The 269,257-nt window shown below is 31.5% G+C and overlaps 3 protein-coding genes across 3 annotated transcripts; all 3 read right to left on the bottom strand.

Annotated features, from left to right (window-relative positions):
- Positions 1–54,405: 54,405 nt before the first annotated feature.
- LOC142317381 (uncharacterized) lies at positions 54,406–197,239 on the bottom strand. Its single transcript, XM_075353895.1, has 12 exons — positions 197,194–197,239; positions 197,002–197,104; positions 106,580–106,741; positions 105,330–105,524; positions 94,810–94,925; positions 83,845–83,970; positions 77,466–77,729; positions 77,044–77,196; positions 73,928–74,174; positions 71,397–71,511; positions 58,321–58,418; positions 54,406–54,561 (listed from the first exon to the last, which is right to left on the bottom strand). Exons 4-12 carry the CDS (start codon positions 105,437–105,439, stop codon positions 54,504–54,506), a joined length of 1,287 nt encoding a protein of 428 aa, XP_075210010.1. The 5' UTR covers positions 105,440–105,524; positions 106,580–106,741; positions 197,002–197,104; positions 197,194–197,239; the 3' UTR covers positions 54,406–54,503.
- Positions 196,997–220,109, bottom strand: LOC142318006 (glutathione hydrolase 1 proenzyme-like). Its single transcript, XM_075354538.1, has 6 exons — positions 220,081–220,109; positions 211,578–211,778; positions 209,188–209,440; positions 206,978–207,150; positions 201,527–201,767; positions 196,997–197,104 (listed from the first exon to the last, which is right to left on the bottom strand). Exons 1-6 carry the CDS (start codon positions 220,107–220,109, stop codon positions 196,997–196,999), a joined length of 1,005 nt encoding a protein of 334 aa, XP_075210653.1.
- A 3,942-nt stretch (positions 220,110–224,051) lies between these two features.
- On the bottom strand, positions 224,052–246,215 carry LOC142318005 (terminal uridylyltransferase Tailor-like). The gene is made up of 4 exons (XM_075354537.1): positions 246,155–246,215; positions 242,159–242,378; positions 235,351–235,550; positions 224,052–228,397 (listed from the first exon to the last, which is right to left on the bottom strand). The coding sequence occupies exons 1-4, from the start codon at positions 246,213–246,215 to the stop codon at positions 228,021–228,023; spliced, it is 858 nt and encodes a 285-aa protein (XP_075210652.1). The 3' UTR covers positions 224,052–228,020.
- Positions 246,216–269,257: the final 23,042 nt, after the last annotated feature.

The raw sequence follows: 269,257 nt of genomic DNA, 5'->3' as shown, positions 1-269,257 counted from the left end.
TGAAATGTACATCTTTACAATGGTAAATAAATTTGAGTTTTTACTTCCTTGTATGAAGTAAGGAGTACTGTGAATGTGAAAAATTATGATTTTCAGATTTCAATGAAAATATCAATTTTGACCATTTCTGAATCCATTTTTATTAGTTTTGGCGTGATGTCTGTACGTACGTATGTGTTTCACATAACTCAAAAACAATTAACCATAGGATGTTGAAATTTTGGGTTAAGGACTGTTATAAAATCTAGTTGTGCACCTCCCCTTTTGATTGCAATCGACTGAACCAAAAGTGTTCAAAAAAGCCCAAAATAAAAAAAAATTAGATTATTGGAAAAATAAAATTTTAATTAATGAAATATTTCTTACAAGGGGAAGGCACATTAGTTTGAATCAGACTTCATCTACTTTTTATTTTAACTTTTTTTAATTTAAATATATTAATATTATTAACCTCTGGTTGTAAAATAAAAAAAATGTACAATAAATAATAATTTAATAATAAAAAAAATGAAAACATATCAAAAGTTATTAATAAAATAAAAGTTTATGTACTTTTCTTTTAAAAAAAAAAAAAATGTAAATGTAATTTAATAGGCGTATAAGGAAGTCATGTGGGTCCACATCAATTTTTTTTGATTTGAATAAAGATCAGAATAGAAACAGTAAAGTTCACAGTATTGTTTAAATAAGGTAAAAAAATCCATGTTTTACTCTAAATAATTTGGTAGGTTAAACGAAAGGGACTGAAGCAGCTGTTCTGTTAACTTACACTGAAAGTTAAGGGCACTTGCTCAGTCCTATACATACAAGGTTAATTGTCTATATTTCGGTACACTTTTTCAGAAAACCAGAAAAGATAACTGCATAGGACTTTCTTTGCTTCATTTTTTACAGGGTTTTGTTCAATGCTATGGATTTGGTTTTATTTTAGTGTTTCATATTTTTTTAAATTTTTACTATAATTACTTGTGTTTTTCCTGTGCCCAAAAGAGAAATAGTTATTTAAAGTTTTGTAACATGTTATTTGAAAATCAGTTTCCATAGTGTTAAAGAAATCTGTTTTCTTTAAAGAAGTGCAAAAAGAATTGTTCAAATACTTTTTCTTGTTGTTGAGAAAAGTGTACCTAAAAATTAAAATACAAGATTTTTGGGAAATCAACTCTAAAGATTGGACTGGGGACTCACCTGAGAATGAAAAAAGTGTCAGTGCATACCAGCACTATAAGAAGGGTTATCAGAATCCTCCTGCTCTTCGTAGTGTTCTCATAGCTGAAGACTAATTGCAAATTTTCTTTTCTGCTGAAGACTCTGTCTGCATTTTTTAAAATTTCTTGTATATCCCTCTCAGCCTCCCTGATACGAGTTTCATCAAAATGTTTGGAAACTCTGACAGTTCTCCCCAGGATTTAAGCTACCTTTTCAAACATTAAACATTTTGTCATGTTCCCAGTTACAACAACATAAACACCAAATTCCAGAGTACTCCTACGTACAAATACATTTTTGGTATTCTTGATCAGATAATATTGTTCAAAGACTCACTTGCATTCTGCGTACCACAAGGCAGACATTTTTGCAGCAGGACTGGATTTGAAAGCCAGTATCGGTTTAATTTCCTGCATTACTGTTTTGGTAGGTGTGTACGTTTACTGTGGTCATATAGTAGTTTAGCTGAACGACATATTTACATATTACACATTTACATGACTCATCATCAAACTGTGGCTAGGTTCTTCATTAGTAGATGACAAGTGGAAATACTCAGTTCAAATAGCACATTTCATGTCATTTTCCCTACTGGTGTTTCTTAAAGTAGCTAAACCATAATAAGATTTTTATTTCATCAACAATAATTAGTCGGCAGATAAATTTTGGGGAATTGGCATAATTTGCATACACATATTTCTGATAAAGGGTTACTCATCATCGAAACTGAATATGTTCTGATTGAATATCTTCTAAGTTTACCTCAGCTTTTCTTTTGGAACCAGTCATCTACAAACAGTATTTTCCTTCGCTTTCTTTCCGACATTTTTACGGTTGTTGAATTTCTTAATTCTGAGCATTGTTTTAAGAAAACAAACTAGGCTTGTTTACCTATAAATTACAATAACAGAAATGAAAATGTACAAGAAAAATCAAAATAACTAACTGTATTGCACTAAAACTTTATCAGTTACCACAAAAATCAACAAACATTCACAACTCATAGAACATACAAAACAAAACCTGAACAACTCAAAAGTAACACACATGTGAGCAGGAAAGGAAATCCAGCTACAAAAAATTCAGTTGCCACAAAATAAGTGACTAAATCAAAGAAAGTATAATGTAAAACTGTCTTTTTAAATATTTTTGCAGTAGAAATCTTCACTCAAATATCATGTGTTACATATATTAAATTAAACAGAAGTAGAAGAATTTAAAAATGCAAAACAAATATCAATTTTTTTTGTGCAAGTGCCCTTAAATTACTACACTGAAAGACAGTGTACTAATTAACCACCATAATGCTGATTATAAATTAAAATCATATACACTTACATCTGATTATAATAATAAAGCATCACTGAAAGATTATGAGATTTACTCTTGAGTGATTTACAGGCAAGTAGTGCTTATTAATAATAGTTATATTAATTAGTATTGCTAAGAAATCAAAAATTAATACTTGTGTACACAAAATTTGGTAATAATTAACAAATAGATAATATTGAACATGTTATATTTCAAAAACTTTTATTAATTTATAAATTTAAGATAAAGATGTAATAATTAGTTTAAAAAATTAAGTAAGGAAATATGGAATGCAACTTTGAAGATTAATGAAAGTTTTTTAGAAATGCTGACTGATTAAACAAATTTAGTAGGATATAATTAAACATAACTAAGAGTGTAACTTACTCAGATTTTGCTCCAAAGAGTCACTATTACATACATTTTACTAAAGAAAAAAAGAACATTAAATTGTTTTACAATCTGTTTCAATCTTTTGTACGATTGATGCATAAGCGAAAGTTACTGCTGTTGAGCTACCACTAGAGTTGTCAATTCATTCATTATTCATTCAATGACAAATTTGTTAGTTTGATAAATCAACAAGGCTGAGTGAAGAAGGAATTTGAAAAACAATTCATCATTAATTTTCTTAATAACTGTTTTCTTGTTCGTGACAAAAACTATGCCATTTCGCAGCATGCCATATTGTTTAAAACTGATTAGTAGAGTAAAACTAACAATTAGGTTTATTAAAAATATAAATCATTAATCAACTGGAATCAGGTTTTGTGTTAAGAAACAAAAGAATTCATAAGATTTTTGACCCTGATAGGTTTTTGTACAAAATCCTAAGAAAGTGTAAGTAATTAAAAGAAACTGTGATTGATAAAAACTATTAAACCAGCCAAGAGCCAAATCTTGAACATATCGTTAATTTATTCTCCCAGCTGAGTCGTAAGAAAATTAGCCTCCATCATTCTGATTATCAATTAAAATCATTTATATTTATATCTGATATTAATAATAAAACACTATCACCATATAATCCTGTACACATACCTGATAAGTTCAGTACTTTTGTCTACTAAACCATTTACAAAGAATATGTTACATTGACCTTTATCTTTATGGTTAGTAGAAATAACTGGATTTCCGTTACTATAAGTTATATTGACTTCATTGAAATTGTCATTACTTTTCAAAATGTATTTAAGTTCACCAGCTGCTTCAGATAATGGTGCTGCATTTTGAATCTTGTAGCCTAAAAAGTTGTCATCTATAAAAAAAACCTCAATGTAAATATAAATGTTATATGCTATATTATAATTTTTACTGAAGTTTTGTATCCTTAATAAATACATATATATTATGATCATCCACAAAGTAAAGAGTGTTTTGAACTACAAAAATCAAGATAAAAATTAATTAAACAATTTTTATTTTATATTTACAGAAATTCTTAAACTCTGTTTCAACAATGTCACCACAGATAATCAAAAACTTGTCACAGCGTGGTACCATTTTCTCTATACCTTTATTGTACACTTCTGCTGCTAAGTTATTAAACCATTTATCCCATCTTTCAGGTCATCATCATCTTGAAAGTACCTACCTCCTAAAAACTCTTTGACTTTGGGAATAAATGATAATCACTACGTGCCAAGTCAGGGCTATCTGGTGGATGCTGAAAAGGCCAAACTGTTAAAGCATATCTGAAGTTGCTGTAGCTGAGTGTGGGCGAGCATTATCAAGGATGAAGGCAATGCTGCTGGACAGCACACCACCCCATTTTATCTGAATGGCTTGAGAGGGGGTATTTGTGGCCATTTTCTTTAATGAAGGACACTCAGTAACAGTCCAATTTTTTGTTTATAAGTACTAATATTCAGAGCAATTCGAGAAAATCATCGATTCACAATTTCTGTATTGAGCGATTCATTCAAATGTCTACAAAGGGGAATTCAGAATAGGTGGAAAGGAATGTTGTCATCAGGCATTGTCTTTCTCCATGATAATGCTTGGTTGCACACTGCAGCTGTAACAAAGAAGCCCCTGTAGCGTTTTCATTGGGAAGTGTTTGATCACCCACCATACAGCCCGGACTTGGCTCCATCCGATTTTCACCTCTTTGCTCACATGAAACGCTGGCTAGGAGGACAACATTTTGGCACAGACATGAACTGCAGACCAGTGTAGAAACATGGCTAAAAATAGAGGCGGCTCCGTTCTATGATGAGGGTATTGGAAAGTTGGTCCCACGCTACAACAAATGTCTAAATCAGAGTGGCGACTATGTAGATAAATAGTGTAACTATGTAAGTACTTGATACAAATAAAATTTTTTTATTTTCAATGTGGTTTTAATTTCGTGGCCGATCGGACCTTGAAAAAAAAATAACCCTCATATATATATATATACCAAGGCATTATATATATATACCAACCTAACCAAGGTATTGAACCAAGGCAGCAATTATTCAAACAATAAATGAAGGCAACAAAAGAAATCCAGTAAAAAAATAGTTTTGGGAAGTTTTAGAAACAGGAATTCAATTTATAATGTATCAAACATAATATAAAAAATTTAACTAAAATTTAATATAAAAATTTAACACCCAAATTGTTATAGAGAAAATTTTAAAAGTATAGAGGAAGAATATCCTACTCATAAAACTATGATTAAAAATGAAGAAATATAATTGGCGCATAAACGTTTTAATATGAAATTAATGTTGATTAATTTTAAAAGATTACCCAACTCTATCTAGGAGAATATCAAATCGATCAGGTAGTAATTTCTAAAAAGTACAACAGAGAAATAATGAAAGTTAAATTTAAAAAGTTATAAACATACAGATAGATTATTATTTAACTACCATAAAAATAAAATTCATAGTCTAAAATAAACAAAAATTCAACAATTATTTTAAAATTTGTTATAAATAAATTAAAATCTGACTGTCAAGTTAGTGAAAAATTTAGGAAAAAAAGTGGAAAGATTAAAGCAGAAAGTTTGAAAGAAATGAAAATTAAAATAATGAAAACTGCAGAAGAAACTTGTCTTTCGAAGAAAAACAAAAATATAGAGGTTTTAAATTTGACATATGGACTTGGAGAAGATGAGAGTATTCACAGAAGAAAGACTATAAATTTTAAGCAGATTAGGAACAAAGTCTCTAAAATATTACTGGTGAAGAAAATATTTTTAAAAAAATCAATTAAACCAAAAAGAATATGATTTTCAAAAAAGTAATACGAGTGAGTTTTTTTAAACTTTTAAAACTGATGTGACAAAATATCAACTTCCTACTCTTTGTTTTAGGAAGGAAATGAAGAGTTAGGTTTAAATAATAGAGACAACAACAAATTCTTACTAAAAATTTTGAAAAACTATTTAACTATGAAGATTTAACCTTTTGAAAAGATAGAAAATTATAATTATTTAAAAAATGTCAAACTCAGATTCTCATAATGAAAAAGAAATTAGGGCCACAATTAAAAAGTTTAAAGACAAATCAGTCTGAGAAGACTTGATAGTTGTAGAAATGTGAAAAGAGGCGAATGATGAGTTGACTGAAAAATTATTAGAAATCATACTGAAAAAAGAGAAATAACCAGAAGACAAGAAATTGCAATTATACATTTGCTTTATAAAAACAGTGATAAATAGATGTTAATAACTATAGAGAAATATCCCTTACTGATGACATAAAATTTCAAAGCAAGTTATTAACCAGAATAGAGTGCAAATATGATAATGAAGTAGGAGAATACCAAGAAGGCTTCAGGAAAGGCTGGTCATGTATAGAAAAAATTTTAAATTTAAAACTAATCATCAGAGATAGAGATTGAACAAAAATAAAAATTTTATAATACTTGTAGTTTTTGTAAACTTTAAGAAAGCTTACAACTCTGATAACAAAATATAATTTGGATTTAGGAAGAATTTGGGGTAGATAATGAGACATTAGCGATAACTAAACAGACTTTAAAGAATACAAAATCTAAAATTAAGTTAATGGGTGAAATTTCAGAAGTCTTTGTGATTAAAACAGAATTCAGGTAAGTTGACAGACTTAAATTAACCAGACCTACTTCACAAGTATTTGTGTACCGGAAAATGTGATTAGAGAATGGGAGAAGAGATTAGAAGTAAAGAGATTAAACTGAGGTAAAAAAATCAAAATCTAGAGATCAATTGTTTGGTGTTTTCAGATGATTTCAGAAAATAGAGAAGCAGAAGGAAACACTGTCTTCAACTGTCCTTAGAGAAAACCAAATTTTTGACCAGTATAAAAACTTCACATAAAATTTTAAACAAAATATGGAAAATCAATGAAGTAGAAAAATTTACATATGTAGGGGAAATAATCCAGAAAAATGAAGAGAACAAAGACACGAACAAAATCAGCGCTAGTATAGTGGAACTAGCATTTCAGTTGACGAATGATATATACAATAAAAAAAAAACAGCAAATTTCTATGAAAAGAAAAAATATACATTGCAATACAGTTATCAAACTGAAATGCCTACATGCAGTGGAATGTTTATAGTTACCATGAAAGGATAGCCTGTTTTAAATTTATTTGATCAAGAAGCTTCTTATGCTGGTCTATATTTATGATTCTCTACTAATGATTCTACCTAATTCCTTACTCATTAGGAAGTTAAGACATCTTTTCACTTTTAATCATATCAATTCTAGAGGTTACTTCTATGGTGCAAAAATTCATTTCAGCTGCTTAACTATATTTTTTATAACCCTAGACTCACTTCCAAAGAAGAGCAATTGAATGTTGATAAGTGTTTTCTAGTACTATATCTCAGATTTAGTGATTGTCCACAGACTATCAACGACCTGTGATTTTAGACAGACTACTCTTGAAATTTTATGTAATCAGTTTTTATAATTCTTATAAGATTCTTGAAATAAAGTTCTTATAATCTTGAAATTAATTCTCAAAATTTAAAAAGAGTAGTAGATATTTTCATGAAAAATAATTTTGTAAGATTATATATATATCTTACACACTTATACACTATATATATATATATATATATATATATATATATATATATATATATATATATATAGTGTACAGATTATCCATCTAAAGGAATTTTTTGTTTATGTAAAACAAAAAAAAACAAACAAAAATGTGTGGCTACACTGCTTGAGCACACTCATTTTTTAAGTTGTCATGTAATGTGATGTTATTGTTCTTTGGTTATTTAGCAGTCTTCATGTTGTAAATAGTGTTTTGTGAAAATTTATTCCATTTTTTATTACAAGATCATATTTTCATATTTTTTGTCTGTGTGTTTTGAATATATAATAATAGACATAACACCAAGAAAGATTTGAAAATTGCTTTACATTTGAAAATTATGACACAGCGATGGATAGCTTCTGAGTGTAGTGTTATACTAGGAACAGTGAATGATATTTTAAAACAATTTAAAAAATTATTCCTTTTCAGTTCAAAGGAAAGAAATGTGGCCATAAAAGAAAAATTCCTACAACACAAGATCGATTATTAGTGAGAAAAAGTAAACTTGCTCCAAGATTATCTGCTACTGACTTAAATTGAGAATTAGCAACCACTATAACAGATTTACGCATGACAACTGTTAGATGCTGACTTCTTGCAGCTGGATGGAAAGCTTGACGGTCAGCTAAAAGCAACTTTTAACAAAAAAAAGATTTTGTGGGCCAAAGCAAATGCTTACTAAACCAAAGAAGACTAGAAAAATGTTATGATTTCTGATGAGTCACGTTTTTACGTTCAGAGGCAAAGGCTTCCATATGTTACAAAAGCATCAACTGAACAAACATCACAGCTTATATCTAACAATCAGTTATACGTAAAAAAAATGTTTTGGGGTTGCTTCATATTTGAAATCCCTTGTTTATTACTTCCAGTAGATAGTACATTGAAAAGTGATGGAGATATCCATTACTTTATGGATTCTGAAGGAAAGGGTTGTAATATAACTTCAAAACAAATTCCCACATGGTAACAAGGTGTTTCAACAAAATTTGGAGCCATGCCATACTGCCAAAAAAATGGAAAAATTTTTTGAAGATCAAAACATTAAAGTGCTCCTATTGCCAGGCAATTTCCTAAACTTAAACCCAATTTAAAATCTTTAGGCAATAGACAAGAAAAAACTTTCAAAAATTAATTATTCAACAAATATTGACCTCATTAAAGTAATAATACTGATATGGTTTCATGATGATGAAATTAATAAATTAGGAGTAAACTTGGTGAATCAATGCCAAATTATGTACATAATTTGTAAGTGATTAAGAATATAGTAGGACTATTAGAAGATATTCACAAATATTAATAAATAACTTATTGATCAATACATCAATCATAAATATTCATTTTTATTAATTTATTAGTTATTTAGTTGCAGTAATGAATTTTTTTGTAAATAAATTTACTTTTATTTCATAAAATGAATGTGAACCCACATCTGTGTTCACATAATTTCGCAGGTCATATAAAAATAAACACACACACACACACACACACACGCACACACACATACACATACACACATGAGAGAGAGAGTAGTGTGAGTGAGTGTGAGTGAGTGAGTTAGTGAGTGAGTGAGTGTGAGAGTGTGAGAGTGTGTGAGTGAGTGAGTGAGTGTTAGTGAATGAGTGAGAGTGAGTGAATGAGTGAGTGTGAGTAAGTGAGTGAGTGTGTGTGAGTGAGTGCATGAGTGAGTGATAAATAGTTGATTTATACGCACTGAAATCGAAATAAAAGTCGAAACTGCTATTTGATAGTGCTAGACTGTTTGCTCTGGACCCAACAATCTTTACTTCTTTTTGAAATAATTTTTCTAGCTGGTCTTTTATTATAATTTTTCCATTGAGTGAGTGAGTGAGTGAGTGAGTGAGTGAGTGAGTGAGTGAGTGAGTGAGTGAGTGAGTGAGTGAGTGAGTGAGTGAGTGAGTGAGTGAGTGAGTGAGTGAGTGAGTGAGTGAGTGAGTGAGTGAGTGAGTGAGTGAGTGAGTGAGTGAGTGAGTGAGTGAGTGAGTGAGTGAGTGAGTGAGTGAGTGAGTGAGTGAGTGAGTGAGTGAGTGAGTGAGTGAGTGAGTGAGTGAGTGAGTGAGTGAGTGAGTGAGTGAGTGAGTGAGTGAGTGAGTGAGTGAGTGAGTGAGTGAGTGAGTGAGTGAGTGAGTGAGTGAGTGAGTGAGTGAGTGAGTGAGTGAGTGAGTGAGTGAGTGAGTGAGTGAGTGAGTGAGTGAGTGAGTGAGTGAGTGAGTGAGTGAGTGAGTGAGTGAGTGAGTGAGTGAGTGAGTGAGTGAGTGAGTGAGTGAGTGAGTGAGTGAGTGAGTGAGTGAGTGAGTGAGTGAGTGAGTGAGTGAGTGAGTGAGTGAGTGAGTGAGTGAGTGAGTGAGTGAGTGAGTGAGTGAGTGAGTGAGTGAGTGAGTGAGTGAGTGAGTGAGTGAGTGAGTGAGTGAGTGAGTGAGTGAGTGAGTGAGTGAGTGAGTGAGTGAGTGAGTGAGTGAGTGAGTGAGTGAGTGAGTGAGTGAGTGAGTGAGTGAGTGAGTGAGTGAGTGAGTGAGTGAGTGAGTGAGTGAGTGAGTGAGTGAGTGAGTGAGTGAGTGAGTGAGTGAGTGAGTGAGTGAGTGAGTGAGTGAGTGAGTGAGTGAGTGAGTGAGTGAGTGAGTGAGTGAGTGAGTGAGTGAGTGAGTGAGTGAGTGAGTGAGTGAGTGAGTGAGTGAGTGAGTGAGTGAGTGAGTGAGTGAGTGAGTGAGTGAGTGAGTGAGTGAGTGAGTGAGTGAGTGAGTGAGTGAGTGAGTGAGTGAGTGAGTGAGTGAGTGAGTGAGTGAGTGAGTGAGTGAGTGAGTGAGTGAGTGAGTGAGTGAGTGAGTGAGTGAGTGAGTGAGTGAGTGAGTGAGTGAGTGAGTGAGTGAGTGAGTGAGTGAGTGAGTGAGTGAGTGAGTGAGTGAGTGAGTGAGTGAGTGAGTGAGTGAGTGAGTGAGTGAGTGAGTGAGTGAGTGAGTGAGTGAGTGAGTGAGTGAGTGAGTGAGTGAGTGAGTGTGAGTGAGTGAGTGAGGAGTGAGTGAGTGAGTGTGTGAGTGAGTGAGTGAGTGAGTGGTGAGTGAGTGAGTGAGTGAGTGGTGAGTGAGTGAGTGAGTGAGTGAGTGAGTGAGTGAGTGAGTGAGTGTGAGTGGTGAGTGAGTGAGTGAGTGAGTTAAAGTTAAAAAATATAAAAATTCAGTCTAAAATAAACAAAAATTCAACAATTATTTTAAAATTTGTTATAAATAAATTAAAATCTGACTGTCAAGTTAGTGAAAAATTTAGGAAAAAAAGTGGAAAGATTAAAGCAGAAAGTTTGAAAGAAACGAAAATTAAAATAATGAAAACTGCAGAAGAAACTTGTCTTTCGAAGAAAAACAAAAATATAGAGGTTTTAAATTTGACATATGGACTTGGAGAAGATGAGAGTATTCACAGAAGAAAGACTATAAATTTTAAGCAGATTAGGAACAAAGTCTCTAAAATATTACTGGTGAAGAAAATATTTAAAAAAAAATCAATTAAACCAAAAAGAATATGATTTTCAAAAAAGTAATACGAGTGAGTTTTTTTAAACTTTTAAAACTGATGTGACAAAATATCAACTTCCTACTCTTTGTTTTAGTAAGGAAATGAAGAGTAGTTAGGTTTAAATAATAGAGACAACAACAAATTCTTACTAAAAATTTTGAAAAACTATTTAACTATGAAGATTTAACCTTTTGAAAAGATAGAAAATTATAATTATTTAAAAAATGTCAAACTCAGATTCTCATAATGAAAAAGAAATTAGGGCCACAATTAAAAAGTTTAAAGACAAATCAGTCTGAGAAGACTTGATAGTTGTAGAAATGTGAAAAGAGGCGAATGATGAGTTGACTGAAAAATTATTAGAAATCATACTGAAAAAAGAGAAATAACCAGAAGACAAGAAATTGCAATTATACATTTGCTTTATAAAAACAGTGATAAATAGATGTTAATAACTATAGAGAAATATCCCTTACTGATGACATAAAATTTCAAAGCAAGTTATTAACCAGAATAGAGTGCAAATATGATAATGAAGTAGGAGAATACCAAGAAGGCTTCAGGAAAGGCTGGTCATGTATAGAAAAAATTTTAAATTTAAAACTAATCATCAGAGATAGAGATTGAACAAAAATAAAAATTTTATAATACTTGTAGTTTTTGTAAACTTTAAGAAAGCTTACAACTCTGATAACAAAATATAATTTGGATTTAGGAAGAATTTGGGGTAGATAATGAGACATTAGCGATAACTAAACAGACTTTAAAGAATACAAAATCTAAAATTAAGTTAATGGGTGAAATTTCAGAAGTCTTTGTGATTAAAACAGAATTCAGGTAAGTTGACAGACTTAAATTAACCAGACCTACTTCACAAGTATTTGTGTACCGGAAAATGTGATTAGAGAATGGGAGAAGAGATTAGAAGTAAAGAGATTAAACTGAGGTAAAAAAATCAAAATCTAGAGATCAATTGTTTGGTGTTTTCAGATGATTTCAGAAAATAGAGAAGCAGAAGGAAACACTGTCTTCAACTGTCCTTAGAGAAAACCAAATTTTTGACCAGTATAAAAACTTCACATAAAATTTTAAACAAAATATGGAAAATCAATGAAGTAGAAAAATTTACATATGTAGGGGAAATAATCCAGAAAAATGAAGAGAACAAAGACACGAACAAAATCAGCGCTAGTATAGTGGAACTAGCATTTCAGTTGACGAATGATATATACAATAAAAAAACAGCAAATTTCTATGAAAAGAAAAAATATACATTGCAATACAGTTATCAAACTGAAATGCCTACATGCAGTGGAATGTTTATAGTTACCATGAAAGGATAGCCTGTTTTAAATTTATTTGATCAAGAAGCTTCTTATGCTGGTCTATATTTATGATTCTCTACTAATGATTCTACCTAATTCCTTACTCATTAGGAAGTTAAGACATCTTTTCACTTTTAATCATATCAATTCTAGAGGTTACTTCTATGGTGCAAAAATTCATTTCAGCTGCTTAACTATATTTTTTATAACCCTAGACTCACTTCCAAAGAAGAGCAATTGAATGTTGATAAGTGTTTTCTAGTACTATATCTCAGATTTAGTGATTGTCCACAGACTATCAACGACCTGTGATTTTAGACAGACTACTCTTGAAATTTTATGTAATCAGTTTTTATAATTCTTATAAGATTCTTGAAATAAAGTTCTTATAATCTTGAAATTAATTCTCAAAATTTAAAAAGAGTAGTAGATATTTTCATGAAAAATAATTTTGTAAGATTATATATATATCTTACACACTTATACACTATATATATATATATATATATATATATATATATATATATATATATATATATAGTGTACAGATTATCCATCTAAAGGAATTTTTTGTTTATGTAAAACAAAAAAAAACAAACAAAAATGTGTGGCTACACTGCTTGAGCACACTCATTTTTTAAGTTGTCATGTAATGTGATGTTATTGTTCTTTGGTTATTTAGCAGTCTTCATGTTGTAAATAGTGTTTTGTGAAAATTTATTCCATTTTTTATTACAAGATCATATTTTCATATTTTTTGTTCTGTGTGTTTTGAATATATAATAATAGACATAACACCAAGAAAGATTTGAAAATTGCTTTACATTTGAAAATTATGACACAGCGATGGATAGCTTCTGAGTGTAGTGTTATACTAGGAACAGTGAATGATATTTTAAAACAATTTAAAAAATTATTCCTTTTCAGTTCAAAGGAAAGAAATGTGGCCATAAAAGAAAAATTCCTACAACACAAGATCGATTATTAGTGAGAAAAAGTAAACTTGAGCCAAGATTATCTGCTACTGACTTAAATTGAGAATTAGCAACCACTATAACAGATTTACGCATGACAACTGTTAGATGCTGACTTCTTGCAGCTGGATGGAAAGCTTGACGGTCAGCTAAAAGCAACTTTTAACACCAGCAAGCTACAAAAAAAAGATTTTGTGGGCCAAAGCAAATGCTTACTAAACCAAAGAAGACTAGAAAAATGTTATGATTTCTGATGAGTCACGTTTTTACGTTCAGAGGCAAAGGCTTCCATATGTTACAAAAGCATCAACTGAACAAACATCACAGCTTATATCTAACAATCAGTTATACGTAAAAAAAATGTTTTGGGGTTGCTTCATATTTGAAATCCCTTGTTTATTACTTCCAGTAGATAGTACATTGAAAAGTGATGGAGATATCCATTACTTTATGGATTCTGAAGGAAAGGGTTGTAATATAACTTCAAAACAAATTCCCACATGGTAACAAGGTGTTTCAACAAAATTTGGAGCCATGCCATACTGCCAAAAAAATGGAAAAATTTTTTGAAGATCAAAACATTAAAGTGCTCCTATTGCCAGGCAATTTCCTAAACTTAAACCCAATTTAAAATCTTTAGGCAATAGACAAGAAAAAACTTTCAAAAATTAATTATTCAACAAATATTGACCTCATTAAAGTAATAATACTGATATGGTTTCATGATGATGAAATTAATAAATTAGGAGTGCTGAATCAATGCCAAATTATGTACATAATTTGTAAGTGATTAAGAATATAGTAGGACTATCAGAAGATATTCACAAATATTAATAAATAACTTATTGATCAATACATCAATCATAAATATTCATTTTTATTAATTTATTAGTTATTTAGTTGCAGTAATGAATTTTTTTGTAAATAAATTTACTTTTATTTCATAAAATTAATGTGAACCCACATCTGTGTTCACATTAATTCGCAGGTCATATAAAAATAAACACACACACACACACATGAGAGAGAGAGAGAGTAGTGTGAGTGTGAGTGAGTGATTGTGTGTGAGTGTTAGTGAATGAATGAGTGTGAGTAAGTGAGTGAGAGTGAGTGAGTGAGTGTGAGTGAATGAGTGAGTGTGTGTGAGTGAGTGCATGAGTGAGTGATAAATAGTTGATTTATACGCACTGAAATCGAAATAAATGTCGAAACTGCTATTTGATAGTGCTAGACTGTTTGCTCTGGATCCAACAATCTTTACTTTTTTTGAAATAATTTTTATAGCTGGTCTATTATTATAATTTTTCCATTGGGTGGGTGAGTGTGTGAGTGCGATCGTGTGTGTGAGTTCGAGTGTGTGTGTGTGTGTGTGTGTGAGTGAGAGACACTCTTACTTTTACTTTGTAAAAGGAAGTAGAAATTTTTTTATAGGAAATTAATAGTACAGTATTCATTTTATCCTAAAAGTTAAGATTTTTCCTCTTGTAATATTGGAATGAATAAATCCTGTAATAGTTACTTTCTATGCAATAAAGCATGCCTGATTATTTAATTAATAAACTGTTTATAATCTATGTTTATTCAGCTTTATTTTAAATTTATCATCCTTTTTAGGTTTACCGAAAAGTAAACATACCGTTTGAAGAAAATATCTACTAAAATCCTGGCTGATCTAAAAGTGAGCGATAATTATTTACATTACGAACAAGATAAAAGAATTAAAAGTAAAAATGTTGAACAAATTAAAGACAAGGAACCTGAATTATCTTAATTTTATAAACCATCATTTTATGAAGAATTAATTTTTAAAATTGAAAAATTACAAATTGATCCAGAGAAAGTGATTAGTTATGATGGATTTTCTATATCAGATAGAATGAAAAACTGGGAACTTTCATGATGGATGTTTATAAACTTGTTCGTGTGCATGCTAGAATATGTATGAAATGTGATAATGCAATACTAATTTGTAAAAACTTATTTATTTCTGTAATTATTAAAACATATTTAAAAACAAAAAAAAAATATATTATAAATAAATATTTAAAAATTATTTTGTATAGTTTTTAAAATATTGTTTTATTATTATTATTTTTTTAAATGAGTTTCATAAAACTGTTCAAAATGAGTTTGTAATGAGATGACACTGTTATAAGCTGTGCATAATGTAGAATAAAATATTTTTTCTTGCAGTGCCTATATTTTTTCTGTTTATATTTTTAGACCACCTCGATAATACTGCCAAAAGTTTTTATTGCTAAGTCTACCTACCTGATGTATTACGGACACCTATTACTGTCAGTGGACAGTAATAAGTGTGTGGGAATTACCATTCAGGTATTACTTCAGAAGATGATATGTATGAGTGTAAATGAAGTATAGTTCTTATAGTCTCAGTTCGACCATTCCTGAGATGTGTGGTTAATTGAAACCCATCCACCAAAGAACACCGGTATCCATGAACTAGTATTCAAATCTGTATAAAAGTAGTCCAGCCTTTACTACGACTTGAATGCTGGAACTCTCCACTTCTAAATCAGCTGATACGGGAAGATGAATTCACTACTAGACCAACCTGGTGGGTTTTAATGTTTGTGCTCTGTTTTTATTAACTACTTGAGATTAACTGCTTTTGTGCCAAATTTCTGTAAATATCTTTTGGACTATGAAATTAGAACTTTTCTCTTGACAGGTAGATGGACTGAGTGTGTCTTTGAGAGATCCAGTTTTTCAGAACTTACTGATTAAATTTCGCATAGCATTGTGATGTAGAATATTAATATCTGGAAACCATTGATATAACGTTATTTACATTTTTTCATGTACTTGCAAGACAAAACACATTTTCATTAAAAAAGAATGTTCAAATCCTAGTAAAGAAAGGGTTTTTATGGATTTGAATACTAGATCGTGGATACCAGTGCTCTTTGGTGGTTGGGTTTCAATTAACCAAACATCTTGGAGATGGTCAATCTAAGACTACAAGACTATACTTTTATCTGAAGTAATACCTTATGTTCCGGAGGATAAATGGAAAAAGAAAAAACAAACCTTGTTGTGACAGATTATTATCTTGTTGTTACAGTATTGATGCAGTATACCCACTTAGCCACTAGTTTAAAGCATTTTTTTTGGGGTGGGGGTGCAATTTTGAAAGAAGTTTTGCAAATTTATTTTATTTTATTTTTTTTTTGGGTGAAATCTCAAACCTTGTACAACAGCTGAAAGATGTTTATTTTGTGATGCATCTTTGTGTTGGAGTGAAAATCTGCAACCAGATGCCAGCAGCTCTTACTACTGGGTGTGTGAGGTTTCCTGCTGAAGGTGGGTACTCACTAAAAACCCTCTCCCATTCATGAAGTGGTATGGAACCACCGTTTGGTTCTGCATCATCACCGACCTTGGGTACACCCGGTGTTGTCCTTGAGAGGTGGCTTCCAGCATTCCCTGAGGGCACACCATCAGTGACGATCCTATGGATCCCTGAGAGCTGGCCTTCCACTGTCCCCCTTTAACCATACACCATCTAATCATCTCGCTTTTTCTTCCATCTTTTTAGAGAGGACCAGCTTACACATAGGTCCCAGCCCTCTCTCGAGCCTGTCATGATTGTCATTACTTCTTCAGGAGTGACCATCTTGTCAAATGGTCTCTCAGATCCCCCCCCTCTCATCTGGGGCACCTTAAAAAGGTGTGCTCGACATTATCTGTTCCTTGCAATATTGACAGCAGCAAGATAACCTCCCTCCTCTTCTTGGAAAGGAGGTAGACATTGGATGACCCATGTCCTGAAAGCCATTTGGCTATCCAAAAATCGACCTCCCCATATCCTCGGTCGAGCCAGGTCTTGGTACATGGCATCAACCTGTATGTCCATCTGCTGGTGGAGGTCGCATCCCACATCTCTTACCATCACCTAATCAGTGCAGTCCTGGTCTCTGAAAAATTCTTGCCTTTGCATCTCTCAGAGCATTTCTTGGCCATCAAGTCGATTGGAGGCATACTGGCAATATTGGTGTTTGCCAGTATGTGAGACCAACCGGTATGCCTTGACAACTCTTAAGCGCTAGTCTGGGGTCTACTAAGCATCCTAACCCTGTTTCTCAATACTGTAGAAAAAAATTTGGATTAAGTACGATTAAGTACCTAATTTTTGTACCAAAATAATTGTGATGCATCTGTAATAGGTTAGATACACTGCTTGTTTCTGCATTGTTGGTTGGGTTATGATGTAAGTTTCCTACATATTTTAAAAGTGAAATTATCTGTTTGGATATAGTAAAATGAAGTAACTAAAGTGATTTATTTTGTTTGTATTCTGTTGCGAAAAGTAAACTGGAGTATAATTTGTTTGATGGTTGGGAAGAATATGCGATATTATCATGTTTCTTTTCTACAGAATACATCATGAATACAGAGACTTCAATATAATATTTTTCATAATTTTTGTCATGAAGAAAAAATATAATGTTTGGGCCATAACCTATGTAGAAATTGTCTTTAGCAAACATCTAATTTGGTACTGGAAGAGAGTGAAGGACTGTCAAGTATATGAAAAGAAAACGCCATAAAACAATGATAGAAAATACTCAAAAAACTGGAAGATGTTTGTTTAAATCCTGTTGAAAAGCAAATTCACTAAATCCCTATTAGGAAAGGTAGTAAAAAAAACTTTGCAATAAATAAATGTTTCACAGATAAATCTTGGATATATATTCTACCATAGTTTGAAAGAAAAAAAAAACAATTTTATTTTTAAAAATTTAATCTTTCAGAAATCTCTTCTCAATGACATAATTCTTTTCATATATATTATTTACATCTGTTGCATAATATACAATTATTGTTAAAAAGTAATAGTTATAACAGCAAAAATTTTCAAATATTTGTCGACATATAATTTCCTTGTTTTATATTGAACATCTTTGGCATTCATTATTTTGACTATTATATCTATACATTTAACAAGGTAATAAAAATTATTAATACCCTTAGAAATACAGTAGAAATATCACAGTTAAAATACATATATTAGCAATAAAACAATTAAATGTCTTACAGCGTTTCAATAAACTGTAATAATTTTAGAAAAAAGTAGGTATGAAACCATTTAGATAAATTTTTCTAATATTTTTTCTTTATTACTAAATATTTATGTATTTTATGGAAACAGTACTGTATCTGTTATTTACATATTACATGAGACTAGTTTTTATTTGGGGGGGGGGGATGATAAACACATCAGATTTGAGTTTTCATATTACATTTATGTTAAGTTATTAAAATACGACATTATATATTTTTCAGTTTTTAAAAATCTAAATATTTAGAACTAAATATTCAATTAAATATTTGGGTTGATTGGATTTAAAAAAAACAAAAAAAAAACAATTATTTTAATAAAAAACAAAAAAAAAATTTGGAAACAATACAGATTAACTTAGTGAAAAATTGTAATTATCAATGTTACATCATTATTAAGAATTAGAAATCTTACATGTCTATGTGTACATGTCATAGTTTTTTAGTCACGCACAAACTGAAAAAAAAAAAAAAAAAAAAAAAAAAAACGATAACGAGAAAAAGCTAAATCAATTTTATAAAAAAAATCAAATTAAAAGAACTTTGTACTAAGTTTTGAAAGTTCCAATCTTTTTATTTAGCAATAAATTACTGTTCTACATAAATTTTAAACCACTAGTTTGAGCAGTTCATCTCCAAATTCTGTTCATCGTGTCAAACAGACAGATGTGAATACTGTCATAAGGGAACTTCAAAGTACAGTAATTCTAAAAATGAGAAAATATCTACTAATCTAAACTTTCAGTTAGGCTATTTACTTTATTGTCCCCTGCCTGGAGAAAGGGTGACATCATCAATCAGCCAAACTAAAACAGGATGAGAAGTAAATAAAGGGTACTTTTCTTTGTACGATCTCAGTTGTTGTTTTAAGTGTATATTAAATAAAATAAAATGTAAAATACTACCTCGTATATAAAATTAAAGTATGGACAAATTAAAAATAATCTGACCTTTAGTAAAGTCACTGAAAGAATCATTAAGAGATTTTATGTCTTAATCTAACATCTGTTTTTTCCATATGTTTTAAACTGAAACGTGGTGAGCAAATAAATTTGCTCACCACGTTTTAAACTTTCTAAAGTTTAAAACAAGAAATAATATAAAATATACACGAATCTCATTAAAACCTGCAAATTTTGATTCAATCAATTTAATAATTATGGAAAATACAGGTGTTCATAAAATCATGCAACCTCAAACGGATACTAATTCTACATTTGTAAATTTACAAATTTAAATTAGTGTCCCACTTAGGACTTAAGACTTAGTCCTATACTAAATGCTAAGATCCTATGCTAAGTTTTACTCAAAACACACAGTTTTACCTCAAAACACACAGCCTTGCTATAAAACTGCTGGTTATAATGAGATGACTGTCTCTGAATCTCTTACAAGCAGATTTTTATTTCTGGGAATCATCTGAAAGATACTGTTACACCAACAGAAATCTTGGCTAATAAGCATAAGGAACGCTACATTTACAAGGTAAATAATCTATTGATGTCAGAACGAAAACAGGAGATTGAAGACTGGAGCCTTGTGTCTTGGCAGGTCAGGTGGGACAAATCCCCCACAGGTAGCTACACGCATGGTATATTTCTAGTGTCTGATTTAGGTGTCTAATCAGTACATCTCACAGTTTCTCTTTGGGCACGGTGCCTTTCGTGCAAGTTTGGCTAGGTTTCGTTTCGGTGGATTCGAGTCAATGCCCAGACTGTGGGACTGATGATACAGTGGATCACATCCTTCACGTCTATCCCTGATACGAGATCGAACGTTCACGAGCTGTTAGGTAAGTTGAGAGGATACATCCCTTTCTGGATCTCCGTATTAACTGGATGATCCACGAGGAGTGGTCTATAGTGGCTGGTTTTTTTTGCGCCCTTATGGTGTGTAAAAAATCAAGGTATTTGATTGTGGTAGGATCCTGGGTGGCTAGGGTTCTGGCCTAGGCATTGGATTGGTTGGAGTTAGGCGCATTGGCATCGTGTCATGGTTATATTGGTGTTGTTTGTGATTCAATTTGGCACTCCCACTGATGGGGTTGGCCGCACTGCCGGGGGTGTGGCTTTGTTCCGTCAGCGGCGGTCCTGGTTGTGACTTGGAAATGCCACACGAGACTCCATGATGGGACCGGGTGGGGGTGCTGGATTTGTCTCTGGCTCCTGCACGGACCGTAATGAGGTTACATTCCCCTTGTTAGGTGACCGATTTATTTGGGTGTAGGTTTGAATTTTTATGATGCGCAAAACATAATTTTGATTGGTATGAATGTAGCACTGATTTAACTTTCAACTTGTTCATTTTCTGAGGCATTCACAATCACAGACGGTGCAGTCAAATCTGGACTAGGCATGGGGTTTACGTTTCTGCGGTTTCGGTCAGTTAGTTTGAGGGAATCATGTTAGATTGTATGTGAAGATATCTGTTCTAAGGCCTACATGAAAGCAAAATTTGATTTGTATTTTACTGATCTGCTGAAGCATTTACATAGGTGGCATCCCAACCGAAACTTGGCTGATGACTGTGAGATGCAATCAGTTAGAGGATCTACAGATGACTTCCAGTAAAGCTCCTCTGGGCTCAAAACAGAGGGATGGTGTGGCAACCGGAAACCTCACAAGGCGGGTGTCTTCTCCCTATGAGGTTGGGATGAAAGATACTGTTTTCAAAAATGACCTCCACACTTTGGGTGGATTGAAAGAACGAAGGTGGCTTCGAGTGTAAAGAAATGAATTGACACCAGCATCAACATTCACTTATTTGAACATACTTATTGAGCATATAAGCGAGGAAAAAACTAAAAATTTAATTTGCTTAATTAACTATTTTGTATAATTCAACTGTTGTTAAATAAATATAGTTACGTATGGGGTTACTTGATTAAAAAAAAGAATTAATCACAATAATGAAATTTTACAATAAGAATACAATTATTTATTTAGTAATGAAACTGATTCACTAAATAAAAATTACTATAAAAAAACATGTAATATATTTTTAAAAAAATCATTCTTTAATTCAATGATATTAAATGAAAGAAAAAACTATGTAATAAATAAAGATAATTACAGAATAGAAACTCAAATTAAATAATACTTAGAGTCATAATTTTGAAATTATAACTTATATACATAAACATCCAATCAATTCATATTTATCTTTATAATTTTAAATTTGTCTATTAGATTAATGATATGTTTTATAATACATAATTATATTATTATTGAAACAATCATTTGATAATGTAATATATAAAAATGTGATTACAAAATTACAACTTTCATATTAAGAAAAAAATTGAAATTTTACACAATTGGGAAATCACATATAATTTTTTAAATAAGTATTCTATAACTCATTATCTAATTTATTATAAATTTAATGAATTACAAACACATTCATTACATTTTTAAAAATATATAGTAATAAATTAATTTAACAATTAATATTAAATTTATCTAAATTTATTGGTAATTTTAATTTTATGACAAAATAATATTATAACTATCTCATTAATAATAATAATAATAATAATTAGTATGAAAATGAGAGTATACATGAAGAGTTACTTTTATTTATAAGCACACAAACTTGTTTTTTACACGCTGATTAAATATCCAATGATGATAAATTAAAAGTAAATAAAATAGCCTACAGAAATTTCTTTTAATTTAATCCTAAAATAAGTAAATTTTTTTTTTGAAAAGGTCACAAATTTGTTAACATTAAATCATGATGCAATGTGAGTTTTTATAAATCTAGAATTTAGTTCGTTTTGAATCATAATTTTATACAGAACTCATTTAGTGCTAAAAAAATGTTATTGAATAAAAATTGAATTAACAAATACAAAAAAGAAATAAAAAAAAAAGATTGTGTGAACAAACTGACATTCTGTCTTGATAGCTGGCTAATTTTAATAAATTTTAATTCAGGATATCATGATAATCATCAATTTTAACATTTTGTTTAAATATAACTAAATACTATTAATGTTTAATAATTAGATGATTACTGCTTTATAATTTTATTAATACAGGTGTTCAACTTAAAAGAGGCCTCAACACTCATTAGTTTATACTAAATAAATATATTGCTGTAAGATGGGTACAATAATATAGAAGCTGGAATATGGAGGGCTGTTTATCGCCTGCACATTTGGGTAGTGCCAGTCTGTACCGAGCACTGAATTTTAAACAAGGTTGCGTAATCGTTTGTTTTTCGTTAAATTGTGTTTAACTGTTGAACATGCATTTGCGGAGGAAACTTATTTAGAGATGAAATCTCATGTTATGTGTTCAGGGAGAAATTTTGAAGGGAAACACCAGTGAAAACTGTTATTTAGAAGTAAGTTAAAAAATCTTATAAAACAGGTACGGCGTAAGATAAGAAATGTGCCTGAAAGGTTTAATAACATTTCACAAGGTTCAACCCATACTGCAGTGGGAAGAATTCTAAAATATTATCTATGTTGAATGCAGGATTTTTTCAGAGGAACAATCATTTCTAAAAGACTACGACCACCAAGACTCCCTGATCTGACTAATCCAGAAATGGGGTTACTTAAAAGAAATTGTTTACAGGAGCAATCTACACACCCTGCAGGAATTGAAAAGAAAAACATTACCAATGGCATCCAGAAAATGAACAGGGTACAACTAACAAAAATACAAAGTTCAAACATGTTGAAAAGTGTATAGAAGTGGATTTATAGAAGGGGTTGAAAATGAAGTCCATTATTATCTAAGCGTTTGCCAATAAGCTATTATTTATAGACTAAGTGATGCAGGCTCTTTTTAAGTTAAATATTATTTTGCTCTTAATAAATAGCAATAACCAATACCCACCCTTTTGTGTTAAAAATAATTACGAGGTGTGGCTATTAAATAACGAGACTAATGTAGCTACAGAAGAACTGTGCATGCACCAAATTCGTATGACCGACAACTGTGTAGCGTGAAGCCTTCTCTTTTGATTGTTGCCATTCCAACTTCTGTAGAAATATTACTCTGACCGTGGCCTTTGTTTGAATAATATCTGTTTTTTTGCTAGTGTTTGTTAGTATTAAGTGTTTTATTAGAGCAGAGTTGTAAAATTTCATATGAAACTTGAAAAAACCGCTACTGAAACTTATCTTTTATTAAAAAAGGTATATGAATTTTTATCATGTGCGTGGATTTTTGAGTGGTTTAAGTGTTTCCAAGATAGCTGAGAAGACATTGAATGATGTTCGTCTAAGTCGCCTTTCCATATCAAAAACTGATAAAAATATTGAAAAAATTGATAATCTGATCTCATCTGACTGTCAGTTAACTAACTATTTCTGCGATTACTGAAAGTATAGAAATTGACGAAGAATGCATAATGCAAATTTTACACAACAATTTTAACATGCAAAAAGTGTGAAAATGGTGCCTTAAAATTCACAAAATCGAATCAAAAGAAGCTCGTGAAAATGTTTCTTCTGATAGTTTGAATGCCACTGAAAATGACCCAAACTTCTTGGAAAGAGCAATAACAAGTGATGAATCTTGGCTTTCATGTATGATCCAGAAACTAAGTGTCAATCCATGCACTGGAAGGCACGGGCAAATCAAAATTCAAAGCGATGATGATTTTTTTTTATATTCATGGGACTGTGTACCTACAGTGGGTTCTTGAAGGTGAAACTATTAATCAACATTATACTACCTTGAGGTCGTTGCTCAACTCCGTGAAAAAATAAGAAACGACCTGAATTGTGGAAGAATAAGTCTTGGATTTTTCATCCGGACAACACACTGCATTATTTGTAAACATTTCTAGCCAAGTATAACACTCCAGTGTTAGTAGACATCCGCCTTATTTGTCTGACCTGGCACCATGTTACTTTTATGTATTCCCCAAGGTCAAATCTGCATTAAAAGAAAAAAGATTTCATACCGTTTGAAGTTGCGAAAGAAAATGTGGCATATGTCATGAAAGAGCTCACAGAAGAAGACTTCCAGCACTGTTTCGAACAATGCAAAATTCGCATGGAGCGTTGTAGGGATAGAGGAGGGGTGTATATTGAAGGAGATAATAACTAAATATGTATAAATTTAAACTAAAATATTTTACAGCATTAGTATCGTTATTTAATAGCCACACCTCATAAGACAAGTGTACATAATCTTCAACAAATTTTTAATACAAATAGAATTAGTACAATAAAACAGTTCCATTGATTTTAAATACAATGGTAATATAATTTACATACATACACTAGTATTATAAATACAATTATTGCTGATAATAAATACAGTTGTTTTCTGTATATATAAATGAGCTATAATGTAAAAGAATTTCTTTTTTTTATGAGTAAATGTAAATTATACAAAAACAATGCTGAATTAATATCACGGTAACATTTTCATTTAATTGCAAATGTAATTATACAGAATGGGCCAAAGAAAAGGAGAAGTTTTCTTTGTAATTTTGATGAGACTGCAGTTTGTACATGTTTAAGTACACGAACAATAAAAAAGTTATATGATAATTTAATAAAGAGAGGAAAGAATAAGTTAGATACTGCTACTATTATTAACCCTATCTAACATCTTGAATTAATAAATAATAATAATAATAATGATATATTATGTAGTAATTAAATTATAACATATCTTTAAGATTAGATTTAACAAAATTAAAACGACTCAAATATAATAACAAAGATTCACTATTTAAATAAAAGCATTAAGTTAACAATAATTTATACTAAAATTGTAACTAATAAATTTGGTAACAAAATAAATTAATGGTAACTATAAAAAAAACATGGTAATAAATTCTTTTGCTGAAAATAATTGAGCATATTCCCACATTTATAGTTTTTCTTCTCTACATAATATGTTAAATACATTCTTAAAAAAAAAATCCATATTATTATACTGGAAGTCCCTTAAAATTATTGATATTAATATAAAATAACTAATTAAAAAAAAAAAAATTAGAACAAATAAATAAAATAACACTTCAAATACATATATTACAAATTACAAGTATAACAATTAAAAATAACAAAAGATGTTAAAAATGTACAAAAAAGTGCAGGAACACATTGAAAATACTGCGCTTATAAATTAAATTAATTATATATTAAAGTATACTTTAATAACTACAAATAATAAATAAAATGTACACATTTTTAATGTGCAACAACATACTCACACAAAACACATACGCACACTCACACACTTTTTAAGTGAATATACATGAGCAGTATATCTGCTGTTAATTTTCTGGTCTTGAATTAATCATAAATATAGATTGTTCAAGAACTGAAGCCTCAGGACTAGAGATATTTTGAAAATTTTTGTGAGTTAATGTTACTGAAAACGACCAAAACTTTCTTTCTAATTTATAAATGTATTAAATCGTAAATAAACAAAATTTCTGATAGTATGGATTAGAAAATTCATTTAGTAAGCTGGTTTTTAAAAATTATATATAAAATTCAAACTAGCTTTACAAGTAGCCGCTTTACACAGAAAAGGTAAACTGGCTTGATGTGTTATCAAGTCTCGAGAGATTGTTGGATAGTATTTCTTTGACAATAAGAGAATGATCACGGAACAACTCTCAATATTATCGAAACATTTCTAACTAATCAGTATAGATAATTTATTGGGTCACCTTGGTTTTAACAAGACAATACAACTGTAAACGTTACTTAAATCTCTATTATTGTAGTATAACAGTTGTGAGGGAATCATGTCACTTGAGAAATGGCAAACAAATTCGTACCATGGCAAGCAAAATCTCTAGATTTAAGTGCATGTGGAGATTTTTGAAAGTAGTATCTACAAGATACCTTAAAATATTGATGAATCTGGTGAAGACTTGGCGATATGAGGCGTGGCTATTAAATAATGAGACTAATGCTGCTACAGAAGAACTGCGCATGCACCAAATTTGTACAACCAACAGCTGTGTAGCATGAAGCCTTTTCTTCAGATTGTTACCATTCCAATTTCTATAAACATATTAGTCTGGCCGTAGCCTTCGTTTGGATAACATCTGTTTTTTTCTGATTACCAAAAAAATGATAACTGTATTGTAAGTTTTGATTCCGCCTGGCAGCTGATGAGCTATGCATCTGTGGGGAGGTACAGTCAAATGAACACCTGATATTTGACTGCCCTGCTCCTGGGGTGTGGGGGGGGGGCAGAGACCGGGCCACCCTGGAACTTAGAGACCAAGGGGAAAATTGGCCACTCACAAGTAGCATGTCAATGTGGCAAGAGCTACATTGTTGGACCATGTGGGAGATCCTTGATGCGGATGCTATGTTCAACCGACATCAATAGTTTACTTAAGGGAAAGACTCCTAACACACTGCTGTGGGAAGCTAACCTTGAGATATATGGTTGCCACCAGCCAATTAGGGCTTCAAGCGCTTTAACATGGTGAACAGGTACTTCCTGGCATTCAGCGACCTAGGCGTGGCAGCAAATTGCTGTCTTGACAAAGTAAATTTTAATTTATGGATGTCATATATATTTTTAGTAGTTGATGGGGTGCGCCTACCCATTTCAGTAAATATATGACAAGTGAGCAGTTCGGACATGTAAGCCGGTGGTGTACGCCACTGTGCTTAGTCCGCTGATGCTGTTAGGTAAGCTATAGGAGCTATTTAGGAGACTGATTGCTAAAGTGTTTCGAGCTCAGTAGCCGTTTGTGGCACAGACATTCGGTCTTATGCTTTACAGCATCGAATGGGGTGGTGGCGGGAGAAATGCCAAGCAAATAAAAAAAAAAATGGTATTATTAAAGCAAAAAACTGTCATGAAATTTCATATGAAACTTCGAAAAATCACTACTGAAACTTATGTTTTATTAAAAAAAGTATGGCAATGAATGTTTATCACATGCGCAGGTTTTTGAGTGGTTTAATTATTTCCAAAATTGCAGAGAAGACGTTGAAGATGATAAAAATTCAAAGAAATGATGATTGTTTTTTTCATTATTCATGGGATTGTGTACCTTCACTGGATTCCTGAAGGTCAAACTATTAATCAACATTACTACCTTGAGGTCGTTGCTGAACTCCGTGAAAAAATAAGAAAGAATTGAGTCGAATTGTGGAAGAACAAGTCGTAGGTTCTTCAACGGTCAATACACAGGCTCAAACTGCACTGTTTCTAGCAAAGTATAATATCCCAGTGTTAGAATATCTGCTTTATTCGTCTGACCTGGCACCATGTGACTTTAATCTGTTCCCCAAGGTCAAATCTGCATTAAAAGGAACAAGATTTCAGACCGTTGAAGCTGTTAAAGAAAAAGCGGCACGCATGATGAAGATGACTTGCAGCACTGTTTTGAACAATGGAAAATTCATATGGAGCGTTGTAGGGTGTATATTGAAAGGGATAACTAATTATATATAAATTTAAATTAAAATATTTTACAGCATTAGTCTTGTTATTTAATAGTCACACCTCGTATTGATATCCATTGGTGGAGACAACATTTTATCTGAAATGTTGCAGAAAGTTATGGAAACTTCAGCAAGAGGCGGATATTTGTAGGATATAATTTTTGTTGTGTAATCATTAAAAGATAATTTGTAAATGGAGTACTTTGTTCTAAAACCTACAAAGTTTTATGTATTAATCTTTCCTCCTTAAATTTTCCAATTTTTTTTTGTTGCTCTACCACTATGTTAGGTTTATTTTACATTTAAATTATTTTTAGGATAAATTATACTAATTTAAATTTATTACTTTAATTATTTGCTAACAAAAAGCAGTTACTTAAAAAAAATGGAAATAAAATGGACTATAGAAAAGATTTCATTTAAAATAATATTTACTTTGTTATTAGTTCATAATTAATTAATTTATAATCAATGACAATTCATATGAATTTTTAAAATTTATATTTTACAAACTATTTAAATATTTATTATAATTTTTTGCAAAAGAAAGAAAAGAAAAGTTAAGGAGGGTTATAAAGCAAAACATATATGACATTTTTTTCTTTTCCTTCCTTTCAATGAGAAAGAATTCACTGCATCCTGCAAATTCCTCACATTTATTCATACCAACCATCTTTCAAAAGTTGGTATGAACTTTTGAAAGTTCATACAAATTTTGAAAGTTCAAACAAATAACTAAAGAATATTAAATAATTATTTACAATTAAATAATTACTTCTGGCGCATGAATAAACTTAAAATATATAACACAATCCAAATTGAGATAAAATTAAAACTCTTACAGCTCAATCTAAGACCAGATAATAAGAAAACTGAAACACCTGAGGTTATTATTGGTCTTTCAAATAAGTTTTCGTGTTTTCTTTTAAAAAACATAATTTTGAAATTTTTCACATATATGCTTTTTTATTCTGAAACGATTCATGCCAAGTTCTTAAATACGTATTGAATAACCTTAACTTAATTTTTATCGATAGAGAAATTACTGAAAATTTTTAATAAACACGACATAAATAGTTGCATTCCACACACAATTTTAAAACTTTTTAAAAGAATTCAATGTTTTCTTCTTTTTTTTATAAAAATATGAATTTGGTTTTAAATTTTTTTTATAAACTAAGACATTTTATTGTAAGTTAGTGATTTATTATTTTTTTTTAATTTTAGGTGCTGAAATTCATTTTTAACATCTTCAATAATTTTTTTTTTTTAATTTATAAAATTAAAGTATAAAATAACATCATAACATAATGACTAATAAGTTAAATGAACAAAAAAAAAAAAGGAAGATTTTACTAAGTTGGAAAACGTGACCACCTCAGTAACAAAAACAGTGCTGGAACTATGTAATATGGAAGTGTGATGTGTAAAATACCAGCTGAGTTGACAACTGTATGTATTACTGTAGCCGCAGTCAACGCACTTAAACTAAGTTCACTCAAAACGCGTGGGCTGCTTCTTCGTATAAGACTAGCCAATTTTTCAGCTTCTCTTGAACATGCTTCTAATTGCAATTCTGAAGCGTGCTGAGTTACGGGTGTAACTAGAACAATCAAATCTAGTTCTACAGTCAGATATCCTCTTACAGTACACTCTGCTACTTGCACTTGTCTGTCTAGAGCGCTTAAAACAGCACTAACAGTGAGTGCACTTATACTGTTTCCTCTTAACGCATATAAAGCCCTGTCGACTTGCTTTTGGCTGAAAAAAATAATAAATTATTAAAACGAGACAAAAAAAAAAAAACAGGTTAAAATTAATATTATAATAATATTAATTAATTTTTTCAGTGTTCAGCTTTTATACCACGGGTTGGTCTAGCGATGAAGTCATCATCGCAAATCAGCTGATTTCTAAGTTAAGAGTTCTAAGGTTCAATCCTACTAAAGGCAGTTACTTTCATATGGATTTGAATACTAGATCGTAGATGACTGTGTTCTTTAGTGATTGGGTTTCAATTAACCACACATCTCAGGAATGGTTGACCTTTTTCCTTTCTTTTTCTGTTTAGCCTCCACAACCACCGTAAACTGTTACTTCAGAGGATGATATGTATGAATGTACCAGGTGTGTAAATATGAAACTGGAATTTTTGAACAGAAAATACATGTTTATTGTATGAGAATTATAAAAAAATATTTTATTAAAAATATTGTCTACCGTTAGCTACACATTTTTCCCATCCCTCTAACAATTTATGAATACCACGTCAAAAAAAAAAAACTGTTGCTTTTTTGAGGCAAACCAGTGTGATTGAGCCATTTTCATAAGAAGTAAAGTGTTGCTAAGCAAGTGCGTGTCCCATCGATGCAAATAAACAGTATTCGGATGGAGCCAAGTCTGGTGAGTAAGCCACAAGCGAAAGCATTTCCTAACTGAACGCCTCAATCGTTTCCTTGACCGATTTTGCTGTGTGTGATGGTGCGTTATCATGAAGCAAAATCACTCACTTTGTGTTGTCTTTTTTGATATTCCGGTCTTATATCACGCAATGCTTGATTCAAATCGATCAATTGTTGTCGGTAGCATTCAGTATTAATGGTTTCACCAGGTTTTAGCAGCTCATAATAGAGCTGCTAATACCAAAAGCATGCTCACCGTAAGGTTTGATAAGCATTCGATGTGATTCGCACTAGTTTTCTTTAAATGGTAACAGAAAATCAATGCTGCCTGCAAATCATAGTTTGTAGGTACAAAACTTGACATCTTCAATGCTAATTACTGTTGTGTGAAACTTGTATTGGGAGTTGAAAATCTTTGTCAGGTGTCAAAGAACGAAAATTGTGTCATATGCAGTTTTATAATAACTACATTGACAGCTAGGGCCATCTATGGGCAAATTCTAATATTTACACACCTGGTAAATGTAGTGTTGTACAGTCTCAGGTCGACCTGAGATTGTAGAAGTGTAGTCTTCCACAATCTCAGTTCATGTGGATGATCAATTTCTGCAGTAATCTCTTATGGTGGTTCCAGAGACTAAACAGAAAAAGAGAGTGTTCAGCTGTTGTGGGTGAATTATTGGTATAAATAGTTTATTGAGAGGGAATCTCCTCATGTTCTAAATTATAAAGAAATTGCAGTTATAAAGATGCTAATAGATTACTGTTAAATATAAAACAGTTAGTTATGTAGTATGTTTTTATATCAATATAATTAGTGAAAATAACATGATAATATTGTGAGAAGTAGAGAAACTTTTAAAATTGAATAGTGTGAAAACAAGAAAGAAAGAAAGAAAGAAAGGGTGATAAAGAGAGAGAGGAATGACAAGAAAAAATGGAGAATATTTTTATTATAAACTACGAATTTTATATCAAGAGAATTCTAAAAAATAAAATAACGGTTAGGACAATAAGTGTTGTTTTGTAACCATTATGCTTGAATGAACAAAGGGATGGATCAGCTGCTGTCACTTGAAAAACCTATAGTCCCAGAGATATAAATACTACTGACAGCGATTGATTAGAATGGATCTATGTGATAGTAGTCAGAATGTATGAGATAAAAGTATGGAACATTTTGCAATAAAAATGTGACAATGTTATTTTCTGTGGTTAAGTGTAAGAAGTTATCTTTTGAGTTCATTTTGAATCAGGGATAACGTCCTAGTTAAAAGTATAAGCTAGTTTCCTTTTATAAATAGTAAACATAAATAACCTTGTGTAAAGTACAGTATTGATTTTATAAATTTAATATTAGTGTCATAATTTTTTTTAAATTTTATATTAATTATCATTAGCTATTTTAAATTTCATAGTACAATCACAATTACAGTTTATAAAGTACAGCTGTGCAGCTTAAAACTGAACTGTTACACAATAAACACAGTTGCACCATACAACATTTTACAAATGAAATGAAAAAATAAATTAAATAGTTATTGGAATTAGCAAAAATTTACATATTTTATCATATTTTTACAAAAGATGTTCAAAGTGAGTGTCCTGCGCAGCGATGTACTTTTGTGTTTAAGTGGCTTTGTTGACTTCCCTGCTCTTGGGGAGGCTAGAGACCGGGCCACCCTGGAACTTAGAGGTCAGGAGGAAAATTGGCCAGTCACAAGCTGCAAGTCAATGTAGCAAGAGCCGCATTGTCGGACCTTGTGGGAGTTCTTTGATGCAATTGCTTTGTTCAACTGACATCAGTAGTTTACCTAAGGGAAAAGACTCCTATCGCACTGCTGTGTGAAGCTAACCTAGAGGTATGTATGGCTGACCACCAGCCAATTAAGGTTCCAAGCGCTTTAATATGGCGGGCAGGTACTTGCTGGCATTCAGCAACCTAGGCGTGGCAGAAAATTGCTGTCTCGATGAAATAAATTTTAATTTATGGATGTCATATATATTTTTAGTAGTTGAAATATATGACAAGTAAGCGGTTGGAACATGTAAGGCGGTGGTGTATGGCACCGCACTTTGTTCGCTCATGCTGTTAGGTAATTTCTAGGAGTTACTTAGGACACTGGTCGCCAAACTGTTTGAGGCTCAGTAGCCGTTTGTGGCACAAACATTTGGTCGTATGCTTTGGGGCGACCAAATGGGGTGGTGGAAGGAGAAATGCCAAGCAAACCAAAAGTCTGAAAAAAGTGGCTGTTGCATTGATTCAGCTGATGCAAAACATTGTTGTCAGCGTCATCAATTTTTTGTTGAATGTTCACCTTAAGTTTACCAATTTAGGAGGACTTCATAAAAAAATTCATTAAGTAATAGTAAAGGAAAAACCCCCGACTAGACAAATCTGGAAAACACTGAGGCCACTGTGTTCTGCTAGGAGTTCGTTCTTCTCTAAAAGCTGCATGAAAGCGTACTGGTGAATCATTTGATGTATGATACATTCATCTTTATAATACTGTTTCACAATTTGTTAACCGACCGTACAATTCTTAAAAAATTGTGCTGTACACTTCTGTATCGAAAAACCGGTCAAAAAGTATCGATTTCGGTACATGATTACCAGAAATAACACTGATTTTCTTATCGTGAAATGAATGCTCAAATATATGGTGACAGTTTTCAATCATCTGATAGCTGGTGTTGTGCAAAATAAAATGTGCAGAAAAATTAAACGATTTCTCGTCTGATATATATAATACAACACTGGTCTATCTACCCGTTGACAATATTTTTGAAAAGCCAGTCATAATAATTGAGATGTTTCAGTTTGTCTGTTCTATTAACTTGTTGTACGGTTGTTGTTATATTACACGATATCAAGAATATTATGACAAAATGTGTATTTTATACCTCTTTGTTGAGATAACTAAAAAAATATTTTTTCAGGGTGGTAGAAACTCTTCTTTGAATATCTGAAATTTCGAATGGAAAGTTGTTTATTTTATTTTTCATTTGAAACTGATCCCATTTTACATTATTTTTCAACCGTATTATATTGGTACTCTTTGTTGGGATTGTGGCATTTACTTTGGGATACTGCGAATATCTGATGCACACAAAAGGACACACAAAGGATTCTACTATATCAACCCCTTTCTCGATCAAATAAGGTATTTTAGAAAATCACATTGCAAAGAATGTAACTAAACTGCACTGAAGCATAAACAGTTTATAACTGACAACAAGAAGAGTAACATACAGAACAAATATTGGTACTAATAGTAGTGGCATTAAACTCAAGTAATTGCAGTTTGAGTTGGCTTGGTTCAGCTTTAAATTGCTCATATGGTATTTTGTACACAGAAACTCAACAGTAAATAAATAGTTTTGTAAACTTTTAACATATGTAGTCTTTTGATACTCTTTTTAAAATTGATAACATGTGACAATGTACTTTACAATTATATGTATAAAATCCTTATTCTTGAAAAATATGAACATGTCCATGATCATTATTCATTAAATATCAGTAATATACTGAAGTACTTAGCTGCCTAATGACAGCAAAAATACAATTTTAAGTTATTTAAAAAAAAAAACCCTGTCTGTATACTGGGGCTAAATTAATAAAAAAATTTAGTTGTGAAAGTAAAAGATCATTCCAAAGCGTATTATTAAATAACACTGCCCAACAAAAAAATCTTTTTTTGAATGTTTCCTTCATGATTCAAATCTTACTAATTTTGGGCTGAAAAAAACGAATATGATAAAGATAAATTTTTATTAGCTCTAGTTTCTGTGATATACAATAGATGCAAGTATTTTAATTACATATACTGACAACACAGAAAGTCGATTTGACATTTTTTTAATGACAGTTACATTCTAAGAGTTCTTAATTGATGGAAGCATACCTGGCAGTTGGTTAGGTCTGAAGAGAATTACGTGAAGATTTCTTGCACGCCAATCTGCTTGAATTTACTGTAATTTCTTATCTCTACTGGCCCACATACATAAAAAGCATCAGTATTTAGTATACCCCAGTTGCATTCTTAAGAGTACAATGATGACTTTTAGATTGTCACCGATTTTCCACTTGTGTTCAGCATATTTGATTGAGTCTAGGAGGATTGTTTCCTTCATGTGAAATCTTTTTCCTGTTTAGCCTCTGGGAATTATCGTTCAGGTATTACTTCAGAGGATGATATGTATGGTTGAACGGAGACTGTACAAGACTACAGTTCAACTATTCCTGAGATGTATAGTTAACTGAAAAACGAACCGTAAAGAACACCGGTATCCACGATCTAGTATTCCAATCCGTATAAAAGTAATTGCTTTTACTAGGATTTGAACGCTGGAACTCTCGACTCCCAAATTTGGGAAGATGTGTTCACCACTAGACCAACCCGGTGGGTCCTTCATGTGAACTGCATGACCAATAGGAATAGAAGGAAGATGGTTGCCGTTGTGAAGTAATGCAGCTTCAGAACTAAGCTTGAAGGAGTCTATGAATAGCCTCCAATCAGTTGGATCATGATTCAAATTCAAACATTTTATCAAGCCATTAACATCGTAACAAAAAAAATTGTTTTTCTTCTTAAAAAAAAGAAAGCAGATCCCTTTAGCAATGGAATCTTCTCCAATGTAGTTCAACACTATAGTCTTGACCCTAGAAGTCCTGCCTTCTCCTTCGACAAATCAAGGTCTCAAATGAGATCACTCAATTCCGCTTGACTCAGTCTGTGCTGTTTATTATCTTTCTCATCATCACAGTCATGGGACATGGAAGGCTTGTTGGATTCTTCTTCTTCCACACTGTCTTCATTTTTTAATTTAAGATTTTGGAGTGAAATAGGAACATAAACTATTTGAATGAGGAATAGATCGAATAGCAGATGGAAGATTAGGATATTGAATTGTGTTCCTCTTTTCTTCATTGACAATACTGCTTTTATAGGTGTGACAATACTGCTTTTATAGGTGGAGTCAAGCAGAAATAGCAGTTAAATGTGTGGTTTAACTAATCCAACCTAATAAATTCCAGATTTTTATGTATAATATATAGCACACAAACTCAATCCTATTTTATTTTACAGTAAACCATATATTTTACAAATTTAGTTTCACACAATTTAAATAATAGGAAAATGTTCAAGTTCCTTCTAAAAAAAATATTATTCACACAAAGTATTTCACTGAAAAAAAATTACTTTTCTCCCTTACAACCATAACAATATTTTCTGCTTCCATTTCAAATAAAACAAATATACCAGAAAGAGTGACACACGATAATTTAGTCGGTCAATTTTTACTTAACCTTTTTTGAAGGAAAACTTTCATTAAATTGATAATTTCCTCAAAAATTATTAAAGCAGTAATTACTATAGAAGTACGAGTAGAATTATTAACTGACCACCCCTTGCCACATGACATCACATCTCATGTTAAGAATACATATAAGTTTCTTCTGCATTTTGGGGTGTAATGATATGGATAACAAATTAAGATAAAATAATCAGAAATTGTCAAACCACCACAATATATATATCTACACAATATACAGTAATAAAAATTTAATAAATTGAAATTTTAATTTGCATAATTATTAAAGTCTGAGCACAATTAAAGGCCTAATTTTTGTGTTAAATATACATTTACTACTATCCTTATATCCAGTTGCAAGTGTTCTGCAAATACTAATTTTTTTACACTCCTCTTTTTCTGTACAATATAAACACTGTAATTTTTATTTTATAACAATATTTACATTTTTAAATAATTAAATGATCTCCCACATTTTACAAACTGATCCAATTATATGAGCATTTGATTCTTAGAAAAGTACTTCACAAGAAATCAATTCAATTTATCATATTATTAGATGATTTCAGCCTAGCATTAGCATCTGTTATTACTTTTAAATACAAATCAGAATATTCATGTTCTCCTTTATATCACTGTACGCATTATATTTGTAAATGCCCATATAAAACATACAACCTCTGGGCCAAACCCCAGGATGGTTATCTTAGTGATTTTCTTATCACTTTTCAATACACCCTGAAACTTAAATTTACAAGGGTCATTCAATTATAAACCAGAATTTTGCCACACAAACTGAGCAAAAGCAGTGAATGTGGCAGGGCACTACGGATAGTTGGTTGGATGTGTGTGGAGCAAAGCAACCAGCCAGCCACACCTACACTTGTAGGTCACATTCCCACATCAGTAGCAGAATGTCCAAGCAGGAGGCACCGTCATCCATTGTGCAGTGAATTATAATCAGATTTCTCGCCAGCAAAGATGACAAAATCCTCTTAAATTTTTATGACTCCAGGCATAGTTTAGAGAAGTTACCCTGTCAAAAACTGAAATGTTTGATAAAGTCAAAAAATTTTGAAGTGGCCATGATGCAGTGAAGAACAAAAGTCACGAACATCGTCAATGATGACAACATTCAGGTGGACTGCCATGTAACCGTTGCTGAAATTACATCAGAGGTGGGCATAAGTGGTGGGAGTGTGTTTCAATATTGTTGTCACACACTCTTGGATACTACAAAGTCAGTGAGGTGAGATCCATGTGTTCTCACTGAAGCAGAGAAATCTGAGAAGACATCTGTCAGCAGCTTCTGAATCGCTTTGAGAAAGGAGAGGTATTTTTGAACCATACTGTGACCTGTGGTGAAATGTAGGTCCACCATTATATCCCGGAAAGCAAGAGAACAAGTATGGTGTGGTGGAAAAGTGAAGAGGGGACACCAATCAGGACCAAGAATCACTTGTCAGCTGGAAAAATTCTTGCAACTGTGTTTTTCTGGCCTCTGTGGCACGAGTGGTAGCATCTCAGTTTTTCATACGGAGGTCCTGGGTTCAAATCCCAGTCAGGCATGGCATTTTCATACACTACAAAAATTTCCTGCACAGACGAAGGATGGTAAATGCAACATACTGTGCCAGTTGTTGATGTCAGGACTGGTTATCACAACAAATGCAACATCCTGCTTCTCCATTACAAATAACAGCTGACTCACTAAAATTCATTCGACACACCTCTTGAACACCCACCACAGTCCAGACTTGCCATTGTGTGATTTTCACATGTTTGGTTTGCTGAAAGAAGCTTTAGGAGGGGAAGATTCAAAGACAATGTCACAGTCAAACATTACATGTGCAAATGGTTGTTGAGGCAGCCAACTTGTTTTTCTGATGAGGGAATCAGTACACTACTTACCCAGTGAAGGAAGAATATGTAATTCTGCTGAAGGAAACTATGTAGAAAAATCAGTAATTTTTTTGTAATTTTAACTAATAACAATAAAGCTATGTAAACAAATCCCGGTTTATATTTGAATGACCCATATCCAATTAACTTCGCTATGTAAGTAGTAATTTAAAATGAGAATGTGTTATATTTCAGTAATTTTCTATGTAGCAATATTTTTAATCACACCTATGAGAGATAAGCTATTTGCGTCTGTCAAATAGAATTTAGAAATACTGAATTATTTTTGTACATTTCATTTAGCAAAATCAGATAACTATTCTCAGATTTTACTCATAAACACTTTACAGACAAAGAAATGATATAATATCAAAAGTAAGATGACTATCAACATGAATTATAGTTCCTCATTATCTATTAGGTGATAGTGAGGAACTAGTACAATAATCCTATAAACATTAAGAAAAAATAATGAAGAATGACAGCAATATTAATAATTAAAACTAAACAAATTTGTAAAATACTATCATATAAGCAGGCATATAATGATGACAATATACAAATAACTATAGTATTCTATTAATAAATTTATTTCTACTTATATCCACTATCCTGATTCTCTATTAGTCCATTATTATATATAAACCAAAACAGTTACTTAGCTGAGTTGAACAATAATACTACTTTAACAGTATTTATCATTTTTAGAATGGACTTATTTTAAACGACACAGTAATTTACATGATCAAATCTATTAATGTAATAATTAGGAAAAATTAATAAAAAAAATGAAGTCAAATTATACAAATTATTTAATTACAGTTACCTCAAGTGTTTCATGTTAGATAAAAAATTTATTTTGAAATGGGATTTTCTGTATCATTAATTATATCATTTTTAGGAATAAAAACATAATTAGGTATAAACCATTTAAAATTTTAAATAAATATTTAGGGAAAAATAAAAATTACTTTGATACCAAGAATGACCAATACCCCCAGAAATTGAGTTCCATCATTTTCAGCAGGACATCAGTTTAAGAAGCCAGTGTAGCATGTCAGGAAAGCTAGGTATTCCAGGTACAAAAATGAAATGCTACGGTATTACTTGGTCTGGAAGAGCAACATTAGAGCAGTACTTTATACAAAGCAAAAAATTAATCGATAAAAAATAGTGTTTATATGTCACTTGTACATAAAATAAATAATTAATAGCAATGTAACTGTGTGAAGATAATAATTATTAAAGATATCAATATAGAATGAAACATAATTTTGAAGAAAATAATTAAAAATAAATTGCATCAAAAATCTTATTAATCATGAAGGGACAAGTCACTTGTGACCAACCAATATTTGATTGACCTTCACAATTAGGAATAATGAAAATCTTGTAAACGTTTGCAATGCAATTTACAAAGATGTTATAGGACTATTAAAAAGATTTTTGAATCAATTTGTTTCTTCACATTCTTGGTAAAGAATTTTAACAAATGATTTGAGCATGAAATTCATTTCGGCAAAATTTTTACTTGGTAATGTGTGCTGTGATTTGAAGAACTGGCTTCAAATTATCTTCACTTTCTTTTTTAAAGTGTGACAGGTGGAGAGTTAATGCTATGGTTATAACCCAGGAACTAAACACAGCCAAGTCTGTGGAAATCAGAGAAATCAAAGAAAGCACGGCCAAGTTCAATCAAATATAAAATAATGTTCATTTGGTTTTTTGATGTGAATGTGACCATTCATAAAGAATTTGTTCTTCCTGAATAGATGGTGAATCTGCATTTCTACATGAATGTATCGAGAATGATGTGTGAGTTTGTGGTGAGAACATCAACAATATGGAAGAGTGATTTGATTTCTGCACCATAACAACCCTTCTATACTACTCACTGTAATAAAATAGTTTTTGTCAAAAAACAAGATGTTCGTCATCCCTCACCCTCCCTAATAAACCCTAAACAACTTTTTCTTGTTCCCATATATGAAAAAAATTCTCACAAGGAGTGTTTTTGTAGTATACATAAAAAACAAAAAAAATTCCTGCAGGCCTTGGACAACAATACTTTTCAGTAATTTCAAAAATGTTTCCTGAAGTAGGAAAACTGTTGCAACACATGTATTCAGTCCTATTATAAGACACCTCTTGTATTATCTAGAGTACAAAGTACAAGCAATAAATAAAAAATAATATTTCTTTAATTATTATTATAGAATTTGTAAGATACAGGACACTGACACACAAGAAAAAGGTATTATTTTTTGAGTAGTTCTTTTATATTTTTTCATTAACAGCTGAATGGTATTAGTTTACAAAAATGTAGAATCTTGTTATAAACTCCAATAATTAGCTAAAAGGATTTTTTTAGACTGTTAATATCTAAGCAACTGATAAATTACAACCAATGGACAGCAATCATTAGTTGCCAGCCATATCTCGGTTCCTTACCATTATAGAAAATAAGACTGGAACAAATAGTATAAAGTAAAAAATAATATGAGGGTATATCAACAAGAAGCAATTTCAGATATCTAAATCAGAATTGTTGCCCCATTCTACTTTCCATATCAATCAGTTTTTTGTCAAAAAACAAAATGACCAAGTAACAGTAAACAAGTCTTGCTTGAGATTAAACAGAATGACAACAAAGTTTGGGCAAAGAAATTGTATGCAAATACACTGCACCCATTATTATCTACACAATTTTTAATTTACATGCATAAAAACCAACACGTAATCTTGAGAAGACATTACATTTCTTATTTTAACAGAGCTACCCTTCACTGAAAGGACATTTTTTACTCTGAAATAAAAATTAATATAAAATGCTTTGCTTGAGATGATCTGGATTAAACTTTGAATTTTATTATACCACAAAATAAGAAATCAAAGGGATTCAGATCAAATCAATCAATTGAATTTTATTATACCACAAAATAAGAAATCAAAGGGATTCAGATCAAATCAATCCACACAGCCAAGACAATCGATTTAGGAATCAATTTTATTTAAGAATCATGTTGAGCCAGTTTCTCACTTCAACAGCACTGTTAGACAGTCCTGCTGAAACCATTCTAGTTATATCTCTTGCAACAAATCAAGTGATTAGTTACCTAAAATGATCAGCATTTACATTATCTCCGACACACTTACTTACAGTAAATAAATGGTACACATCCCTCTTCATCTGGCAAATATTGTTGCAATGTCATCTAACCTACAATTGTAGGACCATGGCCTTACTGTACTACAGCACATTAAAACAAAATCTTATTATTCTATTAATTTAATTTGTTATTAATCAAGTAACTTTTAATATTTACAGAATGTTGCAGCTAATTAATTAATACGGTTTACTGACAAAAAGGTAAACTATCTTATTAGATACTCATCTAATGATGATTTTATTTTTTGGGACGAAAATTATATCTAATTCAGTTAGCTTATAGAGTAGAAGTAAACCAACTGTGCGTATGAGTGTTCAGGCAGCCGATTCACAAGCACCTCCTATGCATATAAAAACACTATACAACGCTAATATTCAGTAACCATGCACTCATATTTTACAAAAATTATACATATATTTTAAATTTAAATAAATTAAGACATGTTAAATGATCAAAAAATATTTCCTATCTTCTTTGGCACATAACCCATGAGTATTTTATTTATTACAATTGTTTGTTGTTAGGTAGTTTCCTTGAGTTTTTTAAGAGTTATGAAATTGTCTGTCCATTAACAGTAAAAGTTCACTAATATTTTTAAAAAATTTCTGTGACAATAAATAAATAATTCAGTACAGTTATCGTAATTTGACTGCAAGAAATCCATAGTGCTGTCAGTAATAAGAGATACAATGAGAGGCTCAATTTTGTTTTCTATTATCTTATCAAATTCCCAATAATTTGGTTCAACAGCATCCGTTATATGTTTTATAGAGTTTTTCCATTCCCGCTGGCTCATTTATTGATGGCTTTTAAGCATAAATTTTTAACATCAGATATTTTCAAAGTAGTATTTTCTGATACTACATAACTTTTGATTTGTCCCCAAATTAACTCAATTAGACTGAATTCACAATGATAGGGAGGTAATTGAAGCGGGGTTTTACCACTGAATCTTTCTAACTCATAAATTTTACACACATTAAAACTACTTTTAATAAGTGAAAACCTTTGCGATGATTAGACCTTAAGTTCATCCTCTTCAAGAATCATTCAGTTTGAACTAAGCCACATTTTGATATCATTGTTTTTCCAAGACACGCTGGAATTTTTTCCTTTTTACAAGAAAGATAAGGAACAATGTCTAAGACAATAACCGAATTACGTCTTCCAGAAAAGGTAACATCGTCAAACTATTTCATCTCATTATGATAGTCTCCTGTACATATAGATTCAAAAATCCAGAAATACCATTGACAAACCCACTATCACTGTCGATATGCATAATTATGAGATGCCTACCTTTATCCAATTGAGCTTATTACTGGTTGATAAGCCACATAGAAAGGCTTCTGTTAAAACATTCACAGCTTTATTTTTTAAAACGAAACTTTTTGCTGACCCAAGTTTCATCCATATAATATGTTCTATGGCCTTCTTGCCTCATTTTTTTAATTTCAGTGCAGTAATATCTTCGCCATATAATGACATCATCCCTGCCAATTAAAGCACTTTCCTGACCCCATTTTTCATATGTAAAATTCATATGATTTAAAGATTTATAAAAAGTTGTTCTTCAGAAATCTGGTACATCATTATCATCTTTTACAACTCATAACACTTTGTCTATTGTACGACGTTCATTTTGAAAATAAACTTCATGTACTTTTTTACGAATCGCTTTTTACCAAAATCGTCAACTTTTTCTTCAACTGACCTGCAGGATTTTGTTTTCTCAGGAGACCATAATTCATTAGTAAATTAATACTTCGTAATCACATTGTACACTGAACCAGCACAACTTCCACTTATGTTAGCAGTTTTACTAATTACATCTGAAATCAACACTATTGGATTACTCTGTAATTCGCTTTTGAAAGCATTTAAAATTATGTATTTTTCCGCTCAACTTGCAGACTTTTTTGCAGCCTTTTTTTCAGAGGGTCAATAATCGTGCACTATCAGCTGAATCAGTATTAGACATGATGTCAAAATAATGATAACTCAAATCACAAATCTAGGAATACACTACTCACATTCCTGTAAACTTAAAAAAAAATTGCTTTAAATAATATTAGCGTAAGTAAACACATAACAGAAACACAAAAATTGAACACAAGAACAAAAAAGTGATCATATGAAAAGATGAGTTTTAATAGAACTGAGAAGACATAACATTTTATAAACATTTGGATATATGTGACTACTATATGACTAATTACATGATAACTAATATATAAGTAATGATTATAGTGTTGCAAGTACGTAGATATGGCCGTGTTGTGAATCTGTACTGATACACAGAACATGACTCAACAGAATCATGATGAAATCACTCATACAAACGCAATTTTAGTTTATTCTTCAGTCTACAAGCTAATTGAATACAGTATGAGTATTAGTATTAGTATTTTGGTTCTGTAAAATGCAACTATTGCAAACAAACTATTAATTTATATTCTCTAAGTAAAGTTTAGTATAGATAGGGAAGAACATAGTTATGAATAAATACTAAATACAATACCCAAAAATATTCCAAATCGGGTGAATGTCTGTCATAGTGAATCATCACTAATTACATGTAAAATATCATCTATCATGGAAGGTAAAGTATAGATTATATTTTTTTATCTAATTTCTTCTGAAAATGATTGACATTTTCAGAAATTTTAAAGCAATCAGGTATTCAGTTTCTTCATTTGCTGAAGGCTGTGTACCTTCATTCTGAACACATGGGAATTATTGTCTATCAGTAAGAATTTAATGAATTGAAATACAGTTATAGGATTAAGTTGGTCATAAAAGACACCTGCAATTGGGGAAAATAGCTTTCTAAAATATCCTAGTTCAGTCTTGTTATCTTCAGAAAAAGTATATCCTTTGAAATAGCAATCCAAAATTCTTTCAATTAATCAGCCTGGTCTGAAATTGTGAGCAAGAATTTTTACAGATTACTGTCATGGATGTGCACAATTTAGATAGCATTGATAAACTTTCTTTCTGTATTGATAAATTTAACTCATAACTACTTTGCAAGGCATTCTTAAAATTATGGCCATGTTGAAAGTTCAAGATGTCAAAGGTGTTGGTAATCGGTATAATAAAAATCTGATTTGCCTTTTTCTAGAAAATGATAAGTACTGGCTTTAAAAAGTTTCAGATCAAAGTTCAACTGCATCTTTAATGCTTTGCTGTTCACTTAAGACAAAAATAAATGACTTTTTAGATTTGTGGTAATACTGTAAATTTAAGGCAATAATAATTTTTTGAAGTAATTGCTTGTTTTCTTTTTATAATTATATTATCATCAGAAATTTCTACCTAAATTAAACTGATGATTCCTTAATAATTTTAGGACAATGAGTATGTCAAAAAAACACCCATAATTTTCTTTCTGAGTAATATGAATTAACTTATAAAATAAATAATTAACAAAATACCAATTTTATTAACAAAATGGTGTAATTTACAGTTTGATAGGTCTACACTACTAACAAACGCCGAACAATTAAAACCATATTTCTTCAACAATAACAACAATTTTGTATTGTATAATTCTTTTAATATAGGTATATCAACCTCAAAAAAACAGATTATTTCTATTTATCAATCAAACCTCTCACCATTATATCTTGTAAATGATTGTGAAGACCTCTAAAGCAGTCTTCAAAATTGAAGAGAGAAGCAGTCTTCTCTCTTTCACCATCACTGAAACATGTAGCTTGATTTTTCATAGGCAATACTTAATAGATCATTCAAAAAGGGTAACATAATATTGACACTAAAGAGTGATGATTTTTTGAGATAATGCTTGAAGAATAACAGATTTTGCTACAACATTGGCTTTCCATTCTAAAACTTATAGTCACTAAAACTTTCTTTTGACATCACAAAAATTCTAACATCCAACATCAGTCTTAAATCAATTCTGCTAACAAAGAGCCTCAACTGACACCACATGAAAAGATTTAATTTAATTATAAAGATGTGTAACATATAATTTGTGTTCCCTACACACAGTCAAGGACTGTAAACCACCAAACTATAAGAAAAAATCACATCACAACTGCTTGAAAGATAAAATGGGGAGAAGGAAGAAATAAAATCCAATATCACATTAATCGATGAAAGCTTCACCAATTTACTTTTAAAATTAAATCATATTATGGAACATCTTAATTCATGAACAAAAAGCCATGAACATTGTTATGGGTAGCAAAAGTGATGGCAGTTTAGTGCAAATTGGGAGTTTTTGGGCTCTGGAGAAACCAAGGAAAACAGCCAGGGAGAAGAAGTCATTCACAGCTAACAATTCTCACCTTGCCAGTCATCTATGGAATATCTGCTCACCTCACTGTAATAGAATACTGATAGGAGCTATTCCCATCCTTTCTGAAATCACAAGTCAATGTCTTCAAGTTATCATTTCTTGAGTTTTGTGAAAGACTAAATGAAAATAAAATACCATGAGAATGTAACAGTAATCCAAATAGCTCTCTATAAGATTCTTCATGAAACTAGCATGAATTTCTATTATAAAGAGCTTTTCAAATATCCAAAATAATGTGAAAAATGTAAACACAGAAATGAAGACTTTGGGAAATAAATAAGTGAATATAAGAAACATCCTGTATTTTGTTCACAATATTCCTGCCTTTTTAATATTGTGCTGATTAGATTTTGGACGACTCTCATATAACAAACCTGGCTATTCAGTAGGTAAATCATTCCCATAAAATGAAATATTCAACTGTTTAAAAGACAAACTATAAAAACAAACCTGCATTTGCTTTACTGGCTATCGCAGAAATTAGTGACATGTAATTTACTTTATCTCTGCCTACTGTGTTGGACTTCTTCTCTTTCCTCATTTCTGCAGTCACTCGATCGGCTTCCTAAAATAACATGGATACAATATACATGAAAATTGTTATCGAATAATACAACTGACTGTAAAAAAACTTACAGAAAACGAAAAAAATTCGAGACTGCTCATTTGTGCAAGACAATTATGCAGTCAGTATTTTTAATTTTCACAAAGATTTCTAGTTAAACCAAAACCATTCTATAATAAACCAAACCATAAAAAATTGAAATAACCTCATAACAAATAAGAATATTAATTATAATACATAAAATTACCTTTGTAATCAAACTGAAAAAATGTATTTCAGTTGAGGATCTCAAAGATTAAACAAACAACTTTTATAATTAGCTATCACATTACGTTTACTCACATAATTCTAATAATCTGTCAAAAGGTCTTTAGGCAGAAAATACTTATGGTATTATGTTCTTGCAATTATGCACATGGCAGGAAATGATAAGACCATATATAGTAATAATTTTATGTTCTCCAGTAATGTAACTATGTGGTCAGCAGCTAAAGAAATTGTCCACAGTCGCTTGTGTGTTGCTGATATCTCATAGAAAATGACTTTGCCATATCTGTTGCTGTTTCACACACAAATAAACCTTTCTCTCAGCACTTTCAGAAACCCTCATTGCAAATAAGCATTACCTAGCCCTCCAACAATCACCTGTGCAATATTAGAACTCATATTACACATACGAGGTTAGAATTTTTTAATTTTCCAGGCTGTATAAAACAGTTACAAGATAGTAATGAAGAAGTTTGGTCATTTCCTCCCTGTTCTGACTAAGGAGCATCTAGTGGACGCAATAGTCAAATTATTCTCCAAGGTAGAACAGGTGCCTTGGAGGGAGATTGCTCTGGATGAAGTAGTTCCTCTGTTCAAGCAGGATGAAGTTGTTGTAGCAGCTAAGCGTGACAACAGACAGAGGATTCCCGGTCTTGATGGAATCAGCGGCGAGGCAGTGCAGGTTTTGGCTCAGGTGGCTCCAGAGAATCTTATTGATGTATTTAATTACTGCTTGACAAACAGGTTTGTGCCAGGAGCATGAAAGGTTGTCCGGCTGGCTCTGATTGAGAAGGGGCAAATCTGGTAATGCTACTGGATATCACCCACTGTGTTTGTTAAGCATGCTCAACAAACTTTTCAAGCCCCTCCTTGTAGGTAGATTGACAACTGAGTTGGAAGCTTAGGTAGGATTAAGTGTGAACCAGTTCAGGTTCCAAATAGGCAGGTCCATGGTGGATGCTATCGACTGAGTGATGTAGCTGGTCAATGAGGCTGCCACATGCAGTTGGCAGACTAGGAGCATACCGGTTGTTATCCTCCTAGACGTTGAAAATGCCTTTAATAGCCTGCCCTGGCATGTTGTTATGGATGAGCTTGAGGTGCGTGGCGTGAGTGCGTACCTCAGGGGGTTGGTTGGCCAGTACTTGAGTAACAAGTTTGTGGTTGCCAGCATGGAGGGGCTGTCAGTTACATATGAGGTGGTATGTGGTGTCACACAGGGGTCGGTACTCGGCCCTTTGCTCTGGAATATTGCTTATGATGGTGTGCTGAGGATCAAGTACCTGGAAGGTGATCTGGCACTGGTTGTCGGCAAAACAGAACTGGAAGTCACAAAGCAGGGCACTACGGCGAAGTAGTAGTAGTCTGTATGGTGAACGACCAGCTGGCTATGAGGGGACTGAAGCTTGCAAAGCAGAAGACTGAGGCAGTGGTCATGGCTAGGAAATGTAAACTTGACCCCATCACATTACGTGTCGGTGCAACCGAATCCTGACCTCATGTAAGGTAAAATACCTTGGAGTGTGGCTTGACCATCAAAGGTTGTTCCAGGAGCATGTCTGAGAAACAGTAAACAAGGCTAGGAGAAGCTAATGCCCTAGCCCAGCTGATGCAGAATTGGGGTGGTCCATCCATCAATCCACCAGAAGAAGAAGACTTCTTGCTTCAGTGGCATGCTTGGTCTGTCTGTACAGGGTACCGGTTTGGGCTAGGGGGTCTTAGTACTAGGCAGGCCAGGGAGCTCCTGGATGGCTTGCAGCGGATGCTGGCTTTGCAGATCGCACATGCCTAATGGACAGTTTCCAGCGAGGCTGTGTTTGTCATCACCAGGATACTGCCCCAGAGTCTCATGGCAGAGGAGAGGGGGATGAGACAACAGGGTGCTTTGCCAAGTGTCATGATAATGCACCTGCTCACACTTCATTGCTTGTTCATGAATTGAATAAAATAACACTGTTATGATGCCTCAGCCTCTGTATTTGCCAGACATGGCCCCCTGTAACTTCTTTCTATTTTCCAAGCTGAAAAGAACCATGAGATGATGTTTTGACAACACTGAATAGATCATCTGAAGGAACTAAACGCCATACCAGAAATTCCATTGCAAAGATGCTCAAAAATTGCAAAAGCACTAGCAAAAATGTATACCTTAAAAGGAGTATTTTGAAGGTGATAAAATCAATATTGATGAACAAAAGATTTTTTGAGAAAAACTAAAATTCCACATATTTTTTTTATCAAACCTTGTACTTTGATCTGTTTGTGATTTCACATGGATTTATTTAGCATCTATTTTTATTAGATACATTTTACTTCTTTGCAATGTGTACATGGAAAAATGAGAAGGCAATTTAACAATGAAGTGTGTTATTAATACTTCACCATGTTCCATGGACTATTAGTCCAGCCCAAAAAAAAACCCATTACTGAATGTTTGTTTATTATTCTAGAATAAAAAGCCACATTATTGGACATTTTAAGAGGTGAATGTACATTCTGATTTTGGACTTGCTTGCAAAGAATTGTGCAATAATGGAGCCATCAATACTATTTTCTATATATTACCTGTTTTGAAGTAATTATGTGCAAGATCCAGAAAACTGAAGTTAACTAGAAAAAATGCATTTTCAACAACTGATTGTTATCGATATTCGATAGTTACAAAATGTTTTAGGCAATCCTATGTTTAAATTAATAAAATAAAGTAAACAAATATTTCTTGTGAATAAAAAAGCATCAAGTAGAAAAATATATATGGTACTCCAATCTATCATAAAAGAAGTTCAGGTTCAGGTTTCAGATGCATGTTAAAATATCCTCTGCCATCTGATATTTCTTCCTTAACATTTAATTGCATTAAATATAATTTATTGGTGGGTGACAATTTTACATGTGGAAAATGTGTTTAATTAACACTAAATGATATGGAAAACTCTCTATTCATGATGGTGATAAGGCATTAGAAAAAAGTATAAAATTGTACAATTAAAATTCATTATTTAATCTAAATAGTATAGGAGCATATTATATAGTATATAATATTATATAGTATAGGAGCATATTATATAGTATTAGCATACTTGCTTGTATATTTTATCTATGAATGTTCAGCCTAGTTGGTGAGTAGTGAATTAGTCTCCTAGGCAGACTATAAACTGGTAAAGTCTTGTAGTGATGTAACTAGAGAACTACTTTTAAATAGAACTTTGGTTTAGTTTTTAGAAAAGGTTTTATATTTTGTAACTGCATAAAGCATGACATATCATTTTACTATTTTCACTTTAATTATTACAAAATAAATACAATGCATATCTAACCATAACAATGTCAATATTATATAAACGCATCGAAACATTTTCCAAAATAATGTTTGTACTTTATTGCTGCATTAAATAATACAGTTGTACTATAGCAATAATGCTGTGTAATAATAAATCATCGTAGTATTACATTATTATAAAATAATTTATAAAAAATAAAAATAAAAACCGACCTCAACAAATAATAGTATTAAAAAAATACGAATAATTATATCTTTTATTTATTAACTAAATTAAAATGATTTACAACAAATAACTATTTTTGAAGCTGGCGCCAGCCAACACACAAATTAAACATAAAGTTATGTAAAGTGAGTATCTCAACCAACCACTAGGCAACTAAACAGGATTCCACATGTAAAATGGGATCTCAAGAGCATAAAAGAAAGAGCATCTCATGATCACACCTCACATTTCGCTAAGGCATATATACTTTGTAATAATATATGTACCTATGCATTTATGAAAAGTTTTCTTATATTTTTGTACGTCACATTTTATCGTTGTATATTTTTGTACATCTCATTTTATTGTAGTAAAACTTCTACTACCAATTTTGCATTGTTTGAAGTAGGATTTGTATTATATAGATCATAGGTTTTTATTTTGTTTATCTGGCGTTCGCTGGCACAGACTTCAAAAATATTTATTTGTTGTAAATACTTTATTTAATAATAAATAAAAATATAATTGTTAGTAACTTTATAGTACTATTATTTGTTGAAGTTGGTTTTTAGTTTTATTTTTTATAAATATTTTATTTCACAATTTTTAGTAGTATCTAGTACCTTTATTATTAGATAATATAAACATAAATATATATAATAATATTGCAATTAGGAATAATAGACTTTTTTACCATTTTATATAAATATTAAATGTAGATTTAATATTTGAATGTAGTTTAGAGGAAAGTAGCCAAGGAAAAAAAGGAATGATTGTTTACGGAAGTAAAATAGAAAAAGAAATGCCATGATATCTCCACAGAGACTAAACGGTGATAATATAGATAGTTTTAATATCCTGATCATACAGGAAACAGAGAAACACAGTACTGCTGCAAGCAGTCAGCAGCTAAGGGTGTCAAGAGGTTCAGTTTTTTTAGTTTTTCCTAAGATTATCATCGGATTTGGTTAAAATTTATATCGGACCATTCTTAAAGCATATTCTTTCAATTAAAAAAAAAAAAAACTATCAAAACTGGTTTACTAACATCGCAGACAGATATACACATAACATACACTATAACAATACACTATAACATACACATACACCATAACATACACTAAAAAAAATCAGGGGTTTTGGTATTTTTCCTAATATTATCATTGGATTTCATTAAAATTTATATGGGACCATTTTTGAAATGTGTTAAAATTTATCTTCATGCAAATTTTGTTAAAATAAATTAACTTTAAAAATAATTCAATTTATATGTTACTTAAAATTGGAGATAACTTGTTGATCCATGAGCTGAAGGGTAGACGTTGTATTGGGTGGCAGATAGACAATTTTGATAAATTTAAATTCATCTAAAAGGTCATCCTCAAGGCCAGGAGGGTGAGCGGGAGCATTATCCAACAGAAGGACACACTTAAGCGGTAGACCATTATCAATTAAGTATTTTTTCACTGAAGGCCCAAAAACTATGTTCATCCACTCAATAAAAAACTGACGGGTCACCCATGCTTTACTGTTTGCATGCCACAGAACTTGTAATTTTTCTTTCATAACTTTATAAGCTTTGAAGACCTTGGCTTTTCCAAGTAGTATACTAGCAACGGTTTTATTTTGAAGTCCCCAATAGCGTTAGCCTATCTTTCATAGCCTTGTGGCCAGGTAAACTTTTCTTCAGCCGTGATAAACGTGCGCCTAGGCATTTTTTTCCAAAATAACCCTGTTTCGTCACAATTGAACACTTGTTGCGGTAGGTATCCTTCTTCACTAATGACTTTTTCAAAAACCTTAATGAAATTTTCAGCCCCTTAATATCTGCACTAGATGCTTCTCCATGACGAATAACTGAATGAATGCCACTTCGTTTCTTAAAATTGTCAAACCAGCCACGACTAGCTTTGAACCCCTCACCGCCTTGCGATGATTCTCCATCCGTCTCGGTTACATCACGCTTGAGGTCTTGGAAGATGGCGCCAGCCTTCTCACAAATAATCGCTTCAGAAACAGAGTCACCTGCCAATTGCTTCTCCTTAATCCATAATCAAAGTAGCTGTTCCATCTCATCATGTATATTAATTTGTAGCTTTGAAATAATGGTGACGCCTTTGGAAGACTGCAGCTTCTTTATCCCTTCCTTCTGCTTGATGATCGTGGATATTGTAGATATCCATTGCGGCCATACTCATTTGCCAAGTCGATGATACGAACGCCACGCTCATGCTTTGCAATAATTTCATGTTTCGCTTCCAGCGAGATCATTTTCTTAGGCTTTTTCTTTTCACCAGTTTTGTATATTACAGTATGTAATAAAATTGTATACAAAGTTAGAATAAAAATAAATTCACAACACAAATGAAAATTATATTATACTTACATTAATAGCATAAGTATGTTATAAATATTAGTATGTAATAAATCATGTAAACCTTCAAGATATAAAGATACATTATGCTAATGCATAACAAAATCTTTTTTTTTAATATTTTATTCCCAGCACTTTAACCTCAGAGACTTTCATAAAGTATTGCTTCGGAGGATGAGATGAATGATTTGTATTGTGTGAAAATGCCATGCCTGACCAGGATTAAAACCCAGGACCTCTGGATGAAAGGCCGAGATGCTACCACTTGCATCACGGAAGCTGGCGCTTTACCTAACATAATGCCTATCAATGACTCCATGTTAAACAATGAATATAAAATAAATAGTTTCTTATTCTATACAAACAGTTCTTTTCTTATAATTACTGTAGAATTATTACTGCATCGAGTAGATAGCTGTGTTAATTATATAAAATAGCCTATTTTATATAAATAATTCTTATTTTTTCATAATTTTTAAAATTCACTATTTTAGAAGAAAAAACTGATGACATTTGAAAATATTCCTCTTGAGGAATAAGGAATGAATTACAAAAGGCCAGTCTATAACATATTTTAGCATCCTTTGTCTTTTATATTAAAGGTTCTGGGTTCTAATCCGGTTAAGTTTATCATTTACCATATACTACTTGGAGATTATTCATCATATATATTCCCGATGATAAACTTGTATAATTCAATAACTTTCTTCCATTTATTGAATTAAAAAATTTAACCATTTTTTATTTTTATAACTAACGATGAAGTGAGTTTTTTTTCAATGAAGCTGATTCTATAGTATATTTTTTCACAAAGGTGAAAAAAGAAGAAACCAATCGTGAAGAAAAGAATGCAGAGAAATTATATATTGAGACTAATAAAGCACCAGCAAAGACTTGTCTGGTATGCAAAAAGATGTAACATTTCATACCTTAGTTTTTAAGCTAATGTTCTTGAATTTCTACACGAAAATAGTTTAAATATCAGGGATCATCACTGAACGGTAAGAGTACAATACTAAGTAATGAAGTCAACCAAAAAATTAAATGGTATCTTAAAATTGTTTCTGAAGAAATATAATTTTTTTTATTAAGTTATGCGGAAAAAATTCACTCTGTGACCACCAGAGAAACTTTCACTTAATTCATATCTGATGAAGAATAAATCAGGAAAAATTTTTTAAGCTTGTTAAGTAAATATTAAAAATAAAATAAACAGAATTAAATAAACAGGTACAAAGTCTATGAGAAAATAAAAGAAACACAAAAAACCGGCAATAACAATGAACTACGAGGGTTATTTTTTTTTTAAGATCCGATCGGTCGCGAAATAAAAACTCGCAAAAAAATCAGATGAACCTTTGCGCATGTGTTGTGCAGCGGCTCTAGTATGGCCTTCAATCACGCCGCATCACTTCGTTTAGTTCTGAACACACAGCTAGCACGTAAACATGTCTACAACAATAGCATCTCCAGCCAAGTGTGAAGTGCGTGCGGTAATTCAATTTCTTCAGGCTGAGAAGTGTAATGCAGCTGAAATTTCATAGACGAATAAGTAATGTGTACGGTGAAACTTCAATGAGTGACGGCAAAGTCCGATAATGGTGCAGGAACTTTAAAGCAGGACGTACCGATGTTCATGATGCAGGCGGTCAGGGAAGGAAGCGAGTGTCAACCGATGATCTTGTTGAGCGAGTGGATGACACGATTCCAGAAATTCATCGGTTCACAATTTCTGTAAATTTTCATCCGATTTTCACCTCTTTGCTCACATGAAACGCTGGCTAGGAGGACAACATTTTGGCACAGACACTGAGCTGCAGATCAGCATAGAAACATGGCTGAAAACACAGGCAGCTCCAGTCTATGACGAGGGTATTGGAAAGATGGTACCATGCTATGACAAATGTCTAAATCAGTAGCAACTATGTAGAGAAATGGTGTAACTATGTAAGTACTTGTTACAAATAAAAGATTTTTTATTTTCACTGTGGTTTTAATTTTGTGACCGATCGGCCTCATACATCAACAGACAAAATTCAAATCCACTTTGTCTTCAATCTTGATTACAAAACTTGACTTCATGACTACCAAATTAAAACAAAAAAAATAAAATAAAATGCCAGCAGTAATGAGCTGACACTGGGAAGACAACAGTAGCCCAGTACCTAACAAAAGTTGCAAAAATCAATTGAAAACATTATGAATTAAGTTGTTAAAACTGTTTTATAATAAAATTTAATTTGGTTTGTTGTTACAAAGATTTTGTGCATGTGCGACTTGTTGCTTAACAAAAAAAAACTTTTCTCTGAAGGCATAAAGAAGCCTGTGCAATGATGAAAGAAGCGATTGAAAAGAAAGAAGAAATTGTTTAAAAAAACTTTTTTATTTTTATTAAAATAAAGTTTATAACTGCGCTATAAATATAATTATTGTTTTTTTTAATATTGGTTCATAGATACTGCTTAAAGCCATGACTCAACAAAACATATTTTGTTAAAGATTTAATATTAAAATTATTTCTTTTACAATGAGTGAGCTGAATGAAACTGGGAAAAAAATGATATTTCACTACTTCTACTGAAATGTAAACAAATACTAAAATCGGTAATACACAGTATACTACTGGTAGGCAGAGTACTACTTTCCAAAAATTACCTTGTGAACTATAATCAGGAGGTATTCCACTGGAATATGCACCACGTTGCCTTCTTGGACCGCCACATCCGCGGAATCCAGATGAAGCTTCTTCTCGGGAAGGTTCATCTGATAGCGGTTGTTGGATACCAACTGCTCCTGTATCTGCATATCTGTCTTTTGCTCTACCACTACCTATACCTCTGCCACGCTCTTTACCTCTAGAGGCATCTGCTCCTTGACCTTGAAAATACTGAACAAGAAAAAAGACTAAATAAAAATTAAGCATTATAAAAGCCAAAAAAACAGCACTTATATTAAAAATAATGCAAGTAGCATATTCATTTATTCATTTTTGTAATTCTTAGAAGCAAAGATATTCGCAGTCAATACATATCCCACACTGTACGGCTAGCACAAAATGATAACTATATCCCCAAGTAGCAACTGACGGTTCCATTATGAATGGAAAACTGTGATTACATTCTTCAACATAGAAGATATTTTTAAATATTAAAAAACTAAATTTAATACGGAATCGCAATAATACCCGCTTTATCGTATAATATTAGAACACCAACTTTTTTCTGGAGTACTTTCATATTTGTTACTCAACAGTCAGAGCTAGTTCCTAATATTAAAATAAAATAAGTTATGTAATAAATAGCAAAATATTAGAACTGTGAACATGCATCTGGTTGGCCAATTGATGCACAGAGTTCACACACTAGCTTCCAGATCATCTGGTTATGAGTTTAATTTCCAGCAAGGATCTGGCATTTTTCATGCATCTCAATTTTTACCTAAAATTGTGTGAAAATGCATATCTGGTATCAAAAACAATGTTCAAGACAACAATAATGCAGTGTCTGTAAAATAATAATGGGGTTTTAAATGGTTACAGCTTTAGAACAAAGCGTAGAGAGATGAACTATATGTTAAATGAAAGAAACACCATACATTTCTTACCTGTAGATTTCAATGTGTGCACTCATGGTTGCCCTGCAGACATCTAAGATGATATTAGTCTCTTGCCATACATGACAGAGAACATCCAGCATGATAGAAGAAACAGCTTCAGTGATTTTTTTAAAATGATCGACATTTTGATCTTGAATGGAATACACGTGTTTTTAAACAACCCCAAAAATAGAAATCCATGCGAGTAAGATCTGGAGACTCTTGGAGCCAATCGATCCACCCTTTTTGTCACCACTAAGGAAATGTTACATTAAGAAAACCCTGCACGATTGCGGCAAAATGTGGAAGCGCTCCGTCTAACTAGAAAATGGAACGCTGCATATATGTATAGGCATATAATATGGGACACTGGACCTTTCTAATATATCCAGGAAGATGTTTCCCATTATTGTTTTTTCAGTAAAAAAAAAGGGGGCAATAACTCTTCTCATACAATAGCACACCACATTCACTTTTTCACTGTCACGCTAATTTTCAATTAACAGCAGGTGGAAGTTCAGTACCCAATGAATGAACATTAAGCTGATGTACTAACCCAAAAACATGAAACAATACTTCATCACTGAAAATTAACTTGTTTAAAAAATCATCATCCTGCTTTAACCTATTCAGAATGTCTACAACAAAACCAAAAAGTTTCATTTAGTTGCTTGGATGATGTTTTAGGAATCCCTAACTGTCTAGAACCACTTCTGCACAGATTTCTTCAGGCTTACCAAGAACTTGTTCGCACTCCTTCAATGATCTTCACAGACAAGTTTGCTTCAGCAGCCTGCCAGTTTGAGTTATTTGTCCCATTCCCAATGTTATTTTCATGCGAAGAAGCAGGTCATTGAACACACAATTGTATTTACACCTAACTGAATCACACATAGCAAGCCACAACACACACTGGGCCTTCCTCTGTATATAAACATGATGACTAATGTGCACGTGCTCTTTCATGTACTGCAAACACAATGCACATGCACTAGCTTTCGCACACATAATCTTGGAGTGTTTCTCTTTCATTTAGCATATAGTCATCTATCTACAATGCTTTGTTCTGAAGCTATAACCATTTAAAATCACACTATTATTTTACGGACACTGTATATAAAACATTGCAACTGAAGTATGTATCATTGATTTCATAAACACTTCTTTAAGTAGAACCCAAAAGCAATACAGTTAAAATACTCACATATGATCATACACAATAAAAATTAATAAGAGTGAAACATTCCTAGATTGTACTCATAATGTAAGAAACCTTGGAACAGTATAATAAAAAATTTTGTATTTACATAATACTAATTTTACAACTATTATTTCAGAGTACAGCATTTACCTCAGCATTTCTTTAATATAGTGACATCCAAAATCAAGCATATTTTGAACAGACCAGTCATTTGTTAAAAATGCTAAAGATAAACATCAATGATTACCTGCACTGAGTTCAATGATCTACAGGAACTTCTTCAACTAATATGTAGCAGAAAATATGACTTTGTATCCAGACTTCGTGTAAATTTTCAGGCAAAAAGGACATAAAAAAAATTACGGTACAACAATCATTTTTTTAATGACATAGCATAGCATATATCAATTTGACTACTTTTTTGTTTTTCTATGTTTTGTTTTATACATTCAAGTAACTTATAAATAGATATGAAGTCCCTCCCACACAAGTACTTCTATAGCGGCACCTTGACAGTGTCAACTTAATAATTTGCAATAAGAATATAAAAATTTTATGCAATTTATGATTTCTTTTAAAAGTATATAATCATTAATAATACACAACTATTTGATAACTTTTACATGCGATGCACCTTTCTTCTTTGTAATCTTTATTAGCTGTGCAGATATAAAAATCATGAAAAATTTCATAAAAGCTAAGAAATAAAAACTGAATTATGAAACTTTATATCAAGGTGGAACTCGTTCAGATGAACTGAACCAGCTCAAATTTTAAAAAAATGCACAAATTTATGGTTGATATTTGTATAGCCAACACTTGAGACTGTTTTAGAAACAAAATTGTATTTTATCAAAGCCGATTTGGTTTTTAAGTAAATCACATTGAACAGACAGGAAAACACAGAGGCTGTGGCAGCTGTGAAATATCTTTGGACATAAAATAACTTCCATACAGATAATGCAATACTGTGATAAAGTTTGTAATTGTCATCAATGTTTAGATGAACACAATGGATTCATTTTCTTATTGATCTCTGCAGAAGGTACCCCATTCTTTATGAACAATGCATTTGAAACTGAAGAAGCACACAAGCATTTCACATCTGACTAAATATGCATGCTTTCTTTGGTCTCTATGATCTCTGTGAAAACCACCTGCAAGCTGTAAAATTTCTGGATCATAAACTGGAAAAAACAACTCTCATTATCAGCAATTCTGTATTCAATCCCATTCATTTAACAGACCTGCACCGTTATTTCTCTGCGTTGTGACTGCACAGATTTTTTGGAACAATTTTTCTCATTCCCAGTTCTTCTGTTAGTACCAGGGAAAAAAATTCCAGATTCATCAAGTTCAGATCTCAGAAAATCATCTTCATTTTCCAATCTACTCTATCATACTGGTTCACAGACCTTGGTTATGTCATTGTTTGTCAATGACATTAGGTGTCTTCCATTATGATGGAACAATTAAGGATTATGCTGGAACCGATTTAAACATCGGTTCTGCCTTCAGAAAACACTTAACACCAACAATAAAACTTGTACTTCGACATAACTTCATTCTCAAAAGCCTGCTGAAGCTTACTATAAGTTACTGAAGTGTTGTAACAAAATCTGACACAAAAAGAGGAAGCAGAAAGAGCAAAATTAAAGATGGCATCATATTAGGCTGCACAGTCGTTACATCAAAAAGAAAAAAATCAAGTCTCATATTTTATTATCCACTTTAAATTGCACACAGAACTGAGTTTGGCATATATGTATTCAACAAAAGAGTAATTAGAGTTGTAAAAATATTAAAAATTATTTATTTGCTTAGTTCAGTTTTAAATTGTAATATAATTACTTCAGAAGATGATGACTGTGATAACGATGGAAAATCAAACTGTGAAGTACCACCATGCTGCATACTGGCTGGACCATGATGTGATTCAGGTCTTTTTCCTAAATTTAACATAAAATATTACATATACTGTAATACTGTCAATACAAATAATTTTATATTTTTAAAACTAAAATTAATAAAATACATTAGAATATATATAATTCAACAGATGAGATCAGGATCAGTACAAACATTTACTTTTTTAAGAATGAACATCATGTTGAATTATGTAGCCTGAAACCCTTTCTTTTTCCTGTTTAGCATCTGGTAATTACCATTTAGATAATACTTCAAAGGATGAATGAGTATGATATGTATGAGTGTAAATGAAGTGTAGTCTTGTACAGTCTCAGTTCGACCATTCCTGAGATGTGTGGTTAATTGAAATCCAACCACCAAAGAACATCATTATCCATGATCTAGTATTCATATCCGTGTAAAAATAACTGACTTTACTAGGACTTGAACACTGGAAGTCTTGACTTCCAAATCAGCTGATTTGGAAAGACGCGTTTACCACTAGGCCAACCCGGTGGGTAATGTAGCCTGAAATCCACATCAAACAGATGCCACCCTAGATTAAATTTTCCACATAAATTAAAGAAATAGACGGAAAAAAAATGAAATTTTGTAAATTCATCACCATTGCAAGAAAAAAGGTAATAAAATATTTTTCTTTTTTCTATGGTAAAACCCAAGCAATCATAACTAATACTTGTTTTGTTTAAACATAAAAAATTAAAGTACTGTTAAATGATAGTTTTATGTTTTTGTATTTAAACATGTTCAATTTTAAATCAGAATAATTTGGATTTTTATATGTTGTACATAGTAACTAAATAATTATAACAATTAATGCACATCTTAATCTTTAACTTGTCAATCAACACCATGATACTTTAACATCAGTAACCTAGTTATTTAATTTAGAGTAAAGAAAACTTGTTACAATACCCAGTAAGCTAACCCACTGGGTTGGAGAGTAAATAACATTAGTAACATTATTTTTTTGATAACAATAGTGTATCAAGCCAATAGTGTATATGCCTTCTGGCATATTTAAACCTTATCTCTCTTACGGACTTTAAAAATAAAATATTTTGTGGACAAGGAACAAGCTCCTTTTCTGTTAATAACAGTACGGTTTTATTTGTTTGAAATACTGGTTTCTACATATTTTACAATAAAATTATCTTGTCTCAGTTTCATGTAATTTTGTTGCACTCATAAGTCTGTTTTTTATGATGGTAAGTTATTCTTCTGGGCATTCCGGGAGCTCCCCATTTGTGAAAAAACCTTGGGCTTTAGTCATTTGCAAAACCTTTAGAAAAATATAAAACATGTAGGAAATTTTTCTAAACTGAAAATTTATTGTTAAATCTAACGTATCTCAATACGAATAACAAAGGAATATTAAATTGTACAGCACTAGAAGCCTTATAGAGAATAACCAAACATAAAAAGTAATAGCATAGGCCTACACAAGCAAATTGCTAAAATTAGGCTATGCATCTAACAGTAAAAAGCCTGCGTTAAGACTGCTTCGGCTATAAAAATTAATGTTGTAAAACTGCTTTCTTAACTGTAGGTCACACCTGTTTAAAAATAAAAAATCCTAATATCACATACAGCTTTGTCTTTTTTCCATACTTCGCTTCCATAGTCTTTCGTTTTTAAGCTTTTTCCTTTAAATAACTACTTCAGAATAATACTCCCGTCGAATTATTAACTATTATTATTAAAATAACCACAAATTCTTATACTTTTTATATCAAAACGTGGACACCAATGGTGGCTCGCATATAGGCACTGCGGAAGCTTAATGTCAGTAGCCATCCCCCAGTTTATGAAAAAGATACAAAGATCTTTGTATGGAACTGTGCGCTTCACAGTTCCAGCGGAGTGGTGTTTGGCTGTTGGGTGCATGCGCACATAGAAAGCTTCATGCGAGGCTACAAGGAAGAGTATATGGAACGTTCCTTGTTCGTTTCCTTTTCTAGTTTAGTCGGTGGAAGAAATATATAAGTAGTTTAGTTGTTTCAGTAGTGATCAGAAGATGGAAAGCAAGGGATCTTTGAATGCCAAATCTGTCCAAAAACACACTGGAAGGGCGAAAGAGAAGGTAATTAGTATAAACTAATTATGTATTTTTTTCTGCGTACATAGAAATTTAAATTAAGCTCCACTGGAATATAGTGATTTTAAGCATTATAGTGTTCTTAACATTTTAAGTTGTCGTTTTATTTAACATTATATTATTTATTCGGCTAAACAGACTATTTAAGCAGATTGCACTTAAAAACAGTGTACTATATTCTTGAATGTGATAAAAATGTAGAATTAGATTATTATCCTGCTTCCAGTTATTATATTTGATTCATTTTTTTCGTTTCTTTTATTTTACAGAAAAATTTAACCATGGCCTTGAAAAGGCCCAGAAAATTTTTTTTTGGAGCAGCACCCCCACTAATTTTAGCTATGAGCCGCCACAGGTGGATACTAAGAATACGGCTTGCAACTTTCAGCTCAATTAATTACACAGCCTCAAAAAGGGTTCGAGCCATGCGATATCGTCTGTGATTCAAGGTTAACTGGAACATTATCTGGTTTTGCAACAAACCGGCGACTTTATACGTGATTTTTTAAGGATGTCTGGTTTTAAATCGTATGATATTTGCGGTACATGTACGAGATGGTAAACTGTTAGAAAATGCAAAAACGTAAAAGCTGAAAATTTTGGATCTAAGTGGTTTTGTAACTGTATATATATAGTTATATATATATATATATATATATATATATATATATATATTAGTTATTATCATTATTAAAATATATCTTAGATATAAATTATATATCATTATAATTTTAAATAATGGTAAAGTTCTATTTTATATGTACATATTTTCAACAGAGAATAATTTGCCAGTTTGAAAAAATTAATAAAACTACTAAATTAAAGAAATACAAAAGAGTACCTAAATAACGTTTTTTCGGGCATCAACTGCCGTGGTCATTAGCTTTTTCCCGAAAAACAAAGAACACAAAAAATTCTTTCCCTTCCTGTTAAAATAACTAGCGACCTAGTCAGAAGAAACTAGTCTTGTCAAACAGATTATACAAAACTAGACTTGTCATAGGACATTAATTCCTTAGAACACGATACGTAGAAGGTATCGAACCTTCTACGTATCGTGTATCGAGCTCTTGCCAGTAAGAAACATATATTTAATTTATAAAGAAATGTCAAATTTATCTAAACTGCTTTAAAGTCTTTCAATTATTAAAAACTCATCCTTTCATGAAATTAATCAAAAGAACTTATTACACGCACATCTGCTGCCTATCCTTATTAGACCATCCTTATTTGCTTCTTTTCTCCATCTTCCTGATGGCCTCCACCTCTGATTCTAGAGTGTTCCAGGCTGTCTGAGCCTTCTGAAATGGAATCTTCCAATCCATCTTCGTAATATATATCGGAGAATACTTTACTGCCGGCATTAGATGATACTGAGCCAGTGAGCATTGCATGGGGCGGCTAAAAAGCTCGCTCTTTGTTTTAGAGGCCTCCGAGCTTTCCGGGGCTCCATCGATGTTTGTCCATCACTCTCTCTTCCAACAATCATTATCACGTCGTCTTCTTTCCTGATTCCCTGAATGGGCATTTTCTCTTCTTCAACTTTTACCGTTGGTGCATTATGCTTAAACGACTTGTGCTGTTTAGTTTACTTTCCTTCCATTTTGACCGGTCGAGAGCTCATTCTCAGGTCTGGAACAACTTTGGTTTGAAAACATCCGCTTTTTTTCAGTGTTGGCTTTGGAATAATTTCTGTAAAGGACAATTTTTCAACTTGTCCTTAATGATACGTTTCACCATGTTCACTAGATCTGGTGCCAGTTCAGAGATTGTGAATTTTAATTTAAAGGAATCTGCAGGTGCTGCAGCAACTTGAGCATAAGACTCAACATTCGGTGAAATTTCTAGCTTCGAAGTAGTGGACGTTTTAAATAGCCTTTATCTCTTGGCTTGGTAATTTCTCCTTACAAATTGTACAGTTTCACAATCTCGCAGAGTGATGCCCATGGGAGATGACACAAACCGGCGGATCCCTGCACGGGTCATCCGGATATAATGGGTCACGACAAGAACAGATCTGTTTCCTAATGCATCATGCCGCTGTATGTTCGAATTTCTGATATCCAAAACACTGTAATAGTAATGAATGAGCTAAAATCTTTTAATGAAAACCAGCGTTTATTTTTCTCATACTTCTCCGTTGCGTCGCGTGTTCAGTCGACAACATGCAACAATTCCTTTTCCATAGAGTTTCTCTACAATTACGTCTTTAGTGGTGTTCAACAAATCCCTTCACACAACTACTCCCTTGAAGGCATTTAGGATCCCATGCGGTACAACCTCAATGTTTATACGTCCCATCTTCTTGGCCTTGATTAGCGGTGATGATAGTAGGTCATTAACGGTTTCAACGAACAGTTCCATTGCAAAATTCATTGTCTCCTTAACAGATCCTCCTGCAGCTTCTGTGATTCAGATTTTAGAATCTTCTTCTTTCCTTTTTTGTAAAAAATGTATCTAGGTAATATTTATTTCTTTTATATAATCTTAATTTTAATTACAATTATAAAATAATCTGTATTATTTCAAAGTGTTTTTTTAATTTTTTTGCAGATGAAAGTTGTATAACTGATTATCAATTAAACAAAAGACATCTTATAAACATATTTCTTCAATTAATAATACAATTATCAATTTCATTGATAATACAGATTATTTAAAACGGTATGAAAGAAAAGAAAAAAAAAAAAAAATATATATAAAGGTAATCCCGATTTTTTAACAGACTAGGTTCGCCTGAGAATTGGTAATGCAGTTAACTTATATTTGTTTGTTCCCATAAATCCAATCAATTACACTTAAATTTTACAAAAACCATATATATTTTATTAAATGTGTCGGGGACGTACATAATAAATTAATAATTACATGTGTTTTCCGTAATTTCTTTTTATATATACGTTATTAAATCTAATACATAAACAGTATGATATGTTAAAATACCATCGAAACAACTGAAACGCTTATTAAAAAATTAAGATTAACGTTTTATACAAAATGATAACAGAATACTGACATTTTACATTTTATTTTCAGACAGTTTTGTCTTTGGAGAGGACCCGACCCACCCAATAGGAGTTAGAAGGCCCAATCAAGTGTACAGATGGGAGTTAGAGGACCAAATCAGGCGTACAGATGGGAGTTAGAGGACCAAATCAGGCGTACAGATGGGAGTTACAGGACCCAATCAGACGTACAGATCCTGTAATTGACCTACTGGCAGTGATTTACCGGCAGTGACTTGCCAAACGTGACCCACCGAACTAGACCGATAAACAGAACTTGATTAGGAGTATTGAACCTCAGAACTTGGTTTGTCTTTTGGAGAGGACCCGACCCACCCGATACGAGTTATAAGATTCAATCAGGTGTACAGATGGGAGTCAGAGGACCCAATCAGACGTACAGATGGGAGTCACGAGGACCCAATCAGGCGTACAGATGGGAGTTAGAGGAGACGGGACCCAATCAGGCGTGGCACAGAGATGGGGGATCCAGACCCCAGGACCCAATCAGGCGTAGCGTACAGATGGGAATTCGGTGACCCAATCAGGCGTAGTGTACAGATGGGAATTACAGGACCCAATCAGGCGTACAGATCCTGTAAGTGACTTACCAGACGTGACTTACCGGACGTGACCCACCGAAGTAGACCGACAAACAGAACTTGGTTTGTCTTTTGGAAAGGACCCGACCCACCTGATACAAGTTAGAAAACCCAATCAGGCTTACAGATGGGAGTTAGAGGAGACGGGATCCAATCAGGCGTGGCGCACAGATGGGGGGTTCCAGGCCCCAGGACCCAATCAGGCGTACTGTACAGATGGGAGTTACAGGACCCAATCAGGGGTACAGATCCTGTAAGTGACTTACCAGACGTGACCCACCGAACTAGACCGACAAACAGAACTTGATTAGGCGTATTGAACCACCGAACTTGACCTACCGAACTGACCCACCTAACTTGACGCAGCTTAGGACACTACGATTGTGATGACTTGTTTAGGCGTGCGGAGGATCCGATCCAGCGGAGAAAATCTTTAAGGTTAGTATCATTGTTAAAATTTGATTGTAATCTAAGGTTATTATTATTATTGTTGTTATTAGTATTATTATTATTATGTTTAATTTCTCCATTCCAGCATACTACTATAGAGCTATTAGAGATTACCATTTTTAATTCACAAATATAGTATTATTAATACCTGAAAAAACGAAAATAAGTGATATGGGAAAAATTGGTCACACATTAGTTAAAACGTATTATTAAAAAATTAAATTTAAATAAAAGAGTTGTATTTAAATTTTGATGGTATTTTAACATTTAACTAGAAATCTCACTGAATAAGTGTTTAAGAAAATTAATTTATTATGTACAAACCCTCAACACAATTAATAAAATAAAAATATATGTGGACACAAAATACTATCAGCCTACAGATATAACAAAAAAAGTTTGTCAAATTAAAAAAGTTTTTTTTAATTTCATGATAAATATTGTCTTTCCATTTTTAGTTTTGGAAATTTCTCTACAAATACTATTTATAGAATATAGTTTACATTTTATATTTCCTCTAAAAAAGTGTATGTATGTATATATACATGGCCGTCACTAGACAACTAAAGAATAGATATCTACTTTCTTTAAATTCAAGTTAAGAAAACATTCAAGTAAAAAATTTCAAGTCAAGAAAGGCTGTCTCCTTTCTTTAACATGTATGCAATAAAAGGTTTGAAAATATGTATGACTAAATCTTTTTTTCTTGATGTCCATTATATCATTAAAAAAACATGATTGACTTGCCGCTCTTATTGCTGGCATTCATTGATACTCTTTTTTGTGAACAATCATTCTCTAGTTCATTAATTTAAAACCCTTCTTTTTAACTATGATCTTGCTTAAAAATTTATTTTATTTTTACGATGTAATTTTTTGATCTCAATTATGAAAAGAACACAACTAAATTGAAAGAGAAACATTAAATCACATGTCAATTTCATGATCTATTATGATCTTAAAAACAGAAACTTTATTTTGCTTATTTATTCCTTTGTCACTATGAGGACTGAGAAATACCATCTACCTAAATAAATATTCACAAAATGAAATCCTAGGAAAAATAACATTTTGAAAAGCCCACAAAAAAGAGAGATCATGTGTTTGGATTAATCTAAATCATTTCCTGTTAGTAAGACTGAAAAAAAATTAGTGTTATAAATAAAGCTCAAAAAAATAAAAAAATAAAAATAAAAATTAGAAATGATTGTCTAGAATATGTATTAAGACCTAGAATAAAGACCTGAAATAAAATAATTTTATCTGATTTTATTTACCCCATAGAGTTGTTTTTATGTAATCATATCTATTTCTTAATTTTTTTTTCAAAAATAAATAATACCTGTGGTAACAATCTGCAGTGATAGCAACTCCTGGATTATTGTTGTAGAGAGGAATTGTAAATGTAAGTGTACCTGGAATCATACCAGGAACTTATACCACTGTCAGATAAAACTGAATAGGGCAATCCTGTCTTGAAATATTGAAAAGAAAACTGTTAGAATTTTACAATAAAATTTAATAGTTACTGAAATATTACACAATTCTGTTGTATCATAATCTAGGATAAAGAACAATCATTTAAATTGAATATTTGTGGAGGACATTTAGAAACATTAGTATGAAATGGCTAACTGGAAATGGAATATCTCTGAATTCAGTTATTAACTCGGTACTTCCTTTGAAACTATTTGCTCTGTCATTTAGCAACAAACCCCTCAATATACTATATTATTATTATTATACTATATTCTATAATATAGTATATTATAGAATATAAGATAAAAAACTTGGTCTGTTAGATCTCATAAGCATAATTGTAGTATGTTGGTGAGCTGACAGGACTACAAAAACAGCATAGACAGTTATTTGCTACAATTTTTTTTCTCTCAAGAATAAGAAACTTCCCATGTCTGGCTTACTAAGGAAAATTAATAGTAAAATGGTGTTTCCAACTGTCTTTTTTATTAGGATATCAGTAAATAAATAATAATATTTATTCTCTTGAATGGGATATGGTCTGTTAAAATAATAGTTTTTAATTAGCGTTTAAAATATGTTAAAAAAGTTAAAACAGTTGTAACATCACGCGCTGAAACAGTTATGCCCTTGCAATTGTATTTCAGCTTACACTCAAAGATTATGAAAATCTTAGTGCCACTTCCTTTAGGTCCCCTATTCTGCCAGTAATAGTTGTTAGGCCAGTAATATGCAGCTTATCATGAAATTGATTGTTGAGTAATTGAAATTGAAAAATCAGCTTTTAAACAAAAGATTAAATATATGTTAAGAATCATTAGTAAGTAAATAAAGAAATCAGGGAAAATTTTTTTTATAGAAATTACATTACCTATAAAATTCACATTATCCATGTTGTGGTCACAGCTGGTTATAATAATATATATCCGTGCTTTAATGTGGGTAATTCTATCCTGGCATTTGGGAAAATCTTACTGTAAATGCTTTGTATCGATCTTACGCTAATTATTCTTGTTTTTTGAAGGCTTTCAATATTTTGTATTTTGAAATTGTTAATTTTAATTAACAAACACGATAAAATATTCCATTTTTTGACTAGCTGCACAATTATAAAGGTTTCGGTTTATTCAGACTGTAATTGTGCAAAAATAGGTAAAAAAATTTTGCTGTAGAAAATTAATGTAAATGATAAATAAATTGTTTATTTTCAAATGAACAAGTCCATGAGGGAACCTCAGCTTCTCCCAATTGCTCTCAAAATGATCAAGTTACAGAGCCACATTTGTTAGAAAAGACATGTATTTGTGACTGAAAATACTTAAGAGGATGAAGATTATGTACCATCTTCAAATGTAAGATCTGATTCAGAGAATGAAATCCATAAACCTAAGAGAAAGGTATTAATTAAAACAGTTATTGAACAGCAAGGTCAAAAATGATAGAGAAAATTGAACAGTAGACTTGCAATATTAGCAAACAGAAATACTTAGCTTGTGAAAGCAATCAAATAAAAAGGCAAAGAAGTGGCTGCAAAAGAAATTAAGCCTCCGTATATGTGTAAAATGAACCGTTATTAAAAAATTACTGAATTACAACGGAAGTAAATTTTTAAGGCTTACTGGGATTCAAGAAAGGGTCACAACTTAAAAACACAGATCACTGCATTCTATATTGAAGTAAGACTATAAAAAGATGTATAGGTATGGATGGTACAAAACCAAAAGAAAATTCTTGTTATTATAGCTTAACAAAGAGGATGGCATACACCTGCTATGAAAACACCAGAGGAAATAATTCAAAATGTTATTCAAAACACAAGTAATTATTTTTAATGAAAAATTTAGTTTAGAATACTTTTCTGCTATTTTATCATTTTTTATTATTAATTTTCAATGTTTTGTGAATTTTTATTGTACAGTAGATAATATTACTTCTGAGGAAATTATATTTTTTCATTCTTTGTAAATTTTTGTTGAATGTCCTTAAAATAATGTTGTATTACACCTTTTTTGTATGAGCAATATAATTTTATAATAATAATAATAATTAGTCTTTTAAAATTACCATTGCAACAGTGTTACTATATTTTACAATATTTTTATTGCGCAATTTTTTTGTTTATTGGATGGAACAACCAGGAAGTTGTGTTGCATTAATATTTATCTTTTATGAATGGTATTTTTTAATAAAATATTTTATTTAATTAATCTGTTTTGTTATTAATAAAAGTCGACGTGTTTAAAATTTTATTTGTTTTCTGTTTACATTATTCACATCGCGATCCGAGAGGTAACCCACTTTAATCTTCTCTGGTGGAACAGGGGAGATTGAATGTTAGTATAAGAGACGGTGTCGGTTCTTCCGTTCCGTTCTGCGGTTTCATTATACGTTTCACTTCAATCAATTGTGGCAAAGCTCATCAACTATTTCAGTGATATCTATATCCAAAAGGTCTCGACAAAAAACTACACCCCGGCTCGTATTTAATGTTTTGTGGCTTTCTGCACTTATATTTATACCACCCATATTACGGAGACGTAAGATATATCGACTCTGTTCATCGTTGAATGTTTCGAACAGAATCGATCCGTCACGTAATTTCCTGATATTCTTCGGGGAGCCACTTGCACCTGTTATAGTTTTGTTTATTAAGAAAGGTGAAACCTGTTGGAGGGAGTCATCTTCCTGACTATTTTGGAGAACAACGAATCTAATATTTTTAGAATTCAAGTCTAAAGATTTGCAGTTCTCTCCAGTAGGACTTTTATCCTCGTCAGACAAAGCTGATCGAGGTCTCTTCACAAGGCTAGATTTGGTGGTTTTTTCAGATGGACCACCAAGCATCATTGTATTTAATATTGAAACTGAAATTTTGGTCCCACGAGTACCGGTGAAAAATGGACCACTCCAGCAGAGCGCACGCGTACTGGAGCAAGAGCTAGGTACAACTGGGTTCGCCCTGATGCCCAGAGGACATCGTTCAAGACTCACTATGTGGAGCCATTCACCCATAGGCACGATTTGTTCCCACCTTGGGTTACGGTTGCGTTTCATAAGATGTCGCAACATCACCGAGTGTAAATGTAAGAAATATCAGAGTAGGATGTTGTTGTGTAATTGTGTAGGTGTGTATGTTGTAATTTATGTAGTGTTCTTGGTGTAGTATATGTGTATAATGTAAAGTGTTCTGGAGCTCACTGTATAGTGGGAAGAAAAGCTGCAGAGGCAGGCCCGTGGGGACGCCAACCCCCAAAGTCTTAAAGAATAAGACTCCCCGTCGGGGATTTTTAGACCATTGTTGGCATGTGAAACGTAAACAAACTTTTCGTGAAACGACTTTCTGTTGTGCGTTACAGAAATGAGTGATACTAATTATGAGCAACATTGTGCAAACAAGTTTTGTACTAAACTCTGTGAAATGGTATTAAAACTTTTTCAAAATTGAAAAGGGCGTATGGAGATGACGCTCTGTCACAAGCCCAAGATTTTAGGTAGTTATAGCATTTTCAGATGACCGGGAATCAATTGCGGACGATCTTTGTTCTGGAAGATGTTTAACGTCAAAAAGTGACGACAATGTTGAGCAAATCAGTGACTTGATACGGTACGACCGATGATTAACTGTCAGAATGATTGCAGAACAATTGAATTTGAACCATACCATAGTCCATCAAATTTTCACAAACGAATTGGACATGAAAAAATTTATGCAAATCGGTCCCAAGAAGACTCACTGTTGAACTGAAAAATAACAGAGTGGAAGTGTGCCGCCATCTTCTAGGGCGAATTGAAACCGATCCAGATTTTCTAAAAAATGTTATTACGGTGATGAATCTCTGATATTTGATTACGACCCAGAAACAAAACACCAGAGCAAGGAGTGGCACACTTCAAACTCACCACATCCCAAAAAAGCAAAAATGAGTAAATCAAAAATCAAAATCATTTTAATTTATTTCGATAGTAATGGCATTGTCCATAAGGAGTTTTTGCTTACATGACAGACTGTAAATCAAAATGTTTACTGAGAAATTCTTAAAAGATTGCAGAAAAGAGTTGACACCAGCCATCAAAGACAACTGGATGCTACATCATGACAATGTACCTTGTCACACTGCACTCTCAATTAATGAGATTTTGGCAAAGAAAAATATTCCTGTAGTTAGTTCCTCGACTACCTTATTACCCTGACTTGAGTCCCTGCAACTTTTTCCTGTTCCTGACTTTAAAAAAACACCTCAATGGACACAATTTTGGAACAGTAGAAAACAAAAAAATATGTAACCGACCATCTGAAGAATATTCTGGTTTCTGAGTTCCCAACACTGCTATGATGAGCGGGAAAACCGTTTGAAGTGATACTATTTGACTATTTTGAAGGTGATAGAGTCCATGTACAACTAACTGGATTGTAAATAAAAAGTTTTTATGAACCAGTCCCATTACTTAATTTACTGACCTCATATGTATTTTGTTTTTATTTCATAACCAAATTTTTATAAGTTTTTTAAGCTATGTGAAATATATTTTTTAGATCATCTATTATTTATATTTAACCTTGTTTAATGCTTTTCCCCTATTTCAGTCTATTCTGCGCTGCTAATGGAGTATTTGTTTTTAAATACTCCAAACTTAGTGTTTGTTTAGAGTTTTTACCTTCTCCTAGAGCTTTCTATAAAGAAATCAAGCATTATTTTTAAAAAAATATTTTTTGGTAATATACATGTTACTGTACCATACCTCCATCAAAGCGCTTCCCTGCACTTTTTTCCACTGTGATAATCTTCCTGGTACTGTGTGTACCAAAATTTCTCTGATTGTTTAAAAATGGCAGTCTTTCAAAACTGATTTTAATTTTGTAAAAGTGAAAAAATCTACAGAGGCAAGTTTCTCAGATAAAAGGATTGTGGAATGTATTTTACTGAAAACTCAAAACAGGTTAAGCATCCATGACCTGCTGCTGTGTTACTGTTAAAATTCTCTCTAGTATATTGAACTTCACGGTCAATTTCCTGATGGACATCTGAAATGTGAAGATTATCAACAAATTCTTGGTGCTGGAACAACTTCTATACTGTTCCTCGGATAAGAGGATAATTTCCCCCCCTCTGCAATGATTGTGCTATAGTTTCATGTCATGCTACATCTCACCTGTTATAACTTTTAAAAAGAAAAAATTCATATTAGCAAAAAAAAGAGTAAAAATCATATACCAGTTTCATACCATCAGAGGACAAATAAGTTTCATGGATATTTAAAAAAATCTTTTCATCATACAAAAATTAATTTTTAACTATTTTATAGATACAAGTCAGTAATTTAAGAAAAAAACATTGCATTTATAATCCATAAATATATACTTACTCCGATTGGAGGACCATTGCTAGAGAAAGTAGGAGAACAAAATTCTACATTTGTACCTTGTCTAAAGGAAACGCTTTGTGAATTAGTTAGGCCGCCTAAGCCAGTTCCTTTCCCACTGTAAACAGAAAATAATTGTTAATTGTAGAAAAAAATTCTATGCGTGCTATTGATGAAATTAATTTTTGTTGAAACAATTTCTTAAGTTACTAATTTTTTTGTAACAATTACATTAGAATAGCGACTATGGCATTATTTTTTACATAGAGTATGTTATTCTCAGTAATAAACAAAGGTAAATATTGAATACAACAAAAAATATCAATTCCAGATAAAATAATTAAAATATTCTTCACTAGGTTTGTTACATGAAGGAAAATAACTTCTCCATTCTAGATCATTGTACTTTTTGAACATTGTACTCAAATAACACAACTTTTAAACCAATTTAAAATTTAAAAGCAAGTAACCAGATAAATTTAAATACCTTTGTAAACTGTAATGCGTACATTAGACAACTATTAATGCACAAATAACAACTAACTTCTTACTTTTATTACTTCTTTCTTATTTCTGCTGACATCTTACTTATTAAAGATATTTAAAATATTTCAGTATAGACATCGTAAAATAATCTAGATACATCACTGGTCAGTTGGTAAAGAAGTTAGCATTTTGTTGATCATCTACTCTAACAGGTGTTCTAATATTTCTGTTTTTTTAAAGCTAAAAGTGTTTTTATTGATTGAGAAAATATGAGAAAAAGAAAGTAGCACTGTTTCAAAGTATTGAAAACTTACAGAATATTGAGGAAATGCTGTAAAGGAAATAAACAACAAAACAAATGTTTCGTAACGTACTCAAATAACACCCAACTTTTACAGCAATAATGAACCAGATATATTAAAATACCTTTGTAAATTGTAATGCATACATCAGACAAGTATATAATGAAAGAGTTGCTACTCTTTCTCAGGGAGGAGACTTTCTCATTAATGAGAAAAGTTTTGAAAACTAATAGTTAATATCCATCTCTCAGAAGATAAATTACATAGAATACATTTACACTGTTAAAATTGTCTTCTTTACAGGGTTTGATGTCAATATTATTTATAATTTGGTTGGTTATTCAGGTTTAATTAACATCACTCCTTGTAGAATGACTGATGTGTAATTTGACAAGAACAACTAATTACCTGCAATTTACACTAATGGCTTGTTACAAAGTAGAGTAATCACAAAATAAAGAAATAAAAGTACTTCATTTTTAAAAATATAATTCCGCATTATATAATACATAATTAAACCAGTAACTCAATTTCAGTTAAATAAAATTTATTGAATACAGTGTTTAATTTTATGTACACATAGTTTAATGCATATAACACTCCTAAAAAGAAGTTCCTTTCACTGTTGTAATAATTTTTTGTAATTCTTTAAAATGCTAAAGTCAAGTAACACATTTTGAAAGTACTACCTTTTACTTGGTAGGTGAGCCATTCAGCTATCATTTGTATTGTTATAAAAGACTAATTAAAATTATTTTTTCTCAATTTTATTGTGTTTGTTTATAAATGCTTTAGCGGCAGAAAATTCAAATTTTATTTAATAAATCTTAACATTTTTATTTATCTTATTGTTCATTTTTGGTTAAGTTACATTAAGAAAACATCTTCCAATTCAAAATATTAAGTTGCTTGTTTTTTTCTTTATTGTTGACATATTTTGATTACTTGATGTACTAAATTAAATAGTGCCACCTAAGCACTGTTCCTCCCGCAGCATCAATAACTAATCTAATCTCTGTTATTGAACACTAATGTAAAATTATATAATTTTGTTTCCTACATAGTGAAAATTAGTTCATCAAAATAAATCTGAATTACAGTTATATCCATTTATGAATTAATATATTTCCATTTAAAAACAATAAAAATTAAATCAGCTGTGCATAGCTTGAAAAAGGTAATTGATTTATGTAGCTAAACTGACTGATTATTAAGTTTCATACTACAGTAATACATTTGATTCATTTCAAATGGACTGAGTAAGGAAAACCAAACAAGTTTATATTTTCTTTTTCGTAAGCCCTATTTCAAGATACCCTAAAAATCTCCCCTAAAAAAACTTTTTTTGACACAGGCGTGTTTACTATTAAATTAATTAAATTGTGTCCTCAAATGCCTTTTTTTTTGTTCAACAGCAAATCTAATTTATTTTAGGAACGTGATATTAAAATCTTATCTTGCCACTTTCAGAACCTGCTGCCCCTTGGCGCAGCCATAGAGTATGCAGAAATACAGCCACCTCATCCCTTACTTTTTAATAATTTATTTATATAAATATGTACTTTGAGAAGGATTAGAGGGGTAAACGATTTTATTTGTAGTTTTAATTAGCAATGTATATTTACAGATTAAAAAAAAACTGAGATGGAAAACTAAGACAGAATGAAAATTATTATAAATATAAATTGTAGGAAACACTAAATAGATATTTACTAATAGTTAAAATAAAAATTAATGAAAACTTACAACGGCCTCTTTCTTATAACAATATAAATAGCAGCTGCAGCAAGAACAACTAACAGCAATGTTAAAGGTATTAGAAGAGCAGCCATATTTCCAAGTGCAGGTACTCTGGCACGCTGTATATAAATATCACAAAACTGTCCTCTGAATTCTGGGAAGCAGTTACAATACAAATCTCCATTTTTATCTTCTTCACAATAACCATTTTGACACTTGCATACACGTGGTGCATGTAATGGTGGCTCTGAAGCTGAAAAAATTAAAACAAATTAGCTGTGTGAATTATGATTTTTAATAACCATTCAACAATATGGTTATTAATATAACAACTGAAACACTATACACACATTACTTAGCTATTTATAACATTACAATCTAATAAAGAAAGATTCAGAAGAAATAAAGATAATTTTTTTATTTTTGTTAATAGATTAGCAGATCTTCATCACATTTTATTATTACTACTTAAGAAACCCTCTTAGTTATAAACATTTTTTTTTAACTCTCATTTATTTCTTTAATTGTAATAAATATTCACAGGTGCAATCAGCACATATGGTCATTAGCCACTAGTAAGTACATCAAGAAATTAAATATCTGTGATAGAACTTAAACGTTATACTTAAATAATCTTCAGTTTCAATGAAACATCCCATGTGTTGCAAAATCATCAGTTTGTAAAAGATAGAGTTTATATTATTTCATACTCTAATTTCATTATAACTTATCAAAGTTTAGATAGTGTAAACACACAGATGAGCAGTAGATCTAACTAGGATGTCTAAAGTAGTGATGGTACTGCTAATAGTACAGTGTAGGGAACAGTGTAATGTAGGTAAACATAAGAAGACAAAATCCTACAGATTGTCCAGCATCCATTTCTACCCTGTGCATCAACTGAGATCTCTAAATTTTTATGAGTAATAGTAATACTTACTGTTTATCCATTAGTATAAATACATTAATATTTTATATAAAATACTAATACATATATTACTGAAAGTAATAACTAGAAAGGAAAAACAAAAAAAAAAAAATTGAAAGTAACAACTAAAGTAAATAGAGGAAATTTAATCACTCCAATTTGCTACCCTTCCTTTCAATCTTTTTCATTCTTAAGCACTTTTGGTGGGTTAACAACCAGAAGTTATTTAACAACAAAATAATGCTGCATACTGTAGATTAACTAATATAGACATTAATGTGAGAAATACTGAGAAAATAATTTCAGAAGTAGATAAAACAATTTGGTAAGAAGTGACACATTAAGACAACAAAACTGTTTTTCTAAAGTGAAATTGAAATGAAAACTGTAAAGATGGATGTGTAGTTGTATTATTTATTACCTTTGTTAAAATTATAATACTGTTTTAATGTAAATCAGAAAAATACCTCAGTTTATTAAAAATAGGCTATTACACTTCAATTGTCATTCTTAATATACTGCTGATCTATTTAAAGGAAAGGATCCTCCCACCAATTTATTATAAACTAAAATATTTTATTTCTCATAACCATTGTTTTTACCTCTCACTCAGTTAAAAAATGTGAATTGTCTGCATCTTCATTATGCATTTAATAAATGAGTTCAATAATTTTTATTAATATCTTCTAAATTGCTATGTTTTGAATTTAACAGATTATTTAATATATTTCCTTATTACTAAATTACTTTCCAATATATTTAATATTTTGATGTATTTGCATTTTAACCAGTTATATTTTATTTTAACCAGTTAATTTTATTTTGTGATTTGTGTAGGTGATTTATGTAATTTATACAGACAAATGCTAATAAGTTCCATTTTTATTCATCAAGTAGCACCCAACACATTCCTGTGTTATCTTTATAATAATATCTTGTACCAATTAGAAAAAAAAATTTATTAACATTTCTGACCATGCATTAAAAATAGGTGAACAATTATATAAGTAGTACTGAATTAGAATAAAAACTAATATAAGACTAATTTATTTTTTCCTGCTTACAAAAATATTTAACATTTTATAAAACAATTGAAATTTTTTCCATTTTAAAATTAAATTTCTTAATGTTTTACAGATTAAAAAGATATTAAATATAAAATTTCACAACGGCAGTTTTCGTTAAATGTTTAACAAAATTATGATTATAAAAACAAAGACAAGTGTCCTGAAAAGGTTGTCATAAAATTAAAAATGAAATAAGTAGAAATATATTATTATAGGAAACAATTAAAATAAAAATTCTTACGAGCATCACAATGAATGTCTGATAGAAGTCAGCAGCATATATTTCTCAAAATTTTGTTTAACCAACAAAACATACTATTTATATGTAAAAAAATATGAGTGAATATAATTAATGTTATTGAAAATACATTACTGAGCAGAAAATAATTGTCTTGTTAACAAAATTCAACCATTTAATAATTTTTCACTGAGATGTGGCAGTGAAAACAATAATAAAGCTTACTGTTTATGTTTAATTTATTTAATTGTATGATCATTACTGTCTTAAAAAATAAAAAAAGTAAAAAAATAAAAATTAACGCGAAACTTAATGAGTTCAGCTGCTTGACATTTTGATTTTAGTTTCTTCCAAATAAAAACAACATAAGGCTGTATTATAATTTTTCAACAGATCTTTTATGTATTAAAACTGATCATCAATTAATAAAAAAATTTAAACAATTGCAATGACAAACAGAAGAAAATTACATAAAAAAATTTCTAAAAAAAACTTTCTTTAAAACAGATTAACTTATTATGGAAGAAAGTTACAAAAACACTTTGAACTAATTTTTTTAAAAGCACTTTATATGCAATTTTGTTTTGTTTAAAATTATAATTGACCATCAAATGCTCATAAAGTGCATGCTCTGCCTGACCATTTGCAGAAAACGAAAGTAAATATCAATTGGCAGCAGGTTATAAATTGTACTCACTACTTGCTTAATTGTACTCACTCACTATTGAGTAATTATTTTTATATTTTTAGAAATGAAAATACTACTATTTCTGTAAATAATCACTATTATACTCTATAAAATTCCCTGGTCAACATTTATAAATATCTAAAGACAAACAACACAGATTTTTTTTTGATAAGATATTAACATGTTTAATAATATTCTTACTTTTAACACCTGTAGGATTAATAAGGTTTCTAACTAATACAACTGCTAAACCTCGACCAAATTTATCCTGTTTAACTACTTCTCCTAGGTCTCTATTTGTCCAGTACAAGTTGTTTTCAAACACATCTAACGACAATGGATGATGAAGTTTTTCTGTAATAAAAATGTTTAAATAAGTTATAAATAAAAACACACGTTTAAATAAAATTGCATACTGATAAAATTAAAATTAAAAATTTACAAGACTTTTACACTAAAAATTTCATTTTATAATACAAACCTTTTCTTAAATATAATAAAAGTGTTAATTTACAAAATCTTAATTTAATTATGATATAACTTAATAAATATTAAAATTTAAATAGAATTAAGTACACATTAAATAAATTTTAATTAAAAAAGAAAAAAACTATTTTAAATACCTCCACGAAGGATAGTAGCTCTATTTGATCCATCTTGTCTAATCACTTCAATGTTGTTTAGTTTAGTATCAACCCAATATAATGAATGATCACGGGCATAATCAGTAGTAAGTCCAGAAGGAAGACGTATCTGTTCAGTTACAAGAGGTTTACGTTTAGAACCATCCATCCAAGCAATTTCTATCTTTGGTGAAATTCCAACATCGGCCCAGAACATTTTACCATTTTGTGGATCTACTGCTACTGACGTTGGGAAATCTAAACCTGTTTAAAACAGCAATTATTATTATTTAGTAAATATATGTTTATAAAAATATGAATTTGATTCAAACAATCTACCAAACATTCTTTTTATAAAATTACATTCTAATTGTGTTCCAGTTGTTTCCGAAGAGAGTTTCAGGACTGTTTCTTAGCACATTAATAATTTCATATTTGCAAATGTTCAGATTTACTTAAAACCAAAATGTACATCACATATATAGCCTGTTCTGTTTTTAAATCTCAGTCTCAAAACTACTATCTGCCTAGTTTTTAAGTGCAGTAGTTGTCTAATCAAAACTATACAACTACCTAACTCTCGTATGAAAACACTTTACCTTGTGACAGTCCCAGTCATCTGCTGGGCCACTCTGTTCCTAGCTCTGCTGGGTTTTATTGGAAGTTATCTTTTAGACCCTCTAAACTTGATAACGCAACACAGTCATCAGCCTCTTTCAGGATGCCACTGATGCAAATGTCTCTGCAGATTTTTCCATCATGTACCGTAACTCACAACTCGCTACTACCAAATTAACCAATTTGGTGATCCATGTGTCTTCTTCTAACACTGAAGGTTTCACACAAAAACTCTTGAAGAGTTTTAACTAACTTCAATTAGATTATGCACTCAAATCATTATTTGACTGAGTCTTTAAACACCAAAAATACTATCTTCATACCAACAAAACTAAATGTTGTTCGCAACTACAACAATTTTGTCCTCAATTTAGTTTATTCAAAGTCCTCTTGATTTACTTAAAAATCAAGAAACAGATATACAAATCTAATAGGCCTCTAATGAAAATATCCTATTTCTCTCTATTCTGGTCCACTTTCAGAAGCGAGGTCAATGCCTGTACCCTCCCACATCGCAGCTCCATCACAGGGTTCTCCACACATCCATTTTCATCCTAACAGCAAATATCTCAGCTAATCGGGGCTCAATGCCAAAATGCTTATCTTGTAACTACCCAGGCGGCTCCTAGCCACCCGGGTTGCTATTCTATCTATAGCATCAGACCCCCCCCCCCCAGCCATCCTCCCCAGGGCTCAGAATCTAAGAAAGCCAGCAACTATGCCATTCCCTTTCGGTTTTCCGATTAATTTGCAGATAAATAAACAAGTCATATAAAAAATAACACACATCATGAATGGTCCTACACTCCAAATAAAAGCCTAAATTAATCAAGCTAAATCTGGAAACCTATCTCAAAAAGCACCATGTCCAGAAAGAAACTGTGTAATATGCCAATTGGGGGAAATCCACGTAACTACCTGTGTGCTTTTCACATTAGTAAAACTACCATCTGTACAACAGCCATCGAATGATTCAGTCCACCTGACGTGCCATAATGGAAACCTTGGTCGTCTATTTCTTTCATGTGCCCAGAGATAAGTTGACCTATCTTCTTAGCATCAATGTTATTGGTGCTAAATTACAAGGATATCAATGAGTTTAGTACCAGAAATAACAAGGACCACCTCTTGAGAGACAGCCCTGTAGGCACTAATCACAGATAACAGGAGATGCTGGGCTCTCAACGAAATATTCCTATAATATTTTTACCTCATTTGATGAGCCCAGACAGCATGGTTCTGAAATTATGCTCCCAGTCGGGGTGAACGGCTCTCTTCACACCAAAGAAAGCAGAACAAGCATTTTTGGCAGCATATTTAAAGTGCTCCTTGAATCAAGGATAACACCTAGATACTTCTACAGCAGGATATACCTAATTTGATGACCTGCCATTGATAGACGAGGCCGTTGTGTAACAGCTAGTCTGCTCTGGAGGGAGTATCTAGCAAGATCGAGCTGCCCCGAATTAAATCTCGTTCCTCAAATCTCGTTTAACCAACAAAAGCTCATCATCACTTTCTTATGCCACAAATGTGTTTTTTTTTAAAGAATTTCTTGTATAACATGTATAAAAAATGTTCAAGGGTATTAAAATGAATTACTATAAAATACAAAAGAAAAGATCAAAAATTTAAAAAAAATTAATTTTATTAAAAACAATTATTTAAGACACATAGAAGTAAAATGTTATAGCTTGTAAATCCTGATTAAATTGATGTAATCATGAAAGTAAATCCCAAAAAATTGTTTATTTTTTATTCTGAACTTCTGAATTTTTACAATAAATATTAATGAATGAAGAATTCAGTAGTAATTTTGATCTGAAGGCTTGAAAAATCACAGTTTTTAACAACATAGATTCAACACGAAGATTTTAGTAGGAATTTTAATTTAACGCTTGAAAAAAAATCACACAATTTTTAACAATGTAGATTCGATAAAATATTTAATAATTTTAATCAATTTGTAGATAAACTTATCAGAATTTTGATTTATAACTTGTAAATTATCATCGATATTAACCCATAAAACTGTTTATTTTTGATTTTATAACTTATGAATCTTTACTATTAATTTTCGCCATCAACGAAGATTTCAGTTGAAATTTTGATCTGAAGGATTAAAAAACATTACAACTTTTAACAACGTACATTCAACACGAAGATTTCAGTAGCAATTTTGATGTAAAAGCTTGAAAAATCACACAATTTTTAACAATGTAGATTCGATAAAATATTTAATAATTTTAATCAATTTGTAGATAAACTTATCAGAATTTTGATTTATAACTTGTAAATTATCATCGATATTAACCCATAAAACTGTTTATTTTTGATTTTATAACTTATGAATCTTTACTATTAATTTTCACCATCAACGAAGATTTCAGTCGAAATTTTGATCTGAAGGATTAAAAAACATTACAACTTTTAACAACGTACATTCAGCACGAAGATTTCAGTAGCAATTTTGATGTAAAAGCTTGAAAAATCACATAATTTTTAACAATGTAGATTCCATAAAAGATTTAATAATTTTGATCAATTTGCAGATAACATTTGTAGATAAACTTATTTGAATTTTGATTTATACTTCAGATTTTGTTGTCATTTAAAAATATTTTATACGTTTAATTTTTTGGCGAACTTGAGTAAAATTTTATATGAACGACGAACCAGCAGGATAACTAGTAAATAGATGAGTAATGTTCTTATTACACCGCAGATAGCTTCCACCAATAATTTAAGGAGTAGTAATAAAAGAATGAATTTCAAAATCTTGAACATTTTTTAAGAAATCAAATATGAGATTTTAGCAGTTACAATTAATTAAATTTCTGTTATATTTACTTATTAATCTTCTTTGTTCTCTTTTTCTTTTATATTATATTAAATCGTATTCTTTTCTTCACTTGCAGACAGATAAAACAATTATCTCTCTTTAGGTTGAAGTAAAAGTGATATAAGTGTTTTAATATAAAAATTAAAAGTGGTATAATATGTTGCTTAGCGATTAAATTAACAATGATACATTTTTTATTATATATATATATATATATATATATACACAATTTTTTTTTCAGTACCTCTTAACCCGTTTTCTAAACCTCTTAACCTGTTTTCTAAACAGAATGAAACAAGCTACCAACATCTTATTAACAAAATAGAGATATAAAACAAATAAAGAAGTGAAATAGGAGCAAGAAAAATAATTTGCATAAATTTCACAAGTAAAGTTATATTTTATGTTATTCTCGAAGTGGGCAATAATATCCCCTTGTTGGCACTGGAGGCTCAAGGGGTGGGGGGGGGGGGGTAGAAGGCCCACAGAAAATTCGGAGTGTTCAGGCGGTCTAGGAAGGCAATGGCTGATTAAAAAAAAGGTGAAAATTATGTTTTCTGATATTCCAAACTAAAATGTAAAGTAAAATATAAATTTCAACTCAGAAATATATGCTACATTTAAAAGCAGTAACTGCAATTACAGTTTTAAAGAACAAATCTTAAAAACAACAACTGCAATTATTATTTTTAACACACGGTAAGTTTAAAAATGTTGTAGGTGCGCTAGAAAGTTTTTGATTATCAATTGAGAGGTGGACGAAAATGTTTGAGAATCAATGTTTTATGTAATGAAACAGATGATATTATGACAAAGATATTATGACAAAGAATCGGATCAAAATTAATATTATAAAAACAAAACTAGAGGACAGAAGACAATAAATCCAATAAAAGTGAATTTTTAATTCATCATCGACCACCTGGAGAAGACAAAGAAGAAGAAGAAGATGGAAGAAGACAGAAGAAGTTCTCTGGCCACCTCAACGGGACCTCCTGATGGATGCCAACAACCCTGCTGGAGCAACAGACCTGGCTGGCCCCCGCTGAGGAAGCTGCTGGACGCAGACGCTACCTTTCCGCTCCAGCTCGCCAGGCTTCAATTGCCCTGGCTGGCGGACTCAGCAGCCGGAGCCAGCCCAGCGTGGGATTGCTCTGGAAGAATCACCTCAGCTGTGTCAACAAAGGACGACCGACGCGGACCCAACACTACAGGGCTCTGGGGGCCACCACTGCCACGCTACAGTGGAGACCCGCTTGCCACTGATGGGAAGCCCGGTCTGATTTCAATGGACAAGCCACAACTCCCCGACTTCACTGGAGACCAGCTTCCAGACCCAACAGCTCTTCTCAGAGCTAACACAAAAAACGGCCCTTTTCAGGGCTACCATAAGGTTATTAATTGCAACAATCCATCAAAGCCAATCAACAACAACAGCCCTTCTCAGGGTTACTACAGGGTTACTACAAGGTTATTAAGTGCCACGTACTGTCAAAGCCATTTGGCGACAATATGAACATTTTTCCTATTTTTAGTTATAAAATCAGCTCCCAAGAGATTGCCATATAGATCTGAATCATCATATACATATAAAATTATATGTTCATATAGCTATGCTCATGTGAAGAATATTGTGAAAAGAGAAGACCGCCATATGATTGGAAAAATGATAACAATGATACTTATACAAATACAGTAGTGTGTAAATTAATTAAAACAGCGATGTTATTAAATAAAAAATTACTTCATTAAAAAAAAAAAAATCGTATCTGTACAATTTGTGAATATTGAGTAATTAATATTTTTCTTAAGTAAATGATATTGCATCGATTCAACAAGTGTACTACACATTTTTTTTTTCATCATCAAACCATAATGATATTATTGCTTTAATGAGATCAATTTTTGCGATACAATTTTTAGTTTTTTTTTTACTACTGCCCAAACATATTCAATTGGATTTAAGTCTTTGCCTAGCCATGGGAACATTTTACTCTCGTTTTTTGAAAAATCTTTCCACTTTTTTGGCAGTATGGCATGGTGTCAAATCTCATTGGAACACTCCATCATCTTGTGGAAATTTGTTTTGAAGTTGTGTCACAACTCTTTACTTCAGAATCTTCATATATATCCACCACACCTCTTTTATAATTTGGGTAGATAAAACGTATCTAAAGAAAGATAAAAACAGCATACAAAACGGGTATCCCCCTGCTTGAAGTAAATAACCTATTAGGAAGGGGATATAACAGTTTAATTTTCTCAATTGAATATTTTTACAAAAGGATTTTTTTATACATTTAAAATTCAAAACATTAGTTATCATTAATATAAATGAAGTTTCTGATTCATTATTGATGAAGTAAATTTCCCAAGTAACTCCTGTTTTATTATTTATATTTTAAAAACCATCTTTCTAATAAATTAATTTTGTAACTAGGATACAGTCAATTTCTCTGTTCTTCTACGTTTATAGTGAGCTAAGTGCTGCTTTATTTTACTTTAAATTTTTTTCAATTTGTACTATAGATCCTAATTTCAATTTTTGTCTTTATAAATAAATTTGTAATGGCCCACTCTCTCAATGGGAAAAGTATCAACTTTATTAACTTTCATGTTTCTAAGCAACTGAAGCCAGCCAAACACTACATCCTTCATCACTCTCTCTTGAAACAAACACCATTTTTGAACTTTATTTTCACACATAACATCACAAATATCAAAACAGATTTCAGTGGTTTAAGGTAATTCTGCTTTCTATACTGTTGAAAACGATTCTAAGAAACAAGATAATGTAAAAAATTCTGAATAATTCCATGAAGAATTCATTTAAAAAGATTGTTATCTTGTGTAATTAACGAAAACATCTTTGTATTAGTATTTTCATTAACATGAAATCTATAATTATCTAGAATATACCTGTTTTATTTTGAAAAGATGGAGGTCCAAATCCAGTCTGGCTAATAGTCTGGCCACCAGTACTAAATGAACCTCCAGGACTGGTACCTGTATTTGACCTAGTTCCAAATACACCACCACCTGATCCTATAAAAAATAAAAGGATCATTAAACTAAATCATTCTCGCTCAAAACATCAGTATTCTTTATAAGATATTCCAAGTGAATAATAATGTCATATATAATTTCAACATCAGACTGTCAAACCATCAAAATTCATCTCCCACAAAGCCATCATAAAAAACCAAACTAGTTTTAATACATTAGAAACAAAAAAAATAATATTTTCATCCAGATTTTTAAAATACATATTTACCAAAATAAGATTGTTATTTTGTGAAGCTACAAATTCTCATTACAAAATAAAAATTACAAGTTTGATTATGAGTAAACTACAAAGCTTTGTAAGAACCTTTTTTTAATTCGTACACATCAACAGGTACAGCTTTCATAATAATTACATGATACAAACATTTTTTTAATCCTAAAAATTGTTTAAGCTAAAATTTGACAATTTATTTTTCAGAGGTATTTTGGGAAAAGGAAAAATATTTTGATTAATCCTAAATCTCTAAGGGGGTTAAATTTAATCGGAGTTGAAAGCAAGTAGAGACAAATGTAGGAACTACAAACCTGGCTGGTATTTTTAAATAATAAACTACAGCTAAGAAGCAACTTTTTTCCACTAATCCTTAGAGATAAAAAAAAGGGGAAAAAGAATTGCACAACGACCACACTCACTCACTCGCCCACCGTTACTAATTTTCCATTTCCTAAATAGACACAAAGAACTTTGGAAAGTTATTCTCAAGCAGGTATTTAAGGAAGTCGACCTAAGGCTGTACAAAGGATTTGGATTGTAAGAAAACATGGACCAGTAAATTAAATTTAGAAAGTTCATGAAGTTTGTTTTATGTTTCTAACAAAAACCGAGATAAAAAATTAATAAAGCGGTAAGCAATTTATCAAAAGAGCAATTAATCAAGATCTTAGCAATTTAAGTATAGTAATTACTATGATAAAATAAAAATTTACCGTGGAAAATTCATAATTTAATTAGGACCAAAAAAAAATTGGCGAGTAATTTTGGTCAAAATAAGAAATAAGCCTCATTCATCCTCTTACGGTCATTATGGAAGCTAAACAGAAAAAGGTATTTAAGGAGGTAAAAAAATATCATTCTGATTAACAACTACAAAATGTTATTTATTTTCATTTCTTATCTCGCTTCTCAACTAAAATGCAAATTAAGACACAAAGTAGGAAATGTTAGTTAAACATACATCTGCTACAAACTGCTAATCGTGAAAAGCATCCATCATTCACAAATAATTTCCCTTCTTCATGAACAGCAATAGCTTAAGTTGGCACATTTATCCCATAAAAGTCTTTGGAAAAGTAACGGATAACAACCATTAAAGGGCTAAATTAAAAATAGGTTGATGTGGGATGTTGAGTAGACAGTAAGAGCTAAAAACTTGAAATTTAATATCAATCCCCTTGCTATAAACTATTACTAACAACGGATTTTTCTCTCATGTACTTCTGGGTATGAACAAGTATATGCTTACCGATCTATGGGAAATACAAAAAGAAATTTAAAATTCAGCACGGATAATTAAAAAATTCTACATATATCTTTCCCATTTAATTACCCCTAAAACAACTAAGCTATATTAAGAGCACATTTTGTAGTTTACATACATTTTGAAATTCATGACAAAACTAGAATTTGATTCAGAAAGTAACTTCAAAGATAATTTAAAATTTTGCTTCTTTTTTTCAGCCCTTAAAAGGTTGATAATCCTTGTCAAGAAACAGATGCTTACTGTTACTAATTAATGATTATTAATTTAATAATCCTTTTTATATTCAAAGAATCACTCATTTTTTTTAAGGAAGTGAAGCCCTAAAATTGATAGGTTAAACTTAAATTTTAGCAGTTAATAAAAAAATGAACAGAGCAATGTAGCACACACTGATTTTTTAAAAAAAAAAAAGTAAAAATCTTTTACGATTACTTTTTCAAAAGAATGTTTTCTGACAAAGCTACCTTCTACATTTTTGGTCACATTAAGTCATAATTGTCAGATTTGAGGATGAAAAAACCCTCAAGCCATTAGGAAAAACAGAAAATGATTAACAAAAATTAAAAATGGGTGTGCACTGACTGCTTATAAAGATTCACTCTTCTTCACCAAACCAACAGCACTTGTTATCTAGACACGTTACAGGAGTCTGCAGTACCACAAATTCAACATCAACAAGCCAACACTTCTTATTAAGCGTTGGGTTGTTTACTTCTAACAATTTCCTCAACATTGGATCGGCCATGATGGACAAATTCCCTGGCCAATTCAATCTCCTGACATTACAAGCCATTTGATTTCTATTTTTGTGGGATTGTCAAAGGCAGGGTGTACCCAACAAAGGTTATCAACATGAATGAATTAGAAAAAAGAATTGAAGATGTAATTAATGGATTCAGTCTATATTCTTTGTAATAACTGGCATGAAATTGAATAAATCCAGAAATTTTGCACACTATGAAAGGAACTTGTTTGAAGTTAATAAGGGTTATAAACAAAATTATTTGAATTTCTTGTTTAACAATAAAAATGCATTCAAGTACATCGTTTTGTTATTTTTCTATTAAAACCTTAAATGCGCTGAATAATTTATATCACCTCTATATTAACGTTACACAACAGTCTAGACATAGTTATAGTGTGAAAGCTTTGTAAGTTTTCATGCCCAACTGCAGTGAGTAAGACCAGATTCCAGCAGGAAATAGAAGGGGACAGTCCCTTTTGATAACTTGAAATTGAATTATATGAAGTAAACAAAAGTTCAAAAGATTTAAAAGTAATACCCGATGAATTCTATAATGTTCTCACCAAACAAAGTAAACTGTTGTTTGACGGTGAAGAAAAAGGTATACACCATTACAGTACAAAGTGCAGTCAACATTGAAATGATAAAACTGATGATAAATTGAATTAGGAATGTATATAGAATCCTATTACTACAGTTCTATTCCTATTTTACAGTAAGCAGCTTAATTGAAGTTAATTTTAAGCATTGAACTGAACAGCCACAAAGAACAGATGCATAGTAGAAGGAAATATTTAAGGAAACAAGGAGCAGGGGATGGACAAATGAAACAGGAATTAGACAACTGTGTGAGATTACTCAGGGCACAATCTGAAACAAGATTGAAAAAGGATAAACAGAGTCCCTAAGTAATGTAAATATTTTCAATATAATGAGCACAAAATTTTGGCACAAGAACGAAGAAATATAAAAAACTGTATTCTAAAAAAATTACACACAAGTCTTTCTTTCTAATTAAAAAAAATAATCATTATTCTATCAGAACAACAGGTATTGGTACTTCATCCAGAAGCTGATTAAAGAATATATAAAATAACATCACCATATAACAAAATAATAAAATTTAGTTTATTCTTATGTCCAGTCTGACAATCAATGGATGGATCTTCAACTCCTATACCTTTATATATATATATATTTCACTTTCTTGTGGACACGATAACTGCCATAATTTTGTCCCAATCACTTTCAAATTGATACATAATATAACGACCCAAAATCTCTGTTGAGTTTGTTAATGGGCAAAATTAGACCGTGGGGCTGGAATGGAAAGGCTTTTTTCAAAAAACAAAATATCCCTGTAACTTTCTTAAGTAAAATATCGAATTCATTTTAAAGTTCCTACTATTCTTTGGATAAGGACCTAAAACTTTCTAAGTAAAGTTTTTTGATATCACCGACCATTGGCCCAGAAGGTCAAGGAGATCAAGACAAAAAAAAATCATACCTCCCTAAATAGACACAGTAACGAATCAGTTTAAAGTGGTCGTTAGTCCTCTAAACATTATTAAAACTTTTGTCTCAAATGATTTTTTATACGGCCAACCGTTACAGCAAGGGATGACCAATATGTTGCTGGAATTGTAAGAAGATGGGGCTTGTCGTACGCTAAACATGTGAAATTTTTTTCACATACAACCGTTGTTCTATTGCGTAAATTTGAAATATTTCTTAACTTCAAGTAGAAATCTTTTTTTATCCCCTACCTCCACCTTCCGGCGCACCTAAAGGGATTTTTTTTTTTGCATTAGAGTCAAGTTTTTCATGTATCTCAATATCTGATAATTATTTTATTCATTAAATTATTATTCATTCATCGGTTTTTAATTTCCCTTTCCTTGTTAATTTTTTTATTAAATTATAGCAGTTATATTTTTAATTCTTTTAATAACTCTTTGTAATACAGTCACGCTTGTCATTTTCATAAATATTAATTGAATATGATTTTTTAAGATTTCTTTATCCTAATAACTAATTCCTAATTTAACAACTATCATTTGCTTCACACAAGTTTCATTGGTCGCTCTACAAAACACAAATTAATCTATTTTTGTTTTCCTTTTTTATTATTAACTATACTGAAATCTATTCTGAAAAAAGAAAATTATTAACATTTGTGATAATATACTGGAAGGTATATTGTCACTGGTTGCTGCCTACAGAAGTGTGTGAAAACTGCAGTTGTCCGTGAAATGCACATCACGGGCATAAAGGCTTTAGATTAAAATAAACCTTACTGATTTCATCAACTCATTCCCTCTCACATGTTTTGCCCGTAAGATTACAATAGTGTGTGAACCAACAACTCTATACCCACATCTTCTCAACCCAATCCTTTTTTAAATATATAAACAAAATGTATTATCAACAGTAAGGTTAAACAATTTTTTTTTTAATGTTTTCATCAGCATTATCCTCAAAATTGCTTACATCATTATTACTACAATCACCATTATCAACTATAACATCATCATTATTTGATGTTATTTTTCATCCATTAAGTTCAACCTATAAAATTTTAGCATATTAACTAGCATTACTGATTTCATTGAGTACTTGTACTTTAACATTTATTACACTTGTGTCATATGCCGTAATATTTCTGCTGAAACATCATTTGTCAAAATTTTATCTTCAGAATCGTTGTTTACGCGTATGCTTAAAGTTGTTTTATTCCAATAATGTTTTTGTTATTATTTTTTCTGCTGTGGTCGCAATGTTTCATAAAAGCAATTTCTATTTAACCAAACTAGTCTTGACTGTTTTTGTTACCTCTAATTTTAATGTTGTCAAAGTTCCTAGAAGTCTAAATTTTCTTTGTCTGCGATCACGTCATTTCCTCAACTTGTTCTTATTCAGCAATTATTTTATCAGTCTTGCATAACTCTTTTAATGGTCTGCTTGCTTTAAAAATAATCGTTGTTATGTTTTTCGTACCCAAACTTCCCGTTTATGCTAATCGTTCTCACACTAATACTAGCACACTACCTCTTGTTGTACACACACACACACACACACACACACACACACACACACACACTCTTCTGTCCATTGCCTAGTTTGTTTCCTCCTCTTCTCATCACGCCACTTTTTCGTTAGTGCAGGAAAGACTTTCACGATGTGTGGGTGCACAGGCTGGTCCTCCGGCCTGGGGACCAGCCTGCGATTCGCTCTCTCTTCTCTCTCTCTCATATAGTCCAGGACAGACTTTCATGATGTGTGGATCTGCGACTCGGTCACATTTCTCTCTCTCTCGTATATTGTGGTTATACTCGTCGCCTTTGTGCATTCATAACGTGTTCGTACTAGAAACATTGTTTTTATGTGTTACACAATCAATATTGGACTTATACAGAGTGATTCAAAGAAACGGGGAATTTTGAAAGTTGTGTTGGTTGCCGTGGGTCCCTCCACACTGTCATTGTTTTACAAAAATAATGACAGTGTGGAGGGAGCGCTTAGAGAATTTCGCCGTCATTTTAATCTGGGACAGCACGACCGTGTTCCATCAGCACATGCAATTAAAACATGGATATCTAATTTTGAGGAAACTGGTTCGGCAATGAAAAAGAAACCTCCAGGCCGTGAGCGAACCGTCCGTACACCACAGAATATTCAAGCTTTACAAGATGCTGTCACATGAAGTCCACATCGGTCAATCCGTCATCTCTCAGCATCTTTACAATTGCATAGTTCAAGTGTTCGAAGAATGTTAGTGAAGGACTTGCAATACCATCCATCCAAATTGCAGATCGTCCAGAAACTGAAACCAACGATGCAGTTGTGAGAGCACAATTCTGTAATGTAATGCTTCAGAAAATAAATGATAACGAAGAGTTTGTGCACGAACTGTGGATGTCAGACGAAGGGCATTTCCACCTCAGTGGATTTGTTAACAAGAAAAATTTCAGATACTGGGCACAAGAAAATCCTACGCAGCTACACCAGCGTCTGTTGCACAGCCAGAAAGTGACCGAGTGGTGTGATCTTACGGTGTTATAGGCCCTTATTTTTTTGAGGATGAGAACGGTCTTGCGATTACAGTGACGTCGGCTCGTTACGTAGCCATGCTTGAAACCTTTGTTGTGGAACAACAAAAGAGATTTCCACCAATTCTTAACACAGCCTGGTTTCAACAAGATGGAGCAACGTCACATACTGCACGAATATCAATGGCAGCTGTATGCCGATTGTTTGGACAACGTGTCATTTCACGAAATGGTGACATTAGATGGCCTCGCAGATCGCCTGATCTCTCAGCTTGCAATTACTTTTTGTGGGGTCACCTTAAAAGCAAAGTGATCCACAGCAGACCTGCTACAACGGAAGAACTGAAGGCAATGATCCGAGAAGCAATTGCGGAAGTTGAGATGTTAAGTCAAACCATGAACAATTTAACGAACAGACTTTGTGAGTGTTTACGTAGAAGAGGAGGTCACCTGGAAGATGTCATCTTTAAAAAATAAACTAAAATGTATGTATACTAAAATGGCAACATTTGTACAATTACATGAAATAAAATTCATTTTCTAAAAAAAATTTTTCATTAGCGTTATTTCATTTTTTAAATTTCCCGTTTCTTTGAATCAACCTGTATTTATTTTGATCTTACAGAAGTTAGTTACTGAAAATAAGTCACGTTTTCTTCCTCGTTTTAGTGTGGTAATACTCGGTCGCCATATCATCTTGTTGTACTCTGTTGAAAGTGGATCAGTTACTACAAACCAGCCAAATTTATGGAAGCAGGATCTTTCCAAACTGGTTATTTCAAATTTGTGTATTTTTATTACCTCTGTATTTTCTGATACACCACTGTAGATTATGCCAAGTATATAAACTGCTGTATGTATATATGTGTACTTTAATTCACGAGTTCATTTTTTACAAAAAATAATGTGTGATTAAGGTCAATTAAAATTATTAATTGTGAAATGAATTACCATATGTATTGATTGCTTGAATTATTATTTTTCTGGTATTTTACGATATACATGAAATAACGTTTTTTAAATAAGTAAATTTCAGAATGTTTTATTAGTTTTTATACATTTGTTATTTATCGATGCTTAGGTTTTTGTAAATTGTACAGTACTTTTCCATTTTTGAGATCATTTCAATTATAATTATTTAAATGATCATCAGTAAATCACTTAAGCATTATTGCTATTAATGGCCAAAATGTAGTGACAAGGTCATTGAATAACTATCATTAATAATATTCTAGTTGTTCATTAAAACTCTTTGTTTAAATGTCAGTTGATCTTATATCTTATAGTTATGCAAAATAGCTGAAAATCATGTACTGGAGTTAAATTGAGCTCATGTTTTCATGTTAACATTGTGCATATGAAAATGAAAATAAAGTCTGTCTGATTTATTACTGTTCTTCAATATGTTAATATATACATAGTTTACATTAACGCACAATATTAAAACGGTGCAGTGGTTCACATTTTTGTGTATTGTTTATGAATTTCTGCGATGATGTTCAGTATCATTGCATTTTGTAACTAAGAGATGGCACCACTAAAAGTTGAAAATTCAGAATTATGTATCTTGTTTTTAGAAGCTCTGTATGCGATTTAGTTGTATCACTGATAATTGTGTTGTGAATTTTTACTATAGAGATAACATATTTTTCAAAACCTATAATGTTGTTTGTTTAAATTTAAATACATTTTTTTGTTTAGCTTTATGCCTAGTTTATAAGAATAAAACATGTAGAATAATATTAACTGCATGAAATTTGAATGTAATTGATTATATTGTAATTAACTTTCTTTTTATACTGGAATATTATCGTGGCCTTTTTCTACAACAAACTAGAAATGCAAGTTTTAATTATTTAATGATAAGTATGAAGATGTTCATAAATCAGAAAAGGCCAGTGCTAAGAATTATTGTAGTTTATTTTTCTAATTTAATGACGTTTGTTCATTGCTAAATTTTTTATTATTACAGAATATGTCAGTAATGCAACAGTTTTCCAGTTACACTATGTTTATTGATGTTATGTTTATAAGTATATGATTGTAAAAAAGGTGATTTAAGTTCTTTTGTTTTCAGGCTTTGTTAAATTGCAGATTTTCATATTATTAGCCTATATGCAGTTTATTTGTGTGATAAATTAAAGTCCAATTTCTTATGGCAAAAACGAGCTGTGTCATTTTATTTTTGTTAATTTTAGCCAACAATCGTATTTCTTTTTTGCCTTCATGACAGTATTATTCATTTTTACAGATTCATCGCAGATTTTATTTCAATTATCAATACAGTTTGTATTTTCATACATATTTTTCTAAGTTTTAAAGCTTAGTATTATAATTTCCAAATTGTAAAATCATTCCTAGCATTGAAATATATTATTTAGATGAGTTAATTTTATAATAAACTCTTGAAATTTAAAGGGAATTTGGGCATTCTTATTTTTACTATCATTATTCAAATTTACATCCAGTAAATCCCTAACTTTAAACATTATTTTTGTTCTTATTTAAATAATCTTAAAGATATTTAAAAAAAAAATGCTGCAGTTTTATAATCTACTTTTTAATATGAAATCCAGTATAAAATTAGCAAAATTTACTCGATTCAATTTCACATTCCTAAGATGTTTTGCAATTTTTTTTCTATTTCTGTGCTACATTGTTCTAACTTCCATTTTATCTGACCTCGCATTTAGTTTAGTTCTATAAATTTCCATTGTCTGTTCTATTTTAGGAAAATGATTATCATACATAATCGCAATCTTTTCTCGCTTAAATTAACCCTACCCTTTCCTCTTGTTTTTGAGATTTACAATACTTCTGTAATGTTACTACTTTTTATATCTTTATCTCCCGCTTTTATTGTAAATCATGTACCTTTTCACTATTATCATACCTACCTGCTGTAAATCCTCATTTTTATACAACTTAAATCTACATTTTGCTTATTTATTTTATCTTGTAATTTTTTAAAAAAATCATCCTTGACTTTCTGATCTGACCTTGCCTGAATTCATGATATTCTTTGTAAATAGTTATTATAGAACATTACATTTTAACTTTATGTACCGCATGTATGATATACTTCCTTCTGTAAACTACATTTACATTCACACTTGCATTTTTAAATTTCACAACACTTACATTTTCCTATCCAATAATTCATCACTTTACAGATTTTATCCTACACACCACCCATACTCTTACATAATAATTAAAAACCAGCTCTCCTCTTCTCTTCACTATGATAACTTAATCATGACTCAAACAGTTCTAATAGTTATGCCTTATGAAGATAATTCCTATTCACTCGACCATCTCAACCTCCCAAAATAGCTGTTGCCACTAACACCAAAATTGTTGTACAGGATTTTCAATAAACATGTAATTATATTAATTTTGCAAAAAGGTAAATCCATCTACAAACAACTACGTAGAGAAAGGCAGAAAATGTAAAAAATGGAGTAATAAATACTCCTGAAAGAAATGTTTATAACACCTGTTTTTTGTTGTTATACTAGTGATGATCCCACCTACAATTTTGAATTTGCACGTTTCAAAACATATATCTATAATCAATATTTATATTATGGACATAAAAAAATAGTCCACACCTCACTCTTCTCTGCATGGTTTCAAAACATTTAACTAATTAAAGACTTTCTAGTAATATAAATAGATAAAGAGTAAATAGGTTAAGATTAACTAACAAAATAACCTCAAAATTCTAAAGCACATCTCTAGCAACATAAGATTAAACTAATACTAATTACATATTACAAAATAAATTCATCTTACTCCTGATTACCATTAAAAAATTAATACCATTTTTAGTTGTTCAGTAAAAAAATAAAATCTATCAGCTGATTTTTAAATTAAATATTTCCTTAGAAAAACAAATAATAAAATTAAAATATAATTGAATGGACAAAGCTAATTTATTAAGTCGCTAACAGAAAAAATATCATAATAGAAGAAATTTGTTATTAAATAATTGTACTTTCAGTAAAAGAAAAGTATTATTATTTATTAAAACTTAAGTATTATAATTTAGAACCTTTTCATATCTGATTGACATACAGTATAAAATAACAAGATGTATACACAGGTTGCATAGTACATCCCATTTTTGAGTAACCAGCTCTTTTATTTAAAATAGTAAAAAAATTCATAAAGCACTTAAAATGGAAATTTTCTATTCTCCATCATGACACTGCTAGAACAGAATATATGATGATGTTCTTAAAGACAGCAATATCATTAGTAAATCAGCAGAAATTGAACAGAAGCGATTAAAAAATTCTTTATCGATTAGCAATTAAATACAAAAATTTAAATAGAATTTCTAAAAATACTTTTAAAATAACTAGGGCGGAAAAATGTTAGTAAAAAATAAATGATACAATTTAAGCAAGATATTCCCAGACACGCAATAAGAATAACCATATGATGCGATACTAGTACTACCAAACTTGAAACTGATAAGAAAAAAAATACACAGAAATTAGTAAGTAATATTCTGAACATGTCACAACAACTGACTGACCTGTTGACTGGAACAATCCTCCTGTCTGTGATGCATTTTTAGGTGTACCAGGAGTACCTGCAAAGACTGAAGAACCACCAAAAACTGAACCAGGACTTCCTCCAAATCCCCCACCACTAAAACCACATTAAAAAATAAAAAGAAAGGTTATTATATTTTAAATAAATCTTTAAAATATAATATCATCTTTAAAATCAATCTTTAAAATATAATTTCATTCATCAGATGCAGGTATGCTACGGTATGCTTTGAGTACGCTCAGAACTTGGAGGTGGAAGGATGTTCATTATTTATTTACTTCACTTTAGGTCTGTTTTTTCTCCTATTTCTTGTCAGATTTTCAAGGTGTTTGTTGCAAATGAAGTGTGAAAGATATGACTGTATGTATTTCAACACTGAACATTGTGTGGATGTGTTTAGTTTTTTAATTATTATTTGAACTATTTTGTGTATTTAAGTACATTCGTGTTACTGTTTGTGTGATCTATACTGTGTGTTATCATTATCTAACTTATAGCACTGATATTATATTCTACTATTTATTAATATCAAGAGAGTGATATCAAGACAGATATTAATATCAAGACAGAGTGATATCAAGACAGGAAGTAATTATCTTATTGATTTAAGCTAAGTTAATTTAAATTTATTTAAATAAGGTACACAGAGTGTTTGGTGAACACGAGCCCATTGTATAAAGTGTCCTGGGATACAGGCCCTTTTAGAATGGATCCATTCAAGGCTGGCAGGACCTTAAGCAGGTCATCGGTAAGGGTCATTAACCTTCCACTAGTACTGAGGAAGGATGAGTAGCGATGGTTGAGATCATGCCCACGAAGGTTCCAAAAGCTACTGCAGCAGAACAAGTAAAAAAGAGGAAACAAGTTCCCGATGAGGAAGAGAAGGTTCTCATGGAGAACAAATTTGTGGGTCTGACCACCAAACTTGAGGAGATCTCTGGCGACTTTCAACGGTCTATCGATAAGAATAATAAGACAGCGCTTGTTCAGGACGAATTGGCAAAACTTGTGGAGGAAATCAGTATGTACAAGATGGCACTGAAGAAGATGGATAGTAAAGCACCTACATAAGGGTGCATATTTGAAATTTAAGGGGTGATAAGTTAATAGAATGAGCAATATAGTGAAAAAATTTGAGTGGCGCAGTAGTTGAATTTAATTGGTAGAGTACTTTAATGACAAGCGATCAGTCAAGGTACACAACAGAAGAATAAAAAGTGGTGTCCTTTCAGTTCTTGGAACAAAAACATAGCTTTAAAAATAAAAGGTCAATAATCACTAAATGCAAAATAAAAATGTTAATTTTGATCCGACTTGTTTTGAAATTGGGCTGATCTGTGCGGGCATGTTCCACACATATACCAACTCTATGGCTTGCCAATTCTGACATATGCCTACCCGGCATGGGGGGCTTTGTTGTACTCCACATTCCAGAAAAAGCTGGAGGCCGTCCACAATGTGGCGATGCGAATGATTTTCAGAGTGTCGTGGTTTGTCAGAAATGCCACACTTCGCTACTATGCGGACATAAAAACCATGTTGGAAGTGGGCATAGCACAGGCATGCAGACTGTTCGGGAGAGCGACCATGTCCAAGCACAGCCATCTCAGGGACATCTGCTGAGAGGACCCTACACCACAAGATGTGAGGAAAAGGTCTCATGCCATGTTAGATGAACCACAGGCAGGATGAGGGTTTGTGTATGATAAACCAAGCCAGGAGCCTCTACATCAGATGAGCCAACAAGGAACTCCCAGAAATGATTGCGGGCCTTGAAAAAAGGTCATTAAAAAGAGTTGTTCTCATAAAGTCTCTTATTGTGAGTAAAGTTGTTAAGTTCATAAATGTATGGACATATGGTTTTTTTTTTGACCAAAATTAAATCAATTTTATTTACCCCATCCAGTATCATACAATACTGAAGAGAAAATATAATATAACATCCTAACTGTTGCTTAACAAATAATTAAACATTTAGTTGTGTTGTATTTTATTCAAATTAAATCTAAAATAAAATAATTACTTGAACCAATATCAATTATTCCTAATAGTATAGATATAGATAAAATTTAATGTTCCCGTGTGCAAGTGGGAACTTAAGAGCGATATTTCCATGTTTCATAAAAATGAAATTTTATGAAAATTTATTATGTAGGTAGGTTGAAACATGACAGGTTTGTCACATTGCCCTTAACGAGGTCTGTTATATATTTTTTGCAATGTAGAACATGCCTTCTTTTTATGTCTGTTTCAGCTCTGTTTAGGTGAACCAGCACAATGACGGTGCCCATGCGATCCCCCAAACCCTTCCTGAGCACACGTGTATGTGTGGAAGTTGCCTCCAAACACTAGGGTCCCCGTGAAAGGCAAATTCCTAGAGCTGAATTATACTTCGTGCAAAACTCTATAAGTCGGTCCCCTCTTTCATTCCTTTTGCCCAGCCCGTATTCACCCACTATATTTCCTTCCTTGCCTTTTCCAATGCTTGCATTCCAATCTCAAACTATTATTCATCACCTTTTATGTGTTTAATCGCTTCATACACACACTCTTCGTCGTCATCACCACCATGGGTGCTTGTAGGCATATAGATGTTAACAATTGTTTTCTTTTTGGGTTTAGATTTTATCCTTATTACAATGATTGCTATGCATTTTGAAATACTCTACTCTTTTCCCTATCTTCTTATTCATTACGACACCTACTCCTGCATGCCCATTATTTGAAGCCGAGTTAATTATTCTAAAATCACCTGACCAAAAGTCGTTTTCCTCTTCCCACCGAACCTCTCTAATTCCTACATCTACATTTATCCTATCAATTTCCCTCTTTAAATTTTCTAACCTACCAACCTTTTTTAAACTTCTAACATTCCACGCTCCGACTCATAGAATGTTTCTGGTGACCCCTTCCATAGTAGTCCCCACCTGGAGATCCGAACGGGGGACTAGTTACCCCCGGAATATTTTACCAAGGGAGGTGGCTACATCATTTCTATATGAAAATGAAGAGAGCTACATTTTTCTTAAAAAAAAAAAAAAACAGTTGTAGTTTTTCATTGCTTTCAGCTGCACACTACTTAGAGGACTTAGTGATATTGATATGACCGTTTAAGTCATCCTGACTTACGCCCTTAACAACTACTGAAAGAGCTGCTGCCCTCTTTCAGGAATCATTCCTTAGTCTGGCTCTCCATAGATACCTCTCCGATATGGTTGCACCTTCGGTCCAGCTACTCTGTATCACCGAGCACTCAAGTCCCCTCACCAATGGCAAGGTCTCATGATTCATAGAGGGAGAATAGCCAGCCACAAATATTATCATCTAAAGCACTCGTCTGAATTCGTGACTGTTATGGAAATTTTCAGTTATGTCATATCTTATTGGACAGTGGATCTCAGGTGAATTTTTTGACTGAAGATCTTGCACAGCGGTTAAAACATAGGTGGTTTAGAAACCCATTACATTAGGATTTTTTGATAGCCTTGCTTCAGATTCAGAATACAGTACATCAGTGCAAATAGCTTCTAACCACTCCAACTTTTCGATGAACATAACTTGTAATCTTTTATCAAAAATAATTTCAGATTTACCCACGATGCCTATTGATTTTAAAAACTGGAAAATTCCAGCTAATATTATGCTAGCTGAACTGTTTTTTAACACACCCCGAAAGGAAAATATGTTATTGGGCGCTCAACTGTTTCTAAAAATCTTACGTATGGACCAATTAACTCACAAGGGAAGCTATCCAGTTTTACAAAATACTGAACTAGGGTGGATTTTAACCGGTGAATAAGTAACTTATCAAGACACAAATATTTGCAGAATTTGATTGAAAACACCTGAACTTATTAAAAAAGTTCCTGAGCAGAAACAAAAGATTAGTTTAGTTTCTAATTTTTCTAAATTACTGCGTCTGCAGAGAACCATTGCCTATTGTATAAGGTTTGTTAATAATTATCAAACAACTCCGAGACTGAAAGCTTCCTCAGACTTATCTGTATCAGAGTTAGATGCTGCTTTTTATGTTTGTATCAAAATATGCCAGAAATCCAGCTAACCTCAAGAAATTATAGCCTTGTAAAATGGAGAAATGTTACAAACTAAATCATCTATTAGAGATCTACATCCATTTCTGGACAATCTAGGAATACTGTCAGTAGGGGGACACCTACAAAATTCAGAATTACCTTATCATAAATCCAACCAATCACTTTTCACATCTCATCATTGAAAATTAACATCTTCGCCTTATGCATACCAGTCTGCAGTTAAAATCATCTTGTCTTTACAGGAAAAACATTGGATCCCAGGTATATGATGCCTGACTAGAACTGTTCTTCACAAATGTGTAACCTGTTTTAAACTAAATTTTGTAACTCATTCTCAGTTGATGGGAAACTTCCCATCTTATCGGTTGCATCCTGCTCACGCTTTTATTAACAGACGAATTGATTATGCATGCCCTATGTATATCAAAACTGGAACACGTCGTTCTAAACCCAAGGTTAAAGTTTACGTAGCTGTTTTTGTCTGCTTAGTAATGTGAGCAAATCAAATGGAATTAGTAAGCGACCTAACTACAGAAGCCTTTAAAGCTGCACTTTGTCGTTTTATGGTGTGAAGAGTGAATCTGTATAGTGATAATGGTGAAAATTTTAAAGGAGCGCATTATGAGGTAAATGATAACAGCATCAAAATATTTGAGAATCATCATCGGAATTGTGCCAGTGGACCTTTATACCACCATATTCTCCACATTTTGGAGGCATATGAAAAGCGGCCGTCAAATCTATGAAATACCAACTTAAACAAATAGCAGCTTAACATTTGAAGAGATGGCTATTCTATTAGTTCTAATTGAGACTTGTCTAATTTCAAGTCCTTTGTCAAAATTATCTGACAATCTTTTCTGTACATCCTACCTTATTTCTGGTCACTTTCTCATTCCTAACTCAGACCTATGTGATACAGCTGTTAACAGGTTGGATTGTTGGCAGCATGTCCAGCAGATAACTCAGCAGATCTGGAAGGAATGGTCAGTGGATTTCCTGAACACCCTTCAACAATGCCAAAAATGGACAATGACGGAAGCCAATCTCAAGGTCGGTGATGTAGTCATCATTAAAGAAGATAACCTACCACCACTACACTGGAAGATAGCGACTGTTGATCAGATTCATTCCGTTGCAGATAACCTGGTGCATGTAGTGACACTTTGTAATGAGCAAGGAATGTTTAAGCGACCTGTTGTGAAATTATGTGAACTTACAGACTCCAATAAACATGATAAATAATAATTTCATGAACTTTACCTTTAATTTTGTTTAAATCTTTTGTGTTTTGCGTAACTGTTTTGGTGAGCACTATGTAATTTTGTTTGTTTGATTTAATTCTTTATTACTTTTTCATGTTTAATTAATAAAAAGTATATTAAAAAATATACTCTTTGGCTGGCGGCATGTTGGACATTGAGAAGTGGTGGGAGAACTTGTAATAAGGTTTGGTTGTGGCCGGTCATTAAGTGAGTTGCGCATAGCATTTGTCAGGAGCAACATCGTCTTTGCTCCAGCAGTGAGCAGTCATGTTTTAGTACTTATCAGGAGCAAGATCGCCTCTACCTGCAAGTCAGTCGGATTTAGTATTTGTTGTAAGGCCAGTCAGTGTATGATTAGGTGCATTTGCTATGTCTTGTAGTTAAATAAATCTTACTATAAAGTAAATATCGTTTATCTTATATATCAAGTATTTCATGGTCCAAGGGATTGTTCCAGCCGTAGCATTGTCTTATGCAGTCCACTATCTCCAAATCAACATAAATTTTATACTTACATAGTATAGTATCATCCTATCATTCATTATACGCAATATTTCTATGGTCCTCCGACTTCATTATTTCTTTTGTTTCCAGAAGGTCAGTTTCTGTGTTTTCTCTGAACACCTTTAGTAAGAGTCCAGCTCTTCTTTCTGGATCCTCCACATGAAGCCCCTGCAAAGGCGCCTATTGACTACTTCAGCTACCACAAATTCAATGCATTTGTGGTTGCTGAGCGATTGTGTCTACAACTTGCCATCCTGAAATTTTCACGGCAAGATCCACTGATACAAATGTGAGGTCATGGGTAGAACTATGGACCTATATTCTTTTGAAGGTGGATGTTTCCCCAGTGTTCAAGTTATCAGTCATAATAAGCCATTACCTCTGCAAGGATCAACCCTCTTTAATCGGGCCACATGACCCCCCCCCCCCTATCAATGCGCTTAGAATTGAAGTCTCTGGCCACTAAGATAGTATGAGTCCATCATCCTAGTGCACAAACCAGTTTATCATGACTTCATGAGCTATACAGCTCATGAAGTCGTCCGTGTTAACATTAGGTGAGATGTAGCAGCTGAAGATTGCCTCACTCCCCAACTTGGCCCATGCAACTTCCAGAGTGGCTGACCAGGAAGACATTGAAGGTTCTTCTAATTGTTCAGTCAGTATTGTCATCCACCAGTTATTTACTGTCGATGATTCAACTCACCAACGAGTATGAAATCACAGTCCTCCTTTGCCAATGAGGTCACAAGAGGTCGTGGGAGGGCCTGCTTCTATTTGTATCGAGTTGAAGAATCTCATTTACAGATCCCACTCAACTGACTCCCCAATCCTGTGACCCTCGTTAACCACAATCAGTACATGATTTTTTTCTGTACATTGGGCTTTAAAATTGCCCTCTGTGCCAGAATTAAAACAATACTTTGACCTGTTCAGTCCTTGCATTTTGTGGCTCTATGTCCTTCTACCCAACATCTATAACGTTCGTTTGTCTCCATGCTGGGGACCACTCAATAGGACACCTAGCCCATCTTTAATCTGTCACTTACAGATTCTGCACACCTGGCTGGGATTGTTAGTGTGGCTACTTTGGTGTTTCCAAAGGTGTGTCTCATTGTCAAAGTTTGACAATAATTCTCGTCAAGGTTTACCTCGGTGAGGAGAGCTTTTTGTATATCTTCTGTTGAGGTCAGTTCATCGACGTTAGCTGTTTTTGCAGGTAACTTGGACACCCCTTGCACACCTTCTTGAATCCTTTTCTGGAGTAACTCTGCCCCCTGTCCCTCATCTTTCACTCGGATCAGAACGTCTTTATTCTGACCATTCCGTAATATCGTTATCAGTATAGGAAGTCCATGCGTCTAAAGTGTGCAAAAAAGCTATGTAGTAAGTGTATTCAAGAGAAAAATGACTAATTTTACAATCTATATAGGCCTGAGTGTTTTTTTAGTTCTTGATTTAAAAAAATGTTTTCATTTTTATTTTGTTTTTTGATAGTGTATAAAGACAATCTCATCTAAGAATATAACCTTGTGAAACCACTAACATTTTTCAAACATTAGGTTTTTAAATTTTGCTGTTGTTATAATGAATTTTTATCTTCGAAAAGTTTTTTTAACTAAATTTATTTTGGTCTGTATAATACTTACAATCTAGATTAGTTTGAAATTCAGTATTTTTTATTTCAGGAACTACTTATACTTATTCATGCCAAAGTCAAAAGATGCTAAATTTGATATTCTTGAGTGGAAGGATTCTTCTTTTAAATGTTTTTTTTGTCTTCAGTCGTTTAACTGGTTTGATGCAGCTTTCAAGGATTCCCTATCTAGTGCCAGTTGCTTCATTTCGGTATACCCGCTACATTCTTCTACATTTCCTAACAATTTGTTTTACATATTCTAAACACTGCCTGCCTGCACAATTTTTCCCACCCACCTATCCATCCAATATCAAAGAGGCTATTCTAGGATCCTTAATATGTGGCCTATAAATTTGTCTCTTCTTATAACTATATGTTTCCAAATGCTTCGTTCTTCATCAATTTGCCGCAACACCTTTTCATTTGTCACTTTATCCAACCATTTAATTTTTAACATTCTCCTATAGCACCGCATTTCAAAAGCATCTAATCTTTTCTTCTCAGGTAGTCTGATCGTCCAAGTTTCACTTCCATATAAAGGGACGCTCCAAACATATACTTTCAAAAATCTTTTCCTGACTTTTAAATTAATTTTTAATGAAAGCAAATTATATTTCCGACTGAAAGCTCGTTTCGCCTGTGCTATTCAACATTTTCTACCACTCCTGCTTCATCCATCTTTAATAATTCAACTTCCCAAATAACAAGATTCTTCTATCTCCGTAATCTTTTCTTTTCCTAATTTTACATTCAGTGGTCCATCTTTGTTATGTCTACTACATTTCATTACTTTTGTTTTGTTCTTGTTTATTTTCATGCGGTAGTTCTTGCGAAGGACTTCATTCATGCCATTCATTATCCCTCCTAAATCTTTTTTATTCTCGGCTATAATTACTATATCATCAGCAAATTATAGCATGATTGGATTTAAATGAAGATTTAATCTTGACAATTAGTAAAAATTGCCAAATAAAAAAGCAAACCAATAAAGGCCTTCATTTCAAAAAGGTTTCATCTCGCATTTCTATAGCATTTGGATGTTGTTGCAAATTTTTAACTATTTGAAGTTTTACATTAGTAAAATAAAAATAATCTGTGTAATAGATCATCATTAATATTCGGATCATCTATATCACTAAGGTTTTCATAAAACTTCAAACTATTTATGACTTCAGGATCATCAGTTGAAGCATTAGGATCAATATTCATTATATACAATTAAAATAGTTCCAAAATACACAACGAAAAATGTAATTACTTTTTACAAAATAATAACATTTTTACACTACGAAAAAAACACTTATAACTTAAAAATAACAAAAAACATTAGAATATGGAAGTGTATAACATGACGACCGATACAAGGGACCGCTAGACAACAACACTATACAAATAAGAACTAAAGGTCAAAACTAACAATGACAACTGAAAGAAGAGAGCATGTGCAAAAGGTATTCTCGGGTATTGGGGCGTTGAAACAGTTTATGCACAAGTGACACATTTTAAAATATTCAAGCGATATGACACATCTCACCTCGTGAGTTAAGGGTTAATAACACCACATAATTCCTGCTGATAGAACTATATTTTTATTAAATCTAATCATGAAACCTTAAATTTCATCTAACAATGAAAACCAAATTTTCATTTTCATTTCTTAATTTCAGAAGTGTAGTTTCCTATCGTTTCAATTTAAATTTTTTTTATTTCCTGTCACTTCAATTTCAGTTTTCTTCTTTATAGCAAACTTTATATTAAACTGCATTGTTGTTACCAAATGACCGAATGCATTTTAGTGCAAATCCATGATTATTTTTCAAGGATTTGTTTTTTTGATGATATCACTCTCAGTTACTTAAAACTTTTCTAATACTATTTTATTTTCCGATAATAATTTTATAAAAAAATCACTATCAAGCCTGATGCCTACTATCTCATCATCTGATGAAGACATCATTATCAAATCATAGTAAAATATTAACTCATGACACTTCTTTACCGAAAGATGACTACAGCAAATATGTGTTATGAAATTAATATTATTACTTCACATCAAGCAGCAAACAAAGGAGCAAGTTGTAACATATCAAAACGTGTCAGTATATGTAGTTTCAGCATCTTTTTATTCATCCAATTCACTTTACTCAATATACAGGGAAAAACTTGTTTTTCAAACTTTTTTTCTCAAAAACAGAAAAATTGTTCTATCAGCAATAAAAAAGGGAATAAATTTGTTTTAATTACTTTGTAGCATATTTCTTTGTAGAATACTGCAGCAATTTGTTAATATCAGAGAATGAAAGCTGTATGTTTTGCTCTTTCTACATGTAAAATTGTACACCCAGTATATCCACACTCAGTAAATTAAGTTTTTTCTCTTTACAAAAGTTACGTAAATCAGAAATTTATGATATTTATATTTAGAACTGTGATAATTATATTAAGACAGGGTATTTGTACTACTACCACACCACCACACTAAATGAAAAGTAAAGGTTTCTATCAGAATGGTAATATCTATCAAAAAAAAAGAAAACATTTTTCTTATCTGTAAACAAAAGATACCTAAGATTCAGACATTTTTAATAACAGAGGTTCTTAAAACCACACACAAAAACAAAAGTATAATATAAGTATAATGTAAGATATAAAGAAAGTATAATGTCTGCCATATATTTCTACATAGATATGTTAAATAACAATGACAAATAACAGGTAACAGAAAATGAGAAATATAAACAACTCAAGGTTAAGAAAATAGCCAGGAGAATAATAATGCAGCTCTAAATATAAAACTGACTCGGATGAAAAACTATTTTCAGTTAAGTGAATGAATTACATATAATTAATGAAAACAAATAAATTTTATGACACAACTAATTCTAGTTTTTCATTATAAAAAAAAAAACTAGAGATTTTGAAAATAAATACTCAATTTTATAAAAGCCTGTAATAAAAATTTAAAATTCTACGCCTTAACAAAATAAGTGAGCTATTGCTAACTGTCAATTGAATATCAAACAAATTATTGACTTACCCTTGGCTATATTTACTATTCTTTTTCAAATTAAGATTAGTAATTAATGGCATTCTTGTTTCTAGTTTTCGATTTCGTTGTTGAATACGATGTTGTACGTCCTCAATCATCAGTTTAAATCTATTAATAATGTTATTCTGTATAATTAATGTTTGATAAAGTTCCTCTCGTGGAGGAATATGGATACCACTACCCCTGTAAGAAAATGTAAAAAAAAATTATTAGGGTATAAAAACAATCCTAACTATAAAAAATCCCAGTTATTAATCTTAATCATTAATTTCTTGTTGTTTTCAAAATGCTGGTTAGCCACTAGACTTTCATCTCAGTGAAGAGATGATAGTCACTCAGTAACTGTGTTCAGGTTGTAGAAATGATAATTGAAAATCTCTTCCCAGAATTAAGTAAGCAAAGCCCTGGTACAAGCTATAGGGTGGAATAATTCACTGTGATCAAGAATAATACCCTTTGTGAGCACTGCATATTAATTATTTAGGACTGATCTTGCATACCTCCTTCAGCTTTTTGTGATATTATTATAGTAACACAGTCAATAAATTTCATTGGAAAAATCTGCTCCAAAACTCTAACCATAATTTTTTGGTTTGACAGTGCCTGCTTGGATTTATTAGGTTTGTTAGGTCAATTGTCCTAATTGTCAATTTATCTCTGTGAGACAGGCTTTTAAGAACTTAATCACTAAAACTACCAAAAATGGTGGAAGTATAAAAGGTTCCATTTTTTACTTACTGAATTATAGAATTCTGGTGACTATTGCAATTATGCTGTGTTGCCAGTTAATTTTTAACATATGACAACCAGTTAATTTTTGATAACCAGTTTTAGGAAACTACTAAAATTAAATTGCTATGAACTTTTTTTTATCCTGCTGACTGAAAATGAAAAATTAATGTAAAAAAAATGAACCGTATAAACTAATTACAAGAAAAATTAGGCAAATATATAAAATAACATTCTCCAAAAACAGAATTAAACTAATACAATGCTCAACTAATCTAACGGATGCAATGCATATTCTAATTAAATTTCTTTTTATAACAGGTCTTCTTTCAAACTTACCAATTTTCAAATGATTGACCATTAAATTTGCCTGTGTACTTTCATACTCTTACCTTTGATTCAACTAATTTAGAATAAAAACAATCTACTACATAAACAAACAATATTACCATCAAAAAGTAACACCACAAAATTAGCCCCGACACCAAAATATTAAGACAGTTACTTACTTAACATTTTTCTTCTTGTCTTGATATGAAATCCAACTGTCATCCAGAACTTTATTAGCCTGTGTCAACTGACTGCTAATGTAATACAAATAATGCTGTATATTATCCAATCTTCGTTTACTAACAGGGTCCAATTCTTGTGAGTAGATCAATTTCTTGTAGCTAAAATACAACAGAACACATTATTTTATAAGAAAATTCTCTTGAAAATTACAAAATTAAATTACTTGTCCCAGAAATCAACTTAATGATGATTGTTAGTCGCAAACTTGTATTGTGTTAATTAAATAGTGTACACTTTTTACCTCACTGACGGCATATACCTACCAAATAGGAAAAATCCTGCTGTAATTATGTTGATTCGGCAGCATACAAATATTAAGACCAAAATTAAAGAGTGCGCCTACACGATTTTGGAGAAGGCGAAAGACGTTGAATTAGTAGTGAGATCCTTATATGAGATAGCCCTCCCAAAACTGGGACAGAATAAGGAGACTCACATGTGCTTGGAAATGGATGAAAACCGCACACAAACACTGACCAAGAATACAGATAAGGCATTATAGTGTAATGCCTTATGCAACCTGGAAGACGTCATGGAGATCAAATAGCAGAGAAATCGTTTCCGGAAGGTGGAGGTGACACGTGGTCTTTTGAAGGGAGGGAGATGTTGAGGGGTCGCACGTCTTCATCATCCTTAAGGGGAAGTCTACGAAAAGCAGCACATAATCAGACATGATATAAGAGCTGGCACCAGATATTGGAACACCTATTCCTAGTGGCACAATAGTGAGACTCCAGGAGAATTGAGATTTTATACCCGGAAAATGAAGATGAGAACAAATACACAGTATTTACGATTATGGTAGAAGAAGATAATGATGATCTAACTAGACAAATCAGCAAGGTACTGCATGGAATCGGGAAAATGGAAACAACCAGGACAGTGTTCATAGCCCCAAATGACGAGTCTGGTATAAAATTTAGCAAAACAGTGGAATAATGGGCAAGAAGGGAGATGCAAATGGAGGAAAAATGGCCCCTTTTCCTCATTGATGGAGAACACAAGAAGAGAGTCCCACAGGGATCAGCCACATTGATTATGACGATCAGAAAACCTGACGTAACTTATGCAGACTTATTCTAACAGGTTATGAATGGTTTTGGAGATGGATTAGCAGAGGATATCCTCTCAGTGAAGAAAGGAAGGGCAACGGATACTATGGAGATCCGAGTGACTGATTCATCTCAGAAATGGGAAGATGTGTATGACGTTTGGGAGCAAAGGTGGAGAATGTAGTGGTAGGGGAAGGGACCCAAAATGCTAGAATGACTTCATTCCATGTGAAGGATTTAGACATGGATGCCACCCAGAAGTGCAGGATGCAATTTGTAAAGAGGTGGGCACAGACATTCCGATCAAGGTGTACACTCTGAGGCCAGCCTTTGAAGAGACTCAGAAGACCAAAGTGATGCTTTCTTCTAGAAGAGCCAAAATGTTAGCCAGCAAACAGAATCAGAGTTGGGTGGCATTCATGCCGTATCGAGCTTAGGGTTGATGAGATTAGATGTTACCGATGTTGGAATATGGGGAATGGGATATAAGGTCTGTAAGGGACCCAACCACTCAGATTTATGTTACAATTGTGGGAGTGGGAGCCACAAAAATTATTGCGTGCAGGGAGCCAGAGAAATGCTTAGATTGCAGGGAGTACGGACACCGGACCAGTGGCCAGGAGTGTCAATCACATAAACCATGAATTTGCTACAAATTTACATAAATAGGAAGGCAACTGCTCATAATGTTGCATGGTGCACGCACTACGGTGGAGAAGGCTGTTGATTATTTAATAATTGCAGAACCGAATAAGAGGGTAATTTCAACAGGCAATTGGCTGGTGGACACAGAAGAGGACATCGCAATAAAAAATGTAACCAATCATTAGTCAATGGCAAAGATGAAAACTGAAAGGGGCTTTATTGCAGTCACTTGAAGCCCATGTGTACTTGTAAACTGTTATATCTCCCTGAATAGCAACATGGAGAGATTTGATGAATTTCTTCACAACCTGGAAGAGCTGATTAGGATGTCGAGAAAACCTGTAATACTTATGGGAGATTTTAATGCTGAATCAATAGAACTGGGTGGTACAAGACTGACTCATCACGGGTATAGATTGGCGACTTTTTTGGGGTTGATGGATATAGTAGTCCTGAGCAGTATGGGAGTTCGGACGTTTGTGAGACATGGTGCTGGAGCAGTGATTGATAACATGGCCATCCCGGAGAAGATCTCCAGTAGAATGAAGTATTGTAAGGTGCTAGATGAAGACTTTTTGAGTGATCATTTAGAGATCATGTTTCATATGCAATTTGAGATCCTATCAAGACCACGAACTCCAGGTGGAAACTGGAAATCCTCAAGCATTTGAGGATTCGGTGGCAACCAGGACTGGGAGCATAAAGGAATGGAACCCACATGATTTTTTTTCGTTTTCTAATGGAGGAGAATGAATGTATTAAACCACAGGCACCATATGCTACGTAAAAGGTTTACTGGTGGAGGAAAGGAATCGCCAAGCTATGTTCAACTACTATGAAGGCCAGATGCCCTCACCCTGAGGAGTTGGAAATAGTAGAAACATGTACAAAAACAAACAAAAGGTGTATTTTGCTATGATTAAGAATTCCAAACGAAAGCCTAGAAGAAGCTAGTGGCCAAACTAAATGATGACTCATGGGAGAGGTCATAATGACTCATGGGAGAGGTCGTATCGGGTGCTGATGAAGAAGTTCAGTGCATCCGTCCGTCCCCCCACAGTTATCCAGGTAACAGGCAACATATATGGTTTACCCCCTTTTTCAGAAGGAAGTAATAGAACAGACCGATGTAATATGCAATAAGAAAAGACGGTTCAATATCGATGAGCTTGAATGGGCAGTTTCAAGGACCAGTAGTTGGAAAAGCCCGACCCAAATGGGGTCTCCAGGAGACTGTTGAAGGGGCTGATGAACAGACACCACTGCCTCATTTTCGAGGCTATAAATAAGATGCTTGAGCTGGGTCAGTTCCCAGTAACATGGTAAAGGGGAAGCTTGTATTGATCCCCAAGGCGAGACACAACAACAGGACTCCATCCTTCAGACAGATATGTTTGCTACCCTCATTGGGGAAGATACACAAAAGACTTCTAGCTGAAAGGATCTGGTTGGAATTAAATGAGTCAGGAGGACTATCACCACCCAGTTCAGATTCATCCACAGCAGGTCAACAGTAGACGCTCTCTGTAGGGTAATGAGATGGATCAAGGAGTGTAGGACGGGCATCCGGAGGACGAGAAAAATACCCTTGATGGTCCCCCTGGATGGCCAAAATGCTTGCAACAGTATATTCCATGGGAAACAGTTATGGAAACTTTAAGTAAGAAAAACATTAGCCCATATTTGATCCAACAATCAGAGATTACCTGCGAGATCGAGAGTTATTGACGGACACAGAGGAGGGAGACACACACATGCAAAGGGATGTTCCTGAAAGTTCAGCTTAAAGCCCTCTCCTATGGAATATAATGTTTGAAGGAGTTCTGAAATTGGAATTCATGGAGGAAGTGTCTTTGGTTGCCTACGCGAATGATTTGATGTTGTTAACAGCAGAACGCACAGAGGACAAAGTGATAAGAAATGCCAACCATACAGTGCAACGTGTGAGCACCTGGTCCAAACTAAAGACCTGTAATTAGTACCAGAGAAAACACAATGGTGGCTGTAATGGGCAGACGCAAGATCAGGTGGATTAGTATACAGCTACCAGGTGGAATCCAAGCTCCCATGTGAAATATCTGGGGGTTTGGTTCTCACAAACGAATAATTTTAATCAGCATTTACTAGAGACCGTAAAGAAGGCTGAAAGACTCACTTATAAAATGGGATATTTAATAGTGAGCAAGTGGGGCCCGAGAGCAGATACTACTGTTGATCACTAGCTCGGTGCTACTGTATGTGGTCCCAGCTGGGATTGGAGCCTTCAACACAAAGAGAAATACACAGAAGTCACTGCAATGAATATTGCAGTGACTAATACTAATAGTATCTAATATTGAAGACATAAGATGAAAACTTCTGGGAGTGGAAGAGGTTTTGAGTCACAAAAAAAAATTTGTGAAAGATTGAGTCCTGGCTGTGGGGTGGGATCTGGGAACAGCATAGGTGGGCCCGACCTCCTGCCTCACGACTTGAGGCAGGCGACAAAAGATTATTTAAGACAGAGTCCCAACTGCTTGGGCAGAGGCCCTGGGAACGGCATAGCCGGATCCTGGAATTACCCATGTCCTACCAGTTAGAGGCAGGCGCGATGTAAGTAAAAGATCTTGAACTGGCAGGCCAACCTGCCATGCTGGATGTACTGCCAGCGGGTGGGAAGGCCCATTAGAGTCAAAAGGACACTCCCCTGGGATGAGTAATACTTGAATGTTGAACCGACCCAAGAGAGATGAAAAAAAAAGGTACCTTATTATTGGTTTTTCATATGTTTAACTGATGTAATACTGTGTTTATTAGTACATTTTTTAATGCTGGAGAAACCTAAAACCCATGTTTTAAGAAGAACAGGCAATTTCAGACCTAATGCTTTGGGTCAGTTGCATCTCAACATAACCTAAAAAATATCCTACCAATCTAAAAAAAACAAAACAAATTTTTTATCATAACTTTTCAATTTATAACTTAAAAATTTTTTTAAATAAAAAAAAAATAAAAAATATTAATAATAATGTGTTAAACAAAGATAGTACACCAATATATAATAAGAAAGGTAAAGTCGATAGATGGGTGGAATATATCGGAGAGTTATACGGAGGAAATGAATTTGAAAATGGTGTTATAGAGGAAGAAGAGGATGAAATGGGAGAAACAATACTGAGATCTAATTTAAGAGACCATTAAAAGATTTGAATGGCAGAAAGGCTCCTGGAATAGACGGAATACCTGTAGAATTACTGCGCAGTACAGCTGAGGAAGCGATTGATAGATTATACAAACTGGTATGTAATATTTATGAAAAAGGGGAAGTTCCGTCAGACTTCAAAAAAAGTGTTATAATCATGATACCAAAGAAAGCAGGGGCAGATAAATATGAAGAATACAGTTAGTTTAACTAGTCCTGCATCAAAAATCTTAACTAGAATTCTATACAGAAGAATTGAGAGGAGTGTGGAAGTGTTAGGAGAAGACCAATTTGGTTTCAGGAAAAGTATAGGGACAAGGGAAGCAATTTTAGGCCTCAGATTAATAGTAGAAGGAAGATTAAAGAAAAACAAACCGACATACTTGGCGTTTATAGACCTAGAAAAGGCATTCGATAACGTAGACTGGAATAAAATGCTCAGCATTTTAAAAAAATTAGGGTTCAAATACAGAGATAGAAGAACAATTGCTAACATGTACAGGAACCAAACGGCAACAGTAACAATTAAAGAACATAAGAAAGAAGCCGTAATAAGAAAGGGAGTCCGACAAGGATGTTCCCTATCTCCGTTACTTTTTAATCTTTACATGGAACTAGCAGTTAATGATGTTAAAGAACAATTTCGATTCGGAGTAACAGTACAAGGTGAAAAGATAAAGATGCTACGATTTGCTGACGATATAGTAATTCTAGCTGAGAGTAAAACGGATTTAGAAGAAACAATGATCGGCATAGATGAAGTCCTTCGCAAGAACTATCGCATGAAAATAAACAAGAACAAAACAAAAGTAATGAAATGTAGTAGAAATAACAAAGATGGTCCACTGAATGTGAAAATAGGAGGAAAAAAGATTATGGAGGTAGAAGAATTTTGTTATTTGGGAAGTAGAATTACTAAAGATAGACGAAGCAGGAGCGATATAAAATGGCGAATAGCACAAGCGAAACGAGCCTTCAGTAAGAAATATAATTTGTTTACATCAAAAATTAATTGAAATGTCAGCAAAAGATTTTTGAAAGTATATATTTGGAGTGTTGCTTTATATGGAAGTGAAACTTGGACGATCGGAGTATCTGAGAAGAAAAGATTAGAAGCTTTTGAAATGCGGTGCTATAGGAGAATGTTAAAAATCAGACGGGTGGAAAAGTGACAAATGAAGAGGTATTGCGGCAAATAGATGAAGAAAGAAGCATTTGGAAAAATATAGTTAAAAGAAGAGACAGACTTATAAGGCCACATACTAAGGCATCCTGGTATATAGTCGCTTTAGTATTGGAAGGACAGGTAGAAGGAAAAAATTGTGTAGGCAGGCAACGTTTGGAATATGTGAAACAAATTGTTAGGGATGTAGGATGTAGTGGGTATACTGAAATGAAACGACTAGCACTAGATAGGGAATCTTGGAGAGCTGCATCAAACCAGTCAAATGACTGAAGACAAAAAAAAAAAGTCAAAGAAGAAACATCAAAGCAATACTCATTTTTTTTTACCAGTTAAGAGTAGTATATTTCATAATAAATGCGCTTAAAAAAGCCTGATAATTGATACTGCTTTTGAAATTCATCATAACAACATACCTAACCTTTCCATTGCAAATTATCATACAATTTTTAATAAAAGCGCAGATCTGCAAGAAGTTAACAAACAGACCAACGTGTTTGCCATTAAATAGGATATGATCAAAAAAAATTTGCTAAAAGTTACAAATATATACAATAATTGAATCGAGAACCCCGTTTTTTGATTAGAATGGATCCTTTCAGGTTAAATAGAGGCCATCTTAACACAGTACACTGTGACTGTTAGGTTAGGTTATGGTTCATTTGCTAATTATGTTAAAAAAATATTTTTCTTAATATATTGGAAAAATTAATTTTGTAGGTAAAAATGTTTTTTTTTAAATTCATTATTTCAATTACACGAGTCGAAGAACAAGATTCATTTTTATAAATAACTTCCATAGATCTATCATAACAGCTTTTTTTTTGGAGTTAATATGTAAAAAATTAGCAATTGTATCACTCCATTAATAAACCAAAAAAATGATTAAATTTATTGCATACAGTGCAATAAATTTATGCTGATCAAACTTAAAAAGAAATTCAGACATTATTAAAAAAAAGTATCATAAATTTTGAATTTAACTATCATGAATTATGATTTTTACCATTTTGAAGACAGATTACAACAATTTTTTATTAATTTAAACATAAAATAATCGAAAAACTATTTAAATATTCTTTCCAAAATCCTAGGGCAATTTTCGGCCCCCCCAAAAAATAAATGGAAGCAATATAAATAGAGGGCAACCAAAATAATATCTAATCTTGCTTTGAAATTTTAAGTCTGTATTTTTTATAATTATTTACATTTCTAAATTAAAACAAAGACAAAAATATAACACCAATTTATGGCGTTGAAAAATTATCAAGTCCACTAATGAACTAATTGTTATGACTGAATAAAAAAAAAAAATCCACAGTAATTAGAGTACTAAAAACCACCGAAGTTTGTATTCATAAAAAATATTTTAAAAAGAAATTAAAAAAAAAAAATTAGTTAAGCTGTTGCAATAATCTTATAATTCACACAACTAAATATGGTATTTGTAGAACTTAAATGAGGAATGAAATTTTTACAGAACTTTGTTAAATAGAGCAAAAGATTTTTTATAAGTTACAGTACGTAGATATGTAAAGCTTAAAACCAAATTATTTATGAACTTCAAATAAAAATGTAGAATTTTATGTAAATTAAATTTAGTTTTACTACTTTATATTTTGCAGAAAAAAGTTAAAATGTAGTAAATTGTACAAATATTGAAGATAGGTTAGGTTAACCCCATACCTTTCAAATTAAGCCTAAAATTGGAATTAATTCTACATTTAATATAAAGTAAAACAGAAATTTTGGTTATTCATAAATAAAAGTTCCTACAATTCAACTCTATAAGATTACAAAACTTATGTAACGAATGAATTAGAGTATACTTTGGAATCTGGAATTGTAAAAAGATGTAGGTAAACTAGGCATATATTACAGCATTAAAAAATGTTTAAAAAACCATTGACATTTGACAAATACAAAAATTATTCAAATTAATTTAAACGAATAAATTTGACTACTCATTTATCAATTAGATAGAATCAAATTTTTACAGAACTTTGTTAAAGAGAAGCAAAACGTTTTTTATAAGTTGCAGTACATAGATATGTAAAGTTTCAATACAAATTTAAGTTAATACAACATAATGAAGTATCCTGTTGCTTTCAAATTAGGTATAAAATTGGAATTAATTCTACATTTGATATAAAGTAAAACAGAAATTTTGGTTATTCATAAATTAAAGTTCCTACAATTCAACCCTATAAGATTACAAAACTTATGTAACGAATGAATTTGAATTTAATTTGTAATCAAGAAATTCTAAAATGATGTAGGTCAACTAGGCATATCTTACAGCATTAAAAAATGTTTAAAAAAACCATTGACATTTGACAAATACAAAAATTATTCAAATTAATTTAAACGAATAAATTTGACTACTCATTTATCAATTAGATAGAATCAAATTTTTACAGAACTTTGTTAAACAGAAGCAAAACGTTTTTTATAAGTTACAGTACATAGAAATGTAAATCTTCAATACAGATTTAAGTTAATATAGTCAGTGTTTAAACTAAATTAAGGTAAGAGTACCAGCAATTGACAATTTCTCACGAAAACAAAGAAAATAAGGTTTCAGTAGGTCACAAAGCTTGTTGCAAATTAAATTGACAGACACGTTCTGCTACCTACTGTCTAAGTTGTAAACTTCCTGATCACAATGCATTGTGAGTAACAGTGGTGATTTTTTGTTGTTGTATGGTTTCAGGGTGTGCTATATTATGTTAGTTTTCCTGTCTGTTTTGCTAAGAACCGAAGACTAATTAATCGAAGTGAAAAATTACAACCCGTTAAAGTTTTATTGCCTAAGTTAACATTTAATTCATACTCATCTCTATCATCTAATTATCATATTACATCATAAGTTTCTAAAATATAACCTCTCTCTTTATAAATATGAGAATTTATTTTCTAAAAAAAATTTTTCATCAACGTTATTTAATTTTTTAAATTTCCCCTTTTCTTTGAGTTTGTGTGTATCTATCATATACGCTTCTAATTGGGAAATTTGATTTAATATTTATACCTTTGTTTCATTTGTTGATGAATAATACTTTGCAGCTAGGCTGTGTATCTATTAAAATAGACTACAAAATGGGAATTTTGATTTATAGTTAATAAACATTTTTCAAATAATTATGAATAATATTTTGCAGCAATTTTTTTTTTTTTTGTATTTATTAAATACACTAAAAAATTATATTTTAATTTCTTATATATAAATATTTTTCATTGAATGATGAATAATAATTGATTGTAGCTAGCTTGTGTTTATTTATGATTTACATAACAAAATTGCAATTTTCATTTATCATTTATAAAATTTTTTTGGTTATTGCAACTTGGTTCTGTGTATCTATGAAATACACTACCAAGTGATTTTTTTTAATTTATAACTTATATTAATAATAATGTGTTAAACAAAGATAGTACACCAATATATAATAAGAAAGGTAAAGTCGATAGATGGGTGGAATATATCGGAGAGTTATACGGAGGAAATGAATTTGAAAATGGTGTTATAGAGGAAGAAGAGGATGAAATGGGAGAAACAATACTGAGATCTAATTTAAGAGACCATTAAAAGATTTGAATGGCAGAAAGGCTCCTGGAATAGACGGAATACCTGTAGAATTACTGCGCAGTACAGCTGAGGAAGCGATTGATAGATTATACAAACTGGTATGTAATATTTATGAAAAAGGGGAAGTTCCGTCAGACTTCAAAAAAAGTGTTATAATCATGATACCAAAGAAAGCAGGGGCAGATAAATATGAAGAATAAGTTAGTTTAACTAGTCCTGCATCAAAAATCTTAACTAGAATTCTATACAGAAGAATTGAGAGGAGTGTGGAAGTGTTAGGAGAACACCAATTTTGTTTTTTAGGAAAAGTATAGGGACAAGGGAAGCAATTTTAGGCCTCAGATTAATAGTAGAAGGAAGATTAAAGAAAAACAAACCGACATACTTGGCGTTTATAGAACAAAAAAAGGCATTCGATAACGTAGACTGGAATAAAATGCTAAGCATTTTAAAAAAATTAGGGTTCAAATACAGAGATAGAAGAACAATTGCTAACATGTACAGGAACCAAACGGCAACAGTAACAATTAAAGAACATAAGAAAGAAGCCGTAATAAGAAAGGGAGTCCGACAAGGATGTTCCCTATCTCCGTTACTTTTTAATCTTTACATGGAACTAGCAGTTAATGATGTTAAAGAACAATTTCGATTCGGAGTAACAGTACAAGGTGAAAAGATAAAGATGCTACGATTTGCTGACGATATAGTAATTCTAGCTGAGAGTAAAACGGATTTAGAAGAAACAATGATCGGCATAGATGAAGTCCTTCGCAAGAACTATCGCATGAAAATAAACAAGAACAAAACAAAAGTAATGAAATGTAGTAGAAATAACAAAGATGGTCCACTGAATGTGAAAATAGGAGGAAAAAAGATTATGGAGGTAGAAGAATTTTGTTATTTGGGAAGTAGAATTACTAAAGATAGACGAAGCAGGAGCGATATAAAATGGCGAATAGCACAAGCGAAACGAGCCTTCAGTAAGAAATATAATTTGTTTACATCAAAAATTAATTGAAATGTCAGCAAAAGATTTTTGAAAGTATATATTTGGAGTGTTGCTTTATATGGAAGTGAAACTTGGACGATCGGAGTATCTGAGAAGAAAAGATTAGAAGCTTTTGAAATGCGGTGCTATAGGAGAATGTTAAAAATCAGACGGGTGGAAAAGTGACAAATGAAGAGGTATTGCGGCAAATAGATGAAGAAAGAAGCATTTGGAAAAATATAGTTAAAAGAAGAGACAGACTTATAAGGCCACATACTAAGGCATCCTGGTATATAGTCGCTTTAGTATTGGAAGGACAGGTAGAAGGAAAAAATTGTGTAGGCAGGCAACGTTTGGAATATGTGAAACAAATTGTTAGGGATGTAGGATGTAGTGGGTATACTGAAATGAAACGACTAGCACTAGATAGGGAATCTTGGAGAGCTGCATCAAACCAGTCAAATGACTGAAGACAAAAAAAAAAAGTCAAAGAAGAAACATCAAAGCAATACTCATTTTTTTTTACCAGTTAAGAGTAGTATATTTCATAATAAATGCGCTTAAAAAAGCCTGATAATTGATACTGCTTTTGAAATTCATCATAACAACATACCTAACCTTTCCATTGCAAATTATCATACAATTTTTAATAAAAGCGCAGATCTGCAAGAAGTTAACAAACAGACCAACGTGTTTGCCATTAAATAGGATATGATCAAAAAAAATTTGCTAAAAGTTACAAATATATACAATAATTGAATCGAGAACCCCGTTTTTTGATTAGAATGGATCCTTTCAGGTTAAATAGAGGCCATCTTAACACAGTACACTGTGACTGTTAGGTTAGGTTATGGTTCATTTGCTAATTATGTTAAAAAAATATTTTTCTTAATATATTGGAAAAATTAATTTTGTAGGTAAAAATGTTTTTTTTTAAATTCATTATTTCAATTACACGAGTCGAAGAACAAGATTCATTTTTATAAATAACTTCCATAGATCTATCATAACAGCTTTTTTTTTGGAGTTAATATGTAAAAAATTAGCAATTGTATCACTCCATTAATAAACCAAAAAAATGATTAAATTTATTGCATACAGTGCAATAAATTTATGCTGATCAAACTTAAAAAGAAATTCAGACATTATTAAAAAAAAGTATCATAAATTTTGAATTTAACTATCATGAATTATGATTTTTACCATTTTGAAGACAGATTACAACAATTTTTTATTAATTTAAACATAAAATAATCGAAAAACTATTTAAATATTCTTTCCAAAATCCTAGGGCAATTTTCGGCCCCCCCAAAAAATAAATGGAAGCAATATAAATAGAGGGCAACCAAAATAATATCTAATCTTGCTTTGAAATTTTAAGTCTGTATTTTTTATAATTATTTACATTTCTAAATTAAAACAAAGACAAAAATATAACACCAATTTATGGCGTTGAAAAATTATCAAGTCCACTAATGAACTAATTGTTATGACTGAATAAAAAAAAAAAATCCACAGTAATTAGAGTACTAAAAACCACCGAAGTTTGTATTCATAAAAAATATTTTAAAAAGAAATTAAAAAAAAAAAATTAGTTAAGCTGTTGCAATAATCTTATAATTCACACAACTAAATATGGTATTTGTAGAACTTAAATGAGGAATGAAATTTTTACAGAACTTTGTTAAATAGAGCAAAAGATTTTTTATAAGTTACAGTACGTAGATATGTAAAGCTTAAAACCAAATTATTTATGAACTTCAAATAAAAATGTAGAATTTTATGTAAATTAAATTTAGTTTTACTACTTTATATTTTGCAGAAAAAAGTTAAAATGTAGTAAATTGTACAAATATTGAAGATAGGTTAGGTTAACCCCATACCTTTCAAATTAAGCCTAAAATTGGAATTAATTCTACATTTAATATAAAGTAAAACAGAAATTTTGGTTATTCATAAATAAAAGTTCCTACAATTCAACTCTATAAGATTACAAAACTTATGTAACGAATGAATTAGAGTATACTTTGGAATCTGGAATTGTAAAAAGATGTAGGTAAACTAGGCATATATTACAGCATTAAAAAATGTTTAAAAAACCATTGACATTTGACAAATACAAAAATTATTCAAATTAATTTAAACGAATAAATTTGACTACTCATTTATCAATTAGATAGAATCAAATTTTTACAGAACTTTGTTAAAGAGAAGCAAAACGTTTTTTATAAGTTGCAGTACATAGATATGTAAAGTTTCAATACAAATTTAAGTTAATACAACATAATGAAGTATCCTGTTGCTTTCAAATTAGGTATAAAATTGGAATTAATTCTACATTTGATATAAAGTAAAACAGAAATTTTGGTTATTCATAAATTAAAGTTCCTACAATTCAACCCTATAAGATTACAAAACTTATGTAACGAATGAATTTGAATTTAATTTGTAATCAAGAAATTCTAAAATGATGTAGGTCAACTAGGCATATCTTACAGCATTAAAAAATGTTTAAAAAAACCATTGACATTTGACAAATACAAAAATTATTCAAATTAATTTAAACGAATAAATTTGACTACTCATTTATCAATTAGATAGAATCAAATTTTTACAGAACTTTGTTAAACAGAAGCAAAACGTTTTTTATAAGTTACAGTACATAGAAATGTAAATCTTCAATACAGATTTAAGTTAATATAGTCAGTGTTTAAACTAAATTAAGGTAAGAGTACCAGCAATTGACAATTTCTCACGAAAACAAAGAAAATAAGGTTTCAGTAGGTCACAAAGCTTGTTGCAAATTAAATTGACAGACACGTTCTGCTACCTACTGTCTAAGTTGTAAACTTCCTGATCACAATGCATTGTGAGTAACAGTGGTGATTTTTTGTTGTTGTATGGTTTCAGGGTGTGCTATATTATGTTAGTTTTCCTGTCTGTTTTGCTAAGAACCGAAGACTAATTAATCGAAGTGAAAAATTACAACCCGTTAAAGTTTTATTGCCTAAGTTAACATTTAATTCATACTCATCTCTATCATCTAATTATCATATTACATCATAAGTTTCTAAAATATAACCTCTCTCTTTATAAATATGAGAATTTATTTTCTAAAAAAAATTTTTCATCAACGTTATTTAATTTTTTAAATTTCCCCTTTTCTTTGAGTTTGTGTGTATCTATCATATACGCTTCTAATTGGGAAATTTGATTTAATATTTATACCTTTGTTTCATTTGTTGATGAATAATACTTTGCAGCTAGGCTGTGTATCTATTAAAATAGACTACAAAATGGGAATTTTGATTTATAGTTAATAAACATTTTTCAAATAATTATGAATAATATTTTGCAGCAATTTTTTTTTTTTTTGTATTTATTAAATACACTAAAAAATTATATTTTAATTTCTTATATATAAATATTTTTCATTGAATGATGAATAATAATTGATTGTAGCTAGCTTGTGTTTATTTATGATTTACATAACAAAATTGCAATTTTCATTTATCATTTATAAAATTTTTTTGGTTATTGCAACTTGGTTCTGTGTATCTATGAAATACACTACCAAGTGATTTTTTTTAATTTATAACTTATATTAATAATAATGTGTTAAACAAAGATAGTACACCAATATATAATAAGAAAGGTAAAGTCGATAGATGGGTGGAATATATCGGAGAGTTATACGGAGGAAATGAATTTGAAAATGGTGTTATAGAGGAAGAAGAGGATGAAATGGGAGAAACAATACTGAGATCTAATTTAAGAGACCATTAAAAGATTTGAATGGCAGAAAGGCTCCTGGAATAGACGGAATACCTGTAGAATTACTGCGCAGTACAGCTGAGGAAGCGATTGATAGATTATACAAACTGGTATGTAATATTTATGAAAAAGGGGAAGTTCCGTCAGACTTCAAAAAAAGTGTTATAATCATGATACCAAAGAAAGCAGGGGCAGATAAATATGAAGAATAAGTTAGTTTAACTAGTCCTGCATCAAAAATCTTAACTAGAATTCTATACAGAAGAATTGAGAGGAGTGTGGAAGTGTTAGGAGAACACCAATTTTGTTTTTTAGGAAAAGTATAGGGACAAGGGAAGCAATTTTAGGCCTCAGATTAATAGTAGAAGGAAGATTAAAGAAAAACAAACCGACATACTTGGCGTTTATAGAACAAAAAAAGGCATTCGATAACGTAGACTGGAATAAAATGCTAAGCATTTTAAAAAAATTAGGGTTCAAATACAGAGATAGAAGAACAATTGCTAACATGTACAGGAACCAAACGGCAACAGTAACAATTAAAGAACATAAGAAAGAAGCCGTAATAAGAAAGGGAGTCCGACAAGGATGTTCCCTATCTCCGTTACTTTTTAATCTTTACATGGAACTAGCAGTTAATGATGTTAAAGAACAATTTCGATTCGGAGTAACAGTACAAGGTGAAAAGATAAAGATGCTACGATTTGCTGACGATATAGTAATTCTAGCTGAGAGTAAAACGGATTTAGAAGAAACAATGATCGGCATAGATGAAGTCCTTCGCAAGAACTATCGCATGAAAATAAACAAGAACAAAACAAAAGTAATGAAATGTAGTAGAAATAACAAAGATGGTCCACTGAATGTGAAAATAGGAGGAAAAAAGATTATGGAGGTAGAAGAATTTTGTTATTTGGGAAGTAGAATTACTAAAGATAGACGAAGCAGGAGCGATATAAAATGGCGAATAGCACAAGCGAAACGAGCCTTCAGTAAGAAATATAATTTGTTTACATCAAAAATTAATTGAAATGTCAGCAAAAGATTTTTGAAAGTATATATTTGGAGTGTTGCTTTATATGGAAGTGAAACTTGGACGATCGGAGTATCTGAGAAGAAAAGATTAGAAGCTTTTGAAATGCGGTGCTATAGGAGAATGTTAAAAATCAGACGGGTGGAAAAGTGACAAATGAAGAGGTATTGCGGCAAATAGATGAAGAAAGAAGCATTTGGAAAAATATAGTTAAAAGAAGAGACAGACTTATAAGGCCACATACTAAGGCATCCTGGTATATAGTCGCTTTAGTATTGGAAGGACAGGTAGAAGGAAAAAATTGTGTAGGCAGGCAACGTTTGGAATATGTGAAACAAATTGTTAGGGATGTAGGATGTAGTGGGTATACTGAAATGAAACGACTAGCACTAGATAGGGAATCTTGGAGAGCTGCATCAAACCAGTCAAATGACTGAAGACAAAAAAAAAAGTCAAAGAAGAAACATCAAAGCAATACTCATTTTTTTTTACCAGTTAAGAGTAGTATATTTCATAATAAATGCGCTTAAAAAAGCCTGATAATTGATACTGCTTTTGAAATTCATCATAACAACATACCTAACCTTTCCATTGCAAATTATCATACAATTTTTAATAAAAGCGCAGATCTGCAAGAAGTTAACAAACAGACCAACGTGTTTGCCATTAAATAGGATATGATCAAAAAAAATTTGCTAAAAGTTACAAATATATACAATAATTGAATCGAGAACCCCGTTTTTTGATTAGAATGGATCCTTTCAGATTAAATAGAGGCCATCTTAACACAGTACACTGTGACTGTTAGGTTAGGTTATGGTTCATTTGCTAATTATGTTAAAAAAATATTTTTCTTAATATATTGGAAAAATTAATTTTGTAGGTAAAAATGTTTTTTTTAAATTCATTATTTCAATTACACGAGTCGAAGAACAAGATTCATTTTTATAAATAACTTCCATAGATCTATCATAACAGCTTTTTTTTTTGGAGTTAATATGTAAAAAATTAGCAATTGTATCACTCCATTAATAAACCAAAAAAATGATTAAATTTATTGCATACAGTGCAATAAATTTATGCTGATCAAACTTAAAAAGAAATTCAGACATTATTAAAAAAAAGTATCATAAATTTTGAATTTAACTATCATGAATTATGATTTTTACCATTTTGAAGACAGATTACAACAATTTTTTATTAATTTAAACATAAAATAATCGAAAAACTATTTAAATATTCTTTCCAAAATCCTAGGGCAATTTTCGGCCCCCCCAAAAAATAAATGGAAGCAATATAAATAGAGGGCAACCAAAATAATATCTAATCTTGCTTTGAAATTTTAAGTCTGTATTTTTTATAATTATTTACATTTCTAAATTAAAACAAAGACAAAAGTATAACACCAATTTATGGCGTTGAAAAATTATCAAGTCCACTAATGAACTAATTGTTATGACTGAATAAAAAAAAAAAATCCACAGTAATTAGAGTACTAAAAACCACCGAAGTTTGTATTCATAAAAAATATTTTAAAAAGAAATTAAAAAAAAAAAATTAGTTAAGCTGTTGCAATAATCTTATAATTCACACAACTAAATATGGTATTTGTAGAACTTAAATGAGGAATGAAATTTTTACAGAACTTTGTTAAATAGAGCAAAAGATTTTTTATAAGTTACAGTACGTAGATATGTAAAGCTTAAAACCAAATTATTTATGAACTTCAAATAAAAATGTAGAATTTTATGTAAATTAAATTTAGTTTTACTACTTTATATTTTGCAGAAAAAAGTTAAAATGTAGTAAATTGTACAAATATTGAAGATAGGTTAGGTTAACCCCATACCTTTCAAATTAAGCCTAAAATTGGAATTAATTCTACATTTAATATAAAGTAAAACAGAAATTTTGGTTATTCATAAATAAAAGTTCCTACAATTCAACTCTATAAGATTACAAAACTTATGTAACGAATGAATTAGAGTATACTTTGGAATCTGGAATTGTAAAAAGATGTAGGTAAACTAGGCATATATTACAGCATTAAAAAATGTTTAAAAAACCATTGACATTTGACAAATACAAAAATTATTCAAATTAATTTAAACGAATAAATTTGACTACTCATTTATCAATTAGATAGAATCAAATTTTTACAGAACTTTGTTAAAGAGAAGCAAAACGTTTTTTATAAGTTGCAGTACATAGATATGTAAAGTTTCAATACAAATTTAAGTTAATACAACATAATGAAGTATCCTGTTGCTTTCAAATTAGGTATAAAATTGGAATTAATTCTACATTTGATATAAAGTAAAACAGGAATTTTGGTTATTCATAAATTTAAGTTCCTACAATTCAACCCTATAAGATTACAAAACTTATGTAACGAATGAATTTGAATTTAATTTGTAATCAAGAAATTCTAAAATGATGTAGGTCAACTAGGCATATCTTACAGCATTAAAAAATGTTTAAAAAAACCATTGACATTTGACAAATACAAAAATTATTCAAATTAATTTAAACGAATAAATTTGACTACTCATTTATCAATTAGATAGAATCAAATTTTTACAGAACTTTGTTAAACAGAAGCAAAACGTTTTTTATAAGTTACAGTACATAGAAATGTAAATCTTCAATACAGATTTAAGTTAATATAGTCAGTGTTTAAACTAAATTAAGGTAAGAGTACCAGCAATTGACAATTTCTCACGAAAACAAAGAAAATAAGGTTTCAGTAGGTCACAAAGCTTGTTGCAAATTAAATTGACAGACACGTTCTGCTACCTACTGTCTAAGTTGTAAACTTCCTGATCACAATGCATTGTGAGTAACAGTGGTGATTTTTTGTTGTTGTATGGTTTCAGGGTGTGCTATATTATGTTAGTTTTCCTGTCTGTTTTGCTAAGAACCGAAGACTAATTAATCGAAGTGAAAAATTACAACCCGTTAAAGTTTTATTGCCTAAGGTAACATTTAATTCATACTCATCTCTATCATCTAATTATCATATTACATCATAAGTTTCTAAAATATAACCTCTCTCTTTATAAATATGAGAATTTATTTTCTAAAAAAAATTTTTCATCAACGTTATTTAATTTTTTAAATTTCCCCTTTTCTTTGAGTTTGTGTGTATCTATCATATACGCTTCTAATTGGGAAATTTGATTTAATATTTATACCTTTGTTTCATTTGTTGATGAATAATACTTTGCAGCTAGGCTGTGTATCTATTAAAATAGACTACAAAATGGGAATTTTGATTTATAGTTAATAAACATTTTTCAAATAATTATGAATAATATTTTGCAGCAATTTTTTTTTTTTTTGTATTTATTAAATACACTAAAAAATTATATTTTAATTTCTTATATATAAATATTTTTCATTGAATGATGAATAATAATTGATTGTAGCTAGCTTGTGTTTATTTATGATTTACATAACAAAATTGCAATTTTCATTTATCATTTATAAAATTTTTTTGGTTATTGCAACTTGGTTCTGTGTATCTATGAAATACACTACCAAGTGATTTTTTTTAATTTATAACTTATATTAATAATAATGTGTTAAACAAAGATAGTACACCAATATATAATAAGAAAGGTAAAGTCGATAGATGGGTGGAATATATCGGAGAGTTATACGGAGGAAATGAATTTGAAAATGGTGTTATAGAGGAAGAAGAGGATGAAATGGGAGAAACAATACTGAGATCTAATTTAAGAGACCATTAAAAGATTTGAATGGCAGAAAGGCTCCTGGAATAGACGGAATACCTGTAGAATTACTGCGCAGTACAGCTGAGGAAGCGATTGATAGATTATACAAACTGGTATGTAATATTTATGAAAAAGGGGAAGTTCCGTCAGACTTCAAAAAAAGTGTTATAATCATGATACCAAAGAAAGCAGGGGCAGATAAATATGAAGAATACAGTTAGTTTAACTAGTCCTGCATCAAAAATCTTAACTAGAATTCTATACAGAAGAATTGAGAGGAGTGTGGAAGTGTTAGGAGAACACCAATTTTGTTTTTTAGGAAAAGTATAGGGACAAGGGAAGCAATTTTAGGCCTCAGATTAATAGTAGAAGGAAGATTAAAGAAAAACAAACCGACATACTTGGCGTTTATAGAACAAAAAAAGGCATTCGATAACGTAGACTGGAATAAAATGCTAAGCATTTTAAAAAAATTAGGGTTCAAATACAGAGATAGAAGAACAATTGCTAACATGTACAGGAACCAAACGGCAACAGTAACAATTAAAGAACATAAGAAAGAAGCCGTAATAAGAAAGGGAGTCCGACAAGGATGTTCCCTATCTCCGTTACTTTTTAATCTTTACATGGAACTAGCAGTTAATGATGTTAAAGAACAATTTCGATTCGGAGTAACAGTACAAGGTGAAAAGATAAAGATGCTACGATTTGCTGACGATATAGTAATTCTAGCTGAGAGTAAAACGGATTTAGAAGAAACAATGATCGGCATAGATGAAGTCCTTCGCAAGAACTATCGCATGAAAATAAACAAGAACAAAACAAAAGTAATGAAATGTAGTAGAAATAACAAAGATGGTCCACTGAATGTGAAAATAGGAGGAAAAAAGATTATGGAGGTAGAAGAATTTTGTTATTTGGGAAGTAGAATTACTAAAGATAGACGAAGCAGGAGCGATATAAAATGGCGAATAGCACAAGCGAAACGAGCCTTCAGTAAGAAATATAATTTGTTTACATCAAAAATTAATTGAAATGTCAGCAAAAGATTTTTGAAAGTATATATTTGGAGTGTTGCTTTATATGGAAGTGAAACTTGGACGATCGGAGTATCTGAGAAGAAAAGATTAGAAGCTTTTGAAATGCGGTGCTATAGGAGAATGTTAAAAATCAGACGGGTGGAAAAGTGACAAATGAAGAGGTATTGCGGCAAATAGATGAAGAAAGAAGCATTTGGAAAAATATAGTTAAAAGAAGAGACAGACTTATAAGGCCACATACTAAGGCATCCTGGTATATAGTCGCTTTAGTATTGGAAGGACAGGTAGAAGGAAAAAATTGTGTAGGCAGGCAACGTTTGGAATATGTGAAACAAATTGTTAGGGATGTAGGATGTAGTGGGTATACTGAAATGAAACGACTAGCACTAGATAGGGAATCTTGGAGAGCTGCATCAAACCAGTCAAATGACTGAAGACAAAAAAAAAAGTCAAAGAAGAAACATCAAAGCAATACTCATTTTTTTTTACCAGTTAAGAGTAGTATATTTCATAATAAATGCGCTTAAAAAAGCCTGATAATTGATACTGCTTTTGAAATTCATCATAACAACATACCTAACCTTTCCATTGCAAATTATCATACAATTTTTAATAAAAGCGCAGATCTGCAAGAAGTTAACAAACAGACCAACGTGTTTGCCATTAAATAGGATATGATCAAAAAAAATTTGCTAAAAGTTACAAATATATACAATAATTGAATCGAGAACCCCGTTTTTTGATTAGAATGGATCCTTTCAGATTAAATAGAGGCCATCTTAACACAGTACACTGTGACTGTTAGGTTAGGTTATGGTTCATTTGCTAATTATGTTAAAAAAATATTTTTCTTAATATATTGGAAAAATTAATTTTGTAGGTAAAAATGTTTTTTTTAAATTCATTATTTCAATTACACGAGTCGAAGAACAAGATTCATTTTTATAAATAACTTCCATAGATCTATCATAACAGCTTTTTTTTTTGGAGTTAATATGTAAAAAATTAGCAATTGTATCACTCCATTAATAAACCAAAAAAATGATTAAATTTATTGCATACAGTGCAATAAATTTATGCTGATCAAACTTAAAAAGAAATTCAGACATTATTAAAAAAAAGTATCATAAATTTTGAATTTAACTATCATGAATTATGATTTTTACCATTTTGAAGACAGATTACAACAATTTTTTATTAATTTAAACATAAAATAATCGAAAAACTATTTAAATATTCTTTCCAAAATCCTAGGGCAATTTTCGGCCCCCCCAAAAAATAAATGGAAGCAATATAAATAGAGGGCAACCAAAATAATATCTAATCTTGCTTTGAAATTTTAAGTCTGTATTTTTTATAATTATTTACATTTCTAAATTAAAACAAAGACAAAAGTATAACACCAATTTATGGCGTTGAAAAATTATCAAGTCCACTAATGAACTAATTGTTATGACTGAATAAAAAAAAAAAATCCACAGTAATTAGAGTACTAAAAACCACCGAAGTTTGTATTCATAAAAAATATTTTAAAAAGAAATTAAAAAAAAAAAATTAGTTAAGCTGTTGCAATAATCTTATAATTCACACAACTAAATATGGTATTTGTAGAACTTAAATGAGGAATGAAATTTTTACAGAACTTTGTTAAATAGAGCAAAAGATTTTTTATAAGTTACAGTACGTAGATATGTAAAGCTTAAAACCAAATTATTTATGAACTTCAAATAAAAATGTAGAATTTTATGTAAATTAAATTTAGTTTTACTACTTTATATTTTGCAGAAAAAAGTTAAAATGTAGTAAATTGTACAAATATTGAAGATAGGTTAGGTTAACCCCATACCTTTCAAATTAAGCCTAAAATTGGAATTAATTCTACATTTAATATAAAGTAAAACAGAAATTTTGGTTATTCATAAATAAAAGTTCCTACAATTCAACTCTATAAGATTACAAAACTTATGTAACGAATGAATTAGAGTATACTTTGGAATCTGGAATTGTAAAAAGATGTAGGTAAACTAGGCATATATTACAGCATTAAAAAATGTTTAAAAAACCATTGACATTTGACAAATACAAAAATTATTCAAATTAATTTAAACGAATAAATTTGACTACTCATTTATCAATTAGATAGAATCAAATTTTTACAGAACTTTGTTAAAGAGAAGCAAAACGTTTTTTATAAGTTGCAGTACATAGATATGTAAAGTTTCAATACAAATTTAAGTTAATACAACATAATGAAGTATCCTGTTGCTTTCAAATTAGGTATAAAATTGGAATTAATTCTACATTTGATATAAAGTAAAACAGGAATTTTGGTTATTCATAAATTTAAGTTCCTACAATTCAACCCTATAAGATTACAAAACTTATGTAACGAATGAATTTGAATTTAATTTGTAATCAAGAAATTCTAAAATGATGTAGGTCAACTAGGCATATCTTACAGCATTAAAAAATGTTTAAAAAAACCATTGACATTTGACAAATACAAAAATTATTCAAATTAATTTAAACGAATAAATTTGACTACTCATTTATCAATTAGATAGAATCAAATTTTTACAGAACTTTGTTAAACAGAAGCAAAACGTTTTTTATAAGTTACAGTACATAGAAATGTAAATCTTCAATACAGATTTAAGTTAATATAGTCAGTGTTTAAACTAAATTAAGGTAAGAGTACCAGCAATTGACAATTTCTCACGAAAACAAAGAAAATAAGGTTTCAGTAGGTCACAAAGCTTGTTGCAAATTAAATTGACAGACACGTTCTGCTACCTACTGTCTAAGTTGTAAACTTCCTGATCACAATGCATTGTGAGTAACAGTGGTGATTTTTTGTTGTTGTATGGTTTCAGGGTGTGCTATATTATGTTAGTTTTCCTGTCTGTTTTGCTAAGAACCGAAGACTAATTAATCGAAGTGAAAAATTACAACCCGTTAAAGTTTTATTGCCTAAGTTAACATTTAATTCATACTCATCTCTATCATCTAATTATCATATTACATCATAAGTTTCTAAAATATAACCTCTCTCTTTATAAATATGAGAATTTATTTTCTAAAAAAAATTTTTCATCAACGTTATTTAATTTTTTAAATTTCCCCTTTTCTTTGAGTTTGTGTGTATCTATCATATACGCTTCTAATTGGGAAATTTGATTTAATATTTATACCTTTGTTTCATTTGTTGATGAATAATACTTTGCAGCTAGGCTGTGTATCTATTAAAATAGACTACAAAATGGGAATTTTGATTTATAGTTAATAAACATTTTTCAAATAATTATGAATAATATTTTGCAGCAATTTTTTTTTTTTTTGTATTTATTAAATACACTAAAAAATTATATTTTAATTTCTTATATATAAATATTTTTCATTGAATGATGAATAATAATTGATTGTAGCTAGCTTGTGTTTATTTATGATTTACATAACAAAATTGCAATTTTCATTTATCATTTATAAAATTTTTTTGGTTATTGCAACTTGGTTCTGTGTATCTATGAAATACACTACCAAGTGATTTTTTTTAATTTATAACTTATATTAATAATAATGTGTTAAACAAAGATAGTACACCAATATATAATAAGAAAGGTAAAGTCGATAGATGGGTGGAATATATCGGAGAGTTATACGGAGGAAATGAATTTGAAAATGGTGTTATAGAGGAAGAAGAGGATGAAATGGGAGAAACAATACTGAGATCTAATTTAAGAGACCATTAAAAGATTTGAATGGCAGAAAGGCTCCTGGAATAGACGGAATACCTGTAGAATTACTGCGCAGTACAGCTGAGGAAGCGATTGATAGATTATACAAACTGGTATGTAATATTTATGAAAAAGGGGAAGTTCCGTCAGACTTCAAAAAAAGTGTTATAATCATGATACCAAAGAAAGCAGGGGCAGATAAATATGAAGAATACAGTTAGTTTAACTAGTCCTGCATCAAAAATCTTAACTAGAATTCTATACAGAAGAATTGAGAGGAGTGTGGAAGTGTTAGGAGAACACCAATTTTGTTTTTTAGGAAAAGTATAGGGACAAGGGAAGCAATTTTAGGCCTCAGATTAATAGTAGAAGGAAGATTAAAGAAAAACAAACCGACATACTTGGCGTTTATAGAACAAAAAAAGGCATTCGATAACGTAGACTGGAATAAAATGCTAAGCATTTTAAAAAAATTAGGGTTCAAATACAGAGATAGAAGAACAATTGCTAACATGTACAGGAACCAAACGGCAACAGTAACAATTAAAGAACATAAGAAAGAAGCCGTAATAAGAAAGGGAGTCCGACAAGGATGTTCCCTATCTCCGTTACTTTTTAATCTTTACATGGAACTAGCAGTTAATGATGTTAAAGAACAATTTCGATTCGGAGTAACAGTACAAGGTGAAAAGATAAAGATGCTACGATTTGCTGACGATATAGTAATTCTAGCTGAGAGTAAAACGGATTTAGAAGAAACAATGATCGGCATAGATGAAGTCCTTCGCAAGAACTATCGCATGAAAATAAACAAGAACAAAACAAAAGTAATGAAATGTAGTAGAAATAACAAAGATGGTCCACTGAATGTGAAAATAGGAGGAAAAAAGATTATGGAGGTAGAAGAATTTTGTTATTTGGGAAGTAGAATTACTAAAGATAGACGAAGCAGGAGCGATATAAAATGGCGAATAGCACAAGCGAAACGAGCCTTCAGTAAGAAATATAATTTGTTTACATCAAAAATTAATTGAAATGTCAGCAAAAGATTTTTGAAAGTATATATTTGGAGTGTTGCTTTATATGGAAGTGAAACTTGGACGATCGGAGTATCTGAGAAGAAAAGATTAGAAGCTTTTGAAATGCGGTGCTATAGGAGAATGTTAAAAATCAGACGGGTGGAAAAGTGACAAATGAAGAGGTATTGCGGCAAATAGATGAAGAAAGAAGCATTTGGAAAAATATAGTTAAAAGAAGAGACAGACTTATAAGGCCACATACTAAGGCATCCTGGTATATAGTCGCTTTAGTATTGGAAGGACAGGTAGAAGGAAAAAATTGTGTAGGCAGGCAACGTTTGGAATATGTGAAACAAATTGTTAGGGATGTAGGATGTAGTGGGTATACTGAAATGAAACGACTAGCACTAGATAGGGAATCTTGGAGAGCTGCATCAAACCAGTCAAATGACTGAAGACAAAAAAAAAAGTCAAAGAAGAAACATCAAAGCAATACTCATTTTTTTTTACCAGTTAAGAGTAGTATATTTCATAATAAATGCGCTTAAAAAAGCCTGATAATTGATACTGCTTTTGAAATTCATCATAACAACATACCTAACCTTTCCATTGCAAATTATCATACAATTTTTAACAAAAGCGCAGATCTGCAAGAAGTTAACAAACAGACCAACGTGTTTGCCATTAAATAGGATATGATCAAAAAAAATTTGCTAAAAGTTACAAATATATACAATAATTGAATCGAGAACCCCGTTTTTTGATTAGAATGGATCCTTTCAGATTAAATAGAGGCCATCTTAACACAGTACACTGTGACTGTTAGGTTAGGTTATGGTTCATTTGCTAATTATGTTAAAAAAATATTTTTCTTAATATATTGGAAAAATTAATTTTGTAGGTAAAAATGTTTTTTTTAAATTCATTATTTCAATTACACGAGTCGAAGAACAAGATTCATTTTTATAAATAACTTCCATAGATCTATCATAACAGCTTTTTTTTTGGAGTTAATATGTAAAAAATTAGCAATTGTATCACTCCATTAATAAACCAAAAAAATGATTAAATTTATTGCATACAGTGCAATAAATTTATGCTGATCAAACTTAAAAAGAAATTCAGACATTATTAAAAAAAAGTATCATAAATTTTGAATTTGAACTATCATGAATTATGATTTTTACCATTTTGAAGACAGATTACAACAATTTTTTATTAATTTAAACATAAAATAATCGAAAAACTATTTAAATATTCTTTCCAAAATCCTAGGGCAATTTTCGGCCCCCCCAAAAAATAAATGGAAGCAATATAAATAGAGGGCAACCAAAATAATATCTAATCTTGCTTTGAAATTTTAAGTCTGTATTTTTTATAATTATTTACATTTCTAAATTAAAACAAAGACAAAAGTATAACACCAATTTATGGCGTTGAAAAATTATCAAGTCCACTAATGAACTAATTGTTATGACTGAATAAAAAAAAAAAATCCACAGTAATTAGAGTACTAAAAACCACCGAAGTTTGTATTCATAAAAAATATTTTAAAAAGAAATTAAAAAAAAAAAATTAGTTAAGCTGTTGCAATAATCTTATAATTCACACAACTAAATATGGTATTTGTAGAACTTAAATGAGGAATGAAATTTTTACAGAACTTTGTTAAATAGAGCAAAAGATTTTTTATAAGTTACAGTACGTAGATATGTAAAGCTTAAAACCAAATTATTTATGAACTTCAAATAAAAATGTAGAATTTTATGTAAATTAAATTTAGTTTTACTACTTTATATTTTGCAGAAAAAAGTTAAAATGTAGTAAATTGTACAAATATTGAAGATAGGTTAGGTTAACCCCATACCTTTCAAATTAAGCCTAAAATTGGAATTAATTCTACATTTAATATAAAGTAAAACAGAAATTTTGGTTATTCATAAATAAAAGTTCCTACAATTCAACTCTATAAGATTACAAAACTTATGTAACGAATGAATTAGAGTATACTTTGGAATCTGGAATTGTAAAAAGATGTAGGTAAACTAGGCATATATTACAGCATTAAAAAATGTTTAAAAAACCATTGACATTTGACAAATACAAAAATTATTCAAATTAATTTAAACGAATAAATTTGACTACTCATTTATCAATTAGATAGAATCAAATTTTTACAGAACTTTGTTAAAGCGAAGCAAAACGTTTTTTATAAGTTGCAGTACATAGATATGTAAAGTTTCAATACAAATTTAAGTTAATACAACATAATGAAGTATCCTGTTGCTTTCAAATTAGGTATAAAATTGGAATTAATTCTACATTTGATATAAAGTAAAACAGAAATTTTGGTTATTCATAAATTAAAGTTCCTACAATTCAACCCTATAAGATTACAAAACTTATGTAACGAATGAATTTGAATTTAATTTGTAATCAAGAAATTCTAAAATGATGTAGGTCAACTAGGCATATCTTACAGCATTAAAAAATGTTTAAAAAAACCATTGACATTTGACAAATACAAAAATTATTCAAATTAATTTAAACGAATAAATTTGACTACTCATTTATCAATTAGATAGAATCAAATTTTTACAGAACTTTGTTAAACAGAAGCAAAACGTTTTTTATAAGTTACAGTACATAGAAATGTAAATCTTCAATACAGATTTAAGTTAATATAGTCAGTGTTTAAACTAAATTAAGGTAAGAGTACCAGCAATTGACAATTTCTCACGAAAACAAAGAAAATAAGGTTTCAGTAGGTCACAAAGCTTGTTGCAAATTAAATTGACAGACACGTTCTGCTACCTACTGTCTAAGTTGTAAACTTCCTGATCACAATGCATTGTGAGTAACAGTGGTGATTTTTTGTTGTTGTATGGTTTCAGGGTGTGCTATATTATGTTAGTTTTCCTGTCTGTTTTGCTAAGAACCGAAGACTAATTAATCGAAGTGAAAAATTACAACCCGTTAAAGTTTTATTGCCTAAGTTAACATTTAATTCATACTCATCTCTATCATCTAATTATCATATTACATCATAAGTTTCTAAAATATAACCTCTCTCTTTATAAATATGAGAATTTATTTTCTAAAAAAAATTTTTCATCAACGTTATTTAATTTTTTAAATTTCCCCTTTTCTTTGAGTTTGTGTGTATCTATCATATACGCTTCTAATTGGGAAATTTGATTTAATATTTATACCTTTGTTTCATTTGTTGATGAATAATACTTTGCAGCTAGGCTGTGTATCTATTAAAATAGACTACAAAATGGGAATTTTGATTTATAGTTAATAAACATTTTTCAAATAATTATGAATAATATTTTGCAGCAATTTTTTTTTTTTTTGTATTTATTAAATACACTAAAAAATTATATTTTAATTTCTTATATATAAATATTTTTCATTGAATGATGAATAATAATTGATTGTAGCTAGCTTGTGTTTATTTATGATTTACATAACAAAATTGCAATTTTCATTTATCATTTATAAAATTTTTTTGGTTATTGCAACTTGGTTCTGTGTATCTATGAAATACACTACCAAGTGATTTTTTTTAATTTATAACTTATATTAATAATAATGTGTTAAACAAAGATAGTACACCAATATATAATAAGAAAGGTAAAGTCGATAGATGGGTGGAATATATCGGAGAGTTATACGGAGGAAATGAATTTGAAAATGGTGTTATAGAGGAAGAAGAGGATGAAATGGGAGAAACAATACTGAGATCTAATTTAAGAGACCATTAAAAGATTTGAATGGCAGAAAGGCTCCTGGAATAGACGGAATACCTGTAGAATTACTGCGCAGTACAGCTGAGGAAGCGATTGATAGATTATACAAACTGGTATGTAATATTTATGAAAAAGGGGAAGTTCCGTCAGACTTCAAAAAAAGTGTTATAATCATGATACCAAAGAAAGCAGGGGCAGATAAATATGAAGAATACAGTTAGTTTAACTAGTCCTGCATCAAAAATCTTAACTAGAATTCTATACAGAAGAATTGAGAGGAGTGTGGAAGTGTTAGGAGAACACCAATTTTGTTTTTTAGGAAAAGTATAGGGACAAGGGAAGCAATTTTAGGCCTCAGATTAATAGTAGAAGGAAGATTAAAGAAAAACAAACCGACATACTTGGCGTTTATAGAACAAAAAAAGGCATTCGATAACGTAGACTGGAATAAAATGCTAAGCATTTTAAAAAAATTAGGGTTCAAATACAGAGATAGAAGAACAATTGCTAACATGTACAGGAACCAAACGGCAACAGTAACAATTAAAGAACATAAGAAAGAAGCCGTAATAAGAAAGGGAGTCCGACAAGGATGTTCCCTATCTCCGTTACTTTTTAATCTTTACATGGAACTAGCAGTTAATGATGTTAAAGAACAATTTCGATTCGGAGTAACAGTACAAGGTGAAAAGATAAAGATGCTACGATTTGCTGACGATATAGTAATTCTAGCTGAGAGTAAAACGGATTTAGAAGAAACAATGATCGGCATAGATGAAGTCCTTCGCAAGAACTATCGCATGAAAATAAACAAGAACAAAACAAAAGTAATGAAATGTAGTAGAAATAACAAAGATGGTCCACTGAATGTGAAAATAGGAGGAAAAAAGATTATGGAGGTAGAAGAATTTTGTTATTTGGGAAGTAGAATTACTAAAGATAGACGAAGCAGGAGCGATATAAAATGGCGAATAGCACAAGCGAAACGAGCCTTCAGTAAGAAATATAATTTGTTTACATCAAAAATTAATTGAAATGTCAGCAAAAGATTTTTGAAAGTATATATTTGGAGTGTTGCTTTATATGGAAGTGAAACTTGGACGATCGGAGTATCTGAGAAGAAAAGATTAGAAGCTTTTGAAATGCGGTGCTATAGGAGAATGTTAAAAATCAGACGGGTGGAAAAGTGACAAATGAAGAGGTATTGCGGCAAATAGATGAAGAAAGAAGCATTTGGAAAAATATAGTTAAAAGAAGAGACAGACTTATAAGGCCACATACTAAGGCATCCTGGTATATAGTCGCTTTAGTATTGGAAGGACAGGTAGAAGGAAAAAATTGTGTAGGCAGGCAACGTTTGGAATATGTGAAACAAATTGTTAGGGATGTAGGATGTAGTGGGTATACTGAAATGAAACGACTAGCACTAGATAGGGAATCTTGGAGAGCTGCATCAAACCAGTCAAAGAAGAAACATCAAAGCAATACTCATTTTTTTTTACCAGTTAAGAGTAGTATATTTCATAATAAATGCGCTTAAAAAAGCCTGATAATTGATACTGCTTTTGAAATTCATCATAACAACATACCTAACCTTTCCATTGCAAATTATCATACAATTTTTAATAAAAGCGCAGATCTGCAAGAAGTTAACAAACAGACCAACGTGTTTGCCATTAAATAGGATATGATCAAAAAAAATTTGCTAAAAGTTACAAATATATACAATAATTGAATCGAGAACCCCGTTTTTTGATTAGAATGGATCCTTTCAGATTAAATAGAGGCCATCTTAACACAGTACACTGTGACTGTTAGGTTAGGTTATGGTTCATTTGCTAATTATGTTAAAAAAATATTTTTCTTAATATATTGGAAAAATTAATTTTGTAGGTAAAAATGTTTTTTTTAAATTCATTATTTCAATTACACGAGTCGAAGAACAAGATTCATTTTTATAAATAACTTCCATAGATCTATCATAACAGCTTTTTTTTTTGGAGTTAATATGTAAAAAATTAGCAATTGTATCACTCCATTAATAAACCAAAAAAATGATTAAATTTATTGCATACAGTGCAATAAATTTATGCTGATCAAACTTAAAAAGAAATTCAGACATTATTAAAAAAAAGTATCATAAATTTTGAATTTAACTATCATGAATTATGATTTTTACCATTTTGAAGACAGATTACAACAATTTTTTATTAATTTAAACATAAAATAATCGAAAAACTATTTAAATATTCTTTCCAAAATCCTAGGGCAATTTTCGGCCCCCCCAAAAAATAAATGGAAGCAATATAAATAGAGGGCAACCAAAATAATATCTAATCTTGCTTTGAAATTTTAAGTCTGTATTTTTTATAATTATTTACATTTCTAAATTAAAACAAAGACAAAAGTATAACACCAATTTATGGCGTTGAAAAATTATCAAGTCCACTAATGAACTAATTGTTATGACTGAATAAAAAAAAAAATCCACAGTAATTAGAGTACTAAAAACCACCGAAGTTTGTATTCATAAAAAATATTTTAAAAAGAAATTAAAAAAAAAAAATTAGTTAAGCTGTTGCAATAATCTTATAATTCACACAACTAAATATGGTATTTGTAGAACTTAAATGAGGAATGAAATTTTTACAGAACTTTGTTAAATAGAGCAAAAGATTTTTTATAAGTTACAGTACGTAGATATGTAAAGCTTAAAACCAAATTATTTATGAACTTCAAATAAAAATGTAGAATTTTATGTAAATTAAATTTAGTTTTACTACTTTATATTTTGCAGAAAAAAGTTAAAATGTAGTAAATTGTACAAATATTGAAGATAGGTTAGGTTAACCCCATACCTTTCAAATTAAGCCTAAAATTGGAATTAATTCTACATTTAATATAAAGTAAAACAGAAATTTTGGTTATTCATAAATAAAAGTTCCTACAATTCAACTCTATAAGATTACAAAACTTATGTAACGAATGAATTAGAGTATACTTTGGAATCTGGAATTGTAAAAAGATGTAGGTAAACTAGGCATATATTACAGCATTAAAAAATGTTTAAAAAACCATTGACATTTGACAAATACAAAAATTATTCAAATTAATTTAAACGAATAAATTTGACTACTCATTTATCAATTAGATAGAATCAAATTTTTACAGAACTTTGTTAAAGAGAAGCAAAACGTTTTTTATAAGTTGCAGTACATAGATATGTAAAGTTTCAATACAAATTTAAGTTAATACAACATAATGAAGTATCCTGTTGCTTTCAAATTAGGTATAAAATTGGAATTAATTCTACATTTGATATAAAGTAAAACAGAAATTTTGGTTATTCATAAATTAAAGTTCCTACAATTCAACCCTATAAGATTACAAAACTTATGTAACGAATGAATTTGAATTTAATTTGTAATCAAGAAATTCTAAAATGATGTAGGTCAACTAGGCATATCTTACAGCATTAAAAAATGTTTAAAAAAACCATTGACATTTGACAAATACAAAAATTATTCAAATTAATTTAAACGAATAAATTTGACTACTCATTTATCAATTAGATAGAATCAAATTTTTACAGAACTTTGTTAAACAGAAGCAAAACGTTTTTTATAAGTTACAGTACATAGAAATGTAAATCTTCAATACAGATTTAAGTTAATATAGTCAGTGTTTAAACTAAATTAAGGTAAGAGTACCAGCAATTGACAATTTCTCACGAAAACAAAGAAAATAAGGTTTCAGTAGGTCACAAAGCTTGTTGCAAATTAAATTGACAGACACGTTCTGCTACCTACTGTCTAAGTTGTAAACTTCCTGATCACAATGCATTGTGAGTAACAGTGGTGATTTTTTGTTGTTGTATGGTTTCAGGGTGTGCTATATTATGTTAGTTTTCCTGTCTGTTTTGCTAAGAACCGAAGACTAATTAATCGAAGTGAAAAATTACAACCCGTTAAAGTTTTATTGCCTAAGTTAACATTTAATTCATACTCATCTCTATCATCTAATCATCATATTACATCATAAGTTTCTAAAATATAACCTCTCTCTTTATAAATATGAGAATTTATTTTCTAAAAAAATTTTTCATCAACGTTATTTAATTTTTTAAATTTCCCCTTTTCTTTGAGTTTGTGTGTATCTATCATATACGCTTCTAATTGGGAAATTTGATTTAATATTTATACCTTTGTTTCATTTGTTGATGAATAATACTTTGCAGCTAGGCTGTGTATCTATTAAAATAGACTACAAAATGGGAATTTTGATTTATAGTTAATAAACATTTTTCAAATAATTATGAATAATATTTTGCAGCAATTTTTTTTTTTTTTGTATTTATTAAATACACTAAAAAATTATATTTTAATTTCTTATATATAAATATTTTTCATTGAATGATGAATAATAATTGATTGTAGCTAGCTTGTGTTTATTTATGATTTACTTAACAAAATTGCAATTTTCATTTATCATTTATAAAATTTTTTTGGTTATTGCAACTTGGTTCTGTGTATCTATGAAATACACTACCAAGTGATTTTTTTAATTTATAACTTATATTAATAATAATGTGTTAAACAAAGATAGTACACCAATATATAATAAGAAAGGTAAAGTCGATAGATGGGTGGAATATATCGGAGAGTTATACGGAGGAAATGAATTTAAAAATGGTGTTATAGAGGAAGAAGAGGATGAAATGGGAGAAACAATACTGAGATCTAATTTAAGAGACCATTAAAAGATTTGAATGGCAGAAAGGCTCCTGGAATAGACGGAATACCTGTAGAATTACTGCGCAGTACAGCTGAGGAAGCGATTGATAGATTATACAAACTGGTATGTAATATTTATGAAAAAGGGGAAGTTCCGTCAGACTTCAAAAAAAGTGTTATAATCATGATACCAAAGAAAGCAGGGGCAGATAAATATGAAGAATACAGTTAGTTTAACTAGTCCTGCATCAAAAATCTTAACTAGAATTCTATACAGAAGAATTGAGAGGAGTGTGGAAGTGTTAGGAGAACACCAATTTTGTTTTTTAGGAAAAGTATAGGGACAAGGGAAGCAATTTTAGGCCTCAGATTAATAGTAGAAGGAAGATTAAAGAAAAACAAACCGACATACTTGGCGTTTATAGAACAAAAAAAGGCATTCGATAACGTAGACTGGAATAAAATGCTAAGCATTTTAAAAAAATTAGGGTTCAAATACAGAGATAGAAGAACAATTGCTAACATGTACAGGAACCAAACGGCAACAGTAACAATTAAAGAACATAAGAAAGAAGCCGTAATAAGAAAGGGAGTCCGACAAGGATGTTCCCTATCTCCGTTACTTTTTAATCTTTACATGGAACTAGCAGTTAATGATGTTAAAGAACAATTTCGATTCGGAGTAACAGTACAAGGTGAAAAGATAAAGATGCTACGATTTGCTGACGATATAGTAATTCTAGCTGAGAGTAAAACGGATTTAGAAGAAACAATGATCGGCATAGATGAAGTCCTTCGCAAGAACTATCGCATGAAAATAAACAAGAACAAAACAAAAGTAATGAAATGTAGTAGAAATAACAAAGATGGTCCACTGAATGTGAAAATAGGAGGAAAAAAGATTATGGAGGTAGAAGAATTTTGTTATTTGGGAAGTAGAATTACTAAAGATAGACGAAGCAGGAGCGATATAAAATGGCGAATAGCACAAGCGAAACGAGCCTTCAGTAAGAAATATAATTTGTTTACATCAAAAATTAATTGAAATGTCAGAAAAAGATTTTTGAAAGTATATATTTGGAGTGTTGCTTTATATGGAAGTGAAACTTGGACGATCGGAGTATCTGAGAAGAAAAGATTAGAAGCTTTTGAAATGCGGTGCTATAGGAGAATGTTAAAAATCAGACGGGTGGAAAAGTGACAAATGAAGAGGTATTGCGGCAAATAGATGAAGAAAGAAGCATTTGGAAAAATATAGTTAAAAGAAGAGACAGACTTATAAGGCCACATACTAAGGCATCCTGGTATATAGTCGCTTTAGTATTGGAAGGACAGGTAGAAGGAAAAAATTGTGTAGGCAGGTAACGTTTGGAATATGTGAAACAAATTGTTAGGGATGTAGGATGTAGTGGGTATACTGAAATGAAACGACTAGCACTAGATAGGGAATCTTGGAGAGCTGCATCAAACCAGTCAAATGACTGAAGACAAAAAAAAAAGTCAAAGAAGAAACATCAAAGCAATACTCATTTTTTTTTACCAGTTAAGAGTAGTATATTTCATAATAAATGCGCTTAAAAAAGCCTGATAATTGATACTGCTTTTGAAATTCATCATAACAACATACCTAACCTTTCCATTGCAAATTATCATACAATTTTTAACAAAAGCGCAGATCTGCAAGAAGTTAACAAACAGACCAACGTGTTTGCCATTAAATAGGATATGATCAAAAAAAATTTGCTAAAAGTTACAAATATATACAATAATTGAATCGAGAACCCCGTTTTTTGATTAGAATGGATCCTTTCAGATTAAATAGAGGCCATCTTAACACAGTACACTGTGACTGTTAGGTTAGGTTATGGTTCATTTGCTAATTATGTTAAAAAAATATTTTTCTTAATATATTGGAAAAATTAATTTTGTAGGTAAAAATGTTTTTTTTAAATTCATTATTTCAATTACACGAGTCGAAGAACAAGATTCATTTTTATAAATAACTTCCATAGATCTATCATAACAGCTTTTTTTTTGGAGTTAATATGTAAAAAATTAGCAATTGTATCACTCCATTAATAAACCAAAAAAATGATTAAATTTATTGCATACAGTGCAATAAATTTATGCTGATCAAACTTAAAAAGAAATTCAGACATTATTAAAAAAAAGTATCATAAATTTTGAATTTGAACTATCATGAATTATGATTTTTACCATTTTGAAGACAGATTACAACAATTTTTTATTAATTTAAACATAAAATAATCGAAAAACTATTTAAATATTCTTTCCAAAATCCTAGGGCAATTTTCGGCCCCCCCAAAAAATAAATGGAAGCAATATAAATAGAGGGCAACCAAAATAATATCTAATCTTGCTTTGAAATTTTAAGTCTGTATTTTTTATAATTATTTACATTTCTAAATTAAAACAAAGACAAAAGTATAACACCAATTTATGGCGTTGAAAAATTATCAAGTCCACTAATGAACTAATTGTTATGACTGAATAAAAAAAAAAAATCCACAGTAATTAGAGTACTAAAAACCACCGAAGTTTGTATTCATAAAAAATATTTTAAAAAGAAATTAAAAAAAAAAAATTAGTTAAGCTGTTGCAATAATCTTATAATTCACACAACTAAATATGGTATTTGTAGAACTTAAATGAGGAATGAAATTTTTACAGAACTTTGTTAAATAGAGCAAAAGATTTTTTATAAGTTACAGTACGTAGATATGTAAAGCTTAAAACCAAATTATTTATGAACTTCAAATAAAAATGTAGAATTTTATGTAAATTAAATTTAGTTTTACTACTTTATATTTTGCAGAAAAAAGTTAAAATGTAGTAAATTGTACAAATATTGAAGATAGGTTAGGTTAACCCCATACCTTTCAAATTAAGCCTAAAATTGGAATTAATTCTACATTTAATATAAAGTAAAACAGAAATTTTGGTTATTCATAAATAAAAGTTCCTACAATTCAACTCTATAAGATTACAAAACTTATGTAACGAATGAATTAGAGTATACTTTGGAATCTGGAATTGTAAAAAGATGTAGGTAAACTAGGCATATATTACAGCATTAAAAAATGTTTAAAAAACCATTGACATTTGACAAATACAAAAATTATTCAAATTAATTTAAACGAATAAATTTGACTACTCATTTATCAATTAGATAGAATCAAATTTTTACAGAACTTTGTTAAAGAGAAGCAAAACGTTTTTTATAAGTTGCAGTACATAGATATGTAAAGTTTCAATACAAATTTAAGTTAATACAACATAATGAAGTATCCTGTTGCTTTCAAATTAGGTATAAAATTGGAATTAATTCTACATTTGATATAAAGTAAAACAGAAATTTTGGTTATTCATAAATTAAAGTTCCTACAATTCAACCCTATAAGATTACAAAACTTATGTAACGAATGAATTTGAATTTAATTTGTAATCAAGAAATTCTAAAATGATGTAGGTCAACTAGGCATATCTTACAGCATTAAAAAATGTTTAAAAAAACCATTGACATTTGACAAATACAAAAATTATTCAAATTAATTTAAACGAATAAATTTGACTACTCATTTATCAATTAGATAGAATCAAATTTTTACAGAACTTTGTTAAACAGAAGCAAAACGTTTTTTATAAGTTACAGTACATAGAAATGTAAATCTTCAATACAGATTTAAGTTAATATAGTCAGTGTTTAAACTAAATTAAGGTAAGAGTACCAGCAATTGACAATTTCTCACGAAAACAAAGAAAATAAGGTTTCAGTAGGTCACAAAGCTTGTTGCAAATTAAATTGACAGACACGTTCTGCTACCTACTGTCTAAGTTGTAAACTTCCTGATCACAATGCATTGTGAGTAACAGTGGTGATTTTTTGTTGTTGTATGGTTTCAGGGTGTGCTATATTATGTTAGTTTTCCTGTCTGTTTTGCTAAGAACCGAAGACTAATTAATCGAAGTGAAAAATTACAACCCGTTAAAGTTTTATTGCCTAAGTTAACATTTAATTCATACTCATCTCTATCATCTAATTATCATATTACATCATAAGTTTCTAAAATATAACCTCTCTCTTTATAAATATGAGAATTTATTTTCTAAAAAAAATTTTTCATCAACGTTATTTAATTTTTTAAATTTCCCCTTTTCTTTGAGTTTGTGTGTATCTATCATATACGCTTCTAATTGGGAAATTTGATTTAATATTTATACCTTTGTTTCATTTGTTGATGAATAATACTTTGCAGCTAGGCTGTGTATCTATTAAAATAGACTACAAAATGGGAATTTTGATTTATAGTTAATAAACATTTTTCAAATAATTATGAATAATATTTTGCAGCAATTTTTTTTTTTTTTGTATTTATTAAATACACTAAAAAATTATATTTTAATTTCTTATATATAAATATTTTTCATTGAATGATGAATAATAATTGATTGTAGCTAGCTTGTGTTTATTTATGATTTACATAACAAAATTGCAATTTTCATTTATCATTTATAAAATTTTTTTGGTTATTGCAACTTGGTTCTGTGTATCTATGAAATACACTACCAAGTGATTTTTTTTAATTTATAACTTAATGGGAGAAACAATACTGAGATCTAATTTAAGAGACCATTAAAAGATTTGAATGGCAGAAAGGCTCCTGGAATAGACGGAATACCTGTAGAATTACTGCGCAGTACAGCTGAGGAAGCGATTGATAGATTATACAAACTGGTATGTAATATTTATGAAAAAGGGGAAGTTCCGTCAGACTTCAAAAAAAGTGTTATAATCATGATACCAAAGAAAGCAGGGGCAGATAAATATGAAGAATACAGTTAGTTTAACTAGTCCTGCATCAAAAATCTTAACTAGAATTCTATACAGAAGAATTGAGAGGAGTGTGGAAGTGTTAGGAGAACACCAATTTTGTTTTTTAGGAAAAGTATAGGGACAAGGGAAGCAATTTTAGGCCTCAGATTAATAGTAGAAGGAAGATTAAAGAAAAACAAACCGACATACTTGGCGTTTATAGAACAAAAAAAGGCATTCGATAACGTAGACTGGAATAAAATGCTAAGCATTTTAAAAAAATTAGGGTTCAAATACAGAGATAGAAGAACAATTGCTAACATGTACAGGAACCAAACGGCAACAGTAACAATTAAAGAACATAAGAAAGAAGCCGTAATAAGAAAGGGAGTCCGACAAGGATGTTCCCTATCTCCGTTACGTTTTAATCTTTACATGGAACTAGCAGTTAATGATGTTAAAGAACAATTTCGATTCGGAGTAACAGTACAAGGTGAAAAGATAAAGATGCTACGATTTGCTGACGATATAGTAATTCTAGCTGAGAGTAAAACGGATTTAGAAGAAACAATGATCGGCATAGATGAAGTCCTTCGCAAGAACTATCGCATGAAAATAAACAAGAACAAAACAAAAGTAATGAAATGTAGTAGAAATAACAAAGATGGTCCACTGAATGTGAAAATAGGAGGAAAAAAGATTATGGAGGTAGAAGAATTTTGTTATTTGGGAAGTAGAATTACTAAAGATAGACGAAGCAGGAGCGATATAAAATGGCGAATAGCACAAGCGAAACGAGCCTTCAGTAAGAAATATAATTTGTTTACATCAAAAATTAATTGAAATGTCAGCAAAAGATTTTTGAAAGTATATATTTGGAGTGTTGCTTTATATGGAAGTGAAACTTGGACGATCGGAGTATCTGAGAAGAAAAGATTAGAAGCTTTTGAAATGCGGTGCTATAGGAGAATGTTAAAAATCAGACGGGTGGAAAAGTGACAAATGAAGAGGTATTGCGGCAAATAGATGAAGAAAGAAGCATTTGGAAAAATATAGTTAAAAGAAGAGACAGACTTATAAGGCCACATACTAAGGCATCCTGGTATATAGTCGCTTTAGTATTGGAAGGACAGGTAGAAGGAAAAAATTGTGTAGGCAGGCAACGTTTGGAATATGTGAAACAAATTGTTAGGGATGTAGGATGTAGTGGGTATACTGAAATGAAACGACTAGCACTAGATAGGGAATCTTGGAGAGCTGCATCAAACCAGTCAAATGACTGAAGACAAAAAAAAAAGTCAAAGAAGAAACATCAAAGCAATACTCATTTTTTTTTACCAGTTAAGAGTAGTATATTTCATAATAAATGCGCTTAAAAAAGCCTGATAATTGATACTGCTTTTGAAATTCATCATAACAACATACCTAACCTTTCCATTGCAAATTATCATACAATTTTTAACAAAAGCGCAGATCTGCAAGAAGTTAACAAACAGACCAACGTGTTTGCCATTAAATAGGATATGATCAAAAAAAATTTGCTAAAAGTTACAAATATATACAATAATTGAATCGAGAACCCCGTTTTTTGATTAGAATGGATCCTTTCAGATTAAATAGAGGCCATCTTAACACAGTACACTGTGACTGTTAGGTTAGGTTATGGTTCATTTGCTAATTATGTTAAAAAAATATTTTTCTTAATATATTGGAAAAATTAATTTTGTAGGTAAAAATGTTTTTTTTAAATTCATTATTTCAATTACACGAGTCGAAGAACAAGATTCATTTTTATAAATAACTTCCATAGATCTATCATAACAGCTTTTTTTTTGGAGTTAATATGTAAAAAATTAGCAATTGTATCACTCCATTAATAAACCAAAAAAATGATTAAATTTATTGCATACAGTGCAATAAATTTATGCTGATCAAACTTAAAAAGAAATTCAGACATTATTAAAAAAAAGTATCATAAATTTTGAATTTGAACTATCATGAATTATGATTTTTACCATTTTGAAGACAGATTACAACAATTTTTTATTAATTTAAACATAAAATAATCGAAAAACTATTTAAATATTCTTTCCAAAATCCTAGGGCAATTTTCGGCCCCCCCAAAAAATAAATGGAAGCAATATAAATAGAGGGCAACCAAAATAATATCTAATCTTGCTTTGAAATTTTAAGTCTGTATTTTTTATAATTATTTACATTTCTAAATTAAAACAAAGACAAAAGTATAACACCAATTTATGGCGTTGAAAAATTATCAAGTCCACTAATGAACTAATTGTTATGACTGAATAAAAAAAAAAAATCCACAGTAATTAGAGTACTAAAAACCACCGAAGTTTGTATTCATAAAAAATATTTTAAAAAGAAATTAAAAAAAAAAAATTAGTTAAGCTGTTGCAATAATCTTATAATTCACACAACTAAATATGGTATTTGTAGAACTTAAATGAGGAATGAAATTTTTACAGAACTTTGTTAAATAGAGCAAAAGATTTTTTATAAGTTACAGTACGTAGATATGTAAAGCTTAAAACCAAATTATTTATGAACTTCAAATAAAAATGTAGAATTTTATGTAAATTAAATTTAGTTTTACTACTTTATATTTTGCAGAAAAAAGTTAAAATGTAGTAAATTGTACAAATATTGAAGATAGGTTAGGTTAACCCCATACCTTTCAAATTAAGCCTAAAATTGGAATTAATTCTACATTTAATATAAAGTAAAACAGAAATTTTGGTTATTCATAAATAAAAGTTCCTACAATTCAACTCTATAAGATTACAAAACTTATGTAACGAATGAATTAGAGTATACTTTGGAATCTGGAATTATAAAAAGATGTAGGTAAACTAGGCATATATTACAGCATTAAAAAATGTTTAAAAAACCATTGACATTTGACAAATACAAAAATTACTCAAATTAATTTAAACGAATAAATTTGACTACTCATTTATCAATTAGATAGAATCAAATTTTTACAGAACTTTGTTAAAGAGAAGCAAAATGTTTTTTATAAGTTGCAGTACATAGATATGTAAAGTTTCAATACAAATTTAAGTTAATACAACATAATGAAGTATCCTGTTGCTTTCATATTAGGTATAAAATTGGAATTAATTCTACATTTGATATAAAGTAAAACAGAAATTTTGGTTATTCATAAATTAAAGTTCCTACAATTCAACCCTATAAGATTACAAAACTTATGTAACGAATGAATTTGAATTTAATTTGTAATCAAGAAATTCTAAAATGATGTAGGTCAACTAGGCATATCTTACAGCATTAAAAAATGTTTAAAAAAACCATTGACATTTGACAAATACAAAAATTATTCAAATTAATTTAAACGAATAATTATGACTACTCATTTATCAATTAGATAGAATCAAATTTTTACAGAACTTTGTTAAACAGAAGCAAAACGTTTTTTATAAGTTACAGTACATAGAAATGTAAATCTTCAATACAGATTTAAGTTAATACAACATAATGAAGTATCCTGTTGCTTTCAAATTAGGTATAAAATTGGAATTAATTCTACATTTGATATAAAGTAAAACAGAAATTTTGGTTATTCATAAATTAAAGTTCCTACAATTCAACCCTATAAGATTACAAAACTTATGTAACGAATGAATTTGAATTTAATTTGTAATCAAGAAATTCTAAAATGATGTAGGTCAACTAGGCATATCTTACAGCATTAAAAAATGTTTAAAAAAACCATTGACATTTGACAAATACAAAAATTATTCAAATTAATTTAAACGAATAAATTTGACTACTCATTTATCAATTAGATAGAATCAAATTTTTACAGAACTTTGTTAAACAGAAGCAAAACGTTTTTTATAAGTTACAGTACATAGAAATGTAAATCTTCAATACAGATTTAAGTTAATATAGTCAGTGTTTAAACTAAATTAAGGTAAGAGTACCAGCAATTGACAATTTCTCACGAAAACAAAGAAAATAAGGTTTCAGTAGGTCACAAAGCTTGTTGCAAATTAAATTGACAGACACGTTCTGCTACCTACTGTCTAAGTTGTAAACTTCCTGATCACAATGCATTGTGAGTAACAGTGGTGATTTTTTGTTGTTGTATGGTTTCAGGGTGTGCTATATTATGTTAGTTTTCCTGTCTGTTTTGCTAAGAACCGAAGACTAATTAATCGAAGTGAAAAATTACAACCCGTTAAAGTTTTATTGCCTAAGTTAACATTTAATTCATACTCATCTCTATCATCTAATTATCATATTACATCATATGTTTCTAAAATATAACCTCTCTTTATAAATATGAGAATTTATTTTCTAAAAAAAATTTTTCATCAACGTTATTTAATTTTTTAAATTTCCCCTTTTCTTTGAGTTTGTGTGTATCTATCATATACGCTTCTAATTGGGAAATTTGATTTAATATTTATACCTTTGTTTCATTTGTTGATGAATAATACTTTGCAGCTAGGCTGTGTATCTATTAAAATAGACTACAAAATGGGAATTTTGATTTATAGTTAATAAACATTTTTCAAATAATTATGAATAATATTTTGCAGCAATTTTTTTTTTTTTGTATTTATTAAATACACTAAAAAATTATATTTTAATTTCTTATATATAAATATTTTTCATTGAATGATGAATAATAATTGATTGTAGCTAGCTTGTGTTTATTTATGATTTACATAACAAAATTGCAATTTTCATTTATCATTTATAAAATTTTTTTGGTTATTGCAACTTGGTTCTGTGTATCTATGAAATACACTACCAAGTGATTTTTTTTAATTTATAACTTATATTAATAATAATGTGTTAAACAAAGATAGTACACCAATATATAATAAGAAAGGTAAAGTCGATAGATGGGTGGAATATATCGGAGAGTTATACGGAGGAAATGAATTTGAAAATGGTGTTATAGAGGAAGAAGAGGATGAAATGGGAGAAACAATACTGAGATCTAATTTAAGAGACCATTAAAAGATTTGAATGGCAGAAAGGCTCCTGGAATAGACGGAATACCTGTAGAATTACTGCGCAGTACAGCTGAGGAAGCGATTGATAGATTATACAAACTGGTATGTAATATTTATGAAAAAGGGGAAGTTCCGTCAGACTTCAAAAAAAGTGTTATAATCATGATACCAAAGAAAGCAGGGGCAGATAAATATGAAGAATACAGTTAGTTTAACTAGTCCTGCATCAAAAATCTTAACTAGAATTCTATACAGAAGAATTGAGAGGAGTGTGGAAGTGTTAGGAGAACACCAATTTTGTTTTTTAGGAAAAGTATGGGGACAAGGGAAGCAATTTTAGGCCTCAGATTAATAGTAGAAGGAAGATTAAAGAAAAACAAACCGACATACTTGGCGTTTATAGAACAAAAAAAGGCATTCGATAACGTAGACTGGAATAAAATGCTAAGCATTTTAAAAAAATTAGGGTTCAAATACAGAGATAGAAGAACAATTGCTAACATGTACAGGAACCAAACGGCAACAGTAACAATTAAAGAACATAAGAAAGAAGCCGTAATAAGAAAGGGAGTCCGACAAGGATGTTCCCTATCTCCGTTACTTTTTAATCTTTACATGGAACTAGCAGTTAATGATGTTAAAGAACAATTTCGATTCGGAGTAACAGTACAAGGTGAAAAGATAAAGATGCTACGATTTGCTGACGATATAGTAATTCTAGCTGAGAGTAAAACGGATTTAGAAGAAACAATGATCGGCATAGATGAAGTCCTTCGCAAGAACTATCGCATGAAAATAAACAAGAACAAAACAAAAGTAATGAAATGTAGTAGAAATAACAAAGATGGTCCACTGAATGTGAAAATAGGAGGAAAAAAGATTATGGAGGTAGAAGAATTTTGTTATTTGGGAAGTAGAATTACTAAAGATAGACGAAGCAGGAGCGATATAAAATGGCGAATAGCACAAGCGAAACGAGCCTTCAGTAAGAAATATAATTTGTTTACATCAAAAATTAATTGAAATGTCAGCAAAAGATTTTTGAAAGTATATATTTGGAGTGTTGCTTTATATGGAAGTGAAACTTGGACGATCGGAGTATCTGAGAAGAAAAGATTAGAAGCTTTTGAAATGCGGTGCTATAGGAGAATGTTAAAAATCAGACGGGTGGAAAAGTGACAAATGAAGAGGTATTGCGGCAAATAGATGAAGAAAGAAGCATTTGGAAAAATATAGTTAAAAGAAGAGACAGACTTATAAGGCCACATACTAAGGCATCCTGGTATATAGTCGCTTTAGTATTGGAAGGACAGGTAGAAGGAAAAAATTGTGTAGGCAGGCAACGTTTGGAATATGTGAAACAAATTGTTAGGGATGTAGGATGTAGTGGGTATACTGAAATGAAACGACTAGCACTAGATAGGGAATCTTGGAGAGCTGCATCAAACCAGTCAAATGACTGAAGACAAAAAAAAAAGTCAAAGAAGAAACATCAAAGCAATACTCATTTTTTTTTACCAGTTAAGAGTAGTATATTTCATAATAAATGCGCTTAAAAAAGCCTGATAATTGATACTGCTTTTGAAATTCATCATAACAACATACCTAACCTTTCCATTGCAAATTATCATACAATTTTTAATAAAAGCGCAGATCTGCAAGAAGTTAACAAACAGACCAACGTGTTTGCCATTAAATAGGATATGATCAAAAAAAATTTGCTAAAAGTTACAAATATATACAATAATTGAATCGAGAACCCCGTTTTTTGATTAGAATGGATCCTTTCAGATTAAATAGAGGCCATCTTAACACAGTACACTGTGACTGTTAGGTTAGGTTATGGTTCATTTGCTAATTATGTTAAAAAAATATTTTTCTTAATATATTGGAAAAATTAATTTTGTAGGTAAAAATGTTTTTTTTAAATTCATTATTTCAATTACACGAGTCGAAGAACAAGATTCATTTTTATAAATAACTTCCATAGATCTATCATAACAGCTTTTTTTTTGGAGTTAATATGTAAAAAATTAGCAATTGTATCACTCCATTAATAAACCAAAAAAATGATTAAATTTATTGCATACAGTGCAATAAATTTATGCTGATCAAACTTAAAAAGAAATTCAGACATTATTAAAAAAAAGTATCATAAATTTTGAATTTGAACTATCATGAATTATGATTTTTACCATTTTGAAGACAGATTACAACAATTTTTTATTAATTTAAACATAAAATAATCGAAAAACTATTTAAATATTCTTTCCAAAATCCTAGGGCAATTTTCGGCCCCCCCAAAAAATAAATGGAAGCAATATAAATAGAGGGCAACCAAAATAATATCTAATCTTGCTTTGAAATTTTAAGTCTGTATTTTTTATAATTATTTACATTTCTAAATTAAAACAAAGACAAAAGTATAACACCAATTTATGGCGTTGAAAAATTATCAAGTCCACTAATGAACTAATTGTTATGACTGAATAAAAAAAAAAAATCCACAGTAATTAGAGTACTAAAAACCACCGAAGTTTGTATTCATAAAAAATATTTTAAAAAGAAATTAAAAAAAAAAAATTAGTTAAGCTGTTGCAATAATCTTATAATTCACACAACTAAATATGGTATTTGTAGAACTTAAATGAGGAATGAAATTTTTACAGAACTTTGTTAAATAGAGCAAAAGATTTTTTATAAGTTACAGTACGTAGATATGTAAAGCTTAAAACCAAATTATTTATGAACTTCAAATAAAAATGTAGAATTTTATGTAAATTAAATTTAGTTTTACTACTTTATATTTTGCAGAAAAAAGTTAAAATGTAGTAAATTGTACAAATATTGAAGATAGGTTAGGTTAACCCCATACCTTTCAAATTAAGCCTAAAATTGGAATTAATTCTACATTTAATATAAAGTAAAACAGAAATTTTGGTTATTCATAAATAAAAGTTCCTACAATTCAACTCTATAAGATTACAAAACTTATGTAACGAATGAATTAGAGTATACTTTGGAATCTGGAATTGTAAAAAGATGTAGGTAAACTAGGCATATATTACAGCATTAAAAAATGTTTAAAAAACCATTGACATTTGACAAATACAAAAATTATTCAAATTAATTTAAACGAATAAATTTGACTACTCATTTATCAATTAGATAGAATCAAATTTTTACAGAACTTTGTTAAAGAGAAGCAAAACGTTTTTTATAAGTTGCAGTACATAGATATGTAAAGTTTCAATACAAATTTAAGTTAATACAACATAATGAAGTATCCTGTTGCTTTCAAATTAGGTATAAAATTGGAATTAATTCTACATTTGATATAAAGTAAAACAGAAATTTTGGTTATTCATAAATTAAAGTTCCTACAATTCAACCCTATAAGATTACAAAACTTATGTAACGAATGAATTTGAATTTAATTTGTAATCAAGAAATTCTAAAATGATGTAGGTCAACTAGGCATATCTTACAGCATTAAAAAATGTTTAAAAAAACCATTGACATTTGACAAATACAAAAATTATTCAAATTAATTTAAACGAATAAATTTGACTACTCATTTATCAATTAGATAGAATCAAATTTTTACAGAACTTTGTTAAACAGAAGCAAAACGTTTTTTATAAGTTACAGTACATAGAAATGTAAATCTTCAATACAGATTTAAGTTAATATAGTCAGTGTTTAAACTAAATTAAGGTAAGAGTACCAGCAATTGACAATTTCTCACGAAAACAAAGAAAATAAGGTTTCAGTAGGTCACAAAGCTTGTTGCAAATTAAATTGACAGACACGTTCTGCTACCTACTGTCTAAGTTGTAAACTTCCTGATCACAATGCATTGTGAGTAACAGTGGTGATTTTTTGTTGTTGTATGGTTTCAGGGTGTGCTATATTATGTTAGTTTTCCTGTCTGTTTTGCTAAGAACCGAAGACTAATTAATCGAAGTGAAAAATTACAACCCGTTAAAGTTTTATTGCCTAAGTTAACATTTAATTCATACTCATCTCTATCATCTAATTATCATATTACATCATATGTTTCTAAAATATAACCTCTCTTTATAAATATGAGAATTTATTTTCTAAAAAAAATTTTTCATCAACGTTATTTAATTTTTTAAATTTCCCCTTTTCTTTGAGTTTGTGTGTATCTATCATATACGCTTCTAATTGGGAAATTTGATTTAATATTTATACCTTTGTTTCATTTGTTGATGAATAATACTTTGCAGCTAGGCTGTGTATCTATTAAAATAGACTACAAAATGGGAATTTTGATTTATAGTTAATAAACATTTTTCAAATAATTATGAATAATATTTTGCAGCAATTTTTTTTTTTTTTGTATTTATTAAATACACTAAAAAATTATATTTTAATTTCTTATATATAAATATTTTTCATTGAATGATGAATAATAATTGATTGTAGCTAGCTTGTGTTTATTTATGATTTACTTAACAAAATTGCAATTTTCATTTATCATTTATAAAATTTTTTTGGTTATTGCAACTTGGTTCTGTGTATCTATGAAATACACTACCAAGTGATTTTTTTAATTTATAACTTATATTAATAATAATGTGTTAAACAAAGACAGTACACCAATATATAATAAGAAAGGTAAAGTCGATAGATGGGTGGAATATATCGGAGAGTTATACGGAGGAAATGAATTTAAAAATGGTGTTATAGAGGAAGAAGAGGATGAAATGGGAGAAACAATACTGAGATCTAATTTAAGAGACCATTAAAAGATTTGAATGGCAGAAAGGCTCCTGGAATAGACGGAATACCTGTAGAATTACTGCGCAGTACAGCTGAGGAAGCGATTGATAGATTATACAAACTGGTATGTAATATTTATGAAAAAGGGGAAGTTCCGTCAGACTTCAAAAAAAGTGTTATAATCATGATACCAAAGAAAGCAGGGGCAGATAAATATGAAGAATACAGTTAGTTTAACTAGTCCTGCATCAAAAATCTTAACTAGAATTCTATACAGAAGAATTGAGAGGAGTGTGGAAGTGTTAGGAGAACACCAATTTTGTTTTTTAGGAAAAGTATAGGGACAAGGGAAGCAATTTTAGGCCTCAGATTAATAGTAGAAGGAAGATTAAAGAAAAACAAACCGACATACTTGGCGTTTATAGAACAAAAAAAGGCATTCGATAACGTAGACTGGAATAAAATGCTAAGCATTTTAAAAAAATTAGGGTTCAAATACAGAGATAGAAGAACAATTGCTAACATGTACAGGAACCAAACGGCAACAGTAACAATTAAAGAACATAAGAAAGAAGCCGTAATAAGAAAGGGAGTCCGACAAGGATGTTCCCTATCTCCGTTACTTTTTAATCTTTACATGGAACTAGCAGTTAATGATGTTAAAGAACAATTTCGATTCGGAGTAACAGTACAAGGTGAAAAGATAAAGATGCTACGATTTGCTGACGATATAGTAATTCTAGCTGAGAGTAAAACGGATTTAGAAGAAACAATGATCGGCATAGATGAAGTCCTTCGCAAGAACTATCGCATGAAAATAAACAAGAACAAAACAAAAGTAATGAAATGTAGTAGAAATAACAAAGATGGTCCACTGAATGTGAAAATAGGAGGAAAAAAGATTATGGAGGTAGAAGAATTTTGTTATTTGGGAAGTAGAATTACTAAAGATAGACGAAGCAGGAGCGATATAAAATGGCGAATAGCACAAGCGAAACGAGCCTTCAGTAAGAAATATAATTTGTTTACATCAAAAATTAATTGAAATGTCAGCAAAAGATTTTTGAAAGTATATATTTGGAGTGTTGCTTTATATGGAAGTGAAACTTGGACGATCGGAGTATCTGAGAAGAAAAGATTAGAAGCTTTTGAAATGCGGTGCTATAGGAGAATGTTAAAAATCAGACGGGTGGAAAAGTGACAAATGAAGAGGTATTGCGGCAAATAGATGAAGAAAGAAGCATTTGGAAAAATATAGTTAAAAGAAGAGACAGACTTATAAGGCCACATACTAAGGCATCCTGGTATATAGTCGCTTTAGTATTGGAAGGACAGGTAGAAGGAAAAAATTGTGTAGGCAGGCAACGTTTGGAATATGTGAAACAAATTGTTAGGGATGTAGGATGTAGTGGGTATACTGAAATGAAACGACTAGCACTAGATAGGGAATCTTGGAGAGCTGCATCAAACCAGTCAAATGACTGAAGACAAAAAAAAAAGTCAAAGAAGAAACATCAAAGCAATACTCATTTTTTTTTACCAGTTAAGAGTAGTATATTTCATAATAAATGCGCTTAAAAAAGCCTGATAATTGATACTGCTTTTGAAATTCATCATAACAACATACCTAACCTTTCCATTGCAAATTATCATACAATTTTTAATAAAAGCGCAGATCTGCAAGAAGTTAACAAACAGACCAACGTGTTTGCCATTAAATAGGATATGATCAAAAAAAATTTGCTAAAAGTTACAAATATATACAATAATTGAATCGAGAACCCCGTTTTTTGATTAGAATGGATCCTTTCAGATTAAATAGAGGCCATCTTAACACAGTACACTGTGACTGTTAGGTTAGGTTATGGTTCATTTGCTAATTATGTTAAAAAAATATTTTTCTTAATATATTGGAAAAATTAATTTTGTAGGTAAAAATGTTTTTTTTAAATTCATTATTTCAATTACACGAGTCGAAGAACAAGATTCATTTTTATAAATAACTTCCATAGATCTATCATAACAGCTTTTTTTTTTGGAGTTAATATGTAAAAAATTAGCAATTGTATCACTCCATTAATAAACCAAAAAAATGATTAAATTTATTGCATACAGTGCAATAAATTTATGCTGATCAAACTTAAAAAGAAATTCAGACATTATTAAAAAAAAGTATCATAAATTTTGAATTTAACTATCATGAATTATGATTTTTACCATTTTGAAGACAGATTACAACAATTTTTTATTAATTTAAACATAAAATAATCGAAAAACTATTTAAATATTCTTTCCAAAATCCTAGGGCAATTTTCGGCCCCCCCAAAAAATAAATGGAAGCAATATAAATAGAGGGCAACCAAAATAATATCTAATCTTGCTTTGAAATTTTAAGTCTGTATTTTTTATAATTATTTACATTTCTAAATTAAAACAAAGACAAAAGTATAACACCAATTTATGGCGTTGAAAAATTATCAAGTCCACTAATGAACTAATTGTTATGACTGAATAAAAAAAAAAATCCACAGTAATTAGAGTACTAAAAACCACCGAAGTTTGTATTCATAAAAAATATTTTAAAAAGAAATTAAAAAAAAAAAATTAGTTAAGCTGTTGCAATAATCTTATAATTAACACAACTAAATATGGTATTTGTAGAACTTAAATGAGGAATGAAATTTTTACAGAACTTTGTAAAATAGAGCAAAAGATTTTTTATAAGTTACAGTACGTAGATATGTAAAGCTTAAAACCAAATTATTTATGAACTTTAAATAAAAATGTAGAATTTTATGTAAATTAAATTTAGTTTTACTACTTTATATTTTGCAGAAAAAAGTTAAAATGTAGTAAATTGTACAAATATTGAAGATAGGTTAGGTTAACCCCATACCTTTCAAATTAAGCCTAAAATTGGAATTAATTCTACATTTAATATAAAGTAAAACAGAAATTTTGGTTATTCATAAATAAAAGTTCCTACAATTCAACTCTATAAGATTACAAAACTTATGTAACGAATGAATTAGAGTATACTTTGGAATCTGGAATTATAAAAAGATGTAGGTAAACTAGGCATATATTACAGCATTAAAAAATGTTTAAAAAACCATTGACATTTGACAAATACAAAAATTACTCAAATTAATTTAAACGAATAAATTTGACTACTCATTTATCAATTAGATAGAATCAAATTTTTACAGAACTTTGTTAAAGAGAAGCAAAATGTTTTTTATAAGTTGCAGTACATAGATATGTAAAGTTTCAATACAAATTTAAGTTAATACAACATAATGAAGTATCCTGTTGCTTTCATATTAGGTATAAAATTGGAATTAATTCTACATTTGATATAAAGTAAAACAGAAATTTTGGTTATTCATAAATTAAAGTTCCTACAATTCAACCCTATAAGATTACAAAACTTATGTAACGAATGAATTTGAATTTAATTTGTAATCAAGAAATTCTAAAATGATGTAGGTCAACTAGGCATATCTTACAGCATTAAAAAATGTTTAAAAAAACCATTGACATTTGACAAATACAAAAATTATTCAAATTAATTTAAACGAATAATTATGACTACTCATTTATCAATTAGATAGAATCAAATTTTTACAGAACTTTGTTAAAGAGAAGCAAAACGTTTTTTATAAGTTACAGTACATAGAAATGTAAATCTTCAATACAGATTTAAGTTAATACAACATAATGAAGTATCCTGTTGCTTTCAAATTAGGTATAAAATTGGAATTAATTCTACATTTGATATAAAGTAAAACAGAAATTTTGGTTATTCATAAATTAAAGTTCCTACAATTCAACCCTATAAGATTACAAAACTTATGTAACGAATGAATTTGAATTTAATTTGTAATCAAGAAATTCTAAAATGATGTAGGTCAACTAGGCATATCTTACAGCATTAAAAAATGTTTAAAAAAACCATTGACATTTGACAAATACAAAAATTATTCAAATTAATTTAAACGAATAAATTTGACTACTCATTTATCAATTAGATAGAATCAAATTTTTACAGAACTTTGTTAAACAGAAGCAAAACGTTTTTTATAAGTTACAGTACATAGAAATGTAAATCTTCAATACAGATTTAAGTTAATATAGTCAGTGTTTAAACTAAATTAAGGTAAGAGTACCAGCAATTGACAATTTCTCACGAAAACAAAGAAAATAAGGTTTCAGTAGGTCACAAAGCTTGTTGCAAATTAAATTGACAGACACGTTCTGCTACCTACTGTCTAAGTTGTAAACTTCCTGATCACAATGCATTGTGAGTAACAGTGGTGATTTTTTGTTGTTGTATGGTTTCAGGGTGTGCTATATTATGTTAGTTTTCCTGTCTGTTTTGCTAAGAACCGAAGACTAATTAATCGAAGTGAAAAATTACAACCCGTTAAAGTTTTATTGCCTAAGTTAACATTTAATTCATACTCATCTCTATCATCTAATTATCATATTACATCATATGTTTCTAAAATATAACCTCTCTTTATAAATATGAGAATTTATTTTCTAAAAAAAATTTTTCATCAACGTTATTTAATTTTTTAAATTTCCCCTTTTCTTTGAGTTTGTGTGTATCTATCATATACGCTTCTAATTGGGAAATTTGATTTAATATTTATACCTTTGTTTCATTTGTTGATGAATAATACTTTGCAGCTAGGCTGTGTATCTATTAAAATAGACTACAAAATGGGAATTTTGATTTATAGTTAATAAACATTTTTCAAATAATTATGAATAATATTTTGCAGCAATTTTTTTTTTTTTTGTATTTATTAAATACACTAAAAAATTATATTTTAATTTCTTATATATAAATATTTTTCATTGAATGATGAATAATAATTGATTGTAGCTAGCTTGTGTTTATTTATGATTTACTTAACAAAATTGCAATTTTCATTTATCATTTATAAAATTTTTTTGGTTATTGCAACTTGGTTCTGTGTATCTATGAAATACACTACCAAGTGATTTTTTTAATTTATAACTTATATTAATAATAATGTGTTAAACAAAGATAGTACACCAATATATAATAAGAAAGGTAAAGTCGATAGATGGGTGGAATATATCGGAGAGTTATACGGAGGAAATGAATTTAAAAATGGTGTTATAGAGGAAGAAGAGGATGAAATGGGAGAAACAATACTGAGATCTAATTTAAGAGACCATTAAAAGATTTGAATGGCAGAAAGGCTCCTGGAATAGACGGAATACCTGTAGAATTACTGCGCAGTACAGCTGAGGAAGCGATTGATAGATTATACAAACTGGTATGTAATATTTATGAAAAAGGGGAAGTTCCGTCAGACTTCAAAAAAAGTGTTATAATCATGATACCAAAGAAAGCAGGGGCAGATAAATATGAAGAATACAGTTAGTTTAACTAGTCCTGCATCAAAAATCTTAACTAGAATTCTATACAGAAGAATTGAGAGGAGTGTGGAAGTGTTAGGAGAACACCAATTTTGTTTTTTAGGAAAAGTATGGGGACAAGGGAAGCAATTTTAGGCCTCAGATTAATAGTAGAAGGAAGATTAAAGAAAAACAAACCGACATACTTGGCGTTTATAGAACAAAAAAAGGCATTCGATAACGTAGACTGGAATAAAATGCTAAGCATTTTAAAAAAATTAGGGTTCAAATACAGAGATAGAAGAACAATTGCTAACATGTACAGGAACCAAACGGCAACAGTAACAATTAAAGAACATAAGAAAGAAGCCGTAATAAGAAAGGGAGTCCGACAAGGATGTTCCCTATCTCCGTTACTTTTTAATCTTTACATGGAACTAGCAGTTAATGATGTTAAAGAACAATTTCGATTCGGAGTAACAGTACAAGGTGAAAAGATAAAGATGCTACGATTTGCTGACGATATAGTAATTCTAGCTGAGAGTAAAACGGATTTAGAAGAAACAATGATCGGCATAGATGAAGTCCTTCGCAAGAACTATCGCATGAAAATAAACAAGAACAAAACAAAAGTAATGAAATGTAGTAGAAATAACAAAGATGGTCCACTGAATGTGAAAATAGGAGGAAAAAAGATTATGGAGGTAGAAGAATTTTGTTATTTGGGAAGTAGAATTACTAAAGATAGACGAAGCAGGAGCGATATAAAATGGCGAATAGCACAAGCGAAACGAGCCTTCAGTAAGAAATATAATTTGTTTACATCAAAAATTAATTGAAATGTCAGCAAAAGATTTTTGAAAGTATATATTTGGAGTGTTGCTTTATATGGAAGTGAAACTTGGACGATCGGAGTATCTGAGAAGAAAAGATTAGAAGCTTTTGAAATGCGGTGCTATAGGAGAATGTTAAAAATCAGACGGGTGGAAAAGTGACAAATGAAGAGGTATTGCGGCAAATAGATGAAGAAAGAAGCATTTGGAAAAATATAGTTAAAAGAAGAGACAGACTTATAAGGCCACATACTAAGGCATCCTGGTATATAGTCGCTTTAGTATTGGAAGGACAGGTAGAAGGAAAAAATTGTGTAGGCAGGCAACGTTTGGAATATGTGAAACAAATTGTTAGGGATGTAGGATGTAGTGGGTATACTGAAATGAAACGACTAGCACTAGATAGGGAATCTTGGAGAGCTGCATCAAACCAGTCAAATGACTGAAGACAAAAAAAAAAGTCAAAGAAGAAACATCAAAGCAATACTCATTTTTTTTTACCAGTTAAGAGTAGTATATTTCATAATAAATGCGCTTAAAAAAGCCTGATAATTGATACTGCTTTTGAAATTCATCATAACAACATACCTAACCTTTCCATTGCAAATTATCATACAATTTTTAATAAAAGCGCAGATCTGCAAGAAGTTAACAAACAGACCAACGTGTTTGCCATTAAATAGGATATGATCAAAAAAAATTTGCTAAAAGTTACAAATATATACAATAATTGAATCGAGAACCCCGTTTTTTGATTAGAATGGATCCTTTCAGATTAAATAGAGGCCATCTTAACACAGTACACTGTGACTGTTAGGTTAGGTTATGGTTCATTTGCTAATTATGTTAAAAAAATATTTTTCTTAATATATTGGAAAAATTAATTTTGTAGGTAAAAATGTTTTTTTTAAATTCATTATTTCAATTACACGAGTCGAAGAACAAGATTCATTTTTATAAATAACTTCCATAGATCTATCATAACAGCTTTTTTTTTTGGAGTTAATATGTAAAAAATTAGCAATTGTATCACTCCATTAATAAACCAAAAAAATGATTAAATTTATTGCATACAGTGCAATAAATTTATGCTGATCAAACTTAAAAAGAAATTCAGACATTATTAAAAAAAAGTATCATAAATTTTGAATTTAACTATCATGAATTATGATTTTTACCATTTTGAAGACAGATTACAACAATTTTTTATTAATTTAAACATAAAATAATCGAAAAACTATTTAAATATTCTTTCCAAAATCCTAGGGCAATTTTCGGCCCCCCCAAAAAATAAATGGAAGCAATATAAATAGAGGGCAACCAAAATAATATCTAATCTTGCTTTGAAATTTTAAGTCTGTATTTTTTATAATTATTTACATTTCTAAATTAAAACAAAGACAAAAGTATAACACCAATTTATGGCGTTGAAAAATTATCAAGTCCACTAATGAACTAATTGTTATGACTGAATAAAAAAAAAAATCCACAGTAATTAGAGTACTAAAAACCACCGAAGTTTGTATTCATAAAAAATATTTTAAAAAGAAATTAAAAAAAAAAAATTAGTTAAGCTGTTGCAATAATCTTATAATTCACACAACTAAATATGGTATTTGTAGAACTTAAATGAGGAATGAAATTTTTACAGAACTTTGTTAAATAGAGCAAAAGATTTTTTATAAGTTACAGTACGTAGATATGTAAAGCTTAAAACCAAATTATTTATGAACTTCAAATAAAAATGTAGAATTTTATGTAAATTAAATTTAGTTTTACTACTTTATATTTTGCAGAAAAAAGTTAAAATGTAGTAAATTGTACAAATATTGAAGATAGGTTAGGTTAACCCCATACCTTTCAAATTAAGCCTAAAATTGGAATTAATTCTACATTTAATATAAAGTAAAACAGAAATTTTGGTTATTCATAAATAAAAGTTCCTACAATTCAACTCTATAAGATTACAAAACTTATGTAACGAATGAATTAGAGTATACTTTGGAATCTGGAATTGTAAAAAGATGTAGGTAAACTAGGCATATATTACAGCATTAAAAAATGTTTAAAAAAACCATTGACATTTGACAAATACAAAAATTATTCAAATTAATTTAAACGAATAAATTTGACTACTCATTTATCAATTAGATAGAATCAAATTTTTACAGAACTTTGTTAAACAGAAGCAAAACGTTTTTTATAAGTTACAGTACATAGAAATGTAAATCTTCAATACAGATTTAAGTTAATATAGTCAGTGTTTAAACTAAATTAAGGTAAGAGTACCAGCAATTGACAATTTCTCACGAAAACAAAGAAAATAAGGTTTCAGTAGGTCACAAAGCTTGTTGCAAATTAAATTGACAGACACGTTCTGCTACCTACTGTCTAAGTTGTAAACTTCCTGATCACAATGCATTGTGAGTAACAGTGGTGATTTTTTGTTGTTGTATGGTTTCAGGGTGTGCTATATTATGTTAGTTTTCCTGTCTGTTTTGCTAAGAACCGAAGACTAATTAATCGAAGTGAAAAATTACAACCCGTTAAAGTTTTATTGCCTAAGTTAACATTTAATTCATACTCATCTCTATCATCTAATTATCATATTACATCATATGTTTCTAAAATATAACCTCTCTTTATAAATATGAGAATTTATTTTCTAAAAAAAATTTTTCATCAACGTTATTTAATTTTTTAAATTTCCCCTTTTCTTTGAGTTTGTGTGTATCTATCATATACGCTTCTAATTGGGAAATTTGATTTAATATTTATACCTTTGTTTCATTTGTTGATGAATAATACTTTGCAGCTAGGCTGTGTATCTATTAAAATAGACTACAAAATGGGAATTTTGATTTATAGTTAATAAACATTTTTCAAATAATTATGAATAATATTTTGCAGCAATTTTTTTTTTTTTTGTATTTATTAAATACACTAAAAAATTATATTTTAATTTCTTATATATAAATATTTTTCATTGAATGATGAATAATAATTGATTGTAGCTAGCTTGTGTTTATTTATGATTTACTTAACAAAATTGCAATTTTCATTTATCATTTATAAAATTTTTTTGGTTATTGCAACTTGGTTCTGTGTATCTATGAAATACACTACCAAGTGATTTTTTTAATTTATAACTTATATTAATAATAATGTGTTAAACAAAGATAGTACACCAATATATAATAAGAAAGGTAAAGTCGATAGATGGGTGGAATATATCGGAGAGTTATACGGAGGAAATGAATTTAAAAATGGTGTTATAGAGGAAGAAGAGGATGAAATGGGAGAAACAATACTGAGATCTAATTTAAGAGACCATTAAAAGATTTGAATGGCAGAAAGGCTCCTGGAATAGACGGAATACCTGTAGAATTACTGCGCAGTACAGCTGAGGAAGCGATTGATAGATTATACAAACTGGTATGTAATATTTATGAAAAAGGGGAAGTTCCGTCAGACTTCAAAAAAAGTGTTATAATCATGATACCAAAGAAAGCAGGGGCAGATAAATATGAAGAATACAGTTAGTTTAACTAGTCCTGCATCAAAAATCTTAACTAGAATTCTATACAGAAGAATTGAGAGGAGTGTGGAAGTGTTAGGAGAACACCAATTTTGTTTTTTAGGAAAAGTATGGGGACAAGGGAAGCAATTTTAGGCCTCAGATTAATAGTAGAAGGAAGATTAAAGAAAAACAAACCGACATACTTGGCGTTTATAGAACAAAAAAAGGCATTCGATAACGTAGACTGGAATAAAATGCTAAGCATTTTAAAAAAATTAGGGTTCAAATACAGAGATAGAAGAACAATTGCTAACATGTACAGGAACCAAACGGCAACAGTAACAATTAAAGAACATAAGAAAGAAGCCGTAATAAGAAAGGGAGTCCGACAAGGATGTTCCCTATCTCCGTTACTTTTTAATCTTTACATGGAACTAGCAGTTAATGATGTTAAAGAACAATTTCGATTCGGAGTAACAGTACAAGGTGAAAAGATAAAGATGCTACGATTTGCTGACGATATAGTAATTCTAGCTGAGAGTAAAACGGATTTAGAAGAAACAATGATCGGCATAGATGAAGTCCTTCGCAAGAACTATCGCATGAAAATAAACAAGAACAAAACAAAAGTAATGAAATGTAGTAGAAATAACAAAGATGGTCCACTGAATGTGAAAATAGGAGGAAAAAAGATTATGGAGGTAGAAGAATTTTGTTATTTGGGAAGTAGAATTACTAAAGATAGACGAAGCAGGAGCGATATAAAATGGCGAATAGCACAAGCGAAACGAGCCTTCAGTAAGAAATATAATTTGTTTACATCAAAAATTAATTGAAATGTCAGCAAAAGATTTTTGAAAGTATATATTTGGAGTGTTGCTTTATATGGAAGTGAAACTTGGACGATCGGAGTATCTGAGAAGAAAAGATTAGAAGCTTTTGAAATGCGGTGCTATAGGAGAATGTTAAAAATCAGACGGGTGGAAAAGTGACAAATGAAGAGGTATTGCGGCAAATAGATGAAGAAAGAAGCATTTGGAAAAATATAGTTAAAAGAAGAGACAGACTTATAAGGCCACATACTAAGGCATCCTGGTATATAGTCGCTTTAGTATTGGAAGGACAGGTAGAAGGAAAAAATTGTGTAGGCAGGCAACGTTTGGAATATGTGAAACAAATTGTTAGGGATGTAGGATGTAGTGGGTATACTGAAATGAAACGACTAGCACTAGATAGGGAATCTTGGAGAGCTGCATCAAACCAGTCAAATGACTGAAGACAAAAAAAAAAGTCAAAGAAGAAACATCAAAGCAATACTCATTTTTTTTTACCAGTTAAGAGTAGTATATTTCATAATAAATGCGCTTAAAAAAGCCTGATAATTGATACTGCTTTTGAAATTCATCATAACAACATACCTAACCTTTCCATTGCAAATTATCATACAATTTTTAATAAAAGCGCAGATCTGCAAGAAGTTAACAAACAGACCAACGTGTTTGCCATTAAATAGGATATGATCAAAAAAAATTTGCTAAAAGTTACAAATATATACAATAATTGAATCGAGAACCCCGTTTTTTGATTAGAATGGATCCTTTCAGATTAAATAGAGGCCATCTTAACACAGTACACTGTGACTGTTAGGTTAGGTTATGGTTCATTTGCTAATTATGTTAAAAAAATATTTTTCTTAATATATTGGAAAAATTAATTTTGTAGGTAAAAATGTTTTTTTTAAATTCATTATTTCAATTACACGAGTCGAAGAACAAGATTCATTTTTATAAATAACTTCCATAGATCTATCATAACAGCTTTTTTTTTTGGAGTTAATATGTAAAAAATTAGCAATTGTATCACTCCATTAATAAACCAAAAAAATGATTAAATTTATTGCATACAGTGCAATAAATTTATGCTGATCAAACTTAAAAAGAAATTCAGACATTATTAAAAAAAAGTATCATAAATTTTGAATTTAACTATCATGAATTATGATTTTTACCATTTTGAAGACAGATTACAACAATTTTTTATTAATTTAAACATAAAATAATCGAAAAACTATTTAAATATTCTTTCCAAAATCCTAGGGCAATTTTCGGCCCCCCCAAAAAATAAATGGAAGCAATATAAATAGAGGGCAACCAAAATAATATCTAATCTTGCTTTGAAATTTTAAGTCTGTATTTTTTATAATTATTTACATTTCTAAATTAAAACAAAGACAAAAGTATAACACCAATTTATGGCGTTGAAAAATTATCAAGTCCACTAATGAACTAATTGTTATGACTGAATAAAAAAAAAAATCCACAGTAATTAGAGTACTAAAAACCACCGAAGTTTGTATTCATAAAAAATATTTTAAAAAGAAATTAAAAAAAAAAAATTAGTTAAGCTGTTGCAATAATCTTATAATTCACACAACTAAATATGGTATTTGTAGAACTTAAATGAGGAATGAAATTTTTACAGAACTTTGTTAAATAGAGCAAAAGATTTTTTATAAGTTACAGTACGTAGATATGTAAAGCTTAAAACCAAATTATTTATGAACTTCAAATAAAAATGTAGAATTTTATGTAAATTAAATTTAGTTTTACTACTTTATATTTTGCAGAAAAAAGTTAAAATGTAGTAAATTGTACAAATATTGAAGATAGGTTAGGTTAACCCCATACCTTTCAAATTAAGCCTAAAATTGGAATTAATTCTACATTTAATATAAAGTAAAACAGAAATTTTGGTTATTCATAAATAAAAGTTCCTACAATTCAACTCTATAAGATTACAAAACTTATGTAACGAATGAATTAGAGTATACTTTGGAATCTGGAATTGTAAAAAGATGTAGGTAAACTAGGCATATATTACAGCATTAAAAAATGTTTAAAAAACCATTGACATTTGACAAATACAAAAATTATTCAAATTAATTTAAACGAATAAATTTGACTACTCATTTATCAATTAGATAGAATCAAATTTTTACAGAACTTTGTTAAAGAGAAGCAAAACGTTTTTTATAAGTTGCAGTATATAGATATGTAAAGTTTCAATACAAATTTAAGTTAATACAACATAATGAAGTATCCTGTTGCTTTCATATTAGGTATAAAATTGGAATTAATTCTACATTTGATATAAAGTAAAACAGAAATTTTGGTTATTCATAAATTAAAGTTCCTACAATTCAACCCTATAAGATTACAAAACTTATGTAACGAATGAATTTGAATTTAATTTGTAATCAAGAAATTCTAAAATGATGTAGGTCAACTAGGCATATCTTACAGCATTAAAAAATGTTTAAAAAAACCATTGACATTTGACAAATACAAAAATTATTCAAATTAATTTAAACGAATAATTATGACTACTCATTTATCAATTAGATAGAATCAAATTTTTACAGAACTTTGTTAAACAGAAGCAAAACGTTTTTTATAAGTTACAGTACATAGAAATGTAAATCTTCAATACAGATTTAAGTTAATACAACATAATGAAGTATCCTGTTGCTTTCAAATTAGGTATAAAATTGGAATTAATTCTACATTTGATATAAAGTAAAACAGAAATTTTGGTTATTCATAAATTAAAGTTCCTACAATTCAACCCTATAAGATTACAAAACTTATGTAACGAATGAATTTGAATTTAATTTGTAATCAAGAAATTCTAAAATGATGTAGGTCAACTAGGCATATCTTACAGCATTAAAAAATGTTTAAAAAAACCATTGACATTTGACAAATACAAAAATTATTCAAATTAATTTAAACGAATAAATTTGACTACTCATTTATCAATTAGATAGAATCAAATTTTTACAGAACTTTGTTAAACAGAAGCAAAACGTTTTTTATAAGTTACAGTACATAGAAATGTAAATCTTCAATACAGATTTAAGTTAATATAGTCAGTGTTTAAACTAAATTAAGGTAAGAGTACCAGCAATTGACAATTTCTCACGAAAACAAAGAAAATAAGGTTTCAGTAGGTCACAAAGCTTGTTGCAAATTAAATTGACAGACACGTTCTGCTACCTACTGTCTAAGTTGTAAACTTCCTGATCACAATGCATTGTGAGTAACAGTGGTGATTTTTTGTTGTTGTATGGTTTCAGGGTGTGCTATATTATGTTAGTTTTCCTGTCTGTTTTGCTAAGAACCGAAGACTAATTAATCGAAGTGAAAAATTACAACCCGTTAAAGTTTTATTGCCTAAGTTAACATTTAATTCATACTCATCTCTATCATCTAATTATCATATTACATCATATGTTTCTAAAATATAACCTCTCTTTATAAATATGAGAATTTATTTTCTAAAAAAAATTTTTCATCAACGTTATTTAATTTTTTAAATTTCCCCTTTTCTTTGAGTTTGTGTGTATCTATCATATACGCTTCTAATTGGGAAATTTGATTTAATATTTATACCTTTGTTTCATTTGTTGATGAATAATACTTTGCAGCTAGGCTGTGTATCTATTAAAATAGACTACAAAATGGGAATTTTGATTTATAGTTAATAAACATTTTTCAAATAATTATGAATAATATTTTGCAGCAATTTTTTTTTTTTTTGTATTTATTAAATACACTAAAAAATTATATTTTAATTTCTTATATATAAATATTTTTCATTGAATGATGAATAATAATTGATTGTAGCTAGCTTGTGTTTATTTATGATTTACTTAACAAAATTGCAATTTTCATTTATCATTTATAAAATTTTTTTGGTTATTGCAACTTGGTTCTGTGTATCTATGAAATACACTACCAAGTGATTTTTTTAATTTATAACTTATATTAATAATAATGTGTTAAACAAAGATAGTACACCAATATATAATAAGAAAGGTAAAGTCGATAGATGGGTGGAATATATCGGAGAGTTATACGGAGGAAATGAATTTAAAAATGGTGTTATAGAGGAAGAAGAGGATGAAATGGGAGAAACAATACTGAGATCTAATTTAAGAGACCATTAAAAGATTTGAATGGCAGAAAGGCTCCTGGAATAGACGGAATACCTGTAGAATTACTGCGCAGTACAGCTGAGGAAGCGATTGATAGATTATACAAACTGGTATGTAATATTTATGAAAAAGGGGAAGTTCCGTCAGACTTCAAAAAAAGTGTTATAATCATGATACCAAAGAAAGCAGGGGCAGATAAATATGAAGAATACAGTTAGTTTAACTAGTCCTGCATCAAAAATCTTAACTAGAATTCTATACAGAAGAATTGAGAGGAGTGTGGAAGTGTTAGGAGAACACCAATTTTGTTTTTTAGGAAAAGTATGGGGACAAGGGAAGCAATTTTAGGCCTCAGATTAATAGTAGAAGGAAGATTAAAGAAAAACAAACCGACATACTTGGCGTTTATAGAACAAAAAAAGGCATTCGATAACGTAGACTGGAATAAAATGCTAAGCATTTTAAAAAAATTAGGGTTCAAATACAGAGATAGAAGAACAATTGCTAACATGTACAGGAACCAAACGGCAACAGTAACAATTAAAGAACATAAGAAAGAAGCCGTAATAAGAAAGGGAGTCCGACAAGGATGTTCCCTATCTCAGTTACTTTTTAATCTTTACATGGAACTAGCAGTTAATGATGTTAAAGAACAATTTCGATTCGGAGTAACAGTACAAGGTGAAAAGATAAAGATGCTACGATTTGCTGACGATATAGTAATTCTAGCTGAGAGTAAAACGGATTTAGAAGAAACAATGATCGGCATAGATGAAGTCCTTCGCAAGAACTATCGCATGAAAATAAACAAGAACAAAACAAAAGTAATGAAATGTAGTAGAAATAACAAAGATGGTCCACTGAATGTGAAAATAGGAGGAAAAAAGATTATGGAGGTAGAAGAATTTTGTTATTTGGGAAGTAGAATTACTAAAGATAGACGAAGCAGGAGCGATATAAAATGGCGAATAGCACAAGCGAAACGAGCCTTCAGTAAGAAATATAATTTGTTTACATCAAAAATTAATTGAAATGTCAGCAAAAGATTTTTGAAAGTATATATTTGGAGTGTTGCTTTATATGGAAGTGAAACTTGGACGATCGGAGTATCTGAGAAGAAAAGATTAGAAGCTTTTGAAATGCGGTGCTATAGGAGAATGTTAAAAATCAGACGGGTGGAAAAGTGACAAATGAAGAGGTATTGCGGCAAATAGATGAAGAAAGAAGCATTTGGAAAAATATAGTTAAAAGAAGAGACAGACTTATAAGGCCACATACTAAGGCATCCTGGTATATAGTCGCTTTAGTATTGGAAGGACAGGTAGAAGGAAAAAATTGTGTAGGCAGGCAACGTTTGGAATATGTGAAACAAATTGTTAGGGATGTAGGATGTAGTGGGTATACTGAAATGAAACGACTAGCACTAGATAGGGAATCTTGGAGAGCTGCATCAAACCAGTCAAATGACTGAAGACAAAAAAAAAAGTCAAAGAAGAAACATCAAAGCAATACTCATTTTTTTTTACCAGTTAAGAGTAGTATATTTCATAATAAATGCGCTTAAAAAAGCCTGATAATTGATACTGCTTTTGAAATTCATCATAACAACATACCTAACCTTTCCATTGCAAATTATCATACAATTTTTAATAAAAGCGCAGATCTGCAAGAAGTTAACAAACAGACCAACGTGTTTGCCATTAAATAGGATATGATCAAAAAAAATTTGCTAAAAGTTACAAATATATACAATAATTGAATCGAGAACCCCGTTTTTTGATTAGAATGGATCCTTTCAGATTAAATAGAGGCCATCTTAACACAGTACACTGTGACTGTTAGGTTAGGTTATGGTTCATTTGCTAATTATGTTAAAAAAATATTTTTCTTAATATATTGGAAAAATTAATTTTGTAGGTAAAAATGTTTTTTTTAAATTCATTATTTCAATTACACGAGTCGAAGAACAAGATTCATTTTTATAAATAACTTCCATAGATCTATCATAACAGCTTTTTTTTTTGGAGTTAATATGTAAAAAATTAGCAATTGTATCACTCCATTAATAAACCAAAAAAATGATTAAATTTATTGCATACAGTGCAATAAATTTATGCTGATCAAACTTAAAAAGAAATTCAGACATTATTAAAAAAAAGTATCATAAATTTTGAATTTAACTATCATGAATTATGATTTTTACCATTTTGAAGACAGATTACAACAATTTTTTATTAATTTAAACATAAAATAATCGAAAAACTATTTAAATATTCTTTCCAAAATCCTAGGGCAATTTTCGGCCCCCCCAAAAAATAAATGGAAGCAATATAAATAGAGGGCAACCAAAATAATATCTAATCTTGCTTTGAAATTTTAAGTCTGTATTTTTTATAATTATTTACATTTCTAAATTAAAACAAAGACAAAAGTATAACACCAATTTATGGCGTTGAAAAATTATCAAGTCCACTAATGAACTAATTGTTATGACTGAATAAAAAAAAAAATCCACAGTAATTAGAGTACTAAAAACCACCGAAGTTTGTATTCATAAAAAATATTTTAAAAAGAAATTAAAAAAAAAAAATTAGTTAAGCTGTTGCAATAATCTTATAATTAACACAACTAAATATGGTATTTGTAGAACTTAAATGAGGAATGAAATTTTTACAGAACTTTGTTAAATAGAGCAAAAGATTTTTTATAAGTTACAGTACGTAGATATGTAAAGCTTAAAACCAAATTATTTATGAACTTTAAATAAAAATGTAGAATTTTATGTAAATTAAATTTAGTTTTACTACTTTATATTTTGCAGAAAAAAGTTAAAATGTAGTAAATTGTACGTATATTGAAGATAGGTTAGGTTAACCCATACCTTTCAAATTAAGCCTAAAATTGGAATTAATTCTACATTTAATATAAAGTAAAACAGAAATTTTGGTTATTCATAAATAAATGTTCCTACAATTCAACTCTATAAGATTACAAAACTTATGTAACGAATGAATTAGAGTATACTTTGGAATCTGGAATTGTAAAAAGATGTAGGTAAACTAGGCATATATAACAGCATTAAAAAATGTTTAAAAAACCATTGACATTTGACAAATACAAAAATTATTCAAATTAATTTAAACGAATAAATTTGACTACTCATTTATCAATTAGATAGAATCAAATTTTTACAGAACTTTGTTAAACAAAAGCAAAACGTTTTTTATAAGTTACAGTACATAGAAATGTAAATCTTCAATACAGATTTAAGTTAATATAGTCAGTGTTTAAACTAAATTAAGGTAAGAGTACCAGCAATTGACAATTTCTCACGAAAACAAAGAAAATAAGGTTTCAGTAGGTCACAAAGCTTGTTGCAAATTAAATTGGCAGACGCGTTCTGCTACCTACTGTCTAAGTTGTAAACTTCCTGATCACAATGCATTGTGAGTAACAGTGGTGATTTTTTGTTGTTGTATAGTTTCAGGGTGTGCTATATTATGTTAGTTTTCTTGTCTGTTTTGCTAAGAACCGAAGACTAATTAATCGAAGTGAAAAATTACAACCCGTTAAAGTTTTATTGCCTAAGTTAACATTTAATTCATACTCATCTCTATCATCTAAGTTTCATAAAATTATTACATCATAAGTTTCTAAAATATAACCTCTCTTTATAAATATGAGAATTTATTTTCTAAAAAAAATTTTTCATCAACGTTATTTAATTTTTTAAATTTCCCCTTTTCTTTGAGTTTGTGTGTATCTATCATATACGCTTCTAATTGGGAAATTTGATTTAATATTTATACCTTTGTTTCATTTGTTGATGAATAATACTTTGCAGCTAGGCTGTGTATCTATTAAAATAGACTACAAAATGGGAATTTTGATTTATAGTTAATAAACATTTTTCAAATAATTATGAATAATATTTTGCAGCAATTTTTTTTTTTTTTTTTTGTATTTATTAAATACACTAAAAAATTATATTTTAATTTCTTATATATAAATATTTTTCATTGAATGATGAATAATTGATTGTAGCTAGCTTGTGTTTATTTATGATTTACATAACAAAATTGCAATTTTCATTTACATGTATAAAAATTTTTTGGATATTGCAACTTGGTTCCGTGTATCTATGAAATACACTACCAAGTGATTTTTTTTAATTTATAACTTATATTAATAATAATGTGTTAAACAAAGATAGTACACCAATATATAATAAGAAAGGTAAAGTCGATAGATGGGTGGAATATATCGGAGAGTTATACGGAGGAAATGAATTTGAAAATGGTGTTATAGAGGAAGAAGAGGATGAAATGGGAGAAACAATACTGAGATCTAATTTAAGAGACCATTAAAAGATTTGAATGGCAGAAAGGCTCCTGGAATAGACGGAATACCTGTAGAATTACTGCGCAGTACAGCTGAGGAAGCGATTGATAGATTATACAAACTGGTATGTAATATTTATGAAAAAGGGGAAGTTCCGTCAGACTTCAAAAAAAGTGTTATAATCATGATACCAAAGAAAGCAGGGGCAGATAAATATGAAGAATACAGTTAGTTTAACTAGTCCTGCATCAAAAATCTTAACTAGAATTCTATACAGAAGAATTGAGAGGAGTGTGGAAGTGTTAGGAGAACACCAATTTTGTTTTTTAGGAAAAGTATAGGGACAAGGGAAGCAATTTTAGGCCTCAGATTAATAGTAGAAGGAAGATTAAAGAAAAACAAACCGACATACTTGGCGTTTATAGAACAAAAAAAGGCATTCGATAACGTAGACTGGAATAAAATGCTCAGCATTTAAAAAAAATTAGGGTTCAAATACAGAGATAGAAGAACAATTGCTAACATGTACAGGAACCAAACGGCAACAGTAACAATTAAAGAACATAAGAAAGAAGCCGTAATAAGAAAGGGAGTCCGACAAGGATGTTCCCTATCTCCGTTACTTTTTAATCTTTACATGGAACTAGCAGTTTTGATGATGTTAAAGAACAATTTAGATTCGGAGTAACAGGACAAGGTGAAAAGATAAAGATGCTACGATTTGCTGACGATATAGTAATTCTAGCTGAGAGTAAAACGGATTTAGAAGAAACAATGAACGGCATAGATGAAGTCCTTCGCAAGAACTATTAGAAAAACTATTTAAATATTCTTTCCAAAATCCTAGGGCAATTTTCGGCCCCCCCAAAAAATAAATGGAAGCAATATAAATAGAGGGCAACCAAAATAATATCTAATCTTGCTTTGAAATTTTAAGTCTGTATTTTTATAATTATTTACATTTCTAAATTAAAACAAAGACAAAAGTATAACACCAATTTATGGCGTTGAATAATTATCAAGTCCACTAATGAACTAATTGTTACGACTGAATAAAAAAAAAAAATCCACAGTAATTAGAGTACTAAAAACCACCGAAGTTTGTATTCATAAAAAATATTTTAAAAAGAAATTAAAAAAAAAAAAATTAGTTAAGCTGTTGCAATAATCTTATAATTCACACAACTAAATATGGTATTTGTAGAACTTAAATGAGGAATGAAATTTTTACAGAACTTTGTTAAATAGAGCAAAAGATTTTTTATAAGTTACAGTACGTAGATATGTAAAGCTTAAAACCAAATTATTTATGAACTTCAAATAAAAATGTAGAATTTTATGTAAATTAAATTTAGTTTTACTACTTTATATTTTGCAGAAAAAAGTTAAAATGTAGTAAATTGTACGTATATTGAAGATAGGTTAGGTTAACCCATACCTTTCAAATTAAGCCTAAAATTGGAATTAATTCTACATTTAATATAAAGTAAAACAGAAATTTTGGTTATTCATAAATAAAAGTTCCTACAATTCAACTCTATAAGATTACAAAACTTATGTAACGAATGAATTAGAGTATACTTTGGAATCTGGAATTGTAAAAAGATGTAGGTAAACTAGGCATATATTACAGCATTAAAAAATGTTTAAAAAACCATTGACATTTGACAAATACAAAAATTATTCAAATTAATTTAAACGAATAAATTTGACTACTCATTTATCAATTAGATAGAATCAAATTTTTACAGAACTTTGTTAAAGAGAAGCAAAACGTTTTTTATAAGTTGCAGTATATAGATATGTAAAGTTTCAATACAAATTTAAGTTAATACAACATAATGAAGTATCCTGTTGCTTTCATATTAGGTATAAAATTGGAATTAATTCTACATTTGATATAAAGTAAAACAGAAATTTTGGTTATTCATAAATTAAAGTTCCTACAATTCAACCCTATAAGATTACAAAACTTATGTAACGAATGAATTTGAATTTAATTTGTAATCAAGAAATTCTAAAATGATGTAGGTCAACTAGGCATATCTTACAGCATTAAAAAATGTTTAAAAAAACCATTGACATTTGACAAATACAAAAATTATTCAAATTAATTTAAACGAATAATTATGACTACTCATTTATCAATTAGATAGAATCAAATTTTTACAGAACTTTGTTAAACAGAAGCAAAACGTTTTTTATAAGTTACAGTACATAGAAATGTAAATCTTCAATACAGATTTAAGTTAATACAACATAATGAAGTATCCTGTTGCTTTCAAATTAGGTATAAAATTGGAATTAATTCTACATTTGATATAAAGTAAAACAGAAATTTTGGTTATTCATAAATTAAAGTTCCTACAATTCAACCCTATAAGATTACAAAACTTATGTAACGAATGAATTTGAATTTAATTTGTAATCAAGAAATTCTAAAATGATGTAGGTCAACTAGGCATATCTTACAGCATTAAAAAATGTTTAAAAAAACCATTGACATTTGACAAATACAAAAATTATTCAAATTAATTTAAACGAATAAATTTGACTACTCATTTATCAATTAGATAGAATCAAATTTTTACAGAACTTTGTTAAACAGAAGCAAAACGTTTTTTATAAGTTACAGTACATAGAAATGTAAATCTTCAATACAGATTTAAGTTAATATAGTCAGTGTTTAAACTAAATTAAGGTAAGAGTACCAGCAATTGACAATTTCTCACGAAAACAAAGAAAATAAGGTTTCAGTAGGTCACAAAGCTTGTTGCAAATTAAATTGACAGACACGTTCTGCTACCTACTGTCTAAGTTGTAAACTTCCTGATCACAATGCATTGTGAGTAACAGTGGTGATTTTTTGTTGTTGTATGGTTTCAGGGTGTGCTATATTATGTTAGTTTTCCTGTCTGTTTTGCTAAGAACCGAAGACTAATTAATCGAAGTGAAAAATTACAACCCGTTAAAGTTTTATTGCCTAAGTTAACATTTAATTCATACTCATCTCTATCATCTAATTATCATATTACATCATATGTTTCTAAAATATAACCTCTCTTTATAAATATGAGAATTTATTTTCTAAAAAAAATTTTTCATCAACGTTATTTAATTTTTTAAATTTCCCCTTTTCTTTGAGTTTGTGTGTATCTATCATATACGCTTCTAATTGGGAAATTTGATTTAATATTTATACCTTTGTTTCATTTGTTGATGAATAATACTTTGCAGCTAGGCTGTGTATCTATTAAAATAGACTACAAAATGGGAATTTTGATTTATAGTTAATAAACATTTTTCAAATAATTATGAATAATATTTTGCAGCAATTTTTTTTTTTTTTGTATTTATTAAATACACTAAAAAATTATATTTTAATTTCTTATATATAAATATTTTTCATTGAATGATGAATAATAATTGATTGTAGCTAGCTTGTGTTTATTTATGATTTACTTAACAAAATTGCAATTTTCATTTATCATTTATAAAATTTTTTTGGTTATTGCAACTTGGTTCTGTGTATCTATGAAATACACTACCAAGTGATTTTTTTAATTTATAACTTATATTAATAATAATGTGTTAAACAAAGATAGTACACCAATATATAATAAGAAAGGTAAAGTCGATAGATGGGTGGAATATATCGGAGAGTTATACGGAGGAAATGAATTTAAAAATGGTGTTATAGAGGAAGAAGAGGATGAAATGGGAGAAACAATACTGAGATCTAATTTAAGAGACCATTAAAAGATTTGAATGGCAGAAAGGCTCCTGGAATAGACGGAATACCTGTAGAATTACTGCGCAGTACAGCTGAGGAAGCGATTGATAGATTATACAAACTGGTATGTAATATTTATGAAAAAGGGGAAGTTCCGTCAGACTTCAAAAAAAGTGTTATAATCATGATACCAAAGAAAGCAGGGGCAGATAAATATGAAGAATACAGTTAGTTTAACTAGTCCTGCATCAAAAATCTTAACTAGAATTCTATACAGAAGAATTGAGAGGAGTGTGGAAGTGTTAGGAGAACACCAATTTTGTTTTTTAGGAAAAGTATGGGGACAAGGGAAGCAATTTTAGGCCTCAGATTAATAGTAGAAGGAAGATTAAAGAAAAACAAACCGACATACTTGGCGTTTATAGAACAAAAAAAGGCATTCGATAACGTAGACTGGAATAAAATGCTAAGCATTTTAAAAAAATTAGGGTTCAAATACAGAGATAGAAGAACAATTGCTAACATGTACAGGAACCAAACGGCAACAGTAACAATTAAAGAACATAAGAAAGAAGCCGTAATAAGAAAGGGAGTCCGACAAGGATGTTCCCTATCTCCGTTACTTTTTAATCTTTACATGGAACTAGCAGTTAATGATGTTAAAGAACAATTTCGATTCGGAGTAACAGTACAAGGTGAAAAGATAAAGATGCTACGATTTGCTGACGATATAGTAATTCTAGCTGAGAGTAAAACGGATTTAGAAGAAACAATGATCGGCATAGATGAAGTCCTTCGCAAGAACTATCGCATGAAAATAAACAAGAACAAAACAAAAGTAATGAAATGTAGTAGAAATAACAAAGATGGTCCACTGAATGTGAAAATAGGAGGAAAAAAGATTATGGAGGTAGAAGAATTTTGTTATTTGGGAAGTAGAATTACTAAAGATAGACGAAGCAGGAGCGATATAAAATGGCGAATAGCACAAGCGAAACGAGCCTTCAGTAAGAAATATAATTTGTTTACATCAAAAATTAATTGAAATGTCAGCAAAAGATTTTTGAAAGTATATATTTGGAGTGTTGCTTTATATGGAAGTGAAACTTGGACGATCGGAGTATCTGAGAAGAAAAGATTAGAAGCTTTTGAAATGCGGTGCTATAGGAGAATGTTAAAAATCAGACGGGTGGAAAAGTGACAAATGAAGAGGTATTGCGGCAAATAGATGAAGAAAGAAGCATTTGGAAAAATATAGTTAAAAGAAGAGACAGACTTATAAGGCCACATACTAAGGCATCCTGGTATATAGTCGCTTTAGTATTGGAAGGACAGGTAGAAGGAAAAAATTGTGTAGGCAGGCAACGTTTGGAATATGTGAAACAAATTGTTAGGGATGTAGGATGTAGTGGGTATACTGAAATGAAACGACTAGCACTAGATAGGGAATCTTGGAGAGCTGCATCAAACCAGTCAAATGACTGAAGACAAAAAAAAAAGTCAAAGAAGAAACATCAAAGCAATACTCATTTTTTTTTACCAGTTAAGAGTAGTATATTTCATAATAAATGCGCTTAAAAAAGCCTGATAATTGATACTGCTTTTGAAATTCATCATAACAACATACCTAACCTTTCCATTGCAAATTATCATACAATTTTTAATAAAAGCGCAGATCTGCAAGAAGTTAACAAACAGACCAACGTGTTTGCCATTAAATAGGATATGATCAAAAAAAATTTGCTAAAAGTTACAAATATATACAATAATTGAATCGAGAACCCCGTTTTTTGATTAGAATGGATCCTTTCAGATTAAATAGAGGCCATCTTAACACAGTACACTGTGACTGTTAGGTTAGGTTATGGTTCATTTGCTAATTATGTTAAAAAAATATTTTTCTTAATATATTGGAAAAATTAATTTTGTAGGTAAAAATGTTTTTTTTAAATTCATTATTTCAATTACACGAGTCGAAGAACAAGATTCATTTTTATAAATAACTTCCATAGATCTATCATAACAGCTTTTTTTTTTGGAGTTAATATGTAAAAAATTAGCAATTGTATCACTCCATTAATAAACCAAAAAAATGATTAAATTTATTGCATACAGTGCAATAAATTTATGCTGATCAAACTTAAAAAGAAATTCAGACATTATTAAAAAAAAGTATCATAAATTTTGAATTTAACTATCATGAATTATGATTTTTACCATTTTGAAGACAGATTACAACAATTTTTTATTAATTTAAACATAAAATAATCGAAAAACTATTTAAATATTCTTTCCAAAATCCTAGGGCAATTTTCGGCCCCCCCAAAAAATAAATGGAAGCAATATAAATAGAGGGCAACCAAAATAATATCTAATCTTGCTTTGAAATTTTAAGTCTGTATTTTTTATAATTATTTACATTTCTAAATTAAAACAAAGACAAAAGTATAACACCAATTTATGGCGTTGAAAAATTATCAAGTCCACTAATGAACTAATTGTTATGACTGAATAAAAAAAAAAATCCACAGTAATTAGAGTACTAAAAACCACCGAAGTTTGTATTCATAAAAAATATTTTAAAAAGAAATTAAAAAAAAAAAATTAGTTAAGCTGTTGCAATAATCTTATAATTAACACAACTAAATATGGTATTTGTAGAACTTAAATGAGGAATGAAATTTTTACAGAACTTTGTTAAATAGAGCAAAAGATTTTTTATAAGTTACAGTACGTAGATATGTAAAGCTTAAAACCAAATTATTTATGAACTTTAAATAAAAATGTAGAATTTTATGTAAATTAAATTTAGTTTTACTACTTTATATTTTGCAGAAAAAAGTTAAAATGTAGTAAATTGTACGTATATTGAAGATAGGTTAGGTTAACCCATACCTTTCAAATTAAGCCTAAAATTGGAATTAATTCTACATTTAATATAAAGTAAAACAGAAATTTTGGTTATTCATAAATAAATGTTCCTACAATTCAACTCTATAAGATTACAAAACTTATGTAACGAATGAATTAGAGTATACTTTGGAATCTGGAATTGTAAAAAGATGTAGGTAAACTAGGCATATATTACAGCATTAAAAAATGTTTAAAAAACCATTGACATTTGACAAATACAAAAATTATTCAAATTAATTTAAACGAATAAATTTGACTACTCATTTATCAATTAGATAGAATCAAATTTTTACAGAACTTTGTTAAAGAGAAGCAAAACGTTTTTTATAAGTTGCAGTATATAGATATGTAAAGTTTCAATACAAATTTAAGTTAATACAACATAATGAAGTATCCTGTTGCTTTCATATTAGGTATAAAATTGGAATTAATTCTACATTTGATATAAAGTAAAACAGAAATTTTGGTTATTCATAAATTAAAGTTCCTACAATTCAACCCTATAAGATTACAAAACTTATGTAACGAATGAATTTGAATTTAATTTGTAATCAAGAAATTCTAAAATGATGTAGGTCAACTAGGCATATCTTACAGCATTAAAAAATGTTTAAAAAAACCATTGACATTTGACAAATACAAAAATTATTCAAATTAATTTAAACGAATAATTATGACTACTCATTTATCAATTAGATAGAATCAAATTTTTACAGAACTTTGTTAAACAGAAGCAAAACGTTTTTTATAAGTTACAGTACATAGAAATGTAAATCTTCAATACAGATTTAAGTTAATACAACATAATGAAGTATCCTGTTGCTTTCAAATTAGGTATAAAATTGGAATTAATTCTACATTTGATATAAAGTAAAACAGAAATTTTGGTTATTCATAAATTAAAGTTCCTACAATTCAACCCTATAAGATTACAAAACTTATGTAACGAATGAATTTGAATTTAATTTGTAATCAAGAAATTCTAAAATGATGTAGGTCAACTAGGCATATCTTACAGCATTAAAAAATGTTTAAAAAAACCATTGACATTTGACAAATACAAAAATTATTCAAATTAATTTAAACGAATAAATTTGACTACTCATTTATCAATTAGATAGAATCAAATTTTTACAGAACTTTGTTAAACAGAAGCAAAACGTTTTTTATAAGTTACAGTACATAGAAATGTAAATCTTCAATACAGATTTAAGTTAATATAGTCAGTGTTTAAACTAAATTAAGGTAAGAGTACCAGCAATTGACAATTTCTCACGAAAACAAAGAAAATAAGGTTTCAGTAGGTCACAAAGCTTGTTGCAAATTAAATTGACAGACACGTTCTGCTACCTACTGTCTAAGTTGTAAACTTCCTGATCACAATGCATTGTGAGTAACAGTGGTGATTTTTTGTTGTTGTATGGTTTCAGGGTGTGCTATATTATGTTAGTTTTCCTGTCTGTTTTGCTAAGAACCGAAGACTAATTAATCGAAGTGAAAAATTACAACCCGTTAAAGTTTTATTGCCTAAGTTAACATTTAATTCATACTCATCTCTATCATCTAATTATCATATTACATCATATGTTTCTAAAATATAACCTCTCTTTATAAATATGAGAATTTATTTTCTAAAAAAAATTTTTCATCAACGTTATTTAATTTTTTAAATTTCCCCTTTTCTTTGAGTTTGTGTGTATCTATCATATACGCTTCTAATTGGGAAATTTGATTTAATATTTATACCTTTGTTTCATTTGTTGATGAATAATACTTTGCAGCTAGGCTGTGTATCTATTAAAATAGACTACAAAATGGGAATTTTGATTTATAGTTAATAAACATTTTTCAAATAATTATGAATAATATTTTGCAGCAATTTTTTTTTTTTTTGTATTTATTAAATACACTAAAAAATTATATTTTAATTTCTTATATATAAATATTTTTCATTGAATGATGAATAATAATTGATTGTAGCTAGCTTGTGTTTATTTATGATTTACTTAACAAAATTGCAATTTTCATTTATCATTTATAAAATTTTTTTGGTTATTGCAACTTGGTTCTGTGTATCTATGAAATACACTACCAAGTGATTTTTTTAATTTATAACTTATATTAATAATAATGTGTTAAACAAAGATAGTACACCAATATATAATAAGAAAGGTAAAGTCGATAGATGGGTGGAATATATCGGAGAGTTATACGGAGGAAATGAATTTAAAAATGGTGTTATAGAGGAAGAAGAGGATGAAATGGGAGAAACAATACTGAGATCTAATTTAAGAGACCATTAAAAGATTTGAATGGCAGAAAGGCTCCTGGAATAGACGGAATACCTGTAGAATTACTGCGCAGTACAGCTGAGGAAGCGATTGATAGATTATACAAACTGGTATGTAATATTTATGAAAAAGGGGAAGTTCCGTCAGACTTCAAAAAAAGTGTTATAATCATGATACCAAAGAAAGCAGGGGCAGATAAATATGAAGAATACAGTTAGTTTAACTAGTCCTGCATCAAAAATCTTAACTAGAATTCTATACAGAAGAATTGAGAGGAGTGTGGAAGTGTTAGGAGAACACCAATTTTGTTTTTTAGGAAAAGTATGGGGACAAGGGAAGCAATTTTAGGCCTCAGATTAATAGTAGAAGGAAGATTAAAGAAAAACAAACCGACATACTTGGCGTTTATAGAACAAAAAAAGGCATTCGATAACGTAGACTGGAATAAAATGCTAAGCATTTTAAAAAAATTAGGGTTCAAATACAGAGATAGAAGAACAATTGCTAACATGTACAGGAACCAAACGGCAACAGTAACAATTAAAGAACATAAGAAAGAAGCCGTAATAAGAAAGGGAGTCCGACAAGGATGTTCCCTATCTCCGTTACTTTTTAATCTTTACATGGAACTAGCAGTTAATGATGTTAAAGAACAATTTCGATTCGGAGTAACAGTACAAGGTGAAAAGATAAAGATGCTACGATTTGCTGACGATATAGTAATTCTAGCTGAGAGTAAAACGGATTTAGAAGAAACAATGATCGGCATAGATGAAGTCCTTCGCAAGAACTATCGCATGAAAATAAACAAGAACAAAACAAAAGTAATGAAATGTAGTAGAAATAACAAAGATGGTCCACTGAATGTGAAAATAGGAGGAAAAAAGATTATGGAGGTAGAAGAATTTTGTTATTTGGGAAGTAGAATTACTAAAGATAGACGAAGCAGGAGCGATATAAAATGGCGAATAGCACAAGCGAAACGAGCATTCAGTAAGAAATATAATTTGTTTACATCAAAAATTAATTGAAATGTCAGCAAAAGATTTTTGAAAGTATATATTTGGAGTGTTGCTTTATATGGAAGTGAAACTTGGACGATCGGAGTATCTGAGAAGAAAAGATTAGAAGCTTTTGAAATGCGGTGCTATAGGAGAATGTTAAAAATCAGACGGGTGGAAAAGTGACAAATGAAGAGGTATTGCGGCAAATAGATGAAGAAAGAAGCATTTGGAAAAATATAGTTAAAAGAAGAGACAGACTTATAAGGCCACATACTAAGGCATCCTGGTATATAGTCGCTTTAGTATTGGAAGGACAGGTAGAAGGAAAAAATTGTGTAGGCAGGCAACGTTTGGAATATGTGAAACAAATTGTTAGGGATGTAGGATGTAGTGGGTATACTGAAATGAAACGACTAGCACTAGATAGGGAATCTTGGAGAGCTGCATCAAACCAGTCAAATGACTGAAGACAAAAAAAAAAGTCAAAGAAGAAACATCAAAGCAATACTCATTTTTTTTTACCAGTTAAGAGTAGTATATTTCATAATAAATGCGCTTAAAAAAGCCTGATAATTGATACTGCTTTTGAAATTCATCATAACAACATACCTAACCTTTCCATTGCAAATTATCATACAATTTTTAATAAAAGCGCAGATCTGCAAGAAGTTAACAAACAGACCAACGTGTTTGCCATTAAATAGGATATGATCAAAAAAAATTTGCTAAAAGTTACAAATATATACAATAATTGAATCGAGAACCCCGTTTTTTGATTAGAATGGATCCTTTCAGATTAAATAGAGGCCATCTTAACACAGTACACTGTGACTGTTAGGTTAGGTTATGGTTCATTTGCTAATTATGTTAAAAAAATATTTTTCTTAATATATTGGAAAAATTAATTTTGTAGGTAAAAATGTTTTTTTAAATTCATTATTTCAATTACACGAGTCGAAGAACAAGATTCATTTTTATAAATAACTTCCATAGATCTATCATAACAGCTTTTTTTTTTGGAGTTAATATGTAAAAAATTAGCAATTGTATCACTCCATTAATAAACCAAAAAAATGATTAAATTTATTGCATACAGTGCAATAAATTTATGCTGATCAAACTTAAAAAGAAATTCAGACATTATTAAAAAAAAGTATCATAAATTTTGAATTTAACTATCATGAATTATGATTTTTACCATTTTGAAGACAGATTACAACAATTTTTTATTAATTTAAACATAAAATAATCGAAAAACTATTTAAATATTCTTTCCAAAATCCTAGGGCAATTTTCGGCCCCCCCAAAAAATAAATGGAAGCAATATAAATAGAGGGCAACCAAAATAATATCTAATCTTGCTTTGAAATTTTAAGTCTGTATTTTTTATAATTATTTACATTTCTAAATTAAAACAAAGACAAAAGTATAACACCAATTTATGGCGTTGAAAAATTATCAAGTCCACTAATGAACTAATTGTTATGACTGAATAAAAAAAAAAATCCACAGTAATTAGAGTACTAAAAACCACCGAAGTTTGTATTCATAAAAAATATTTTAAAAAGAAATTAAAAAAAAAAAATTAGTTAAGCTGTTGCAATAATCTTATAATTCACACAACTAAATATGGTATTTGTAGAACTTAAATGAGGAATGAAATTTTTACAGAACTTTGTTAAATAGAGCAAAAGATTTTTTATAAGTTACAGTACGTAGATATGTAAAGCTTAAAACCAAATTATTTATGAACTTTAAATAAAAATGTAGAATTTTATGTAAATTAAATTTAGTTTTACTACTTTATATTTTGCAGAAAAAAGTTAAAATGTAGTAAATTGTACGTATATTGAAGATAGGTTAGGTTAACCCATACCTTTCAAATTAAGCCAAAAATTGGAATTAATTCTACATTTAATATAAAGTAAAACAGAAATTTTGGTTATTCATAAATAAATGTTCCTACAATTCAACTCTATAAGATTACAAAACTTATGTAACGAATGAATTAGAGTATACTTTGGAATCTGGAATTGTAAAAAGATGTAGGTAAACTAGGCATATATAACAGCATTAAAAAATGTTTAAAAAACCATTGACATTTGACAAATACAAAAATTATTCAAATTAATTTAAACGAATAAATTTGACTACTCATTTATCAATTAGATAGAATCAAATTTTTACAGAACTTTGTTAAACAAAAGCAAAACGTTTTTTATAAGTTACAGTACATAGAAATGTAAATCTTCAATACAGATTTAAGTTAATATAGTCAGTGTTTAAACTAAATTAAGGTAAGAGTACCAGCAATTGACAATTTCTCACGAAAACAAAGAAAATAAGGTTTCAGTAGGTCACAAAGCTTGTTGCAAATTAAATTGGCAGACGCGTTCTGCTACCTACTGTCTAAGTTGTAAACTTCCTGATCACAATGCATTGTGAGTAACAGTGGTGATTTTTTGTTGTTGTATAGTTTCAGGGTGTGCTATATTATGTTAGTTTTCTTGTCTGTTTTGCTAAGAACCGAAGACTAATTAATCGAAGTGAAAAATTACAACCCGTTAAAGTTTTATTGCCTAAGTTAACATTTAATTCATACTCATCTCTATCATCTAAGTTTCATAAAATTATTACATCATAAGTTTCTAAAATATAACCTCTCTTTATAAATATGAGAATTTATTTTCTAAAAAAAATTTTTCATCAACGTTATTTAATTTTTTAAATTTCCCCTTTTCTTTGAGTTTGTGTGTATCTATCATATACGCTTCTAATTGGGAAATTTGATTTAATATTTATACCTTTGTTTCATTTGTTGATGAATAATACTTTGCAGCTAGGCTGTGTATCTATTAAAATAGACTACAAAATGGGAATTTTGATTTATAGTTAATAAACATTTTTCAAATAATTATGAATAATATTTTGCAGCAATTTTTTTTTTTTTTTTTGTATTTATTAAATACACTAAAAAATTATATTTTAATTTCTTATATATAAATATTTTTCATTGAATGATGAATAATTGATTGTAGCTAGCTTGTGTTTATTTATGATTTACATAACAAAATTGCAATTTTCATTTACATGTATAAAAATTTTTTGGATATTGCAACTTGGTTCCGTGTATCTATGAAATACACTACCAAGTGATTTTTTTTAATTTATAACTTATATTAATAATAATGTGTTAAACAAAGATAGTACACCAATATATAATAAGAAAGGTAAAGTCGATAGATGGGTGGAATATATCGGAGAGTTATACGGAGGAAATGAATTTGAAAATGGTGTTATAGAGAAAGAAGAGGATGAAATGGGAGAAACAATACTGAGATCTAATTTAAGAGACCATTAAAAGATTTGAATGGCAGAAAGGCTCCTGGAATAGACGGAATACCTGTAGAATTACTGCGCAGTACAGCTGAGGAAGCGATTGATAGATTATACAAACTGGTATGTAATATTTATGAAAAAGGGGAAGTTCCGTCAGACTTCAAAAAAAGTGTTATAATCATGATACCAAAGAAAGCAGGGGCAGATAAATATGAAGAATACAGTTAGTTTAACTAGTCCTGCATCAAAAATCTTAACTAGAATTCTATACAGAAGAATTGAGAGGAGTGTGGAAGTGTTAGGAGAACACCAATTTTGTTTTTTAGGAAAAGTATAGGGACAAGGGAAGCAATTTTAGGCCTCAGATTAATAGTAGAAGGAAGATTAAAGAAAAACAAACCGACATACTTGGCGTTTATAGAACAAAAAAAGGCATTCGATAACGTAGACTGGAATAAAATGCTCAGCATTTAAAAAAAATTAGGGTTCAAATACAGAGATAGAAGAACAATTGCTAACATGTACAGGAACCAAACGGCAACAGTAACAATTAAAGAACATAAGAAAGAAGCCGTAATAAGAAAGGGAGTCCGACAAGGATGTTCCCTATCTCCGTTACTTTTTAATCTTTACATGGAACTAGCAGTTTTGATGATGTTAAAGAACAATTTAGATTCGGAGTAACAGGACAAGGTGAAAAGATAAAGATGCTACGATTTGCTGACGATATAGTAATTCTAGCTGAGAGTAAAACGGATTTAGAAGAAACAATGAACGGCATAGATGAAGTCCTTCGCAAGAACTATTAGAAAAACTATTTAAATATTCTTTCCAAAATCCTAGGGCAATTTTCGGCCCCCCCAAAAAATAAATGGAAGCAATATAAATAGAGGGCAACCAAAATAATATCTAATCTTGCTTTGAAATTTTAAGTCTGTATTTTTATAATTATTTACATTTCTAAATTAAAACAAAGACAAAAGTATAACACCAATTTATGGCGTTGAATAATTATCAAGTCCACTAATGAACTAATTGTTACGACTGAATAAAAAAAAAAAATCCACAGTAATTAGAGTACTAAAAACCACCGAAGTTTGTATTCATAAAAAATATTTTAAAAAGAAATTAAAAAAAAAAAAATTAGTTAAGCTGTTGCAATAATCTTATAATTCACACAACTAAATATGGTATTTGTAGAACTTAAATGAGGAATGAAATTTTTACAGAACTTTGTTAAATAGAGCAAAAGATTTTTTATAAGTTACAGTACATAGAAATGTAAATCTTCAATACAGATTTAAGTTAATATAGTCAGTGTTTAAACTAAATTAAGGTAAGAGTACCAGCAATTGACAATTTCTCACGAAAACAAAGAAAATAAGGTTTCAGTAGGTCACAAAGCTTGTTGCAAATTAAATTGACAGACACGTTCTGCTACCTACTGTCTAAGTTGTAAACTTCCTGATCACAATGCATTGTGAGTAACAGTGGTGATTTTTTGTTGTTGTATGGTTTCAGGGTGTGCTATATTATGTTAGTTTTCCTGTCTGTTTTGCTAAGAACCGAAGACTAATTAATCGAAGTGAAAAATTACAACCCGTTAAAGTTTTATTGCCTAAGTTAACATTTAATTCATACTCATCTCTATCATCTAATTATCATATTACATCATAAGTTTCTAAAATATAACCTCTCTCTTTATAAATATGAGAATTTATTTTCTAAAAAAAATTTTTCATCAACGTTATTTAATTTTTTAAATTTCCCCTTTTCTTTGAGTTTGTGTGTATCTATCATATACGCTTCTAATTGGGAAATTTGATTTAATATTTATACCTTTGTTTCATTTGTTGATGAATAATACTTTGCAGCTAGGCTGTGTATCTATTAAAATAGACTACAAAATGGGAATTTTGATTTATAGTTAATAAACATTTTTCAAATAATTATGAATAATATTTTGCAGCAATTTTTTTTTTTTTTTGTATTTATTAAATACACTAAAAAATTATATTTTCATTTCTTATATATAAATATTTTTCATTGAATGATGAATAATAATTGATTGTAGCTAGCTTGTGTTTATTTATGATTTACATAACAAAATTGCAATTTTCATTTATCATTTATAAAATTTTTTTGGTTATTGCAACTTGGTTCTGTGTATCTATGAAATACACTACCAAGTGATTTTTTTTAATTTATAACTTATATTAATAATAATGTGTTAAACAAAGATAGTACACCAATATATAATAAGAAAGGTAAAGTCGATAGATGGGTGGAATATATCGGAGAGTTATACGGAGGAAATGAATTTGAAAATGGTGTTATAGAGGAAGAAGAGGATGAAATGGGAGAAACAATACTGAGATCTAATTTAAGAGACCATTAAAAGATTTGAATGGCAGAAAGGCTCCTGGAATAGACGGAATACCTGTAGAATTACTGCGCAGTACAGCTGAGGAAGCGATTGATAGATTATACAAACTGGTATGTAATATTTATGAAAAAGGGGAAGTTCCGTCAGACTTCAAAAAAAGTGTTATAATCATGATACCAAAGAAAGCAGGGGCAGATAAATATGAAGAATACAGTTAGTTTAACTAGTCCTGCATCAAAAATCTTAACTAGAATTCTATACAGAAGAATTGAGAGGAGTGTGGAAGTGTTAGGAGAGACCAATTTGGTTTCAGGAAAAGTATAGGGACAAGGGAAGCAATTTTAGGCCTCAGATTAATAGTAGAAGGAAGATTAAAGAAAAACAAACCGACATACTTGGCGTTTATAGACCTAGAAAAGGCATTCGATAACGTAGACTGGAATAAAATGCTCAGCATTTTAAAAAAATTAGGGTTCAAATACAGAGATAGAAGAACAATTGTTAACATGTACAGGAACCAAACGGCAACAGTATCAATTAAAGAACAGAAGTCCTTCGCAAGAACTATCGCATGAAAATAAACAAGAACAAAACAAAAGTAATGAAATGTAGTAGAAATAACAAAGATGGTCCACTGAATGTGAAAATAGGAGGAAAAAAGATTATGGAGGTAGAAGAATTTTGTTATTTGGCAAGTAGAATTACTAAAGATGGACGAAGCAGGAGCGATATAAAATGGCGAATAGCACAAGCGAAACGAGCCTTCAGTAAGAAATATAATTTGTTTACATCAAAAATTAATTGAAATGTCAGCAAAAGATTTTTGAAAGTATATATTTGGAGTGTCGATTTATATGGAAGTGAAACTTGGACGATCGGAGTATCTGAGAAGAAAAGATTAGAAGCTTTTGAAATGCGGTGCTATAGGAGAATGTTAAAAATCAGATGGGTGGATAAAGTGACAAATGAAGAGGTATTGCGGTAAATAGATGAAGAAAGAAGCATTTGGAAAAATATAGTTAAAAGAAGAGACAGACTTATAGGCCACATACTAAGGCATCCTGGAATAGTCGCTTTGATATTGGAAGGACAGGTAGAAGGAAAAAATTGTGTAGGCAGTCCACGTTTGGAATATGTAAAACAAATTGTTAGGGATGTAGGATGTAGAGGATATACTCAAATGAAACGACTAGCACTAGATAGGGAATCTTGGAGAGCTGCATCAAACCAGTCAAATGACTGAAGACAAAAAAAAAAATGTCATCTATTAGTTGAAAAGTACCAAAGAAGTAAAAAAATAATACTTATGGAAATAGAGTAAATGCCTTTTCAATCATCAGTCAATGATGTCTGGTGTCCATCCTTGAGACCTACTTATTGTATAACTTGTACAGAAGATTATTTAAGGAACACTCTAAACAATCTGCAGTCTATTATAATCAAAATTTCATCTAGCATTTAATTTTAATTTTTAGTTTACTACAGTTCAGTTTTTGTAGTAGAGTTCATTTTGACGGCACAGTATAAAATAAGCAAGGTTGTCCGCTGTTCACAAAAGCCTACTTAATTTTAAAATCTATTACAAATAAACTATTAACTAAATTTTGTAACCTATTATTCCAATATTTGGTTATAATTCTAAACTATTATTCTGCCAAAGATTTGAATGGCAGAAAAGCTTCTGGAATAGACAGAATAACTGTGCAGTGCAGGTGAGAAGCGATTGATAGATTATATAAACTAACCTACCGGGTTGGTCTAGTGGTTAACGCGTCTTTCCAAATCAGCTGATTTGGAAGTCGAGAGTTACAGCGTTCAAGTCCTAGTAAAGCCAGTTATTTTTACATGTATTTGAATACTAGATCGTGTATACCGGTGTTCTTTGGTAGTTCGGTTTCAATTAACCACACATCTCAGGAACGGTCGAACTGAGAATGTACAAAACTACACTTCATTTACACTCATACATATCATCCTCAATTCATCCTCTGAAGAATTGTCTAAACGGTAGTTACCGGAGGCTAAACAGGAAAAAGAAAGACCATCTGGCTTGGTTTTCTTTACGGTTGTCTGAATAACTTTATTACTTATATTAAGAGCATTCATGAAAAATAATTTACTCACTCTAATATATTTATCTTCAACTATGAAGGAATATGCATAATTTAACGATCTAGCACTTTCGTTTCTGGCATATCTATATTTTGGCTCAATTATTGTCATTCGTTTTGATATATGTAATCCCTTTGACGATTAACATCACCTAACCTTAAATAAGACTGTAATAACTCCTGTCTATGGAATTGTGAAATTTTATCACTGCAAGATAACCTACATTTAGTATCGCAAGGTGGGTGTAATGTTCTTTCTGAAATCTCTTTACACTGACGGCGAGTCAGTGTGGCGAGAGCCGCATTGTCAGACTGTGTGGGAGTTCCTAGATGAGGTTGTGTAGTTCAACCCGTCATCGTTAGAGTTTTTTAATTAATCTGGGTTATACTGATTCCTATAACGCCGCTGTAGGAAGTTTTTCCTGAGATAATGGCTTACTACCAGCCAGATACAAGCTCCAAGCACTTTAAATGGTGGACAGGCACTAGCTGATTTACAGTGACCGAAGCGTGACAGTCTAAATTGCTGTCGTTTATTTTATTAACTTTATTGATTTTTAGTAATTAGTAACAAGGGATGCGCCTGTTTTAAATCTATGTTAAACTCTATATTGTCCCATTTTACACCGAAATCCGATTGACTACTTTGTTTTTAAATAAAGCTGTAGCTGCAGTGGCGTTAATACATAAGTACACTTTTAGCCTAAAGACTCATATAAGCTGACAAGCCAAATAATTAAACTGAAATATTCTGGTATGACATGTCTTAATTGCATAAAATTTAATACAATAATACTTAACAAATAACAAGCAGTTAGTATTACTACTCTATTTTCATAGTTATAAAAAAATGCTTCACAGTAACACAAAGCAATTATTTATTTCCAACTGCAACATAAATATATAATACGTATATAAAAACGAAAGAAGTGATACAATTCATTATATAAAAAAATATATATATAATGCACTCAATTTAGCATGCAGTGATATTTAATCAATTTATCACACCTATGCCCACCTAATTATGTTAGAGGAAACACCTCATTTTTTATTTGCATGGTCTCATCCACACACACACACACAAACACTTGGAAAAAATATAACTGAAAATTACACAAAAAATAATAGTAAAATTATGAAAATGATAAAAGAAAACATTAAATAACATGAAGAAATTTCACTTGGAGTAATTTCTATAAAGACGAATTATTTTGTCAAAGCTGGTAAGGAATTAAAATCTCAATTAAATTTAAAATTGAAAACAGTTTCTTTTAAACTAATAGTCGCTTCCACCTCGTTAACTGTGAAAGAGGAAATCCTATCCTTTAAGTTAAATTTAAATTAATACAAATAGGATACAATTTTAGGCCTCAGATTAATAGTAGAAGGAAGATTAAAGAAAAACAAACCAACATACTTGGCGTTTATAGACCTAGAAAAGGCATTCGATAACGTAGACTGGAATAAAATGTTCATCATTTTAAAAAAATTAGGGTTCAAATACAGAGATAGAAGAACAATTGCTAACATGTACAGGAACCAAACAGCAACAGTAATAATCGAAGAACATAAGAAAAAAGCCGTAATAAGAAAGGGTTGTTCCCTATCTCCGTTTGAGTTAAATAACACTCAAATAAAGCAGAACTATCAAATTATATTATTACCCACAAGTTGACAACCCCGTGTCAACTACTCAATATTATGTAATGTAAAGTTTTAGTAGTTGACACGACGCCCAACAGACATTTTTTTAAATTTTTTGGTTATTTTAAAAAACTGTATGTACACTTTTGAGTCTAAAACAAAGTACTAAATGCACTGTTATCATCAGACGATTGTGGTGAGACTGCTGCTAAAGATGGTGGTACAGTAGTTCACATACACACCATTACAGAGCTACACTACACAGACAGACAAATATTAATCATCTAACACCTTTGTTTCTCTTGTTATTGTATTTTTTTGTTGTAGGTGTCAACTATTGGTGGATTTACCTTAGTGTACAAATATGAGAAATTTCAGAGGTTCTAACTTGATGTGTACGTGCTTTTTGTAATTTGGTCTGCTTGCATAATATTCAGTATGAGAGCTTCATGTTCAAACAATGATATGTTTGAACACGTCCTCTCAGCAATAGTTATAATGGGAATTACAGAAAGTCATTTAATTTTAATTTGTAGTTTATTACAGTTCAGTTTTTGTAGTAGAGCTCATTTTGACGGCACAGTATAAAAAAGTAAGGTTGTCCGCTGTTCACAAAACCCTACTTAATTTTAAAACCTATTACAAATAAACTATTAACTAAATTTTGTAACCTATTATTCCAATATTTGGTTATAATTTTAAACTATTATTCTGCCAAAGATTTGAATGGCAGAAAGGATTCTGCAATAGACACAATAACAGTGCAGGTGAGGAAGCGATTGATAGTTTATATAAACTAACCCACCGGGTTGGTCTAGTGGTTAACGCGTCTTCCCAAATCCGCTGATTTGGAAGTCGAGAGTTATACCGTTCAAGTCCTAGTAAAGCCAGTTATTTTTACACGGATTTGAATACTAGATCGTGGATACCTGTGTTCTTTGGTGGTTGGGTTTCAATTAACCACACATCTCAGGAATGGCCGAACTGAGAATGTACAAGACTTACACTTCATTTACACTCATACATATCATCCTCTGAAGAATTATCTAAACGGTAGTTACCGTAGGCTAAACAAGAAAAAGAAAGAAAGAAGATTATACAAACTGGTGTGTATATTTATGAAAAAGGGGAAGTTCTGTCAGACTTCAAAAAAGTATTATAATCATGATACAAAAGAAAGCAGGGGCAGATAAATGTGAAGAATACAGAACAATTAATTTAACTAGTCGTACATCAAAAATCTTAACTAGAATTCTATAAAGACTTCAGAGGAGAGTGAAAGAAGTGTTAGGAGAAGTTGGATTTAGTTTCAGGAAAAGTAGTGGGACAAGGGAAGCAATTTTAGGCCTCATATTAATAATATAAGGAAGATTAAAGAAAAACAAACCAACATTCTTGGTATTTATAGACCTAGACAAGACATTCGATAACATAGACTGGAATAAAATGTTCAGCATTTTGAAAAGATTAGGGTTCAAATACAGAGATAGAAGAACAATTGCTAACATGTACAGGAACCAAACAGCAACAGTAATAATCGAAGAACATAAGAAAGAAGCCGTAATAAGAAAGGGAGTCCGACAAGGATGTTCCCTATCCCCGTTACTTTTTAATCTTTACATGGAACTAGCAGTTAATGATGTTAAAGAACAATTTAGATTCGGAGTAACAGTACAAGGTGAAAAGATAAAGATGCTACGATTTGCTGATGATATAGTAACTCTAGCCGAGAGTAAAAAGGATTTAGAAGAAACAATGAAGTCCTACGCAAGAACTATCGCGTGAAAATAAATAAGAACAAAACAAAAGTAATGAAATGTAGTAGAAATAACAAAGATGGATCACTGAATGTGAAAATAAGAGGAGAAAAGATTATGGAGGTAGAATAATTTTGTTATTTGGGAAGTAGAATTACTAAAGATGGACGAGGCAGGAGCGATATAAAATGGCGAATAGCACAAGCGAAACGAGCCTTCAGTAAGAAATATAATTTGTTTACATCAAAAATTAATTTAAACGTCAGGAAAAAATTTTTGAAAGTATATGTTTGGAGCATCACTTTATATGGAAGTGAAACTTGGACGATCGGAGCATCTGAGAAGAAAAGATTAGAAGCTTTTGAAATGTGATGCTATAGGAGAATGTTAAAAATCAGACGGGTGGATAAAGTGACAAATGAAGAGGTATTGCGGCAAATAGATGAAGAAAGAAGCATTTGGAAAAATATAGTTAAAAGAAGTGACAGACTTATAAGGCCACATACTAAGGCATCCTGGAATAGTCGCTTTAAAATTGGAAGGACAGGTAGAAGGAAAAAATTGTGTAGGCAGGCAACGTTTGGAATATGTAAAACAAATTGTTAGGGATGTAGGATGTGGAGTGTATACTGAAATGAAACGACTAGCACTAGATAGGGATCTTGGAGAGCTGCATCAAACCAGTCAAATGACGGAAGACAAAAAAACATACAAATAGGAATTTTTTTTTGTACCAGGCAGACAATTAAAGAACTTGGACATTAGAAAAAAGACAGTCTTTGTAAATGCATTTTTATATTTAAGTAACAATAACAAAATAACATTTTTAATAATTATATTATATTTATCACTGAAAATAAAAAAATAACCAATTTTTTTTTTAAATGAATGTTTTATTTATTTCAAGAAATAAAAAATGTAGAAGACTAATCGAAGATCGACTGTTATATGAAATTTCATTAAGAACATTAATACTAATAAAATGCTATTGAATTTTTGCAGAAAAAGAAAATTATACAATCTGGATGAGTTTGTAAAAAAAAACCATCAAATAAAATTAGTTATTGAAAAAAGGACTACCAGTTAAGAAAGATGGTGTTATAAAAATCAAAAATAGAAGGACCTGGAAAAGCAACTTTCTCTAAAAGACTGCCTATACTACTTTAGCTATCACCACCCCAGCATTCCATTTTTTTTTTTGTAGAAAATTAGAAGCCTTAAAAACAGATTTAATGGAGAACACAAACATTTTCTAAAAAATGCAAAAGAATTAGTTCTACTCACACCACACATTACCTGTATGATAGATTTTTGGAAACTGATGATGAAGGCAAATGACTTAATTATTCAAAATCCTGAAAAATTTATTTAATATTTATAGGAATGATTTCTTTCCTATATCAAGAGTATTATTTTACAAAATATAGAAGTGGTCCCATTTGTTGCTTTTAAATTATTTTATAAACTGTCAATTAAAATCTGTACTGAAATCTTATACTTTCACAATTTACAACTACCAAAGGTTCTTGTACAACAATTATATACACTATCAAGAATAATAATTCCAAAATACTAGTACAGAGAAATTATCATGAAATATATTTCAAGAAAAGATTGATTGCGGCTTTAAACTGTACTACTTAAATAATTTTCACTGACATATAATTAAAAAAAACTAGATATTTTAACATGTTTGTACATAATGATTTTATAAAAGCTACTTCATTTATTTATCAATAAATAGAATGTAAAATAGTTTAGTAATTTGGTAGCTGCAAAATAAACAATTTTACATTAAAAAAAAAAAAATACTTTCAACAAATGTTAGAAAGTGATATTATGCTAATAGACCTATTTATTTTCAGACATCTAAATCACACTGAATGCTACTGAAAATACTACTCAACGGCTACAAAATTAATAGATTACAAATCGTAAAAATAATATTTTGTATTAACTAACAACAATGGCACAATTACAGTTTATTCACTATTTGCCGGTTTTGACAACATACAATATTTTAGGCACTAACCTGGATGTTTCAAAACTGACACAACATTCAACAGAACAGTACTTCTATCTTTACGACTGGCCGTTTGAACTTTTATGGGTAAATCCTTCAACGCTTTTGCTAACTGAAAAATAAAAATAATATTACGTTAGTAAAGAAAAACACCTAACTGGAAAGGTTTACATATTTTTATTCCACGTGATGTCGCCTTACCTCCTCGGTATCCGCCATATTTGTTTCAATAACTACGGACATTTCCATAGCAGTTACAGATAAGAAGTATAAATCAAATGAACAATGTACCGGTAATATTAATTAAATTTTAATTTAAAACTAGTAAAATTGTTTGTAGCTAAAAATTTCAATTATTAAAAGAATTATCAAAGTTTAAGTTTTTTTTAATATTATTTTCATATAAAACTTTCGTAGTCTTTTTATATTCATGGTTTATTTCGTCCTTAAATTAGCTATCAATAAAAAATATATATATACAATTTGCAAATTATAATATAATAACACAAATCCTGAAGGAAAAGGTGTGTTGTGTGCTATTACAAAATTTATTATACTCTGACTACAACGTGATCGATTAAAATGAGTTAGTCAACTACTCACTTTGTTAACGATCGTACTCGTTCCTAAACGAGTCAAATATAGTACTATAATTTAATATCTTGAAGCCTCATTCTGAGTTTTTGAAGAAATCCAAATGATTAATAGCTGTGTCGGTGGATAATTTTTCCTGGTTTGAATTGTACTATTCGGCATTTTATATCGCTCATGCTTCGTCCATCTTTATTAATTCTACTTCTCAAATAACAAATTTCTTCTACCTCCATATTCTTTTCAACTCCTATATTCACATTCAGTGATCCATCTTTTTTATTTCTACTACATTTCGTTATTTTTGTTTTGTCTTGTTTTTTTCTTGCGTAGGACTTCATCCATGCCGTTCATTGTTTCTTCTAAATCCTTTTTACTCTCGGCTAGAATTACTATATCATCAGCAAATCGTAGCATCTTTATCTTTTCACCTTGTACTGTTACTCCGAATCTAAATTGTTCTTTAACATCATTAACTGGTAGTTCCATGTAAAGATTAAAAAGTAACGCCGATAGGGAACATCCTTGTCGGACTCCCTTTCTTATTACGGCTTCTTACATATGTTTTTCAATTATTACTGTTGCTGTTTGGTTCCTGTAAATGTTAACAATTGTTCTTCTATCTCTGTATTTGAACCCTAATCTTTTTAAAATGCTGAACATTTTATTCCAGTCTACGTTATCAAATGCCTTTTCTAGGTCTATAAATGCCAAGTATGTCAGTTTGTTTTTCTTTAATCTTCCTTCTATTATTAATATGAGGCCTAAAATTGCTTCCCTTGTCCATCTACTTTTCTTGAAACCAAATCCATCTTCTCCTAACACTTCTTTCACTCTCCTCTGAATTTTTCTTTATAGAATTCTAGTTAAGATTTTGATGCACGACTAGTGAAATTAATTGTTCTGTATTCTTCACATTTATCTGCTCCTGCTTTCTTTGGTATCATGACTGTAACACTTTTTTTGAAGTCTGACAGAACTTCCCCTTTTTCATAAATATACACACCAGTTTGTATAATCTTCTTCTTTCTTTCTTTCTTTTTTCTGTTTAGCCACCGGTAACTACCGTTTAGATAATTCTTCAGAGGATGATATGTATTAGTGTAAATGAAGTGTAGTCTTGTACATTCTCAGTTCGACCATTCCTGAGATGTGTGGTTAATTGAAACCCAACCACTAAAGAACACCGGTATACACGATCTAGTATTCAAATCCGTGTAAAAATAACTGGCTTTACTAGGACTTGAACGCTGTAACTCTCGACTTCCAAATCAGCTGATTTGGGAAGACGCATTAACCACTAGACCAACCCGGTGGGTTAGTTTTAATAATCTATCAATCGCTTCCTCACCTGCACTGCACAGTTATTCTGTCTATTCCAGGAGCCTTTCTGCCATTCAAATCTTTGGCAGAATAATAGTTTAAAATTATAACCAAATATTGGAATAATAGGTTACAAAATTTAGTTAATAGTTTATTTGTAATAGATTTTAAAATTAAGTAGGGTTTTGTGAACAGCAGACAACCTTGCTTATTTTATACTGTGCCGTCAAAATGAACTCTACTACAAAAACTGAACTGTAATAAACTGAAAATTAAAATTAAATGCTAGATGAAATTTTGATTATAATAGACTGCAGAATGTTTAGACAGTTCCTTAAATAATCTTCTGTACAAGTTATACAATAAGTAGGTCTCAAGGATGGACACCAGACATCATTGACTGATGATTTAAAAGGCATTTACTCTATTTCCATAAGTATTATTCTTTTACTTCTTTGGTACTTTTCAACTAACAGATGACAGTGGAGTAACAATTTTGAACATAAAATTAACAGTTTGAGCTTTTTGGCAATCTGGTAACTATTTCTTTATAATACTTTTTATGTTGTTTGATTAGGTTTTTTGCTGTTTTATTGAATCGCAGTTAGTTTGTAACCGATAAACAGTAAACGGTTTAAAGTAATAAGATTTTAATATGCTCTGTTAGGTCTTTGATTTATAAAACTCATTAAAATAGCTTTTTCACAATTGTGTAGACCTTTTTAGTTCCAAAATCCCAAAAATTAAAAGCTAGCCGTGTAGATATTGACAGATATGAACATGCGTGCATATTAGGTAAAACCACCAGTAGTTGACACCTTAAGGATTTATTTGTCTGTTTGTTAACATTGCTTAAACCGAATTCACGGTAGGGGAAACTTAAAATTACTCATAGCTTCACAAACTATTCTTCTATCATATTGTCACAAGAATAAAATTAATAAAATGAATGTGAAAAATTTATTTATTTTTTAAAACAAAAGAGGACAGGTTCAGTAGTTGACACCAAGCGAAAACAAGAATATTTAGTAGTTGACACTTTTTATTTTCAGTAGTTGACACTCTATACAAAACTCTTTATTTTTTTACACTCTTTATTTATTTTACATATAAAATTATTATACACTATTATGATACACTCTTTAGTAGTTTATATATGTTCTGAAATGAGAAAGAGAGAGAGAGAGGGAGAGAGAGAAAGGGAGACAGAGAGAGAGAAAAAGGGAGACAGTGAGAGAGACGTAGATTTTTTTTATTTGAATATTATGTCATCCAAATCTTTTCCATCACTCCTCACACACACTTAACCTTGTACTAAAATTTGACATTGCACGCTCAATCATCGCGATGATTGAGCGTGCGAAATAAACGCTGTGTTACAATAACTGAGTCATTATATTTAAAATAGACTTCAATCACAAACGCTCGTTGTTTACCCGACCATGACATACCGGCTACTGAAACAACATGAATAGACCTGTCGATGTACAACACTTCCGTCTTCTCATTGACAGTGGCGCCAACATAACAATTACTACAAAATCGTCAGATTTATATGCCGGACGCTATAAAAAATTTATAAAAATTGAAAAATAAATAATTGCTCTTGTTCTAGACAAACCCGATACAAAAAATGTGAATATAGTTTAAAAATATCTAAACAATTTAAACCACTAATCCAGATACCCTTCTTCTTTTTCCTGTTTAGCCTCCGGTAACTACCGTTTAGATAATACTTCAGAGGATGAATGAGGATGAAATGTATGAGTGTAAATGAAGTGTAGTCTTGTACATTCTCAGTTCGACCAATCCTGAGATGTGTGGTTGGGTTAATTGAAACCCAACCACCAAAGAACACCGGTATCCACGATCTAGCATTCAAATCCATGTAAAAATAACTGGCTTTACTAGGACTTGAACGCTGGAACTCTCGGCTTCCAAATCAGCTGATTTGGGAAGACGCGTTCACCACTAGATCAACCAAATTAATCCAAATACCCACCATGACTTATTGGATACACATCTTTTATAGATCAGGTAAGTAAAATTATTGAATTCGGATGCATTTTTAATAAAATTTTTCTTTTATGCGGTTTAAACAGGAAAACTAAATTAATGAAGATGTGTGGAGAACGGTTTCCATTACGCACTTTTAAAGGGTTGTGGCGTATCCCTGCTAGCACCAAAAGGACTTCAACGGACGGTCTGAAGGGCAATTACATCGGGGGCAGAGGTTTTAAAAGTCCAGTCTCCCGCGGTCGGACCCAGAAATGGGTTTGAGAACGCTGGTCCAAGTGGATAGGAATGCCGTACACAAATCCGTCCATAAAATATAACAAAATTTGAAACTTAGACCCGACATTAAAATAAACCTTTGAAATACGTCTGATTACAGAATCATACAGCAGCAAGGGACACTGTCCAGGCTCTGCGATTCGAAGGAAGGATTTGTAATATTCCCGCCAGTTTTGCATTCCTTTTAAAGACTTGCATAAATATAACTTGTTTAATAAATTCATTTTTTTTTATTTTCTATAACAAAAAAAAAAACAAGCATGTACAAGAATTCAAGCATTCATACAGAAATAAATATTTTTTTTTTTTAGTTTAATAAACTTACACTGGCCGCAGCTGTAGTAATTTTAGTGCCGCCAGAAGCTCCAATAACTATTGTTACATTACCATCTTTATCAACAATTATTGTAAGGCTGACCGATGACAATGGCATTTTTCCAGGCTCGATAAAATTATTCGGTGACGGTTGTAAGCCGAAATAGTTTACATTACCGGGAACTGAGAAATCATCCATACCGCTGTTAAGTATTATACCGGTGCGTTTTGATGTAATGCCGGCTCCAAAACTGAAACAAGTATTAAGAAAAGCGAATATTAATTATTACTCATTACACCGGTTAAAAATCTGCGATTATAAAAAATAATCGTATAATTCGTACCAAATTATTTTTTTGTAGAAATCGACAACTATTTGTTATAACACGGAGGATATATTGCAGCTGATGGATGGACATAGAATATATAAGAGTGCTAGTGATGGAGAAAATAAAAGGAACTATGGAGAATTAAGAAATATTATAAACGGGAAGTGCAAATTAGCGAAAGAAGAGTGGATTAAAGAAAAGTGTTCAGAAGTGGAAAGAGAAATGAACATTGGAAAAATAGACGGAGCATACAGGAAAGTTAAGGAAAATTTTCTGAAAATGATAGAGACAGACATACAGTGTGAAACAGAGGAAGAGAGAGAAAAAGACTGACAGACAGAATGAGAGAGTGAGACAGACAAGAGAGGCATAAGAAGGGGAGAAAGAGTGAGAGAGAGAGGGTGTGAGACAGAAAGGTTGAAGAGAGAGAGACTGACAGACAGAGGGAGAGAGAGAAAAAGACTGACACTCAGACAGACAGAATGAGAGGGAGAAAGACAAGAGAGACAGAGAGAGTGTGTGAGAGACAGAAAGGTTGAAGAGAGAGAGAGAGAGCCAGACAGAGTCACAGAGAGAGAGAGAGAGAGACAGAAAGATAGAGACAGACATACATACAGTGTGAGACAGAGGGAGAGAGAGTGAGAGAAAAAGACGACAGAATGAGAGAGTGAGAAAGACAAGAGGAAGGACAGAGGAAGGGGAGAAAGAGTGAGAGAGAGAGAGTGAGGGTGTGAGAGACAGAAAGGTTGGAGAGCTTGGAGAGAGAGAGAGACAGAAATTAAGACAGAGGGGAGAGAGACAGACAGTGTGAGAGAGCAGAGAGAGATGGACAGACATACAGATAGATACACTGAGAGGTGAATGTGAGTCACAGAGAGAGAGAGAGAGAGAGAGAAAGAGAAAGACTGACAGAATGAGAGAGTGAGAAAGACAAGAGAGACAGAGGAAAAGAGAAAGAGACGGATGACAGTCTGAGAGAGCGAGAGAAAAGTTTAGGGTAAATAAATTAGAATCTAATAATGTGTTTAACAAAGATGGTACACAGATTTATAACACAAAAGATAAAGTCGATAGGTGGGTGGAATATATTGAAGAGTTATACGGAGGAAATGAATTAGAAAATGGTGTTATAGAGGAAGAAGAGGAAGTCGAAGAGGATGAAAGGGGAGAAACAATACTGAGATCTGAATTTAAGAGAGCATTAAAAGATTTAAATGGCAGAAAGGCTCCTGGAATAGAAAGAATACCTGTTAAATTACTGCGCAGTGCAGGTGAGGAAGCGATTGATAGATTATACAAACTGGTGTGTAATAATTACAAAAAAAAGGGGAAGTTCCGGCAAGACTCCAAAAAAGTGTTATAGTTATGATACAAAAGAATGTAGGAGTAGATAAATGTGAAGAATTACAGAACAATTAGCTTAACTAGTCATGCATAAAAAAATCTTAACTAGAATTTTGTACAGAAATATTGAGAGGAGAGTGGAAGAAATGTTAGGAGAAGACAGATTTGATTTCAGGAAAAGTATAGGGACAAGGGAAACAATTTTTATCGCTCAGATTAGTAGTAGAAGAAAGATTAAAGAAAAACAAACCAACATACTTGGCATTTATATACCTGGAAAAGGTGTTCGATAACGTAGACTGGAATAAATTGTTCAGCATTTAAAAAAAATTAGGGTTCAAATACAGAGATACAAATACTTACAGGAACAGTAATAATTGAAGAACATTAAGAAAGAAGCCGTAAAAGAAAGGGAGTCCGATAAGGATGTTCCCTATCCCCGTTACTTTTTAATCTTTACACGGAAATAGCAGTTAATGATATTAAAGAACAATTTAGATCAGGAGTAACACTACAAGGTGAAAAGATAAAGATGCTACGATTTGCCGATGATATAGTAATTCTAGCCGAGAGTAAAAAGGATTTAGAAGAAACAATGAACGGCATTGATGAAGTCCTACGCAAGAAAATTAACAAGAACAAAACGATGGATCACTGAATGTAAAATTAGTTAAAGAAAATATAATGGTGGTAGAAGAATTTTGTTATTTGGGAAGTAGAATTGTTAAAGATGGACGAAGCAGGAGCGATATAAAATGCTGAACAGCACAGACCAATCATAAATATAATTTTTTTACATCAAAAATTAATTTAAATGTCAGGAAAAGATTTTTGAAAGTATACGTTTGAAGCGAACCTTTATATGAAAGTGAAACTTGAACAATCGGAAAAGAAATTGGAAACCGGAAAAGAAAAGATTAGAAGCTTTTGAAATGTGGTACTATAGGAGAATGTTAAAAATCAGACGTGCGGATAAAGTGACAAATGAAGAAGTATTGCGGCAAATCGATGAAGAAAGAAGCATTTGGAAAAATATAGTTAAAAAAAGAGACACACTTATATGCCACATACTAAGGCATCCTGGAATTGTCGCTTTAATATTGGACGGACAGGTAAAAAGGAAAAATTGTGCATGCCGGCAACATTTGAATATATAAAACAAATTGTTAGGGGGGTATACCGAAATGAAACGACTAACACTAGATAGGGAATCTTGGAGAGCTGCATCAAACCAGTCAAATGACTGAAGACAAAAAAAAATTGTTATAAATACCGTACATCTCTACTAATCTTCTTTCGATTCAATCTAAATCATCGGCTAGCAGGTAACCATGTTAATCTATCACAAGCCATCTGTTCACTGCTAGTTCCAGCAGCTTTGGCGACTTAGTTTAAAACTTGTAGTCAAGGGCTTCCTCCAATTAATCATCTAGTATTATTCAACTAGAATATTAACCGTAAAATCATTTGACTCAAACTAATCCCTTAAGTGAGAGTTTGCCTTCTACTTTTTAAGAACAATCTGCGTTCTTCTACTCTCTGAAGTAATTTGTCATTTATTAATTTTTCTGTCTGATTTATCGGCAGTAATTTGTCAATTACTTAACTGGAGTAGTTGTTTGATAATTACATAGTTACCGTAAAATAGTTAACCGTAAAATGTTGTAACATTACAAATCTTAACGCAGTATTTTCATACCAGATTGGTTTTGACGGCTTAGCATCTTTTGTTCAGCCCAATGTACATGTTATTCCTATAACAACTAAAGGACGATCAAAGTATGAAAAAAATCTTTAGCTAAATGAGAGATGAGAAATGTTTAACAAATTTTTTTAAAGTAAAGATTATTGCAGTAACAACTATCAGCTTCTTATAAGGCAAAACAAAGTTTTTAAAAATTGGCTGAAGATAAAATGAAAAAATTTCACCAAGAGTGGATTCTTATGCAGAATTTAAATAGTTAACAATTTCTGCAATTTACTTCTGAAGTATGAGGTCTGTAAATAAAGTAATGAGACTATTTTTTTTTTTTGGGCAGCCAAATTGGCAACACTGTAAAATTACTAGTAAACATATGGTTATATGAACAGCGGATTTATATTAGTTATTAATATTTTTAGTCGCCACATGAGACGTAAACATTTTGCATACATTTTTTACAAAAATGAGCGATACTAATTATGAGCAACATTGCACAATCAAGTTTTGTGTGTTAAACTCGGTAAGAATATGACCAAAACGTTTTCATAATTGAAAATGACGACGCTCTGTCACAAGTCAAAGTTTTTAGGTGGTTTAAAGCATTTTCAAACGATCAGGAATCAGTTGCGAACAATCCACGCTCTGGTTGACCAAATCAAAACCAACCTAATTTGTTTCTTTGATAGTAACGGCACTGTCCACAAGGAGTATTTGCCTACAGGTTAGACTTTCTTTTTCTTTATCCTGTTTAGCCTCCAGGAATTACAGACGACCGGGAATCAGTAGCGAACAACCCACACTCTGGATGACCATAACAAAACCATCGTAATTTATTTCTTTGATAATAACGGCACTGTCCATAAGGAGTATTTGCCTACAGGTTAGACTTTCTTTTTCTTTATCCTGTTTAGCCTCCAGTAATTACAGACGACCGGGAATCAGTAGCGAACGACCCACACTCCGGATGACCAAATCAAAACCAACCTAATTTGTTTCTTTGATAGTAACAGCACTGTCCATAAGGAGTATTTGCCTACAGGATAGGCTTTCTTTTTCCTGTTTAGCCTCCAGTAATTACCATTCAGATAATACTTCAGAGGATGATATGTATGAGTGTAAATGAAGTGTAGTCTTGTACAGTCTCAGTTCGACTGTTCCTGAGATGTGTGGTTAATTGAAACACAACCATGAAAGAAAACCGGTATCAACGATAAGTGTAAAAATAACTGCCGACTTTACTAGGACTTGAAAGCTGGAACTGTCGTCTTCCAAATTGGCTGATTTGGGAAGACGTAGACTAACCTGATGGGTTACCTACAGGACAGACTGTAAATCAATATGTTTTTCCGAGAAATTCTTTAAAAGAGTTGCCCGCCTGAGACTGCCATCAAAGACAACTGGGTGCTGCATCATGACAATGCGCCTTGTTGCACTGCATTATCAATCAATTAATGAGTTTTCGGCAAAGAAAAAACCATCCCTATAGTTCCTCAACCACCTTATTCACCTAACTTGAGTCCTTGCGACTTTTCCCCTGTTTCCGACTTTTAAAAAAGCACCTCAAAGGACACCGTTTCGAAAAAGTAGAATATATATTTTTAAAAATGTAACCGACCGGTTGAAGGATATTTCGGTTTCTGAATTCGAACACCGTTATGAAGGTTGGGAAAACCGTTTGAAGCGTTGCCGTGGCTTCTGAAGGAACTATTTCAAATCGGATTGTAAATAAAAACTTTTTCTGAACCGGTCTCATTACTTTATTTCTAAACGTCGTATATACTGACATCAGTGCCAATAGTATACAGTATAGTATAATAGTAGTTATAACTTAAATACTAAACTGATAAATGACAATATTTTTATTGCCCATAAGGTGACATTTTTGGAATCTTGTGTTTTAGCCACACCCCCCTCCCCCCATTGCTTAGAAAACCAAAAATTTTGGAGTAAAATCTCAATTTAACATAATTTAAATATATGCTTCTTTAACATGTTGTAGCTTAATTAGAAGATATTAATTACATAATCTTATGAAAATGATGCCTTTAGCGAGGCGTCAAATAACCGATTACAAAATGAAACTTACTAAAGATTAATGGTGCTAGTAACAGAAACTGCATCTCCATCTGGTGATATAACTGAGATATGAGCAGTTCCATGATCTTCTTGGTTATAAAATACAGCTCCATACGTACGATCATCTCTTATTTGTTTACGTATATAATCGGCATACTCTTTCGACGTTAACTCATTTACGAACTGAAATATTTAAATTCTATTTTAAAACAAACAAAATAAAAAATAAATAATAATTAATTTGCAATACACTAGGCAACAATTTATTGTTAAGATGAATAATTGCCATTGATCTAATACTTTTGACAGTCGCTTTAAACACAGGTTCAGTTCCAATTAAATCTACAGTGACAAATTCCTGATACCAAAGAAGGCAGGAGCAGATAAATCTGAAGATTAAACAGAACAATTAGTTTAACTAGTCACGCATCAAAAATCTTAACTAGAATTCTGTACGGAAGAATCGAGAGGAAAGTGGAAGAAGTGTTACGAGAAGACAGATTTGGTTTCAAGAAAAGTATAGGGACAAAGGAAGCAATTTTAGCGCTCAGATTAATAGTAGAAGGAAGAATAAAGAAAAACAAACTGACATACTTGGCGTTTATAGACATAGAAAAGGCATTCGATAACGTAGACTGGAATAAAATGTTCAACATTTTAAAAAAATTGGGGGTTCAAATACAGAGATAGAAGAACAATTGCTAACATGTACAGGAACCAAACAGCAACAGTAACAATTGAAGAACATAAGAAAGGGAGTCCGACAAGGATGTTCCCTATCTCCGTTACTTTTTAATCTTTACATGGAACTAGCAGTTAATGATGTTAAAGAACGATTTAGATTCGGAGTAACAATACAAGGTGAAAATATAAAGATGCTACAATTTACTGCTGACATCGTAATTCTAGCCGAGAATAAAAAGGATTTAGAAGGAACAATGAAGTCTTACGCAAGAAAATAAAACGAGAATAAAATGAAAGTAATGAAATGTAGTAGAAATAACAAAAAATGGACCACTGAAAGTAAAAGTAAGAAAAGAGAACAGATTACAGAGGTAGAAGAATTTTGTTATTTGGGAAGTAGAATTAATAAAAATGGACAAAACAGGAGCGATATAAAATGCCGAATAGCACAAGCGAATCAGAAGTATAATTCCTTTACATCAAAAATTAGTTTAAATGTCAGGAAAACATTTTTGAAAGTATATATATTTGGAGCGTAGCTTTATATGGAAGCGAAACTTGGATGATTGAAGTATCTGAGAAGAAAATATGAGAAGCTTTTGAAATGTGGTGCTATAGGAAAATGTTAAAAATCAGACGGGTGGATAAAGTAATAAATTAAAAGGTGTTGCAGTAAATCGATGATGAAAGAAGCATTTGGAAAAATATAATTAAAAGAAGAGGCCATATATTTAGCCATCCTGGAATAGTCGCTTTAATATTAGACGGTCAAGTAAAAGGAAAAAATTGTGCATGCCGGCAAAAATTGGAATATGTAAAACAAATTGTTAGGGGGGTTATACCACAATGAAACGACTAGTACTAGATATGGAATCTTGGAGAGCTGCATCAAACCAGAGCTGCATTCAAATGAATGAAGAATATATATATATATATATATATATATATATATATACATATATATTATATATAACCGATGATGTAGATTCCGACGAAAGTGCTTTTGGAATAAAAAAAATAAGGTGTTATTTAATTTATTTTGTAATTTTACATATATATATTCTTCCTTTGAAGGTTTTGGGGTCTGAGGGATATGAAACGTTCATGGTACCCATTACAATATGTAGTTTTCTTATGAAATCTACCTAAAAAAATTTTTCACATTAGAAGGAAAGGAGGTAAAAGAGAAAGAGAGAGAAATGAATCTCTGGTAAGGTAAGATCAACATTCGTTACAATGATAAAACTTTCAAATCGTTAAGTTCTCTTTACATTTGATCAATGATTATTAACATACATAATAAATGTCACACACACCGGTAAAACCACTTTTATTTTAGGGTTTTTCTTATGATTAGAACTCTAAAATTATTCAATTTTAATGAACAAAATACAGTTTCAATATTATCTATCAAATCGTTCACAGCAACTGAAAGAAAACTGTAAGGATAGTTAAGCGTTCAATCCGTAATAAAAAAATTACTATACAACAAAATAACTGGATTTGAATCGGTTACAAACAATTTAAAAATCTTACCGATGTAATATTGACAAAATCTGGATCACCGAGTTCTGTTCTACGAACGAAAGCATATTTAAAGGCTTCAACCATCCTATGTGTAGTTAATATCGTAGAATTAATGTTAGAAACGCTGAAAGCATCCATTTTATATCCGTCAATTATATTTTTTTTAAAAAATGCTAATAAAACTCCGCTGCCAGGAGGTGGAGCTGCGTACACGGTCTGTTCTCCATGTAAAGTTGTTCGGGTCAGTTCTCTCCATTTCGGCCTGAAAATAAAAAAAAAACAAAATGAGTCGTACATAATTGTACCGAAATATATAACCATCTATAGTAATGATACCAAACAAAGCAGGGGCAGATAAATGTGAAGAATATAGAACAATTAGTTTAACTAGTCATGCATCAAAAATCTTAACTAGAATTATATACAGAAGAATTGAGAGGAGAGTAGAGGAAGTGTTAGGAGAAGACCAATTTGGTTTCAGGAAAAGTATAGGGACAAGGGAAGCAATTTTGGGTCTCAGATTAATAGTGGAAGGAAGATTAAAGAAAAGCAAACCGACATACTTGGGGTTTATAGACCTAGAAACTGGCTACAGATCATGTAGCCAGTTCAATGGCTACATGATCTGAAAAGGTTAAATTGTTTTACTATTTTAATTTTCTGATTGTTTTACCGTAATGTGCTCTATTACCAGAGGATCTATGGCCATTAGTTCAGGTTTTTTCGAAAGAGATATGAAGCCCTAACCTTTTGTGCTAGGTTTTGAAGCTCATGATTTGTGTTTTGGCTTCTTGAATATTATCTGCTAAAACAGGAAGGTCATCTGCACAAATCCCAGGCGATTTAGTGCGATGGAGTTTTTCTTAGTACCCATTTTTATATTTTTGGGATTTATTTCATACCATTTTCTCATGACAAATTCGAGGGCGCAGTTAAAAAAGGAGTGGTGAGAGGCCGTCTCTTTGCCTCAAAACAGTTTTTATGGAGAAGGGTCAAGAGAGTTCACCTCTGAATTTCACTGTGGACTGGGTATCGGTTAAAGTTAATTTTATCACGTTTAAAGTCGATGAAGGTGATTATTAGTTGTTTTTTTCGTCTTTTGTTTAAGTCTATCATAAATTTTAGGGATATTATTTGCTCCGGGCAACTTCTCCAACATACTTGGCGTTTATAGACCTAGAAAAGGCGTTCGATAACGTAGACTGGAATAAAATGTTCAGCATTTAAAAAAAATTAGGGTTCAAATACAGAGATAGAAGAACAATTGCTAACATGTACAGGAACCAAACAGCAACAGTAACAATTGAAGAACATAAGAAAGGGAGTCCGACAAGGATGTTCCCTATCTCTGTTACTTTTTAATCTTTACATGGAACTAGCAGTTAATGATGTTAAAGAACAATTTAGATTCGGAGTAACAGTACAAGGTGAAAAGATAAAGATGCTACGATTTGCTGATGATATAGTAATTCTAGCCGAGAGTAAAAAGGATTTAGAAGAAACAATGAACGGCATAGATGAAGGCCTACGCAAGAACTATCACGCATGAAAGTAAACAAGAACAAAACAAAAGTAATGAAAAGTAGTAGAAATAACAAAGATGGACCACTGAATGTGATAATAGGAGGAGAAAAGATTATGGAGGTAGAAGAATTTTGTTATTTGGGAAGTAGAATTACTAAAGATGGACGAAGCAGGAGCGATATAAAATGGCGAATAGCACAAGCTAAACGAGCCTTCAGTAAGAAATATAATTTGTTTACATCAAAAATTAATTTAAATGTCAGGAAAAGATTTTTGAAAGTGTATGTTTGGAGTGTCGCTTTATATGGAAGTGAAACTTGGACAATCGGAGTATCTGAGAAGAAAAGATTAGAAGCTTTTGAAATGCGGTGCTATAGGAGAATGTTAAAAATCAGATGGGTGGATAAAGTGACAAATGAAGAGGTATTGCGGTAAATAGATGAAGAAAGAAGCATTTGGAAAAATATAGTTAAAAGAAGAGACAGACTTATAGGCCACATACTAAGGCATCCTGGAATAGTCGCTTTGATATTGGAAGGACAGGTAGAAGGAAAAAATTGTGTAGGCAGTCCACGTTTGGAATATGTAAAACAAATTGTTAGGGATGTAGGATGTAGAGGGTATACTCAAATGAAACGACTAGCACTAGATAGGGAATCTTGGAGAGCTGCATCAAACCAGTCAAATGACTGAAGACAAAAAAAAAAATTTGAATTTTTTTCACATTTTTATGACATTCAGTAACAAAACAAGATGCCCAGAATTACATATTTGGACAGTGCGGAGAGGTATTAACTTTTAATTTTACACCACAAGTAAAAAAATAGATGACAGTAAAGAACATAGTACATATTCTATTAATTGATGAAACTTACTTGTATCTCTGCAAATCTTCAAGTGTAATAATACCACCCATATCTTGAATATCTTCAATAAAAGTTTTAGCTAATGTTCCGTTATAAAGTTCATCGCCGCCTTTTTCAGCAGTAATCTGTAAAGTATCACATAATCTTTCTGGCCTAATTAATGTGCCAGCCGGTTTTATTTCATCTGTACCTGGCTGAATAAACCATTCTCTATATAACAAAAAAAATTTCACATTTCAAAAAAGAAAAATATAAAATTATCAATATTATGAGAATTATTTTTTTTCCAAGGTCCGATCGGTCACGAACTAAAAACCCATGCAAAAATCGGATGAACCTTTGCACATATGTGTTGCAGGAACTTTAAAGCAGGACGTGCAGATGTTCATGATGCAGGCGGTCAGGGAAGGATGCGAGCGGATGAGGCAATTCAAGAAAATCGTCGGTTCACAATTTCTGTATTGAGCGATTCGTTTCCTGAAATTTCAAGATCAGCTCTCTACACCATTGTGAGCGAGAGACTTCAGTACCGCAAATTGTGTACGAGATGGATTCCCAAGATGCTGTCCGACCATCAAAAAACAATAGAATGGACGCCTCCCTTACGTTTCACCAGCACTACCGCAATGAAGGAGAAGATTTTTTGAACAAAATTGTGACAGGGGACGAGACACGGGTCCATTTCGAAACTGAAGAAACAAAAGAACAATCCAAACAGCAGATGCATTCTCCCATTGAACCGAAGAAGTTCAAGCTAACCTTCTCCAACAGAAAGCATATGGCAACTGTGTTCTGGGACCGGAATGGCGTTCTCTTGGTGGAATTCATGGAACGTGGCCACGACCTCATACTGCGTGACTCTTCAACGTCTACGAAGGGCAATTCAGAATAAGCAGAAAGGAATGTTGTCATCAGGAATTGTCTTTCTCCATGACAATGCTCGGCCGCACACTGCAGCTGTAACAAAGAAGCTCCGGCACTATTTTCATCGGTAAGTGTTTGATCAACCTTTATACAGCCCGGACTTAGCTCCAACCTCTTTGCTCGCATGAAACGCTGGCTAGGAGGACAACATTTTGGCGTAGAAATCGTGTTGCAGACCAACGTAGAAAATGGCTGAAAACACAGGCGGCTCTGTTCTATGACGAGGGTATTGGAAATTTGGTACCACGCTACGACAAATGTCTAAATCGGAGTGGTGACTATGTAGAGAAATAACATAACTATGTTAAGTACTTGTTACAAACAAAAAATTTTTGTATTCGCTGTGGTTTTAATTTTGTGACCGATCGGACTTTGAAAAAAAACATAACCCTTGTACAAAATGTGTGAACATTTTAATTTAAAGTTTTTCCTATAGGCAAAAAATCCTTATGGACAACGCTATTACAATCGAAAAAACAAATTAACATGGATTTGATTTATGATTTCCCCATTTTTGCTTTTACGGGACCTAGTGAATTTGAAGTGTTCCGCTCCTTGCTCTGGCATTTTGTTTTTGGATCGTACATAAATATCCAAGATTCATCACCAGTAGACATTTTTTTAGAAAACCAGTTTCAATTCACCTTAAAAGATTGCAGCACACTTCCACCCTGTTGTCTTTTTATTCAACAGTGACGTGTTTTAGGTAAAAACATTCTTCATGTCCGATTCATTAGTCAAAATTTGATGGACTGTGGTACCATTCAAATGCAATCATTCTGACAGTTAAACATCAGTTGTACCGTATCAAGTCGGAAGAAATGAATTAGAAAATGAAAGTAATGAAGTAATGAAATGTAGTAGAAATAACAAAGATGGACCACTGAATGTGAAAATAGGAAGAGAAACGATTATGGAGGTAGAAGAATTTTGTTATTTGGGGCAGTAGAATTACTAAAGATGGACGAAGCAGGAGCGATATAAAAAGCCGAATAGCACAGCCAAAACAAGCCTTCAGTCAGACATATAATTTATTTATATCAAAAATTAATTTAAATGTCAGGAAAAGATTTTTGAATGTATATGTTTGGAGTGTCGCTTTATATGGAAGTGAAACTTGGACGATCAGATTATCTGAGGATAAAAGATTAGAAGCTTTTGAAATGTGGTGCTATAGGAGAATGTTAAAAATCAGATGGGTGGATAAAGTGACAAATGAAGAGGTGTGCGGCAAATAGATGAAGAAAGAAGCATTTGGAAAAATATAGTTAAAAGAAGAGACAGACTTATAATCCTGGAATAGTCGCTTTAATATTTGAAGGACAGGTAGAAGGAAAAAATTGTATAGGCAGGCCACGTTTGGAATATGTAAAACAAATTGTTAGGGATGTAGGATGTAGAGGGTATACTGAAATGAAACGACTAGCACTAGATAGGGAATCTTGGAGAGCTGCATCAAACCACTCAAATGACTGAAGGCAAAAAAAAATTAAGCACTGTTGAAAGTAGATGGTTTGTAAATTTTTTAACTTAACTTACGTATATTTGTTACATTTTGTATTTTTTTCTCTCAGATAGGTGTTCAAGGACCATGCAAATATCAGCTCATATAGTTTTTCTATTTCTTCCAGAAGTTGTTCATTCTTTTGAACTGTTTAGCTCTTCTAGCTTCAGTCCATTCTTCTCTGTTGAGCTTTTCTTTTCACCTACAGAAACCTTTAATTCAAACATTTTCTTTCTGTCAACCTAGACAGCCATTTTCTGAATTGTTGAACTTTTTCAGCTCTTTTTTCATATTTTGAACATACTCATCTTGACCTTTATAATTCCAGAATTTATCGAAGATCTGTTTATTTAGCCTTGGTTGGTTTATTCAGATCATGTGTCCATAGAATTTTAGTTGTCATTTTCATATTGTTACTTGCAGGTCTTCATTTTTATCATATATTGATGATAAAATACTGACAGATCTCAGTCTGTGGCTTTCTTGGACCATAAATCCTTCTTAAAATTCTTCCATCTTAAGTAGATTTTCTACTCCAGTTATATTTGTAGTTTCCACACCGTACAATATTACTGGTCTTGCAGCTGCACTATAATGTTTTCCTCAATTTTACATTTAATGAAGGTGTTTTTTTTTTGTAGCAGATATTTTAGAAAGTGCAGAAAGTTTAGTTCTAATTTGTGTCAGTCTATCTGTTCTATTTCTACTAATTTTTTCTCAAAGATATTTAAAATGACCCGTGATCTTAATTTTGTCATACTTTATTTCTATTATCTTTTTGGTTTATATACTGGCACTTGTCATCATTTCTGTCTTTGTAAAGGAGATCTGCAAGCCTGTTTTTCTTCAGCTACTTCTTTCAGTAATCGGTCGATTACTTCTTGTTCTGATTCTGCAAAGAGTGCAAAGTAATCCCAAAAAACTAGACATTTAATCTTGACATTCTGATTCTTTGTTCCTGTTTTTGAACTTGAATCATTATTTTCCCAGAATGTCTCCTGACTTTATGTAAAACCAAGTTGAAAAGCATTGGTAAAAGACCTTCACTTTGTCTTAGTCCTGTTTTTATTTGGAGTGATTTCCTGACTTCACCTAGAAACTTGACTTTAGATTTAATGTAGGTTAAAGCGAGTTTAATTAAATGTATGATTTTTTGCTCAAATTTGTATTCTTTTAATGTGTCAAATATGGTTTCTGTATCTACTGAATTGTAAGCCTTTTGAAAATCATTGAATAAAAAAAGATGTCTTTTGGCCTTGTGTTGTAATATTTTAATATCATTTTTAGGCTTAGAATTTGTTCTGTACAAGATCTATTTCTTCTGCATCTACCTTGATATTCATCAAACTTTGTGTTGATGTGCGGTTCAGGTTTCTTAAGAAGTAGTTTGGAGAATATTTTATATGTGACAGGTAATAGTGAGATTCCTCTATCGTTATTAACTTCAGTTTTTTAGCCTTTTTATATAATGGATTAATTAATGCGACAAGCCAATCATCTGGAATCTTTTCTTCTGTCCAAATTTTCTGGAAGAGTTTGATTGTTTCTGTTGGGAATTTCTTATCTGCAAGATTCCATAATTCTGTGATTTTACCATCCTCACCTGATGTTTTATTGTTTTTGAGCAACCTGATCACATTTTTAATGTCTTACTTGTCTGGTGAATTAAAGTAAGGATTCTGTGTTTTTATATATTGTCAATTTTTTTTTTTGACAAAAAAAATATATTATTCCTAACATATATTATTCTACTAGTAGTTGTCAATAACCTGATTAACCGTATCAGAAACGTCACAAAACAAAATTGTTCGTTCATTAAATAAGTCAATAAACAACAATAATCAATTAACCACACCACAGGTCTAAAAACGGTTATCTGTAACAGATGGTAGTTAATAAAAAGCTCAATTTGGCATTCAGTGACATCTACACGCAAGGTTAAATTAATAACACAGTACATACCTCGAAGTCATAAGTTTAACTTTTGTACAAAAAAAATTTGTTAAATATTTTGAAGTTTTGAAAATCGTTAGATCAAGATCTGTTGTGAGCCATACATAACCCCATCTAATTTAGGTACTAGTTGAAAATTCACATAAAGTAATTCCTGCAAGCGGTATATAATTCCTACTCAAATAATTAGACATAAAAACTACTCAATTTTCTTAAAAAAAAACAACAGGTTTTTGAGACAAAACGGAATATCCATCAGTTTTCAACATCAATTTCATTCGTCTAACCTCTAAACACTATCAGCACTACGATTCACTGTGCACACCACACAATCTGCTGTTCCCATATAGGATGTACGTCACTGTCGAGTTGTCAGCGTTTTAAAACTTGAAAACGAAAAAAATGTTTCTTTTATCTTTTTTATTTCCTAATGGGGATGATGCTTTTAAAAGAATATTTCTCAATGAGGATTATATGTATGACATGTAAGTGAAGTGTTGTCTTGTACAGAATGAGGCCGACCATTCCTGAGATTCTTGAAGATATACCACCCCGGTCAACGCTATTTAAAAATTTATTTACGTACACAATCGCATACAACAACGCTCAGGAGTGGCAGTGAACTACTCCAAAGATAAAAATCTGATGTGGGCACAACAGGATTTTCTTCTACGCCTATTACATTAAGTATGCAAAATGTTTTTTAAATGAAAAGTACATAAAATTTTATTTCATTAATAACTTATAAAATTTAAAAAAAAATTATTGTTATTATAGAGTTATTTATTATATTTTTTTTTTACAATCAGAGGTTAATTATTAATAAATCAATATATTTATATTAAAAAAAAAGTTAAAAAAAAAATGAGATGAAGTCGGATTCGAACCGATGTGCCTCTTCCCCTTGTAAGATTTAAATATTTTAATTAAAATTTTATTTGGCTATAACTCTGAAACCAATGAAAATAAGTATCACTTATGATAAATCGTGTAAAAGCTCTCAACCAGGGTTTATTATTGCAGCTAAGAAAAAGTATAAAATCCAAATTTTTTGAATTTTGGACACTTTGGTCCAGTCGATTACAATCAAAAGAGCAGGTAGACAAGTAGACGTTACCAGTCCTAAATCCAAAATTTCAAGATCCTACGGTTAATCGTTTTTGAGTTTGCGAAATACATACATACTTACGTACAGACGTCACGCCGAAACTACTCAAAATGAATTCATGGATGATCAAAATGGACATTTCCGTTTAAATCTGAAAACTGACATTTTTCGCTATCACAGTGCTTCCTTTACTTCGTACAAGGAAGTAAAAATGCGACTACTCCAGAATTTACTCACAACGATCTATGTAAACCTTGGAAAAATTTGAGTAGTAGAAGATTAGCGAATAAAAAAGAGAAGCCAGTTTACTCTAATTAATACATAAAAATAAATTTTATGAGATGATAGCAATCCATCTATAGTTAAACGGAACAACAATGCAATAAAAATAAAGATTATTATAATACAAAATTATTAGTACAAGTATTTATTATTATTAATACAGTGCATCAGCGGTTCTCAAACTTTTTTTCTGATATAATACAAAAGTATTTTATCATGCATTTACTTATCTCTTAATTTTAGTAAATTATTTATGCACAGCAATACCATCGCGGGCGGAGTGTTGCTGTACACATTGCGTGCGAGAGATAGACTGATAAGACGGGAGGAACAGTAGTCATTTATTAACGAATTTATTTGGAAGCAATATTTCAGAGAATCCGGTCGTAACATTGTTTACACAGATGAAAATTACGTTCTTATTAATGATGTTTCTGGAAAGTCCTGGGTAGAGGACCCCAGCTGAGGAAAAGTCCTTCCACAACCGATCTTTAAGGGTGAGCGTTTGATCGTTATCCATATCGGAGAAGAAAGAGAATTTGTTTCATATGTTCTCACTATGTGGCAGGATAATCACATTTCAGGAGATTACCACAACCAAATGAACATGAGTAATTATATGAAATGGATCAGTGAAAAATGAATAACCTAACCTTCCTAAAGAACCAAAAAGTGTTCTCGTGATTGGTAATGCCATTGGAAATAAGGATTATATTTGAGTGGCTATTTGATTTACAGCACTAGACAAGCAACTGGATCAAATAAACAAGGACTTAGGAAACTTTTCTTCTACGCTTTAGTATTTTTCTTCTACTTTTTTTTCTAAGTCCTTAGACAGCCTTATAGGGGGAACAATTTTTTCTTAATAACTTTCTTCCCATACTTCCTAAACTCAAACAACCCCCGGGATCTATCCGTCCCGGGTACTTTTAAAACTTCACTGGTAGCTGCTGGAACAAAAAATGTGATGGAGGAGAAAGAATCACCCCCAGCGACTTTGTATGAGCCGGAACACAAATCTGGTAAAAAAGACAAAGGAAGAAAAAGTGCAAAGCAGTGATCTACGGAAGAGGAAGACCCATCTCCGGGAAATCTGAAAGATCCAAACAACAGACTGGGACTTGCTTTATATATATTAAAACAAAATCATGGTACTGGACTGAATCAACACGAACGAGAGAGCTACAGGCAATCTAGTAGCGGTTTACAAGCACTACTAGATTTTTCTGCACCTTTAAAACAAATCACTCAAGCAACACAAACGGAAGAACCAAAAACGTTTGGCATGAAGAATATATTGGATGAAAAACTGACAGGACTGGCAACGAAACATACAATTAAGGCTCTGCGCTGGGCACTTCTTAAATTTTGAATAAGTGCTTGATTTCTTTTCAACCTATGCGCCCAAACGGACGCCGCGTAAGAGGTCATACTTTCGAAGACACCATGTACAAATGAAGCCCTACAATCCGTAATACTTTCGAGCAATTCTAAGCTTGTACGTCACAGAGACGGCGTCCGCCGCTACTTGCCTAATGTGGTTGCTAAACAGCAACTTCTCATCAATCAAAACACCTAGGACCTTAAGAATTCGACTGATTACAAAGTTTTTATACTTAATACAAGGGTTACGACTACATGATAATTTGTCTGCACCCTTGAGAAGCATAAACTTCGTCTTGGGCACAGAAATCTTTAAATTGTCAATGTCCATCCAGCCCTCTGCGCTCGGTCTTCTAATTGCGGTCGTGAATTACCACGAACTAACAGGAAACAGTCATCGGCGAAAGTCTCGGCCGTGACCACTTCCGAGAATCTCGGTCCGTCGAATACCAGCTTCCACAGCAAAGTACCGAGAACGGAGACCTGCGGGCTTCCCCTGTTGACGAATTTTTCCACAACTAGGTGCGCATCCTTAAACAGAGCCGTACGATCCGACAAGTAGTCACGTACTACGACCTGCAGGACTACGGGAACGTTGCAGCGTTCCAACTCATACAGGGAAGAACTTCAACTCAAGGAAGGAAATGCTGTCTCTATGACAATAAAAATTGCCAAAACATATTTCGTCGGCAAGAGCATTTAAGATGCAATCGTCAGTGCCAACCCCTTTCATGAAGCCATACTGGCCTCGAATTAGAAATGACTTCATATGGATGCTTTCCCAGAGCCGTTCCGCAACCAGCCTTTCAAGCAACTTGCCGATTACCGGCAAGAGGCTGCTGGAACATAGGAAATAAGGCAAGATTCTGTAAGGGACCCAGTTGCGCAGATGTGATTGTATGCTACAATTATGTGAGCGTGAGCCATAATGTATAATGTATGTTCGACGTGTGCAGAAATGTTTAGACTAGTAATTGTTATTGTTTAAATTAAAAGAAAACGGCAATTGAGTTAGTATAAGATATTTTCAGGATAGTTAACTGTGGTAAAACAGCCACCAGCTGTCAACCTATATGCACAGCAATACGCTACCCGTTACATCAATTATTAGCCAAACGCTATCAATTAGCAAGAATGACACATAACATCGATGGGTTCTTACATACCATGGCACAGGTGTAGCGACTTGTTTGCTCCATGTATGTGCCACACTCCACATGTAAGTACAAGTTTCTTAATGGCATCTATAAAAGGATTATCCTCAGTTGCTTTCAGTGTTTCTCTGTTAATCTGATTTGAAAATATTATTGTTACTTTTTCATTTGATAAAACTGAACTGCGAGTGTTGGTATACTTACCTCAAAAGAACCTTTTGTCTTGCATACATTATCCTATGTTGCGTGAATTAATTGGCTTTGTTTAGTTGACATAAAATGTAAATAAACACAGCGTAATGGTTTAATAGTGCAATGACAGATAAAACACATTGATAGTTATAATCCCTGTACCAAATTCTACTTCAAAAGCAAAATTTGCAGCTAGTCAACATTTCTTTATATTGAAATAATAAAAGTTGTAACAAAATATGATCTTGACTAAATTAATATTGGATTTAGTAACACAGATGTATGAGCCACAACCTCAATGAGTAAATTGCTTTGAAATTTTTTCACACCAAGCAAAACACCCTTGTTATTGAAACGGCATTGTTATTGTACTAAACATTCAAATTAGAAAACAAACCTAAGGTTAAGTTTGTCTAGAAAATAAAGACAAAATGCACAATTATGGCATCTTTTACATGCAGTCAAGGCATCTTTCTTTGGGAGCTTAAGAACAGTAAAGTGTGGAAAAGCTCATACAATTTATGAAGAGCTGTTACCTCCTGTGAAAGATATGGTAACTTGTATGTTGGTTGAATTGTCAGCTACACACCTAGATATGATATCACTGTCATATGATAAGCAGGCATTATTGAAAGCATGACGTTAAACATGAAAGAGAAGTTAATAGCTCAAGTCGAAAATAGTGATTTTTTTTGCAATACAACTTTGTGAGAGCACAAATGTAAGAAACTATGCCCAACCTATGGTTTCATGCAGTATGTATATCCAAATACAAATAAAGAGAATTATTTATTTTGTGATGAGCTATCAACACAAACTACCGCTGATGAAATATTCAAAAAACTGAAGAATGACTTCTTTGGAGAAAATGGACTGGACTGGAAGCTATGTGTTGATGATGCTCGAGCTGTGATGGGAAAATATTGAGGTATTGTCACCAAAATAAAATTGTTAACAGAAAATTGTACCCTCATTCACTGCAGCATCCATAGGAAAACAATAAAACAAAATTGCCTGAACAATTAAACATGTTCTGCCGGAGGCTGTTTAAGTGATCAATTTTATTAAATCTCAGGCTTCAAAATCTCATTTATTTTTTAAACTATGTTTTGAAATAATTCCAACTGTTGATTAAGATGCTTGAAAGTGCAAAAAAATATAGTTTGATCTTGTATCAATTTGGTCATCCCAAAAAAACTTATCGCATAACAATACACCCCAAAAATTATTAGAATGGCTGTTTCAATCAAATATGAGTCATGCTGCAGATTAGTCAATACATACATCAAAAAAATTTATAAATCTACTTTATGCAATCTTTTCAAATAACTTAGAAAAGAGAAACTGGTCTACAATTCTGTATATCAGTACAGAAAATTTCTAAAGAATAACAAGTGGAGTCCTAGGGCAAGTAGGAAATACTTATCAGTAAAACATTTGTAAATTTAATTCATAGGGAGGACAATAATAGGATAAATGACTTGTTTTATTCATTTCATGAATAAACTAAACCATTCATACAAGTTAATTACATAAAGAATGCAACTGAAAATAAAAAAACTGCAAGAAAAAAATGTTGCTGTTTAATTATTCAGAGATAAGATGTACAAAGGATATCAAAAGAAACTAGGTAGATATAAAATTCATAATGCTAAAGACCCATTCTGACAATTCCTAATCCACATACTGGGCTGCGGGTAACATAAGACACCATTAGGATTAAATATAAAGACCTGATAATTGGTCTGCCAAAGACACTGAATGAAGTATATTTGAGACAATATTATGATTCCAACAATAAAAAATATTATCTGGATTGAAGAGAAGCAAAAACATTTTACTTAAAATATTTTGAAAAAAATGTTGTTAGAAATTAGAATAGTATAGTATTAAGTTTCTGAGGGTTGGTTAAATGAAGATATAATTAACTGATAAAGTGATATTTATCAATTTTAAAAACAAATTGATTAGCGAGTAGCATAGGCACTCTGTGTAAAATTATATTTTGAAGACTAATTGTAATAGTTTGTAAGATCTTTGGTTCATAATATGTAAAGAATCAATTTTCTTTTGAAAATTACAGAAAGGATTATAAAAATAAATTCAATTAATTAATGAATTGGTTAGGTTTTAGATATTATCTGTATTTAGAGTAGGTGTATACAGTAATATGGTAAATAATAATTACTTGAGATAGCGAGTAATTCATTGCGTTTTATGGAGTGTGCATCAAGTGAATGCTGAAGTAGCTTGCTTGCCGATGATGGGCTGCTGCTGGTCGAGGGCAATTCGCATGCCGAGATCGAGCTCAGAGCGATGCACACATGTAAGGTGATAGAGTCTTCAACATAGGATGGTTTTCAGTGCGGAGAAAACCACTATGATGTTCTTGAAAGGTCGTCTGGCTGCAACCCATCATCCGCGGGTTGTGATGTACGAGCCTTCCAATTAGGTATGTCACCGTTCAGAAATATCTGGGTGTTATCCTTGATGAGAGACTTCTCTACAAGGAGCACCCCCAGTTTGTAGCGAAGGCCATGGATACTTTCTTCGGTGTCCGTAGAGTCATTCATCCCGATTGGAGGTTGAACTATCGTACCATGCGGATTCTTTACAAAGGTGCCTGTGAGGCCATAATGTTTTACGCTGTGCCCGTCTGGGCTCATCGTTTACAATTCCAATGCTATAGGGACTTTTTTTGCGAGCCCAGCATCTTCTACTGTTAGCTGTTGTCGGCGGCTACAGGACTGCCTCGCGAAAAGCAGTAATTGTGATCGCTGGCATAAAACCCCTGGACATTTCAGCTACAGAACGTAGCCAGCGGTATATTTCTAAGAAGGGAGGCCTTCTTCAGTCAGGGCCAAGGTTTTGTCACAAGTCTTACAGTAGTTTAGTTTGTTTTGAATGATGGAATAAGTTGAATGGTTCATGCAACTACTACCATATTGTTTCTTCATCCAACAGAATATTTCTGATGGTTGTACACTTTCCAAAAGTAAAAATTGAATCACAGAACACGGTTCTTCAAAAGTACTTTCTTGAGTGGACACACCATCGTAACTAACACTTTAGAGGTTATGTTTACATAAATATTAATCAAATAACTGACTAACACTCTTCGCAAGGATGCCAACTAACACTTACAAAAGTTTCAATTGCCTGCATTAAGCACTTCCTTCACTAAAAATGTTTGTCTACTTAATTACTGAATGACCCTTGTACTTAGAGTAGATTTGTAGATGATGCTCTTATGAGTAGTCGATTTGTATTCCACCAGTTGCAGAACTCTAAGCAAAGTGGACCATCTCCTAGGTGTAGATGTAGAATTGGCTGTTAATGATAAGGATATAACTTACTTTGTTTAAGTGTCTTCCAAACCAACAAATTGACATTTCAATTCACATAGAAAGATATTGTGTACTGACGCCTGATGGCGCTGAAATGCGTCAATAAGATGTATTTCAACAAGATTGCGAGAATAAGAATAAGAATGCAACAAGATTACGAAAAGTTGCGCTAATTGTTTTGCGATAAGGAATCCTGCGATAAGGAATCCTGCGATTAGGAAAATGTATTTCATATCTACTGCAGCAGCTGTAGTATTACCATTATACACATTCAAAATGAATACCATGTCAGTGTATTCCTCTGTTTTAAATAAGTATGGCATTACTTCAATCGCAAACCAATCAGATTCAAACTAAAATTCACAGAAAACCTTCGCTAATGACAGTAGAATTTTTTTTACGGACAAAAAAATTATTTTTTTTTAATGACAGTACCAGATAAAATTAATGTACCTTACAATTTGATTTAAATGCTAATATAGTATTGCGCATTGTTCAACAGCAGTTTTTATTTTACTGCTAACTTTTAAATAATTTATTGTATTTCTATTATTAATAAAAAAAATATTATCTAAGTAATTTTTATTTATTTTACAATTGTTGTGTAATTTCCAGTTTTTTGTTAACAGTAAATTTTTTTTTTAAATTTTCCACATCAACAAAATAAAATTTAATACTTTTCTAACAAATATAGTAGTAGTAATGTACTGTTTTTAAATAAAATTACAATTTTTTTAACTTTTCTTAGTTTTATTTAACTTCAGCAGTATTTCAGAATTATATACTTTAGAAGCTTTGTTTACAAGTTTTACCATGCTTTGTTTTACCAAGCTTTGTTTATTATCCATTTAACAAAGTTACTGTATGTCAAACATAGAAAACAAGGTTTTTTTTATCCCAATTTATTGGTTTTCACCCCAAATTTCTCAAAAACTATTCCAAATACGGTTCTGGGATCTATTTTATTCAATTTTTTAGGTCAAAGACCATAAGCAATCGGTAATTCTGCTGCTTAATAAACGTCTTTAAAATGTCAATACGATCTCATTTCACCAAGGTAGCTGAAATCCAAGTGAAATCTTTCACTGGCTGTAACTTGGAAATGAAGCATTTTAGAACATATGTTTATATGTACGTACTTTCCCATTATTTTCATGAGTAATATAGGTTATAAAAATTTTTGGTATTTAATCACATAACAATAAATCTTAATTCATTTCTAACAGAACAAAAATCATGTACTTACATCGAATAACAGAAATACAGTTATTTAAAGATAATTACAAAACTATAAAAATCCTTTGCTTTTAAATGCTAAAAAAAATAGAAAATACAAGCGTTAAATAGCATTATAATTAAAAACCGTTTGCTGGAGGAAAATACTTTAATTAATGTAAAAGTAAAACAAAAATACTTTAAGTAGTGTAAAAGTTACAGTATTATAACTTATCATAACACTAATTATTTCATGAACAAATAATATTTTCTATTGTTATAAAAAATTATGAGAAAAATATATTTTACATTTTTATAAAATTTTAATGCAAATACAACTGAATATAAAAAATAAAAGTATAATTGATAATGACATATATAATGTACCACGTGATTCAAAAAAGAATTCAAAACTACAATACTATAATGTATATACTATAATAAAGACTTCACAGGCATATAATAATTAATTTAGATAACTTACAAATTCGTTTGGAGTCTCATTTCATAGTAAAACACATCAGATTTTGATTCATAATTCATTAGTACCGAATTCAGCCAACAGTTCTGTCATCAATGTTGTTAAAAATAGATGCATTTTGTGATGCATAACATGCTTGTTATGCGTTTTGGTTTCACGATTTGCAGTCAGCAACTGAAGTTCAATGTAATTTTAGAGACAGTACAGTAGGGAGCGTCTAAGTAGGCACACAGACCCACCGGGTTGGTCTGGTCTAGTGGTGAACGCGTCTTCCCAAATCAGCTGATTTGGAAGCCGAGAGTTCCAGCATTCAAGTCCTAGTAAAGCCAGTTATTTTTACATGGATTTGAATGCTAGATCGTGGATACCGGTGTTCTATGGTGGTTGGGTTTTCAATTAACCACACATCTCAGGAATGGTCGAATTGAGAATGTACAAGACTACACTTCATTCACACTCATACATATCATCCTCATTCATCCTCTGAAGTATTATCTAAACGGTAGTTACCGGAGGCTAAACAGGAAAAAAAAAATAAGTAGGCACACAATTTACAATTGACACCAAACCTTCATTTTGACAGGTTGTTCTGTTAAACAAACAAAATCGCCAGGATGCGCATGTGTTCCTTACTGTGGAACAACTTAGTGAAAGCTTTACACGTAGTCTGAAGAAATCAACTCTACAACAATCACATGAGTCTGGCATTCCACAAATGACTGTTTCATGCTCCAAAATTTTCTAATTCCTCAGTTAATGGATGATAACCAAGATGGACGCCATCAGTATCATCAAGAGAGGACACCACCTCACTACCACCTATAAGTCAAGAGATATTCTTGATACTTGATCTCCAGGTTGAAAGTTACGAAGGTCTAATTGCACAGCCACTTTGCTCCCCACATTTAACCCCACTAGATTTTTTCTTGTTGTGTTTATGCACCTTTGTCTGCTGATCTTGTTGAGCTAAGACTTTGAATTAACGCTGAATCTGCAGAGGTAATGCTTGACTTGCTGGCTACAGTCTGAAATGAAATGGACTTCAGGTGGGATGTATGCCGCATTATAAATGGAAATCACATCAAAATCAAAGTGAATGTTTGGGTAAACAAACTTATGGTTTTTTTTTTATGAAATAAAACCTCAACCGAATTTGTAAGTTCTTTCAATAAGCTTTTAAAGTTGTTAAGTACTTTTTGAATCATCCGGTATAAGAAATTACATGCATTACTAAAATAATTATTATGCACATAATACTATAAGAAAGTCTATGTATATGAGGTGTAATAAAAAAAATGAATACTTTAATCTTGTGCGTTGTTTAAATAAATTGATTTTTTCCCACATGAAGGCAGCATACTGTCACTAGTGTGTACATCAGTATTTTCAGGCATGTCAGATGCGTAGTTCAAATTTAATAGCAGAGTAATTAGGACATACTTTATTATAAATGGCAATTTATTTTCTTTGGAAATGATGGAACAAAAGGTATGTATTAATTAAGGAATAAAGAGCAGTGAAGCTGTTAAAAAAGGCTTTTGGCAACGATATTATGTTAATACCAAGGGTTTATGAATGGTATAAATGATTTCAGTATTAACAAAATAAAGGACACTGCGATCAATAACATTTGAATTGCTACTAGAAAAGTTGCTGAAAAGGTATGAATCTCTTACTGCTCTTTTAAGTGACATTTTCGGCATGAAACAAGTAGCAGCAAAACTTGTTTCAAAATTGTTGAATTTTCAAAGAAAGCAACATCATAGAACAATTGTTAGCTGATATCATGGATGACTCAGAATTACCCAAACTTGTCACAAAAGGTGACAAAACATGGGCGCATGGTTATGATAATGAAACAAAGGTCCAATTATCCCAATGGAAGCTTCCTGAAAAACCAAGATTGAAAAAGCATACAGAATTCAATCGATGTTAAGATTCTTTTTTTTTTCAATTACAATGGTGTTATCCATTAGAAATTTTTACCACAACATTGTATGGACAACAAATAATATTACTTGGCAGTTTTACACTATTTAAGTGAGTTATCTAAAGAAAACTACCACAAATTTTAACAAACAATTATGACAGTTTGCCACATTTCACTTAGTGAAGTGTGAGGATAAGTAATCACATTAATTTGTGATTAACTAAAAATAATGCTGTGCTGTTGCCACAACATTCATATACTCCAGACATAGCACCATGCTTCTTGTTTCCATTGATTAAGAGAACATAAAAAGGACAGTTTCAGACAATAGATGAAATAAAGAGAAAAATCACTAAATGAACTTAGGGCATATTAAAAAGCGTTTTCCACAAATGTTTCAAGGATTGGATGAAACATTGCATAAGTGTTATATTTCTGGGGACTACTTTAATCGGAACAATATCAATATAAAAGAATAATTAAATTTGGTTTTGATAAAAATTAAAATTCTCATTATTTTCTGGTCACATCTTATACATAATAAATTATGCTATATATAAGAAATGAAATTTCTGTTCTACAGGACCGCAAATTCGAATAATAAATAATTTATTTTGTCATATAATTATTTAACTTCATATATTCATGTGTTGAAATTTGGTATTTCAACAGATTCTCATAAGTTGCAATGTAATGCAATAATGCAGGAGAAGAATAAGAAACTTATGTTTTTACTAGGATTCATAATTTAACATGGTCGTTAATTATTAAAATGGGGCAGGTTCCCTCAGAAGTTCTGAGAATTTTAACTTAAACCCAGTGATACAAACAAAAAAAAATAGATGAAAGAATATCTAATATAGCACAGCACCTAACATTACCAGCTACTACTATGGCTGTAATATTAGTAACTGCCATTCAACTGGATCTGACACTTTTTTGTTTGGCTTACCATAGTGACAACATGTTAATTACTCTCTTATAAAATTTGTTGCATTCTTTTACAGAACCACTTAAACTTTGAATAAGATTTTCCAGCTAAGTCTACAGTCAAATTACTATTAAGTTCAATAGGATCTTGTAAACAAAATCCTTTAGTTAGTTTAAAGCAATGATTAGATGAACTGGATGTACAAAACTGTATGTAATTTTCATACTGTGCACATGGTAGATTCAATTTTTTAAATTGCAGTTTTGTAAAAGATTCTCCAGTCAACGGACAATGAACTGACAATATGTTGTCATCATTTCCATAAAATTCAAAAAAACCTCTTATCAGTTCATCGTTTGTCTTCAACTTAGGATTTGGCTGTAACAAATTTACAGTTGCATCACTGTCAAATCCACATTCCCAACCTGTATAAGAACAGTGAAATTATTATTTACATAAAATGTACTGTGAATGTATATTTATTTTAAACATTAAAAAAGAATAAGTTTTCAAACCAATGAAAAATTGTACTTTCTTTTTTATGCAATCTACATCTTATTCTTAATCAAAGCTCATTTTGATGATTCTATTGTCTGAAAGTTCCTCTAGAGATCACATTTTAATATTTTTCCCAATAACTTAGATTATAGATTTTTTAAATGAAAAATTACTCATTTTATTACACTGAAAATTTGACAATATTTTCTATTTTTCTTGTAGTTATGCTTGTATAATAATGCATTATTATCTCATTATGATACGTTGCATCAAGCTATTCTGATATAATCCATAAAATATAAACAGATTAAAAGTGAAAATAAAATTATTTAGTTATAAAATCTTAAAACATAAGCTTAACAGACATATAACCAACAATAATATAAAATAGACGTAAAATAATGAAAGTATAAACATTTATTATATATATATATATATATATATATATATATATATATATAATCTTCTGGAACTAAGTACCCCTTATAGTAATAACCGAAATGGATGGTTACCACCCATTATTTTTCATAAATATTGTGAAAATTAGTTACTAAACTACAATAAAAAAAATTGTACATTCCAACATTTTAGTGATCCTAACCTCATGCCCGGTAGTCTTTTTATGCTTACTGTGTTTCAATATTTACTCTTATCAAATTGCATGTTTTTTTTTTTGCAAATTACTTTGTAACTACCCATATTTTAAATAAAACTGAAGAATAATAAAATTAACCAATGTACATTTAAAAATATAAAATGAATTAAAACAAAAACACAGCTCTAAAAAATAATATTTTGCAATTCTTTTATAAATTTTGACTTTTAAGATCAATATCAAATTAAGGGATGTAAAGCTGGTTTAGTTTTGAATTACTGGTGCTTATTTAAGTCAAAATTTATATAGTATTTTTTATTGTTATGTAGTATGTAGCATTAGTTTTTTAAAGTTGAGTTTCTAATTTTCATACACACTGTTCAATTTTAGTGAAAATTTGTGAAAAAGGCTGCAATTGACATATCTTTAATTAAAATCTACATGTGTAAATAAATATTCATTTAATCCAAATCTATACGTAAATGATAATTAAAATACAAAAATAAAAATTTTAACTTAGCTTATATTTCTGAATGCACAACCTTTGCTGAAAACAAGTCAAAAAACTATCCACCTCTGTTAGCCAACACAAAACTATTTTTTACAAATCCAAACAATCTTCGGCTGATGAGAAAGGCCTTACATTTCTGTTGCCATTTTTCATAAATCAGTGACGAATTTAAATTATCTTACACAATAGTTAAAAATAAAAATAATATTTAAAATAAAAATCACAATATTTAAAATAAAAATCAAAAGATTTTCTTTTACAGAAACAATATTACCGTCAGTATACTTTCAATGATACTTTTTTTTAAAAGATTAAAAAAAACCCCTGAATTATCTGCAAACAATTTAATGTGAAACATAAATATATGCTAAAATAATTTTCAATATGCCTTCCAAACTGTTGCTTATTTGTTGTCATTTTATTTATTAGGCATTATAATATATTTAATTAACAATTATTTTGCACTTTTAAATTATTATGGACTCTATTCTCTAATTAGGTATATTTGTGAGGCTGCACTAATCAAAATTTTATTATGGTCCTCTGATCTATCCTTCAAATGTTGGTATAATTCCTTTTTTCATCTAGGAGTAAGATACCTAATCATTCCTGATATGATTTATATAACGATTTACAAACTGATTAAAGTTGAAGATTTATTTATACAATAACTAAATATACACATATACGTACATACACTGCCTATAGTAACTAGGTACTATAGGCACACATATAGGTAAAACTGCATAATTAAAAAAAAAATGCCTTTCGGTAAATTTCAGTCATACAAAAAAAATCATGGACTATCACCTTTTAAATAAAAAATAAACTGTAAAATAATTTATTATACAAATAAACATAAAAAAAAAAATAAATCATGTTAACTAACTCAAGCTTTGCCATAATATGAATATACTGAAGAACTAACACATTAAAAGAAGAATTTACGATTTTGTACAATTCAGGGCAATTCTAAATGATACTCAATTTAGTAATTCTATATTTCTTGAACTATACATTGTATCTGATTGACCTACGTAGTAGTTGACAGATAGGTCCAAAAGTTTTGAATAACATCGCCAGAGCACATGTACTTGCATAAACAACTGCTAGAGTGCTGGTGCACACCTGATACATATGTATCATGTGTGAGAAACATGGCTACAGTGCAACAAAAGGTTTTTTGTGTTCTTGAGTACAGCAAATCTCAGTTGGCAACTGCAGTGCAGCATGTGTTTCATCTCCGATTCAACATTGACCCTCCATCCCAATCCCATAGGGAGAAGACACCCCACTCCCTCCGTTTCAAGCCCTAAGGGGCTTTACCGGAGGTTGTCTTTAGACACTCTAACTGATTACACCACACAGTCATTAGCCAGGCCTTGGTCGGGATGCTACTGATGTAAATGCCTTGGCAGACATTTGCATCAGTAAATACATATCATATTTAGCCTTCACATAGGCCTAAAACAGACATATTCACTTCCAACCTAACATGAATTCCTCAAACTAACTAACCGAAACCGCAGACCCCATGCCTAGTACAGATTTAACAACACCATTCGTGACTATCAGTGCCTTAGAAAATGAACAAGTTTAAAATTTCAGGGCTACACTCATACCAATCAAAATTGTTTTTATGCATTATAGAAATTCAGACCTACACCCACATTAAGTCGACCAGTTTAGATCACCTAACAAGGTGAACGCAACCTCATTCCAGTCCACGCAGGAGCCGGGGACAAACCCCCACTTGGACCCATAATGGTGTCTCGCATGGCATTATCAAGTCACAATTAGGACAGCCTCCCCCACCAGTGGGAGCCCCAAATCGAATCACAAACAATACCAATATATTGGCAAGATACCAATGCGCCTACCTCCAACCAATTCAATGCCTAAGTCGGAAACCTAGCCAGCCAGGATCCTACCACAATCAAGTACCTCAATCAAACTACAATGTAAGGGTGAGAAAAATCCAGCCACTATAGACCATTCCTCGTGAATCATTCAGTTGGTATGGAGATCCAGGAAGGAATGTATTCTCTCAAGTTCTCTAAAAGCTCGTGAACTTTCGACCTCATATCGGGGGCAGACGTAGAGGATATGGTCCACTGTATCATCAGTCCCGCAATCCGGGCATTGACTCGAATCTAATATACGAAACCTGGTCAAACTCGCTCGAAAGGCACCATGAACAGAGAGATACTGCGTGATATACCGATTGGGAGAGATCCATTTAATCACACCTAAATTAGACACTATAGGAAATATACCAACCAAGGCCCTGGTCTTCAATCTCCTGCTTTCATTCTGATGGTTATTTACCTTTGAAATGTAGGGTTCCTTACCCTCATTAGCCAAGATATCTATTGGTTTGACTCGGCTATAACACAGACTGACTCCTGCGAGACTGTTCTGTAACCGCCTATAACAACCGGCAAGAGGTCGTTGGGCCCGCAGCAAAATGTCCATGCAATACCTAAAAGCCATGCGGTGAGCCCAGACAAGGGCAGCATACAGCGTAATAGCTTCGCTGACACCTTTGTAAAGGATATGCATGGTACAGTAATTTAACCCCCAATCGTGATGAATAACTACGGATTCCAGAAAAGGCATTAGCAGCCTTTTTGCTACATACTGTAGATGTTCTTTGAACTGAAAATTCTCATCAAGGATAACACCCAGGTAGGAGGACTGACCCTCCAATAAGGAAGAGCACATGTTGGTTTCACACCTAAGACAGAGTGCCTTTACAGAGACAGGGTGACTCTGTAAAGGCAAGAGCATGGGCCAACTACGTATGGTAGAGGAGAAGGTGAGACAAATCAAAGAAAGTTTTGTATGAACCCCAAAAATGTTAACCCATTGAGTAAGAGCAGAGAACTTTTTCCTTCAGGACCAGAGGATGAGATGAATGACAGTTTTTGGAGCATGTGAAAATGCCATGCCTGACCGGAATTCAAACCTGGGACCTCCAGATGAATGGCCGAGATGCTACCACTTGTGTGAGAGAGCAGAGAACTTGGAATACCTCAACCAACTGTCTGGCATGTTTTGAGACGTTGTTTTCAAGCCATACTGCCTACAACTTTTATAGGCTCTTTGCGGAGGTAACAAATCAAAACATGTTGAATTTTGTGATCAAATGCTTGCAAACATGGAAGATGATAATTTTCTTCCACATTTAATTTTTTTTAGTGATGAAGCATGTCTCAACTCAGTAGAAAAGTAGATAGAAACAATGTTCACAACTCAGGTCTACAAAATCTCCATGACACACTGCAACAAGAGAGAGTCCCCCAAGGTTAATGTGTTTTGTTTGTACCTTATTGCAAAGGTTTATGGACCATTCTTTTTTTTTGGAACATACAATTACCGAGATAATGTACCAGGACATACTGGAAAATTGGTTTTTCCCCTCATTAAATGAAAATTCACAAAACTTCATTTTTCAACAAGTTGGAGCTTCACCCCATTAGCATCTAGATGTTCAAAGCTTTCTTTTCTTTTCTGCTTAGCCTCCGGAACCACCATCAGGATCACTTCAAAGGATGAATGGGGATGGTATGAGTGTAAATGAAGTGTAGTCTTGTACAATCTCAGGTCGACTATTTCTGAGATGTGTGGTTAATTGAAATCCAACCATCAAAGAACACTGGTATCAACGATCTAATATTCAAATCTGTATAAAAGTAACTGCCTTTATTAGGATTTGAACCTTAGAACTCTTGACTTCGAAATCAGTTGATTTGCAAAGAGGCGTTTACCACTTGACTAACCCGGCAGGGTTAGATATTCGAAGCAATCTGAATAAATCTCTACGTCAACAATGAATAGGATGCATTGGGAATTAAGACCTGACTCTTCAGTTCTGGCCTTCAGGTTCATGTGGTCTCACACCATGTGACTTTTTCTTGTGAAGTTTGTAAAAGATGCAGTTAACATATCACCTACACCAATAAATCTGGTCAACCTGTGAAACTGTATCACAGTTGCGGTGAACTCATCAGTAACACAAGATGTGCTTACTTGCGTGTGGGACAAACTCAGCTACTGTTTAGATGTGTGCTGTGCAGCTGGAGGGGGGCATATTGAACATTACGAATTGTGTCTGTAAACTTTACTGTGAGTATTATTCAGATGTAACTTACTTCACATTTATCATCAATTCTTAATTTGGAATGAAGAGTTATGAAATCGAATATCATTTTGAATTACTCTGTATTTTTTCCATTTTCATGATTATATTTTTGAGAAGTGAATTTTTTATTGAAATTTATTTTTGTTTCTATTTTCAATTAAATTAATTACTACTGTAGACAATTATCTCTGTGGTTTTAATGTTATTACATATTAATTACAAGTTATTAATAATTCAATGTAATATCTTTAACAGTAGGTATTAAAAACGAAGAATACACAACAATATGAACAGAATAAATTAGTAATAATAGCAATAAGGACAAGAAAAATAAGATTAAACTATTAACAACAACGATGAGAAAACCAATAGAAATAAATATCTATAATTTTAGCAAAATTGCACTATACAGAAAGGAATGAATGCAGTTAATCCTTGTAGCATTTGTTATACAGTAACTACAGATGAAATAATAGATCAGTAACTATAAATAATGCTTTTACAGAAAGTAGAAAAATTGACAAAGTACTTGCTAATGTGTCATGTAATGTTTTTTTAAGATCTCAATAATGCTATTTGGTTCTCTTTCAATAGAGTTAGAATTAACCCTGCTTCTATTGGATTTTAATGTCAAAACTGATAACACAAAATTCTCTTGTAGTTTATAAAATCCCATTATAATAAATCTATACACTTCCAGGATTTTATTTTCAATCATTGCTGACATACTAGGCCTAAAATGTTTAGGAGTACACCTTTTTAGAAGATGAAGAAAAAAGAAGCATCTAGACTAATTATGAGCTTGCTCAGATGATTACCAATGAACTTCTGTTAAAAGAAAACAATGAACAAACTTTACATATTTCAATTTCTTTCATAAACTATGATTCAATTTCTTTCTTGGTCAAAAGTGATTATATAACAAGATAAGTTTTCTATTTTTTCAGTTCAATCTAACTCCTATAAAATGCTGTGAACCTTTACAGGACAGATAATTCTTTAAAGTTGTTTAATAAAAAATTATTATCAACATAAATATAAGAAGTAAATAATATTCTTTAAATATTAGCAATGTTACACTTTTACAAGAAACAATCTTTTGAATTACTAATTTTTCAGCTAATTTTTATATTTCTAATTATTGTTTTTCTATGTGTAAGTACCCTCAAACATACAAATTCATCTAAATTTTTAACCTTGGTTAACTTAAACATTTGTAGGGCTTTCCCAGTAAATACAATATTTCTGTTTGATCATATTATGAAACTGTAAAAAAAATTAATAGAGCAAATTTTACTAACCAACTGGAAAATTGCATTCTGAAACTGATTTTTTTTATAAGCTACAAAGGCTAGAATAATAACAATATTATTACAGATCGGCATCTCCTGCAATCTTTAATTATCTTAAATTAGAAATAATAAAATTCACCTTTACACTGAATGAATTAAAATAAATTATTTCACAATAACATCTTTTTATTGTGAAGAGGAATGAATACACATTCATTGACATTGAAAAAATGTTTCCATAATTCTAAGAAATGTTTAGGTAATCAATATAGTGATTTAACTATAAATGGGGAAAACTGTAATCTTTAAGATTATGTAACAAAAACATACTTCCTTACCTGAAACTGATTTTTTTTGTTTTGCAACATTATTTTTTAAAGCACTAACAGGTTTAAGCAATAAGACTTTAATTAAATAATATAGAACAATCCAAGTCAATGAATAATTTGATATATCGTCTGGAAGATGAGTATATTTAGCCCATTCTTTTATAATTAATATCAGCCGTTTAACCCTATCATCAGAATTGACATATAACCTAAAAAAAAATATTTTTAATTAAAAATAAATTTAAATGCAATAAAACCAAGAATTATAATTATATTATAAAAAACCTGAAATATGTATGTTAGAGTTCGAAATGACTCCACTTGAAAAAAAATTCAGTTATACCTTTTTTAACCACACAGTTAATGTATCATTTAGTAATAATATGGAGCACAAAACCATACACAACAAAATATTATATATAACAAACATATAGCAAAATTCCTAGTATATTAAATTGAACTTGTAAAAAGTTAAAATTACTTTAACGTAAAAACATTGCCTGATCTTTCATTAAGGGTCCTGGGTTTAAATTCCGGTCAGGCATTGCACTTTTCATATCCTACAAATTTTAATTTTCATATTCCAATGTAAAAGCTTCTTTGTAAGCTTCTGTGACAAATTATTCATCAGTAAAAAAAAAAAAATTGTAATCTAAAAGCATTAAACTAGAGGTTACAAAGTCTGTACTTTCACTGCTATAGCCTTTTAAATGGAAAAGGGTTTTGTCACTTACATTTAATGCCAAGTTTTTTTAAAAGAATCCTAGAAGCCAATATTTGGAAATATTTATCTTGTACTTAGTCATTTGATACATAGTCATTAATCTCCTAGCTTCCCAGTACAATTGCCCATCATATATATTCTAATAACTTGTCTATTTCATATAGCTTCATATAAGATCTCCCAATCCATAACAGTTCTTTGCTTATATACTATACACTTTGGACAATTATAGATAACAATGCAGAAATATGAACTGTTAACTATGCCCTGACTGTGTAGTATGTATTCACAAAGTATTATGTAACTAAAAAGATTACTAATAAATCAACAACCCATAACCAAAATCATAATTTAACAAAAGACATAAAACTGTTTCACATACAATAATAAATACTAGACTCAACAAAGTCTGAACCTATTCGCAGACTAATAGACCATATATTTCAGCTTCCTGAATGAAATATATTTCCAACAATTTAACCTTTAGTCCTCGACTGTCTGTGAGCTCCACACTGCCAAAGTGCAGTTTACTCGAATGTCAGATGACACCTGTGTACATATTTAAAATATAACTCGACTGCAAAGCTTTCACTAAAACACCAATTTATGCTGCATTCTTTTGGATATCTTTTGAACTAATTCAAAAACCACATTGCGTGTTAGTATGGTGATGAAATTGCTATTTCTTAGGCTATGTGCGTCCACTTCAAAACCTAAACATATGTTCTGCTTTTATTTACGTTTTCATGATGGCTTCTTGTTTGCGTGTTCTATTATTATTATGATATTATTTTTAATGCGGTTTTTGATAGTGACAGTTTTAGTTCACCTTTATGGAAAAATGAAAATATTCACAATGAATTAGACAAAATTGTGAGTTAGGTAGGGGAAGGAGGTGATGGCGACGGATTGAGTGTTTAAGATGAAAGGAATGTGTACTCCGATGATTTTCCCTGTTTCTCTAAATATTTGTTTACTCTGGTTCAAGAAACGTGAAATAATAATTATAGTGATTGATTTCGGTTTTTTCAATTGTTTTTTTCTGACAATTTACTACATGAAATGGTCACAGACAGTAAAGATATGCTGCTATAAAAATTCCTATTATAACACCACTTCTAGAACGATCTACCTAGAGAACTTGGAAAGATGTACGCTACTTGAATTTAAGCTTTTCTTGGAGTAATTTTAAACATGGGTATGCATCCTAGGTCTTATTTGCAAGATTATTTTTCTGAAGAATGGTTAGGTTATCAGCTATTCTTCAAAGATGTATTAAGTAGAGGTAGGCTCTTCCAAATTTTCTGAAACTTATTCAACCTCTACAAGTTCAGGCTGTAACCAGAGGGCAAAAGATTAAAAATGTTGTTGAGTATTTAAATGAAAAATTTAGAAAATACTATGTTCCTGGTGAAGCAATCAATATTGATGAATCAATAGTTTGCTTCAAAGGTCAGTTCATCTCTAAGATGTATAATCCAAAAAAGCTCACAAAACGGGGCATACAAGTATATGTTTTAGCTAATCAACCACCGGTTATATAAGTGTCTTTGAACCACAGAAGTACCGGTTTGAAGTGTCTTCTCAAACCACAGATTCTTTGATCAGACAAGAACAACCCAAATTGTTTTACACTTTGTAGTAAGTTACTAGACAGTACAAATGCTCAAGGTTTCCAATTTAAACTGACAAATTTTATTCAAGTTACAACCTTAGTTTAGATTATTAAATTTCAGACTTCCACGCAACAGGAACCATAACATTAAACAGAAAAGGACTCCCAAAAGATCTTAAAGAAAAATAACTGAAAAAAGGGGAATCAAAAGTAAATAAAGACAGGTGTACTATGATGTTAGTATAGAAAGACAATAATAATGTTGCCGAGATTAGTACTTATTATGACAATAGTAATTAGACTTTTCAAAGGAAAATGAAAGGAAACAATTTTATTCTGTAACATGAGGAAGCATAAGCCTGACCTTCATTTTAGGAAATTTTTTGTAAAATATCATACTCTAAAAAATATAAATAAAGTAAGAATTACTTAAAAATACCAGTTATATATAAAAATAGTTCATAAATCAGTATTAAAAAAAGATTAATATTGAGATATCTAGTAGATGAGAGTTAGAAATTATATATGAGTAGAAAGGTAGAAGGTATAAAAAATTTGAGGGCGAGGGCTAAGGGTTAAAAACACTCCTCGCATATTATGCAATGAGAAAGAGATTGATGAAATATTGTACTGGCTAATCTATATTGATTTTGTACTCCTATACAAAGTTATACATTCCTTAGAATTGCCAAAAAATTATATCCCAAGTTACATTTCACTATATAATATGAACACATCAAATCTCTTAACTTTCTTTTCTTTATTGTAACCGAAACAGATAACAAACACACTTAATATACAGACTCTATACAATTGAAAGACATACTCAACACAATTAATAACCAAAACAAAATAAAGATGCAGCTTCCTGATGCACGTTACATTGTCCTTGTCAGTCAACAACATTGATGAACTTAATACAATAAATCATCTGACAAGGTTAATGTCTACTCATTCATGCTTAAAAATAACCTGCTACATAGAATATACAGCAAAACAAAAACCACACAGACAGAAAATCCATAACATGAACATATATCAATCAATAATCATGTAAAATTCCCAACATCTTAATGAAAGAAGATTATTGTGTGCTTTTAAAATTACAAACAAAATACACAAGATCAAATAACAAACTAACAATCAGATTTTCAGAAAACCTACTTGTATACAACTAAATAATATGTCATACAGAAAGAATGCATGACATAAATATAAAGACACATTACACAGAATCAATTTTTGCAAATCACATCAGAGAAATAAGACATTAAGTATAACATGAAAATTTTATACATTTTATCAAAAGTGAACAACATGAAATTTACAGACATGTTAAATTCATGAGAAATAACGTGTTGAAGAACACAACATAAATAAAGCGTATTATGGAAATACATACTAAACGGGTCTCCTGACCACTTTAAGACAGATGTAATTAATAACAGGTCTACTGGTAACACCAAAACGTTCTGGATAATTATTTCTAAAAAGATCTTTTGGAAGAACAATATTATTTGAATCATTTGAAGTGAATCAACATTAATCACTTTTAATATAATCATTTTTAATTCAAAACATAAGTTCACACAGTACAAGACAGCACTGTGATCTAATCCAATATCATGAACTATCTTATTCTTGAATATTTTATACATATATATATATATATATATATATATATATATATATATATATATAATATAATTTATTTTATTAGAACAACCGAAGTACAGAATAAATAAAGTAGGATGACTTATCTTATTCCACTGTATATGCAGGAGCGCTTCAGCGATTTACTTGCATCATCAGCTACATTACATATTGATACATTCATCACAAATTACAATACAAACTTCATAAAATATTATAACTTATCATTTATTCTATTTAAAATTTAAAACCTTTAATCTTTTTATTTTAAGAATCTAAACTTTTATTCAATTAAATTAAAAATGAAATATGAAAAATTAATTAAAATTAACATTAAAAATTAAATTGTAAAAATTTTTATGTACGTAAAATATGACGTCAAGGCATAAAATCACATTAAAATTAAAAATCAAAACTCAAAAATAAAAATAAAAATAAAATAAGTAAAGCAATTATGCATGTTGTCCATTTAACTGAACTTATTTTACTGAACTGATTGAAATATATTACATTATACATCACTATCAAAATAGATGGTGGTGCCCCATCTACTGCAGCTTTCAAAATACTTGTCATCCTCATATTTTTTTTGTTTTTACAGTTTAACCTCCGGGTCCATTGTTAGGTATTGCTTCAGAGGATGAGATGAATGATTTGTAGCATGTGTGAAAATGCCATGCCTGACTGGAATTCAAACCCGGACCTCCAGATGAAAGGCTGAGACGCTACCACTTGCGCCATGGAGGCCGGCATCTTCATATTCTGTCTGAAGGTTGATCATATTAAATTTATTTTTATGTTTTTATATATACATCTTATATGATTATACATATAATTATACTATACATATAAATCTTTCTGAAATGTCTAATCCCTTACTATTTGTATTCATATTATATTTTTTAATTTCCAGTATTTTTAAATTTGTCCTAATATCAGATATTGTATGTTTATTCTTAATCAGATATATTAGAGAAACCCAGTTTACCTTTTTTATATTTTCTAATATGTTCCAAGAATCTAGCCTTTAAGGATCTAATGGTCTTTCCTATATAAATATGGTCAGAATCATTATATACAATTTTATAAATACCACTCAAATTATATAAATCAGATGAATAATTTTGTTTATTACTTATTAGGTGGTTATTTGTCTGGTATGGTACGGTACGGTATTATCATAAACCTTTGTAATATGTTCATCTATTTTATCAGTACATACATATTTTAAATATATGTCAACTTTTTGTGTGCTGTTTATGTTATTAAATGTGTATTATTTTTAATTTTTGACATTTGTTTATTATATATATTAGCTATTAAAGAATTATCATAACTATTACATATGGCAATTTGTTTTTTAATACCCATTTCTTTGTTTAGTTTATTTTTATTTCCATTATACTTTGTATAATTAATTGCTCAATTTATCATGTTTGTGCTAATTTTGTGTGACCATGGGTGATTTGAAGATTTGTGTATAGTAGTTTTGTTAGATGTGGGTTTCCTATATACTGAATTTACAAACTGACTATTTTTATTATTAATATATATATATTTTTTTTTTAATTAATCTGCAGTCGGGCAACAAAAAAAAAAAACCCGGTTTCCAATGCAAAATAGTGTATGTGCAGTGGACATGTTCTTTGAAGAGGTACCAGACAAGCTGGTTTCACAGTACAAGTGCTTGAATTTGGACAGGGACTGTGTTGAGAAGTAATATAAATATGTATGTTTGTATATAGAAATTCTTTCCAAGTTTGATTTTCATTATTCAATCAGAGATTAATTTATAAACAGTCCCTGCGCGTGCCCGCACACACACACACATCCAGGAGACTGGCCATTTTGACTAATGCTAATCCAGCTGAGGTTAAGAATGCGATGCAGCATTTGCCTTCAAAAGGCTTGAGGAGGCTACCAGCACACTCTTAGATTTCATAATGGAAGTGCTCAGAGAGTGATGAGGCGGTTACACTGTTATGCAATCATGTTCGCAGTATTCAGGAATTGAAGGAGCCAGGTAAAGAAAAGCGTGTAGTGTACTGTACACGGTTTCGGTCATTTGTTGACTATCATGGAATTGCAGAGCATGACTGTGTTTTCTTCACTGATGAGGTGTGGTTTCACCTTAGTGGCTACATGAACAATCAAAACACTAGAATTTGGCTAACTGAAAAGCTACAGTGCTACATGAAAACCCCTTACACTCTCAGAAAATGGGAGTGCAGTGTGCCATATCATGTTGTAAAATAGTGGGCCCAATTTTCTTTGAAACTAGCGTGAACAGTGTTATGTACCAAGATAGCATTACACAGGTTATTGTGCTTCTTGAGTTCCAGCAGGACAGTGCCACAAGTCACACATGTAATGAAATCATGCATTTCTTGAACAGGTATCTTTGCAAGCATATCATCATCCGTAAAGGATTATGGACCCCATTTTCACACCTACTTGACATCCCTAGATTTCTTACTGTGAAGTTATCTTAAAGCAAAGGTGTATTAAAACAGGCCTCACACACTGCAGGAACTAAAGATGAACACAAAAACGAGATCAACATCAGTATATATGTGCTTCACAAAGTGGCCTCAAACAAGCTAAAAAGAGTTTATACATGCATTACTGAACGGGCAGCCATTTTGAGCATGTTGTGAAAATAAATAAATTTTTAAATATTATTACTTAATGTCTTATCTTTATTATTACTATGATGTGCACAACTTTTGGATCTTTCTGTATTTTTGAGTATTGTAAATAAAACATGTTTTAGGTTGTACTTTGACCAATCCTAATAACTAATTTAAAAGATTAAAAGACATTACCCTATTAGTTTGCTTTTTTCAACAACCAGTCCATTACCACAAAAAATTTTACACTTCATCTGTGTAAGCCAATGTATCGCCTCAATAGTACTACCATTAATTTTAATATTTTTAAATACTAGATGTTGTCCATGATTTAGTTTCTTTAATTCCACTTCAACTTCTTTTAGCTGGTTACATAATTCACTTTCATCCCATTCATTTTTAAAATAACTGTCACCTATAAATTAAAATTACACATTTAAAATAAATATAAAATACATTTAAAGCTAAATTTAAAAAAAATTATATTCTATAATATAAAACACCTAGCACAGAATACAGAGGTAAGACATATCTTATTTTAACTTTACCATGAAAGTATTTTCACGGGATCCTGCATCCTTAGTCATTCCGGAAAAGCACTTTTGTGATAAAATTAAGGTAAGATATGTCTTAACTCAATATTCTGCAATCGGTGGTTTATTTTAATAAAATTTAAAACATAATTCAACAGTAAAAGAGGAATAATACAAGAGGAACAATATGAATCTTAAAAACATTAATTTCAGTAAAATAATAAATATATATATTTTTTATTTATTCATTTTTAAAATAACTACTTCACTTGTACATTAAATTACATATCTTGATTGCAAGTATATATAAGATATGCAATTTTAAATTTACAGGTGACAATTGTTATTTATAAAAATAAAATGAATATATATGTATAGATTTTTACATATACATAAATTAAAATAAATAAATAAAATTTTATTTTGTTTAACTGTATAATTTTTAATTGCAATTAGTAGATATTTCTAAATCATTTTGTATATTTTTATACATTAATTGCATACAAAATATAATATGTTTGTTTATCTTCATCACTAGCTGACTCTTCTGTTTATTGTCATCAGATTAGGGGCTTGATCCATTTTCTCCACACTTTTACATTTCATTTACAAGAACTTCATTATTCAATCTAGAACTTGAACCTTCACAACTTCTTTTCTGTTCAACCTCTGGAACCACTGTAAGATTCTTCAGGGGATGAATGAGGAAGATTGGTATGAATGCAAATGAAGTATAGTCTTGTATAGTCTCAAATCGACCATTCCTGAGATGTGTAGTTAATTGAAACCCAACCAACAAAGAACACCAGTATTCACAATCTAGTATTCAAATCTGTATAAAAGTAAATGCCTTTATTAGGATTTGAATTTAGAACATAAAATCAGCTGATTTGCGATGACAAGTTCACCACTAGACCAACCCGGTTTACAACCATCAACTGCCTGATTTCATATTTTCATTCACCCTGTTGTTAAGAGCGTTATCAAATTTACTTAAAATATTTTAATATCATAACAATTAAATAATGACTCAAAGTTATTGTTTGTGATTAAGTAAACAATTTGTCAATTTTGTAAGAATATATAGTTTATTTATTAATTTAGTTGCAATTTAACTCAAGATATAAAAACAAAAATATAAATAATAGCTATGAGGTGTATTCAAAAAGTAAGTATTACAGTTTTGTTATTAAAAAATACATATAACTTTCAATAAAACAATTTTATACCTTACAATCAGTTTTTTCATTCCTTCCTCAAATGGAGCCCCAGTTAATATAACCACTGTTGTCCCATATTCTTCACGTCAACACTGTCATAGCGCTGATCAGCGCTATGCGATGTCAGGTTAGGAGTACAAGACGGGTAGGTACTTCAACTGCTCCCAACCAGTTTGTTAAATCAAACTTTGAGCTTCATCAGCAACATGCGAATGAGCATTATCGTGAAGCAACAAAAATCCCTTGATTAAGCATTCCTCTCCTCTTGTTTTGGACTGTATGGTGCAGTTTTTTGAGAACATTACATTAAAGCAAAATATTTAGTCTCATCTCCTGACAAGAAGTGGACCAACAAAGCCCCTTTCTTATCCTAGAAGACAGTGTACATTTTTGAAGCTGAAATAATAGTTTTGAACTCTTGTTTTTTTAGAGATATTACATGTTACCATTCCATAAACTATAGTTAGGATTCTGCAGCATGCAGCAATGCAGAGACTCAAGTCTCATCAACAGTCACTACCTGGCTCAAAATGTTATCATCAGCATTTTTGTTACTGTGTTAAGAAAGGCTGAGCGGTCTAATCGCTTGGTTTTGTGAACCCCCATTAACATTTTTGGCATCTAATGAGAGAAGTTTGTAATGGCCAAGGTTTTATGTCACAATTTCAAATAAAACTGTTTGTAAAATTTCAGGAAATTCAATACATAACAAATAAATTGTAAACTGCTTATTCTCTTTCATCCACTCACATAACCAAATTTTTATTCACAACGGAAGGGCACCCACTCCTTTGCTCATCATGCACATTACTGTGTTCCTCATCAAACTGCCTTTCACTTTTTAACATTCCATCACGCATAGCTTTTTCACCACAAACTTCACTAATTTCTCAAAAAATATTGGCTGGTGTGATATTTCTCATATACAAATATTGGGTAGCTGTTCTAATTTCATAATCAACAGGATTATTGATAGACTTGAACATTTTAAATGATGTTTAATCAACTGTAAACAAACTTTGATGTACTTGTAATGGTATCTTTAAAAAGCCAACAAATAAGAGAATGTGGCAAGCATGCTCAGAGCTGCAATGGTGTTAGTAGGAAGCAGTACTACTTTTCTGGAAACACCTCGTATTTTATATTAAGTACAAAGTTCAATTCCTACTTAACATTTTTTTCACAAATCATTTCATTTATGCCGTATTATGTTAAGCTCCTAAGAATTACTGAAGAGAATTAAAAGACATCAAAAGAATAATATTTACTGTCAAGTTTGTAATTATGTAATACATTACAAGCAAAGTAACTGATTTCAGAGTGTTAACGCTTATGATCCTGACCCCCGAAGGGCAAGACACCACCTTGTGATGATCCTGGTTGTCACACCACCCCCTCCATTCCTACCCCCAATGGGCTTCACCGGAGGTCATCTTTTAGACCCTTCTAAACTTGATAACATTAGTTTGGCCTTTGTCAGGATGCCACCTGTGCAAATGCCTCAGCAGACATTTCCATCAGTGTATTTACACAACTTACTATCGCCTTTGTATGGCCTCTTCCAACCACCATCACTTACCATAACTTACAACCCTCACCTATCAAATTAACTGATTAGCAGAAATGTGATCCTAAACACCAAAAATACTATCCTCATACCAACAAAACAAGTGTTGATAGCAATGACAAGTTTTGTCCCACAATTCAATTTACATGAAAACCCCTTACACTGTCAGAAAATGGGTGTGTGGTGTGCCGTAACATGTCGTCAAACAGTGGGCCCTAATTTCTTTGAAACTACAGTGAACAATGTTGTGTATCAAGATATCATTACAGAGTTTATTGCGCTTCTTGAGAATGACGAATGTGATTGTCAATTCCAGCAGGACAGTGCCAGCAACCACATCAAACAAAAGGAAAATATTAAACTCCCTCCAATAGTGCTATGTGGCATTACTGACATAAAAAAACTCTAAGAGTTGTTAGGAACAATGGTGAACAAAACTGACTATAGTATGCAAGTAATCAATAATGAATAGCTTCGAATACTTTTGAAAGACAATGATGGTAACAAAAGAATCATTCAGGTGATACAAGAAGACCTTATAGGACATACTTTTATGAGGCAACAAAAGAGCATTTTGGGTAATGCCAAAAAATCTATACTACTCAATACCAAGAAACGTGATTAAGGAAGACATTAAAAATCAAGGGTTTGGAGCATTGTCAACCCCCACTTACTACCCTTTGATATAAAGAAATATAAAGAAATTCTCCAAAGAAAGGAGAAACAGAGAAAGAATTATTCACTGAAAATTAAAATAATTCTGGAAACTCTCAAGATACGCAGGATAGGTCCTTTGATTTAGACAATACTACTTCCCACCTCTGGATAAAAATCACCTAGGAATGTGAATGACCATACAAATAATCATTACCATATTCATCACCGGTCATTTGCTGAGACAGAAATGCAAAACAATGATGGTGTAACGACATCATTACCTTCAGCGAGGACAACAGTGTTACCGAAGGTAATCGCTACCAACATCTCATTACCTAACATAACGTTACATGAACATGATGATGACTATGATGGTCCTCTAAAAGAGGATGAAGAAGACGAGGGGGGGATAACCCCCTCCACTTCCACACTGACATAGAAAAAAAGACGGTTACGATAGACGATGCAGAACGTCAGTTGAGTGTCAGTCATGGAGGGAGGAGGAGTGTCGAGTTCATCAGACGATCAGCAGTTGTTACCGATCGTTGAAGAGACATTACATAACGATATTGAAGATCAGTCTTCATTAGTTAATAAGAAAAAAAAGAAAACATCTACGAAGCCGTCAAAAAAGAACAGCGGTGAACAGAAGAAAAAGAAACCGCGTAATAAGCCGTACGAACGATCGTCCACGAGTGAAAACACTAAAAGGTCAAAAAAATACCTAGCAGTAAGAAGACGATACTGTCAAAGAGGAGTGACGAAAAACAAGAAGACAAAAGGTCGTGCGTACCACCATTGCTCTTAAATAAGGACGAATTAGCCAAACACGGTATTTACTGTTCCTTTGATGACGTATACGAATCTTTATACGATCGCACACAGTAAATATTTGGTGTGTTTATGGTGGGGAGGGATGCATCCCCACCACAATTGTAAGTACACCTTAATAAACGTCTAAAGAACATACGTCAATCCTCATACGCAAGTGAGTTGTCGTCATGGACGGAGTTACCGAGTATCACGGCTTTCTTGGTAAACGCGGAGAGTTTAATCAAAGAACTCGCTGTTGTCGGAGAAGAATGCTATATGCTTCTTCACTTTCGATCACCGTATCCAAAGTCTGAGTTACCATCTAAATACAAACGGATGGCTGGATGGTTGGAGAGAATTTTCACAAAATCAATTGGGATTACGGTGAGTCAGTATACAGTGATGATATCATGAAGGCGTTTTGTTCACAATTCGGTACGATATACACTAAAGGACTGGAGAAAGCAGATTTCTTACGTCGATTTCACTCCGACGTACGTGAGATACCGGAAAACGCACCAAAACCTAAACATAGTTACATAGTAAATTGTCCATACCACAACCTCCATGCTGGTGGAAAATGTGCGTTGCATACGGGTTGTTTCTACATGCAGTGGTTGAAGTACTCGAATAAGTCGTTGGATCTGGCGAGAGAGGCCGATCGTCTGCGTACTTTTGAACATGCAGACGCTAAAAATAAAGACGAGCTGGCTAAAAACGGTTATTACTACTGTTTCGATGACATGCACATCAAATGTTGTTGGTGCAACGAAACGATTGACTCGTCTCAACACTTGGTGCGATGTCGAAACTGCATAAAAGAAAACGTTCCTCTTTCGTTCGAATCAATTGTTCCACGAAGAAAGAACAATCTGTCGTAATGTTTGTGACAGAAACTACATAAAAAAATAAAAAAAATTAAAAAAATCGAGTGTTTTATAGTAGGCCTATCGGGGAGAGATTTCACTCGTGTAAAAAAAATCTCAACGCGCCGCGGTTACTACCTCCTGGGTGGTGTGGAAATGTAACCGACGAAGACAATGCGGTAGATGTATAGAGAGTTTAAAAGGGAACTAATACTTACTTCCATTAACAGTTCAACGATGGATGTAGATATATCCGCATCGGTTTGGGTGGTTAGATTTTTTCCACGTCGTCGTGTAAGATCGTTGCGACATCTGACGAAACTTACATCTACAGCGTTTCCGCACGCTACAAGTATAAGTGTGGACGTTGATCGATTCAATACGGTTAGAGTGCATTTCAGCTACGCAGCCACATACGCTGAACTTCACAACGGATTACAGGAATATTTAGACAGCTTAAAAATCGATACTGTAGACGGTTTGTGTAGACATTATATTCACTATTGCAACGATGAAAGCGTTTACCGATTCGGTTAACGAATTGCGATTTATTGCATCGCATATTTGTTAATATAGTTTTATGATGCTTGTCGCTCACTCTGTTCACTGTTGCGGTGAAATAATACATACCGTCGATTGTAAGAAATTTGGTTACAGCGGACGTGGACTACCGAAATACCTTTGCTCCTGTGAAATGATAATTGAAAACGCAAAAAGGATGTACACTATGGTACACGATAATGAATATGAGCTGTTATGGAAGAATCAATTCGCTTGTTCAGTCATCGATGATAGCGGTCTATATCGGTTGTTTTGTAAAATTGCCGACAAGAGTAATGCAGATGACAAAAGTATGTATACGGTACCGTCATCGTCGTCAACCGATCAGTCGAGTGTAAACTCTGCGAGTGTGAGGATGGATGCCATATCGTTTGTTAACGCTTTCAACGATGACGTTTGTTTTCTCAAGAAACTACCGTGGAAACGACTGACTGATCTTCGCACCGGTGTAGACTACGTAATATTGGATATGAGAAAGGTATTTACATCTTTATCTGAGTATCGTATTTGTGCCATATTATACGACACCGTTGCAAACGAATTGGGTTGCTTTCAAATATATTTACCGACCATATATACAAACAGATTTACCGATGATGAGATGTCTGTTGTAAGACGACATTCGATGAAGTTAACATATTACGGAAAGAAAGACGATGGTTTGACTGAAGACTTAAAAGTAAGTAAGTAAAACTAAGGGGGGAATAGGGTGTGGCTCATGTGGTGGGGATGTTCTTATAAATATAGTGTAAACGCGCGAATTAGTTTATTCTTTGAGAAGCGCACGAAGTGTAAACATCATCATCATGATTCCGGTTAGTGAAGAAGATATACGCGTACGTGTCGGGAACCAACGTCTGGCACCTATGTGTTTTAAGTTAAAACACAGTTTTGCATACGTTGTCGATTTATCTGAACACGATTTCGACAGAGACGGTGATAACTTAACCGTAAGGATAATTTTCAAAGATGATTTCGCGTGTGGTCAAAAGTATTATTGCGAATTTGAATGCGGTGACAAAGCGATTGGACTACTTGCATGATACTCAAGAATCGCATCAAATTATTTTATACCACAGAACTTCTTATAAATGACTAATTACATGTAGTCAGGTCAAAATTAAAATTTATGAGGTTTATTCCCCATGGAGGATATGAGCAAGGGTACATAGGAAAGAATGACGGTGTGTCAACATTTATATGCTGCAGCAGACGCCAGGTACGGATACCTACAGGTGCAGTACGTCGTGGATGATCCTCATACTTTCCTAGATTAGGATTTTTAAGGACTGACTCAAGAACCGGGTGATTTGGCTGTCCTCTGAGACGAGCAAAATAAGATAATAAGAGCTGGTCTCGTCTATCCCAAAGTGATGGTTCACCACAGTCTACAAGTAAGCTTGCGACAGGACTTGATCTAAACGCGCCTGTAGCAAGCCGAAGGAAAGCATGATGTACACTATCCAGCATTTAAAGCACGGTTTAACGAGCTGATGAGTAGGCCACACAACCGTAATCTAAACGGGAGCGAACAAAGGAATAGTAAAAATGTATCATGCATGATCTATCGGCTCCCCACTTGGTGTTAGTAAGGACTCGCATCATATCTAAAATTTTGGAACATTTTGTTTTCAATTCTTTTAAATGTTTGACCCAAGTAAGACGACTATCAAAAATTAAACCTAAAAACTTAACGTAATTAGAGATAGTAATAGTCTCACCGTTCAGAAAAATTTGCGGAATAGAAGGGTTTCGTAGCCGAGAAAAAAACTACACATTTTGTTTTTTCGGATGAAAATGTGAAACCAGTAATCCTGGACCAAGCTTCAAGGTGATATATAGTGTTCTGCAGTAGTCTCTCTGCTGTGGGTGCCGAACGGCTTGCAATGTAGATAGCAAAGTCGTCAGCGAATAGAGAGCATGAGACCGGAGCCTGAACACATTTGGTAATATCATTTATGGCTACAGAAAATAAGGTGGCACTTAATACACTACCTTGGGGCACTCCATTCTCTAAGATGACACTATCTGAGTGTAATAAACAATCATGTAATAAACAATCAACACCATCTATCGTCTTTCAGCAGATGTTTCAGTGTGTTCTCTCCAAGGCGAAACCAGACGCGGTTGTATACACTGATGGATCGAAACAAAACGATACGGTTGGGTGTGCTTTTGTTGTCAATGAGAGAACTTATATGTTTGGTCTCCCCAGTATTACGAGTGTGTTTACCGCTGAACTATATGCTATAAATAAGGCTCTAAACATCATTAACCCTAAATATAGAAAAATTCTTATTTGCAGTGACTCGTGTAGTGCTCTCCAAGCCTTAAAGAACTTTTATTCCAAACATCCTATCGTCATTGAAATTTACAACGCAATCGCTGAGTTGAATAATCGCAACACAGAATTAAGTTTTTGCTGGGTCCCTAGCCACGTAGGGATTCCAGGTAATGAACATGCAGATTCCGCTGCCAAAGAAGCATGTAACCAGCCTCCTTTCACCACCCGAGTTGCTACTTCTGATTTCATTAACTATGTAAAACAATTATTAAGAACAAGGTGGCAAGGTGATTGGACAGCTACTGTTGATAATAAACTCCGTCAGATTAAAGATTCTGTGTTACCATGGAACTCCTCACACAGAAAACCCCGGCGTGAGGAAGTAGTACTCTGTCGATTGCGGATAGGACACACGAGAGTCACACACGAGTACCTGTTTACAAGAGGACAACCACCTCTATGCGCAAGATGCAACTGCCGCGTGACTGTGCGCCACATACTCGTGGACTGCATATGTTATGCGGCATTGCGTCGTAAATTTAAAATTCCTAGTAACATCCGTGGTATCTTGCGTGACGATAAGGAGGTTTTAAACCGCATGTTTATATTTTTACGTAGTATAGGGTTAATGCAAAAAATTTAATAAGTATGTATTCTTTAGTAATTGTATGTATTGTCCTATGTATTGTTTTGTTATCCGAGTAGGGAGCCTTTTACACTCCCTATCGGATTTTTTTGTTTTTTTTTGTATGTTTTTTAAATTCGTCTGTGATATTAGTTATAAGATTTTTGTGATATTAGTTTTAAGTTTTATCTCCTTTTTTAGTTTTAAGTTTTATTTATTTTTAATGATAGTTTTTAACATAGTTTTAAGTTTTATTTATTTTTAATGTGATAGTTTTTAACATAGCTTTAAGTTTTATTTATTTTTAATGTAATAGTTTTTAACAGAGTTTTAAGTTACATATTAGTGTTTTTGTTATCCGAGAATGGGCCTTTTACACCCATTCCGGATTTTGTTTCTGTGATAGTAGTTTTAAGTTTTAATTTAATCTAAAAACCTAAAATTATTTTTATTTATTTATTTATGTATTTATTTATCTATTTATTTATTTTCCGGGCGATGATAACGTTCAACCGTTTTTCGCCCATAAAAAAAAAAAAAAAAAAAAAAAAAAAAAATAAATGACTAATTAGGATTTAGAACTACAGAATGATCATTCATATGATTTCTATTGGGAATTATCCAATTTATTGGATATCTTATTATTATAAGTAAAACACTCGCTTACGGATCATGAATTATTAGGACTTATGAAGTTGTTTAAAGTATGAAATCGGGCCGGCGAGAGTTTTTGAATTTTCAATCAACATATTTGAGAAAATTTGACGAATTTTTTATTATATGATTTGAGTTATTAAGTATACACGCAAGTATGTAAAAAATTGTTTATGTCCCAATTATTTCCCGACGATTTCATATTTGTTTTGTGTTAAAAAATTCTACCATTTACTTACAATATTAGTAGAGGAATAAAATATTTAATATTTATAAATATTTAACATTCAATATTTAGGAATAAAATATGTAACTGCGTATATTGTTGTGTTTGAGAAAATGAAGTAGAAAAAATACATAACAATTATCTCGCATTTCATACATATCTGTACTTTTTTGAGTCTGACAATATCTTTTTGAAGAATTATAAATAAATAAATTGTTGAATTTTATTTTCAATTTTTGATGTTTTCAATTGACGGACAACTCAACAATTTTATGGTTTTGGGAGTTTGGATAGGAACTTAATATTTGGAAATTAACTTATTTAACATAAAATTGGTGAAATAAATGTTTAACTTGAAAGTAGGGAAATAAAGTACCGCCTGATTCCCTGGTAGCTTTTATCAACTTTATGCACATATTTCGAAAAAGGGTTGTTCAGGTACGGAAGAGGATATCGATCCCGGTAAATACAAACAATACCTTTTGAAAATGCAAATTTAATAGTTTTAGCGCAGACATTTTTACCCACGATGGAATGGAGACGGTATATGCGTTTGGGGTTTGAGGTAAGAGGTTGTGTGTGTACGGCTGTTACAATTTTCCTCAAAAACTATTGGACCGATTTCTATGCGGTTTTTTTGCATTACCTAATATGGTGGTGTAGGTGGTGTAGCTATGATTTCAAACAGGTACGCCAAGGCGAACAATCCAAACATTCCAGATCAATATGACCCATCCGAACCCACCTCCTGGGTTCAATACTATGATTGCAACAACCTTTACGGTACAGCCATGGTTGAACCCCTACCATATGCAAATTTTAGGTGGTTGAGTAGTGAAGAGATTAACATTCTCAACATCAACAATGTTGACGATCGTGGAGAAAAGGGCTATATATGGGAAGTGGATCTCGAGTATCCACAACACCTACACGATCGTCATAAGGATTACCCCCTTGCGCCCGAACGACTAGTACCAGTTGACGAAATGTTGTCACCCTATTTGAAGGATGTACAAAGATGTCCCGTAAAAAAACTAATGACAACATTGTTAGACAAAGAACATTATATCTTACACTACAGAAATCTAAAACTATACACCCGCCTCGGTTTAATCGTGAAACACATTCATAGAGTTCTGGAATTCTCCCAATCGCCTTGGTTGAAACCGTACATCGATTTCAATACCAAAAAGCGTGCACAAGCGCGAAACAGTTTTGAAAAAGACTTTTTTAAGTTAATGAATAACGCGGTGTATGGTAAGTCATTGGAAAACGTTCGTAACCGAATAGACTTCCAACTCATCACTAACGAGCGTAAACTGGATAAAGCAATAGCGAAACCGAGAGTTAAAGCTTGGTACATCTATAACAAAGATGTTGTGGGTATAAGTTTGAAGAAAACGGAAATATTCCTCAATCGACCAATATACATCGGATTTACCGTATTGGACATTAGTAAAGCGATCATGTACGAATTCCACTATGGTTACATGGTGGAAAAGTACGGTGATGACATAAAGCTTCTAATGACTGATACTGATAGTCTGATGTACCATATAGTGACGGATAACGTTTACGACGATATCCTTCACGATATAGATCGATTCGATTCTTCAGACTACCCCCGAGATCACATGTGTTATAGTAATACCAATAAGAAACGTCTTGGTAAGTTTAAGGACGAGATGAATGGAAGGGCTATTGGTGAGTTTGTCGGTCTTCGTGCTAAGATGTATAGCATTCTCGAATTCGACGAACTTTGACGAATACGCAGGAGCCGGGTTTAGAAAGGGAAAAAGGACTCGTAATGGACCTTTTCTGCCGAATACAATCAGATGTATTATCTGTGGACCGTCTAATTGCGGAAAAACAAATGTCCTATTCAACTTGCTGTTCTCACCGGACGGTTTAAGATTCAGAAATATTTACGTGTTTTCTAAATCGCTGTACCAACCGAAATATAAGTTTCTAGAACAAGTCATGACTGGTGTCCCGGAGATCGGCTTTTTTGCATACTCAGAAAACGATCATGTGATAGCACCCGACGAAGCGGAACCGAACTCGATAATGATTTTCGACGATGTAGCTTGCGAAAAGCAAAATAATATTCGCAAATACTTTACGATGGGTCGTCACAACAACATCGACAGCTTTTATTTGACACAGACATATTCCAGTGCTGGAAAGCACCTTGTGCGAGACAATGCAAATCTCCTTCTTATATTCAAACAAGACGATCTCAACTTACGTCACATATATCAAGATCATGTAAATACCGATATGAAATTCGATGGGTTTAAAATTCTGTGCGGAGTGGCATGGATAAAGCGTCACGGATTTTTAGTTGTGGATAAGGAGAGCGATATCGACGGTGGACGATATAGAGTAGGCTTCGATGTTTTTGGAAAAGAGATCAGTCGATAACCGGTAACAATGGCAAGCATACACACCTACGAGGACGTAACACCGTATGCTAACGCCATACGTTTTAGACAAAAACCGCAAAACAACTTGTGTTCCAAATATATTAGCGACCGTCAGAAGTTTTGCGGTAACTACGTCTGTCGTAAAGTGAACTACTGTGAAAATAAAGACCGACGATGCTGGCGACATGTAAAAAAATGAATCGTGACTATCCGTTGGTCGTTCTGTTGATGATTACTAGCGAAGGTAAGATTTTCAATAAGCGTATATGGTTAAAATTTTTAGAAGAATGTGACAAATACGAGATGCCAATCGAACTGGTGATCTACGATAAAATTATGTTCAACACCACAGTTCGACACGGATGGAACTTTATTTCAAGATTTAGACCCTCTCCGCTCATGTACAAAAAGCCTTTATTGGAACTTCGGAACCGTCATGCATCTATGGACTACACAAACGTTTACATGCACATGTTGGAATACGGTAGTCGTCTTGAAGGAGTGAGATGTTGTATAGTGATCACGGAAAGAACTATTCCGATCAGGTCACCCAAAACGTTGTACCGCTTAGCGTTATCATACGGTAGAAAATGTTTTGTGGACACGGCTTACGGAGTACAATTTTCCGATGAAGTACCGGAGACATTACCGGTAAGACGAGGAGGATTACCGTTCGACATCGTGAACAACAGAGCGCAGGCGCTCTTTTCCGGTGAATTTCTAAACGAAGCGATACCTACTTTGCGACTATACGCCAATGTGTTCGGATTGGGGTACAACGAACGCCGCGAACTGCTTGAAGTCCAAAACGAAGATCTGTTGCGAAAATGGTGCGAATATGCAGGAGCGAAACCAGACGAATTTTGGCTGTTCAATAGCTATCTGTTGCATTTACATTCGGAAGGTGATCGTCATCCGATCAGACGACTTTCCACACGGTACCTGACAAAGGTCCCACAACGCGATCACTCAACAGTTGTGGATATCCCAATGTGGGTTGGAAATGTAAAGAGAGCTGTTGTCTTTAAAGACACAAGCACGAAACTCATGATACCGTCTATCGATCAGGGTGTAACGCAATATTACCGCGAATTGTGCAATACCATTCGTCGTCCGACAAGAATGAATGTTTCGTTAATCGATATTATACGCTTTTTACGAAGAACCAAAAAACATGCAGTGTTCTTTAGATCGGTGGAACTAGGATGGTGATGTGTCGACTGGTTTCCGATCATTCGTAACCACGATGTCGAACAAGAACGAGGTCGATATGTCATCGTCGTCGTAATGGAAATCGATAGAATACGAGATTCCATTAAATGAAAACATCGCGCTATTACGCAAGGAATAACGGAATCGGAACAGGCTATGGAAAAGCAATTTAAGCCTATTGTCGAACCGCTCCAAGAACTTAATCAATCGTTTAAACAAAAGTACGATGTTAAAAAAGAACAAGAAGAGAATGCAAAGGAGGAGGTGGAAGAGACACCGACAGTTATGAGAAGACTCTTTAAAACACCGACGATGGAAAAACAGTTCGTGAAACCTGTAGACCCGTCGACACCGAAAACGATGGGTTTTCGTGCAAAACATTTCTTGGACCTTACCGTAACAGATAAAGGTAAAAAAATAGACAACGTCTACGGAGTTAAAAACATTGACGATCAATGGATGATCGGAACAAAACCACTCCAGTTCAAAGGAAATAAAATAGTTATCGACAACAAGACGTATAGCGGTTCCAAAGGTTTATATCAATTGATTTTTTTGAATGACCCTGTAGATTATACAACCAAAGATTTAAATAACTATAAGAAAATATTAGAAACTACTGAGGCGCATAAAAGTCAAAATACCGGTCGCATAATTTCCAGTCGATCGTTAAAGTACAAGAATATTAACAAAAGACTGTTTCCTCGTACGCATCTTTCGTCGGAAAGCGGTAATGACGACGAAAGTCCAATAACCGGATCGGGTCTGTTGATGAGAGCGCAGAAAACGGTTAGACCGGATTACGTTTACTGGGACGATCCGAACGAACTGTGCGATAGACTGCGACTTTTATTGGCTTCGAAACGTGCGGGTCATACCGGTCATAATAACGAAATAGTTTCGATCATAGAAGAACTACAAGAAGGCGGATACATAAAGGAGGGTAGTACAGGGAACTTTTTATTTTAAACAGTCTGAAGATGAGTATCGACAAGTTCGGTCGTTCTCGCGTTGGGAGCGCAACCGCCCAACCACCACCAACTCGGATTGTCGAAACGTTTGACAAAACCGCCGATGGAGATTTCGATATCAAAAAAAGACGTTTGTGCAATGTCGGACCGCCTGTTGAAGATGATGATGGTGCAACAATCGGTCACGTTAAGAAAATGTTCGTAAAGCAAAGCGAATTGAATAATAAATACTTACCGACGGTTTCACCGATGGACAACAACGCACTCTCCTTTTCAAAGAGGCGATTGTGCGATATCGCCGATCCAATTGTAAAAACAGACGCCGTAACTGTCGACTATTTACAAAAAAACCTTTTCGGTACAAATGAGACAATTAACGCGAGAGGGTGTGTAATCGCAAATCCTGGTGCACCAATTAATAGCACGGATCTCACTACAAAGTCGTATGTAGACAAAGTGACAAATGGGATTTTAACGAGTAACAACGGTGTTGTAAATATCCAAAAAAGTTTTATAACAAACGCCAAGGCACCTGTTGAGTTGACTGACCTCGCGACTAAAGGATATGTCGATCTAATGAGGGGTCAATTGAAGAAAAAGATGGTGGAAGAGTACGTAATGCATAGCGATCTAAATCGTGTATTCTTAGCGAGGAGTTTTAAAGATGATGACAACGCAATTAATTATCAAAATAAGCGATTATGTAGAGTCGGTGATCCTGTCGAAAAGACGGACGTCGCAACAAAGTCCTACGTAGACGATATGGAATTACATATACAAAAATTGCTTACTGCGACTAAGGGATATATCGATGACACACTTTTTACGTTCTACAAATTTCTATTAAACATTAACGACAACGCTAACAGAAACTTAAATCAACAAACGCTTATGAGTGTACTATCCGCTGACAATCATCACCAAAGCGATTCTGCAAACACAATTCTAAGTAGTAAAGATACAATGGAGAATGAGGATGTGACAAAAAATATGGTGCGTCCACCGATCACTGATAAGACATTGAAGAATGAGGATGTTAACAAAAATATGATACGTCCCCCGGTCTCGGATGATGTGAATAAAAATATGGTACGATTGCCGAACACGGATCCAATGTAAGATGGTGGAATGTAGTTAACAAGCTCATTGTCTGTCCGACATGACAAGAGTGAGGAGGTCAAAACGTCCGTCTCCTGTTCGAAAGGGTAAGGTGAGAAGATCTAAACGAACAGCCAGTCTTAAACGAGGCGGTGGACTGTTAACAACTCTAACAACAGGAGCTGTAGGAGCGTTGGGATCCTATATTGGCGATAAAGCATTAAAAGGCATCAAAAAGGTGGTGGGAACGGTCGTAAACAAAAGGGTCGATTTATTACCGATAGTTACATATTCCGGGATATCAGTACTGCGGACCGGGAACGAATTTAAAAAAACGATTAAAGAGAGGCGATCCCGGTGTAAACAAGTTGGACGCTGCTTGTAAAGAACACGATATCGCATACGCAACGTACAGCGATAACGAAAGAAGAGCGGCAGCAGATCGTAAATTAGCCGATAGCGCTTGAGAAAGAGTTAAAGCTAAGGATTCGAGTATCGCGGAAAAAGCTACGGCATTGGCAGTTACAAACGCGATGAAATTAAAAGCAAAGTTCGGTGGTGGAAGAGTACGAAGACGAAGAAGACGAACAAAAAGGAATAATATAAAACGCCTTGTCGAAATGATGAAACGAAAAGCGGGCGCTGCAGGGCAGGGATTATACCTTAAGCCCTACCCTTCGACTGGATCGGGAATAGGTGGTAAAAAAAAACATCGTCGTCGTCGTCGCCGTCTCCAATAAAGGGAATACCAATTCGACCGCTATCGAATATAGAACTTATGTTGTACGCGAGAAAGTTAAATATAGCCGATTTTAGAGGAGTGTTTATGTTGGACGCATTACCTACACAACCGAAGACCAACGAATCTGCGATAGTTAATCTTGATCGCAGTACCGGTCATGGAACACATTGGGTATGTTATAAAAAACGTGGACGGGTGGTGGACTATTTCGATAGTTTCGGTAATTTGCGTCCACCTAACGAATTGATGCGTTATTTTCCACTCGATTCTACTATAAATTTCAATTATAACGCTACACAGAATATAAACACGGTTATCTGTGGACACTTATGTCTTGAATTTCTCAGTCGTGGTCCGTCGGCCTACAGGTAAACATGTTCTGCATAAGTGGAAATACGTCGTTATTACACGCTACATTCTTTCCACCATTGGATTTGTCTGATGGTGATTGGGAATTGGCGTTGATAAATTTAACCACATACAACTCGATTCCAAATGTCGAAGAGGGAATCAACAACACATTTACTGTCGAACCAAAGAGACCACAAAGACCGATTAAGTTGACACTAGCGACAGGATCGTATGAAGTGGATGATATCGCTAAACACTTGAGCGATGAACTGAAAGACAAAAGCAAAATAGATTTACTTATGCGTCCGAATAACAATACGTTAAAATGCGAACTTAAATGCAGTGCTGCGATCGATCTGACCTCTACGGATAGTATGGCACCGCTGTTGGGGTTCGAGAGAACTAAACTGTCGGCGAATATATGGCACGAGTCATCAAAGCCGGTCGCCATTAACAACGTGAACACCGTACGGGTCGAATGCAACCTTATAGGAGGCTCCTATACGAACGGATCAGAGGGACACGTATTGCACGAATTCACGCTTAGCGTACCACCTGGTTTCAAAATAATCGAATCACCGAAGAATATAATCTATCTACCGGTGAATACGAAGAGCTTAGACGAGATCGTTATAAAGTTTACCGATCAAGACGGAAAACCGATAAATTTCCGCGGTGAAATAATTACGGTGAGATTGCATCTACAAAGGAAAATCAATAAATGGGGTTAATATACAATAGCGGTGGTACTAGTATCGAAACGACACGCAAATCGATCAGTCGACGAGCAAACACCAAAGCGTTAACATCACGTAACGTGTTGTTTCTTCGAAAACTTGGTTTCACAATTTTGGTGAATCGTAATGGCAGGAGCAAATATGTTGGACGTCGGTGAAAGTGTTTCGTTCGACAACACGATCACACAGTACGAATATCATACCCATCTACCGTACGCTTCGTCGACTTACAACAACAACGATGAAATCCGGATTCCGATACACCAACAAGATGTGTACACGTTACCGCATAAAAGCTATTTGATGGTCGAAGGTGCGTTAATTTCTAAAGCAGGCGATAAAAAGGCAACGGAATCGAGTTTAACAAACAACGCGATACCGTTTCTCTTCGAGGAGATACGATACGAGATAAACGGCGCGGAAATGTGTCGCGTACAAAAGTTAGGAATAACGACAACGATAAAGAATATTCTTTCCTTGCGTAAAAGCGAAGAAAATATTTTGGAAAATTTCGGGTGGAAGTTCAAAGCTACGGATAAGTTCGATTTAGATGAAACCACTGGAAGATTTTGTTTCTACGTACCGCTGCGTATGCTGATGGGTTTCGCCGAAGACTACAAACACATAATATTGAACGTCAAACAAGAATTGGTCTTGCTTAGATCTTCCAGCGATGTGAACGCATTAGTGTCTTCCAAAGAGGCACCTGATTCCAAGTTGAAAGTGACTAAGATAGCGTGGAAAATTCCGTATGTGCACGTTGCCGATACGATGCGATTGCAATTGTTGAAGGTCATAGAACGAGATAGACAGTTAGCGATTGCTTTTCGTACATGGCAGATCTACGAATATCCGGCTCTACCACAAACAAACATACATTCATGGACGGTAAAAACATGTGCGCAAACGGAGAAACCGAGATACGTGATATTCGGTTTACAGACGGACAGAAAGGATAAAGCTACAAAATCATTGACGCTCTTCGATATGTGCGAGTTGGTAAACGTTCGTCTGTATTTGAATTCGCAGTACTATCCGTACGACAATCTACAGGGAGATGTGAATATGATGTATGAAATGTTCGCCAGCTTTGGTTGATAACATTTAGTATATTTAAAACAGGTATAGCAGTTGGTATAATTGTAACACTATTATTGGGTGACTCTTCACATGAATCTTGTACAACGATCAAACCGATACGGTGTAGAGTTACTTTTTCTTCACAATCACCGGTTAACATACCGTTACTATGGTGTAATTCATCGTCTGTGGAGGTGTTGCCCATTTTTTACAACGCTACCGTATCACCACCATCATCTTCAAAAAACCTGTCTGCTGACGTAGTTAGCAACATCACTACATCGTTACCTTCAGCGAGGACAACAGTGTTACCGAAGGTAATCGCTACCAACATCTCATTACCTAACATAACGTTACATGAACATGATGATGACTATGATGGTCCTCTAAAAGAGGATGAAGAAGACGAGGTGGTGGGGATAACCCCCTCCACTTCCACACTGACATAGAAAAAAAGACGGTTACGATAGACGATGCAGAACGTCAGTTGAGTGTCAGTCATGGAGGGAGGAGGAGTGTCGAGTTCATCAGACGATCAGCAGTTGTTACCGATCGTTGAAGAGACATTACATAACGATATTGAAGATCAGTCTTCATTAGTTAATAAGAAAAAAAAGAAAACATCTACGAAGCCGTCAAAAAAGAACAGCGGTGAACAGAAGAAAAAGAAACCGCGTAATAAGCCGTACGAACGATCGTCGACGAGTGAAAACACTAAAAGGTCAAAAAAAATACCTAGCAGTAAGAAGACGATACTGTCAAAGAGGAGTGACGAAAAACAAGAAGACAAGTGGTCGTGCGTACCACCATTGCTCTTAAATAAGGATGAATTAGCCAAACACGGTATTTACTGTTCCTTTGATGACGTATACGAATCTTTATACGATCGCACACAGTAAATATTTGGTGTGTTTATGGTGGGGAGGGGTGCATCCCCACCACAATTGTAAGTACACCTTAATAAACGTCTAAAGAACATACGTCAATCCTCATACGCAAGTGAGTTGTCGTCATGGACGGAGTTATCGAGTATCACGGCTTTCTCGGTAAACGCGGAGAGTTTATAATCAAAGAACTCGCTGTTGTCGGAGAAGAATGCTATATGCTTCTTCACTTTCGATCACCGTATCCAAAGTCTGAGTTACCATCTAAATACAAACGGATGGCTGGATGGTTGGAGAGAATTTTCACAAAATCAATTGGGATTACGGTGAGGCAGTATACAGTGATGATGTCATGAAGGTGTTTTGTTCACAATTCGGTACGATATACACTAAAGGACTGGAGAAAGCAGATTTCTTACGTCGATTTCACTCCGATGTACGTGAGATACCGGAAAACGCACCAAAACCTAAACATAGTTACATAGTAAATTGTCCATACCACAACCTCCATGCTGGTGGAAAATGTGCGTTGCATACGGGTTGTTTCTACATGCAGTGGTTGAAGTACTCGAATAAGTCGTTGGATCTGGCGAGAGAGGCCGATCGTCTGCGTACTTTTGAACATACAGACGCTAAAAATAAAGACGAGCTGGCTAAAAACGGTTATTACTACTGTTTCGATGACATGCACATCAAATGTTGTTGGTGCAACGAAACGATTGACTCGTCTCAACACTTGGTGCGATGTCGAATCTGCATAAAAGAAAACGTTCCTCTTTCGTTCGAATCAATTGTTCCACGAAGAAAGAACAATCTGTCGTAATGTTTGTGACAGAAACTACATAAAAAAAAATCAAAAAAATCGAGTGTTTTATAGTAGGCCTATCGGGGAGAGATTTCACTCGTGTAAAAAAAATCTCAACGCGCCGCGGTTACTACCTCCTGGGTGGTGTGGAAATGTAACCGACGAAGACAATGCGGTAGATGTATAGAGTTTAAAAGGGAACTAATACTTAATTCCATTAACAGTTCAACGATGGATGTAGATATATCCGCATCGGTTTGGGTGGTTAGATTTTTTCCACGTCGTCGTGTAAGATCGTTGCGACATCTGACGAAACTTACATCTACAGCGTTTCCGCACGCTACAAGTATAAGTGTGGACGCTGATCGATTCAATACGGTTAGAGTGCATTTCAGCTACGCAGCCGCATACGCTGAACTTCACAACGGATTACAGGAATATTTAGACAGCTTAAAAATCGATACTGTAGACGGTTTGTGTAGACATTATATTCACTATTGCAACGATGAAAACGTTTACCGATTCGGTTAACGAATTGCGATTTATTGCATCGCATATTTGTAAATATAGTTTTATGATGCTTGTCGCTCACTCTGTTCACTGTTGCGGTGAAATAATACATACCGTCGACTGATCTTCGCACCGGTGTAGACTACGTAATATTGGATATGAGAAAGGTATTTACATCTTGATCTGAGTATCGTATTTGTGCCATATTATACGACACCGTTGCAAACGAATTGGGTTGCTTTCAAATATATTTACCGACCAGATATACAAACAGATTTACCGATGATGAGATGTCTGTTGTAAAACGACATTCGATGAAGTTAACATATTACGGAAAGAAAGACGATGGTTTGACTGAAGACTTAAAAGTAAGTTTGTAACATCTTACAGTTGAGAGTGTTTTGTAGGTCTAACGGGGAGAGATTTCACTCGAAAAAAAAAATCTCAACGCGCCGCAGTTGCTACCTCTTAGGTGGTGTGGAAATGCAACTCATTTACAAAACAAAAATATTTTTGTAACTATGATCTGGTGTAATAGCTTTTTTTACATCGTGTCAGTTGAATGCAGGTTCAAACTTGTTCGTTTCCTGTTCAACGGTTATTTATTACATCAGCTCACAGAATAGCAGATGTGGCAAAAAAAACATAATTACTTATTGCGTTGTTTCTTGGAAGACCGGATGCGAGTTGTTGATAAGCAGGTTGACTTGTTCGTTTGCGGTTTAACGGAAAAAACCGTTATTTATTGCATCTGTTCTTAGAATAGTCGATGTGGTAATTGATAAAAAGAAATAATTAATTATTGCGTTGTTTCTTGGAAGACCGGATGCGAGTTGTTGATAAGCAGGTTCATACTTGTTCGTTTGCGGTTTAACGGAAAGAAAAAACGTTATTTATTGCTTTTGATAAAAAAATAATTAATTATTGCGTTGTTTCTTTGAAGACCGGATGCAAGTTGTTGATAAGCAGGTTCATACTTGTTCGTTTGCGGTTTAACGGGAAAAAAAGTTATTTATTGCAGATGTGGTAAAAAAAAACATAATTATTTATTGCGTTGTTTCTTGGAACACCGGATGCGGGATGATGATAAACAGGTTCAGACTTGTTCGTATGTTGGTTGAGGAGGGGGAATGTTTCTCATCTAGTGAGTATAAATAGCGGTTCCTAAACAGCATAAGGATCATTCTAACGCTGACTACTGGTACATCATGACAGATGGTACATCGACAAGAAAAGCTTTCGTTGAACGGTTAAATACAAAAACCGTTCGTCTAACCGAAACTAAAACTGTGGCTGCGATGACGGTTGGTAAACCGTATGAAATATTAGCGTTGAAGACCGTAGACACAAAATATGGTAAAAGTATTGTGTGTACTGTAAAAGGTAGCAGCGAAGAGGAACCGTTTAATGTATTCCTACCGAAGCGGTTCTCATCGACTATTGAAGAGGGTGAGTTCCAGTCGATAATAGAAGAGAAACTGACACTCGTATTTAAGGGTCGGGTCGGAAATGCGTACGATGTAATATTCGACTAGACTTGGAGGTATTAAAAAAATAGTCCTTTTCAGGACTACAACACATTACACATTCAACACAATCTTACACATATATACACAAAACAAAAAACACTTTAAACCCCCATTCAATAAAAAACTGTAACTAACCATTGTTTTTTTTTAAAAACGTTTTCTTTTAAAGAAAACAAGAAAAAGAACGATATTTAGTTACGTTTATTGAATGCAGTGGTTCCAAGGCCCGCGACATGATGTGGTAATAGATTTATCTACTATCGGATTATGTTGTAAATGGTGAGGAGAGTGTTTAACAAATTCGGGTTTAGAACGTTGTTGACTTTTTTAAAAAGAATGGATGTAGTTTCAAATCATACAAAATGCAGTTAGGATATTTTTATATCAGATGGTTGTTTTTCCCACGTTGTTCGTGTTTTGGGTGGGGGGAGGGGTGGGGAGGGGGGAATAGGGTGTGGCTCATGTGGTGGGGATGTTCTTATAAATATAGTGTAAACGCGCGAATTAGTTTATTCTTTGAGAAGCGCACGAAGTGTAAACATCATCATCATGATTCCGGTTAGTGAAGAAGATATACGCGTACGTGTCGGGAACCAACGTCTGGCACCTATGTGTTTTAAGTTAAAACACAGTTTTGCATACGTTGTCGATTTATCTGAACACGATTTCGACAAAGACGGTGATAACTTAACCGTAAGGATAATTTTCAAAGATGATTTCGCGTGTGGTCAAAAGTATTATTGCGTATTTGAATGGGGTGACAAAGCGATTGGACTTATTGACAGTAAAGAGGTTCTATTCTCCGGATTCTACGGTGACGACGGGAACGTAAAGGCGTTCAAGTTAAATCAATCGTCGAATATGAAATTGTCAGCGTCGGTGTTAAAAGATCTCAATACGTCGCATCGCAAAAACAACGTACTCGCTGTCGCTGTAAACATTTATGTCGCGTACGAAAAACGACGAGTAGCCACTAATGTGGCGTCGGACTGTGGACTTTTCTTCAAGACGCGCGATGAGGTAGATTGTTCAGCCGATGGTTGTGACGATGATACCCAACCGCTGATGGTCGCGTACGACACGGATGAAAATTCAAAATACGATTACGTTAAAACCAATCGATATCTGCGTGGCCGTCATGTCGCTTCTCTTTATTTTATTTTATACAAGACTAACAAACGCAATGAAAATGACAACGAAGAGGAAAACAACGGTCATTCATCAAGAAGAATTTTTTAATTTAACCGATTTTTTAAAAAAAAGTCCTTTTAAGGACTACAACACATTACACAAACAACACAAAAAAAGTTACACTAAAACACAAAACAAAAACACTTTAAACCCCCATTCAATAAAAAACTGTAACTAACTATTGTTTTTTTTAAATGTTTTCTTTTAAAGAAAACAAGAAAGAAAACGATATTTAGTTACGTTTGTTGAATGCAGTGGTTCCAAGGCCCACGACATGATGTGGTAATAGATTTATCTACTATCGGATTATGTTGCAAATGGTGAGGAGAGTGTTTAAATATTTTTTTTATTTATACAACTTATGTATGCGAAACATTTTTTTCTTGTTACTTCATGGTATTTCTTTACAAGACATATCATGAAGATACTTTTTGTAGATGAGTGTTTTGTAGACCTACTGGGGTGAGATATCACTCTAAAAAAAAATCTCAACGCGTCGCGGTTGCTACCTCTTGGGTGGTGTGGAAATGCATCCATTTTTTTCTTATACACAGAATACAAGTCTCTCTTTATTTTTATTCGGAGTAATTTTTATAGTATCCAACTTAATTTTTAGCTTATATTTTAAATCATTTGCTTTTTTTGTACGAGTGTTTTGTAGGCCTATCGGGGAGAGATTTCACTCTAATAAAAAAAATCTCAACGCGCTGTAGTTGCTACCTCTTGGGTGGTGTGGAAATGCAACAATAATATTATCATTATTTTTCAAACAAATAATTTTTTTTGTTTGCAGACTTACTAATAGACTACCGTACTGCGCGCCAGGTGTGACGTCACAAGATGGCGGTTGAACCACCGCCCGCCGCTGTTGTCGTCGACTTATATACAACTTATTTCGCCCTCCGACCAGGGGAGCCGCTGCAGCCGAATGGTCTAAGGCGTCAGTCAGTCAGTCGCGTCCCGCCGTGTCTAGGTTCAATCCCTAGCCGACCTGGTTTTTTTTTCACTTTAAATATTATTTATTTATTTAATTCAAACATACCGCTACACACAACAGCGGTACCAACCTTTGAATTAAATAATATTCAAACTGAATTAACATTACCAACGTTGGCTACCCTGTGGAATTTCAAACTTCCCGCAAAGGGAAACGGGAAATTCCCACAGGGAGAAAAGGGAAAAACCAACATGGCGGACGCGACACTAACGCTCCCCGCGGGAGGGCTAGGCACTTGTGACGCCGCCCTCCTATATTTATACACTACTTGCATGATACTCAAGAATCGGATCAAATTATTTTATACCACAGAACTTCTTATAAATGACTAATTAGGATTTAGAACTACAGAATGATCATTCATATGATTTGTATTGGGAATTATCCAATTTATTGGATATCTTATTATTATAAGTAAAACACTCGCTTACGGATCATGAATTATTAGGACCTATGAAGTTGTTTAAAGTATGAAATCGGGCCGGCGAGAGTTTTTGAATTTTCAATCAACATATTTGAGAAAATTTGACGAATTTTTTATTATATGATTTGGGTTATTAAGTATACACGCAAGTATGTAAAAAATTGTTTATGTCCCAATTATTTCCCGACGATTTCATATTTGTTTTGTGTTAAAAAATTCTACCATTTACTTACAATATTAGTAGAGAAATAAAATATTTAATATTTATAAATATTTAACATTCAATATTTAGGAATAAAATATGTAACTGCGTATATTGTTGTGTTTGAGAAAATGAAGTAGAAAAAATACATAACAATTATCTCGCATTTCATACATATCTGTACTTTTTTGAGTCGGACAATATCTTTTTGAAGAATTATAAATAAATAAATTGTTGAATTTTATTTTCAATTTTTGATGTTTTCAATTGACGGACAACTCAACAATTTTATGGTTTTGGGAGTTTGGATAGGAACTTAATATTTGGAAATTAACTTATTTAACATAAAATTGGTGAAATAAATGTTTAACTTAAAAGTAGGGAAATAAAGTACCGCCTGATTCCCTGGTAGCTTTATGAACGTTATGTACATATTTCGAAAAAGGGTTGTTCAGGTAGGGAAGAGGATATTGATCCCGGTAAATACAAACAATACCTTTTGAAAATGGAAATTCAATAGTTTTAGCGCAGACCTTTTTACCCACGATGGAATGGAGACGGTATATGCGTTTGGGGTTTGAGGTAAGAGGTTGTGTGTGTACGGCTGTTACAATTTTCCTCAAAAACTATTGGACCGATTTCTATGCGGTTTTTTTGCATTACCTAATAAACATATCAATTCAGAGCAGGTTTTCAGACGTATTTTAAGATTATATGCCACCAGGGGGCGCTGCAGTAGATGTGTTTTTCTAAAACAGTCGGCTCGGTTTTGATGATTTTCTTTGCAATACATAGGTTTCACTTCATCGCATTATATATCTCCTTAGAACAAGTTCTTGGATTAGTTTTACAGTTATACGCCGCCGGGGGGCGCTACAGTAGATATGTTTCTTCAAAACGGCTTCGTGGGTTTTTTTCAAAATTTTTAATTTTATCACTTGTTACTAGAGAATACCAGAAGAAAGCAGACGAAGAAAGAAATCTTGTCGAGGAATAAGAATGAAGAGCCGGAGAAGAGAGGCGAAGACGAGAACGGAGAGTCGAAGAACGTAAACGAATACTGAATAATAAATTAGAAATCGACGTGAGAATATTGAAACGGTATAATGCTTCTAACATTACTCCTTTGCCGATAAACTCTGATTGAATACTACTGGAGTTGAAGGAGAACGGCACCCGAAACCTTGTCAAATAGAGGCTTGAAATGACACAGAATGTCGGTTACTAAATCGAAGTATGCAGATGATTTTTTAATATCAACCTTATACGGTTGATATTGACAACGAGTCGAAATAAATATGTAGAAGACTTAATCGGTACGCTAGAGGAAACCTAAGATGACTTTATTAAAGAAACGACGGAAGGATTACGAACAATTATTCACACAAATGATAGGTGTAATTTTAACTGAGGAAAATGACGCTCATAAGTTAGCGATGGAAAATTCCTACGCATTAAAGTCTGATTGTATTCTATTTTTATTGCCGTTTAATTGTCTCTTTGCAGATGTATTTAAATATAAAAAGGTTGTAGAAATTTTTTTGTTAATTATGTTTATTGCGATCAACTTTCCTACATGTTTTTAAGTATATTTTCAATTCTATTTACTTTTTTTTAAGTAAAACAAATTGGAATTTCAGTTGAACCTACTTTCAGGATTACCTTTTTAACGGGAAAATATTACATAAAATAATGTACATTTTAAGAAAAATATTTTATATTTGTTATTAACGATCGCTATACAAATTTGCAATTGTTGGAATTGGAATTTCAGGTAAAATTAATTTACAGAACTTTATTAAAAAAGTAATACGTTTTGATAATCGTTAATAAAATAATAATAAAAAAACAAGTATAAACTAAAGTATAAATATACATTAGGTAACTAGTGACCGTAAATTTTTTTCTGTTGTTCTTGATGGTAATCAATTAAATGTGTTACATACAATATGGAAAACAATTTACCGTAGTTATTTTTTAATGAAAATAAAGGAATTCATTCACGCTATCTTTATTGTCTTGTCACCATTCATCGCTCATTAGTGGCCACTTAAACGCATAGAACAATTAAAAATACAAGGTACGATGAAGGGAAATAAAAATTAATCGATTAAAATGTTGATTTAGGC

The sequence above is a fragment of the Lycorma delicatula genome, chromosome 1 (genome assembly GCF_047948215.1).
Source record: "Lycorma delicatula isolate Av1 chromosome 1, ASM4794821v1, whole genome shotgun sequence".
In the NCBI taxonomy this organism is placed as follows: domain Eukaryota; kingdom Metazoa; phylum Arthropoda; class Insecta; order Hemiptera; family Fulgoridae; genus Lycorma; species Lycorma delicatula.
This window is presented reverse-complemented; position numbering and strand designations above follow the sequence as displayed.

Coding starts and splice junctions, on each gene's coding strand:
- LOC142318006 (XM_075354538.1), bottom strand. CDS start 220,109: ATGTATGCAAGACAAAAGGTTCTTTTGAG. Junction 211,779..220,080: donor AGACAAAAGGTTCTTTTGAG/GTAAGTATACCA, acceptor TTTGTTATATAG/AGAATGGTTTATTCAGCCAG. Junction 209,441..211,577: donor GAAGATTTGCAGAGATACAA/GTAAGTTTCATC, acceptor TTTTATTTTCAG/GCCGAAATGGAGAGAACTGA.
- LOC142317381 (XM_075353895.1), bottom strand. CDS start 105,439: ATGATTGAGGACGTACAACATCGTATTCAACAACGAAATCGAAAACTA. Junction 83,971..94,809: donor AGGATTGTTCCAGTCAACAG/GTCAGTCAGTTG, acceptor TATTTTTTATAG/GATCAGGTGGTGGTGTATTT. Junction 71,512..73,927: donor GTTATAAGAAAGAGGCCGTT/GTAAGTTTTCAT, acceptor TTCTGTTTACAG/TGGGAAAGGAACTGGCTTAG.
- LOC142318005 (XM_075354537.1), bottom strand. CDS start 246,215: ATGTCGTTACACCATCATTGTTTTGCATTTCTGTCTCAGCAAATGACC. Junction 242,379..246,154: donor AATGACCGGTGATGAATATG/GTAATGATTATT, acceptor TTTAATTTATAG/GTGACAGTTATTTTAAAAAT. Junction 228,398..235,350: donor ACAAAAAAAATCAGTTTCAG/GTAAGGAAGTAT, acceptor GTTCTTATACAG/GTTGGGAATGTGGATTTGAC.